We start from the raw sequence: 271,146 nt of genomic DNA, 5'->3' as shown, positions 1-271,146 counted from the left end.
GTAAACTTTTTACTCAATTTCTACCGCCTACTTATCATAGGTACTTAGTTGTGTTTTTATTTTAATTAACTAGTAAGGCATACGTTCAGTAGCCGATGCCGTATATGGCCTGCCCTTGTGATAAATTGGTAATAAATGGCAGGAGAAGAAGTTGTTCTCCGTAATTACTTTTTAGTATAAAATTTTACCAGTCTACAAAATACTTTGGTGCTTGAGTCACCCCACAAAATTTCTAAACCAAATATTTTTACTATTACTAAAACATTCTGTTTCCGATTTGGTCGAAACTCGAAAGCATGACTAAAAGGAACATTAAATAGATAAGGCATGGCTACCGTACAAACAAGGGTCGAAAAATAAACAAAATGAAGATATGCTAGACCCGGTCCACTCGAACAAATTGATACTCAATATTGTACACAATTTATTTTATAAAGCTCGTGTTAAATAGAATTCAGAGAAGACGAATCTTATGATACTTGTATAGAAATACTTAAGCATATTTTTGGTTATATTTTCATTTAATTTTCAACATTCCTGTACAATATTGCATGAGATTTCGAGGCTCAAAACCAATAATAAGGTGAAGCAATTAACGTAATGAGGAAAAAACTAAAAGTACCTATATTAATATTGATTATACACTTACCTACGCGCTGAATAAGTAACATTACAAAGTCTTAATTAAAAACACAGGATACCTAGCTAAAGCATAATACCAAAACTAATTAGTTTACCAAAACAATATCTAATAAGTTAACTTTTAATCGTAATTTGATCTAAAACAAACCATTTATTAACCCCCAAAAGCCGTAGTAGTTACTGTTTATATTGGGCCGATCAATTAGTTGGCTGTATAGGGCCTTGCCTGTGCCGGCCTGATACGGGCTATAAACAAACATAAGGATTACGGTTATAAACCCATTCGATACTTATTATCGAGACCATCCATCATTTGGGGGTTAATCAATATTTGATGTGCTTGTATTAAGTTATGAGTTTTAGGAGTATATTTTATTTCATTTGAACTGGTTTTAGTATTTAGATTAGTACTTATTTGGTTATATGCTTTTTTTTCTGTTTATTTCTCTCTCTTATATTTGCTGGAATGTATGTACGATGTCTTTAGCTAGTAATCAATCCTCAGTTTTACAAAATCCTGGCATTACATCATGCCTGAATGTTGCGAGCATCGAAAGCAATCACCGAGTACACCACAGAAAAATAGGTACATTATTTAAGTTTGATAAACACAAAATTATGCCAACAACAAACATTATTTTATCCCAATCAAAAACCATTACCAAGATCGTGCAAAAACGTCCGCTCATTGATTTTCAAGTTCCTCGCCAACCTACCTCCGTCAATAGGTAGTTACGTCCAATCTGTCTGGATAACTTATGCATGCACTTGTTAGGCTAGTTATCCGGATCTAATATTGAAATGAGCCGCAATTTGTGCGCTGCCGATACTGCGGGACGATCAATCTACAGGATTGAACACACCCTGTACGTGGGTTGAGAGGCATGGAGTCGCAGTGAGAAAGTTTATATGGGTGTATTTTTTATTTTCTAATTTGTTACCTGTATGTTTTGAAATTTAAATTACACAAATGTTTATTTATTATTTATTTATTTCAGCTAATTAGGGCCCGTAGTTCGACATAACTAGCACACTATTAAGAAGCTGCATCAGTGTTTACGATGCACTTAATATTTTCTATTGGGATTAAAATTAACTATTTACCAATGAGCAGGACGACGATCGATTTTTTGTCTAAAGTTATTGCAGTTATAATTGTAATAGTTGAATAGTTGCCTTTCATTGTTTCGGTCGATTACGATTAAGTACGATTCTTTACCGGTCATTGAAATATTTATAGCAAAGCGACTCCACACCACCCTCTGTCTATAGGCGTTATTCAAATAAGACGCGCTGCGTATCGCAGGCGACTTGTCGCTTGATGGATGGCTTCGACCATTTTTAATCATCCCTGTAAACCATTTACATAGCCATAAACACCTTTACACTACAGACGAAATTCAACTCTAGTGCCCAAAGTTAAGGTTTGATTTAACTTTGCGATTATACTTATGGCAGTTTTACAAATTGAATCAGTGACATGCATATGTGTTTAATCTTTTATGAGTTCCGCTGTCAAGTAACATGTCCTGTCATTTGCGTGTTTGTTATGAACGTTGGTTGTCCATTTTAAATAGGTTGATAGTTTCCGAAGACGAAAGCTTTAAGGTTTAGGGAATTTTCCTATTTCCCTTTCGAATACCTACTTTACCTAATTTTTTTTTACAGATAGATAACTGTGCAAATATATTTTAGGTAGAATATGTTTAGTTGGTACTTAGCTAAGTTCATACTGAAATTGTCATTGTCTGAAACAATATGGCAGCTTTAGCAAGGCGTCTGTATGCCACGGTCGGCTTACCCTCCGAGACACTTCATGCAATAGTTTAATCCACTAAGCTGTGCCTCGTCAACTGTGCCTCGCAGCGGAAAGATGAATTATCTTTACAGAAACAAAGCCTCCATTCGCATTGTTCGACAGAAGCCTCGCTACGAACATTATACACCCACCGCTATTTTGCGACAAAACCCTCCATTAGAGTTCGCATTGTGCCACCACTCAATGCATGATTAATGATTGCAGACTTCGAAAACATATTCATTCGTGGGAGCCCCTCTATTCCGCTGTCTCGTTCCACTACAATGCGAGAATATCGATATTTTTCCGCGAGACGCGAAAAATGGTATGTTTACATCCGCTCGATTAAGCTCAGAGGATGGGTTTTTGAAAAATCGACGTACGCCCGAAAGATATGCGTCGCGTGCCACGGACCTAATATTTACATACCCAAAATTCAACTTTAGGGTGCACACAATAAGTTAGAGAATAAATTGTTCTGTGTAGCTTCACCCGCACTTAGTGCTCCACGAAGCGTAGCAAGGATGTTGTTTTATTGGAAACGGATAATTTATTTGGTGTATTTATTTTGTTGCGGCACGTTTTCGTCGGATTCAATAACGTGGGAGCCAATTTAGCGGTGATCGTTATTAGTATGTGAACAAATATGAACCAATTTCATTTCGCGAACATGAGCTCAGTATCAATCTGCTTCACAATTTATTTCAATGTAAGGCAAAATAAATCTCTCTAAATAAAATTTATGCTGGGTTACCTTTACTGTTTTGCAGAAAAAGGCACGGAAAATAGGTTAGTAGGAAACTCGCAATTTGTAAGCAATAAATTAGAATTGCGTCGTTAGACTAAGTGGCGTTGTGGCAGCTCACCTCGGCGAGTTCGGAAACTTTCCTGTTTATCAGAAAACATAATTATAAAAAACTTTTAATGGAAGAACATGAAGGGCGGTTTATTTAGGCCCAGGCTTGTAAAATTTTGGGCGTCTTCGAAAAATGGGAGTTCAGCGAAGATTGCAAAACAGAAAAGTTATCTTACTGAACGGTAACCTACAAATGAAAGCAGCGGGGAATTCCTAACTGAATTAATTTTGAAAGTGGAACAGCGTCTTTCTAAAAATTGGTTAACGCAATTTCTTGGAATAATTCGCTTCAGTCGTAGCCATTTGATATGGAAGCCGGCTCCTCTTGTCCTGAAATATAAATTACCGTTCAAACTCAGTCTTCAAAGTATTTTGATCTCTTCTTGAAAGTCTTAACTATATCCCTCGAAATCGAAACCGGACTGAACCAGTCTTGCGTACAATTGTTGCAGTACTGATTTTGTATTTTGCTAGATTTAACTCTAGGGACTTATCTACTGTAACTTCGATTTAAGTTCACCAGATTTTCTGTCAAAACTAACGTTCATTTATTCAACAATCTCCGCTGAATTACTCAAAATATTCAAGTTTTGGACACAACTCTATTAGGAGTCCGGGATTCCCGGCGGAAATTAACCGAGACCCGTGTCAGACACCGGCAATGTCCTTTCAAAACTATCCTAATGACATTTCAATGGCATGACGGACTTATGTACTTAACATAGGACATTTGCATACAATATACATCGGATGTAAAGTTTAGATCCTCGATCCTTTGTAGTGAAAGTCTCCGAAGGCCGAAAAATAACGGTATTCAATTGTTTGTTCTTATTTTATTCTAAATTCAAATTGATTTGGTCTCGATTGTCTTTTATTCTTGTGTAATAAGCATACACGCGTTATAGTATGGCCATAACCGCTGTGCACTCCCTGAGGTATGCAAGGCGAGGTGGGAGGCGAGGAAAAAAGAGCATAAGTTCACATGAGATCAATATACGTCAGACAAATCTAACGATATCAGTTTTCATTTCTAAGGCAGGACTTGTGGCGGAACGGTGGTCGGAATCTACATTATGCTCGATATTGTATTAAAATACCTAGACAGTTGATGAATGAGAACTAAAGTTAAAATTCAAATCAGGATTTTTTTATTGAAAATTTACTATAATTACAAACAAATAGATATGTAGATAGTATAAGAAGTTAAGTTATTCCGACATAGATTCTGTTTCAACTTCATCTTCCATTTCGTCATCATCTTCATCGTCCGTGTCGCCATTGGAACTTGAATCAGAGTCTTGCAAATTTGTTATGAATGAATCGATAATATTATCGAACCTAAAATCGTGATCCCAGTAACCATTTTCATTTTTCTGGACATGATATTTCATGATCGGAAAGCTTTCTCTGTCTACTTTTCTTTTCTTGAAATATTCAGCCACTTTAAAAATCACGGTTTTTACATCTCGAGATAACGCACGACCCATCTTTGAATTTTTATCTCATGTGCATCTGACATTGACGGTCCGATACAAATGACACTACCTGCCGCCACGAGCGTTGACGGCGGACTGACAGACCGCGTCACCCTCCGCCTCTCCGCGCGTACCTCAGGGAGTGCACAGCGGTTATGGCCATACTATAGTTGCTACTGAAATCCCTGTCATAAAACCCCATATGCCTTTTACGACGCGCATTGAGCGTCTATGGGTGGCCTTTTATAGGCGCCTAACTAATTGTCTATGATTTTCATTAGGTAAGTGTTTCTGTTTACCTTTTTAGTATTTCATGTGGAATGGAGAATCGTTTTATGCAGTCAACTAGCTTTTGTGTTTGTGAAAATTTTATAAATAAAGAATAACTAAATAAACTTTTTAACAGCTACAAACCTTCATAGCGACTATAGAAAGGAACGTTGAAACTATAATTAAAACTAAAGTGAGGTAGTTAAAAGTGGTGTTTGTCGTACAAAAGCGGCGGGAAAGTTCGGCAACTGCTAGCTGAAGTCATTTTAAATGTTTTTCAGCGAGAAATTAATTTCAGGGGACCAACTGAGTTGAAACATTGTAAATGCAGAAGTTAAGAGTTGGTTTGTATTTGTAACTTGCCCTTTGCTGCGGTTTTACTTCAATGCTGAAGCTACAATGTCATATAGGGACTCCAGATAAAAGTAAGCTTCATCATCATCACTGACCACAGAGCGTCTAGGTCAGATGAATGTGGCAGTACTTGTGTATGCAGTTGTTAGTGCCACAACCTTAAGTACCTATCTCCATCTCCAAGGATAATATCATCCAAATATAATACTTCCATACTTCATCTCCAAGGATAATACTTCAATGGTTTAAATTAAACCTCAAAGTTCCACAGAGATATGCAGACAAACCCATTTTCTCCTGCATTTTTACTTCAGAACGAACCCAAGTAGCAAAATGTAGCCCTGTAATTATCCTAGGAGCACGTATTTTTTAATCCTATAGAAATCCTGTAAACGATAATATAGCCGCATTTGGGCGCAGTTTATTGGACTATTTCGCCCTATAGTCGCTTTGTTATAATCCGGTAAAGTGCTATTTGATTTTATAATTACCTTATCAAGTGCTTTAACAAAACATATTTGACCTATAAAAATCCGGTAAATGCATCCAAAAAGAGCGATTGGTCCTTTTATGATCTGGCGCGTGCCGCTACTAGAGTAATTGGTCCTACAGTGATCAGCGTAATATCATTAGTAGATTCATTCAGTCGATCATTCGTTCTTTTTTCGTTAATTCATTGTACTGTGCTTGTGCATGACATTGAATCCTCTTTTATTTTCAAAATATAAGTAAAGTCACATTATAATAAGGTTTGTCATTATGTAACATTTGTCGTGTGCCTGTTTCGTAAAGAGTGCCTACACAACTTGCGAAAATAATTTTATTGATTAAATGTTAGACGATAATAAACATATCTTCATACGCCTTCAAAATTTAACATTTTCATTATTTGTTAATTCAGTAATAAATTAATAAATACCTGTCCTACATAGGGCGCCATTACATTGCATTTATCAGAACCTTTATATGACTTTTTAATCTAAGTTAAGACGCTTACATGACATACCTACGCCACCATATTTAATTTTCAAGGTTCCTTACTTATGAAAATCAGAGGCTATGCTAGCTTGCTGCTAAGAATCCGTTAAGGGTCACGACTAAGATAAAATTGTTCTATAATATCTTTACCTCTAGCAGCTTTATCTGTGGCATTTATAGGAAGTGCATGTCTTATAGAAGAATGAAACAAGACGTTAACAAGATAAAACAATCTTACTAAATGCGATTATCGGATCAAAAGTCACACTTTGCTAATAACTTTTATAACTTGCATTTATAAGACTGATCCTGACTGACTGCTCTAGTAAGAGTCGTGTAAAATAATCCTATTGACATTTATAAAACTAAACTATACGGTCGAAAGTACTTGTAGTGCAAATCATCTTAAAAGATGCTTTAGCAGGATCAGTGGCCTAAGTTAATGCGTCTACTAGATTTCTATAAGGCGTGTAATCTTATTAGTCAATTGCTATAGGAGAATTTTGCTAGTTGGGAATACAGTTTGCAACACAAAACCTCAACCTTTACAAATTACACAAATTGTTTTGTACCAGGGAGGTTGAATTTGACTGCGGGTAAGAGGACTGATGGCAGCCATTACAACTTCGGTCACGACAAGCCGCCGATACAGTTAAATTAGGGATACGCCTGATCCTTCCCATTGATTGCATAGAGAAAACTATGGAGTGGCTGTGTAAATATTTTTTAAAGAAGATTATAACACGGAGAGAAAATATAGTTAGTTCCAAATTCAACAACTGATACAAAACTCCACTATTCTCTTATAGGCATAAAAAACTTCAAACAAAAGCAATTTTCGAAAATTACAGAGATAAATGTGGAAGATATCATCTAATACTTAACAATGTTCTGTTTATTTAAATGCGTTGTAGATGCTTTGTTATTTTATTCTATATATTTAGGTGCTTTTCAATTCACATACAATAAGGTCAGAAGAAACTTGACAGTACTATGTGGCACTAAACATTAACTATATATTTAATAAATAATAATTAAGCCTCTCCAACGTACTTCGCTATTCTAGTCTAGGCAGACGAGAATCATCGTAGAGCTAATCTTGAGGGCGGGCAGCCGCTTACGCAAATGTCATTCACGCGACCCCTTCACGCTTTTGCACACCACCCGTACAAGATCTACCCTGCCTCCCTCCCCCCGCACTAATGCAGGCGACAAAGGGGAAGATGCGTACTTCTCAAAAGCGCTTAACTGATTGGTCGCCTATAGATATGTGACTAGAATGGGATTCGAGCACAATCCTTCGTGATTGCGCCTCGTTCCATTTTCAAATCCTCTACGACCGTTTGTCGTCCGAACTCAAACGAGCATCGGTTTGTTTGGTGTACGAATTTTGAATTTTTGAATAGAACGTTTAAAACCTCGTCACTCCCTTCGTCTTTTTGAGCGGCCTTTCTGTCCTCCATGGTGTAGTCAGAAAAAGAAACCTTAATTTCTTCTAAACCAAGTGACCTGTAATTAAATATGACTCTACCAGACGCATTAATGAAACGCGTTTTCTACTAGTAGGTAGGTAGGTAGTACTTATATACGAAAAAGACGGGTGATTAAGATAGAGCAGTCGAGATGCAGTTTTCAAGAACACATTTTCCACTAAGCAACCAATATGACAAAACCACAAGAATTAACTTTCTACAAATTGCGAAAGGGCATTAAGCATTAATTTAACTAAGAACATTATCCCAACTTCCGAATTACGAATTCCGGTGGACCATTACGATAGTATTAATCAAAGGGACGATAGACCCAAACCTAAGATACACCCCAATCCCTTAAATTGTATTGTCAAACCAACACATGCTTCTAAAATAGCCCACTGGCTGTCAACAGCTACTGACACAGAGTAAAAAATTCTCCAGCTTAAAATTTTCTCTCTGCAACATTCACCGTTGAGCTTTCATCATATAGTTTAGGCTGTGCTTTAATAGTGGGCGCACGTGCAAAACACTTGAAGAGGGAGTGTTAGTAAAATGGACCGCCACTATCACGTAATTAAGTGCCCCGGTCCGATGTTTACCGGACCGTAAGGGGACACTGGTCTGAAATGGCTGAGGTATTAAAATAACAAATGCATCTGACACGGGAATTTCAACCCTAAGATGTTGAGTACAAGGTTTGGAATGGATTAGGGGATGTAAGTGGCGTAAGGTATATTTGGCAATTGGGGTAATGTGTTAGGCATAAATTACTAGTTTTCTTTGGAGTTGAATTAAGTACGAATGAAGGCAGTTAGTAGTTAGTGTCCGGTATAATGACTATGGAAACGGGTGAGGGTCGCGATAATAGATTAGCCAAGTACCTATTAATTTGCTAAAACCTCCAAAAAGCTACGGCTTTACTTAAGCACCGTATGCAGATTAGACCCAAAATCCTAATGATGCTGGTGGTCACAAAGTATACATATATAGAGATCGTCATTTGTTTTGAAAGAGCCCCAACCCCGAATATTCCTATGGCTGGTTTAAAATAAATAATAATTGAAATACATCTAGATCTAGAGATTTTGAAAACTATCATAACTATCATATCTAAATCTAAAAGAGATAGAAAAATAAATCAAAGAATTCGTTTAGCAACCCAAATACCGTTTAAATAAACAAGGTTTTTATACAAATGAAATGTAATCGCTGTTAATAAACATTAGTTGTGAATTCACAACCGTGGACGCATCCGGAGCTCGTATAAAAGCAATTAATATGCTATGCGTTAGCTTCAGGGATGGGAAAAGGAACAGTGATGATAAAGAACAGTTTAGCTCGGAACAGTGATTAGTATTCAAACCAGGGAGAGAGTGTATTTGAATTAAATTGATCATAAAACGTACTATCTCTGAATCACATAACAGGCATCGCACATAAGGCGAAAGATCATAATTCTTCTTCTTAATCGGACACTCTTGGCAGAGTGGTCGTGATCATGGATTGTCTCTGGTGGCTGCCCTTGCGATTTCTCTCCACTTTTCCCTGCTGGTGGCGTTCCGTGCGCACTCCACAATTGAGCTTGATGTTACAGATTTTATGAGGTCTGTCCATCTGGTTGGCGATCGTCCACGAGGACGCTGTCCTTCTATTCTCCCTTGCACAACTAATCGTTCCATTGAGTCTTCATTGCGGATGATATGGCCAAACATTTTAAGTGTTCTTAGTTGCACAATCGAAGAAAGTCTTTGTTTGATGTGAAGCTCTTTTAATATGGATACATTAGTGCGGTGTTCAGTCCAGCTTATTCTCAGTAGCCGCCTCCAGCACCACATCTCCAACGCATCTATTCTGCTGCGATCTTTTTGACGAATAGTCCACGTTTCAGCTCCATATAGAAAGATAGGAAAGACTAAGCACCGCATCAGTCGGACCTTGGTATTTTTGGTTATGCGCCTGTCTCTCCAGATCTTCTTGAGCTTTTCCACAGCTGAACGCGTCACAGCACATCGCCTTCGTATCTCTTCCTCACAACTTCCGGTGTTGTTGATGGTAGAGCCTAAGTATATGTAGCTCTGGACAACTGCACAGTTACCAATGTTGTGGATCTCCGGTCTATTATTGGTCTTGCGATCCACAATCATCATTTTGGTTTTCTCGCGGTTTATAGCCAAGCCATACTCAAGACTGGTACACTCTAGAAGTTGGAGAAGGTTTTCTATATCAGGCAGTGAGGAAGCGAGAAGGGTAGTGTCGTCAGCGTACCTGAGATTTGAAATCATGCGACCCCCCAAAGATATCCCTTTATCCCACTGATCTAGCACCTTGCGCATGATATATTCTGTGTATATATTGAACAACAACGGGAGAGAATGCATCCCTGCCGAACACCCGCCTGCGTCTTGAAATTGGCTGAGTCAACCCCATCTACCTGGACTGCTGCTGTGCCGTCTTCGTACAATCGTCTGATGAGATACACTAGATGTTGCGGTACACCCATTTCTAGGAGTATATTCCAGAGTTTACTCCACTTGACTGTATCAAATGCTTTGCGAAAGTCGACAAAGCAAAGAAACAGGGGTTTATTAAATTCTCTACTCTTTTCAATTATCTGTCTCAAGATGAGAATTTGCTCGCGTGTACCTCTTCCTTTCACGAAACCAGCTTGTTCTTGAGCAATTTCTCTGTTCAGGAATGCCTGCAGCCTTGTGTTCAGGATATGTAGCAGTATCTTACTTCCGTGTGATATTAAGGTGATCAAGCGGTAGTTGTTACACTTTTTCGTCGATCCTTTCTTGTGGAGTGGTATGAAGACTGACTTTGACCAATCTCTTGGCCATTCTCCAGTGTCCCAAATTTTTGTGCAGATGATATGCATGATATCTACACCGATATCGCCCATGTCCTTGATTATTTCAATGGGTATTTCATCGACGCCGACTGCCTTACCGCGCTTCAGATGTTTAATGGCGGCAGCTACCTCTTCTCTCAATATGCAGGGTTCCCGTTGTGATGGATAACTGATTGTAGCGTCTGTTGCATTGGGACTGTCGGTGAAAAGGGACTTACAGTAGTCCTCCCATACTTTCACAATCAGTTTGATGTCGGTAACAGATTCACCAGCACTATTCTCCACCGCCCAAGTTTTGGCTTTAAATTGACGCGTGATGACTTTTATTTTCATGTGCAAGTCCTTGGTTTCAAACTTTTGCGAGTGTCTTTCCAGCTCAGTGCATATGTTTTAAGTTCTGAGTTTCTGTCTCTGCGACATGCAGTTTGAATCTCGGAACCCAAGTCATTTAGTTCTTTTATGCTGGCACCGTTGGCTTTTGCATCACGTCGTCGGTTGACCAATCTCCACGTATCTTCGGACATCCAATGTTGTCGCTTATCACAAACTGGTTTCGGTTGGGACTTTTGCACAGAATTTTTAATGTAGTCTTTGGCAGACTGCCACAGAGAATCTGGTGTTTTGTTCTCCTTATCGGTCATCCACATGTGCTGTCCATCTTGGAGTGTTTTAGCAAAAGCCTCTTTGTCCAGTATTTGCAAACGCTGTTTTGTTCTTCTAGCTACTGTGTTTTGCAACTTCATCTTCAGGGTAGACACTAACAGCTGATGGTCTGAGAGACAGTCTGCTCCCGGTAATGTGTGCGCATTAGATATTGAGCTTCGCCATCTTGATCGGATCATGATGTAATCGATCTGATTACGGTAGTTGCCGTCTGGACTAGTCCACGTATACAGTCGTCTAAAGTGATGCTTGAAGACTGTGTTCATAATAGTCAGGTTATTATCAGCCGCGAACTGTATCAGGCGTTCGCCTCTTTCGTTCCGCACTCCTAACCCGTACTCTCCAACTATATTACGTAGGTTAATATCCGCCTTAGTACTGCCCACCTTCGCATTGAAGTCACCAAGCACTATCAGTAGTTCCCTATTTGGTACTTTAGCGATGCAAGTTTCCAGCTGCGCATAAAAATCCTCAACAGTACCGTCACTGGCGGCGGAAGTAGGTGCATAAACCTGGACAATGTTAATCGGAGTCGGTGATGCGCTCAGCTTTATCGACATTATCCTTTCACTTATGGGATCATAGCCTAAAACAGAACCGTTCCACACTTTCGGTATCGCTATAGCTACTCCAGCGAAGCTGCTATTCTCATTACCGGAGAAATAAATGGTGTGTTTCTCGGTGTCAAAGTGCCCGCTGTTCTTCCAGTGAGTTTCGCTTAATCCGGTAATAGTGGAGTTGCACCGCTCTAGTTCCGCTTCAAGAATTCGAAGTTTGCCTGCAGCTTGGAGGCCTCGGACATTCCAGGTACCGACGCGGAACTTATTGCGCAGTTTTATTTTTGGCCTTCCAGTATCATTGTTTCCAGGGGGTGCCTGGTTGCCTGCACCAGCCTGGCCGGTAGCCGATTTCACACCATGCTTCCCGGACAAGTCATGGCGCCGGTCGCTACGCGGATCACTAGGCAACACAATCTCGTTTCCTGACATTTCCATGATTCTCTTGGGATTTTTAATACAGTGGTTTCCCGTTGCCTTCTGTATCGGTTCTTTTAGGGGTTATTTGACCCCAAGGCCCCCGTAGCCTCACCCGGTATCCAGGTGTGTGGTTATCCCGCCACTGCTCGGTCGCCATTGCCTCGTCTGTTGTCTAGCAGGAAGTACCACGGCTGCCTGTCGGCCACCGCCGCCTACGGCGCGTGCAGGTGAGGTTGACTTTTGGGTCGGTGTTTGATCTTAGTAACCGTTCTCCCCTTACCTCCCTAAGATCATAATACTGAAATACTAATAGCGTCTATACATAACAGCGAAAGATGATGAAAAGTGTGATCAAATTACCTAAATTACTCAAACATAGGTAATATTGTTAATATTTCACTGTAATGTAAAGATTCCATGACATATCACATGACATAAACACTCTTTAATAAACAAAGAATCATATCATAATTCTCCATTTCTGAAGCATTTTTTTAACAGTTTAATAATTTGTTCTTTGGAACTGTTACCGGAATCACTAATATCAAATAATAGTTCGACGATCCAACTCTACAGTTTGATTGAATGCGTTGCGTGAACGCCATAAAATGGTTTCTACAACATTTTAACGCTATAAATCGGCTTAGTACAGGAAGTCGGTAAGACCCTGCATGTTGTACAAGATAAAGATAATACAATTTTTTTCATGTTTAATTAATGTGATTAATTGGTTTTAAAACGTTCATTATAAATGCTCGGTTTGTGTCATTCGAATTAATTGAATAATTCATTTGATGTAAAACATTGTGTTTTGATAATTTGTGTATCCCTGATTATTATTGAATATCTAAATACTAGGTAACCAAATGGGGAAGCCTTTGTCCAGCACTAGGAAAGGCTGTACATAAAATAATAAGCTAGTAAATTAAAAATCTAATGAATAATAACGTTTAGCTGTAAAGGTCAAAGGACAAAGACGGCGTAGTTTCCGCAGGATGCGGACGGAACAGCGTGAAAGATACAACCGATTACCAACCCCGAAAATCTGAAAAGATATTTTTTTTTCCTTTCTTCTCTACAGAGTTCGTTCCCGTGGTTCGGTTAGGGTCATTCTTTGTTAGGAAAGTGGTGCATTTTGATGAAAGTCAAAAACAAGGCTTCTCTTTATGAACTAGTACTACTTAGATGGAGAGTGTATAATATGTTCTTCCGCATAAATTCCAAAATCTTATAACCCACAAGTCTAAAATCAAACACAAATAATATTCCAATCACACGCACCCGACACCCAAAACCCTATCTCTTACATCCCCAAGTCTATCCAATTCCGATATCAGATGTTAACATCGACAATGGCTTATTTGCCTAACAAACAGCGTTGGACGCGATTATCCTACGACATTGTTGAATTATGCATGACACACTTCCTCGCAGCCCTAGACCCTTGGATGACGTAATGACGCCTACGCACGTCGGGATGGGAACTGGGAATATCTTTTATTTAGTTGTGATTGTTATTTTGTTTGGTTTTAATATATACCTGCTTGAGTATTACCTATTGTTTTATCCTTACTTGTAATGTTATAAATGCGAAAGTAACTTTGTCTATCTATGTATTCGGATTACTAGCCGAAACGACAGAATCGTTGAGTTTGAGTCTGTACTCAGACAGTGTAGAATAGAGCCTCAGAAAGGACACACCTAGACTACTTTTTGCCCAGGTTCTTAAAGTAGTTCCCTCAAGATGCTGTGCGTGGAACGAAGGGCTAGTTCATCGCGGAATAACACTGCTACTCAGCACGCACTCTGGTTAGATTGTCCTCAGAAATAATTTATAGACGCAGTTGAAATAAACGCAATCAATACCTCAATAAGATCTGAATACAAGTTTAGACGGAATCTAATTGCTACCAATTCAAGATAGAATCTATTTTGAACAACAACGCTTCTATTTTGAAAGTATACAAATCGCGGTCTGTAATCACACAAATTGTTCTTTAATTGCTTTTTTTACTTCACATTAGCGTACAATTAGACTGTTAAAGTATTAACGATGTGACAGACGGACGGACCGTGACGAGGCGTTAAAGTTACATATTGAATCGCTGAACAAAAAAATCTGTGAAGTAGTAATAGGTTTATGTTTTTACTCGACTGCTACAGAAGTATTTTGCTGTTTGGATGTATTGCTCAGTATATAACATTTTTGAAGTCCTAGTCTGAAGTTTAGATCTTTGTAGAAAGTAGCGAAATTATACATGCCAAACTTACTTCTAAATCTATAACCTTTTATAGGGTGTAATTTCTCGAAGACTTCTTCACAACTTTAATACTTATGTAATCTAAAACAATACCTTACAAAAAGTCTTCAATATACTTTTAATGAATTTCTACAATGTACACACTATACATATATACAGACTTAAGCTACTTATCTTTATACAAAACTCAAAACTACTTACTTACATAAATATTCTCTTCAACATAGGTTCCCAGATTTTTGTATCAGACAACTTTTAACACCAAAAGCAGCTCCACCCCACTCGAATCATCTTCACAATTACAAAAAGCACATAACAACGATGACGGTGCGTCGGCTTGACGCTTGTTTGTTTACCGTCATTGTTTTATAACTCTTGCGCATCTCCATACAATGGCCGCCCGCCACCTCCACATGTTATGCTATCAGGACCTACAGTTTATGGATTTCTGATCCAATGATGTTGCTTCGGAGGTGCAGGAAGAAATAAATCAGGTGTTAGATCGTGGATTGTACCTATAACTTGCTACACCAAGTTATATGCTACAGCGCAGCGTATGAAAAAGCGAATTTCTGCCTTGGTGATTGGAGGTATTGGCCATATAATTAAAATACCTAAAAACTTTAATTGTTTTTTTACAGACCTACTTTTTTACAGGCGTTCGAACCTTTTTAAATGCTCGCTAAAAAAACGACTCAAACCATCAATGCCGAATAACCTTTATTCTGCAAAATAGCTATTACCTTCAATCTACAGCGCCATACAATTCTTCTACTTCTGAATATTTTTCCAAAAGAACCTAACAAAGTCTTTGTTCACAACTATCCAGTATTTCCACCACATATTCAGGTTCACTCTATTCTTATGCCACGTCGTGACAATCTGTCCTACACCATAAGCTCGCAAGTTGTTCCCTAATTGCAACAAATAGCGACATTTTTCACCATGGCACCCTCAGTCTGGGGTTGCGCGTGATCGATCAATCTGCTTGTATGGCTTCAGGACAGTGTTATTGAGAAGGGGTAGTTCCATTAGGGTTAGAAATGAAGTGCAAACAGGGATGGTAGACGTTATATGACGACTTTGTAAAGCTTTTGATAATGGATTCATTAGAAATTCGATTAGAAAAACTTGAATATTTCAGGGTTGGAGAGCCCATTAATCGAGTTCCCATAGCACGCGGGTGAAACCACCGTCGAAAGCTACAAAACACTGTACAACAAAATATTCATTAATTATCTAAGAACAGTCTTCAGTTTATTTTGAAATCAGTTAATATAAAAATTCAAAATGGCTCCTTGAAATTGATTTCCTGTCTCCGATAGTTTTGTTTGTGTATTACAAATAGCGTTAAAATCGGCCGAATTATAAAAACGAATGCCTACTTCTAAACGTCAAAACCTTGACTAATTAACCCTCGTTCATCAGATATCCGACCACCATTAAAATAACCGATCGTCCATCATCCCCTAACCCTTCACTTCTCAGGTTACCAGATCCTGATACCCGATAGACAGATACAAATTTATGACGGGGTTCGTGAAATATTCGAGCCTACGTTTATTGCTTATCTATGAATCTAAGCGCACGTGGTCCAACGTGCCTGTGATATACGACGAAGCCGCGACCACAGAACAGCGAGTAGCGGTTAAACCAACCACTTCACAACTGAAATTTAATCGGCCATTTAAACCGAATTCTGATTGCTACCACAAAATTGATACTTAAAAATAATTTGATGATGATGTTTAAAGTTGAAATGTGAATTGCCTAATTAATTTTATATGCGTTTCACCGTTAATTTGAGCACCGGAAAGATCTGTGGATCATGTTTTATCGGCGATAGTTAAGTTTTATGCAAATGATTAAGTTGTAAAGTTAATGAAGACAGATACAACCGCTACTGATTAATTTAGAGATAGTTAGTTACAGCCTATTTATCGTCCCACTGCTGGGCACAGGCCTCCTCTCACACGGAGAAGGATTGAGCATTAATTTAGAGATAAGTTTTTTTTTTAATTAATTTTGTAATTGGCCGAGGCTTTCTTTAATTGCATTTTTTTTAGTAGTCTAGACAGATATTGTGTTACAAAAAAAAAACAATATACCCGCTACCCGCTCCGCTCATTCTCCCGCTATTCTAACCATGTAACCAAACACTGAAAAATGAGGAACGTATCATAAACGCGAGTGAGTCCTCCTTGCATGACAATTACTATGGCGTTCGTTTTGTATCTCGATGATTTACGAGCGAGCGTTCGGTGACCCTTACTGCTTTTGGAAATAGGTCGTTTCCTAATGTATTTTATTCAGGATTTTGTTGGTATGTATTGTACGTCATTTTACTGTAAATGTATTTGATGGTTATGAGTAATTGTTGGGTGATTTAATATCTGGGAAAACGAAAGTAGATTCGCCTGGTTACTTTTTTCATATTTCCTACCTCTCTGCAATAGGTCACTATGTGAGGGAAAGTGTGGTATTATGGCTTTTCTTCCCTTCGAAACGGTTGAAGCCAATTTTTGCGTAAAGCGACTGCTTATCTGACCTCCTCAACCTAGTAAACACGAGCAACCCGACACCCCTTGGTAAGGCACTTTGTCTTTATGGCTTTTTACTACCCATAACGTCTACAAAAAAAGTTCAATTAAGAGCCTGTACCAATTTAGAAACTCATGATAATATTTGAAACTAAACTTTTTAAAGAACATTTACCACTAGCACCCTGGTACACTAGTGGTAAATGTTCTTTAAAAAGTTTAGTTTCTCTTCTTTAAAAAGCCAACCTTACCTGAACGAGGTCTTCATAAAACTTTTTGGAATTATGCAGAGAGAGACGTGTTTGCGGAGCCAGCTAGCCAAAGCAGCAATAACTTTAATGTTAATAGAAGCAGGGTTACCAGGACTTTACTGAGCTGGCTTACGTCTGGAATACTAATACGAAACTAACAATCCGGCTGTCAGGGATACGTGGGAAAACGGGATTTGCATTTGTTAAGGAATTGTTGTGAAATTGATATTTTGGTAAGGTTTTTTCTAACTTCAGTAGAACGGAATTGAACATTTATGGTCTTAGTACAAAAACTTAAACGTCAGTTTAAGACTAATAATTAATAGTTTAAAAGCTTTTGTGGTTGGACGGTTAATGTTAGCGTAACTCAACTATCAGCAGGCGTCAGATGATTAGAACATTCAGATTTTTGGAGTAGTCTTTCCAGTCAATCTTTTCAAAAAGAAAAAAAATCTTATAGAGGGAGTATTATGTGGCTAGTTTCAAACTTTGTGTAGAGAAAATACCCTACTTACTTCGAGGAAAAATATCCAATGTACCTAATCAAATTTGTAGGTACGTAACGTACATACGGAGAAGAAAATATTCCACCAGAAATCTCCAAGAAAAGTCCAAAGTACAATCGCAAAGAAAAACAAACCAGTGATTAACAAGGCTACCAAACTAAGTTGTCTCCAAGTTCATTCATTACATCTATTATAGTCTCGGTTCAGGACATTTTGATAAATGGCCGCGCACGTTCAAATTGTAATACGTTTAAACGGCCTGCAATTAAAACGTTCAGCACATTGTAAATTGTCGCTGCACTCGACTGTACCTACTGCAATCTGGTATGTTTTGTGCGCAATTAGAAATGACGCGAGGTTTTATTCTGGTTTAGTGCGAATATGCATATTTTTTGCATATGTTCCATTTTCATTTAGTAGTCTTCTTTATGTGGTTCCGTTTTTTTGTGACGTTTCGTTTTAATATTTGTGCAAAGAAATTGTACGCCAATTACAGGCAAAAACCTCATGTAACAATTCCTCTGGATTGTCTTATTTTCTTGTTTTTAGCTGGAAACGTTTACCGTTTATGTAAATAAAGCCTTTAGATCGGATCCAAAGGCTTTATTTAGGTACATAAAAATATACATAGGTATACAGTAATTTTAAATAAACATTATTTATTTATTTATTTATTATACTTTAGAAATAAAGTTGCATATTTTTTTTTTTTTTTTTTAGAAATCGGTAAGTATATTTTATAATATTTACATAATATTTCCATTAATTTTAAAAATTAAAAATAAACTTATATGTACAACTTAAAACTAATACATTGCATCAAAAAATTGCTCCTCATCGCTGTCACCGGGCAATGTACCCAGAAGGCTGGCAGCATTGCCACGTTGGATGGCAATGCTCAACCTCTGTGCGAAATAAAAGCCAGCCCTTGGGTCACGAGAAGTGTCAACAAGGCGTTTAGAAATATCCTTCGCAAGCGCGTGAGCACTCGGACCCCATAGTTTAAGTTGCATATTAAATTATATTCAAACCAACTTGTAATATGCAGTACGGTAATATAAGACACTAATAAAGTCCAGCAAACCACTCCAACCATTGAAGAACTTACAAAACGATACAATTAAGTCGCCTATTTTAAACCTTTATTGCCAAACGACAGTGTAATAATTCCTGAAGTCTGCATACCTAAGGTGACTGTTTCATGTTTCTCTCATTGTACGTCGTGGCGTGTGTAAATAACGACCTAGCATTTATTTTTGCCCTAAAAAGGGGAAAACGTCATAGCAAAGGGAACTATTTAATAGAATAATACGCAGTACGGTAATATAAGACACTTATAAACTTTAGCCAACTATTCCAACGAATGAAAATCTTGCAAAATCATGACTATTTTAAATTGTTATACATAGCTGAAAACAAATGGGAAAAAAACTAAAAGGAAAAAGAAAAATTATGGACACTCTTATAATTCCTGAAGTTAAAGTCTGAACAAGTAAGGTAATCGTTTCATGTTTGTCTCATTATGTGTCCTGGCGGGTTTAAATAACGACAGTCGACAGGCATTTGTTTTAGCCCTTATGTTAATACAATAATATGCACGACGGTAATATAAAACACTAATAAAGTCCAGAAAACTATTTCAACCAAGATAGGTAAGATATTAAAATAGGTGTTGAAGAACACCTATTTTAACCTTAATTGCTGAAACAAAGCACTGTAAACTGTCTCCAAGCGTGGAAAATTGTCTATTGCATGCCTCTAAACAGTGCGATAAGAGTGTATTGAGAAACACATTCTTCTTCTTCTTTCTCCTGCCCTGTTCCCAATTTTACTTGGCGTCGGCACAATATGTCATTTTCTTCCATTTTCCCCTGTCACTCGTATATCATCGTAGATCATACTGACACTCACGCATGCATTGCAAGCCGGACACATAACTTAATATGGCATCATAATACTTTATTTGGTAATAAGCCTACATTTTATGGCAATCACAGTGACTTATTTAGGCAACAATAATACATTAATTTGGTCGTCAAGAGTTGGTGATCATTTACTAAATTTGGTGGTCGAATACAATTTAAAGTGAAGTCGTGACTAAAATAGCTGGTACTATTACATTTTTAGACTTTATTTTTCTGGTGTTCAGTAGATATTTCTGGTTGCAAAACTTAGGGTATCAAAGCATTTTATGGTGGTCATTATATTTGTTCCCAATAATAATTCCTGAAGTTAAAGTCTGAATACCTAAGGTGATTGTTTCATGTTTGTCTCATTGTGCGTCGTGGCGGGTGTAAATAGCGAGAGACATTCATTTTAGCCCTAAAACTATTTAATACAATAGTATGCAGCACAGTAATATAAGACAATAGTAAAATCCGGTTTGAGCCCTTAGACTATTTAATAGAATAATATGTGGCACGGTAATAAAGTCCAGAAAACGATTCCAACCATTGAAGAACTTGCAAAAACGATACAATTAAGTCGCCTATTTTAAAACTTTATTGCTGAAACCAAACGGGGAAAAATGGACACTCTCATAATTGCTGAAGCTAAAGTCTGAATACCTAAGGTGATTGTTTCATGTTTGTCTCATTGTGCGTCGTGGCGGGTGTAAATAACGATGTGACATTTGTTTTAGGCCTAGAAAGAAAGAGAGTCACTGTAATGTTATGGAATAATATGCAGCACGGTAAAATAAGACACTACTAAAGCCTTGCAAACTATTTCAACCATTGAAGAACACCTATTTTAACCTTAGTTGCTGAAACAAAGCACTGTAAACTGTCTCCATTATAAGAATAATAATTCCTGAAGTTAAAGTCTGAATACCTAAGGTGATTGTTTCATGTTTCTCTCATTGTGCTTCGTTGTGGGTGTAAATAACGGCGTGGCATTTGTTTTAAATCAAAATCAAGAAGAGTTTAGTCAAAATAGGTTGAATATCAGCACTTTTCGAACGTCAGAACTTCATGAGACAGACCGCAAATTACCCACTTTTTACCCTAGAAAACTCCGTAAAGAAAAAAGCCACAGTAAACAGAAATATTGAATAGAATAATATGCAGCAAGACTCTAGTAAAATATAACAAACCCATTGTAGAACTTGCAAAAACGAGACAATTAAATCGCCTAATTTAAACCTTTATTGTGTCCATAATTCCTGAAGTTAAAGTCTGAATACCTAAGGTGATTGTTTCATGTTTGTCTCATTGTGCGTCGTGGCGGGTGTAAATAACGACAGACATTTGTCGCGGCGGGCGCCGGCGCGCATGCGTGTCGCTAACGAGATCCTCGGCGCACGCGCACGCTGTATATAGGGTGTTCAGTGTTTAATGGAGTTGTTTTGGCAAAGTTTGTCTCTAATCTGATACCCATTTAATTAAATACCTTTAGATAACGTAGAAGATTTTTCTGTAGAATATTAGGTACCTATTGAAAATTCAACTTTGCTATATCCAATTTCAGGTATCTTATTAATGGGAACTATATTTTTTGTCACCAAAATTTATATTTGTCATCAAGTTGTATCACCTAATAAATAGATCTATCGCCACGAAATATTTTCGTTCTCAGATAAACAAAGAGTGTTCCCAGGTATGAATTACCAAATTATTGTTAATATAATGTGTAAAATATGAGATGGATTACCAATAAAATTGTAGTGCATTACATGAATATAAACTTCGTTCTTATAATAATAGTTTTATTACTTAAATAATAGCTTGGTGCTCAAAATGGTAGATCTGTCACCAAATAAATCGATTAATCGATCCCTGACTGCGACTCCTTTTTATTTGTTATTTTGTCACCAATACAGTAGTTACATTTTGTTTCGTTCAGTTATTAAAATAATGTATTCGTTACCAATTTAATACATCAGTTTATAATTTTAATGAAAACATGTTCAAAGGCAAGAGGAAGGGAAGGGAGACAAATTGGCGCGCTTTCGGGCCTCAACGAATGGGTTGTATAGTTATCGGCACGAATCTTGAGCTCTGACCTTCATCTGCGCAGAAGTAATTTATTGGGTCCCTCTTTTGTGGTATGAAGTGAGTTTACTTTAATTAAGTGTTTTATTTACTATTCAGCTAGAAATTTAATTTAAATATATTTATACTACCTGTGGAAATTTAGACCTTCATGAAATTTTCTAGTGATATAATATATGATTTATTGGTGATCTCTTTAAATTAGTTTGCTTAAATACTATTAGGACAAACCTATTATAATACATACAAAACCATTTATTTGGTACTTGACCCGATATCTCCATCATTTTCGGTAATTTATTGTGCAATTGATTTTATATTGTTTGGTGACTACATTTTGGTGACAAATCTACTATTTTGAGGACAAACCCTATTATTTAAGAAACACAAAATGAATTAAATTGGTGACAGCTTAAATCATACCCCTTATTAATATTTTCTTACCTGCACCAATGAATGAATTTGGTCAAATTTGGAATAAATCAGTTGAACCTAAAAATATTATGAAAATATTTAGTTAATATTGTTCATGAAATCTGATTACAATGATTTAACCAACACCCTACCAAAATCCAAATACCCACCGTAGTGGCATGCATTCCGTCTTGCGCCCGCGCAGCCGATGCAAATAGTTGATTTACTCGCCCACTCGTTCGAGTTTACACTGCGCGCGCAGTTGTTACCCCTTGTCAATGTACCTCGGATAAATAATATTGTCTCCAGCAAGACATATGGGTCTGCAAGCAACCGCCGACTCAGGCGCAATGAAATGAGTAATTGTTAGCCAGAATAAATACGAACACACCATTGAAATTTCAACCTTATTTTTTTAGCCTACAGAGTTCAAAATTGCATCAACGATAGTAGTTTTCATAACATGCAGTATCGTTAACAATATAATTAATATTGAAGCAGTGAGAATAATGCTGTGCGATTTAAATGGATTCCCATACGTTTTGCAATTTAAATATGGATGGTGGATTAAAATAACAGATGTATTGCTTACAATACGTTAGTGAAAGGTAGGAAAAGCAAGGAGACAGGACTCTCAATCACATTGATTTAAGCTTGTACTTAAACGGAGTTTGAACATGTGTTTAAATATTTATTAATTTAGCCCATTTAGCAGAATATTCCGCTTGGAATGTTGCCAGGAATTGGCTTCATTTCCTCTTGAGCTGTATCGGTTTCCAATATTTTATCATCTGTTGTCATAAGATATACCTACATATAGTTAGTAAATTCTGCTCAAGTATCTAATAAGACGAAAAGAGGAAAAACCAAAACATGTTAGGAAAGTTATCTGTGATATTCTTTCCTACTTCCCGAAACATCTCGTATCTTATTCATAAACTTTTTCAATATCCCCATCAGAAACAAGTTCCAACAAATTATTTCTTATCTGCCAACACATTTTCGATCGATCATTCTCGATCGCGTGTCACTTACCTAATCGCTTGATACTCAACACACAACTTTATGGCACTCCACAAGCCGCTTAATTGAATAGTTTGTAAACAAAATAGTTCGGAACTCATTTCATAGACCGCGGCTGAACGTCGCATGCCTTTGCCTGATAGAGATTAATTATTGACAAGAGAAATGGAGGGAAACAAAAGAAAGCTTTTAGAAAAGGATGATGGTAATTTAGAGTCGCCCTGTTGGTAATTATTTGAAAGTTACTGCTTGTTTTTAGTTTCGTTTGGGATTTATTGAAAAACTTAATTCCTTGGAAACTACCATGAAGAATGCAGAGCACTGTGAACTAACAAACAACAATTAACAAAGTTAAAGAAAATGATGATTGGACTGAGTGGAGCACCCCGAAGCAGGGCAAAAAAACACATAAATAACTGAATCATGTATCGGATATATACTAGCCTATCTCGCCGAAAGCGCTTATGAAACAGATTGCCACAAATCAACAAATTTTAATAAAGCCATATTGAGCGGCAGAATTACACCACACACGCTGGCAGCCATAGAACAAATATTTGCAATTCTATGCACCGAATGCAATCAAGACTCTGCTTTATTTATAGATGTACCATAATAGAGACAGGCCCAGAAGCTTAACAAATATGTTGAGGAAACTCAGTAAAATCTGGTCAACCTCAAGGACATAGGTATTCATATTCATGCAACATTGTCATCAATTAGGGGATGATGTCTATCAGTTACCACTTGCAATAATTTTTCTTTTTGCTTGTGCTCATAAGGCTTTAGTATCCGCAAGGTCCGACCAAGCAGCCGCAAGATTGTTCGAAAGAGATGCAAAAGAGAATGTGCTTAAAGTAAGTCCGTAAGACCATGATACTCCCTTCTATTGCACCTACAGCGGGAGGTATCAATATTATCTAGAGCCATACCGATCTTAAGACATTCCTAGTAGAATCAGTTGTAGCCAAAAATAGTATAATAGTTCCCAAACAGACCCAGAAAAAATTGAAGGGATCAAAAGAATTGCCCCTTCGACTGATGTCAAAAGTGTTCCTTCTGAAGCTTTTTGTGTTATACGTCCTCGTTCAGAATCAAATCACGCATGCTGCATCACGTGCCGTTAATGGCTGTCACCCTCATTATTGTGATGTGGAACATTATTACTTTTATTGAAATATCGATCCAGTACGAGTGTTTTTGGGTTTTGTTCGGTTTTGGGGTGTTGATGAAGTAAAGCTTTGTTTTTGTGCATTTTTTTTTCGTTTATTATAAACGTTCCTAATTTGCCTGCAACGGTTATTTCTTCTTGTATTTTAAGGCATTTAAACGTAACTGAATTCGTGAACTAAACTTGAGTCGAAGTTGATTACTCGGTATCTCTATTGTGGGTACTTTTCTTTTGACAAAATACATGTAGTGTAAGTACTAAATACCAAGCCGAAGCTTCAAACGAAGTACCTAAATCCTAAGCAAACAAAATAAAATCTCGCTAACAAGCTGCTTAAATCCATACAGCAGTCGTGATCCCCAGAACAAATTATAATAATATGGCATACTTATCGGGCGTCAATACGGGGCGTGATAATGAGTCGGTCTGATTCAGACGCCTCGCAGTCACCGGGTCAGGGGCGCTAATCCGCCCCCGTATTTACTACCCCGAGTACCCCGATGGGCCTGGGCCACTAAAATGATGCTGGACAGATGTGACTTTGAAAGGCATTAAAAAAGTCCCGGCGAATAAAAAGTTGTGAATATTTAGAATAAATACTTACATTCCATGTTGCAATAACAAATCAAATTTTCCGCTACTACAGGTCCTCAGATTGTTGAAAACTATCTTATGACACTTACTTATTATTTCGTTTTTACTCCGAGGTTACTTTACGTTGAGCGTAAAGTACCTTAAGCGTTTTCCCTACTTTTCATATTTTTAAAAATCTCTTTCAACAACATTTTATCCAAAGAGCTTTATCACCAAATCGGCAGCAGCGTAACTCGATTCCAATAAATTTTAGCTACATCCATTCTTCTAACGCCTTGTTATTTTCATACCCGGGACGTGACCACGCATCCCTAATTCCGAACCGTTCCCTGTCAGCCAGTGGGACCCAAAGGGGATTCATAATGAGGTTTTATATCAGCATTAGTGAGGGCCTGTGTGGACTTCCAAAACTAGAAGCCCTTTGTTCGATATTTTATTTCATTCACGTGACGTTTGGAATTCATAAATGTGACCTCAATTTTAAATATAATTTTTTGTCATACAATTTTTGAGAAACGTACATACCTAAGTAATGCATCTACCAGAGTTAACAGAAGTACCTAAACTTAACTTTAATTGATCAGTAATGTATCGTTAGTTGCTCAGATCCAAATCACAGACAATAACAGAAATCGACAGCATAAACTTCAGTTCTCTTAAAACAACTGCTTACTATGAATTTTCGCATTAAATGAAGTAAACAGTTGCTTTGAGAGAAACGTACTTTAATGTTGCCGGTGAACTCGGGTCTCAATCGTCTTCGAAGACCTCCCTTAATTTATTCTTTGTACAAACTAGTAGACGGAGCGACATTTTAGCGTTGCACCTTCACTATTGACAGTAGAAATGAGTAAGTACATTCGTTAACGTAGTGCTAGCTGAAGCGGGTAATCAGATGAAATTCAGTCTGAAATCACGACTCAAATTATATTATTATATACTTTTAAGACCAATCCTCTTGTATGCAGAAATTGTACGTTTCATTTCGAAGTCATAAAAAATGATTTTTTCGAAATGGATCATTTCGAGACATTAGTCCGATCAACTAATAAGCAAAGAAACTATTCAGAATCGTTAAATTAGTAAGTATAGTAAAATATTACCAGTAATCAGGATTGACAATAAAATGATCAATGTTGCATGCAATCTCTTAATCACCTTTTACTACACCCATGGGAGGAGAAAGATAATCAAAAAGCAAAGCAAAGGGCAGCAGTTATGGGTCTCATACAAATACAGTGTCCATTCCACGCAATTGCTCCTTTTGATGTAAAAGCCGAAATGATTGTTACAGCGCTCAACTGTTTATTATTGACAATTCATCGTGGTGAGCGTATAATGATAGTAGAATGCATGCATTTTGCCATTTTCTCTAAGTACCTTTTGTAGTTTGAGCTTGAAAAGATTACGTTACGTATTATTATTATTACGTATTATTACGCCTTTTTATCGTCCCACTGCTGGGCACAGGCCTCCTCTCACGTCGGACAATCCTTCTCCTCCCTTGAAAAGATTAAAATAGCAAATAAATCCGACTTGGTAGAAACTTGTGAGTTCCTAAAGTCCCTTTTGCCGCTAAAAGTCTTTATTTTTTATAAGAATGTAGGCTGACCGCAATATCTACTACTTTATTATTTCATCTCGTTTGTAAAAACAAGGTCTACTTTCAAGTAAATTACGTTGAAAAAAAACTTCAAAAACAAAGTGGTTTGAGAAAGAAATATTACGATCACGTTTATGAATGCCAAGACTTGGAAGTAATTCAACTTGGCCGAACAACTCGCCAAGATCGTTCCCCCTGATGACACTCCGACATTTTTTTTTATTTTATGGAGTTTTATGAGGGAAACATCCGAAATATTTTCCGTTATTTCGTGCAAATTGTCTCCCATTTATTATCGTACTTTGACATTTTTGGGTGTACTTTAGTTTTTGTTTCAATTCAAAGTCGTTGTTTAAAAAAGGTTTTTCGAATACATTTATAAGAGACATAAAAATTGCATAATACAAAAATAAGAAATGTACAAGGATAAAAATAAACAAAATCACCAGACGCAATAACTTAGAAAACACAATATCATATCGATATCGCCATCAATTCAGAAGAAGCAATAAAGCATTGTGTTGAAGCAAAATATTCCGTGAGACAATATGTCTCATTGTTGCGAAAAGCAATTTTTCTACCACTCGCCTATTGAGAGCTATCAATACAAGTGGTGGGTAGCTGTCTCTCGACTGCCACAATTCAATAACGAGTCTGACAATCTGAGTGCAGCTGCAGCACTTCGGTCCAAGATAACAGCGAGTATTGTTGACTCCAGTTTATCAATCCATGCAAAACTTATGTAAGGGGATACATATTTTCAAAGCGTACAATTACAAACCGTCTATTAACCCGAGGCTTGGTGGTTAAACCTTAGCCGTTATAGCAGGAAAACATGAAGCAATCATATTATACTCGTAATGAACATGCATTACGAGTGTATTGTGATGTAATATAACTACGATATCATTTCATTTCATGCCTCTACAATCGGAAACGAATGTCAAATTATTTGCTCTCCTCTACGATAAAGGATGACATGGGTATTCACTACATCTTCACTCATTTTGATAAGAAAATCCTGTTGACCAACGTTTGGCATTCTTACCCTTTTTTATCAGCAGCAAAAAATGTTTACAGCTAGCATAAGTTCTCTCACGTCCAAAAAAGTCTGTAGAACTTCCAAAATTTCTCAAAGCTGCAGAGCTATTTCTTCGCTCCAATTCTATTATTTTTTGTACTTTATTGCGTCGTAAACTTTATCAATAGAATATATGTAGGTATTAAAACCAATAGGGCTTTGCTGTAAATCAAGTTTACTGCCGTTTTATGATTATAACTTTTAAAAGACATAATTTTTATCTTCTATCGGCTGTGACTTTATGGTTGCTAAATATAACATATGTTGCTGCAATACCATCATAAGACACACTTGCAACTACACTTACAACAGACGCTTTATTTAGAACTTCATTTTATTCCTCTTTTATCAAAACCTCTTTTACAAAGACCTTTGTAGCAAAGACCTGATCATCTGCTCAGTCCCTAACTTGCGCCACCTTCTTCATTCAGTCTCAACCATTTCCCGACTCAATAATTTCCTTTGTGGTGAGTCCTATCGCTTCAGAACTTCATTGATTAAAACTGAGTGTAAATGCTATGGTCCGTCGCCTAGGCAGTAGGCATTTGTTCATACCGAAAGAACTTTTTCTTTGTAACCACTGAACAATTGGTACAATGCTTGATGACCGAATGGGTATTGCAATGTGGCAGCCTGATATTGTAATAAAGTGCTTGAAAAGAAGTCGCTTTGAAAGTGGCTGTTATTGTGAATGCAAATGAAGTACCACAGACTGTTGCAGGTTCAGAATTTATTTGTATTGTGGTTTAGAATGGATATTTTCGTTTCAGGTTTATTTAACTTTAAATGTCTTTTAACAACTCTTAGTTAACTGAAAATTGCATTGAAATTAAATTCTTACTTGCAAATTCAAGCTTATTTTTTTTCCTAGCCTAAGACTTTAATCATCATCATCATCAGCCTATCGCAGTCCACTGCTGGACATAGGCCTCTCCAAGTGCACGCCACTGAGATCTATTTTCGGCTGCTCGCATCCAGCTTCTGCCAGCCGTCTTGCGCAAGTCATCACTCCACCGTGCCTGAGGACTTTAATAATAACTCAAAATCGTAACACAAAAAAAATACTCAGCTTGTTAACGAAGAAATCTCAGAATCACAATATTAAAATACACCACAGCAATAAAAGAAAAAAGTCATGAAAATGAAGCTACACAAGCGACGATATCTACCAGTTGAAAGTTATAAGTGTTCGCACTCAACTTGAATAAGAATTAGTTTTCTCATTCCTGCGAGTTTTATGAAGGCTCTTGGGAATAGTTTTTATTGAAACGGACAAGTATACATGAGCGTATTATTAAAATAAAATGGCTGACGCAGAGTGGGATAAACAAGGAATGTAGATGAATGTAGATGAATGTAGAAGAATGTGTCTAACCAAGGGGTATTGGGTTGCCCGGGTAACTGGGTTGAGGAGGTCAGGCAGGGCAGTCGCTCCTTGTAAAGCACTAGTACTCAGCTACATCCGGTTAGACTGGAAGCCGACCCCAACATAGTTTGGGAAAAAGGCTCGGAGGATGATGGATGTAGATGAATGTTGTTGCCAGGTTTCTTGGTAAACGAGGCTTCGGGGATGGAAGTGAAGGATGGTAGGCGTAATGGAAGCCTGAGATGAAATATGTGGTTACATAACGTGAAATAAAGTTTTACACGAAAGTTATACTAGTGAACAAGTGAGTTGCTGCGTTGCGTTGCCCAGATTTTGAAGAATTATGAGAATGTGTTCATAGTAAATAAATATTCTCTTTTGGCAGTCATAAGACCCTTTCATATCCACAATCCAAAAGAACCGCTACTCCACATAAAAGGATAGAGCACAATCATTTATACCGTTCAATAGCAAACAAACTGCAGACTTTACTTCTATCATTTCACACCCAGCGATTGTTCACTCAATAGAGGGTGTTTAAACTTTTAACTGTATGAATGGGAGCCTACATTATTCACTATTTGGCGTACTCCCCTTCGCTAAAGTAACGCAATTTCTGTGCGACATGTTAGCTTTTTTGTAGCTATCGTACGTCAGTACCCTGCTGTGACCCCCTGTATTTCTTGATAACTTCATTGGGAATGCGCGCGGCGAGTCGGGACGTTGTTCAACAAGAATGGAACATGATTCGCAGTTTTTATTTGTTGTGAGATGTTCTAGTTAAGAGCAGTCTTTTGTTTTGTTGGTAACTAGTTCTTTGTCACCTGGTGTTCTTGAAAAGTTAAAAGGCTTAGGGATCTTTTGGTCATTGGAGCTAACATTTTCCAATGATTATTAGCTGGAACAATATATAACCCTGCTATTGATTACATTGCAGCAGCTTCCATTGCACATAAAAAGCTTTAAACGAGTCACAAAATTACCTGTATTTGGAACACTGTAACTTGCACAGCAGCAAACAGAACAAAAATTAGTTCCAATTTTGCACGCAGACACCTCATAAAAGACAGTAAAATAAAAGGTAACTACTGCAGTCTCCACAGCCATCTACTGCAATTCTGTTTGTAATATTTGCACACACATTACATGAACTCGGCTATGCACATATGCAGGTCGGATGCAGTTAGCTCCCCGAGGTCTAATTTTCGTAACCCTGCCCTGTGGGGACTTGACACGTCTCTATATTGTGTTTACGCCATAGAGTGGTATAGTAGTGTGTTTTGGTGTCACTTTAGTGTGATAGGTGATGTGGATGATTTTAACAATTTAGTTTTACTTTTGTAAGATTTTGGTACATACATTGTTATGAATCTAGAACACATTAGACTTACTTGCACTGTATGGGACAATCGGCTAAAAAAGAGAGTAAAATCTGTATGTTATGCCTAAGCTTTATGTTGATGTAATTAAACAGGTAAAGCTACTCGCAGTTCTGAGTATTTTGGTTAATTTTAGTATGTATGTCATCTTTTTGTTGAAGAGCGATCTTATACTTAGGTACTTCTAAGAAAAGACACGTTTATGAAAAGATTTATGGAAGTGTTTATTTTACCTAAACATATTTTTGTTTTATATGTCACATTGGTTTTGTCATTGGATATAGACATTTAATCTAATCTACGTTATTTTCTTAATGTTACTACTTACCAATTTATATACAAATCTTATATTCCTTTGTTAATCTCACCTTTGAGATTACGATTATTACCTTTTAGACAGAACTTATTGAGGTACCTATTTATTTTGGCTAACAGCTCTATGTCGGTAATCATTTAGAGCTACCCTAAAAAAGGCAAGACATCCGTTAATCTCTAGCTACAACTAGATGGTTGTCAGTGAATTGGAGGATATCCCCCAAGGCCTAAAGTCCCCTAACATATTTCAAGAGCAGGATTAAAACATCTATAAAGTGCGAATGCGTACCGTTTGGCCCCGACAGATCGCCTTAAATTTAAGAGCTTTTATGACCCAGAAGTGAGCTATGAAATCTCTTTAATCCCACATACGACCCATTTAGCAGGTCCCAGTTTGTTACAGATGTTTTTAATTTTATAATTTATGGCTTTTTTAAGCGATGAATTTGTTGGAATAAATTGCCGATTAAGAGTGTCACACTGCAAGAGAGCATAGTGCGGACTTAACAGGCGGCCAACAGTAGTACCGAGGGTTTTTTTTATTAATGAAAATCGTGAAAAGTTTCAATCGATTTGATCAAATACACCTGATGGTCTTTACCTTTGTGTTCATTTCCAAACTGATTTAAAAGCCCGAAACTGACGGCCGACTCATGACACCGAAACATGACTTAGTGACTGCAGTAAAGTCGTATGTTAACTTACGACGATAATGCTAAATAAAGACAACATAAAAGGCATTTTTCAAGACTCCAGTTTCTTCCATCTTCATTCATCTCCTGAAGATTTTCCGTTCCGTTACGCGCAGTTTTCAACGTCAGCGGTCACCGGGTGCAGCCAAGTAATCCTATAGCTTTATCTCGACAAGTTTTACGGAGATTTATTTATGAACAAACTTCTTTGAGATGAAGTCTGCCGTTTGAGTATTCACTTACAGCGGGATTTTCTTTTCTTGCATTTTCTTTTTTCTTTTAAGCGCTGCGCAGTTGGTAACGCCTTCCTTACCCGACGTAAACTTAGTATTTTGTACGATACTTCGTACTGCATTGATTGTTCTCTTATCAAAATATAAGAAAAAGTATCTAAGCAATAAATAATATATTAAGATTTTCAGATTTATAATTTACAAAAAGTTAAGCAGTCATTATTACCAAATCATTAAACACTAATCCAACTAATATTAATTTTACGACGAAAATTCAAATAAGAAGGCTGATTCCGTTGACGAGAACTTAAGTACCATAATCTTAGGTATAAAATTAGTGCGGCAAAATCCGTGGATCATTAACATCGTAATAACAATAAATCTCAGCTGATTCGTCGTAAAAAGTTATATCTATTCGGAATATCAAACGAATTCACGCTTCGTAGAAGTAAGTAGGTACTAAATATTTTACATTCTTTTCTTTTAAAACATCAGTGGAATTGTACCGTTTCAGGTTTGTATCCGTTTTTGTTGCGATATTAAAATGTTGCTACTGTTAATCTTATTTAAGAAAATATTTACAGTAAACTGACATTTAAAATAGATTTACCGACTTAGATGTTTTAGCAAAAAGTCTTAGTCTTCGTTATTTAGAAGTAACCACTATCTCTCACTCTCGCTGGGTTAATTTGTCTACGAGAGGCTGAGATACCAAAATATGATACTTAATTTCAATATTGATGCAACATTTTGGGCTTGCCAAACTGTACCAAAATTCGTCTAGTCTGTTCTTCCGTAAGGATAGGACCCCAGCAGACTTTGACTTGTATGCTTTACGCTAGATTTATCATGGACAGGAATTCCAGACCAAAGTTTTCACACCTCATCCATAAAGGTGAGACATAATATCCCCTTGAGTAGCACCCCCATACAACATAATTCTACTAAACTAATTTCACGTCCCGAGCGACCGCTCTCGTGTTAATTAAACATAAAGTGTATCCGCCAGTAATTAATAACTCATGATAAAGCACGACACTAAAACGCGCCGTTTCGCATGACGTGATGTATGTGAAAAAGCCTTACTACCTACAGGGTTGCTACTGCATAACCAGGCAAGTGAAGTGTCTATGCTGAATTTGCAGACTTGCTTTGTGATCAAAGCTTAGCGTTTATATTTTTGGAAGACGATATAAAGAGTAGCTAGGTACTACAAAAATAAAGAACTAGCTGTTTATGTAAATACAATAAAGTAAATGTGCACAATTTCTGGATTAGGGCCCTTTTTGTACAGCGTGACAAAATATAAAGGTACAATTTCCTAAGCAAATTAGCGCTACGTTTTATGTGACCGATACGACGATAACTAAAAAATTGCTTTATGTTGGCTTTTAGTACCTGTTTAAAAACCGAACTACGGTGTCCACTATGAAACTAAATCGATGGAAAGCCACTAATTCAACTAGCAGTATCCCTTTATTTAAACTGTTCGATGGTAGCCCTAACTACATTATAATAACAAACGCGCTAACTAATAGGTCCGGAGTGCGTATAATTGCAGTTAAGTATTTATTGACACGTCATACACACTATTTTAGTATTTTTAATTGAGTTTAATTCTCTTTGTGTGGGAGCCGACAGCCGACCCATTGTTGGTAATTTTATATTGATCTTACATGAATTAACTGTCTATAGTGAAAGTTGTAATAAATTATTAATGTTTTGAGACATTTATTTATTTTTAAATTACTTCATCATTATCAACCTTTTTATCGTCCCACTACTGGGCACAGGCCACCTCTCACACAGAGAAGGATTGAGCGTTAATCGTTTGAATTACTTACCAACTTCAGAAAACCCAGAAAATCATCATAGATCTACTAATTACGTAATAACCGTCGTTTTCCTTCTGCAAGTTAAACTTATAAAGCTTCTTAAGAAACATTAATTAATCCCTCTGCATGTCTGTTCAAATTTAGCAACTCACTTACCGTGTTCAAAAACCGACTTCTTTTTCTTTTCTATAAAACAACATAAAAGTTGTACTTACACGATCATTAAGTCACGTTCACAGGATGAAATGATGAAATGACGAGCCTTAATGTAATGTTAATAACAAACACAAATTAATTACAGACTTCATAATGAATGCAAGTTTTATCGTAACTTCGACATTTATCGTGTCGGAGTCGCGAATACGAAATGACAGAACTCCTCATTATTCACACCTGTCGATTAAAGTACTAGAAATATTTTTTTCGTCACTACAGCTTGTAATGGTTTTAACTATCAATTTGAATATTTAATTAAATTAACCTTTTTTTTTTAATTTATTTAACGTAATTCATTTAGATTGTTATCTTGGACCGTTAATATCGATTAAAATGTTTATTTTAATTTATTTATGTATGAGCTAGGTAATTATGACTGGGTAGGCAGCTGGTGAAAGAATTTGCGATCATTCTACGTAATTAATTTCTCAATTATTATTTTCAATTTGCAAACCCAACTCCATGATGCTTATAAAATACTGAACGGCTTTATTTTAAGTCTCTATACTTGTAAAAGATTTCCTGCAAACATCTACCAGGCCTTGCACAAGCTTCAAGTTACACTGTTCAAATATGATCCTAAATGTCAATTGCCCGAATTTAGGCACATGAGGTATAAAATATCCCTCATAAACTAAAAAGTTGAGGTTCAAAACAGCTATAATACCGAGTAAAAAAAATCTTAAATATCTTGCCAAGTTCTAAGTAAACATTTAAGTTCATAAAGTTTATAGTGTGTCGGGCCATTGAACACACAATTAGACACGGTAAACGGTTGTAAAAGCTCAAATGAGCGATAGATGCAGGAACCGCTGCTGACATAGTAAATTATCGTTAATCATCTTATCTGGCTGTTAATCAAATAGTTGTAGTTACTTATCTCTAAACAGGGGTTAATGTTTTTTAGATGTGGCATCTTTTAAATTGTGGGTTGGATTTGTAGTTTTTGGTAAAGGTTTTTCAATTTTACCTATAAAATTAGAAAACATAGATCTATAGGTTTTTCAAATAAATGTCTATCATGTGTAATTTGCGTAAATAAATATGTTCTCATTCACAATATTTGGAAATAATATGCTCATGTTTTAGTTACATATGATAGGAAATATAAATTATGCAATTGGTTTACTTTATATCGTATCTTTGATAAGTTTATCGGATGGCCATGATATGGCCCTAACACACAATAAATAGATCAACATCAAAATAATAAAAAAACGCCTCATCCATTTATTTTCAAACATAGACCATATTTACACATCATCCCCATCCCTGTCACCCTCAATTAAAAAATACAGCACCATAAAAGAGTCATCTAAATAAAATAACTCATAATTTGAAAGCAATCATCATGGCGTCTCCCACGACAATTACAATAGTGTCAAAACGGAAACGGAACTCGGCCACGGGAAATGGACGGTAGCCGAGGATTTATGTGTTTGTTGTATAGTTACGTCAGGTCGGGGGTAAACAAGTTTATTTATTGTAGTTATCTAGTTTATTTTTATTGTAAAGCTCGTTGAGTTTTGACATATTGGTGTAGGTCGTAAAGGGAGTTTTTTTATGGTGTGCAAAAAAGTAGTTACAAATTTTTTTTTTCCTCTTACAATAGTTGAATCTAAGATAACATTTTGTATGAATTCACCAGGCATAGTAATGTGGCAATTTATGATTTAATAATAACGCGGTGCACTCTTCACTATTCATATATTTGTTACTTTCGTTTCATTAATACTCAGTTTATACTTTACTCAGCTACAGTTAACACCTAATTGTATAATATATATTTTATATTATAACGATTTGACAGCAAATGTCTGCGTACAGATTTAGGATCACTTTTTTTTATGTAATTTGTGGAAAATGTAGTGGGTAGTATATTTTTTAAGTTTAGTTTTAAGAACATTTTGTGTATACAATAATATACTACTGTTTGTTTTCCCTAATAAAAAAATAAAATAAAAAATTGTAAAATGTATTTTGTAGTTTAGTAATTTTTCTATAGTTCTATCGGTGTACTTATTTGGTACCTACTTGTTACTCCCCTGCCTTCGTTTGTGATGTTGGCAAAAACAAGAGGAATTTATTGCTCGTTCATTTTCTGTATATTTCCGTCTTTTTTTACGATACGATTTTAGTTATTCTAACTAGGGTAGTTAGAATAACTCTCACACTTCTTTCATTGTCATCCAGCTCAACTTTGTTAGAGCCAATCAGCGAGAAAACTATATAAGTTGGTTAAACCTTTTCCTAACTCTAAGTTCTCACTAACTCACTAACTCATCAAAAACTAATTGTTCCAAGCACCATTACAACCCTTACCATGCTGACGGGTCAATGATCTCCTTATCCTAGAAACCCACATTGAAATCAAGCAAAGATTTAGTGGTAAAGCGAAATGACCGTTTTCAGCAAAAGTAGGATAATCTGAGAAATATGACGGTTTCTGCGGAACCCGCTCGAGAAATGACAAGATTATGCTAAACTGAAGCGTTTGGGACTCGCGATACGATTACGGAACCCTAAAGTAACAAGTAAAGATATGTAATAGGGCTATTTGTTCTGATAATAGATATTGGATAGATTTTATTGGTATGATAGCCTAAAAAAATGGGATAACCCAAAAAAAAATTTTGGAAATAAGAATAGAAAGTGCAAAAATATTTTCAAAGAAAACTTGAATGTTGTAAGATATAAGAAGTACCTATATTCAATCAAAGTGTGTGATTATGCACACTATATAACTCCAATTCAAATACCTACATAAAAATACAAAATAAAAAATAAAAAAGCACATTATGTAATAGGCTGATAATAATAAAACGACGATGAAGACATACCTTCCAATATACACATCTAAACCAAGCATATTATGAAAATAAACACACACGAACAGCACCCGAGTATCGATTTATCACTGCTCCCTCTAATCGATTAGAGAATATTCGTTACTCTTTAGGGCCATTCCAAACTACATAACGACGTGGAGGATAGAAATACTGCACCCCTACCATGCTTTGCCTAAGCAATAATATTTGTCGATACTCGATGCCAACCACTTGAACTTTAATATGGAAAATTTTGCAGCGTCTCTAACCATCACTTTAATACATCCATCTTAAATATTATAGTATAGTAGTAGGCATATTTTAGTGCACAAGCATTTTGCGCAGACACAGGTGCACTCACTATTTCTTCACTCTCATATCCCGGTAGGACGGCAATCTGACACGACCGGAGAGAGATCAGGCGTGGGATCGACTTTTACGTGCTCAATATAGACAGATACTATTGCTATTGCTTCAAACTCATGGTAGGGGTACTGCAGTTCAAGTAAGCACAACATATCGAGAACTGACGACTACACGTGCCGTTTCTCTCGCTCGATACTTACGACATGGCGACGAGATAACTGCCTGATAATATCTACTTATTTCCAGTCTGCAGGTAGTAAAGAGGGCTACTTTACTGCCACAGCATTGGGAGTCTAGTAAACTAACTGTGTTCGAGTGAAATGTAGTCCTTACAGCTGTTTCCAAGCTGTTACCAAAGTACTAAATCGATATTCGAATCTATCGACTGATTTTAAATTTGAATAGGTAAATCTATTTACTCAAATAAATATAGCCATAAAAATTACCCTGTCAAGTCTTTGCAGATATTGAAAGAAATAAATGTTTACATATCTGCTACCTATCATTTTTTCACTGTCATAGCATCCGTAAACACAGAATCCTCAAGCTTTGTGCCAGAAGGACTGCAAAAAAGCAAAACATAAACAAAAATCCAAAAGGACCATCCCAGCTTACTGCATTCAGATAACATGATGATGATACATAAACCAAACACTTGGTCGACACTGAAAAACAAATAAACATCGAAATAGCAATAATTTACTCAGACTTGTGACAGCGAGATAAGAACCTCTTCAGGCAAATGTTTATAAGTCCATACAAAGTTACAGCTGAAGAAATAAGCAGGCTTGTTTTAAAGCCGAGAATAATATGGCAAAGATGCCGTTGAAATATGAGATTTGTTCCACTATATAAATTAATTGAGAGCTAAAAGCGTTTTGCTAATGACACTAAATTGATTGCAAGATTCTCGCAACATTAGCCGACTTCTTCAGCAATAAAATTTGTTTCTTACTTATGATATTTCTTAATTTCTTGTTCATAATCGTTTACTTTATTACATATTCAATCGTGCATGTACTGAAGCAGGAAATAAAGAAGAGTACCTAAGTACAATAAACTATTTCACATTTTTCAATTTCCGTATCTTTTCGCTACTCAGGAAAGTACTCCTTATTTCCGATTGGGATTCACTGAAGTATCCAATATCCATACAGGTACAGGATATTACAATTTACCAACCATTCTCATTTTACCGTGACATAAAAATCTGCATGTAAACTGCCAAATTGCATTTACATTCCACCCAAAGTTTACACATGACATAAATCTTACAAATTCAAGAAAAGTGCGAACTTAAAGTGAAATAAAATTTTAAGTACCCCGAAAGTTACGGTTAGTGCGCATTTGTCCCATAACCGAAGAATGGAGAGTCATAAAGTCGAACAGAAAAGCCTCATAAACCTCCTTTGGCAGATTTTGAGACCAGATAGGGTAGCGTTGACTCAGTAACCTAATTTCGGCAGGGAATGGTAACATTGTTTGGATGAATAGAAATCAAATTAGGTATGTCGTGTTTGTGTGTAATCTAATCTGAAGCACTCCGAAGCTTTTATATTAATTAAGAGATAAGAGAATCAAACAGGGCCATTGTTGATGAAAACAAGTTTTGTCAAGCTACAAAAGCAGATTTATTTTTAGCAAAGGAAACTCGTCTTTAGACAACTTTACCAAAAATTTACCTATCGCTTTTATGTTAGTTGTTAACCTTTAATCTAACACTAACAGCTAACCAATAAAACCATGTCCAAACGAGTTCAAAAGTCGATTTTACAAACTTCCCAACCTTTTGAAGCTGTCACCCACCACACATAATTACACCAAATAAGTATTCCAATAAACATAAAGCTTCCTCTATCACGTGTGCAACGAAAATCGAGGAAACAACAACAAATGGAAATAGTGTCGGAAACAGTAACGTTAGCGCAGACGTATTTAGTGGTCGCCGGTCGGCGCGCGCGCATGCTGACGGACAGATCGACTGACGACATCGCACGCTGCGAGCGCGGAATAAGATGCTGCAGAACACCCGCTTGGATACCGAGAAAGAACAAGTCGCAGAAAGTCAGAGCCTATTCAACGGACTAGATTAGATAAGCCTCACCATATGGTTGGAGTGAAACTCCATATGGTGAGGTTTACAGTTTTTGCTAATTGACAACTTACTGCGTACCAATTTAAACAGTCTTCTAAAGATTCTAAAGTTTCTGGTAAATCTCTAACAATTCTAGAACAGCCCAATACAAAATGAGTCATGACAAAGATTGCATCGCGAATAACCTTTATAAATTCTGAAAGGGTATGGAAAAATATCAGTTATTCCATTAGCCTCAATAAAAAGTCTTGAATGGTATGGTTCTACTTTATTTATGACATTTCCAGTTCTCTAGATAACGAAACGAAAGCGAGAAAGATTGATATTACCCTTCTGCATATTTTTCTGCATACTTTGCCAAGGTGTGTTTGTGCCAAAGCTGTGACAATTTTAAGTTCCTACGCAGTAATAAACACTTTATTTAAATTAAGTTTACATTCTGGGCTAACTTGTTGTTTTTCTTCTTTTTCAGAATATTCAAGACATCGAGGCACTGGAGACATCTCAACATATTAGGATCATTAAGTACTGCTAAAAACGGTTATTATCATTATTTTGTTTAGCTATTCATTCAGTCAACTTGTGTCTCCGGAAATCTCCTTTTGCTTGTTTTTTTAACACAGAAGAGAAGCTCCTTAATACAACACACCACTTACACATACAAAACATTACACCAGTTTGCTTCCAAATTGATGCCTCAATTTGCGCAATGTGATCTTTGCAGCCAATAAATTAATACAAATAGTCTTGATTGGGAGCAGTTTGAAAATGTCATGCTCATTGCTCGCCAAGTGACAGGCTGATGGAAGCCTCATTGTACTGGTCGTTGAGCTGGTAGCACGATGCTGATTCATACATCTTGTCCTAAGACAAATGCATGCGTCCAGACGGGAGATGCAATCTAACATGACGTAAGTTATTGAACTAATATGTATATGACGAGGTATATGAAATTCGTCTTCAATTTCCAAGAGGTCGTCGTCGGAAAACTCCTAACTATTTTAATGTAGTCGACTTTCTTGCAACATTCACGTTTGATCTCATGTAAAATTCTCTCGAAGTTTCGAAACTAAGCTCGGGCTGCGGAAACTCTCGGCTCCTATTAATCATCGGCGAATGCACTGCAGTGCTCGAGCCGTTGATAATCTAATAAATTATCTAGGATACGGAAAACCGCAACTTCCAACCACCAGTTACTGAAGCCTGCAGCTTACAATGTACACGCTATTCTCGTCTTTATGACCCATAAAATAGAGGTCGTTATAGTATTTGCTGCGTTAACTTTATGGTCACAACAATGTTATAATATGCACTTAATTGAATTTATAGTAAACGACCATGCTTCAGATATTTTTAAGACCACATTTTTTGTCTTCTTTAAATAGGATACTGAGCTTTTTACCTCGTTAGTGTTGTTGAAGCCTTTATAGAATACACGGTGAAAAATATTTACTACGTTGTTAACATAAATAGACCACGGTTACCGATTTTATGGTACCTAGCATGTTGTAATGCTTGATATCCTTATTTTTATATGAAACCTCTTCCTAAACATTATGTCACTCCTATTCCTTATCTATGTGCTCATTTCTACCATTGCTTGGTCCTACAATCTGAACAGCAGCGCATAGATTCACGGATCTCACATAAATAACACCGGTTACTGGTTCAGTAATAAACGCTTTCTTTACCCGAAGCCCGGGGTTCTGGGTGCCTTCGTGAGCCGTCAGCGCACCCGTGGTTTATAGCGAAAAGCCTTATTTCCTCCTTTTCTTTAAGGATGGAACGTGATCGCTGCTCGTTTGGCAATTTGGGAAGAATTTTAGGAAATCTAATCTGTTTGTTATTTTCTGTTTTCGATGTTAAGTAAATGCTGTCTATCGTAAGGTTTCTTAAATAAATTCAGCATTCATCCAACTTTAAATTAATATTTATAAATACATAATTACTATCAACTTTCCCAAAATTACAACCCATTTCGATCGCGATCAAGCTTTCTTGATTCCACGATAAAATCTAACTCACTATAAATATTCCCATAGAAGTCAAAAAACGCATGTAGCAAATAAAAATAACATCTCGAACATCCGCTCACTAATAAGCACAAGACCATTTTTGATTTGTTATTATAAAACAAACACATATGCAAATAAGAAGTTACCACCCGTTGGGCTTTGGCACCGCACGGGGCCTTCTTACACGTATCAATGCAACCAAACAACACAACTTAAAAGAAACTTTAATTCTTCAAACATAAGGTTGATTATCCTTTGGTATTCCACCAGGTTCCTCAAGGTTAAGACCGTGTAACAAGTCCAGAATTTATGTAGACGATCTGACGGCATGCGGGCTCGGTGCATATATCAATTTCTTGCGGTAGATGATAAATTAACCGAGATATAGTATGCGCCAGCGTCGAAGTAAGTAACCATATCTCTTATGAGTAACGGCTTGTAAATCTCCCCTTCATTTGTTTTGTTTGAAGTGATAACTAGCTATTGTCTTATGGTTTTATCTTGGATTTCTACAGAAGATTTATCTTGAAATATATTTTTAAACTACTTAGTAGTTTTGTTGTGAAATATTGCAACAGATTAACGCAAGACAGTCTTTTTAAAAACCGAATCTCACCAAGGCACTTTATCTTACCGATAATGTTCCATACATTAGGCTATTTTCATCAAGTTATGCAAAAATTGTAGCATGCTTCCAAAAAGTTGTTTCCCAAGAAAAAGATGGGAATCCATATAAAACTTGAGACAGTTCATTATACACTGCAGTGATTATTCGCATAAATTCCATCAGGCTGCCCTACTTACCGAACTTTTTACATAAGAATTGTTGCCGTCAGAATTTATAGCATCTCTATTTACGTCCAGTTCTAAATGAATGAAAGATTTTTCTTCAAAACTCTACTTAATATTCTGACCAAGGAGGATTCCTAAGTCATTCCAAACCAATTTAGTGTGAAGTATTATTATTTTTCTCAATTAAAAGGGCTCGGTATGATTTAGGAGGTCGCGAGCCGAACATTTTTGCGTCTCTCCGTGCAGCTATAAATAATGAAATTAGGAAGCTCCGTGGCATAGACTCACTGCCACGTTCGTATTGGGGGACTGCTATATTAATTTTAGCGGTCTTGACAGTTACAAAGATTTGAAATTTTGCTTTTGAAATACGTTATTCTTTAGTTTCATAATTAATTGGATATTAAAGATCACCCAATGGGTATAAATGAAGATCTTAAATGTAATAACACTTGAAATAGACCCAAAAGTCATTTAAGTAATTAACTGATTGCACAGTTCCTGTATTAAAACACAGCATAACGTATTGATGCTACAATCAACCAACTTCTTAGGATAAAACTGACTAAGAACAACGCATAAACAGACACATTTCTAGCAAGACAAGCAATATTAAAACAATTAGGGATTCAGCACATCTCCTAGTTTAGACGGTAGACGCTGACGGCGCGCCTCACGCTCCTAACGTAAATCATGACGAAGACAGGACCCGGGCAAGAAGACTCACAATACTTGCTTGCCCAGCAATACTACCAGGCCTTTAACATCGTCAGGGCAGTAAAAGGATGAAATATGAATTTATAGACGCGATAAAAGAAATGGATGTCCTTGAAAAAATGGACAACAATCAAAAACATGATATGTATTTCCTAAGAAGTAAATAAAAAAAATACGTTCAAGTGCATGAGTTAGACACATACCATCTAATCGAAATAGAAAATATTATCATAAAGAAGAAAATAAATATGCGCTACAGACACGCAAGATCCTTTTTAGAACAAAATAGACTTCTCCAAACTTTTTAATAATATTGAAATACGAAACCTATAAACATCATGAAAGGTCTTCTAAGCCCATATTAGAAGCACTTTCACTTATTCAAATATTTCCCACAGCAATAAGTACTCGCATAATGGCCCATTTGCAGCCGAGTGTGTGGGAGTATGCGAAGTGCTGAGATACGCTATACGTATGCTAAACAGAAAAGGGTCAGATGGATGGGCCACGATCAGAATTTGTTCTCACCCGAAGCTATAAAACACTTAAAAGATATCGCGTAAGCTAAATTGAGACATTATTTTAAGCCATCCATCTTTTTGTCCCATGTTTCTTGGGTGATTTGGGTTTGAAAATTATTGTCGACTATAAACTGCTCAGTTCTCTAGTGTTAGAAGTCTTCCAAAATATATGCTTCAAACATAACAAATGAAAACCAATTCCAATGCGACAGTTTATTTTCAGGTTTGTACGTTGCCTTAAATTATCTTAGATCTCTTTTCGTTCGCGAAATATGAATATTCAGCACCCAGCTAGACTGGAAGTCGACCAAACTAGTTTTGCAAAGTCTGTCAGAAGAATATGCAAAGAGACTTTTTCTTCATTATAAAACTTTGAATTACAAGTAGGAATAAAAACAATCATTATGGTGAAAACTGTAAATAATATTATTCTAGTATGCATTACCTAAGTATGTTATTATTAATTACAAGAAATATTTTTTTATAAAGCTGCGTTGTATTAAGTCGTGTGTGAAACCCATTTTTATTGACTTAACAAAAGCAAGTATTTCACGTCAACCACATAACCAGCACATTGTCACAAATTCGCAACTCTATTTGAACTGAAACCGAACTAAACTGACATACGAGTTTCAATAACAGACACATAGCCTGCACTCAGTCAACTTCAAGCCATCGTTTGGGGTGCAAAATATAGCAATTTTTAAGGATCATAAACTGAACTAGGGTTGGATAGTGATAAATGTTGCACAAACGTTCTACGAAGTACGTTGTGAAATACATTTGTTTGATATGGATGATTTTTCATCGAGCTAGTAGTATGGTAATGAAGATATCCCTTTACAAATCGGTTTAGGAAACTACGAGGACTTTGAGTTTTTGCTTAACATTGTTAATCGTAATTTAAATTAACATGAATAATACCAAACCAAAGCTGTACAAAATCATCCCTATGGAAACTGTATGAAGCATTAATTAGTTAATCTTAAGCTTCGTGCCAGTTTCTTTAGTTTTCCAAATGAAACCGTTCTCTGGGTATTTAAATGGTTTTCTGTGTTATGTATTTCATGTGCCAAACCGGACCCAGCCAAAAACGTAGCAACCATTTTCTTTAAAACATTTAACACAATAAAAAGAATACCTTTTAATGTCCACAATAATTAAACCCCTGCGTGGCAAGGATCGCGTGAGGTTCAGGGATGCTACACAAGAATGATTTATAAACCCCAGGGTTTCCGTGTCTTGCGGATAAATCGTAAAATTAGAAAAGATCTGCAGATGAGTGATAACCCTGGTTCCTGTGGGTTGGGAGCGTTTTATTCTTATGAGGCCGGAGTAAATTTTAGGGTCTTGTCGCTTCATGGAGTTTCAGGTTGAAATATTTTAGTTCATTCGGTTGAAATTATTTTATTAGGTGCCTCGAATTAAAGTTAGTTCCTAGGTCATATTTACGTAATTTTTTTACTTTTCGTATTGTTCTGAGCTTTTCATTCATCTAGATTTCTAGATCAGTTCATTCTAGATCAGTACATAGTAGCCTTACGCTTTTGATTATACTACGCCTATTGTAGACTTCTCATTCTATTCATTCAGTTTCGACCCATAAGTTAAATTATAGTTTCTGAATATTTTGATGTTATTTGTATTTCATGAATAACGAATTTCAATAAGCTCCATAACCTTGTACATACACAAGGTGTTATCCAAAGCTATGGGCTTGTAAACAAACACGTAGGTTCCATAAAACACTATGATGTACGCCGTCCGGCTGTCTCGCGATATTTGCATCAAACTTGCCACGTCACGGGTTATTCTGCATTCAATGGTGGAACTATAGCTTAAGTTTGTACTTGTTTTAGTATTCTCCTCAGCTTTGCAAAGAATGTTTTTAAAATGATGGTGCAGAGGAAGTTGTGCAATTACATTATACGTTTTTTGAAACATAAATGCTTTATGTCGATGTCTTGATTGTAGAACTTCTAGGAACTCCAGAAATTGTTATGTAATAATGTCATTCAAATCAATCACCAGCTACTGCAGATTGGTCGTGAGACTAAATTCGGATATTATATTCGTATTCACTACAACCCTATTTTCATTTTCTGTTGACAAAAACCCCTACACACTCAACTTCTTTATAATTCAAAATATGTACACCTTTCATGAGTTTCCCGTCATTCTTCCATATAATCTTAATTCGATTCCGTTTCCGTAATCAACAGCCGTAGCAAGCGCCCCCTGGCGGAGATTTGCACAACAATAGGTGAATTTGAATCACCTATAATGCCTGTCGTGTTTCTGAGAAAAGCGTCGCCTAAAATCTGAATCATAATACAGATCTCTATAAGGAAAATTCTGTTGAAAACGCAGTGCATAGGTATTACCTATATTAAAACCGACTTTTATTTACGCTAAACGTACGTATAATTATTTGCAACTTGATCCATTCTTGTCAAAATCACCTCAAATCGTACAAAGAAAGCGTTTAAGAAATATAAATTGGGCGTGATTTCACACCAGTAATCCACAATTTCTAAGAAAAGAATAACAAACTCTATTCATGCAATCTCTACAATGCAGCTTAACAATTCATCGATTAAAACGGTCATTACTTTTTGTTGTAATTTCACACCAATTGTATTGATATTTAGCAGCCCCCGTGAAATCTCAAACGTCATCAAATACATCTAAATCTGCCATTGTGTTTGGTGACAAAAAAATTTAAGACGCCATATGGCGCGCCTCGCTACAAAGCGTGTCGGATTAACAGTCACCAAAACTATGTTACCAGATTGAATGTGACGTTGGATTACAAGGGGCACCGCGTATGTACAGTTCAGTAACTATTTGTAACTAATTGATGGACGGTTTGTGTGCATTGGACGCAGCTAGCGAAATAAACGCCGATTTCTGGCAGGCAGCCAACGTATTCAAAAAATTGTGAGAATGCTGCCAAAGTTTTCACGTGCTGAAAAGACGTGGAGGAAAATGAAGGTAAAATAGTGGGAATAGATGGTAAGACTTTGCATTGATAAAGTGAGAAATCTTCAAGCTCTTGATATAAACGGAGCAAGTTACTACTGCATGCTACTGCATGATGTGATTAGTAAATCTTCCTAAATCTATAACGAACTTTTAAAAGATCAGTCATAAATTAAAATTCGTGTTAGATTAGATCCCGTCGCACTTAAAATAAAAGTTTCAACGAGGAGATCATTTTCCTGCGCTCTACAGCTCTTGACACTAGAAAATATATTTCCATTTTAACGAGAGCTTAATTTATTTAAGTTGGAGCGAATTTCATGTAGCAGAATTGTCTCCCGGCGAGCCACAATAAATAACCAGCAATTATAATACACTTGAGTACAACAGTCGGGACCTGAGGGGGCGTGAACAATACATCGCATGTGCTGGATCACCACTCTAACCTGACATTTTATGGAGTCGCCACTAGCAGAGCAAAGTATCAAAACTGCTTGACGAGTTCTGTAGTTCCATATGTCGCCGTGTTTCATGTTATGCTGGTGATCAAAACCCTGTAAGGGCACCATTCGTACATTAAAATCATTAAAAATCGCCATCCGATGGGTGCGAATCACATTATAACAAACAAAGAAGGACTATTTCAAGTGAATCCAGTTAGAAGCAGTTTATTAAGTTAAGTCGAAATTATGTTCCTCTTGTTGCTAAACAAATTGATGCTGGCTGCCCTATACAAATGAATGTTATTGAATTGCTTTGTAACAAATGTGATTGAGTTTGGAGTCTTTTAAATACTGGCTAGGAAGCGTGTAGTAGTAAATATATAGTTCTTGTGTTTTTTCACAAAGACTAGACTTATGTGGGCAACGACAGAACTTTGTTTCAGTAGTATTTACTTCCTATAAATCACAAATAAAAAACTACATCGCAAACAAAACTAACTTAGCTCCAGGAAAACACCTACTCTATTTTCTTCTCTACACCTTTTCTCCGAAGTACTTGTAATTGTTTGCTTAGTCCAGATCTTAATAGCTGGTCTAAATAGCTATCCCTTTGTGTCGAGTGTAGCCGCGTGGCCAACGCAGTGAGGCGAGTCGGGAGCACGCGCGGCCCGCGGACTTATTGGGATGAAGCACCCCTGAATAATTGGGCGAGTCCATTGGCATACGACAATCTAGGGGACTCATTAAGACTACTTATTTATGTAGAAAGGTTTTGCGAATGGATATAGTGACTTTTAATACAAAAAAAAAATGGGATCAGAAAATTTAATTTCAATTTAAATCCTGAAGATGCTCTTCAAGAACAGAATTTATCATAGTTTATCAAAAATTTACCTAAAGGCAGTGAAAGCAAATGCACTGCAGCAATACAACAATACTATTGTAAGTGTGTCAAGGATGAAAACATGCTGACAAAGGCTAAACTGTAGTCCTAGTTATGATTATTGTGTGATGTACGTGTAATATGCCATTCCACGTTGATTATAATAACCCCCTACAAAAGCCAGAAATAGTTCATAATGTACAAAATATCGTGGCAACAATGGACGTGGTGCAGTTGTTCGACAATAGCGCTCGTTACACCCAGCCCCGGATCTTGAATTTTTCTTAGGCGGGGCAAAAACTGAAAAATGCCGCCCCGCCAGCCTACTTATGTTTATTTTCATCTTTATCATCCATACAATTTCAGCTATCGATATGTTGGCAGGCAGGGCCGTCTCTAGCTCATGTAGCGCCTGGGTGCAATCATCACCCAAGCGCCCCCTATGTATTGAAAGATTTTGAGTAGGTAGTACATAGGTACATATTGATCGAAGTACTTAGAGTAGTTAGTTACAAGGAATATAAATAAAAACGTTCGAACGAAAGTCACTTTTTGGAAGGCAAAAGCAAAAAAATGTGTCTAAATCATTGTAGGCTCAAATTGTTGGCCAAGTTTAAGTTATGAAAGTCGAGACAAAACAACGTAATTGCAAAAATGAGCGCGAGCGAAGCGAGCGCGAAAATTTTTCAATTTTGGAACCAAAACGTTAATTTAAGGCGAAAGCATAGCCCAACGACCTTGAGGAGAGACTGGCCTCCGCGTCCGAGCGAGCGCGAACGCCGGCGCGAATGTAAAAATATGGTTTTATTGATTTAATGGCACGAAAGTAATATATGTGAAAAAAAAATAACTTAAACTTAATAAAATAATACATTGTCTAATTTATTGTGAAAAAAATATTTAAATCGCTTCAGTAGTTTGAAAGCAGTAAGCAAATTATTGGAAAAATAAAGAGGATATATTAGTTTTTTTTCCGACTAAAGTATAAACGATAGTAAAAAAAAATAACTTAAAATTGAAAATCAAATATGTTATGCGTATCAGGTATTTTTTTTATATCATTTGGTCAATTCGTCTAGTAGTAGTAGTGTTTCAAAGAGAGGTCCATTTTGTAGTTTGGCGTATCCTTTCGCCTTAAGTTTTAAAAAGCGCTGTAACGGAACAAGCAGCGGTAGGCGTAAACTTCTGTTTTTGAAGACTCCATAAATAAATGTTTTGCTACCTCTGACTTATAGAAGGTAAGACAGCGTCAAACAGACTTGTGAAGTTACCGAGGCAACGCATGTATTAAACAGCGCGAGCGAAGCGAGCTCGAAATTTTTTTCAGCCTACTATACAAAAGTACCTGATCAGGTACATAGTAAAGAAACAATAAGCCGCGAGCGTAGCGAGCGCGAACTTTTTCAAATTATTTGTTTGAAGACTCAAAAAATAAACTGGGAATTATGTACAAATAAAAAGAAACCTTGATTAGAGCGAGTGCCATTTGTGTTCGTTGATTCGGTGCGTCAATAAAAAAAAAAAATGAAGTCATTTAGTCGCGAGCGTAGCGAACGAGAATTTTTTCACTTAGTTGGGGGATGTTAAAAGTGAAAAATAATCAAAATGATCAATGAAACCAAAGCGAAGGCGACTACTTTAGAATCTTTGCTTATCAGTATCATGATACAATGTGGAACTTCTTTATCAAACGGGTGTAATTTCATCGAAATTTCCTGTTAGTGAGACCGAGACTCACGGGTTATTGGGCGGCCCTGTAGCCATATGCCATAAGTGTTCTTCCAAAAATTATTGGCTCATAGATACTAGCCAATAATTTTTATTAATCAGTTTTAGTTTGCTAAAACTTCGCCTCGTGAATAATAAATGTTCGTGCAGTCGTGCAGCATATATCTCACTCCGCGCTTATAGGGTATGAATCGGTCAAATTGATATGGCTATGAAATTGCTGTACTTGTGCTATTATTTATTCCGTGGTCATTAAATTGATGATGAGTTGTCCATTGGTCTGAGAAGTGTGAATTGGGAAGCCTGATTTTGCCGCCCCCTGAATTTGCCGCCCGGGGCATAGGCCCCGGCTTGCCCCCCCCTAGATCCGGGGCTGGTTACACCTTAGTCCAGATTTACGGTCTCTACAGGAACAATGCAGTTGTTATCGCACGCGCGAATAGTGAAAATATTTAGTTTATTTTATTGTACCACCGCGCCCACGTCCGACGTGCTCGGGAGTTTACGCAGAAATGAGTAGGGTTGAGCGCGTGAATAAAAAAAAAAGTTGAGTACTGTTGACAAAGGTTTTATAGGTGCACGAGATACTTAATTGTTCATACTTTCATAGAATTCTTGAAGTCGCACTAAATGGTTCACTTATACGGTAGAGGAAACTGTAACGTAGGTAATATATTGAAAGAGCCAACTTTTCAATTAACCAGAGCCAATTTTCAGTCGAAACTTAATTAAGTTTCTGAAACTAAACTCCCACCACACAGTTCAACACAAGTTAAATCATAACCGATCTGTTGGAACGCTGCCAAAATCGGATTAACTACGAACCGTTATAAGCCTATTTTCCAGTAAATAATACCTTAGTTCATCTCTTACACGTGAATATCTGAAATTTTGTGGTTGCCGGTACAAAATACGGCGTATCTCACGTATCATATATATTGGTTAAAATTTAATCACACTGTGTGCGCTTCCCGTTTCAATTTGAATATAAATGAGTGTATAACAAGGTTTGCGTACATTAATTAATATTGCGACATTCGATATCGCCTAACGTATGGCAAAATCCGATTTGTAAATTACTAAAGCGTGTTTTAGAATAGGCTAGTTTCCTAAAAAATAATAATTAGTCCGTCTTGTAGATCGTCCAAAATTAAGCGATACGTATTTTTTCTTTTTTAAATTGGATCAGAACTTGTTAAGATATAGCGTGTTAAAGTTGAGTGTGACGTCACAAGTTGCTACAATTTTCAGGACACTGTGACGTAAAAGGCCCCCACTCCTAATTTTTGAAGTGTATTATCTTTGTCATTTTATGTTTAATTAAAAAAAGAAAAAATACGTATCCAATATTTTTTGATTATCTAAAAAGCGGACTAAATATTATTTCATTATTTCGACCCTGGACACTACCCTATTAGGGTGGCATAATGAAGCTCTATCTGTGAGTTACGCGAAATGTATTACGTTGTTTTCAATGTATATTTTATGTAATTAACGTCTGAAATCGGGATTATACTCGTGATTTATATCCTATTAGCGAATTAGTCTCTGTATTCTGTTCTTTATGTGTGATAATATTAAATTAAACATATTTTTTGGAAGCTGAAAATAAAATTTTCCATTTTTTCCTTGAACATCTGAAAATGTTGTCACGTTTTAATTAACGAGTTCTATCTACTACTTTTATGTAGATTAAGGCTTACTTTTCTGTAGGCTCTACATGTGCCACAATATTACATACAACATACAAGTACCACAGCAAAAAATTATACCATAGCACATACTTCAGACCTGACCCGACTACAACAACTTCATCAAGAAACAATCTGCAACCTCTTGAAAGAAAGCCACAATGCTAGGCCACCATGCCTGGCCCACGTGTCGGGGTCACCGACCTATGGTAAGTACTTCCTAAGTGAGCAATGAGCAGCCAATTACTTTAATCACTTCGCACGTCTGTTGCTGCCTATGATACCGGGGGTATGCCGACCGACCGAGATTGCAAAACATTTCAAACTGAGTCAAAATAATAAGAGTTACCTTGATGGTACGATTCAGTGAATACTTTTGAGAGGTTTTCATTGAATAAATAATCCATCTGGCTATCTTTGAGTAACAAATTGTTATACAATATGACACCGGCTACGGGATGAGACAGAGGGTTGTATTTTTTCACTCAATACCCTTAGATGGTATAGTACACCTGGTATAGATATATAAAATCTTACATATAAGAGGTCCTCCAAGAGCCAGGATTCAGATGCACCACACCAAACTGTTAACTGTTCAATTATTACTACTTCATTGATCTTTCCCTTTCTCTTTCACATATTCGAAATAATTTAACCATCCTCTCCAAAAAGTTCATAATTATCGTTTTATTCCCGTACAGCCGTAATAGCCGTCCCTCCCACGTCCCCTATTGTCCCAGGTTTGAAAGAACTATTAGTACGGAGCCGATCTCCTGCCTACCCTCCACATGCATCAGTTATTAGGGCCTTACTTACTCGTATGACCTGGCCTTATGTCATATTCTATTGTTGCATTCCTAAGTGCTGCTTGTGTACCATCTTTATTCTTTAAGTTTCTATCTCAGTTTTCAGGGGTGTCGTCATTAGATTATGTGCCTTCTAGTAACATGAATATATGATCAATTGTGGTAGAAGAAGTAGATCCTGTGTAGGACGAAAAACTTTTGAATTAAACTTTTAATCGATTAAATTAAATATTCCATACACCTTTTTAATCACACTAATGGTGAAAGCTACTGAAAGGAGTTCTCCTTATAAAACTAAAAGTGAATTCGAACTACATACTCTTTAGGACTTTATATAATTAACTATGTCGGTAGCAGGTTACTGAGTAAGTAAATTGGTCTACATGAGCATGTTATGAGCTAAAACGGCTACTAATTACCTCATTTACGATCATAAAATTAAACATATAAGTAAGTTAAAGGAATTTCCCGAAGTGTATTTAAAACCTATTAGGCCAGCTTAGCTAAATAAAGGTAGTTAGGCAACTCTGCTGCCGTTTAGTATTCCATAACCTATACATATGGACTGGACTCACCTTAACCAGGTTCTTTTAATATTTTTAATTTAATTAGGCAACAGGATTGGTAGAAGGATTAGGTACAAGGATTACTAAAATGTACAAAAGCATATCTAAAATATCCGGAAAATTACGCGCACATTTGTTCGCGAACTGGGGTGTTCAGATGTGGGCGAACAACTTTGGTGAAATCTCACTAGTAACTTATAAGAGCCAAACCAAATTATATATAACAGTCCTTGCCATATTCAAGAATTGATACCTTCATACCACATTATTAATTCATCAAATAATGAGAGCACACAGATAATTTCACTCTTCAAAATACTGACCACGAATACCTTTTCCAATTCCAGAACTAGGACAACGCCGTATTCACTTGTAACTCACTATAATTAGCTTAATCACCTAATTACTTAATAAGCTATTGAGCTGGTATGTTATCTAGTACTTAGAACACGTGATTACATTGGGTGTACCTGTACATTACTTAACTAGGTTAATTAATTCTGACAGCACCTGTTAAGTAGGCCTTATTAGACTTGACAGGTCACCTTGTATGTTGTGGCTATCTATCAGATAAGGTTTGATATTGATTTGACCGTAAGGGCGTATGGAGAAGGAAAGCTGGCAATCGGTGCTCGGCTAGTGGTCGGCTAGTGTAAGTGGTCCATTCTGGTAGCAGTTACATAAAGCAAGCAGATGAATTAAAGCAAATATACCTTTTGCAGAATGGCCCGATAAGCACTGGTAGATCAACGCTGGTTACCAGCTTTCTTTCTGTACAGCCTAAGCAAGCAATTGGTATGTGTGAATATATTGTCATCCACGCCTGATGGTACGCAAGTATTTAGTCGGTTGTGTCATTACATGGTAGACACCTACATGGTGAGCATTGTACCTATCTGCTAGCAGTCAAGCGATTTATGAAACACCAAAAATTGTATCAACAAAGAGAATGTAAGTAAATACTCCTCTTCAGATTGATGCAATAAGACAATGTGAATATAAACTGGGTACTTATGTAAGCAGTAGGTACAATATTCATCGAGATGTCTAGTAGGACCCTCCTGCAATCAAAGCAAACTAATAAATAGTCCTACTTTATCAACCCTTTATTCTCAAAGCATCCTACGGCTCATTAAAAAGAAAAATCAGGTCTCATTACTAGATCTATTTGTTACGGCAGAACAATGGAAGAAATTCTCATAAAAATTCTGCCTTTGTCCGTCCATTGGTAGGCAATCCCTCTTGCGGGAATGTTCCAGATTGCAGTGGAAAATGTTCAAAATATCCCATTGGTATTGTGGTACCAACCTTTGTATTTTATTGGAAGCTTTATGTTCTAAATGTAGGTCAGTCTTTGTTCGTGAAAGTCCAGTAAGATTAAGGAATTTGATATCATGTTCATAAACATATAAGCAACCTATTTCTTTATGTCAACGACCATACGTTTTCATCTGATCATCAAGTTGCAGTTATTTCTCTCTAAAGTTAACAATAGCTGTTCTTGCAATCAATACCAATAAAAATTTAAACATTGTGTATTTGTTAAACAATTCATGTAATTTTGTCAACAGTTACAAGTATTAAAGCCTTCAACACAAAGACGCATTATAATATTACTGATAGATAATGACATGGAACCGTTAAGCTATTCTAACACTTACATAGCGGATGCACTAACTATACTAGCCTTGCCTACAGGATACGGTTGCGCTTAACTATAAGTACTCATTCAAGTTGACATCCGTAGTAGTGAATCAGACAGGAACAATAGCGTTTAGAAACTACTAGTGTCTATTCACATTAGTTTTATGTTAGTTTGTGCTAGTTTCAAAGTTAGCTTTAGTTTTGTTATTGTCACACCTATCTTAGCCTTGATAGTTTTGCTAATCTTCTAGGCTATTACTCCATATTAGTATTACATCGCTGTATGGACCATAGAATGAATTCAAGGGATTCAAAATGTCAAAAACTCTGGCATCCGACCCCAAAAGTTGGGAAAAGGCTAGGCAGATGATGATTCGAAAGGTCAAAAAAACATAAATTACAAAAGTGAATTCAAGTTCGATCCAAATCTGTTATTTTTAGCTTATTAAATTTACATATAATGGTATCTATGGATTTCATATTTAACAGTTTCGTTGTAAAACCCAGCCTTCATAAAAATTTCTCGCAGTGAAACCACTCACAGACTACTACGAATTCATGTCACGCTGCGAGTATCGAGCGACCTACAAGCGAGATAAGCCCATCTTCCCCCATCTTATCACGTCTAGCCGTCACGGCACAGACACCGTGCAGACGGATTATGTACTAACACGTCATACAACGTTCGATTTACAAGACAATACATTCAGTTTACCTACACTGGATTGTTCAATGAGATTAGCGACAACCGTGAACGTGTGATCTGTTCAGATCTGTGGTACGAGAGTGATAGATATGTTACTGAAAGCGTGGTAAACTGATACATGTAGCGTGACACGGCTATCAAGATGTTCATTTGTATTTGTTCTATTTACATACAGCATATATTATGCGAGTCCCAGCTGCAAATACAACGCAAGTGAAAGCATATTTGAGGCAAACGTACGAACAAAATAATAAACATACATTAAAACCCCATTGGTTAGCATCAAAGTGAAACATACGGAACTCAATCATACTTCGCGAACACAAACAACTCGAAACAAGCGTAGCAATCTCACCGCAGCTTCAGCAAACAATTTACTTAACACCGAACCACAAATCATCATTAGAATACAGGATAATTACATTCGCGAACAAATTTCCTACAAAATTGATAACAAAGCAAAACTTCGAGCAAAAAGGAAAGTTTTTGGAACTGATTACTCTGTTACGGAGCGCCCAATATAAATTTTCGGCTCACGGCAGCGATGCAAGCTAAGGGGAAATGTCAACAAAATGTCAGATTCAGTACATTCGAATTTAGTTCCGTATTTCGCCGCCTGTCGACATAAAATGGTTATTTCTCGAGTTGAACTGGTGATAAGCAACGCGGGATTTAATTATTATTTTAGAGTAAGTAATTCGCGCCCCACTTCGTTATTAATTTCCCTTAATTTTGCTCGGCTGTGTTTGTTTTACCGTAAATGAGGTAATTGCGCGTGGGTGGAAGTGGCGACGTTGATTAATGATATTTACTCTGTTTGTATAAAAACGGTTCAGTGAACAACTTGATAGTCTCCGCAAATCTGAGGAATAAGGAATGAGCTTGATACGCAAGTTAAGTCGTGCGAAGATGGCAAACATCCAAAGCTCGAGGGAAATGATACGCATGAAGTTGTAATAAAACATCTTTTACAAGGGTTTTTCAGTAGTATGAATGAATTTTGCAATTAAAAATAAGCTCGAGATTTTATTCATGTCCCACTACAAGTTTTTCCAAAATAACCTTTCAAAACGATCCTACATATTATAATGATATCGCCAAATGACAAGGCATCTGATTACATTAAAAACCGCTGTAGCAATTTCAATTTCAAATTCAAACACTTCAGACCCATTTACAAAAATGTCTCCCATTCAAATTCGTCGCCCTCCAAAAATCGTTACAGGAAATGTCGTTCCGATATTATTGAACGTTAAACACATACGCCATACATCCCCTGTCCTTGTAATGTAATCTCTCGCAATTTTCATATTATCCTCGTAGATAGGTAACATAGAGAACAAATGACTAGCGGACATGCCATAAAGCAGAATCTTTCACTAGTTCACTCGTAACTGATCGTTTTTGTCATGCCCACCGTATATATTTGACCTAGAAGAAGACGCCTGACCTATCGCCTTATAGCATCTCCGCTCATCTTTTCTTATTCCTTCATGGGTACTTACCTATTATTTGAACATGGCAACACATGTCGAATAAAATGGGCTGAAGAAAATGAAGTGTCGGCTTAAGGAAACCTTTGAAGGATCGTTGGAACTCATCCAGGGGAAATTGTGAAGGTTTTAAGTCATATCATGGGTTTTACTTACCTTCGTAGAATCGATATGGCTTGAATATGTGTGGGGAGGTTTTATTTATTGTATGTTCACCTGTGTTCGTATTATTTTGGCTACGATTTGAAGCGCAATGTATTGAGGCAATATAACGTCTTGTAATAATTTATCGGCCTCCTTATGCATGACGATTACAACGATCTATGTATATGCCATGCGTTGCCTCGTGGCATTAAGTCCGCCAATTTCCATTTTTGTACATGAAGCTACTAATAAATAAATCTACACAAAAAATAACTTGAACATTAATTTCGAAAACTAAAGGCTAAAAAACCTAGTGTGCCTATTTAAGGAGGAACTATATATATCTGAATTCATACATTTAAGATACATAAGTGTTATAACGACATTACCTCATTTATTAATACCTAAGTAACGTCTAAATGCCTTCGTTAACCAAATCAACAACCATTTTGGTAAATAAACCGTTGAAAGAAGTCTATCTTGGCAAAGTTTCGAACACCGCACCGCGGCGACAGAGCGATGATCCAAAACGAACGTAGTGACAACCAGCGCTCCTCTCACAAAGTGGACAAAAAGTATTTTTTCCAGTAAGAACGCCAATCCCGGAATATTAAAACCGAAATGTAACGTCTATGCACGAGCTGAAATGCCGCTGTTATGGTTTTGCTGCAATTGGCTTCGTTTCAGGTGATTTTTTAAATCAAACATTTGGGACAACAATTTTTGTCCTGATTTCGCTGATGTTAAAATATAAAGTATCACGGTTTTTTGACACGAAAATGCTTTAATAAAACATGCACTCTCAAACTTTCAAATTAAACAGATTGATCATTTTAAGACGAAATTCAAAAGCACTTATTGCGATAAGCATAATCTGCGTAAAATCCCGAAAATTAGGGGAAATTTTGAATTGAAAACAATCAAATTGATTTTCTGAAGTCGTCGGATTACCGGCGTCAGCATATTCTTGTTATTAACGATATTTCAGTCTTGTCCGATGGGAATTCATTATGTAAAGTAGAAGGGATGCAAGGTTACAATCTGTCTCAAATGAAAGGAAAATGAAGTGTCACCTCTTCGCGGGTGAATAGGGGAGAATGTGAACGGTAACACGCATATGGAGGGGTCGAGTTACCGCAAGCGTGAAAAGGTATTCGAAACATTGGATTCTTTAGTGTTTTTAAATCCTCTGTTTTATCATCCGTTTCAATAAGTATTTTATATAATAGAGAAAAAATCATTTCAGTTGCATGTTACATTACAATCATATTTAATTAATAAAAGTTTTCCAACACGAAACATTCGGACGCAGATGTATCAATTAAGAATTAAAAATACAGTCGTAATATTCGATATCATTTAAAGTGCCATTCGAAATAATTGCTAACCCCAAGCAACTTGTTGAAAACCAAAATTGTTTAATATATATTTCCACTCGAGCGCTGAAACATCAATTAATTAAATCGGTCCCCATCATCAAACTCATTACGAACACTTTTAATCTCGCTAACGAACCTCACGACACATCGACACCAGAGAATATTCACTTATAATACCACAAGAGCTTCAAAATTATCGGGTATTTCCCGATAGGTTCGTTGCAAACAAATGAAGGAGTCAAGTATTTCAGGTTAAAAAATCACGAGCGCGAAGCGCGAGTGATTTTTCCTGAAAAACTTGACGACTTTATTTGTTTGCAGGGAACCTTGAGGGAAATGCCAGATAATTATGAAGCTCGTGTGTATTCGAGATATTTTTCCGTCCCAAATGTCGGCCACAACCTGTCAGTTTGACGTAGCAACGACCAGAGAAAATATTCAAAAAATTTTCAGTATAATACCATGTAGGTTGTACCACGTGACGTCGAATGGTGCAATTCTATTGGTCGATATTTGGGTCGGAAAAATAATCATTAATAAATCTCACAATTTCATAGATGAGCAAGTAAATTGATTAAAAATGAGAATGATTGATTGCGTGTCCCGCTCGCACCTGACAGGAGCGATTTTACTACACGCGATCAATCATTGGAGACAGGTCAGTCATTCACCGCGCACCGAGCTTACGCCGCGACCATTAATGACATGATAGTATAATGAGCTGAAATTATACCGACATGTGTAATACACCAGGTAATCATTATGAAGATAATGACGTCAGAATTTTAATGAAATCGATACATCGCCGCACAAATGTCGAGTTCGTATTTATGAATGTCATTTGCAAGTGTTTCGTTTTTGTTTCACGAGTGGGCAATTACGCCTTTAATAAATATTGCGGAATGTATTGGCAGTAAATGATGTTGCCGCTGCTCATGATATTCATAACCGAACATTTAATGGGCAAACATTATTAATAAAGAACATGACATTTTATATATTATTTTTGAATAAGTAGATGACACAAAAATAATGACTGCCAATCCACAATCGACGGAATGTAACTAAGTATGTAGACTTAAATAAACATCTTCGCAGACTTGAATAATAAATAGAACTACATTACTTCATATTTCATAATCTACCCAAGTCAATACACAGCTAGGCAAAAAGAACTAGCCACTAAAACAACTGAGAGGCTCTTAGAAGCTTTGATTACACAAACAACGCTAATGATCACCTTTAAAGCGTTTTTTCGCTCGATGTAAATGAATATGATGAGCGTCATCAATCACCGCTTCCGTGGACAGATTAAATAATTCCGCTTTTACTCTCCCCTACAAGTCCTTCGCTGAAGCTCGACACAAATGAGCAAGTTTATACTGTACATAAACATTGTTTATGAAACTGTTGATGGTAGATTCAGCAAATAAGTAAAAGGTAAGTATTTTTGTCTTTTTTGAGGTTGGAATTTTGAAGTAACAAGCAATAAATTACACGTAAGTTGTGACTTGTTGTTGAGACAGGTTGAAAAATACATACAGAGTGTGTCGTTCATAATCACATCATGTGTAAAGCAGAGATAAAGTTAGGAGTATTGAATGTTTTGCTCAGTTGACAGCTTTCAGTTTTCAAGGGAGAATTTCAGTTGTTTGTAATGACTGACTTTTATATTTATGGTGTTCTAATTTTGGCACATTTTTATTGTATTTACTTTGTTTGAAAATTTTTTTTTTTTATATTTACGTATATTTCTTTTTTATTTCTGTTAATCGACATATATTAACCAGTATATTAACGCATTTCATTTAATGTGATTATGAACGACACACCCGATATATGCCTATGAGCCTCGAAAATTCGGTTAGGTAAATAAACATATACGAATTAACTAGTACTTACCAACGAAGATTCTGCTCGGCAAACTAGCTTCACAAAGCTGACAGCATCAGTACCAGATGTTGCAACATTGAGATTATACCTCTAATTTATACTGCACGGCGGAACTTGGCATCATGAAGACAAATTTCTGTTCCGTTCGTCCCCATTCTCCTCATTGTTTTTCTTTCTCAGTTCGTTTAACTTTGCAAATAAGAATTAAGTATACTAGAAAGTGATTAATTTTCGATAATGCATACTTCTGATTGTTGATTTCTGACACTCACGCGAATATTAGACATTTAAATAAAACTACTTTTACGGATTTTATCGCGGTTATATCAATAAGTATTATTTAATCCCGACGTTTCGGAGCCTTTACAGCATCCATGGCTACGGGAAGACTGCAGTGTTAGTCGTCTTGCTATTATAGTCAAAAACAGCTGCGCTACATTTTGTTGATACTATTGAAAATCCGCTGAACGAGCTCACTGAATCCATCGGTCTTGCAGTTTTGGCTTGGATTTAGATTTAGTAGTTTCTATGATGGGGTTCCAAGCAGGTGGTGCGCTCCAGCCATAGGTATTCTCTATTGAAATTGAATGCTCACAATGTATGATAGAAACAGTTCTCATGTAGGTAAAGTTTCTATGCATTTAGGTTTAAAATATTTGTCTGTATACTGAAATAATAATAACACCATCTTTCTATTACACGTTTTTAATTAGTCCCTAAAAAAAGAAAACAAAATGGAGGAACATGAAAAAATGTTAAGCCTCGCGTCGTCCCAATTACAGGAGAGTTCATACGCAAATATTTTTTCACAGTTCTAAATGAGAAATTCCAGTACCTGCGTTTGGAGACAGCGAGTCAGGGCCCGCGGAGTAATTGTCACTGTTTTTCTTCGAAATTAGGCGCCTACAGAATATATTGCTGAAATGAGTCGTCTAATTGCTTTGCTTATTTCAGTTGTAAAGAACATGAGATAGTATGTTTTGTGTTTGGCATTTAGAACTTGGGCAAGTATATTGTATGAAAATAGACTTTCAGGTGCACAGATAAATATCATTAAAAAACAACACAGACTATATTTTATCCCGGACAAGGACAATAGTTCCCACGGTATGCGAGGGAAACTGCGGAAAAACAACTAGTGGTATACATACGATGTACGTATTTATAATACTGTCAATTTTATTTTAAACAACTGCTGAAAATATAGACCAAGTAAGAACACTTAAACAAACAAGTTTCGTACACCCATTATTTCTCCATCGTCTCCGGTTTTAATTAAAGATCGCTAGTGGTGATTGCTCCAACTGCGGTGGGGTGATGCTAAGATCTGCTCCCGTGGGATGTGGGGTTTCACTGATTTTCACCAGCAAACTGCACTCACGAATATTGAAGTATGCACTTTATTTCGGTTTCTAAATCGAAGTGCGAAATAGGATTTTTTTTCATACTATATAATTATTTTTTGAATAATAAGTATTCCTATGAAAAAAAATAAAAAAAACCAATTTCATAACAAACCTCGGAAATGGAGAGGAACAACACAACATAGAGAGATACTTTGATCGATGAATTAAATTAATTTGTACCTATCTTGCTTAGCTGCCACCCACGTCATTTATCTCTCACATACCATAACTATCAGGTTACAAGTTCCTATTTAATTAATAAGTAACTCGAAACTCCAGGTATTTAACATGCCTCAACCATTATCTGACTACAAACATATCAACTGTGGCCGTTCTATCTTGTAATTTCCAATCGCTGTTGTTTCGACGGCCGCTATCTCGTAGATTGGATTACAGACCCCAACAGTGTTATCTGAACACAATGAGACCCATCAGTAATTACTCCCCCCATGTTAAAGGACACATAACTTGAAGTTCATTACGACCACAGGACTGGGACGGATTTGGTGTAATTTCATGAGTTTTTAGGAAAAAATTAAAATTATATATTTCTTTAATAATGTTTATCTTATGCACCTTACCTTATAGTAAAGTTGATATTAGAGTTTATTAAAATTGAATATCAAAATTGTGAAATGCACCTTAGAAGTGTTACCTAAATAAAACATATACCTCGTAGCTAAAAATGAACGGCTGCTGCTACTTACATAGTTCTTTTTTGGCTATTTAAATTCAAGTCGCTTACTCGCAAGTACTTATTCCACTTTCAGTCCGTTGATGACCACCCAAGCACTCTTGAAAACATTGCAGAAATGTGGTTTTTAAAAGCCTTGCCTACTCTCAAGTCCCACCCTGTGCCAATATTTTGAGAGAGGCGAAATATTTCCCCATTTTCTTAACAACAATCGACTATTGAGAGTCGTAAGCGCTTATCGCGATGCGTATTTACAGTATATACATGGCTAGTACGCAAGCGTGTGAAACTAGTCGCGAATAGATTGGAATTCACTTTTTATACAAAGTCTTCCGATGTATACAGCAGCAGTACGCAAATACCCGCATATATTTTGTAGTGGCCAAAGTAACTTGCTTTGTTACATACTATACAGTGCTAGTCCGCATGCAAACTAATCGTGTATACACTGAAATAGGCGCGAAAAACTTTACGATTCCAATCTATTCGCGAGCAGTTGCATGCTGCCATTTTGATTAAAACACGACCTAGCATTTAATGTTAATTTAAATATTAATAATGCTCGTAAATTCAATTTCTTTTTGTATATTTTTTAAACAAGTTGATTTTTTATGGGAAATATAAGTGCAGCCACAAAATTATTTATTGAACACATGATTAAGCTTCTAATTTTACAACATTATACATTGTCATCTAATTTACTAACTGGGCCTCGTATTTATACATTGTCATCTAATTTACTAACTTTGCCATTTATAACCTTCAATTAAAAAACATTGTATTAAAAATTGAAGTTAGTGACGAAAACGAATCGCTGCAAAACCGACTCCACGTAGTCTTGTCTGCCCTACCCCTAGAGTGCAATTCAAAACCGCGTAGGCGCGGAGGGGCGAGGCGGCCTGCGAGGTGAGCCGCAGGTAGGGACCGCCGGAGCTCCGCAGCACCGGAGCCGTGACAGAAGCGATGCTTGCTGCATGTTGCTTGCTTACATTTTAAACGTACTGAGTTAAAAAATTAGAAGCTAATTAAATATATTTTATGGTGTCATTTAATAGTATTTTAGAAGTTTACTGTTAGAATGCATGCTACAAATTTAGAAAATATGCTAAAAAAAAATACAGCCGAATTGAGAACCTCCTCCTTTTTTTGAAGTCGGTTGAAAATAACCATCATGCTGAGTTGTATTTAGAGTGGTTTACTTAGAAGATACTAGTGGCTAAGATAGTATTATTTAGATGCTCGTTAATTGTGGCTGACTTAGTAATTTAGAAGGCAACATACATTTTTGGGGGCGAATAATGATATTAAAAAGAAGCCTGTTTAATTAGCACCCTAATAAACAAACCCAGATTTAAAAGTCTTTTTTATTTAATGCTTTACCTAATATAAATTTTGTATAGTTAAATTTGACCGTGTATAAATTGGAATGATGCATGTGCACGTCTAAGCTACGAATTATACTCGAGCAGTACGCAAAATTCGTGTATACTTTGAAATCACAAATTAAAAAACAGCATTACAAAATATCAGCGAGCAGTTTCCTATGGATGCGTTTTGGCTATGTACATTCTGTAAATACGCTATCGCGATAAAATGTGCGATGTCAGACAAGTAATGGACTCATTCTGTATGAACCGATGAAATATTCTGCAATACAACCTCTTTATTGGCAGTTTCTTATTATCTTGAGAAACTGCCTATTTATATCGTGACTCATGATCAATATTGCCGACTATTGCTTGATAGATAGCAAAACAGTGCATAAAAGTGAAATATAATATACTTGTGATGTGCTTTATTGTTAAGATTTATCGCAAAAATGTCCCTAAAGGCTGAAGAAATATAGCTCCCGCACCAAATCAGTACAGCCGTTCTCAACCATAAATCATGCAAATGAAAACTAGATCCAAATACAGGAAAACTTACCAAGTAAGGACTGACAGAAACCCGGCCATTATATCACCTATAAATATCATAAAAAGCATTCAGCCCACCATCTTGAAATGATGATATGTCGCGTTATCCTCAGTTTGAACTATTGTCCCCCATTTAAGGTAGGGATAGTGCCAACATGAATATATACAACTAGCAACACTTTTTCTCACCATAAAAGTAGAACATTAACATTGTAAAATATTCAAAGAAAAGTGGCTGTGTTAATATTTATGATTTCTTGCGTAGACTAACTACTAAGTGCTAGTTGGGATTTTTTGTAGGTAATCCTTTTTGATCGTAAGATAAGCCCTGGATTACTGAACAGGCTGTTGGTCTGTCTTTGCCATGTGGTAGGATTGGAGACACGTGCTGCCGCAATTAAGCTCGGCTCTGAAACTAAACCAGGCTTAGTACGTGGTAGGTTGGGTTTTTGTCAAGAAAGCTGGTGAAGTCCTGATAACTCGACAAAAGGGACATGTTGCACAAACTGATATACAAAAATGAAATGCGTCATCAATAAAAAAAAACTTTCATAATTAATGAGCATTCTGCAACAAAAAAATATTGAGCATAAATCAGCCTTGACACCTTTACACACACGGTCGGTTAGCACCATGGTAAGTTATTAATTAACTTGTGTTATGGGTGCTAACACAACTGATAAACTATTTATATATAGCTACATAGTATATACATATTATAACACCCAGACCACCGGCCAATAAGCATGCTCATCACACAAATGTCGACCGAACCGGGAATCGAACCCGAATTTGGAACATATCCTTTAATTATTATAGCTAACGAAGGGATCTCCCTGATGCTTGTAACAGAAATAAACGGCCTCACTGACCATAGACAGATAACATAACAAAGCTAATTAATAGAAAGTGTTACCATACGAGCTGTCCCGCGCTTTTTCAACATAATTAAAACGACCCGTAACACATATTTTTGAAAAAACTGTCAAGCCCCAGATGTGACCAAGGGGTTGGTTCAGTGGCGTAGCGTGGGTATCTGCCGCCCGGGGCAGTTGTCGATTTTGCCGCCCCTTCCCGTGTATTTTTTTTAACAAGTGTTACTGGCCGTTTGTCATTTTTAACCGACTTCAAAGAAAGGGACTTTTTTTTGTATCGACATTAAAAATCATCAAATGACCCTTCCCGCTGTGGGATAGCAGCGGTGAGGGAGTGTCAGACTCTTACTGACCAAAACCGTCGTGTTCCGTCGAAGGCTTTATGTTCCAGAGCCGCGGTAACTCTTTCGAACAACCCGCAGCCCTGGCAGAAGGGGGAGGTTCTCAAGTAGACTTTTCTTTTATATCTTTGTTACTTGATTTCTTGAAGGTTTTAAAATTCTTTGAGGTACGCAGGCTAGCGAAGTAGGTACCTATAAGTATATATAAAATTGAAATGTAGGTACTTATAGGTAATATATAAAAGCGGGGCTACTTTAAACTGTTTAACAAATTAATTTAATTTACGGGACTAACACTTAAACTAGTTTCCATGGAACTATACCTAAGCGTAAAATTTGGCCTTGTATCTAGGTAGGTATTGCTTATAGCATTCAAGTTTATCTAAACCAGTGGTTCTTAACCTTTTAGTCATGAGGGACCACTTTAACTAAAGTTTGTCTTGTCGGGGACCACCTCATCGGTTTACCTAAATTAGCACTCTGCTAAACGCATGTCGGCAGTTGTGTAGATAAGCAAATGCAAATAAAGAAAAGTTGCCTATGTAGTTTCCAAATGCGCGAGCGAAGCGAGCGCGAAATTTTTATCGGACTTAAACCAAATATTACGTAAAGTTTAGCCCAAACGTACTTAACTTTTTGTTTGTTGGCAGATGCAAAAATAAGGGCATATCGTTTTTGAATACGCGAGCGAAGCGAGCGCGAAATTTTTATCGGACTTAAAACAAAAATTACGTAAAATTTTGCCCAAACGTACTTAACTTTTTGTTTGTTAACAAAAGCAAAACAAGGGCTATAATATAGTTTCTGAATACGCGAGCGAAGCGAGCGCGAAATTTTTATCGGACTTAAACCAAATATTACGTAAAATTTAGCCCAAACGTACTTAACTTTTTGTTTGTTGACAAATGCTAAATTAAGTGCATACAGTTTCTGAACACGCGAGCGAAGCGAGCGCAAAATTTTAATTATTTTTTATTTAAGACTCAAAACCAAAATTACGTAAAATGTAGTGTCACGTGTGTTTTAAGTACCAAATTTTAACAATAATTAATTTTAAGTTTAAAAAGTTTCAACTTTCTTATTTAGTGTTTTGTTATTGTTAGACAGTTTTATGTAGCGGTGCAGATACTAGTTGCGATTTTTTTTTAATTGAGTAAATTTTGCCGCCCCCTAAAAGCTGCCGCCCGGGGAATGTGCCCCCCTTGCCCCCCCCACGCTACGCCACTGGGTTGGTTTTAGTATTATGGGAAAAAGTCCGATAACCACGTAATGAAATATCACACGATATATTGCCAGAGTAATAAAACGACCGTTTTATCTACGATAGCAATAACGGGGTCTGATAAAAAATAAATTACCCCAATAATCGTAATAAATTGGCAATTAGAGCTACATGACACAAAAAGAGTTCGCAGTCGGTAGGATTCGAACCTACGCTCCCAGAGGGAATCTGATTTCTAGTCAGACGCCTTAACCGCTCGGCCACGACTGCCACATGGGAGAACACGAAACTAAGCAATGTTTTTATGGACACTGTAGTATAGAAAAAAGTAATATTAATAGATTATTAAGAAAAATATTACGAAGCAAAGTTACACATTATCTTTAACAAATGCAACATAATAACTATCACTCACGAGGTGATCAGTTTCTGCTATTGTCCAGTATCGAAAAAGGCAATTGACTGTATATTGAGGCATGTAGGTACTTGAGGTAGATGACATACCTTTTCTAGTCTTTAGAAGCTCCAGGGCATGATACAGGTACCTAAGTGGGCACTGGGGTCGTATCTATGACCCCAATACCACCCAAACAATAGCACCTTCCTATTACAAAAGAATATATGTAAATAACAAAAATACCCTTGATAAAGCCTTCGATTTGTTATGAGACTTATCTAGGCCATAATATTCACTAATGCATATACTTATGTAAGACTTCGCAATTGATACAACTTCTTATTGCGTTATTGCCTTTGTAATTATTTATCTTCGCATTCAATTGATAACAAAGGAATTCGTGTACAGTTACATCGTTATCATAATAAAGCAGCCCACAATACAATTTGTTTAATCACACAGTGCTTGTAAATTCACCTTTATCTGTGATCATAAATCTTTCGTATGTGATGTACAAGGTAGTCGGAAATTTCGCCAGACACGACAGAGGCGCCGTGGCTTAGTTGGTTAAAGCGCCTGTCTAGTAAACAGGAGATCACGAGTTCGAATCTCGTCGGGGCCTTCATGTGGTACAATATTTTTTTGCTCGTGTAAAAAGTACAGTAGAAAAATCGGAATAGTATTACTCTGCTCTAAATAATCGCATCTCGGGCTATTTTAAAAGTTAGATGTTTCAGGACATAACAAAAAACTGATATTATTATTTCAGTTTTATTAGCTTGGCAAAGGTACATAAAGAACCTTGATATATTGAAATTTATTAACGGTCGCTGTTCGATATCAAATACAGCTACCTCCATATTTGTAACTAACTTCGATGAGTTTCGATTGGTAATGCCTACAAATAGGGGTGTTTTGCAAGGAGGGGTGACAAAAACGTAAATAAATATCCAGTTGTACGCTAGGTGGGGCACAGGTAATAAAACATGCTCGTTTGTGAGAAAAATGCTACAATTTGTTTCTTGAATACAAAATGGGGTGGAATAAGTGACTCACTCTCTGGGACTGACTAAATATTACAATAGGCGTTCCTGTATGGTTCGTGAACTTCAGTTTAAGATGGTCTTTGCTATGTTTTAGCTACTTACTGGCCATGGTAAAACATTAATTTTGGAGTTGATTTTATAGGTATAATGTTTGAGGGTTTTTATCAGACAAAGTTTACGTTGATCTTAATGATCATTTCTTAATTTCCAAACCAAGAAATGGATGTTTACTACTTTACCTTTTCAAAGGTAAATACATAAATATTGGAAAAATATTCAATACTTTTGGGGAATAGAAGTGGTTCATAGAGGTTGTTAAAAAGGATAGGAACAAAAACACACATAGAATATTAATCACTCATATATTCACATTTGTGTACTAGTCATAAAATATTTACACATGTACAAAATGTATTGCTGCCTCTTATAACAAGTCTGAGTATACAATGTTAGTATCAAATGTATTTGAAAAACAATTTCTGATAGAATAGTTGTAATAGTTAATTGTTTATTCAATTAATAATTATTAACGTTACAATTTCCTAGAAATTGATAATGATGTGAATACAGTCGTATTCATTATTTGTTCGTTCATTAATTACATTAAGTATGTTTGAAATAATTACAATTTAAAATGAAATCAGTATTCCAATCTGGTTGTACTTTTTTAATTAATTGTTATTTATTAAATCATAGAAATTGTATCTCTTTTTAAGTATTTTATTTATTATTTTTTATTAAGATGCAAAAGGTATCAATAGATTTAGTAACTGCAAAACGATATTCCAATTTATCGAATACAAGAATCTTTATTATAAATAGCAACACTATTAATAGAAAATCGTCACTAAAATTTAAATTTTATGGTACCAGATTAAAAACTACTTTCGTATTAAGAATCATAGACAAGGTATTGTAAGGCAGAATATTAATTTAATAGTTTATGGTTAAAATTGTTTCTAATCCAGTCTTAGTCAATAATAATAATACTCTAAACACTTATAAACGTCTTGATAAACTCTGAGGCACATTCAATATTACGTATTATACAATACAACCGCTATCGTCTATAAATATTTACAAAATTTTATCTATGCTAATATGGCAGTATCGAGGTTCAAATAATAATAATTATAATGTCAATTTTCTTTATTGAAACATGTGTTTCTCACTAAGTATCTGAGAACTGACAAGAGTATCGGTAATTGTCACATATTTATGATTTAATGACTCATAAACATTTAATTACCATAGAGTAATAACCCTCCAATCGAGCAAGTCGATAAAGTAAGTAATTTGTTTTATAAGTAGATAGCAAGTTATTACACTGTGATAATTAATTATCAGTACAGATTTTATTACATGCAAAAATAGCAGCACCAGTACCCGTAAAGGCATAGAAGTGATCCTATTTCAGCAAAATTATGCTCATAAATGTTGAATTTTTCCAATTCGACATTGCGAAGTATATTTTAGCCTATAAATATCGATTTTAGTACCGCAAGGGAGTAAGACATGTTTACATGACCTTATTTCAGAACGATACTTTCGAGACACTGGGTGAATAAATAATAAGTTTTTGTTCCAAGTTTTCGCACGTTATCGAATTAAAAATGTTCAACTTCGCTACTCGTTTATAGTCATCAAAGGGGAAAGTTTTTATCTTGGTTTTTGAAGAAACAATGGAAATACTTCTTTAACAGCAATTTTAATGTAAATAACATAAATACACAAATAAGTAGGTAATAATCGCTGCATTTGTACGGCCTATTATGATTTCTTTCTTCGCATATATTCGCATATACATCATAAGTACCGAATGAGATCATTCTAAGCTGAATATAATTGCTACATTTGGTACTTACGTTGTAGAATATACGGTATAATTGAGGTTACAAAAAAAACTACCCATAATGATACCATCTTTGGAGTAATTTGAACAATTATCAAGTAATTGTCGACATTTTGCCAAACAGCGTGGAAGAAAATGAATACCTTTGAAACCGGTAGAAAATAACGTTTTCTTGCTGAAAATCGATGTCAAAACAGTAAATCCACAGCATACCAGTACCACAAGATAAACACCAAATATGTGATAACTACGTAAACAATAACCGTCTTACCACAAAAACTTTTAAACGTCAGTTTATGCCTTGTCTAAAAAAATGTCAAATTATGACGTTGACATACGGTTCATTTTGCAGCCAAAATTTTATTAGACAAGTGTAAAACAGGGTTTAAAGTTTTTGTAGTAAGGCCCTAATAATTTACAAATCAAATAAACGCATATAAATCAGTCTCTTTAACAATTTCACTGTACACAGTCACGTAGCCACTCGCACTTCACGGTAAGGCCTCTCACGTCCTTCTATATCTCACTATAGTTGACTTTATTTAACACTTTATTGTCGTCTTTGGGATGTCTTTAAAAGTTTCTAAGGAATGGTTTACACGAATCTCGTCAGTTGCGTGTGGAAGTCCCGCAGGAATATCTGCAGTTGAGGCAACGTCGGCCGATCGTCGGGCGACATCGCCCAACAGTACGCCATCACCGCGAACCTAGGCAAACAAACACAAACATAAGAATAATGCACCAATATTTCAGTTTGGCACGTACTACGGTAATTGAGGAGAATGAACTTTACATAAACAAGCATAAACACCGACCAACTACCAAAATACTATCGAAATTGGCTGCGGCCCAGACAAGAAATTTACGTTGCGAACAAATCATACGAGAATAGTGGTGCTACTTACAATTCATCAGGGCAGTTGGCGGGCTGCTGTAATCTGTAGCCGTCTCGCAGGTAGGCGGCCACTTCGAAGGGGTCCACCTCAGCATACGGTTGATGGGCCAACGTCGTGAGCTCCCATAGCAACACGCCTAGCGCCCATACATCGGCCGCTGGGCTGAACTGTCTCTTCGTGAGAGCTTCTAGCGCCAACCACTTGATAGGCCTGTTCTCGTTGTCTCCGAGACAGTGGTAGTCAGCCGGGAACAAATCTCGTGAGAGAGCGTTGTCCGCGATCATTACTCGGAGGTTTTCGTCAACTCTGTTGAAAAAAGTGACGTTTAGAACACTGGTTTTCAGAATAGACATGAGATAGAAATATATCAGCTTTTAATCATGTAAAAAAAAACTTACATGCAATTCCTAGCAGCGATGTCTTTGTGTAAGACATGCTGAGAGTGAAGGTAAAGCAGTCCATCCAACGCATGGAGCGCCATCCTTACAACGTGTTGCGTGGTCAGGGGTGGAGGCGGAGGAGCCCCGCCCGCTGCACCTCCCACTGTAACTCCTCGACAAGCCAGGAGGAACTGCTTTAAGTTACGCCAGGTCGAGTTCCAAGGGTACAGCAGGAATGGAGCTGTCTGATCTTCGATGCTAACACCCAGAACCGACAATACTCGTTCGTGGTGAAGTCCGTACAACATGCAGCCTTCTTGAAGCAGCAGCGATACCTAAGGAACAACAATGTCATTACTAAATGAAGGTTTGCGTGTCTGCATTAGTGCAATGTATTAATATTCAGGTGAGATTAATATCTTTTACAAATTACAGAACCATAGTTACCTGCACTTGAGAAGCGTGTTCAGCAACCGTCTTGACGAGCACTTCTTGCTCCCTCGCATCTTCATCAGCGTAAGTGCCTCTGTAAACTCGTCCGAACGTTCCTTCCATCGCCACAGAGCGCAGCCTTACACGGCACCGTTGTATCGTCAGCTCTGCTATTCTTTGTTGTAAATCCCTTGCTTTTTCTTCGGCCGCTGCAGCAGGTAGCGAGGTAGGGCGGCGGTAGCTGGTGTAGCTGGCGGCAGACTTGCAAGACGAGTCTGGTAGGAAAGCGTGAGCATCTTGTTCGTCACTTCGTGCTCGACGCAATTTTCTCGCTCTAGCTCTACAAGCTGCTGCAGCGACTGCAGCGATGAGCAGCGCACCGCCAGCGCACCCAGCTCCCGCGTAGAATATGTCTGCTGATGTAGGCGCATGTGGTACACTATCCACCCTAACGGCCGGTCTCGGTGCCTCTTTAAGACATATCTTTTTTCTTCTGAATCTTAAAATAGAAGAAGAGGGACCCGTTGATACGTTCAAAAAGATAATGATGTCCACTTCATCGGCTACGGTATGCGTACAAGGCAAGTCCACTCGCCATGTTTGCGGTTCGGTCGGCACAAATCCCTCGTTAGATATGTTGACAGTCGGTGGGTGCATGGCATTATGTGGGTCCGTCACGTCCACATGTAACGTGTATGGCAACTGCAACAAAATATAATAATTCGTGACTCAAGTCAAATAAAGTTCTTATTTATATCTAAATGGGCACATTCCTAACGGAACAATCACATCAAAATATAACAGTACATGTACGCGCAATTGATGGACACGACACGCAAGGTGACCCTAAGCGGTCCATCTGCGGATCCCTAGCCAAGTCAGAAGAGATCAAATGTCGAGTGTAACCCACCGTGAGAGCACGAACATCGCTCCTTTATCGGATGAATAAACGACAGACTTTGTTACCGTTGGCCATCGACTATATTTGCATATGTAGATGTCGACTCGTTCGATGTGGTTTATGTTTCCCTTATGTGGATGACGTGAACGTATTGTGACACGCCGCGGGGAGGCATTGCGCGCAGATGTTGTTGCTCTCGAGTTGAGTTTGTTTTGAAGATAGTTATTAAATATTATGATCATGAGGCGCTCATTATCTAACTAATCATCAGGCGGCGTTACATGAATAGTTAAACAAACAGCATTTGCCGCGGGGCCTTTGCCGGCTCATCAGACATGCATCACGGAGGCAGCGGCTCGTAAGTGCCGGACCGCGAAGGTGCCACAGCGCGGACACTAATTAAATATTATCAGTCGGCAGTCGCAACGCAAAGACAATGGCGGCGGGGCGTTCATCGGCGCTAGTTAACTGGTTCCCAAATATTTGCTTTGCCTAGTCAAAGGCGCCGCTATATAAATAAGGGAGTAGCGCGGTGAACTGAGGGGGAATGGCAGATCTGATAGTGGCGGCGCACAAAGCTTGCCGAGATGTTGATAAGGAGCTAAGGGCTCGGCCGCGTGATCGCAACCGAACCATACTCAGCACTTTATTTATTTTTCAAATGCTGCAAAGTAAAGCTTTGCGCCGACATTTCGAAAGGGATTAAGTGCTATTCAGGTATGTAAATCCTAAAACATTAGCTTAAATGTAAGCGGCAAGATCAAAATGCGACTCATTTATATGAACGCTGTTACTTATAGGGTTAACATATATGCCATCAAATCCCACAGACGGCGCCATGAATACATTCAAATTGATGAAGCATCTCGTAATCTGGTGAGCGTTCGTATGACTTGCAAATAACATCCTAAACAAGCAGATGTCTTATTGACAGGTTCAGTGAACTTGTTTGCGGGTGCTTCGGATGCTACTTTTGTTGGCCGACTATTGAATATGTAAAGTGGAAGTCTCGGCGAGTCTCCCGAGTCCCGATCAAAATGCAATGCCGCTCAACTGATTTCTTTTAGTTTGCGTCGCCGTGTGTGCTGACGGCTGCGGATAAAATAAATAAATGCACATAATATTTGGTTAGAGATGCAGAGCCCAGGATACGTAGTACATAATGTAGTGGTGCGTCGTGATCAGCCAGGGGCGGCATTAGCATGAGAAGCGATGCAATTTGAATTAGAACTGTACGAGGAAAATGTAAGGAGTACTCGAGGACACTGCATAATCAATCAAAACTCGAAGCAGATGTTGAGTATAGAAACTAAAAGGAAGTTCTCCAAATTTGGGCGAGGGCTGCGCCATTTCCATAAGAATGGCTCGTTTGCGACGCCAGGCGTAAACATGAGATCCTTGTCCGAACTTGGGAGCATAAACTTTCGTCTCAAGTTGATTACTTTGTTCAACGTTGCTGACCACGTTTTCACGATAAAGCAAAAAGTCTTGTACAAAGCAATTCGCTAATTGTGTGAATAAAGAGTTGTTGACTTGGAACGTGCGATAGTCGATGATCGTGATCAATTTCGCATTCGTTCCGTGTCGCGCATTACCATAATAGTGCGATTGTTTGATCAAATCGATTGTTCGTTAAACCAACATACTATTCCTGCCGACTGGTTTAAAACTAGCTTTCGTCTACACGCTTTTTTACTTCGCTGTTGAAATTCCGATGTAATTGTTGCTAAAAACCTACGATGTTACCATGCGTTTTACGATTATGCTAGCTTTAATAACTGGCTCAGGATCAAGATTAGTTAAGGACATTCGTGACTTGTAATGGTACTTATAATATGTTATGGCTTTGCAGATAGCCTTCAATAGCAATTTACCCCCATTCCGCAAACAAACCTTTCACAAGATACGGTGAGGCAATCAGCCAACTTAGTAGGATCATCAATTGTCAATGCCTGGATTACCACTTCGCTTGTAAGTTGGCAGTGTCGTACCACACCACATGTGTTACCAGTCGAGGAGAGTTCCTCTTTCTAAGTGCCAAGAAACAGTATGAAGATTGCATATTTACCGGTTTCCTAGTAAGACTCTGCCAGGTGAAGTGCAGGTCTCCAATGGTTGCAGGCACGGGCACCACGAAGTTCAGCGCGTACTCGTTGATCTGGCCATCTCTCACGTAGAACAGCTCAGCTGTTAGACCTGGAGACAATAGAAATGGGTGTGATTAGTTTCAGAACAACAGTACGAATCGGAAGATTGTTTTGCGAAATGCATCTATGGGAAATGGTAATTATAGTAAGCGATATGTAAGGTTTAGTCTACCCTTGGAATAAAATATCAATACCATTTTATTTTATACGAATATTATTGCCATTGTTCATTCATAGAATATCAAACAAAAGTTATTAGAATGGTTTGTTATTCCCATAAATGTATTGGCTACGAGCTCTCCTATTACAATAATACGAGAAATATGACGCCAGACAGTCTGCCTACAATACTCTGAAAGCTTTTCTAAGCACTACCGAATCTATTGAGAGTTCACAACAAATCAGTTCGCGTCAATATCGAACAATTTGAGGCAAAAAGTTTTGTACGCGAGCGTACAATACGGCGGCGAGATCAAAGAGCTACCACAAAGACGCCGCGAACGACGCCCGCGCCACCTGTCCACAAATCATGAGAACCTGGTTTAGAGAAAAAAAAACGTTCATGGCCAGAACTGACTACCGAGTGGTTTTTTGTTCGCGAAATTTTGTTTGGTAAGTTCAAAGAGAAGTTTTCTGGAGTCGGGTCCTATCTCAACCTTGTGATAAGCCTGAAATATTAGGACGAGTAAAATATGAAGCACTTATTTCATATTTTATAAGTATCTTTCACAAAAAGTACGTACACTCGTATATTATTTTTACTCTTTATTATCTTTTCCGTGGAGAAGCTTTAAGTGCTCACGGGCCAAATTGGAAACTCTTGAAGCCACTTATAATAATAACAAGTGGGATTCTTGATTGTAATATTGTTAACCCATTGAGAACGCGTATTCATTTTCTTACGAAGCTCACGCGCACTGCATGTGGCGAATAATTATAATGAATTTGCTTCGAGTTATTAAAATTTACATAGATAGCTGTTATTTATTCTTAGGCAACCAATTATAAAGTAGAAGCAAAATAAAATAAATATTTTTATAAAACAATTAGAGGATTAACTACAATTTGAAATATTCATGGACGTTTTCAGGCAAAAGAATTCTTGTTTCCAAGTAAAAAACGGTACTCTGTAAAAAAGTTAATTAGCTACTGTAGTCTGAAATATGTTATATCTGTCATATCGTTGTAGCTACTACCGAATATGTACGAGCTTCCTGCGACATTCTCATTTCTCCGAAATCGTTGTTATTATACGTGTCTCGTTAAGGACCATATCATGTTCAAAGATCATTAACTTTATGATTTTTATGCTACATTTTTGGTATCAAGTTACCACTAAAGTTTATGTTGTTAACTTGTAATATCCTTGGGAATTATCGTTTGTGTGTTAAGTATCTTAAAAAACTAAGATTGAATTTTAAATGACTCATCTTAAGACAACATCGCCAATATTGGATGTTAAAACACAATAACTAACACCCACAATCGCATTAACACGAACCAATCCGTTCAAAATAAGACTCCTCCCCTTTAATGTTACAAATGCTAAATTAAATTATTAAAAACTTATTCCAGTCATTAATAATTGAAACTTGATTCTTATTTAAAAATTAAATATCAAAATAAAAAGCTTCTTGGAAACATTCCCATTTGTTCAGTGTCATAACCGTAAACAAGTTTAAATATTGTGACCGGTTCTATGTATAATGATGAGAGTGACACTGGCGGGATCCTGCAACGATTATGACAGCGGCCAGCGACGCCATGACACTATTATCATAAAATAATAAGTCCCTATCTAAACATACAAGTACCTACCTACACAGGTAAGGCATGCATGCTAATGAGATACGAAAACAGGCGTTGATGCGATCATATTAATAATTTTAACGCTCTTAATGGGTATTTGTTTATTCGTGGCGCGATAAAGGCGATTAACCGCTAACGAGTGACGATAAAGAACGATATAATTTGCATACGCACCGCGTGCGACGCTTCTCCGCGACAAATCGCAGCGACTTGCGCGAGCGCTGCGCTGCGATCAAGTTTTATCGCACCCTTGTTTACGACTGTACCTATCTACACTTTATTATGCAATATTCTTTTATTTAATTGGCTGTTTATGTTTGAGAAGAGGTAATTTATTGATTTAAACATTTTACAAGGTTTACTGGATGTTACGTTACAAAGTCCAAGATAAAAATAAAACGATAAAGATCAAAAACATTTCAACATGGTATTTTATGTAAATATCAAACAACTTATTTTTACATTCATAGTATATTCCTCATCATTTTATTCAAATTATTCAAACCCAAACGATCCTAATAATCATCATTAATAATGCATAATATTTATACGGTAATAAATTATTAATAGTTTAACAAAATGATTCGAGTCGTAATAAACAGGTTGAAGAACTTTCCAATAGAACACCTAATTTATTTTAACAAATTCAACAACCGGTGTTTCTCGCTTATCTAGTGGAGATATCTCACAAAGTTAAGCCAATACCTGAATACAGTTTTAATAGATTGTTTCCACGAAATCGAACTTCGGCTTGGTGGTTTAAGAGCAGGCGAGAGTTATCTCGAGCTTTTAAACGAGGAGTAATAAAAAATAAATACTTATGACATAAAGCTGTTCTGTTACATTCCCACATAGGTAATAAGCTGCGGGAGTGCTACCGTGCGCGGCGGCTTTGAAGCGGCGACGAAGTAAAGAACTACTTGATACGACAAATAACTAGAGATAACCGGCACCCGCCTCCACCGGCGGCGGCGCCCGCTTTTTTCTGCTTATTCGAACTAATTCCCCCACACGCTAACGGCGCTTTTAGTCTCTTATCGCGAATTCCTACAAGCCTCGCCACCGAAATACTAATAATAAAAATTAATAAAATGGCTCGCAATACGCGTGCTTCTCACTATTGGACGCATTCTACATTCGCACCTCTGAATAAAGCATTCATTACAGTCGTACAAAAACCCATTTGTGGAGAATGAAATAGAAAGAGGCACAATGGCCGCCTTGATATTTCGTATAGAAAGTTCCCCCTCGCGGAATGGATGTTAAGATTTTAGGGCACAACAGAAGCTTTATTGTGGAATTATGCGGACGAGGCGAAGAGAAAATAAAACAAATGCAAAGGTGTCGATGGAATTATAAAGGTGAGAATAGGGATGTGCAAATAGTGTTTTGTCAGGATAATGTGAGACGTATAGGATTTCTACGCATTTCATTCAAATTATATAATGCATTCAAATATATAAATATCCACGATACTTAAAAGCCCATAATCCCAACCAAAAAGTCGCCGTCGAAAATGTTAATGGCCAAAACAAGCCTTTCTAAAACAACCATAAACTATAAATCACCGTAACTCGTTTTAAATAACATATTAACTCCACATTCGATAAATTATTGATCAACAGCGGCTGCAATCCCTAATCCATTTAATAAATTAATCGATAAATATTACAAAACCGCACATCACTAGCGTAGAGTTGCGCGCCTTTATAATGCACTTCAGTCGGCGTGCGAGGGTAAGTTTCATAGGCGGGGAAAAATGTCGTCGTTTATTATTTCTCCCACACATTTGCATTATGAAGTATATTTTGTACGATAGAGGGAACGCAGTAGAGGCCGGAAAACCGCTAAATAAATAACTGTTTAACATTTTACGTTATTACCACATCCCATAACGACGTGTTGTAATAGTCGCCATAAAACACTGCCTCTAATGTGTTGAGAATAGATAGTGGACGTTAAATGAAAAACTCTTTTAAGATACAACAGAGGTAATGTCATAGATGGAGTTAACATTACTGGTGTGAAATATCGAGGATGGTTATCGGCAGCTGCTCTATAAGAAGTCATTTATGCTACCGTTTCCATTCTTAACTATTCGAATACACTTGGCAAGATATTCTCAGCATCGATAGTTTCCCCCTAATCATTGACATGTTTGTTAGTCGACATTAAATGGTTCCCGTGCAACCAATAGCCAGTTTCAATTACTCAGAGCAAAGACGCGCTAGACAGAATTAACCGATTATAAATCTGCGACACGACTGCGCGACACGAACCAAATTTGTCGCCTTAATTGTAAACAGCTATAAAATATGGGATCGAAATGCGTCTGAGATAGTCGATTTGCTCGTAAAAGACGGTCGTAATCGGTTATTTATCGATACTATATCGATGTCCGTAAAAAAGAATATGCTCTACACACATCCTGACATGGATGGTAAATGTTACGAAGAATTTTATGTATCTGTAACAATAAACTCTGATGTTCCCAGAAACGATCGTGGCTTTAATGCAGAAAAGAAATCAATATTATTATTATAAGAATATTTAACAGCTTTCGAACAGGCGGTTATAAATTGAATTTGCTTTATTTACTTTTATGTAGAAGTATTTCGGAATTTCCGCCCAAAAGTATAATACAATTATATTAAAAACAAATATAGAAAAAAGTTGCAAATCGCGTTACACTACATGGCAATTGGACCGTAGATAATTGCGTAATAGCATTTGTCGAAAAAACGTCAAACAGAAGTGTAGTCAGGTGTAAAAGTTTGAGGTTTTCGGAGTCACCGTGGCGGAAGCGAGGTGGGTAATGCGATCCGACATTGTTCGTCCGACAGCCTGGGCTTTGTCCCTAACAAGATTGGGTCGAACGTCTTGCGATCAAAGCTGATCTGCTACACAAAAGACCTGTGAAATTAAAGTCTGTTAGAACCGACCTGACGCGCGAAGCTCACTTTATTTTCATAGATCTGTGGTTAAAAAGTTCCGACAGCCTTTTGATTGCGGAATTAGTACGAACATCATTTTATTTCACGTTTGTCTGGCTGAACTTAAAAATCAGATGATACAACAAAGTGATCTAAATCATGTTCATTAATTGGCTCTTATTAACCATATGTTTTCAGATCAGAATGATATAATATATGACAAGATATGAAGATATAGCTGTAGGTTGGCATTGGCCGCTTTTAATTTACGAGGGAACTTTGTACCGTGGAAATACTGAAGCCATCCAATTTATTTAAAGGACAACTCTGTTTACGTCTGGATGGCAACATTAATAAATATTTAGCTTTTGTAGACGTTTCATTATCCAACATTAGGTAGTAAGAAATGTACATGAAAAACAAAGCACTCGAAAACACTACTCTAATTTAATAAAATAGGTACTTCTCGGTATTTTTACGTAAAAATATTATCACGAGGGAATAATAAAGTGAGCTGTGAGTTTCCTCAAAATAATCAAGGTGCAAGCTCGCCGAGGGCCGGAGATGTAGGCAACATCTCAGGAGCAGATAATGTGTGCAATAATCACCGCCATCCCTCACCGTCGCGCTGTAACATGTCCCATTTACCCCAACCTCCCCTCTCCCATTTAATTACACAGCAATGCAACAACACGTGCATTCATTAAACGAATTTATTGAATTAATCAAAACACACAACCAATTGAAATAAATTAACCAAACAATTAAACACTTCGCACATGTAATCAAAACAAATTAGTTTTATTATATCTAAAACAACTCTTTATCTACCGATCAAAGATTACGCAAACAGAAATCTGTAAAAACTTTAACAGGCATTTGTAATGAATTAATTCGAATGAAAACGACAAATTAATTGAGGTATAATCACCAATAAGTGTGATATGCGTGCCATCGCCCATATCAAGCAAATTAGCCGTGGTTTTTCTTTTATCTCAAACAAGTTCCGACGACCGGTATGATCGGTATACATTGCGAACTCGGTTTGAACGAGCAAATGTTACCAGAGATCCACATGGCTTGTAGGATTCAATAGTCGAATCTTGAAAGATCCCGCAGCGCATTGGCGCGTTGATTGATGCGCGTTTTTGCCCGCGTGCCCCTCAAACGTAATCCCGACGAATTAGTTTGACAGTCGGAATCTTTTCCTGATTTTTTGTCTGTGGAATACCACATGTTTATTGAGATTCCTCCCCTAATGATGTGCAGCGATACGGAAACCGTGTCGATTATTTACAGCTCTGTCTAATTAACTATAAGTTATTTTATATTTACATGCGGGCTACAGAACGTTGCTTATTGTACTCGAGGAGCAATTATCAAGCGTGCGTGCGTTAACGATATAATAAATAAGTGCTGCAGTAAAATAAACTTAGTGTGTTTACGATCGTAAGGGAAGTGTTGCGCCGACAGATCTACGGGCAGCAATACAGAACCCACCTGACGCTGAATTATTGCGAACACGTAAACACCATCATTACATTACCGTAAGTATGTTATTATTACACGCGCATCCTAACAATCTTGCATATGCTGAAGATGATGTGAAAAATCGCTTCTCAAAGTTTTCAAACGATTTATAACTTGAGTTCAGCAGTGAGGATTATTTTTATTTCAGAAATTCTTTATCAAAAACAGACCTACAAGATTCGCGAAAAGCCATGTTGCGTTGTCAGATGTGTGCAAATATTTTATGCCCTCACGTGCGCTCCACTACGAAGGAAATTAAGTTTAACTTAGTAATGCGTCCCTCTACTACTGCTCATGTGGTACCTATTTATAACTTTGCACCACTTTGATGAAGTCACTCCATCAAATTGTATGCAGAATGTTTACAGCACAGGTAACTACATATTACATACTTATGCCAAAAACATATTTTTTTATCATCAAAATCCTGAAGCCGAAGCAACAAGCGGCCCTAGGCCCTAGAGTTCAATCTGGTTTGTCAGAATATTTGATTCTGTTACGATCAAGATAATTCTAGACTAGTTTCATGGAAGGCAATGTACCTCACAAGAAGTCGTGCCTGCATGTTTCGTGTTCGCTCGCGGACCACAAAAACTAGATCTTCAAGCACCGCTATCGCTTCGGGAAGCAGTCTAATAACAACGCTGAAAGATTAAATTGCCTGTCTCTGCACTTCAAAATGAAACATGAAACTTGTACAAAAAAAGTCACCCATTTCACTCGGCAGCTCCAGGCAGCGCGATGTGACAAACTCCACCAAGTAAACTAGAAAAAAACTGAGCACGAACGCAGTCGTGACATGTTTGTAAATGTTCCCAGATTATAACAAACCCCTCCGCATGAATTTGTGTCTTGTATCGTTTATATTCCAATTACTAAGTCAGCCCACGTGCACGACAGTACACACAACAACGAATTTCTCGACCTTATCTATTAGATTACCACAATCCTTCCGAAGAGGTTATCGCACGGTAGCCCTGCGTTCAAAATCGATGCCTTATCGTCCGATATGATTTATTTTCGACTTATCGTCGCTTGATAAGAAATACGTGTACAAATATTCGTCGGCTACTGGAGTTTCCATATATTTGGGAAAATGACTCGCTTCGGCAGATGTGCAAACAACTGTCCAGGCCGGAGGGGCCACCGCGTTCCTGAAAACTCCCATTAGTTTGTGTCAGGGCAATTCAAATAGAAACTGTGTGCGGAGTGGAGGTGTCCAATAACAAAACACACGAACACGCTTGTCAAACAACGCTCACCAAATATTATCCGACCGCCACACTTTATTATGTCGTGGATTTGTACTAACACATCCAGTGTACGGGACAGAAGCACGACTGCGGCGACTGTTTACATTGGAACTTAGAAAGGTCATAACGCTCGCCACGACGAAAATATTACACAGAATGGGCAAATACTTTTTTGACATTTTGACGCCAACTACGCGTCTGTTATTTGTGTAGGTACGAAATAAAATTAAAAGAAGGAAAACAATACGGACAGGCAGTTTAAAAAATCGTCTGTTGAACGAAGGCTTGAAGAGAGCAGTTTGTGAAGTGCACTCGACGAGAGCCCTCTAAACGAGCGTCGACGCCAGCCAGCGTGCTTAACCTGCCCTGTTTACATCCGACGAACACCTACGTATCGTATCATATACACTCGCACTTGTAAACGAAGCACGACGCTACAAATTATATTTCTCGCTAGGGACGTCGGAGAAACTGATCCGAAACCATTAAAGACACGTAATTGAACACCGGACTACATCAAATAAATTAAAGCAATCGAAAAGCCGCATACACGATCTGGAATTATCGAGTTGGCAACCGTTCAGAATATAATTTGATCGCCGCCATCGCCGTCACTGCCGTCAGTCATAATGGAAATCATAAAATTTTAAACCTCGCCCGTAAAGTAAACAATGGGCAAAAAGAGCAAAAATTATAAACGGTGGGTGTAAGCGAGCCTGCCCTCCGGTGCCCTGCCGTGCACTCGTGTTATTTCTCATCTCGACTCTTATAAAATAAAATTTTAAGTATCAAAAGCATGAAGCGGGTGGTTACGGTGTGAATTGTGGAAGAATTCCCGGTTTCAGTGAGATTCAAGAACTTACTTAGAACACACCGTCCTTTTTACATGTTACTTGTGTTTTATTTATTCTATACTGAAATTCCCACCACATTATGCTGTCAAATCGTTACTCATCATTTTATAACGAGGTATGCAGCAAGTGCATAGGATGGGGTTATTTAGCTATTTAATTACACGGTTTTCTACGCGTTCCGTCACGGGACAGTTTCCGGGCAGAGCGACAATGCTCATCGCTTCGATAACAAATTGGATGTGCCCCTCACTAACTAGCCGTGCTTGATGCTCAACAGACCAGAACAAGATAGGACAATCAACGCTAACTACAAATGATCGGTTTTATATCACTCCAGATTACCATTACGAGCGACGCGCTTGAATATTAACCAGATAGATAACCACTTGATGGATACTATACACCAGACGTGTAACTTAAGTAGCTAGTTAAATTCAAATGTGAGAATGTTTAAATATGCGTGTGATTCGAATCGAATAACAAACAAAACAAATTCAATTAATTTCCCAGCCATCGCCGCAGGATAACATCTGTTTCGAATATAAAATACACCAACACGTACCGTCTCGCATCGTCCCTTGTTCAAACCCTAATAAAAATGAGACCCACACAACTGACTTTAACAAAAAACAAACATAAAAACTCCTACATAAACGTACATCTTAAATTTTGATCTAACGACCCTGAAGGATCCATTATTAATAAATCGATGTCTAAATAAAACATACGGGCAACATAAAAATATTGAATAAAAAAGAGGATAAGATTTTTTCCAATACGAGACATTTATTAACACGGACGCGCAGTGGATCGAGATAAAACAAACATGGCGGGCGGCGCGCGCGCATATAAACATGGAGTTTATCGTGGGAGGCTGTCACAACACGCGCCCATTGGGCAGCGCTGACGCACCGGTGAAAGCTAAGGAGACACCCTGAGGTATAAGCCGAGGTGATGTTATCTCACACTTACATTTCAAGCCTACGCATCGCCTACCACGATGTCATTTTTAGTGGACACTTCTTCAGATTCCAATATTTCGATAATCATTAACCCAAATTGATAGTCATCTACTTCATGATTCAAATTAAACCTTCGGTGGTCAACAACATCAAATATTTACTCTACCAATTACCTTTATAGTTTTACTAGCTTTCGGCCTCCGTAGCAATCTAAAATTCCGTAGATTTTTTACGAAGTCTAAATTGAAAGATATTTGGAAGTACATTTCGAAATAAACACAATCTCTGGTGAGATTGAATAGATAAATAGACTACATATCCAACTATCACCGCTAGAGGAGAACCAATTAACTTCATAAATGGCCTATTCAAACGTAACAAGGTTCTAACTGGGCGGAAAAAGCAGCGCGGACGCATCGCGTTTATCAACAAAACAAAACAACAAAGAAACGAGTCGTGATCTCCATCACAGATCCATCATCGAGTGCCGGCTGCTAAGATGGATTGCCCGTATTATCCCAACAAGCACCTCCGGATAACCGACCGAGTTTCAATTGCCGACAATCTGTCCGTGTCAACTTTTCATGCAGCTTTTCAATTTTGCTTGAAAGAATAACTAGCAAGCTCGTTAGTTATCCTTAAAATCAGCACAATAACAATATACCCGTGAGTTGTATCTCAAACTTTAATTTCACGTTAAAAGTAAACTAATTACTGGATATCCGCAACAGTGAGTCCTCCAAATCACTTCTCCCTTCCTCTATCATTTAAAAAATATAAAAACTTACATCAAAAGACTTTTTGGAATCCAGTATTTTAATTAAGAGTTCTAATTAAGACTTATGAATGAGTTAATTGATATTATGACTTGGGAACGTCAAGGGGAATCCACCCGTCGCGGGAGATGTAACCATAACTTTATAATAACAGCATGCGGTGTCTATAAATCAGAATTAAGGACTTGAACTGAGGAAGATTCCGTTTTCGGCGTCGGTTTAAGTGGACTCGAAAACAAACAGGCTCCGGGCCACGCCTCTCATTCCTTTTTCAAAGCCTTCGGGCCAGTCCGAGTATTATTCCACCTGGTTGCTGCCCATTACAATTAGACGGACCTCTGTTAAGATCGCTACCGGTTCTAACGTTACCATCGAACGACACGACTTTATCTTTAACAATTTAAAGTCCTCGAGTCACGAAAACGTTGTACAAAAGGAAACAAAACTTGCGTACCTTACCACGCAAGGATGCGAACTACGATCAGTTAAAACGGTAGCTTTTGAAAAACAACAACGAGAAAAGCGAATTACAAATGAAAATAAAAGCCGGCAATCTCGCCTGTATAAAAAAGAAAAAATGCAGTAGTTTTTTAAATGATCAGGAAAAGTAAAGGTCCTACCTAACCAATCGAAGTGAACAAAAGAAAGAATAAAGTCAAGTCGTTAATGAGGGAGCATGTAGAACGAGGCAGTTGGAACAGTCTCTCGTGAATTATCTGATGTTCTTAACTCGAGCGAGCGGGTCTAATGGTAACCACCGACCCTAACAACCCAAACAAAACCGCACATTTTGGTTACAGTACCCACGGGTAAATGTGGAAGAGGTATTAGCATACTAGACAATATTAATCTTTCGCACGACTCTGCTACATGTGCGAGCTGCAAATAAAAACATGCAGTAAAAGAGAAAAGTAAACATTTCCATTCGGAATATTCTCGTAAAGATTTCCGAGTTGGAATTGAATTTGCATTTGCAAAAAGTGTGCGAGGCTTGGTGCGCCCACACCTCGGTCACATTAGCTCGCGTACTTGCATTTCTCCTACAGCCACGGCACCTCGACGTCGACCAGTAACACGAAACGTTTTTTCTTTTCAGAAAACCTTTCCATAATTTATACATAACGTATAAAGACGGTAAAAAGTTCTGCTGCGACGTAAATCCATATTGACTTTTATAGCACATTATTTGCATGGGTTTTATGAGTTTTTTTCTTCCAGGTAGAAACGTGACCGTGGAGCGGACTCGACCATTTCCCCGATCACGAGCGGTGCGATGCAATCGGACGGCAGTGGGACACTCGTACATGGTAATGTGGGCACAGCTCACGAGATCTACGATACACTCTACAGACACAATTAACCTAGCAACCCAGCATACCTCGTTAACTTTAACGTTCTTTAAATCTAACTTTTGTTTGCTGACTACTGATGGACTCGGGATAAGGATATTTGCTGTTTGTTGGGAGACAATTTTAGGTTTACTATTTTTCCAATTACAAAAACCCTGAGACACACGTTATTTTCAATTGATGTTTCTTCAGACATTACTCAGTATAACGCACATTTAAAGAACTTCATTAATATTATTAACACCACCGCAGTCTAAATCCGACAAAATTGATGTACGAGGCGAGGAAATGACGTACGGTGGTACTGCAGCCATCTTTTAAAAATCCACACGAGGCCATAACGAGTCGAGTTACGAGCGGTTAAATAAACGCAGTCTCCCATTACCGCCATTAATACGTACGATTGCCTCGAACCAACTGAGCCAGAAATAAAGTTAACCCGAACGTGAACGTAATCCTATCGAACAACATTAAGAATTAAGGAAATGAGTTTTACGAACGTACTGAATAAATAAAATACAATAAATAAATCCAAATGCTTATTTTAGTCTTCATTGAGACTTTCTTGGATATTATATTGATTCTGATTTTTCGTGGAAACACTGAAAGAACATTTTGGATCCTTAACCGTGTAATAACGTGCTGGAAATTAGAATTCAATCGTACTTTGGTTGTGAGTATGACCAACTTTGGCATGTAATAACGACCTCTGGTAACCAAATATTAGTCCACGCGCACCTCCGAACGGATTCAACTAATATTTGTACACCACAACTGCTTCCCAAACGTGTATTTTCTTATTCAACAACTTCTACCGTTCAACGCCCGCGAGTTTGTCACGATGTTTGACTAACCTGCCTTCACAAAGCACACATTAATTCCTAATAAAGAAAATTCTTAATAAGAATAATTTCTGAATGTTCAGATGATGAAACAGATAAAACCATTGAGAAACCATGCAACAAAAATAACATTTTAAACTAAAAAAATATCCAGTCACGCCGGGTGATCGAGACGACTGGGTGTTTATTTACTTTCTTAATAAAATAAACATCGGTCACAATAACCAGTTTGTGAGCCTAATGTAAATAAACTAGTGGACAATACGACAGGGTCGGTCCCCTGGGATCGGATTGACAAATTTCTGTATAGTTTATTGATTCGAAAGTGACTAGACGTTATCTAGTTGGCTGACTATAGAATCTCAAAACATTACAATAACCCTTATTCGAAGTCAGAATGTAAATTTTGGGCCATGCGGGACCTCGCAGCGGGCCCTGCGCGGCGGGAGGTCTGGCCTAACAGAAACACCATGAGTCGACCCATCTCTACGCCATGCTGCGAAACATACGAATTCACTTCGAGACATGTTAAGATTTACTGTCCAAATCAATCTATGTCATACCTTTGGTTTCTTAAAAGTTGTCCAAACAAACTAAAGGTCCAAACATACGACACATGATGAGGTTTAATTGTGATGCAAAGATAACGTTAGATGCAATTTCACGCTGTGCTTTAGAATAAGTTTTGGGTGGCCATCCCATAGATGCACATGTTTACTCATCGCAATCTCTGCAGGACTATAAACAAAAATAACGAAGGAGCCTGTCCTTCCTGCCATGAATTCAACAGAATGCTTTGTATTAGCAATAAACTGAGAATTTCATTGGAAAACATAAATCCAGGGACACTTCGGTTACCCATCGACTATAAAACGTAAGTGTGCATTCGTCAATTCTACGACGGAGGCCTATAAAATGTTATTATTTAGGAGCTCATAACTGGAAAGATTTACTGATCATAAAATAAGGTGAGGTGACCGCAGCCCCACACGAATAAGAATTCCTTTATCCATTGTTGATCCTAGGAGTCTCGAGTGTCAGTGTGCCGTTGACCAAGTCTTCATTTAGAGGCACATGATGGATATGTTCGAGTGGCGGCCATATCCGGTGCGAGCAAATTTAACTCCGAATAGCCATGTTTATTCAGGGGTGCACTGAACCATTAAAGCTCAGTTGAGTCGTAACAACGTCGACCGCGTTAAATTCTTCAATACTATCATAATGCTCAACTTTAATTGCTTTCTTACGAAGCCATAAAAATTTCAAGTGGCTGCAGTTCAATATTTACGACTCCGGTTTAAATTTAAAGCGTAAAGTTATTAAATCGAAACAATTACCACATTAGGGAACAGAACGCTCATTGTTCAGTTAAACTATTTATAGTAGGTACTATATGAGAATTAGAAGACACGATGAAATCAAAGCTATTTTAATGTCAAAACGTTTAGGGATTTATCGACACCCATAAACGATATTACAATAGACATTGTGGCAAAAAAGTTAAATACAGTCGCGACCCCATTGATTAATTTGTTTCACCATTAGAATTCTCTTCACGGCAACAAAAATGTCCCAGTGGAGGGCATCGCAGCCGAATTTTAGGGCATTATTTATGGTGTGCCATTCTCTTCAAAGGACTGTATGATTTACAGCCGGCGTACAAAAGCCGCTGCCTTATTATGACGTGCTGGCCCGTGCATTGTGCCACCATATTTATTCGTCCGATTGTGCGCGATGTTTGTTTATTTTCGGTCCTTCTCCGTAAATACTGCATTGTCACACAACTACGACACAATTGAGTGGGACCATATTTCACGGTCCTTAATAACGGCAATGTAAATTGTTGAAACTGTTTTGCCAACAAAACACATTTTGTAACTTTTGTGATCCCTGTCCAAAATTTTAAGAAAAGTAAAACATTGTAATGAAACATTGAAATCTAGTTTAAAGAGATTGGATGGTCAAACAAAATGAGTAGATGCTAGTGATCCGTGAAAGTACTTAGAGTTACCGAGCTGTTAACTAGGAAAAGAATGGTGTTCCATAATGATAGCATAGTGGTACGGTGTTTAGAACTGATTAGCACCGAGTACGGGCTAAGCGCGAGTGTACACACAGACAGAAGCTGGGAGAGACAGGTATGCGAGCTGACGCCAGGCGTGTTTGCGCCGCGCCCGTTCTCTGCGTGTGTGTGGTCTAACTATTCTATATTATAAATAACCAACAACACGAGTATTTATTTACACCCAATAGTAATGTTCTCCTGTTCAGTTACTTATCAGTTTACGTCGAACATAAGCTCCCAGCCATTAGCTAGCAAGTGTCATATTTACTTTACGATGTACAACATTAAGACATATTTTATGTGTCTTCACGCTGTCTCTGAGTGCATAAAACAATTAAGATAATGTCTCAGAGGCGCGAATATTCAAAACATTACGAAGCTTTTAGTAGCTCAGGATCCGTAGAATGAGAATGAATGCTTTGATTCGTATAATAACGTGCATAAATAAACATAATAGAACATTACATTAGACACATTTATTTGCACATTTGCTCCTGTAGCGGAGCGTGGTCGCGTGCGCCGCCTATTCAATTACGCTGCGTAACCAACAGAATTGTCACAGCATTATCCCTAATGGCACATTTTTGAGCTCCCACAAACACAAAGGAAATATAAAATACTAGTCGTGTGCCAGCACTACGGGAGTTCTAATATTTTACTGGTGGCGTCGTTGTCGCGCTGCGAGATACATCCTCCGTGAGCCATTAAAGTAGTCATTAACTATGGACGTGGGATTATGGGTCAGCGCCGGTAATCCTCGGCCCCAAAACAAACACACATCTCATCTTTAATAGTCGAACAAAAACAAAACTAAGCCGTAATGTCATTAGCTAAACGTTAACGAGTGTCCATGTCGAGTCGCTGCTATTTCGGTTTGGGCACATTCCACACGCTCTTACATATCATCCATCATGTTGGAAGAACTGTCAGGTTTTAAACTGAGCTTAAACTGGGTTCGGAGCTAGCTCGTCAGCGGTGGCAGTTGATGGACGCGTCGTGACGGCCCGTCGACGTTCGCTTACCAGCCGGAGGGACGCACACAACATCTGACCTCTCTCTATCTATGTGCAACGGTGCGTGCGCTACTGTTTTGTGCTGTATGGTAAGTAATTGTGCTAGTTGTGAGTCTAATATTAACGTCATCGAGTAGCAAAGGTATCGCGTCTGGCCGTTGCACTTCGTCTAGGAAGATACACTCTTCAGGCGCATGCTCACTGTCCTAAATCTCCGGGCCTACTCCCGAGAGTGTTCTACAGTAACAAGCATTTAAATGGATATTGACTAAAAAATACATCTTACGATTTAAAGTTATCAATAATTCGACACAATGGGATCCACAAACAAACTAAAATGAAAAGAAGCATTAACACGAAGGGTCACACAAAAACCTATGCGACACAATATGCGCTGGCGCAGCTTCGCTGATCGATCGAAGCTTTTTGTCGCGTTGACATCTCCATCCATTCGGGCAAATTGCTTAGCCGGCACAAAACGAAGGTGTGATTGAGAGATCGACCCTCGCCGACGCCCGAAACCATTACTTTGAATATGTTCAACTATCGATCACGTGGAGAAGAGTAATTTTAGAACGTTGATCTTTCCACGTGATATGTACCGCGTACAGCATAAAGATTTTTCATTGTCAGTCCGACGGATGAGCGAGCTTTCATGCTCTCCGTGCATTTATTTCATGCAAATGGTGGTTAGAAATTCATGGGTTTGTGTAAGTTTTAAGTAAACAAATTATGAATATTATTTACCTATGTTACGACTTATGAATCGTCAATTTATCGATGTGCAGCCGGATTCGCTTGCGGCATTTGATTAGCCAGTGTTTCGAGTTATTTATAAAGATCTATTTGTTCAGCCGCCGACTGGCCTGAATACATTGCCAACATGTCACTATTGGCTGACCCGCGATTAACTTTCTGCTTTGGTATTTGGAAATTCTGTTCTGTTTAAACATACGTATTTAAATTAGATTAAACAATTAAAATCAAACCTTTCGCGTTATACATTGATAGTTTTATGGCATAGTAAACAATTTTTGACAAGGTTAATTTTAAAACTATAGCTATTCATTCATAAATAACCATGAAGTACCTAAACAAAAGCTGTTTCTCAATGTGCGAAACGACCGATATTTCATCACCATCGCTTAAAAGTATAAGTGCATAATGGTACAAAAACCGGCCAAGTGCGAGTCGGACTCGTGCACGAAGGGTTCCGTAAATTACAGTTAAATCAACCTATCTCAAAAACTATAAGAGATACTTTGATCAAACCAAAAATCGTTGAAAGAGTTAATTAGCATGCATCACCTCTATTTTTTTTAGAATTTTATACCCCGTAGTTATAAAAATAGAGGGGGGGGGACATACTTTTTACGACTTTGAGAGCTGATATCTCAAAAACCGTTCACTTTAAGAAAAATGTTTTTTAGAAAACTTTATATCATTTTAAAAGACCTTTCCATTGATACCCCACACGGGTATGTACATCGAAAAAAAAAATTTCATCCCTCAGTTACATGTATGGGGGGCCCCACCCCCAATTCTTTTTTTTACTATTTAGTGTCATATTTTTGTAGCGGTTCATACAACACATATTCCCATCAAATTTCATCACTGTAGTACTTATAGTTTCCGAGTAAATCGGCTGTGACAGACGGACAGACGGACAGACGGACAGACGGACATGACGAAACTATAAGGGTTCCGTTTTTGCCATTTTGGCTACGGAACCCTAAAAAGCTATAATATCACCAACATCATAAAGATACGTGAATATTACGCATAATAAGATATGTTGCACCCTGTAAGTGCGTACTTGGTAAATGCAGTAAAAACTTGTCACACTTTACGTGGAGCGAGCGCGGTTAATAATGTTTCTATTCCATAGAAGTCCTGTCTATGGTACAAGTCGTAATGGCGGGAACGCGATGCTTAACGCCGCACGTGCACCGATTGCATTGTTTAGTTTGCATAGTTAAATGGAGTCGAGTAATAGACTATTAAATGCTAGTTGTATGTTTGATACTACAATCAAGTATTCTGTTTGATTTGGTCGATTAGATAGGGTTGACCGTTTAGTCAAACAAGGTTTTGATACGATATCCTCAGTATTATTTTTGTTGCGTGTCTAATCACTTTTGGGAAAGCTCTACAAGCTTTGTTCTGCATTAATATCATAACAAAGCCGGTACCTATCTATCTGTATGTTGATCGTAACCACAAACCACAGGCACTGACATGACTGATGGCTATGAAGGCCAAGATGGCGTAACAAGATCCCATCATCCAGTGACTAGCCGACCACTTTATAAGAAACTGTAAAAATTACACGATATTATTTGAAATATTTTTTTCCTGTCTCTAAAAATAGTAAAATATAGAACAAATACAGCATAGCACATTTTACACTGAGGATCGTAAAAAATGGGGCACTTTAAGATAAATATAGTAGTTTTTTTTTTTTTAAGTCCAGTGAGTAAGTGTTCAATAAAAAGCCTTTATCTAACACGGCAATTTATGACAATACCCAAAATCTGTAACAAGTACTTGTACTAACAAATTGACAAAGAATAGAAAAAGTGCAGCGGGTGATAAAATGTATTGTTCTTTTTGTCCCTTCCGAGGCCTTGCGAGTACAAAAACAGCGAGAAGCTACAATAACGTCAAGTTGATGGATATCCCCCACTCAATCGATCATCCCTTTGCAGGTGATTGCCATGTAAAGATCGACATCTAAATTGGTTTTGTCCCTTTATATTTAACTTAATTTAAAACCCATTGTTTCATTAAGAAAGCTACATTTAAATAGCAAAACCTACATGGCGTTACAAAGCTGTTGCATTAGAATTTCAGATCCCAACAGAATAATGAATGGCAAACAACTTGCATTTAATAAAGCTATGACAATGACTAATCATTAAAATTGCATGAGGTGTCGACGACAATGGATTGCAGAGCTTAAACGATTAAAGCTAAGCCGACGTCAAGCGTAATTGAAAATAACGAGATGCATATTCATGTAGTGCACATAGGTAGTAAGTAATCCGTCTGTCGCCCGCGGCACGCTGCATGTGCACCTAATTCTATTTCTGCTATCCGGTCTGCGTCGACAGGGGTTTCATAATTGCTTTTATATTAACTCTTATTTTACAACCAACGTTTATGCAATCAAACATAAATTCACAAGTTTTATGGTTTGTGTAAACGGGTAACAAATCACCTCAATAAAATTACTTTATCAAGGCCCACTCCTGATTACGCAGGATTGTTTGTGGTAGGATTTATTTTGCACTCATAATACCCGCACGATGAAATACATCTCTTAAGCATAAAAACCGGTATTTTTTAATTAACCAGCATTATTCTAATCACGTAAGCCTGTATGTTTTCTCTAAGCCACACCTGCCGGCGAGAGACAAATCACACCCCCACAGATTAAAAACTGCTACTCAACCGTCCATGAAATTAAATTTATTTAGGGCCCACTCCACATCATCCCGCGTGTCAACTGTATTTACATAAAGAATAGTTTCGAGAAGGACGTGAGCCCATATTTATATTGCGCCGTCGCTGGCTGTTTATTGAAATATTTCATTGTTAATTCTCTAAACGACTTCTTCGGTTTGGGGGACGAGATCCGAATGGCGCGGCCTGAATGCAGCATTAATAGTATTTATTAAAATAACAGTGAGTCTATTCCGGACTGCTTTTATTTATTCTATTATGGTTTCTGTACCTGAATGGTGAAAGAAATTGTTATCTGTAAGACGAAGGCCCGGATGGGAATCATAAGCTTTGGACTGCTACGATTTACACGTAGGCCAATGCATTATTATCAGATGATAATATTGAAATAGGTCTAAGAAAAAAGGGTCTTTTAGATAACAAAGTAAGATAAAACGACCGGAAAGGAAATGGGGATTATTTTGACAAATCATAAATGTTACGAATGCTAATAGTTTTTCTATCTAAAAAGATACTCTAGTGTCAACAATGCTGAAACCGTGTGAGGAGGTTACGGTGACTAGCTGAATGAAATCCCATACCTCATCTAAATATCGAATTACGCAAGATTTTTTGTTACCAGCCCACCACAGCTCTTGCCGTGTAACCCAAGATGTTGTTACAAGATATTTTTACCGCCCTCTGATGCAGGAATTCAATACTATGTACCTAGATATTTTTCTAATCCAACAGTGCAAAAACAACTAATGTATAGTACCGCTAGGAAAGACGTCTTACGTGATGTAATCTGGCAAATATACTGTGGTTACAGTAGAAATGATTGCTGCAATCAGTCCAACTGTTCTCATTTTGTTTTGCTTTGCTTTATCACCGCAAAATTGCTTTTGTTCTCGGATTCAAACTTACGAATAGGCAAGCATTATAAGTAACGAGTCGAAGTTATCTTGGCTGTATCAAGCAAGGAAATATTATAGGTTTGCGCCTACGCTCCTGGTTGCGGAGGCTGTTCGAAGGACAATGCGCATAGTTCAAGTCCAAGGTTTTTTAGAAATAAATGGCAGTATTTTTTTCTATTCTAATGATTAACAGGTAAAGTTTGTTAGTTTACGACGGGGCATTATGTGGAACTACTGAACTGATTTTGAAATCTGTGATCGTGATACGCAATTTTTTTTTCGGGTACGAGAAGAAGTTGCACGAGACATAGCTGCTATTGATTATATTTTTTCGTTGACATGCATTTACTTTTATTAACTCCTTGGCATGTTGAATATAATATCTGAAACGTTGACCGGCAAGACCGTTAAAACCGAATTGGAGATAAAATTTTTAAAACGCTGAACTCGCAAGACTTGGATGTTTGTTGTTCCAAGTTCTACAGAATACAGATGAACGATAACAGGTGACCATAAACTATCCTGTCGTCTGATACCGCCTTAGCTCGCCAGGGGCGTGCTGGATTAATAAGTAGCAGTGGATAATATTTTGTAGAATTTTGAATAAATATCAGGGTGTAAGTTGATAATTTCTATTGTATGTTAAGTTTCTTTGTGGTTAACTAACGCGTTATGAGTAAATAACTAAATGGAGCCTTTAAAACGTTATTTAACTAAATAACGTAACATTTTCTATCAAACGTGTGGGTGTCTAATAAAAGTCCAACGTCCAATAGACGACTAGGTAAATAAAATTTGAATTTGCGATGGAGTAGTTTCAAATCAAAACGAGATAAAATATGCGTCCCGTCGTGTCGGATTACGCATTTAAGGCGTCCAGTTTATTGGCTTCCCTCTATAGAATCTCCATAAATGTCATATGAAATAAATGACATGTACACATGTAGGTACCCGTGGAGCCGATCGAATAGCCCGATATACTCCGGACTCGCACCATGGAAGCCTTACCAGATAGCACATAAAGATACGTGATATGTTAATTTTTATGTTATGATCGTTGGAAGTAAATTATGTTTCGAAATGCACAGAGTACCTATACGATGCCGTTCTAGTCACTCGTATTTGTTCAGTAAAGAAATAAAATTTACATAAACTCATTATAATGAATTACTGCTCAATTTTTACAGGATACTTTTAAACTTTCGTCAAGTTAACTAACCTATTTATCAAGTAAATAAAGGGAAGGTCCCGTTTGGTCCTTAATATTGTTTATTATTATTCTAATTTTTAAGCAAGAACAAAAGGCAGATGTTTTGTCGTTGACAAAGATGGATGGCACTCTATGGCTAAGGCAGGTTAGTACAATAGGCGGGGACAAAAACTGGCTTATTGTAAGGGGCGTCACATCTCTAAGCTCATTACCTGCGCGCGCGCACGGGCCCTTTCAAAAACGTCACTCCAGCTTACCTCGAAGAGGTAAATGACAAGCTCACAGGTATTAGTTGTGACGTTCGTCTAATTAAAATCGTGGGGATTAAGTTCCTTGACGTAGAAACAATGTACCCGCTGCATATAAAATGTATTATTCAACCGACACTCATAAACGTACCGTTAATCTATTATATTAGAAAAAATATTGTTTTTACTGTTAATCCTAATCCCGCTAAAGTAAGCTAGAAGGTTTTTTTAATAAGTAAATGAGATTAACGTAAGTACCTATCTACAAAAAACCGGTCCGCGGCTGTTTTAGATTTTCAGGATTTAGAAATTTTTTTGCGAAGCCGTTATTGTAAGCAAGTTAGGTTTGGTTTTAGTCGGTTTATTTACTGGATTAAGAGATTTATACTGATTATAAATATTTATTATTTCATGGAAAAAGATTTTAAACTACCTACCTATATTTATTTCGTTCTCACTAACATGAAAGGAAAACAAAAAAAAACTTGAGTTAATTTAATACCTGGATACCTAACATATAGGGAAAGTTTGACAGTGGTACATTTTTATGTCCGCCACTGTAGCCAAGCTTTCCGATGAAGCTTGTTCCAGGTTTATCAAAATAACAACTTTAGCATCGACAATTAGGATTTGATATTACGTAGATTTTTTATATCACTCTAGTTACGCAAATTTATAAACCCTCGCTATACTTATTCATGATCAAATAGACAAGAAAAAAAAAGGAATCGTATATTATGAAAAGTTTTCGGGCATAACGTTCGTCTTGATCAATCACTAATTTTGCATTTCTGTTGACCTTTAGCATAAATCCTTGTTGCCTGTCAAAAAGTAACTTGTGAACTGCTTTCGATAGTTAGGTTAGTTATTAGTTACCCAGTATTTGTTTGAAAGTGCGGTATAATCTTGTCAGCTCAATATTAATAGAACCGCATAACCTTCACGCGATAACGTCAAATAACGTGCAGGACTTATCGTGTGCGCCGGTTTATTTTCACTAGTGTGTTTATTTTCACGTCTAAAAGTAGGTTTACGATTTGTTGTTGCAAACATTAATCTAGCTAAACAAATTAGATTGATCGCCTTGGTCATCCCTATTTTGAACATGGAACTATTTCGGTAGTTTATCGAAGACACCGGTGGCTTATCACTACAAATTATCGATATCAACGACCTTTGCAACTACGTGCAGCTGTGTCATCGATAAGGTTATAATGCAATTGAACTTACCCAATAACCGCCACACTTCGGCACTGCTCAGGTAAACATTGAGGTGTGCTAGGCACGCAGGCAACAACAACACGAACACCAAACTCCTCATGGTGCCAGCTCCAACCTCCACGAACGTCTCAAAGTACCAACTCCAAGTCCAACACCACGTAAAGTTCACAAACACACATTTGTTTCACATTTTCATCCACTGTCCCAACAAAATCAACGATGCTGAGTTCTCGCCTCGCCGATACAAGATTACACACTCGAATAAAACGTACAAATCCAACATAAAAACCAAATAAACTCGCGAATTAACACGTAAAGGTGCGAAAGTCTTTAATTTTATTCATGAATAGACGTTATGGAATGGATATCTTATCGAATTCTGTTTATAAACATTGATATTATCAATGTTACTTCACGAAACAAAGCGACACTACCTCCGCGCGCCACGGTTCCTGTCAAACTGGTTGTTTGTGTTGCCTCGAGTCACCGCGTGCGTACGGCGTCGCTGCGCTGTGTGCGTTTGTGAACATTTTTTTCAATGAGTGGGAGAAGAGATCATGAGGGACGAAGCGAACAGAAGCGACGGCTACGAACTTTTTAAAACTACTCATGGCGTACAATAGATGGCGATATAGTGATCATTACAGGCACAACAGGTAAGTTTGATTCGTAAGTTGATTTCAGAATTAAAACTTTTGAGTTTGTATTGAAAAATAAAATAAATATTGAGATGAAGTTAAATTATCCTACTAATATTATAAACGCGAAAGTTTGTATGTATGGATGTATGGATGTTTGTTACTCTTTCACGCAAAAACTACTGAATGGATTTTAATGAAACTTTACAATAATATAGCTTATACATCAGAATAACACATAGGCTACAATTTGTAAACATATTGTTCGAAATACTAAACCTGCGCAGACGAAGTCGCGGGCACCAGCTAGTATTTTATAGTATTGTCAAGAAGTAACAATTAATATAAAACACGTAGGTATTTATTTTTTGAGTATTTTAGTAGGAACATACCTCATAAGTTACCTGTTGTCAAAACAGAAATAAGATTTAATTGATTTGTAAATTTTTTTGTTCCCTTAAGCTGTGCCCTAAGGTAAGTTAACAAGTACCTAACTAATTAAAATAAGATAAAAAGGAACTTGGTAGCCAGAAGTAAGCTAAAAAAAGTATCTTCAATAACCAAGTAGGTACCTAACTATTAAGATAATCATTGATTGATAATACTTAACCCTTAGCAGGTATTGTGGGTCAAATTCGACCCAGAAGCGGACATTTTCGGTAATTATTCTTTTAATATTTATGCTACGACTGCGCGCTTCTACGTATTCTCAGTGCGTCGCTAGCTGCGGCGGGGGGCGGAAGTGCAGCGCTGCAACTATCTTAGGAGCGGAGGTAAGTAGCCGACTGGGTCACGTTTGACCCACGACACCAAGTAAGTAACTTTTTTCACTGAGTGTAATTTGTAACTTTTTTTGTTTTAGTTAATATTTCTACTACAATGGGGGGCTTTTTGAACGATAGACAAATCGAGGATTGATGAACGACTCAAATGATGATTTGGAACCGGAAAATCGGAAAGGACACCAAATATAAACCAACTTTCAGTCATCAGTCCCAGTTTGAAGAACCAGTTGCATCGACCTCTTCTGCAGCTTCAATTTCAAGTCGGAAAAGGGCCTGATGCTACCTATGCGATTGGAAAAATGACCGAAAACCTTCTCTAAATGTTTACATATTATTTGTAAGACACATTATTTCCAAAATGTTCAGTGTTCTAGTTGTCAGAAAGTATAAAGACTAATCTTGTTAGATTGGAAAAAAGTCGTTTTGATTTTGGTTGTCATTTTTTTTAATTTTTACTGATCTAAGAAGTAATTTATTTTTTTGTTGTCATAAGGATATGAGAAGTGCCATACATATCTTTTAGTTAAAGTTTTTAATACATTTCTATTTTTTTTTAATGTTTTAAGTTCACACTAACCAGAAAGTGCCAAAAAATTATGTTAGTTACAAATGTGTGTAAAACATAATAAATTTTTAATATTCTAAAATTAAACCAAGATAATTTTGTAAAAAATGCTTCTTTTATTTAATAACTAACCATATTTTATACAAATAATAAAAAATATACGTTCTACAACAGATTTTTTGGTATGGGTAAAATTTGACCCACGATACCGGTAGTGTTGCCAAAAAAGGCGATACCAGCTAAGGGTTAATATAAATAGGTAAGTAGGCACTTATAGGTACCTAAGTACACTTAGGTACTCAAGCTAAGACAGTAAAACAGATAGTAACTCTATCCTATTCAGTGCATAGGATCCGTAACGAAACAGCTTCCAAGTAGACACCAAACCAATACAAACTCGATACTAATTACGAGTATCGAATAAGGTACTTGCGTAGTGCTAACGATGCCTGTGAACGAGTAGGACCACCCACAGACAGCCACCGTTTCATAATGAGAAGCTCATTGTGACTAACAAGCGTGTAAACAACTCGATATCGAATCACGAACGAGTTACGATCGATGGGGTGTGAAAGTGGCTGCACTTGCCACTCACTTGCATCAGTACGAGGCGACGGAACGATCCTTAGTTGCTTTCTGTATAATTAACTTTTTATGATGTCCATTCTTACTTGTTTAATTTTATAGGTAGATATCTAGGTGTATTCTGCATTCACCATACCTCGGTTACACGGAGTTCAAACTTCCAGCCTTAGGTTGAGGCACAAAGCTAACCGCACTGCATACTTTTATGTAGGTACCCCGAGACCTCAGGCAAAGCAAAGTTAAGTCCATTTCCTACACGTGTCTCAAGTATTTCCGAACTGATTGTTATTTCGTCAACATAGTAACTAAGCTAACATGATAACCGGATAAATCGTAACGTAATTAAGGCACATAACTTTAACAAGATCGCTGGAACAAGGCTGTTGTTTGTTTCTGTCCGCAATTTTGTACCAAATTATAGAGCACGCTCGCCGCTCCGCGCAGTTTGAGGAACGCCTCTCACGAAGACTTAGGGCTGTCAATAACCTCATGAGTCTAGATCTACGTATAGATTTTACACACATGGTATGTATGAAATATGGGCACAGATTACCTACCAAATAGCGTACGGGCCTACATTAATTGAAGTGCAGGTTTAAGAGAGTGATAAAAATGAGTTTAATTAACAGGCTGCGGGAATGTTCGAAAGATATACAGTAGCCTGTGTAACCACACCTAGGGCTCAGAATGTGGGTAACGGATAATCTGTCTCAAACAAACACAAAGTTTTTTGGTAGGTAAGTTCTATAATCTGAATTTTTAATTTTATTTTACGATTCGACAGCCCTTAATTCTACAACTGAATAAGTACAGCTACCGACAGGTTTAGATTCTTGATAATTATTTCTACAATACCAAATTAATGCTCATTTTACGCATACAATATTGTAATTTGGGTAATCTAATGTATAATTACTACGCACCATTTACTTTTCAGCTTTTAGAGCCTTTTTAGAACCTTGTTTACTTACTAAAGAGAATATAGCATTTACTCACAACTTATACCTATAAGTTAACCTGCTTTCATTATGCATCATATGCATTAGGATTTGCAATGAAGTTACTCTAGTGATGCCTAAAATGGTACAGGTCTATGTTCCAGCCTGCTAGTATAATAAAGTTTTAGCTTGGGTTACAATAATACTTAGGTACTTACCTATTCATCAAAATCTCCCGTGAATAGTACCTAAAAAATATTATTATGGTGTTATGAAAGTATCAGATATTAAAGAACCGGTGCTGCCATCTATCCGCATTTCTGTCAAAATCCAACAGACCCTCGTTAACCAAGCGAACACTAGATGGCGCGGCTTGTAAATAAACGAGCACCAAATATAATCTAATAGGACGTCCTGTGTGAAATCGTGGAATGTTCTATGTGAAAAGAATCCATTTTATTAAAGTTTGTATTCACTAGCATTGGCTCAATTACCTATATTGATTCAGTAATTAATTAAAATAGAGTAACAATAAAAAGATGTGAAATACACTTTGAAAATTTAACCAAAGCAAATATATCTTCGGTAGTATAGTGGTAAGTATCCCCGCCTGTCACGCGGGAGACCGGGGTTCGATTCCCCGCCGGAGAGAATCTTTTTGCATGTAGAATTTATTATTTACTAAGTACAAGAATTGTTATTATTTTGTCATAGAACCGAGATTTCGAATGAGGGCATACCATTTTTTATCTGCACTCGGTTTATATCCATCAGAATTCACATGCTAAATAAATCTCTTACAATTGTTTGTATATCGTCGTTTCGTCACTTCTAGATTACTTACCTACAGTTCTTTCATTCATGCCTGAAAATTCTCAGTATTGACCTGATTTTATCTTGACGCCCAGGAAGACAAGACATAATTATAAATATTGTCGTTCTTCCTTTCTTCCCTATATCTATTCAATTCAACTGATAACTCTTATTGACTACAACTGTAGATACTTACATACTGACAGACATACATGACTGGATACTACCAAGTAGGAAATCGTAGGAAAAATAGGCCGTTTTATTTTAGTTGAGAACAATGAGAACGTCGTCAGCCATCTTATGCAATCTAATTATCTCGATATTTATAATGTAATCACCATGACCCTGAAATCCGGCGCTGTCTGAATTCTTTCTTTATCTCTTGACCGCTATTTTTATATCATCAGTAATTTATAATATGTAGATATAACAGCAACTATTACGCACTATAATAATGCGTGTCTTTCATTTATCACTGCCGTGAAGCTAATTTGTATGTTTTGGCAATGATAAGATAGTGAAATTACTGAAATTCTCTTCTTGTAACTGCTTGTTCTAACTAGAATTTTTATCAGTTATGTAGGTACTTTCAAAGGCCTATCCATCCAGTCATTATGCTTACTTAGCTATCGACCACAAACTTATTTGTGTTTTTAACTATATCAGCTGATTGTACACAGATGGCACGTGTAATAGATGTGTGTAGCTACTCATTGATAATAATACAAATCGTATGACTGATAAGCTGAATTTTACTATAAACAAACTCTTTTCCAAGCAATCAACTTAATCCCAAGATAGGAACCTAAGGAAAAAAGGAGGTCTAAGAAAAGAGAAACAGTAGTATTCCAAAATAGACTTTTAATATAAAATTTCATAAAAACTTTCGTTTTCATACAATAAATACGTTTCGTCCTTTGGTAGATAAATTTTTCAGAACAATAAAAACCGATTATTATCAGTGTTAAAACATAAAATCATAGAATTAATAAAAAAGTAAAGGTATAAAATCAAACTAAACAATACATTGGCCGTGTGTGATAGCGAGTATAAAAATTAATGCTAACATCATTTTATAGTAAAAAATTACGCGATACATAAAAGCATAATTATTCGAAAATTAAATAGACATTTAACATTAGAAAGGCTACGATTATGGCACAGAGGAACTATCGGGAGCGTGTCGCGAGCGCTCACTTCTCTTTGGGCTTCTTTTCCTTCTTGCGCGGCGGCGGGACGGGTGCCTCGCCGCCCGCTGCCGCAGGGGCTTCCTTCTTCACCACTTTCTTTACCACCTTCTTCTTGGGCGGGTCTGCGGGCGGACTGGGCTGTGCCGGCAACGTAGGTGTCGCGGGAGTTGTGGGGGTGGCGGGAGTGCCAGGGGAGGGTGTCGCAGGAGAGGCGGGTGCCACTGGAGAGACAGGTGTGGCAAGTGTTGCGGGAGTCGTAGGTGTGGCGGGAGTGGCAGGTGCCGCGGGCGTCGTAGGTGTGGCAGGAGTGACTGGTGTTGCTGGAGTCGTAGGTGCCGCTGGGCTCGAGGGTGTCGCGGGCTGGGCGGTTTCCGTGATGGAGGACTCTATCTGCGCTGCCGTGGAGGACTTGCCCTTGGCGGGGGTCTTGACGCCGATCTGCGCGAGCGACACGGCGCCGAGCGGCGGGGTGGGCACGTGCGGCGGCGCGGGCGCGCTGAGCTCGCGCGCGATGATGGCGCTGGCGAGCGCGGCCGCGTCCTCCAGCTCGCTGTCGGGGGTGGGGAGCGGGTCGGCGACGGCGGGCGGGCACAGCTTCAGTTTGCCCGCCGGCTTGCGACGCTCCTCGGCTACACAACCAATTTATTCTCGCCTTTATTCTCTCGAGCGATTAGACGTGGCGTTAGTATGGCGGTCACATTAGAGAGCAAGCTCGGTTAGGGCCTGGAACAAAGTCGAGGGAAAACATAGCTACTTGGTTAATTCGAAACGATGCAAGCGGAAAGTTAGAAATTGTCAGTTTGGTGGAGTCACAAAGCTTCATGACCAATCATTACAAGGATTATTATTTTGTATTTGGAATCAGTTTTCTGACAAGGAGAACGATCCATTATAGTTATAAATAGGTCGAAGTATCAGGTATGAATAATTAAGAATTATAATTATAGATAGGTACTACATGTGTGAACTAAACGTGTGCTATCTACGTGAAGGTGTTTCATGAAGTGCACTGAATAATGTTCCTTGCAATGCGTGAATAAAAAAAATGTAAAGCATCGGAAAAGATATATCACAATTTCAAAAATGTCTATTTACGAAATTGTAACAATCTTCCTCACACATACACATACAAAAGTTGCAGCAAATGGCAAGAGACTACCGATGCCATTTGATGCAACTGCTCAGTAACAACTCATTCAGCTCATTTACTTGGCATTTAGTTTTATAGCAAGAGAAACTGCCATCATCATTATTTTCCAGAAATAGCTAAATGAGTGGTCAACCAAATGTCCCTACGATCTGCATCTACTTGGACGCAACCCAATAACCACGGAATATTTCGGTAGAAAATTGTACAAACAACAAGAGGAATTTGAATTTGGCTAATGTATTTTTAATCGGCAAAGAATTCAATCCGATTGGAAAGGAGTAGGTAGAGTCGGGTTTGGCAGACTTCACAACAGGAGCTTTTAGATAGTCAACATTTATGTACAGGTACAAGTCCTTCACCCTAACTTACATTCAGCGCATTTATAAAGTTGTGTTGAGTCCAAGTTCAATAATTAATATTACCTGATCTATCAAAGCCGCGTCTCTTGCGCTGCCTCCTCGGAAGCTGGGTGAAATAACAACGAATTTAAACGAAACGTATGCTGATAAAATAAACATTAAAACCAAACATCACAAAACGGCACAAAAGAAAACAAGTGGACACATCGAGTTTAAGGTGACGGTCGTCTAAGCTATTCACATTCATCTGCCGACCGATCCACGGCAAACGGATGCAGCTAACTATAAACATATTAGTAGAAGTCTGAAAACTGCAAATGAACTCTGTGAGAATTGACAGTGCAAAGCTGTTAATCGTCGGCGGCGTCCTTGTGCGTATACTCACTTTTAGCAGCGGGGATTGCGGGCGCCTCTTCCTTGGACGGCGTATTGGCCAGCGGCGGGCTGTCGGAAGCAACGGCCGGGCTGGCCGGGGTCGCGGGGGTTTCCACAACAGCCACTTCTGGTGTGGCGGCGGCTACTGGAACTTCAGTCTTTGGTGCCTCTACCACTGCTGCGGCTTCTGGTGCTTTCTCGGCTTCAGGCTTAGCGGGAGCCGCAGCGACCGGCGCGAGTGCTTCCACAGGCGCAGGCACGTCTGGGACGACGGCCTCTACGGTCACAGGAACTTCACTTGGCGCTGAGACTACAGCTGGTGCAGGCGCTTCGGGAGCAGGCGCAGCAGTTTCTACTGGGACGGGTACTACAGCTGGCTCTGGGACGGGCGTAGCTACCTTAGCAGGAGCAGCTTCTTCAGTTTTTGCCTCAGCGGCGGGGGCAGGAGCCGCTACAGGGGCCGCAGCTTCTACTGTGACTGGCACTTCAGCAGCTGCAGCGGGGGCAGGCTCGGCGGGCGCAGGCGCCGCGCTTTCTGCTGGGACTACCTCTTTAGCCACTTCGACTTGTTCAGCGACGGGTTCCTGTACAACTTCTCCAGATTGAACTACGACTTGTTCTGGAGCTGGCTGTGGAGCAGGTTCCCTCGGTGGAGACTGTTTAGGGGGTGAGGAGCGAGGCTTGCTCAGTGTTTGCGAGATCTTGGCCCAGATATTAGCGAAGGAGTCGGCACCCATGTAGTCAATGTTGCCAGCCTCCCAACCCTGGCGGCGTGACAGTTCATCCAGAGCTTCACGGTTTCCAGCCCCACCAGGCAACACTCGAGCCAGGTTACCGGCAACACCGCTCTGTAACAGAGTAAGTCTTGTGTTATTTTCGATCTTGTGAATAACAATACGACTACATTTTAAATAGGAATATTATTCATATATCTAAAGGGAAAATGTTAATAGATAGTTTAGTACGTGCAGAGTACAAACAACTGGTGAGCATGCAAAGCTGTCCTATATATAGAGCTTATATTACGGTGGCAAACACTTTGCGTTAAAGCTTTAAAAATAAAAAGTTTTACCTGAGGTTGTCGGAGACAAATACATAGGTTTGTGACTTACTTGGTCCTCAACCACATTAGTATCCACCGGTTCGTCCTCCGGTAAGTCAATAGGCACTGGAGAATCCGGCGGGGACGGTGTCGGGGTGGGTGGTATTTCATGAGTGCACACTTTCCTCCCCCGCGCGTCTACAGTAACTCTGTGCCTTAAATAGAAGCCATCGTATGGGTGTCTTGGCATTATGTCATCATAATCATCACTTTCGGTTGCCGACACATCCCCATTCATCATTTCGTGTTCTCTATATGTATCAATTCGATGGAGTCTTCGAGTGCGACGGGTGCGTTTCTTATCTTTTATTACGTGTACATGGTGTACTGCTATATCTTCTTGTGTTGGGTGCGTGTGTGAGGAAAATGATTCATGATTTTTATAATTTTGGTGATGTTTTTGTTCACCGATATTATAATGCGACTGTATGTGTTGACTACTATTATCAGGTTGATGATCATACGAATGTTTATGTTCGTGGTGTTCGTGGCTGTGATTGTGATGATCATGACTGTGACTCTGATGATCATGATTGTGGCTGTGATGGTCGTGATTATTGTTGTTTTGATGGTCGTGATGATCATGACTATGTTTCTCGTTATAATCGTGATGGTGGAAAGGATGTTCGCGAATGTCATGATAATCGTGACTCTGGTTATAATGATCATGATAATCTAAATTGGGGCTGTGATGAACAGGGTTGTGGCTGTGATGCTCATGATGTACATGGTTATAACTCTGATAACCATGATGATCAGAGTGGAAACTCTGTTGACCATGATGGGAATGCTGATGGCTCTGGTGATCAAAGTTGTGACTGTGATGACCATGATTATCAGAGTGGTGAACGTGATGATCATGGCTGCTCTGGTTATGGTCGTGATGCCAATGACTCTGATGATGTTCGTGTCCGTGTTCGTGTTGAGTGTGCTGTGGCCAGTGATCTGTATAGTGTGGTTGATTCTCCTGATTCGGTTTATGTTCTGTGTAAGTGGACGGAGGTTTTTGAGCTTGATAGTCCCATGCATACTTTCTGATTTCTTCGTGATCTTCAATCCTAACTAGTTCAACATGTTGGCTGGGACCTTCATCTGCGATTGGTGGGATGTGTCCTCTATAAATTGTCCATGGATCATGAAATTCTGAGACATCGATCTGTTTGTCATGTTTATCTTCTTTGGCTTGTACATCGGGGTGATGCCAAGCGAATTCCGATTCAGGGTCCGGTGTTGGTTGATAGTGGAATTCGTGTCGCACGTCATGTGGAGGTAACACCAGGGGCTCGTCTAGTGCCTCGGCCACCTCAACCTATCGGTTGAAGTGAAACAACTCAGTAGTATGCATGCACACAAACACTTGAACTAAGCTTCGCACTAGCTATCTCTCTATACAGTGCTCAAAACTTTGTCCAAGCGACTATTAGTTTTTGTTTAATGCGTCACTTAATAAACATACTGATGACAATCGTTCAAGATAGGATGATGATATAAGATGATTCAGAAAAGAGAAGATCGAAATAAATAAAGAAGTTTCTTTTTTTATTTAAATTCAAATTCTTAAATTAAATGCGAGTGTTTCTTCGGTATGTTTATAAAGGTTTCGCGGCATTCCACCAAAATACCAACACCATCTATACCATACAGATATTAATTAAACCGTGCAAAAGCAGACAGATATAATACTTTGTGAAAGTTAGAAAATGTTAGTATTTTGGAGAAATATTATGTCACACGGGTAAAAATATAATGCTTGAAACATAAGGGTGCGTAAAGTAGCAGTACGGTGCACAAGCAACAGTGCAAGCTTTGTTACAGGTGGGAGTTACTGTTTAATCACTCAGGGAATCACACCCTAACACGGTGCTATGTAGGTATAATAATTAAAAGAAATGTGTTCATATCAATACCTATACACGTATAGAATAAGATTGAGTAAACGCAAAGGTGAAAAGCTAAAGTTGAAATGTGTAGTCTCACCTCTGCAACTTTAGAGTCCTTCCGTGAATGCTTGGAAAACATGTTGTAGTGTTCAGAACGGAGGTTGTAATGACTATGGATCGACTTACTAGACCGAGCGAGGTACCCTGAGACGCTCGCGGTCACAGAAACCGCACATTCGGATCCGATTTCAACAATGTGTAACCAATATGGAAATTAATATCTAGATCAATTGCAATAAATATGTAATACTTAAGACATCTCGAGGTTGCAACAGCGCATATTGTTTTTGTGGTAATTCGATATTTGTGTATCGATTTCCATTGTTCTATTTGTAATCGTCTAAACACGTCTACATAAGCATGACTAGATGGACTAGACATTGTTTTGTCTTGAGTTATTTATAGACTGATCCTACTTGTGTTCTTAGAAGATGACCAAAGCCATTTTAGAATCTATAGATAACTGATGTATCTTTGCTTAGGATGTTACAGCCGTAGCTAAAGCGTTGAATGACTTACCATGCCGGTATCAAGCTGAGAGTGGACGTCTCCGACAAAGATGTCCCACCAGAGCTGGAGCAAGCCGCGGATGTGCTCGGGCGCATCCACAGATCCTGACTCGAAGTTGAACTGCTGCAGCCAAGGCTTGGCAGCTCCGATGAAGTGGATAATCTTCAAATTCTGCCCGTAGCTGGAAGAGTTTATGAATCAGGAATACTTATACTACGTAAGAAATAGATCATGAATTATGGTTTGGGGGCATTCCAAGTCCCTTTTTAAGAGCGCGCGCACACTACAAACTTTTAGTCAGCAGATAGTCGATATGGGCTCGTAAATCAGTATGAAGATGAATGGTCGTACACACGTAACACAGGTATTTGTCCGTGATCAGGCCAACCAAAAACCTTGATTGAATTCGATTTTCAAAAAAATGCCTAATTTTTTTTCCAAAAATTATTTAGTCTGCAGTGTGCGCGCAGGCTAAGAGTCACAAAATAATTCTAGTATATTATTTTATTCATAGTATTTAATAGACGAGTTCAATCTTATTGGCAGCTACGCCATGACTGCGATAAAGAATTCTATTTATCGTGGTTATGTGAACCATGAAAAAGTGCAAGTTCAACTACCAATATCTAAGTATGTACCTATCTTATTCTGATAACATATTACGATTAGACAGGAGCCTATCCTTACATGTCGTTTAGTGTTTAGTTTTATCTTCATACAGTCGGTTTAGATAACACAGACAATATTGACGAGCAAAAAAAACATTGCAGGAAGGATGGATAATTTTGGGCCCTGTATAATGATTTGGACCGACCGTATTTTATTATAATTTTTATTTTGTTTTATGCAAATACATATATGTAAGTATGATTTTGATATATTAAGTAGGTACTGTCTCCGATATACCCTATAAACGAGTCCATTTGCGACATACTTTTTACGACTGCCAACGTCAATATCGGACGCGAATGCATCAGGTATTTTCACTCGTGCCGATCAAAGTGGCGAGATAAACTGTTTTCTTGGTTATAATGAAGTCTCTGTGACTCACTGTCATATCGTTTATACAATAGAAATATTTTCATTTGGTTTCTGCTTGACTTGCGCACTATTTAGAATTAGAACGAGCTTTGTCTTCCAAAATTATCCATACTCGAGCAAATATGCATTTGGAAAGCTGTCAACACGATGATAATTAAGATAGCACGTGTAGTAATGACTCACTGTTTCAGAGCAGGCAGATACGAATAGAAGGCGGCGGATGTAACATTGTAGAGGAAAGGCAGATGCTTCTTGATGTCGCCGTGAGCCCAGTCAGAGAAGAAAGAGTTCAACAGGCCTTGGTCGCCACCTGTCACCAAACATCAGTGTTACACGCTAACCCACTTGACAAATCGCCCTCATTAAGACATAAAAACATCCAATAACAAGTAAACATATTTCGAATTAATTTTAATGACAGTTTGCTTGAAAATATGACTGAATGATATCAGCTGTGTAAATAATGATCGCAAATATCTGTAAGAGATCATACGTTCTGGAAAACATTCAGCAATTGCAACAAAAAACGTCTAAACAAAATATATTTGGATGTTAGTTCAGGCAATTAAGGAGAATTTAATTTGAGACATGAATCAGTATGAAAGAAGACTTTAGAAGTATAGTAATGGGAGCTTTTTGGACTAAAAAGAGGTTACCATCAAAGCTGCCACGCTCCTGTGCGAAGGTGATGAGTTTGCTGAAGGTGTCCGCGGAGGGAGAGAACACGAAGACCCCCGAGTTGAAGCAGTCGGGCCAGCCGACATCGGGAGCCGCTGACAGCTGCTCGCGTTCGAACAACTCGTCGCAGTTTTGTACCACCTAGTGGAAAGATTAGCGTTACGTTTTTTGGAGACATGAGGCTATAATTAGGGGTAAAGTCTATGTAGGAGTATTCGGTGTCGGTAAAAGACATTGCATTCTTAGGACATCTACAGACGGGACTTCTCCGAAAGATAAAATAATGTAGGATCAATAACAAGTTTGCACATAAGCAAACATAAGGGATTGTTCACACCAAACGTATTGTCCGCCGCTGACTGTGAGTATACTCACAGTCGGCCTCAGTGTGAACGTCGACTCAATCTGCAGTACGCGTACTCACCAAGCCGACAATAGGCTATAGCGTACGATGCGCTACATGTGTGAACAAAAGAATACGCTCGTGTAGGTTCACACTAGATGCGTACGCTGAGCGGCCGACTATTCTCCACATAAAAGAGCTCTGGCATCACTGCGCGGCGGTGCGGACGCGGCGGAGCGGCGGTGCGTACGCGGCGGAGCGGCGCTATTCGGCAACTGCGTCCGCGTAGCCAAACCGCTTCCGCCGTGCATAGTCGCGTAGTAAAATAATCGGCTACTGAGAGTCAGCTACAACAGACGACGTAACAGCGTATAGTCGGTTCGGTGTGAACGACAATTTCAATATATATGGAAAAGCAATAAACTGCGTAACGCGCGCTCACAGTCAGCGGCGGACAATACGTTTGGTGTGAACGATGCCTTAGTCTCAAGGCTATCATAATACACTCTCAAACTTATGGTAAACAACAGGGGTATTTTAAGCACAAATCAGTTTTTTTATCTTGTTGATATGATCTTATCCTTTTGACCTTTCGTTTGGACAATTTGATAGATCTAATCAGAATGCTGAATTATAATGCTCTCATTATACAAGAGCCTCGTTACGACCCACGTGAGGAACATGAATGTTACAGTTACTGGTGGCTATCGAGCACTCTTTATCTACGCGTGGATAAAACTTGCGAGTTGACACAATAACCTGCGATAAATAAAACTCAGCGAGTCAATGGATTCTACCGAAACACTATCTCATTGTTTATTGTTGGGACTTAAACGTTCATAAATTGAATTTTTCTACTTGCTTTAATTATGTAATTTCATGATAGAGGCGATAATGGCACGAGAACATCGTGTACTGACAGTTTCACTTTCACAAGATATGACGCTGCCTTCAAAGAACTAAAGAATGAAAGTGTAAAATATTGGAGCGGGTCCAAAATTGTCGGGAACAAAATATTTGGGCCACGGTTATGCGGCTCGTCATCTCGTGTTACTGCACTAACGTCCACATCCGGTAACATTGACTTTCTTATCGCATAAACAGTTACAGATCGAAATAGAGTTAACGACTTTTACATATGCTCGTTAATACAACATTAAAAAATCGAAAACGATTTACAGCATTCAAAACATTCGCGATTCCCACAATCTCTATGACATCACACATGAAATAGTGAAGAATTCGTTGATTTAGCTGAAACCACTGTGGCTAATGCTTGTCCATTAATCAAGAAAACCCACTTTTAAATGAATCCACGTACGTCTCGTTAATAGACTGCCGAGTAAAACACTTCATGATAGGACATATATTAATTTTGGTCGACTGTTACTACACAAGAATTGATTGAAGCAATCGCCGGCCAAACGACGTTTATCTATATTGCTCTTTGATATTGCACAAATATTTACACTGGAAAGTTTATTTTGCAGCTCCAGATCTTGATGCATAAACCTCCTCGCTAAAATGGGAATGTATGGTGACGCGAGGACATGAAAACGTTTACTAAATAGTTGCCGGCAAACAGCTCAACGTGTACGATCTAATTTAGTTTAATTCATTAGAGCCGTCAGTTATAGGACACTCATTAATTAAACTTTAGAGAGAAGACAGATCTGTCTGAGTGTGTTGCCAAGTGGCAAGAAGCTCACCAATGTGTCGGCATCCAGGAACACGCACTTGTCATACTGCGTGAGATTCCAGCAGTGGATCTTGGTGAACGTGATGCCGAGCTCGGGCCGCTGCAGCAGCGCGAGGTGAGCCGCGTCTTGCGAGTCTAGCACATCCACAATGATCACCTCTGCGAACACCGCGCGAAGACGATCTCTGAGGACATCCAACACAAACAAATTAAAAATATAGGTACCTACAACATGTAGGATGTTAACCACTTAAGCTCAATTATTGTTGTTTATCAGATCAACATCGACAGATAAAGTGGAATCAAGATCAAGATCTGTCTATCAATATGTCGCTCATCCAGAAACGAATAATAATAGCCACCAAACGTGATAGCGATCAATATTAGCATTTAAACGTCTTTATTTTTCTGTATTTGTATAGTCCGAGTTCTAACGTCGCCAATGATTACTTAGACGATAAACTGTTTGCACGTGAAACATTATTTGAGTAATGATCTGTGAATATTCACGAATGCATAAATTACTCGCTAAAACAAAAATGAGAATTGTAAACTGTGAAATAAATATAATGGCACAGTGATAATGTCGTATGACTGTATCGACAATCATACAATCAGTCAATAATGGCAATTTAAAAATAGGTGTTATCTTTGAAGCGCACTGAGTAAGATACATTGGTGATCACTATTTTTAATTGAGTCAATTGTTTGTCATTCAAACTGCAACTGGGAATTACTGCCTAACTCCATCACAATAATTTAATTCTTTAACTAGCGTCACTTTTCATCCAAATTCTGGATCATGCTCCAGAAATCTAATAAGTATAATCTACATACATTTGAATATTGTGTCTGATTTCCATTTTTGTTAAGGCACATTTTAGTTAATCGGAGAATTTAGTCTGACCAACGCCGCACTGATTGCGCAACTTTTATTTTTATAGCCCTTGGCAAATAGCCTTAGTCTGACCCAAATTACGAATCTGCTCATTTTGTGCAGAAAAAAGATGTTTACACATTCATTCTCTGGAGTGTCATTGTGGATCGTAAATAGACTACCACCTCTTCCCGTAGGCGTTATGTCGTCATATTGAACTGACGTGGGAGCAACCTACAGCCGTACCAAAGCAGAGCCTTTACAACTCTTGACAATGGGATAGTCCTTTAAATGCAAGCTTGAAATACAGGTACAGTTTCGTCACAAACTTCTCCCAGTCTTTCAAACACACGTACAAAATTCATTGGTATACCTCATGGGATCAGTGACGGAGGGTGTGATGAGTACCACGGCAGGATACGAAGATCCGACGCGGCGCAGGGAATGCGCCAGCACCAGAGCCCCCAACCCGTACGAGTCGTTTGTGGCTAACGTCACCCATGCTCGATCTGCAAAACAATACAGTTAAAGGAAACCAGGCGTTAGACAATCAACACTTAAACAGTATTGACTGGAACAGCGTTGTTTTGTCAACACGGAGTTGCTAGGTCACTGGCATCGAGCACTGCACGGCCCCGCTTTCGATTATTATTATTGGCCACACCTGCCAAACTGCACGCTGTTTGTTGACATTAGTTATCTTTGCACTATTGATGATGCATATCGGTGATGTATGTTTATTCATATAGGTAGGTACAGTCATCTTTATTTACCGTTTCTCATTCATCCATCACCGTTAATGACAAACATTAGTAATTGTTGTCACTTGTCCCTGATTCTCCAATTTGCATGAATTTGTTTACGTAAAAGCAAATATAGTATCAGGAAATTAAACTGTACGGGAATAATTCAGAAATTAATTAGTATCCTAAACATGCACATAATAAAGTTTTCCTAAAACACAACACTACCAGAGTGGATATTCCGTAAAGCCAAAAAGGCCCTGCTTTCTTTATTACATCTAAAATGGAGAGTATGTCCTGATTTACTAGATAAATTATTTAAATTGTTATAGGTTGACCTTAAAGGGTCCAAACCCAAAAGCAAAAATAGATTGTATCCCGTGTTCTTGATACCGATAGCTTTGTAGATGACATTATTTGTAGCTGTTAAGGAACTGACTGCTGGTGTTCTGTTCTATTTCTCAAAGGACAACAATTATTGCACAAAAATAACTTCATTTGCGTAAAGGTATCTTTCTCTGGTCGCTTAAATGACGGTTCCTGGCGTTCGCTCCTGAACCTACGTATGTAGATAACTGGATACGTTAAGTTTTAGCTTGAGTGTTGCCTTACATAGAATGGCGGATATCTCAAAAAACTGTCAGTGGCTTAATTAAACACGTTATTTATAAATCCGCATTATAATTTATGTCTAATTTGCAAACGCGCGAGTCTAATCACATTTGTGTATTCGCCATTGGTGCCAAAGACGTAAATATCTAAAATAACTGGAGAAACGTTGTTTTGGAGGATTACGTGCACATATATTTTAGCGATCCGCTGTCGGTTCATGTCGGGGCGTCGCCTTCGTCATCGTAAAATGCCATGAGGAAGTGCGCAGTTTCTTCCTCTCAAGACGCAGACGCAGAGCTCCTACGTATATTCTGTAGTGGGTACATATAATATTGGCACGTGCTACGAGAGTTGGCGCCGTAGATGCGTATGCGCACTATTATTTCTTCACCTGTCAATATCACCACGTGTTCATACTGAAGACTTGACATTCAGTTTAATTAGGAAACATTTTATTGCCTAGTCATTTGTTATCATGACTTGTGCAATTTTGGCATGCCATGCGATTTATTATACTGATTTAGTTTCGCAACAAGGCACGAACTGCAAAGGTTCAGCCAAACCATTACTGGCAGTTATATTTTCGATTGTGATATATGAAGAAACGTCTCGGATTCCACAAATTATTGACGGGAATAGCTCCCGGCGTCCAGTCTGCGTGGGCCATTACATATACCACCATGCAATAGACAAGTGCCGCACGTTCAGTTCCGAAATAGCGCGACACAAATAAAATTCAAAATAAAACTACTGAGTCGCGTTAGATATTTCGTGTCGGGAACGTCCACGCCTATGTATTCCACAATTAAACTCGTAAGTCTTCCCGATCAACGCCAGCTAACACTATGTGACGTTCCAGACTGTTGGACATTCCCCGCGGCCACAAATCCTATGTATTATTATCCAATTGTCTGCAAACATATGTAGGTACCTGTGATATGAATATAGAAAAATAGATAGACTCGCTCTGAAAGAGGTCTCCTATTAATTTGTCGTTTGTGATCTCAGCGACTTCACCACTGCAGAGCTCCCGGAAATTTATTTGATTTATATTATAAACTTAAAACATCCTCCATGTCATAAAATCATCAATTTTATATCAGGAAATTCCGTCAATATTCGAGGCCAAATTTTAGTGGTTGAATCTGCTCATTACACGTATTTATAGCGTTAATGATATTTATCAACAACAAGATTTATTTTCTGAACTTTAGTTCGACAGCTGCCAGGACTATTGAACAGGAAACGTCAAAAGATATTTAGGTAGTGGTGTAGTTAATGAATACATGAAACATTCTCCTGGTAGAAGGCACCCCAACAAGGCACTCGAGAGTTGAGATGCAGGATCAGGCGCGCTTGGGAGCAATGTCCCTGCGGTTTCTATTTAGGTGCGGCCGGTCCGGCGGGATGGAACCACGCGGGCAGTCGACCGTTTAACGGAATAAAGGAATGCAATGATGACGTGTTCATCTTTTTATATTGTCACACAGCTCTATGCAAAACCACTAATGAAAATCGCCATATAAAAAATAGGCTTTCGTGTTCCTCACTTTCTAAGCTAATCTCTGATGCACACGCTATGCGCCTTCAGCGAAATTCTTTGCACTTAGCCAATATTTAATTTTCAGTGTTGTAAAGTGACAACCGAACACCGAACACTTGGACTTGTCGTTTAGAGAAAGTGGGACTGGTTTGGAACCGTGCTTAGTACGAACGAAGCCAATAAATCTTTCTAGGTATTGTGCTATTAAACAGAACGACTCTCAGTTCTGCAAAATCCCATTGCTTTTGAACATGGAATAATGACTTCAAATTATATTCATGGCTGCATTCGACCGCTTCAATCATGTTAACTGGTGCTTTTGAATGAAATGATACTGCTATTGTCTGGAAATGTGAATGGATTATTGGATTTAGCGATATAGCTGTATTGGCTGTATCTATAAGAAGGATCGGCGCCTGTTTAGCCACAACCAGGTCGGATGAACCTTTGTGGTTTGTATTGAATATCGGATATCAAGTTAGAAATATAAGAAATAGGCGCCAGTTTAGCTTGACAATAAGAAGTAATCTTAGACAATCAATCTGCGGATTAGTAATCCTGATAAGTGGCATGATATGAGTCCAGAATTTTAGACTAGGGTCTCTCTAGGGATGTCAAAATCAGACCACTGGATATACCAGTGAAGAAGTAACGCACCATTCAGGTTCGATTTTATCTTCCTCCAGAATCGAGTAACTTGGAATTTCTTGCTGGTTCTCCTTAAAACCGATCAAGTATCTTTCACACACTATTGTAAGTAATTTATGTAAATTCTAGTGTGGAATGTTAATTCCAAAATTTTTACTAGTTATTAAAATTCCATATCGTACCTAATCGGAGTTGAAACGGTTAAGATGACTGCACATTAAATAACTGCAGTTACCATAACAGTTGATACGAAGCTGATAGGCTCGCTGTTTATGAATGTCGGTATTTGTAATAGATAACGACACTCTGTTTACGATCGCAAACTACTGATACAAAAGAAATTACAACGCAGGGTAGGAAGAACAATACATAATCTTCACTTCTAACGTAGATTACGTACAAGTGACGTAGTGATGTGGGGTCAATAAAGATATCGGACACATGCTAGACCAGAATAATTCAAGGTCATCCGGCTACCTCGCAAAATATTTCGCAAAAATTACAATACGTTTTGCCGATTTAATTAATACTCATATCAGGTCTTTTAATGGCATATTTTATAAGTAGATGATTTTAGCAATATTATGTTCGCTTAACGAGAAGTTAAAAATGTTGGCTGGGTTTTTTTTAACGCGATTGTCAAAGCAAAAAATAATGTAACACCAAGTATAATAAGTGTAGGTACCAGAAGTAGATTTTTCCTTAATGTGACTTAAATTCGTAAAACAATGTTATAAAAAGTGATAGCGAAATAATGGTTTTAAAGAGAAAATTTCTAACGGAATTTACAGCTGAGCAGAAAAACACTCAAAGTATTTTTATCTACCCTTGTTAAAAATAATTAACATTTCAATTAGTTAAATGCTCTCCTTTCATTCAATTACCGGCAAATTATTTTTGTAAGTAAAGCATGAAAATGGCTGTAATATAGAAAAGCCGGTGTAGAAAGTATAGTATAGTCGAAGCTCACTTGACATTATGTGGCCGGGTGTAGTCTCGCGTGTGACAGTTCCAGTCACGTCTCTCGTATCACGAACTACACGCGCTCTTCGCGCAACACTAGCTAATGCACGCAGCGTGCGACCGGCGACCGCGACCCCCTCGCCGCGCTAGCACTCACACTATCTCACAAACGTCATCGCGTATTACACAAACACACACACACGTGAAGGCGACGCATGCGTAAAAATAACAAGATAATTTCACTGGTTCTAATACACATTTCAGATTATTTCTTTACATCGATTAAATTGTTTGTTTATTATAAGTTGAAATATTGATTGAACTAAAAATATTTTTTCTTGATATACAATTTTTTGATGTTTTATTTTTAAAACTTGTTTGCTGGCAACTCTGAGACAAGAACACTCTACCAGCTGTTCCTGACGATCGATAGATGTCAGTGGGTGTCGCTTTATTTTCGTTGCCGTATATAGCATAACGGTATCCGTAGTAAAATCACTTCATAGTAGTGATGTTAAGAGGACTGAGAAATGTCGATAGGAAGCACTAAATCCATCGTGTCTGAGTTTCAAATGCAATGATATTACCTAAATATTACTTTGTATCCAGTTGCTGTGAATATTTCGGAGTGAAAGCAGAAATAATGTATTCAGAAACCAGTGGAATTATCGTATTATAGCTTAATAATTGAAGAAAGATTGAAATAAACTGAATCGAATACTGCTGTGACTGACACTTTAATCGAACACGCAATAATGTTAAGCGGAGTTATATTGAAATGCAGTGGCTTTTAATCGAGTATAGGATACGAGTGTTATCGATACCTAAAAATATATCGACATTTTCTACATTGTGATATTACTTCCCTACATCGCTATCCAATAGTCTCTTTCATACTCGGGGACGTTCCGCGGTCTTCTTTGATATTATTAAACGTGAAGGCGGGTCGATGAACGAATTCGGCAAAAAATGACGGTCAATTATGCAATACGATACATTATTGACAATCCGTAAACACGGATTTGTGTTGGAAAACAAAGAAGGGACGTTTTAAACGAAAAATGTCGTAAAAGGCAGGTTAGCGTGTTGTGTTTGTTTTCGGTGTTTCGGTGGAAACGATGGCCAACTCCCCGACCAGTATAGAAACACAAATAGACAGTTTTTTGGAGCAATTTAAGAGGAGTGCGTCTAAAGCGATGGAGGAGAGGATGGAGTGGCCTGATGGTCCGTCGCCAGGTGGAGTCGTCAAGTCTCGCAGTAGCTGCTTCGCCCTGGACGCAGCAGCTGGTGAGTAATACTTACACATGAATGGATACATCTTGGATTGGTTGGATGTATTTGTGATTCGATAAATACTTCCGAAAAACCAAACTACGGAAAATATAATAATTAAGTAACGGACACATATCTACCTACCCGTTTATTTAAATTAAGAACTTATTTAATACAAAAGAAAAAATATCTACCTCCTTTAGATTATCGCGTAATGTAGGTATGTGCTTAATTTTTAATTTCTAATTAGATTACAAATGAATGTTGTCGGCTGCTCTCTCCACTATCGTTAAAATCGTTTTTTTTTTACTTCGTTTAAAAACAGTTACGTGTTTTAATTATGGCAAAGAAACTAGTAAAAATGCGAACAACACTTTTTTGACTTATTTTTGTAGAATGACAGCTTGACAGCGGCAGGTGAGCTAATTTTTTTTAGGGTGTATGACCTTGTTGTGCGTCGAATGAACCCAAATATTAAGGCTGATTTACATTGAGTCAGTAACTGACGTCAGTGTAGGCGCCGAAAACTGACGCGTGCTATTTACACGAAGTCAGTGTAGTGTCAGTGTTTCGTCAGTAGTACTGTACTGACTTCAAATCAATTTACACGATGGCAGTGCCGGGTCAGCACTGACTTGTCAGTGGACTGACGTCAGTTACTGACTCAATGTAAATCAGCCTTTAGTCTGGAATATTTAAGTGATGTTATTTTATTATTGTAATGGCTGATTTACATTGAGTCAGTAACTGACGTCAGTCCACTGACAAGTCAGTGCTGACCCGGCACTGCCATCGTGTAAATTGATTTGAAGTCAGTACAGTACTACTGACGAAACACTGACACTACACTGACTTCGTGTAAATAGCACGCGTCAGTTTTCGACGCCTACACTGACGTCAGTTACTGACTCAATGTAAATCAGCCTTAATATTTTATCGCCTTTATGGATAACTTGCTTCCGCTAGCGGTTTTAAGAGCTTTTAAAAAGCCTAGTTATATGTATATGTATGTAAGTGTGATGTATGAGCTGTATTGTATTACTAGATACGAAATTTCATCAAAATCCGTTCAGCTGTTTTCGCATCGTGTATAATTAGGTATATTCTTATTCAATTCGGCAGTACGAAACGTCATTTTGGCGCGACATTTATTCGATCTACGAGAAGAAGTTGGAAAATTAATTAAATTACATTAAATTATGCATGTTCAATTTCATTGAATGAGACAACACATTCATTGCTCTGGAATAAATTTGAGTGACATGTTAGGAAATAGAAGTGCGGACGTCGAAAGGAAATGACTTTAATAGAATAACCGGCGTAAGCCCGCCCAGAGCTTATTTACGTAGTATTCCTATGTATACCTACTCCTTCAAATATGCAGTTATTACATATAATTCACGTAAAGCAGTAGGCACCATTATATTAAATGCCAGGGCTGTTGGCAGTTGTATGGTTGATTTTGTTCCACGCCGTTGCGGACCCTCTTGTATGGGTGCCCTGCAATAATTATTATACCTGCGTATACCTATTTTATGTTGAGAATACGGAAAGAGAAGGTACCTATATGTTATTGACTCATTGTTGCTCGCAGTTTCACCCGCGTCCCGTGGAAGCTACTTCCCGTATCCGGATAAAATTTGGTCTATTTTACCCAAAAGTGTAGCTTCTCAACAATGTAAGAATTTTTCAAATCGGTTCACTAGTTTCGGAGCCTTCAACGTACTTACGAACAATAAAAACCTGTTTAGGTATAATATTAGTAAGAATATGTAGATATAATAAATTGTAACGGGGCACCTATATGTATTGTCCAATCGTACAGTAAGTATATCAAATCGAGCACCCCCTTCTAAGAAATCGCTTAAAAATACCACACATTCGAGTAACTTTGTCATCACGAAAACATACAAGTGCCTAAGCTTACGAAACTGGTTATTGATTGTTAGTTAAGCATTTACTTTGACACGGGATTCTCAATTGTTCATTCATGTAAATAAAATACATATACATATGCGTACCTATAAAAAAATGGATGCGATGTTATTATGTTGTGTTCACACATGTTCCAAGATTTATGAAATTTTTAAAAGATAAAAATATGCTACAAATGCTGTTCAATGGGTCAAGCAAAAAAATAATATCAACATCAAATTGTAAGATTATTATTCGTATAGGTAGCTAACTGGGACGTTTACCTGAAAAACGAATTTAAATCACATGGTATACTTTTAATTTTCTGTCAAATTAAATAAATTATGTATTGTTATTGTCTATTAAGTTTTTAAATAAATAATTAGTTAAATAATATTTTTATTAGGTAATATAATAAACTAACAGCCTGTCAAAAAAAACAGTTTCGTTTAAATTTTACCGCGCTAGTTCGCTACCACAGCGTCGATACGGAAACGCGTGCTCAGCGCAGTCTGGTGGTGGCGCACTGTACTAATTACGTGTTCTACGGCGTCCTCCGATTTTATTCACGGAAAGTGTATCGCCATATTGCTTCCGTGAACTCAGTGAAATATTTGTACTTTTCTCTTCAATTATGACTGTAATATCAAAATGAAGTGAATTAAAACAAACCACAGTGTGTTGGAAACTGTGGAGATACATTTTTATGCATCTCAGTCTCTGATATTGCGTGAAAAAGGTGAGTTTCATTCTTCCTTTGCTATGACTATATGGCCCAATATTCCACGGGAGTTCGATCCGCTATGCGATAATGAAACTTAAAAAATGCGATTAAGGTTAATAATTGCGCGGTTTTTGTTATGTTTATTTACATGAATTTGAAAAGTTATCGCGGTTTTTCTTGTATTCTGCTTTGGGGTTGTCGATTCTCCTAGTGGTCGGGGCGGGTTTGTCGTGTCGCTTTGTACATACACGTATGTACGTACATGTGATTTGACGTGAACGATCGGTTGTAGCGTCGAGCAGGCGGAATGTCGTTCGAAAAAATGGAAGTGGTGAACCCTGCTGAGAAAGAGGCGAGCGAGGTGCTGCATTCATTGCTTTCTGTGGAGCGGCGGAGCGTGGACAGCAAGGAGGCGATAATAGTGTCCATACCAGCGGACCAGAACGGCGGCGGCGATTATGGCGAGAGTGCACAGTGGCACACCCCTGTCATGGGCCAGCACTCGGTTTTTGAGATGGGGGGACAGAATATGCAGCAACATAACTACAATGGTCACCAAGAGCAGGTACTTACTGAACTTCTATTTCCACATCAACGGGCAATATCTTCTTGCTTAATAAGACCTTTGTATATCCATAAAACTGGATGCTTAATCACCGTTGTTGATTTCCAGGTTCTATGGCAGGGACACACAATACAGGTGGAAAATGGTACAGCCAGTTTGCCTAACATACCTGGTACCTACAGTATTGAGTTTGAGCCTCATGTTGAGGGTGAACCAGGAGACATGGAAGTTGACACTAAACCCAAAGTTGAAAAGAAAACGGGTAATAAAAAGAAGAAAAAAACAGAATCTGATAGCGATGAAGAGGTTCTGGACAATAAACTCGAGGATAATCCTGCACAGGTGAGAATTTCTTTGAAATGTGATCAAATACTATTGAGCCCTATTTTATTTGAGGTTATATGATATCAATAGTTGAAATTGCCACAGTTTTAGTTTTGCGTTGTTTGATTTAGATGATCTTAGAATTCAATTTACTTAATACATGCTATATTATGGCAATGTCTTCTGTTATAATTATTTAAGACTTAAGTACCAGAATCCAGCAAAGCGGTAGCGGAGTGGAACAGTTTTTATCAATTTTGTTTAAACATCCTGTCTCTGCCTATTCAGTTCTGAGTAGACAGGGACACAACTTTGTGTCTCTCTGAAACTCATTTGAAAGCCCTGTATTAGCTAAATTTGTGTAGGAGTCTAAAACTAAGCACTGGAGTCCTGTCTTTTGAAAAGTTTTGAGTTATGATTGAAATAGCTGTAATACATTTTCAGGTCAAGGAGAGACTAAGAAGAGGCTGTGATTGTAAAGACAATTGTTACCGGGGGCTTAATCCTGAAGCAGTCTACCGTCACAGACTCAATATTGCTGAGCTGACTAAGAGTGAGCATGATATGTACCTGATGGGCATCACTATGGCGAGCTTGGCGAATCCAGCCGAGACTTCACGCCATAAAGTGAGGAGGAGACTTCGAGCATGTTATGTTTACCAAGGGAGGAAGGTATGCTTGGAGGCTTTCTTATATCTTGAGAATGTTACTCATTATCAGCTGAAGCGGATCAGACAGCACGTAATGACTCACGGTGTTGCACCGCGGATACACGGCAACGTCGGTAAGAAGCCATACAACACATTTACTCTTGATATTTACAAACATGCAACTAATTTCTTGAAGGAATATTTGAAACAACATGCAAGTTCACCTAAAGATGTTCAACCATCTGGGGAAAGTGGTAAGAAAGCCAGTAAGACTGTCATTATTCAAGGAGATTCACGGAAACATTTATTTGAGGCTTACAAAGAGTATGGAGAGATTCTCGAACCAGGAGTTAAACTCATGGGTTATTCAACTTTCCGTGCATTCATGAAGGACCAGTTCCCTCATGTTAAATTTGCCACAAAGAAGCAAGATATACCCAAAGACATGGTGCCGTTCCGCAGTGGTAAATGTATGTCATATGACAAGAACAAAGATCCCATTAGACTACAACAGGAGAAAGAAAAAGCGGATGCTAAGAAGGCAGCTATGGAGGCTAAGAAGAAAGAAGAACATGAGAGAGAGCAGCAGGCACAACAACAGGCTCAGCAGCAGCAACAACAGCAACAGCAAGTGCAGCAACAACAGCAACAGCAGCAACAACAACAGCAGCAGCAACAAGTACAACAAGTACAAGTTCAGCAGCATCAACAGATGCAGAACCAGGCACATGTGGTTATACACCAACAGCAGCCACAACAGCAACAGCAAATGCAACAACAAATGTTGGTGCCTCAAGTAAGCCAACACCAACAAGTGCTCACTCAGCAAGGTGTACAGCAAGTGACTCAGCAGCACTGTGTGCAGCCCCTTGGAGTCTCGGAGGAGGGTGGACAGCCGGTGGAAATGGCACAACAAGTGATACCATTGGCTGTAGTGCAACAACCACAACAAGCTTATATTGTGACACCTGTTTCACACTTCCAAACTCGTGTTCAGGGAACTTGGTACAGGCATTGACAGCCAATAATAGCTATCTAAGTTTCAAGTCATGTGAAACTGCAAATGCAATCATTTGTACGTAACCTAAGATCTCGCGACGACTGAACTGTTGTAGAATGAAACGGTTCCTTGGAAAATCTGGTTAATTGAGACGCCACACGTAACTTTGGCAATAAGTTAGCAAGGATAGTTAGGTAACACCTTTTCAGTATTGGTTGAAAAACTAATTTAATAAAACTATCTGTAAGTATAAAATTTAATCATATTTACACCATTTATATTAGCAATTAGCTATGTAGTTTATTTTAGAATTATGTAATGTGGTTTTCCAGCAGATAACTAAAATTATTTTTATTATGAGTATAGATAGACATTGTGTAGAAGCTTCATGGGTTGCAAGTAAGAAGAATTGCGTAAGTAGTGCTTACATCCAAGTAAACTCTTGAGATATGAGCAAATTAATTGCACCAGATGATGGATCAACTGTCCAAGACTTTAGTTTGGATGTATGCAGAAGTCTGGAAGCGGTATGTTTGTCTGTGACAAGCAAATGTTTATGATCCATCTAGTGATTACCAGTGATGAGCACATGCGGGCCATAAGTTTGCTTGTTGCCACCTAGACATATGCTTCAATCAGATGTTGGCAATGACAGCTAGCAGTTTTGTAGGAGGATGTTTTACAATAGCGATCAATTAAATAATCACAATATTATGATCGACATGTTATTTTCGTGTATCAAAGAGCAGTGCCTTCATAATGATGTGGATTTTGACATAACTTGTGCGATTATAATTTCGGAATTAATGTTTAGAGTAAAGTAATAATAGGATTTTAATGAAAGGTGATGTATTACAGTGCTTTAGAACATTTTCAATGACCAGTTAACCAATGAATTATTTTAGTAACATGAAATTTATTGGGAAAGATCCTTTTATATTTCCCATTGTTAATAGTGACATCATGAAGAAGGACATTATTTAGTATGTATTTGGTTTCTACATTTTTTACTGTTTGAACTTACATACATATCAAATTGTCATAACAAGTGTTCTACATAAATATTATCTTCATGATTTTGTACTCCAGGAAAAGGATTGTGATTGGAGTTAACAAACACACTAAAATTATTTTGAGGTAGCATTGTAGATTACCACACTATAGGTACAGTACCAGAACAGAATTTTAAGTTTCATAAAATCATACTTCTCTTGTATTATTATCTTCCACAGTACAGCAATAATCCACACAGCAATATATCTGATAAATATTTATATGAAAACCACACTATTATGTATTGTGACTTATCACATTTTACTATCACAATAAAAGGACGCTTATTTTAAAGACAACTTTTATTCAAAGATATGCATTTGTTCCGCGACAAACGCACTTAGTTTTATAAAACTATTCAATTGTCGATCAAGAAGGCTGACTTTCTAAAAGCTGAGTTACAGGACCTCGGCTATGAGTTAATGTGTTAGTAAGGATTTATTTAATAAGTGCAGACAAAGTTAGGTAGTTATTTTAATACACTAGAGTTCTAGTGTGTCTAGTTTTAATATGGTGACCAAACATTGCAATGAAACCAGTTTTTAAAACCATATGATTTCTGGCAGGCTTCAAATTCACATTTGCAAGTATATTTATTTTCTTGCGTTTGATTTTAATAGAAATGTATTGTAAGATTTTTTAAGAAGTCATTTTCATTTCTTAAGAAATCTTACAGTAATGTAAGATTTTAAGTAATGATTTTGAATGAATTCTATTGATTTTATTTTAAATACACTATCCTTTAACGTTTTAAGAACATGACGAATAAAAATATGTGTTAAAACTATACCATCGGGCTGGCTGCCTCCTGGTCAATGAGATAAAATAATTAAATGGGGACCTGAAGGAAATGGCCACTGTTAAGGTATCTACGTAATCTTACTTTAGGAGTTAGAGTATATGAAGTGCTCAAGAGAAATGGCTCTTGTACAAGTATATATTGCACATGTAATTCAACATTAATACAATATACTTCATATGGTTGTACTCTGAAATTGGCTTATTTTTTATCCCAACGATAATATTACTTTTTAGAATCAATAAAGATTTTATTCTGCTGTTTGGGTTTCATGTCAAATTAATCCTGAGCCGATTAAATTATGTCCTCGCGATAACAAGACTAGGAAGTAGTTTTCAAACGGGAGACGAAGTAAAAATCTCATTTTATTTTGGAATAAGATAGATGTAGAGTAACTTATGTATAACTGATAGAAGTGTGTAATCATAATCAATTTAAATATAGACAGTACAGAAATGTGCCTAGAAATTATGCTTATCCCTGTATTTTTATAGTGCAATAACATGTAAGATTCGGAGCAGATTTTATAAAGGAGATTGTCGATGTATTCAAATATTCTTTTAAATAAAGCCAGCAACGCCGATGAAAAGCAAATCACCATGTACGTACAATTATCACCAACTAAAAATTGTTTGAGCTCACAAAACAGTCATTTGCTTCGAATCGTAGTGATTTGCCCTTAGCAACAAATTCGGCATCTATGTTCCAAAATTATTACCGTAGGAAGACATGATGTGATAGAAATTAAACTTTTTTACGCTATAACATGAGTTTCAATTAACCCGTTTAAAGCAGGGCTTTGGGACGTTAGGTGTGATCGGGGTCGAGGCTCCCACGCCATCCTCCAATAGACCGGTGCTGAGTTACAACCGGAGATTGTCCGCCGGGGGTGTACGTTCGTCGCACTCGTTCTGCCTCGGCTCATTGGTCTCCTGCAGCCGGCCACTTCACTCCACAATTTAATAAATCCCCCGCGTCGTTCATTTGTAAACAAAAGTCATTGTTTCGGCTTCAATCGGACAGTTTGACGATGGCGACTTGCCTTAGCGGGCGCGCGCGGTGTCATCTCGTTTCTTTGTAACCTTTGCGAAACTTGAAGCTATGAAGTTTTGGAAGTGTAGTACTAAAAGCGAGCGGCGAGCAGCTGCCATCGGTGAGTGTATCTTTTGTTTTGCTAAATGTCTTCCTCTAAAGAGGTACGAGCCAAAGTATCAAATTACGTCAATAGGTCAACAATATTGACAAACATTAATGTATGTGGGTGCCGAATTTCCCAATTATTTCAATGATCAGACATTCACGTTATTAAATTAACCCAGATACTGGTTTGCTGAAACGATATCTGTAATTTATCTTGATTATAGTGTGTGGAAGATACAGTTCTACGCATCGTAAAACGAGAAGTCACTGAACCATCAACTGACTACTCTCAATTAGTGCAAGTACAAACCAATAGCGAATTACGTCGAAGACTTCATAGCAAAAACATGTTTGTGTTCTGGTGGTCAGTATGTTAAACGCATACGATAATAATGACATGATGTAATCGAATGCACACCTTCACCTTCCACCACCTTCACAACTTCCAACACGAATAAGAATGCACGACGAATTCCACTCTTGACGGTTAAATTGGACTAGGCGAGTTTCTTTTGTCCTGGATAAGTTTTATCGCAAAAAATGATTCCCTAGTTTGTATCACAGGATTTCGACTTTGTAGGTATGTAAGAACTGTAGAGAATGAATATCAATAGTTTTTGTAATATTTTTAAGTACTGGTTGGATATCCATTTAAATTACAATATTCTTCCTAAAATAAGAGAATTTAAGAAGGTCAGGCTCAATCTGTCACATGTGCCATGAAGCCCGAAATAAACATAAGTTCTTCATGATTTCTTATATTCCCGAGATCCCAGTCCCTAGCGTGCTACGCGCTACAGTACCTACTCTTACCTATGATATTTTTACAGTCAGGCATTCTTCGATCATGTTTAACATAACGTAATGCAGAAAAAATGTAAAACATTGCCTATTTGCCTCCCCGGGCCCGGCCTACCTACCTAACAAGTTTATTCAATGCACCGCATGCCGCGGTCATTTCTAAGGTACCTATGACTTTCCTTCCTTGCGTCGAGGATTCATCAAACAGAGGTCAATAAGGAAAGGGTATCTTCTGATACTAAATTTTCTTAATTATTACATATGCACACATGGGACCTCTATATAATTTTGAGACTAACAGTAATTTAGAAAACTTATTAAAAAGAAGTTGGTAGGTATGGGAAATATTTATTCTGTGTACCTATAGTCCACAGACGGTCAGGACGTGACGGCCAATGTTTATTGCTTTGTGTATAATACGGACCTTTCTTTTTGTGCTGTTTCAGTTAAGCTCGTTTATTTCTCCAAGGACGGACAGATGTGTGGGGGAGTTAGTTAGGCGTTTATTAAAGCGGTTCGTTTAATTCCAGCTTTGTGACAAAGACCACCGATTACCACACGTAGCACCTACTTATACAAGCATAATTACACCAAGCCAAGAGAAGTTTTCAACTTAAAAATATTTCTAAATATTTAACTTCCCTTCAACCGACAAGGAGCATTGTCAAAAAAGAATTTAGACACGTGCCTATCGTTTTTATAAAATCAATGCACGTACGTTTGGGCATAACGATGCTTGTAACGTTTATGATATAGCTATCTATAGGTATAGAAGGCTCACACAGGGGCGGTGACTGTGTGCCCACTACATAGATTGGCAATGCGCTGCTGCTCCAGGCTGATTGCTATGCGAGCCACAATCCGCCAACCATCGGCCTTTGTTTGCGTTTCACATTGTCCCATCCTTCCTTTCCGTTCCAACTTTTACTGAATACGAGGTATTGTTTGATTTTCATTAAAATTTCATTGCAGTTTATAACGGACGGCAGCAATATTTCGATAATCAACTTAATTGATTAATACCGTTATACTTACCGTATGTAGGTTTCTTCACCGAATAAATTTATGCACATACCTAGTGAGTACCTGTCTTTATTAAGCTGTTATCATAATCTGCCTGGCCATTTCCCAACTATGTTGGAATCGGTTTCCGAGCTAACCGGATAAAGCCGAGTTGCTGTGGTTACATGGCGTTTGCATAGAGAGAGTGTCTATCAGAGCACCATAAACCAGGTATCCCTGGAGAACACGATATGCACTCTTAGACAATTTTAGACCTGTGTCACTCAGCAAGTTTGACAACCTTACCTTGGCTACCATTACAGGATTTTAAAGCAACTGGTCTGTTTTTGCTTCTTATCGATTTTCACCCACTTGTGCCTTCTAGCTTCTAGCCTCCATTGTTATTTAGTAACGCTAATCACCAACAGTGCCTAAGTCGATCGAAAAGATCGTAAACTAACATGGATGAATGGCGCGCTAAGGAATGAGGCCAAAACTGAAGTAAAAACATTTATTTGCTTTCAACTCTTTTGCAGTAGGTAAAACAGACTGTTTGAACTGAATTTAGTAAACAACCTAGTTAAACATAAGCAAGAAGGTATGTACACGTAGCCAACTGGTTAAAATAGCTATTAAATCAAACACCCAGCCCTTTGACGGAACAAAGCCATTCAATCACAGATAGCCCCCAAGACACCCGTCCTTCACCACTCCCCAGCAACACAATTCTGTCTGGATGGTTTGAAGAACCGGTAACGTAAGTACAAGCAAGCGTGTTCATTAACGCTCAATCTTTCTCTGTTTGAGAAGAGGTCACAGCCCGCATTTGGGATATAAAAATTGATTTTCTGCACCGGTAATTTATTCGATATTACCTAATTATTGCAAAGCCTGATATTGCCACTGCATTACAACGAAGGCGCAAATAAATATTACACAAACGAATCTATTGCATATATGTAGAGATAGCTGAAGACATTATTATTAATTTCGGATCCAGGACACAATGCCCACGTTATGAATACAATAGACGAATCGTCCTAGTCAACAATGACCGGCGCTGACGTACCCATGTAAGCCAAAATTAGACATAACGACGTACCAGCTATGGAAACGAGGATAATATAGCTTTGAAAGGTACTAAATGTGTAATTAAAGTGCCTAATAAAAAATATGCTTACAGCTACTCATTTTAACTATGTACCTAAGTTTAGCCGAATAGACAGATATCTCGCGAATACCTAGGAATGGCTTTCTCTTACGTTAATATGGAAAATGTACATGAGGAAAACGTGATTGGAAATCTAGACATTCACAGGGTAATAAGATGTCGGTTGATTGATAGAGAAGCAAGGTTCATAATCAATGCTTGGATGTTTGTAGTCAATAAACCTCAAACGGCAATTTCAGGAAATAAATTGCTAAGACCGACGATGAATACATGTTTTCTCTAATAGGATTGGTTATTGCCTGGGCGTTCCTAATTCCATTTATAAACGGTCACCAAACGTTATGAATATTATTGAGTTTGCCTTAGCTGCACTCAGGCTAATAAACTTTCGTGTGGTATTTTAGTGCAGACGTTCTAACGAGTAATCCAATCAGAGTGTACTTCCTAGACGAGGTTCAAACGGCTGCGAATGCGAAGGTGTCGCCACGTCGACTAACATCCTATAAATAGAGATGCGTTTTGCGTACAATTTTAAAGGATAACATTGCCGGTGGTCTTAAAGAAATCTAAGCTATAGTTAGTAAGAAGAGCTACTTTTCATAGTGTAGCTGTTTGTTGTTCCTTTTTAATAAAATAAAATTAACAACCTTACACACAGAGAGTCCGTGGCATCTTTTATAGAAAAACCTTAAATGGAGAACTTCTGTTTTCTTCCATTATTTTCTAATTACTTGCATGTCACATTTTGATTTCTACAGTACCATCTTCTGAGTTTCACCATAAAAAAACTCCATCCATATCCAGACCATCCAGAGAACCATAAAAAGACTTCACGACTGACGATATATCTAAATTGATTTTTCGGTTTCCTTAGGCAGTTAAGTTTCGATATAAGCTGGTTCAAGCTAATCTTTTTCCTCAAGACAAACTTTATTTACATTCCCAGGTGTTTAGAACAATACGACATCAGCAAATGAAACGGATGTCATCTAAACAGTATCTAATTTGGAAACACAAACAGCCGTTAGTTTCCTTATTTTCCTAGTTGCGCTCTCGGATATTTGTTTAGGACAAACATCTTCGTGATATTAAGACGGATAACATTGATGACAGTATAATATTTTCTTTAACAAATAAAACAGTAGTCAGATAAACAATGTTGGGCTGTAGGAATATTAAAAGGCCAACGTAAAATCACGTAAAATGCTGTTTCATTTTACCGGACAATGGTTCACGAAATGTTTTATGAATGCAAGTATGATTACTTCTTAGCTCGGAAATCCCGGGATGGTACTGAAAGGTCTATTTCTCTTTTTGTTTTTTAAATATTTTCCTTGCATTCCATTTTTTTTTTGTGATTAAGAGCTCATTTTGGGTCCTCATCCTTGAAAGTCTGCCTACTTATGTGTAAGGTAAGAAAATATTTTCCGGAATCGCTAAGCTTAGACCAATATTACAACACAAGTCTAGGATTTGTTTTTTTCTAGTTTCCTGTTTAACTAATTGGACATGTTTTGTGCATTCATCGTAATTCATCGCCTGTTTGATCTCATAAAGGTTGTCTTTTCACGTATCAGATCAGCCGCAAGTCATAAGAATGGACCTAAATGTTCAGCTTATTGCCCCGTTTGTGGGCGATGTGCTAACTGCAATTTATGACCTACAGTAACTTCCACACTTTATACACCATTGCAATCTTTAAACTCAATATATTTCAAACCTATTTACATTCATGAACCCATTTATTTATCATGGAAGGAAATTCCATATCGAGGAACGTACCTATGCCTCTAATAAACATATATCTTCTATTGGTTCATTTGCATATCAAAAAACTCGGTGGCTCCATATTCCTTTGCTGTTTCAAGGCTATACGTGTGCGGGCTCTATATGTAGCTCGTTTATGTAAATTATTATAATTCTATTGAAAGTACATACTTCGTTATTTTCCTCCATCATATTATGTTTCATCAAGAAAGTATAATTTAACTACATAATTATACTCGTATGTTTTAATTTAACTGTCTGGGTAAAATATTATTTTTTCCTTGTCAAGGTCTTTATAGTTTGGTTCAAATAACTCGCGTCTGTTGGGTCATAAGTTAAATCTTGAGGTTCTGTAAATTATAGTAATTGGGTCGTTCCAGTTTTAAAACTCTTGTATTTCACAATAGTTTTGTTTTGGCAGTTTTCCAGATAGGTTTGTGATAGCGCAGCATTTTATACCATGGAAGCCTAGTGCGTAGTTTTGCCATTCTGAATCCTGAAGAAGAAATTATTTAGTTCATGTAAATCGAAATTTCTTCAATTAATATAATTGAGTCAAAAGAAAGGTTTTACAAAATATTTAATTTTCTAAATGCCTATCCTTATCGATGTCGCATACTTACAGCTTTTTGGATCTACTTATTTATTCTCTTGGTGGAAACTTCTTATTTGGAGCCGAGAGATAACAACTCCCTACATGCGTGAAACAACATTTACCATCTTCTTTTATATATTTGTCTAAATAAGGTAAAATATTTACTTTACATGTTTCGATGTAACCCACATGGTGTTCACCATTCAATCTTCAGTTATTTTCAAGAATTTTCATAACATCATTACCTATGTTATTACCTCCCTCCATTATTTAATAATTGACTGTCACAATGCACAAGTTGGCTGATTATAATAACAACGTTGCCTTTACTAAGTCTATCATTATACTGCAATCACTTCCATATAGTTGCTTCTTCTTCCTAGTAGCTGATGAACAAGCGTCGCTAAGTTCAATTTGTCATGTTTGTGCGTTCACAGTTCATCGAGCATTTACATACGAAACATTTTAAACTAACGGGCTCACTCGATCAGAAAATTTTCGGGGGAACAAAATTTTACATGAGAGAATTGTATATAAATGCTGATATTTGACTTGTATGTTTACCTTACAAAAAACGTAACTCTCGAATTGTAAAATGTTAGTAGGTATATGCTAATCAAATCCATCGTTTTGCAATAGGTGGACGGCTTCCAATAAACTGTTCCAGTTTGGTTTCTTTTGTGTCCGTGTATTCACAATGTTTACAGTATTGCAGAGCTCCTTTGTTATAATAACAAACTAATTTTAAATTAGCGGTTCCCAAAACAGTTTACAGTTGACAGTCGGTGTGGAAGTGTGGTCGAGCGCGCACCGCGGGAAGGTAGTTCGTTGTGTGATAGAGTTATCGTTGTGACGCTATAAGATCGGCTCTAATCTGTGTGTGCATTTCGTCACATGCAGATTACATCACATCTCACGCGTCGCATTGAGTGTAGATGTAGGGCGGCGCGGCGGGAGCCATCCCATTGCGGAAGGACGGGCGCGCGCTCAGTACGCGCTCTGTTGTCACCGACGAATATCCGATCCGCACCATTGCCCCACGCGGCGCGAACCTACGGATTTTGAATTTCGAAATTCTGCCGGCTCCCAATACAAGTGTTTTGTGTCACATGTGATAGGAAAACTAGTGATATGAAAATACGGTTCGAGGTGCCGAACAAATTGGAGATAACGTTCGGAAGAGGTACATCGTGTTATGATATTTTGTGTTTTTAATTGTCAGTTACAATGTTGGTAATGCAGACGCTGTCGAAACTTATGAGAACAGGTAAAATGAACACCTTCATTAAATTATTATCTACCATTCTATGCATTATTTTAGTTTGCCTAACCAGTTTTATTCAACTTTGGATACACGAGTGTCGAGTGAAACTGGTTACCGGTGTTTTCGTAGTATTGGTGCATCGCAAAGTTTTTAGCCAAAAGTTACTAGTGTTTGTTTTACCACTCTCAATACCCCTTGCATTTTATTTAATCGGAACGATAACTTTAATTAAATATAAATTCCTATGCTTTTATCCTTGAAGGGATTTTCAAAACACCGTCGTAACGAAACGATTTTATACCTCACCTAAACTCATATCCTTAGAAGGGTTGTTGACTGAAGCGAAAACGAGGTTTTCGCAAAATAGACTAGTCCCATATTATCCGTAGCGCATTACAAGTATGTAAGCAACGTAACTCGTTTAATAGAATCTATGTAAAGGCTTTGTAAGTGGCGCGACTATACGCGCCTACGCTATGTAATGCTTCCCTTTATAATGTTAGATTTGCTAACCTCCCGCCACAGGTACGCGTAGGGCTTCAACTGAATTATTTGCTTGAATAGTTTAGCAATAAGTCAATGTACTTACCTATGTAGTTATGGAAAGGGCTCTGAATGACCAAACCTTTGACGTCTATGCAAGATTAATGTCAGGAGTTGGGTAAACATTTGAGCTCGAGTAGCAGCTGCCATACGGGATGTTTGCTTTCCAAAAAGACCGGTGAGTGGCCAGGTAACTGTGTGACGATTCCTCGACAGTCGAGCCATTAATACGCCAAGGAGGCACTTATTTAAAAAGCAATATCTTAGGCTCACTCTTGATGTTACTGGGGCGGAAATTTTATTGATATATTTAAGTAGGTAGGTACTTAAATGGTATTAAATATAGCACCGTGAATTATTTCAATCATTGTCACCTACTTCCATAGAAGGACCCTTCCAGCATTGAAAGGTGGACAGCTGACAACGGTCTTTTATTCATCGTGGTACTCGCATTTGTCGTATATAAAATTCCAGAGTTGCTTCGAATTCTGCAGATAGCAGAGATGAAGCCTTGAAGTTTCGAACAACTTATCAAAGCTTTGTTATGAAAGTAAAACTTTCCCATTAAATTCCTGACTTATTACCTCATACCTGCTCTTCATTCTGATGTAAGCGGTGCACAGTTGATGTGAAAGCTTATCTACGTTTGAGAGCTGTGGCTATCTGTCGCTTTGTAGTTAGACTGAACTGTCATACATTGCGGCCATCCGCGTTTCAACTCATTGTTGAATAATTGAAACACCGACTATTCTGTTTGAGGCCCTGAGCCGTGGATTTTGGATCACTGTTTCTGCTTTAGAACACAACGACGCATTTGATATAATGAGATATGATGTTTTCTTTTAGCAATTAATGTTGAATATTCTGTCTGGAAATCTCATTTATTTTTTAAATGGTGTCTGACAAAATTACCAAATCAAACAGAAAAAGAAACGGAATTCTCTTAAGACAAAAATAGACTTGTTGATTTCTATTGGATGTATGCTATAGAAAGTAACGGCAGCCTGACTCCCCTGTGTATTCGAGACACTTAATTGAAAGTCAGTCACTGTGATGCATCATGATGAATCATCAGTCCTCGAACCATTTACGACCCTAACGTGAGAATTGGAATTAATAGTCGCCGTTTTATCAAATTGAACTGATTCGCTTATTAATGAGATTGCGTGTTTGCAAATTATTGCACACGGCAATCAACACATTTTCATGTTAACTGACAGTAATGCAATACTGGAAACTGATAACATAACAAACACTAAAATTGGCAGACGACAATTTCATTTCGAAACGAGGCAACGGGCATGCGATGTCGAGTCGCGTGAACAAAAAATCTGGCCTGGAATTCTGCTTCCAAAACTGTAATTAAAACGAAACAAAAAACCTCGATCGTATCTGTATTCCGTGTAAGGTCAGGAACATGTACCAGGTTGTATAAAATATGCTGTATGACACACGGCAGTGGACACAAAGCTTGGGACAGAACTACAGCCGTTATCTTCACATTGTGCGGTGATGCGACCCTGACTTAGATAGCTAGCTGCGAGTAGTTCGCAACGCATCGTATCGATCACACGCGACTATCTAAATGTAAATAACAACACTACGCACGAGTACCAATAGGGTAGATTAGATCTAATCACATGTGGGTACATACGGCTATTCAAATTTTGATTTCAGTGACTGGGATCCACAAAACACGACTTGTGATCCATGCAATACTTTGATAACATTTAATTAATGTCCCAGAAGCTGATTTCACAATGGTCTGGTTGCTGTTGTCACAGAGAAATTCATCTATTTAGCCAACTAGATCAACTGAAAGCTATTCATTGAATTTCTGAGACCGAAATGTGATTAAACCGGTTGGACAACTGTCTACTCATATTACATTGGATGCCCGTTTCGATTGCAAATCTTATTCTGCCAAGCTAAAACAATTCTCCTAAATAAATTTAGCAGTCTTTGAATTGTTTGCTTGATTCAATCACCGACTTGCTTCTCGCTATTTACTCAATTCGATTTCAAATTAAAGGAAACCATCTTGTAACTGAATCCACAGAAAAGTAACAGAAACTCGTTGGAATTTTAATCCATTAGAATCTATTGAATAGTGAGTGTATACCGCGGAGTATTAAATGAACCGACATAATGTTTAGACCTCAATAGAGTGGTGTAGCGGTCTCCAGTCCCTACTGTAGCTGTAGTATCTTTTGTTCATTTCTGAACGAGAGTTTTTTATTATTTTTGTGGTAATTTCATTTTAAAAATAAGTCAACATCAAAAGATTTTATTATGCGTCACCATACTTTTGAGTGTGCACGTTTAATTATGAAGAAAATAATGATTTAGTGAACTTCCCGTTGTTACAAGTGCGCAATGGCAAGGTCGAAGTCTGTATGACAATGTGCGGATGCGCAGCAACACCACTGCGCAGAGACACTGGCTTCCAGCAAGGACAAAACATGTGTCATCTGTGCTAATATTACCAGTTTTTGCAAAAATATGTTAAGCATTTAACTTATACCGGAGTGAAGGACCTAAGTCCTGTCTTTATAGTATTTATTTTATAGAAAAGAGAAAAGACGACTCGTCTCTGTTTCAGTTAAAGAAATCGAAAAAATCCAACATTTAAAATCAGTTACTGTCTCGAAGTGTTGTGCAAGTTTTAAAGAGGCAGTAAAAGCATATGGGTTAAGTATGTTACTCATAGCTGATGAATTTACAACCTGTCATCGTTGGCAACGTAATTGTTTCTACTGCTTTACTGACTCAATCGTTGGGAACTGCCTATCGAGGCACGGGCCTGCCGGGATTAGGGACGATAAGAGTATTATGCGCTGATATGATATATCAATACAGTATGGCATTTGTTTTTGCTAGAGGGGAAAAAATGCCTGATATATTCAATGCAATTTCTGTTTTTATCTGAAGATTGGAAATCTGTTGTGACTCCTACTAAGTGAGTGATATAAGGATAACGAAGTCGATAGAGTGCTGTCAATAATAGTATGTGAAGAATCTAGATTCTACCAAAACGTGAATTGGTGCATGTTAAGCAGATAGTCCAATAAAACGAATTCCTTGAAAACTTTAGATTATTTAATTGAGTATATGAGTAATCAGGAGGTTCTAAGGAATCTTGGTTTTCAATACATATGGAAAACCAAGGGCTCTCCTGATTATCTCTTGATGGGAAACTCATAAGTCATATGCTCACTTTTGTTATGTGCACCAATCGTTTCCGGATCCGTCGATTGTCCCCCCTGTGACATAAACTAAATAATAAATAATGTTTTTATTCTCATGTCAGTCCGATTGTTTGGTTGGCAGACATGTTTTTGTTCAACCCTATTGAATTCTGTGCGTTGATTATGGGCTGCATATCTTTAAGTGTTAAGAAAAAGTGTATCAATCGGTGCAACACTATGTATAGGACAAGCCCAGACATAAGATTAGCTAGACAATGGAATCTGTAAAAACAATCTTGGGTAACAGCTGGGATCAATATTGCACAGAAATTAGCAATAATTTGTTTGACATTGCAGTATCTGGAAATGTTAATACTTCATTAATCCTTACGCTACGTGAACGCGGGAGCGAGATTTTATGATCGTAGCTTAACACCTTTAATTTTTCATTCATGTTTAGTCGTCAATGTATGATGTACGGGCCTGTGGTTCATTACCACGTCTGTCAGAAAGTCCAGCTTAGTTAAAGATCGGTGTTCCAGTCTGTTTGCCTGCATTCCGCAGCGCACTGGCCCCGTTTGCCTCGCCATCGGAACCGAATCATTCGGATGTCTGCCTACATTCCGACCGCGTTCAATCTGAACTTCTATTTTTTGCGCCAGGCGTTCTTTCACAGTATTTACTAAAAAGTTCTTTGCCTCGTTCGTAGCTTACCTACATTTTTCATTCATGAAACATTGCTTCCTCTGAATCATGTTTGCCCGTTCATTGATAGTCTAAACATCGATACTTAAAAACTTACAGACATTGACATTACAATTAAACTGGTAAAAAATACTCTATACAGCATGCCACTAACTCATATCACCGACATCAAATGGAAAATTCACAACGGTACAAGAAAGAACCTTTGAAAATCTCTAAATGCGATAAGAATATTCCATCCGCAAACGCTAAATATTTCATGATAAAACTGACAGATACTTACGGCATAGTTTGCACAAAGATTTACCCAATCGAACATCCGACACAGAAATCATCTCGTTGTGATCCAAGGTTTATCTCGATTGAGAACTGATGATAGCAAATGCTTTACGATATCGGCTGTCCGTCAGTTTCGGTTCAGCGCGCGCATTGTGCTGTGCGGGGCGTTCCGAGTACCTTATTGCTTCGTGATAAAGCCACGTGCGTGTGACGAAGTCGAATGTATGTAACAAAGGTCGTATGTCAAAGGGTGATGTGATGTCAGAGCGTGACAACGCTAGTGTCAGTGTGGCCGCGAGGGGCGCGTGCTGCCGCGTGCGTCGGAGTATGCAGTGCTTCGGATTCCAAGGTAATGCCATTAATTACTAGCGAATCGCGCGCGACCAACACATGACATAACAACACCTCGGCGACGCTCGTAATCGTGTACTTAAGTGTAGTTCAGCGAAATTTACTGACTGCAGGAACTGCGCAGTCAATTTGTTTTCAAACATTGACGATTACTGAAGCGTAAAATCGATTTCCCGCTTAGTTTTTGGGTCCGGTGACGTTATATACTCGATTCAACGCTATAGTGATTGAAGAGTAAGACATCTTTAGATGCACGTTGATAGTCAGAAGGCGGGAAGCGCACAAGCCTGCGCACGCGCAGACGGATGTGTCGCATTGTGTTTCGCGTGTGGGTTGCCCAGATGCGACTGAGTTTCTTTTTCATCAAGACCGAGAAAATAGGCAAGTGATTATGTACCTATTGCTTCTGCTAGTTTTTGTTATTCTTTTTGTGTGTACGGTTGCGCCTCGAAAATACGCGTGTGAGGTTTTATATGTGAAACTTATTCAGTGTGTGTTGTATTGTGTTACGCTCGAACAAATTGTATTATTTAAAGTTTTTATAAGGTATATTTCAAAATTAACGAAACCTGCTTTGGTAGAGTTCCTTGATTGTAGGTATGTGTACACATAGCCTTTGACGAGAGGAGAACTATTTCAGGAATTAAGGAATGTTCGCAATGAATATGCGTTGAGTGAAGTATATCTACAGTAGAGTACCTAGTTATGTTTAATCCAAAACAGAAGACAAAAGGGTATCTAATAAGTTGCTCTGCGGATATTATGTTTGTTGAAACAGTGAGTACCTATGTACCTACATTATATTGTACATAGATACAAGTTTGGTTATAAAAAATGCTAGTTTCCCTCACCATTCCCTTATTGGGTAAGTGAGCTATATTTGCATTACCTCATTAACTTAGTTATACAAAGAGAAATACTTAATAATGAATTGATAAGACAGTAGTCATAACATATTTAACGGAATGGATTTAATTTACAAACTACTTTGCTTTTGATAAATGGTAGAAATCAATAATTGTCCTTAGCAATGTTTACAGTTTTCCTTGGGCAAGTCCATGATTTATTTAATCAGTATTGCTTGATTGAACATAAAATAAGTGTTACTATTTTCCTTCGTTACTTTTTCATCTTAGTGTTTATCTCGTCTTGTGACGGGGTCCGCTTTCTGTATCTTCTTCCACTTCACTCTATCCAGGACATCTTCCTCTTCGAGTTCGCAGATTTTCATGTCTTTTCCTTCGTAAATAATGTTTTTTTTTGTGAACTTTCCTTATTCACTTAATAGTATTTAAATGATAAGTAGAAACAATTCTGTTTCATATTCAACTAAGTATTATCTACTTACTATGGACTTAACACAATTCTTACCTGAGCTAAGTAGGGCTTCAGAACATTGGCCAATTTCTCTACACCACTTAAGAATAATATTTCGATTTATATCGCTGTCTGCACATTATAATATTTTCTACTTTACATAATACATTCATTTTCAACAAAGAAGAGGTAGTTCCGTAGAGGATGTGATTGAAATACATCTCAGCGAGATGCGACTGAGATAACCGGATGACTGGCTATTGTTACACATGTATTGTGACGTTCTATATCGTTCATTATATTTGCAAATTCGGTTTTCATTAGACATAATCGATATTCATCAACAGTTTTTGAATCATTTGTCTTTTTGTGTGACTTGCAAAAAGTTATAAAACAATATTCGTATCCCTTGGGTTGGAATTTGGCACACTTAACCTGATTTTCCGAAAACCACATCCACCAATGCAGTACATTGCAACTGATTGATAGCTACTGCATTAACACGTAACGGCCAACGGAAATAACTACCTTCTGAAATGTTAGCGGTACTCCTAAAATCCTATCAGAACAAAAATAGACGTAACGTTTGCTCCAATTTCTTCGTGTTGTGTAAACCACAAATCTTCCTCAGTTCGTTAGCCAGATGTAGAATTATAAAAACATAGGCTGACATAGATTGCCTAGACATATATGTTATAGACACGCACATTATTACGTCAGCCCGTTAGCAGTGTATTGATAGCATTCACCAGATGAAATAACTTTATCTCGCCAGGGGGTTGAGTAAGTTGAGATAGTTTGGCGGGTCAGTAATAGGAAGCTATCACACGAAAACGTTTTATTACCAAGGATATAACTGTAACGAAGTTTTCTAGACGCGTAAAGAAAAAGGTTCGAACGTTCTCAAACACAAACATAGAACTATTACAAATAAGATTCGTTGAACAGAGAATTTCGTGGACTTTCGGATCTTAAATAGCTGTAATCAAATTACCACTTAATCTGATGATCGTACTATCACAAACCCTGAATGTAAGAACAACCAGATCAGCTAAATACTTATACAAACATTCAGAGAACATAAGGGCTCCCGGGTTTAGATTGCACCCCGCATATCAATGAGGTCGGAATGGCAGTTTAAGAGCTCTTTGGCCCAGGCCACAATACGGACCATTGATACGATGCTGACGACGCTGCTTGCGAAATATCTACTAGCTGGATAAGCTGAGGCTCAAAAGCTGTTTTTGAATATTGAGTAAACTTATTATTGGAACAGTAAAAGCCAGTGACTCCAATTCTTAATGTCAAAGAACTCTATTTTGCAATTAAAATTGTCTTCTCCAGATATTAATGTCGGAGAATGTCCACTAATTTAAGAACTCGCCTTGCTTCATTTTGTCTCATAGTTATCTTTGATTACTTTTCGACCAGTGTGATGGTGATTAGGTGTCATTAAGGGCATGACGTGGTAATGATGTTACTGTCCAAGTAACGGGGACATAGGTAGGTAATTGAGGACTCGAAAATACTTGAACGAGATGCTCTCTTGTCTTTGAGAGCTCTCATTATCATCAATTAAGATCAGGGATGTAAGCCGTAGACGATCGACTTTAATTACCCAAAGGATGTTCGTATCCTTTGACGATGTTATCTGCGTCGAGAACAAAGGTGACCTAATACTCCCTACAGTTTGCGAGGCCGTGGGAATTTGCGTTATAACTGGAAACATTGTTGTTGCAAGTAACTTGAGTTCGTAGCCAAAGACGAACGTATACCTAGGAAGATTATATGGTAGGAATACTATGTCTACAGCAACAAAGTGGAGCAAAGTGCTATTGTACAAAGAGATTGTATACCCCAACTGCATACAAATTGCAGTCTGGAGAGAAAAGAATTTAAAAACATTTGTATATGCAAGGATCCTGGTTACTACGATTAGAATAACATGAGAAGACACTCCCATATGTATGTATAATGTATAGAGTCGATGACAGCATGGTCATTGTTCTCGTATCTTAATTTCCCCATAATACAATGCATGATGTATGTAGAGGAACATTATCTTTGTCATTACTATGATCGAAATCCCGGTTCTGATGGGTTATTCGCCATTATAACTGGATCTAGCATATTATTGTCGCAACAATGTCTATTTGAATATAACGTTCGGACCATTACACTTGCGTATGTCGGAGACTCTAGGTGCCACATATTGCGGAAGTCATTCCGTATTGATGGCCGCAATACCAGGTACCGAGCAGAAATTCCTCAGGAAATATTCTTCTTATACCGATATTTACATAGTATTAAATTGTCGGGTATTGGACTCCTTCGACCGTATATTACATTCCACCTGAAGTATATAAAGTATTTTGCTGTGTGAAAACATCTTAACTAGGTAGAACGCCATAAAAAATTGGCACTACGTGATAAGAAAATCGTGCGAAGTGGCAAAAGTAATAAGTTTTATCGAAGTTTAATGAGTGTTTTTCTAGAAAAAAACCGCCATTTATAGAAGTTGTAATTTCTTGTAGCTATCAATTGTTCTGACATTGACCTTGTAGAGGATCATTTGAAGTGTTATGCAACTAATGAGCCGTTATGTCTGCTTTAGCATTGTTGGTTTCACAATAAGTACCTAATAACATACTTACGATGTTTTATAATGTTATTGTTTTCTTGCAAACATGTTTTTGTACGTATCTTGTTATATTAGCTATATGAAACACTTTGGAATCGGTACCGTTCTAAGAACACTTATGTTTTCAACGGTGACTTCTAGGTATGTTCGTACAATCAATACTGAAAGTAAGAACCACAACGTGACTCGTAACATTTTGGTATAGTTTACTTGTATTTAACAAGCCTACGTTACATTACTAAAACTTTATGTAAACAGATGTTATCTAAACAGTGTTCTGGTTGATCGCGAGCTGTTCTTACGTGGTTGTTTACCATAATAAACAAATATTACGCATCTGTTTTGTGAGTAAATAGTGTTTTCATGACTTCACTCGCACTTCCTTAAACGAGTCTTCTATACTTATATACCTACTTATAATATTATAAAGAGGAAAACTTTGTTTGTTTGGTTGTAATGGATAAACTCAAAAACTACTGGACCGATTTTAAATATTCTTTCACCATTAGAAATCTATAATATCTGCGAGTAACATAGGCTATATTTTATCCCGGTGCGGGCAGTAGCTCCCACTGGACGCGGGTGAAACCGCGGGGAAACGGCTAGTTCGTGATATGTTGCTTCTTCAATACTTGTAGCTACTATTATAGGGCTTGCGTTACATACATTGCATGTAAAAGATATAAACAAGAAAACATAGTAATATTTCTAGTGACACTTCTTAGTCTCTAAGAAATATGAATGTTGATGTTACATGTTTTCATTTACGGAAACCCTGAAACAATAGGTGATAATCATATGTTCTCAGATTCACGCTCGTCTTGACATCTACTTTTCAGGATACGTTCTTAGTTTTAAAGCTAAGACTTAGAGCAAGCTGTAATCTCGTCTGCGCTTTAAAGATGGGTCGTATAAACGGAGCTTGTACCCATGTTTAATTTCGTTTTTTATTTGTATTATAATATCTTCAACTTCGTCGAAACTCGCAAGTAATTTTTCCCAAAAATCCATTTTTGGTGAAGAAGCTTTTGTGGATACATTTAAGATGCTAAAAATAATGTACAATTTGACACACTTCCGCATTTATCTCATAAAATGCACATAAAATCGTGTGTGTAATCTTTTGTTTGAGAACTTGCAATTCTTCGCGGCGTCGGCTCGGAATCAATTATCTTGACCTTTGCGCACGAGTCGCGCGGTCGACGAACTCGTATTTGAATAATGACCGTTGGCAATATTATGAATCGTTTGCACCTTTACTTGCCAGACTTTCAACCTTTATTGCAGTATGTAGAAAATAAGTTATAAAAACTTTTTAGATGCCCATGGAATATGTATTCGTTCCGCTGTCTGAGAAAAATTAAATAAATATTAAAGAAAGTCAACCACCATAATTAAGATTAACATAGTTACATCTTAGAAACGGTATATTTTAATGTAATTTAGGAAACGAGACAAAATTCTAATTAGCACCGCGGCTTCGTCGGTCGGTACCGGTTTACAAAATCTCCGGGCGAATAAATTTTCCCTTGCAGTGGTTATTCATTCAAGTTTAAATAATGCTGTTGAGGTTTAATTTTGCGCACAAAATTAGCATACAGGTTTTCTTGTAGTAAACAACGAACCAGCGAAGCGGACGAGGTGTCCGGTATGCCGTTAACTTAACACCTACAAACAATGAATAATGATAGCAAGGTAAAGAGACTAGTATTATTTAGGTCTTGGTTAAGTCAGAACAAAGACTATGAAGTGGCTACATGAGTCTGCAGACAGGTCTTTGCAAGCACTGGTATTAGACGTTAATGATTGACTGCAGTAGTCTGGATCAATGAAACATGTTATGCTCGTAACAAAACCTATTGTTGTCGAAATTATGTCAGTGACCGTATCTCTAATGTAAAGTATTCCGATCCAGTTAGTGAACCATTAGTAGCTGCGGAGCTCCATTTACTATTGTATTGGTATGTTCTCACAAACAATTATAAACTATTGTATAGTTCCTTTGGTTATGAAATAGACCAAAGAAATGGGAAAGGCTGAGGCCACTTAGGCCTAGCTAGTTAGGACAAAGCCTTTCAAGTCTTTCTTCTCTCTATCTAATGCTTCCTGTAGTGCCGAGCTGCCTTTGAGCATGCTTCGAAAATTGGGTCAACCTTATTTCTTCGCTAACGTACGCCTTTCTGCTTTATGTCTAGACTAGGTACTTATTTATGTACGTACTTATTTGGCAGACGTTTCGTGTCTTCAGCAACAAAATGTAGAAGTAATCAAAAGTTTTGATTAATAAAGAAAACGTCGTTCAGATTTTCATAAATGCTAGGCCAGCCAAATTTTGTCGGCAAGGTCCTTTAGTGAAAACAAATTAAATTTTTAACTTGTAATGTCTTTGTAAGAAGCGTCCAGAAAAACATTAAAACTACAGAAGCCTTATACAAGAGTTTCCCGATGTAACTTAAGTTAGTAACCCATAAATGGTAATATAAGTATTCCATACAAATTCAGCTGAAAACTTGCCCAGCCAAGAAAATGTAGATTTTGTGCCTAATAAGATCAAATTACCTACGCTAAATGAGGGGTTCATTCTGTCCGGCGTAGGGCAAACATATTTTTGGCTGTGGCTCTATTGTGATCAGTCTGACTGGTGATTTAGCTCTGGTCTGCAGTATTATCATAAACTAGCGTACTCGTTGATGAAACTGTTACACTGTAATATGATACTGCTGCGCAAATTGTTCTAGAATTTATTTGCACGTGTATATTTACGCAGCTACACAAACACTCGTTATAACTTGGAGTTTTTATTCAGCAAAATTCCTTGACATTAAACCTTGACTTGACTTTGATGGAGCAGTAACATGAATAAGTGATTTCCTCGATGCTATCAACCAACATAATTATTACTATTAGATCGAGGCATGCGACAAAAAACGCGAATCACTGTTTCCTCTTACATCCAACACATTTTACGACGCTATTAAGTGACCGAGGAACTTAAGCACGATTGTATTAAATACATTCCTCCATCTTGATAAATCCGCCATGCTGTAGGTACCATAAGTCCTTACTACCCTGTACCCCATAATTAATTGTAAGCCATCACGCGATCGCGCTTTTTGTAGCTAAGTTTTATACAGATTGCTTACACAGCAATTTGCTACAAGGATAAATTGCTATAATTTATTTAAATACCTGCTTAAATTTGACTCCGAAATCGAAGGCTTGAAACAATATTTGCCAAATTTTTGAGTGGATTGAAACGCTAAAAATGAATTTACCTTGCCCTCAAAGGTTTCATCTCTAGATTTATCTTAATTTGCGAAATTAATAAAAAGTGATCGAGTGTTTTGGTTTCGCGCAGCATTTTCGTTGTTGGACATACTTACTTCGTAACATACAAACCAATTGCATGACGATGTGACCACTAATAACTTGCATTAAGAAAAAGAAACCTAGTATTCTAGGTCCTCTTCATAAACATACATGAATAATAGATATTATAATCCGCATCTCCGGGCGCAAAGTTCTCAATGATTTGAAAACTCTAATGAAGCAAACTTTTCCACTACCTGGTGATTTAAGTCGACTTGACTCGTAGCAAAACGAATCCTCCAAGTTAACTCGTTAGTGCTCCCAACTCTTTAACTTGACGAACTCATTAGTCAACCGGATATTCCAACATTTATAATTTTTGATACGCAAACCGTAATTAGTATACCGGAGTTAATTTTTCGCACCGTAATATTCAGACTTTAATGTTTTCTTGTCGCTGGTATTTTTTGTAGTTTTGACGTATGACGTAAGTTGTGTAAAAACATGATTTATCAATCAGGGCAGTAGTACCTAACCTACTATGCAACATGTATGTTTTCCACTTCGTGAGTGAAATCAGTACTTAATTAGGTACCTACTATTAAAATGAAATTATTTTACAAATCTTACTCAATCAAACTCTTAAAGTTCGTAGGTACAATACTTTTAAGTGCGAGAATTAAGTAATTAATAAATATTTCTGTCCAATGTTATAATAATCCCTTTATGATTTATGTCACATCACACACACATACATATTATGTACTATTGATACATATTGATCTTAACAGCAGTCAGCACTCATTCATAGTAAGATAATGAGATAATAGGCATGATGACATTGTTAGAGATGAATGATTCTAATTAGGTCACAGGATACTCACAATCTATGATTTAGAAAGAAAAAAAAACTAAAATGAGAGAGCACACGGAAATTATACGTAAACCAAAGTTAATAGTATCTTCTTTGTTATTAGTTACTTTATTGGAGAAAACATTACTGAGTATAGAGGTACAATTGTTATTCTGATTACATAAGTAACACAGTTTTCATCCATGTTGACAGAAGCGGAGTGCGATGGTTGCGGCGGCGACGGCGACGAGGGCCGCAATGTCAGCGAGTTGCTGCTACCGCAGTATGCGCTGGCCACCGGCGGCCTGGCCAGGGACCACCGGCCTCTCATCACCTTCCCCGACAACAACAACTTCCACATCATCACCCCCTCGGAGTACCGGCGGCTGCTGCTTTACCTCACCTCTGTGCCCTCGTAAGTATTCATCAACGAAATAAAAATACCTCGAGATGACGATTACCTACTACAGAACTTTTTCGACCACTGCTTGCAATCCGCGGTGATAATTGACGCTGGTGTGCTCTCATATGTCAAAGTCGTAGGTTTATATTTCAAAAATGTGGTCTCATAGAGAAGAGCCGCCAAGAAACTCCATGACTGCAGTACCTACCCAATCTTCTTTCAGATTATAATAAAGACAATAATAGCATTGGATCGATGTATTCCTAAGATTTTGAGCCCGATAAAATACAGTCTATGGAACTATTGGAATGTGCAGTCGGATTCTATCCCATTATCCATTAACACTTGGCATTATAAACGCTCGACGCTCTATAAATATTTAGACGTGTAGCTGGCATTTTCGTGTTCATTTATTAAGAGGCTATTAGAATAATATTTTAGTTAGTCGTAGACACTTCTGTCTGAGGTGACTATCATGTCATAATGACTAACAATGTTGCTACACAAAATAAATAGGTACAGAAGTCAATCTACATACAAAGGTGCTATGTGTGCGTTCACAGACGCGCTGTCTCAAAACAACTCAAAACAGTGCGCGGCTGCCGTTTTTTGAGATACGCGCGTCACACACAAGGTAGATAAATGTGCACGCGTTGTGATACCTAACTGTAATTTGACTGTAATATTTTTAATTTTAATAACAAAAGAAAAAGTAATAATGGAGCAACAAAAAAAGTAGTATTATAATTGTTCAGTGGACGGTTGTTTTAATACAACAATAAACAGTGAACTGTCGTTTTTTAGCCTACCGGTTGAATCAGAGAGGTAAGTACCTATAGTATGTAATGTACCTACTTATTTTCTTATATTTCGATGGTTCGTTTAATAAACGCAGTAGGTACAATTAGGTGGGTAGGTAAGCGCCCCGATAGGCTGATGATGATGATGATGATGATGATGAGTGTCGACCCAGGCGAACCTGCCTACCCTCAAAGATTATTACTAGGTAGTAGGAGTTGATACATTTTTGTGATGATGGCGAGAGTATGTTGTAAGGTAGACGAAATAAAACCGGTCAAGTGTGAGTCGGACTCGCACATCAAGGTTTCTGTAGGTAGAAGCAAGCTTAGATCAGGGACTTTACCAACCAATTTTTTTTTTGTATGTATAGGTACAAAAAAAATCGCAAGAGGTACTTTGTTTTACATGGTGTTTTATGGTATATATGTATGAATAACAAAATTATTGTTTCTGAAAAAGTTCGGCGTGTCGTTCAAACTAATTTCCGTTGAAAGTGTTTATTAACCTCTTGTATGCCACATCAAATATTTTATTATTATTGGTTTATATTTCATTTTTCCTGTTTTATTTTCAACAATAAATAAATAATTAGATACGAGTAGGTACCACTACCACGTTAGTTTTATGCGCATAAAAAAGTTGACAACCCTAGCGCGACCGCCGAGTTTAGGCATGAAAAGTGAAGTACATACAATGATTGACTTCTGTACCTATGTATTTTGTGGTTGCTATGAACAGTTTATGGTTTCTAGGACTTCAAAACAATGGAGCGTCCGCTAATATTGAAGACTTTGTTTTGTGAGATTGTATAAAAGTTATATTGTTCACACGGCCTGCATATCTAGCTGCATAATATGCATCAGCAAACTATTACGAACCTCACGTCATTAAAGTTGCAGTTACATCACTATTATTTTTCTAGTTGTTACAAAAGCAAAATTTTATATATTTCCTGCTTCGGTGTAAAATGTCAACTTGTTATCTAGACACACGGCAGTGTGTCCGCCAAGTTCGAGCAAAAAAAGCGACACACCGGCCGTGGGTTATATTACACGAACCATTTCGGGCCAAATTCGACCCCCCTGTAACTCAAAATCTATTTTATTGACGCATATCAAATTTCTAGTATCTGTTGAGACCCCCTCACTTATCTAAAATACAAAATTTCATTAATATACCTATTGGTAGGTCTTGAGATATTGACGTCAGAAAATCGCTATTTTTACTATACACTCACTGACTGATTCACTGATTCACTGATTCACTGACTCACTCATCAAAAACCTAGACCACTTCCAATGGTCGTATTGACTTGAAATTTGGCATGGAGGTAGGTCTTTATGTCAAGGTAAAGGGAAAAATCTGAAAATGGCCAAGTGTGAGTCGGTTTCAAAATAATGAAGGTGTTTTATACCCGGTGTAAATTTATACCCCTAAGGAACTAAAACGAACTAAATTTATCTATATTTATATAATATATCTTCGAATGGTACAAAGGTTTGTATTTAGTCAAAGTAAAGTAAAAATCTGAAAACGGCCAAGTGTGAATCACTTTCGAAAATAACGAATGTGTAACTTTGATCCACGAACATAATATATGATAACATGTCATGTCAGTCAGTTGGTAAATCTAGTCCATTTAGTTAATCTAGTTCATTTCTTTGTAAGAAACATAGCACATATAAAAAAATCTAAAAGATTGTATAAATGAGATATTTCTTTAACTAACTTCATCATAAAAAAAAAAAAAAACAACTTTACAAAAATGAATGAAATCCCACCCAAAACAAAAATGTGAAAGACTGCCAAGTTCGATAATATGGAAATGCTTCGCCTATAAAAGAAGTGAGATCTGAATAAGTACCAAGTTCCATACACATACCTCAGTTAAAAATAGTTACTTTTTAATGATGTTACTTGGCAAGTTTTAATAGAAAATTAAATACTTGATTCAATGCGTTTAGTAGGTTTATAAAAAGGTGTATGAAAACTTGCCAAGTAACATCATTAAAAAGTAACTATTTTTAACTGAGGTATGTGTATGGAACTTGGTACTTATTCAGATCTCACTTCTTTTATAGGCGTAGCATTTCCATATTATCGAACTTGGCAGTCTTTCACATTTTTGTTTTGGGTGGGTAGGTACTTTCTTACAAACTTCCTTTATTCTTGTTTCTTTTGCTGTTATTCGAAAAACAAAGGTTCTTTTAATAAACCACTTTCATTTTATTTGATGTTTCTATTTTGATTCTTGCTGCATGCGTCGATACAAGTGTAGATACCACCCGCAAAGTTTGTGCTTCACTGCACACATATGCTTTCATGAATAACATAGTGCATTCTTAAATTATTTCTATACGAAATTACGGTTATAATTACCCATAGAAATAATAACTCAAAAGAAAAATAGGTAGATATACCTAATTAGTTTCTCTTAGTCACGAGCAATTTAACAAATTGTATTTTTCTTTCCTATCGTTCGTGTTATTCATTGGAAAGGCTGGCTTTTATCCAAGAAATGTAACTTGAAAAACAACCTTTTAATGAAAGGAAGTTTAATAAATCAATACATTTATTAACCTTTAAATGCTACTTAATTTCAGTAGATCGTTAAGTTATAATTGGGTTCGGCGATTTAATTATTAAAACTTGTTAGTACGCACGAAATGAAACAGAACACAATTCACAGTTAGGTAAATGTTTTAGTACTAACAGCCACGTGTGAATCGATCCCAGACAGAATTCATAACGAATTGATAGCTAAATGATAGTAAACTCGATATACAGATCAATTATTCATGTATGATGTATTTTTTATTACAGGTTATTGGAAGCAGACATGGGCTTCCACATTATAATAGACCGAAGAAAAGATCGATGGAACTCCGTCAAAACAGTATTATTAAGGATCTCAGTAAGTATTTTGTACTTTTCGTAATTAAATTCCTGTCCTTTTCAAGGCTTTCCTATTAAATTCCGTACAAAATTGCAATGTTTTATGAATGCCGCTTAAATAACAAGTTTCTTTTGATGTTTTCCAGGAATTCTTCCCAGGGATAATTCACGCTGTGTACGTTCTTCGGCCAGCAAGTTTCCTGCAGAAGGCGCTGTCAGAAGTCAGTAGTAAATTATTCAAAGAAGAGTTCAGGTTCCGGGTGCTAGTCTGTTCGTCGGTTGAAGAGTTGTACGAACACTTTGATAGGTCACAACTGACGCCGGACCTGGGTGGGGAACTGCAGTATTCACACGCAGAGTGGATACAGCAGCGGATAGTAAGTTTTACTGTTTATTTCTTTGATAATGTATAGGCAAGATAAACTGTACAGCAAGAAACACTTATTTAATAGTTAATACAAACTTAATGAATACTAAGAGACAACATTTTGGATAATTTCACCAAAAACAATAGAAAGTTTTATCACAAATAGTGACTTCGAATGTGCATTAACATTTACAGTACTTTTATGACAGTAGCGCCATCTAGTAGATCCAAAGAGAATCAATTCTAAATCGCGCAAGCAAAGTTCTCCAAAACATTATCACGTGTGCGGAGATTGGCGTTTAATTTGGTAATGTTCAATGATGTCTATCCTTGCGCACTGAAACAGTTGTGTGGAAATATGGGAAATTTCATACAGCGCTGATCGCCTGTGTGAAATACTGAGAACAATTACCTATATTAACTATTCAAGTGTGTAATTCCGTTTTGCAATTTACTTATTAGCTTTACTACTTTATTATCAACATAGACTTTATTAACTTGTTACTTTAAGTATAGCCTAATACCTACTATTTTTATATTTCAGGCACTAGAGAAATTTTCTACATTAATGAAGGAAATCTCAAGCAAATTGGACGAGTTCATGCATGAGATTGTAGACTGCGATATGGGAAACGACCCGACACAAACCAAAGATTTATTAGACTGTCAGGAAAATAGGTAACCTGAATTACCTGTAGCATATTATTTTTGGCTCATTACCTGCTCGTGAAGTAATTATTTATGAATATATTTGTTTTTTCAGGTATAAAGCTTTAAAAACTGAACTAACGTCGGCAACGTCGCAAGGCGAAGAGTTACTGACGCAAGTGCGGAAACCAAACCTTACTTATAATATTATCAGTCATGTCGCTGCGGTTGAGAGGTAACTATTCATTTAGTAAACCTAGCTCTGTTAGGAGAACAACAAAGTTTTTAAACGGTTTTATTTTATATTCAAATAACTATATTGATGAGAATGGAAGACCAATGCAAAATGCAATCTAAATAAATTTTACTAACTACATGTAAACAAAGAATGAAAAAAGTAAATGAGTCAAACTCATAACCAATAAAAAAAGGTAAAAGTTAAGTCTTATTTTAAGATACTGATAATTTGTTTTCATCTAAGTCAGCTAGCTATAAGCAATAAATTGGGTAGGTTTGACCTTCTCGACTTTATGTCGGTTTTAATAGGTATCCCGTTCCGCAGCCCGCGGAAAAAAAGATATCTATGTCCCCCCTAGTCTGTCATTAAGTATTTTGTATGTATTATTTATTATATAGTGTATATGTATTATGTAGTTGATGTGTTTGTTTGTGTTGTTCTTGTCCTTCTTCTCCCTCTTCTAGGTTGTGATGATGACGAATGTTCGGTGTTAGTTGGTGGCTGTGTGTTCTGTTCCTGGATGGCTGGTCCCGTTTGCGTGCTTGGTGATGGATGCGTGTTTTGTGTGTCTGGTGTTTGTGTGTCAGTGTGTGAGTGTTGTTCTTCTGCTGTTCGTACGAATACTGTGTCTCCTAATACTTTGCTGAGTATGATAGATGAATGTATGGCTGCTTGTTTTTGGAGTATGTGAATGTTAATTGATGCGTCTAATTGGTCTATGTATTTTTTTATGATTATTAAAAAATCCTTATCCTATTCTTCAATTCTAGATTACTGGTGCAACTGGAGGAGACTGAGAAACAATTCGACTGTTTCTGGCAAAAACATTCCACAAAGTTAAACCACTGGCTCAAATTCAGAACGTTTTTATTAAACTTTAAACAGATGCAGGTAATCTTCACTTAATCTTATACATACGTATTATTCTCTTAATTAAATAGTTATATTTAAGATCTGACTGGCCGAAACTGAAAATGGGACGTCTGTTTATTTTTGTTACGGAAGTCAAACATTGGTGTTCTCGGTGAACATACCCTGTGAGACTCGTCAGGGTCCTTCGCAGGCCGAAACACGAAGTCTGATCCCGGCCTGTTAGCCACCATCTCTGATACTGCCCTGTTCACAACCAAATCCGATATATCCATACAAGTTTCTTTACTATCTATACCCTCGAAGTTACGAATATCCTTCCTCTTCTGAGCGTCTAATTGAAATGTCAACTTCTGTATTTTCCTCGACTTCTCTTCTAAACGCGCTTTAAATTCCTCTGCTTGTTTACTCTTCTTATTACATTCGGTTTGCAGGTTACTGATCTTTCGTTTACAAGTCTCCAGTTCAGCTTTCAGCTTTTGAAGATTCAGTGTGTTAATTTCTTCCATACATTGTAACTTCTCTCTTGCATGTTTTGCTACACTCTCTTGATATAACGTCTCCTGTTCGACTTGATAAGCCCAAAACGACATAGCCCGCATTGCAATGTCCATTATTGTATCAGGCCTCATTCCCGCCAAAACTATTGATTTGAAAGTTTCGTTTGGTTTAAGATCGGCTTGTATTACATCAAACTTATCTCGTAATTCAGTCCCACAAGCCGGACAAGTCAATGAATTCTCGGCAGTACGCTTGAATTCTCTTTTGCCGTGTTCAACGCAAAATGCATGTGAACATGTCGTTACCCACGCTTGATTTGATAAAGACTTTCTGCATTTTCGAAAGTTGCACACGATTTCCATAGCCATTATTAATATCACTTTTTATTTTTAATACAATATTATTGTAATATTTTTGATTATTTTATTTTGCTTGCAAAAAAGATGAGGTTATGTCAGATGTCATTTTTTTTCTTTTTTGTAATGGTTTTGGTGGAGGTTGAAGGTAAAGTTTGATACAAAAGAGGTTGTACAGTCCCTATATGATTTTTTTCATTGTTGTTGTTACTTCAGTATTACTTTAATGACGTTGAATAATTAATTACAATTTTAAATTGTACCTAGGCTACTTTGGACAATCATCTAAAAGCAGCGTGCGATATGACGGAGGTGGGCGAAACTGCAATCAGAGTGGACAGCCTTTTACAAGAAGCTGGTGACTTTGAGAAACTCTGCAATTGTGATCTTGATACTGCAACCTCGGTTATTGAAGACGGTATGAAAAATTTCAAATTATTACAAAATATAAATCGTTTCAATAAAAAATTCTAGAGGCAGCATGTTTGAAGACATTTAAATTCACGGTATCTTATCATGTAAATAAATTAATGTATTTTTACTTTACTGGTTTCAACACTGTCAGGTCGTGTTTATTAAAATTTTGAATTAAAAAAGGTTATATTTCTTATTTGAAAACTCTTTGCAGGTCAGAATATTGCTGGCTGCAAATAATATATAAAAAATAGTAATTCTATTTTTTTTTTCTTTAAAAGATCACGTTCTTTTGTTATTTATTTCATTTGTTTTGTTATTTTATTCATGTTTTAACGATACAGTTAAATCGCTTTCCCATTTTAGTAGTTACATATTATTATTTTTTGTTTTTCTGCAGGTGAAAAATTAATGGAAGACCCGCTAAGTCAAGTCGACCACATAGAATCAAAATGCGAGGAACTACGACGAACGAGTGCTTTGCTATTGGATAAAATACAGAAACGAAATCTACTTCTGACCAAAGCCAGAGAACTCATGGACAGGATAGATAAGGTAAGTTTTCCCGATATTGATAAAAATATTCTTATTAAATACTGTTATATATACTCTTATATATTTAGTTATGAATAGAAAAATTTATACGTGTGTTTGCTTGTTTATGAATAGAAGTTTATATGGATGACTTATGAAGAAGTTCATATGATTTTAATGTAATTTTACAGTAGTAGGTACTTCTTACTAGAGGAAATATGGTGCTATAGACGACTTTTAATTCGGGGACCTATCTATGAAGTGTTTCTTTCGGAATTTTCGGCAAAGGGAAAAAAGTAAGAAATAGTATCTGAAGTATACTAATTTTAAATTTTCTTCCTATCAGGCGAACGAATGGTGCGCAACTGGAGTCGAGATCCTGGCCGGGGAAGGAGGTCTGATAGCCGTAGACAAACTCTTGGAAGATGCCACCAGCTTCGGCCTCACCGCGCCCGATCAGTTCCGGGACATGCTGATGCAGTCAGCTACACAGGAGACCAGGGCACTTGTTACACAGGTATGGTATAACGTACTTTATGATTTTGATTGTTGTATGAGTTATGTGAGATGGCGGATGTGAGAAAGGCAGTAGCGGATCTATCCTAGGGGGTATTGTGGGCATGCCCACAACCTGATTTACTTGTGACTTGTTATGTACGCCTCCCATGTTGGTACTCCTTTATTTACCTTACTCTCCCTTACTTATGTACTACCCCTATGTACTCACGTTATACTTTCTTATGTTACCCTATGCACCTATTCCTTCATGTGAATTTTCAACTACATAACACCTATGATGGATGTTTGAATGCTGGATCCGCTCCTGTGTAAAGGGATCAATACCTACAATTAACTATTTTGTACATCTTGAAACTTTTTGTGCCACACGTCGTGTTCCCAGTTTTGGAACGTTTACCTAAATTCTGTTTGTCTGTGGCTAGATATTAAAATAAAATGCTAAGAACTAATTTAAAATGTATTATTGTAAGGTGGCACAAAGAGTAGAAGACGTATGGCTGATGGTGTCCGTGAAGCGAGCGTCCTTGCAGCGCGCGGCCGCCAAGCCGGCGCGGCCCGTGCAGTCCGTGCCGCCGCAGAGTGCCGCCATACCCGCCACCAACCACCAGGTCAGTAAAGAAAGTACCAAGTACACAGAATATAATAGAGTACTGTTTATGTTTAAGGGTGCGTCTACACGGTACAAGCAGCTTGCGCATTTTGAGGCACATGCGCAGGTTACATGTAGTTTAAAAACGTGCGGATCTTGTGACTCGCTTGTTTACCAAAGCAAAATTCTCACCCGCGTGTTCTGTTGTGTGCGCTACATGCACCGTGTACATGTACCCTAAGGTAGAGTAGTTATCACGCTTGCCTGTAATTGGTTGTACATTTAATTTTAAAAAATGTATGTAGGTAGGTATGTACTTATTTTCTAGATACTGTTGGTAAGCTCAATAAATATACTAAATAAAGTACAGCAGATTCTGGTAGGTTGATTTGTTGGCAACAAATCAACCTACCAGAATCTGACAAACATTACCAATAGAAAATACCTTCCACTATTGTGATAAGGCTGAAAATCTATTGAAGTTTGACAGATTGATGTAGTTCTATGTTGCTGCCTTCTGTACACTAGAATGTAGCTACCCTTCTTAGCCATGGTTTTTGTCGTCACTGAGCCATTTTTAGGTATCAGCGGGTGCCGGAGATGGGAGATAGTTATGGGCCACAATAGGCGAACTTGTAGTCAGAGTTTAGTTGCATACCGCCATTGACTTCTTTCTATGAAATTTTGCTTATCCAAAGTAAGATTTAAGATGCCCTACCACTTTTCTTAACATTTAATCATCGACAAGAAGTAGTCCAAGGCAATTATGTAAAAATTTAAACGATTATGACTTTTTACATTAGAATAATCAGAAGTAATTTTAAACTCTGCATATTCTTAAAATAGTTTGACCTCTATGGCGCAACTATTAGCCAAACACAACGTTCACGAAGGAAGAGATATTTTTAAATTACAATAATGATTTATGGACGAAACGAAAAAGAAAATTAGTAGGTAGTTACTCACTTGTGCACGCCTTAAGACTGTCTGCCAAACTACTATTTAACAAAGCAGTAACAAAGCCAAGTAGACGTACAACGCGTATCTTTATCGTTAAACCTGACGTAATTACTTCAACAATCAAGTGCAGTGTTAACGCATGCGACACCTGCGCGACCACTTTCTTGCGCACGCGCATATACTCGCCTACTTGTACATTGTGACTGTGACCGATACGCGCCGCGCATTATAAGGAAACAACACAAAAGTACCAGTTCTGTCCAGCTAGTTTGAAAGTTGTCGGGATACTTGGGAGCCGATTGCTTAAGGATTTTAATTATATCTGCAAGAGGTTTCGCAAAGAAAGTTACATTCGGATTCTGAAGTAACCTGCGGCGTTGGACGCTGGCCATTAAATTGAAACCATTTATATTAACATTCCCTTTATCACAGCTTAATACTATTGAATTACCTTTTTACAACACTTATTAAAACTTGATAAAGCTTATAAAATAGTTGGATATAAGCTGTGAATTGACCAGCGTCCACGAAATCCCCAATTAGCGTTAGTTTAACCATAAACACGACACTTTCTTAAATAAAGATAATGACTCTCTAACCAATAAGTCAGGAAAGCTACTAGCTACGTTTCCGGCTATAAAACATAGTCTCGTTATCGCTAATGAATACACTTGAATCGCGCGATTTATCGCAAATCGGTCGCAAAAACGCGCGTAATCTGCGCTATCGTATAGAAAGTGCGCGCAACCCGCGGGTCGCGCATTGCACGTGTCAAAGCGCAGCTTTCATACTATAAAGGTTGTGATGTCATTATTTAGCCTCTGTTTTATATATTTTGTAGGTATTTTTAAGAAAATAATTTTTGAAACGCGTTGACTCATATGTTAGATATTCAAATTATTTTAATTTTGCAAGTAGGTCAAATAGTAGAGTAGAGGCGTGGATATCGTCAACTGATTCCAAAACGAAATGCCTGATAAATGCCGAAATTGATCTTTGAAATTGGAGCATAAGTTCCAGATGTCAGTAGGAGTGATTAAATAATTCACAGGAGTTCGTAATATGTATAATATGACCATGGTAATTTTATATCGAATAAACCTTACAAAAACGCCTCTTCATCAAAATAAAACTTTCTCCGATTAATTGTATTACCGAGCTAGGTAATAATGGAACTTTTTTTCTGCTTTATTACTACCGCTTTTAGCTCATAACTCTTCCAAACACACAAATTCCACAACAGATCTCGTTCTATATCAAACATAATCTAAAAGGGAGAAAACTGACATAAACCCGTTAAACTGGTAATAGGTTCGCGTATGTCCGCAAATACGTCGTTTCTTGACAAACTTTGATTTCCTTGGGGAAATTGAACGTTTCCACAGCCGCTTTGTAGCGATACCCTCTGATATCGATGTTATTCTCGAAGGTTCTTTCTGGTTTAGTAATAGAAAATATATGAACAGTACTTATCGATCGACACGTTTTAAGATAATAAGTTGACTGAAACTTTTACATACGTTAAAAGTTGTAAGGAGAGACTTGTAAAACAGGAATTAACTTTTACAATAAATAGCCTTTTTAACAACTTAAATCTCTCCTTCCAGAACCTTGTTCTTAAAATTGTACAGGCACAGCCACTTTAATGTAGTGTAAAAATATTCGCGGAGTCAACGTACGGAGATGCTTTGAGCATTATTTTGCTCTAAACAAAACTTATCTCATTTCAAAGAAAAGGTAGAAACTACCATTTCTTCTCCGAATTGTGGACATTAGATACGGGTTGTCTTTAGCGGTTCAACAGCAATACGAGGGTTAAGAACTAGAGTAGCGTAAGGGCAAAAATACAAAAAAAAATTTTTTTCACCATTCGTTTATTTAATCCCCATATTTTTATGTGCCAAAAAACTGGAACGATGTACTGAGTAGATTGCTTAGTACAACAATAACGTATAACAAAAAAAGATATTTGTTTATTGCTAAAATGAAGTATTTCTACTTACAATAATCTTGACAATATTTTCTCAAAAAAATTACGAGCACAACGATCGTAACTCGATTTACAGAGCGAATAAGACACCAAAATATGCCTTCAATATAATCGCTTAAATAACGTATCTTGTTATACGTTATTAACGCAGAAAGTTTGATTATGTAGGCTTAGTTTGTTTCGTGCCAAATAAACGTAAAGTACCGCTACTGCCTTGTTTCGTAAGCTTCCGTAATTTTTCTTCCTGCCAAAAAAACGTAAGGGTGGGATACGCTACTATGGCACTAATTTATGTAACAGCCAAAATGACGTATGTCAACCAGTTTTTGAAAAATAAATTTTATTAAAATGAAACCGTATTTTGATTGACCAAAAAGTTACATTATTCTGTAGCCGATAAATAAAGTTTTATTATTAGTAAAAATCAGATATCTAACTACTATAGATATGCCACAAAAAGGGCTATAAGATAACAGTAGGTAAATTTGAGTTATTTTCGGGCTCTCCTGAGAAGTTGTCATTTTGGCCTTACGCTACTCTAGTTCTTAACCCTCGAATAGGTACCCCGCGCACTACAAAAGGATATTTTTACCATGGACTTTTATCATCAACTTTTTCTCATTCACCGCGTTCACCCATATTCAATTCCTAACGATTGGTTTTTTCGACTCTCATGTCCGTATCTGAAAATAAACTTTGCTTCCGCGGTTATTTTTAAACATTTCTTTCGTCTGATGTCTTCGTAACTTCAACCTATTTTACCGATATACGTAATACGACTAATATCACGCCAAATTGAATCTTGTGCCTTTGAAACCGTTTATCGTTTACTGACATATTATCAGATAATTTAGGTTCGTCTGGGTGTGGAGTTCTTATCCTCTATTTACTTTTATGTTCAAATATTATGTCCTATTTATATCAATATTTGGGTTCATCAAAACGTACGAGTACCGTGTTATGCTTCTAGCACAGTTTGAAAATCTTTTGCTCCTCATGTACTGTAGAGGTACGATTATGGTTTCTGATACTCTCTCTTTAGTTATTGATTACCAAAGTTTTAAAAAGCTTCATAGCAACGTATGAAAGCTAAAACTCTACGGTATTCATGACCATGATTGTAATAACAATCAAACATAACGTTTTCTCTTTATAGGAAGTAATAACATTGCGTAGGTCTATTAAATACTCGTATATCAATCTAATACTACTGTGCAGTCATTCTTTTGTTCTTCAAGTACCGTAAACGAAGATATATTGAGGAAAATTGTAGCTGTAGCAAGCTTGACATGGCTGTAAAAGCTGAGATGCCGCTAGGGGGAACGAGCTTAAACAAAGCCTGGATAGCATTTCCCATTTACAAACTCGTAGCGGAATTACATTAAACTTTCGATCATTCATAATATTATATCTAATTCGTTGCTATCTATTGAGAAATTATATAAGTACATATTTAAAATCTGGTCACGAATTCAGTTACCCATCAGGACGTACTTATATTAGTTTGTCCTTAGAATGGGTTACATTTATGGTGTTGTAGCCATGGTGTACTATTGACAAATAAGTAGCGCAATATTATTTATGGTGTAAGTGAAAGTGCAGCACATAATAATGGTCTGACCATGGGTTTATGGCGCAATATCCGTGATACACTTTCTTAGACAGGACTAGGCTATGGTGTTCTGCGGTGCATTGCCCTGCAAGCAGAATTTAAAAAGGTAGTTTCAAGTAAGGTGGAAATAAATAGAACTCAATGTTGCAGAATAAATAATGTAGTACATAAGTATGTAATAAATAAATGTTGAAAATTACGTAGGTATCTTATTTACAAAACGTAGTCTCTTACAACCCTTGAAAAAATTCGCAGCTACTTCGGAGTTCTTAGCCTAATGCATAATTCTGTGTAGACATTTACGTGAATTCAATGTTCCAACTCTGTGTCAACACTGTACAAGTATTCACAAATCTTGCTACATTCTAGCCGACCGATAACTCAAACACATCTAAGGAACAAATATTTCGTTTAGCACTTAGTGTCGTTAATGTATACAAGAGTTAATTCGCGAATGAATATTCAATCATAGCTATTTGATTTGTAAAGCTGCAAATTTGCAATAGAACGTTGTCTGTATCTATTAACACACTTTATGGTTCCGCGTTCCATTGACCCAATGTTCACGTTTGCATTGATACACAATCATACTTACACAGATTTATTACAAGACCTCAAATAAGTATAATTCAGAGCAAGTCAATAATAGAGGCATAACTGTATACCTAACCATCACAAGATTCTGAGCATTATTAAATATCCCGCAATTCTTATGAAATGAAAACATTTACATAACATTATTCATAATTAATAAACATATACATCAAGGTAACCCTCACATTCACAGATAAATTAAATATCGAATACCTTTATACTTTTATTTATATGCATTTCAAATCAATTAAATCCTGATCTAATTAGCAATTTTAATGTCGTATTCGTTGTGCGGTCAAGTTAATGAAATTGATTAATCCAATGTGCGAAACATCTAGATTCCGTAACTTTATCTAGGTATATAAATATAAGATTTTATATCTGTGTCAAAACTTATTTTGTAACATAAAAATATCAATATCGGGCTTAGGAACACTATTATAACAAGTTATGATGGCAACATAAAACATATTTTGCAAGAAAGTTGCGTTTTAGAGATTCGACTAATTTAAAAGTGCAACAAGTTGACAAACATCAGATTTGAACCGATTAAACCGGTATCTGAACGTCATTACCGATGCATAGTTGACAACACAGCTGCATTTGCGCACAGTGAGGCAATCCGAGCCAATTGAATCAAGGAGCCCCCAGCCGCTGTACTTATTTGGAAAGTTCACGACCCTTACATTAGCCGTCTTCACTTCTCCGGCGCCAATACACTCTCTTTTATCCTCAACTGTTACTAAATATGTTTGGCATTTGATACATCCATTTGCAAGTTGCAAAAACATAACGAAATTGCAGCCAACTTAAATTGGAAATTGTTTTTACGATCTTTCATTGCTCATCGTATTGGCACAACATTATTGGTGACGATTTCAGATAGACTCCAGTTTTGGTAATGTATTTTTTAACGATGCAGCCTTGACCATTTGAAATCTATTCTAAATTGAGAAAGTCCTTTAAATTATATTCACTCTTCTCTACTATTACAAGTTTCCCAGTATGGAATAGATAATGTTCATGTTTTTTTCCATTTCAATGGTTTTACCGAAGAGCTGCCTTTATTCATTTCAGTAAAGCGTAATGCCCTATCTACGTAATACCCTTTCCAATATCAGCACCATTTCCTGCTTCAAGGAATGTTGGCATCAAGGCAAGTAGGTGACAGGACCGATCCGACGCCTTCGATGATCGATCACTTGCACTAGATAAGTATTGATATTCAATTCGAGACGTGGGAGTGTGTCTTGATTTAAAAACACATTTGACCCAACACATACTTATATTACTTCAATGTGTAGGCTTAAGCACATGGTCATCATATTAACTTAAAATTTGTAGAAACATTTCAAGGTTCAATATTTTTCTTGCGTTCGTTTATCGCCACACTTGAAATAGCACCGGTCACATTAGGTTCTTCTTTTTGTAACCATTTACTTATTCTTAGAGGTACAGGTAAGATATAATAATCCATAACCAGGTGGTGTTTCAAGATTCCTTATACAACATGCCCAGCTGTTACGGGTTCAATGCACTCCCAGCGGTTCAGTTTACAAGTTATTTAACCTTAATCCTCATAGATATAGGGTGTATTTTCATAGACCTGCCAGCCTTGTATGGCTTTTCCTGTCATGGAAAATTACATTCCCGATTGTACAGGACTCTGCTTAATTGGATTTGAGATTCCTTTTACGTGAAACTAACGGAGCGTTCTTAGGGAGTGTATAGCTTTGTTATTATGTTCCATAGCCTCGAACGGCCTGGTTACATAGTAAATGGTAACATTCCATTCCCAAGGTGAGCAGATTATGGTTCAGTGTTTAGCACATTTACGATTCATAAAAATTACTTATGTCATGTCCAACAATACAAACTCGACATATAGTACACACTATTATCTGCCACTTGGCTGCATGAATTGTATGTTAACAAAAATGTAGATTTATTACAACCGCAAGTAATTAGTTTAATTGGTGTTTGTCTAAACTTCTTAAGAATATAGGTAGCATTGGTCTGGACAATTTAAGTGTCACGCGAAAGTAATTTCAATGATGGCCTCTTCAATGTAGCCTCTTCTTTTACCACTTGGTTTTTGCCCTGTTCTCTTCAAACAAAAAAAGTTCAGTTATCACAAATACATGAACATGACCATATGAAAACTTCATGTTTACAATACCTATGTGTACATTGCAGTTTTTATTCGAGCTTATATGTCAGTGCAATACCAGTGACACAATGAAGTATGAGCATGTTTCTTTCGGCCGCACCTGTTTCCTGCCAGTAGCTGATGCATGTCGCATTGTCTTCGTTTTTGTCCCTTTTCCGTTGCTTTGTTAACTGTGGTCGATTTATGAGTGATCTATTATGTTCCCTGCTGTAAGTGCACTCTGAACACGCTAAGAACATGAGCTTGAATTTGACGTGGGAAACACATTACTTCCCAGAATGTATTGTAAAACAATCGAGGCCCAGATCCATTATGTTGTGCAGTTTCTATATTGTCAATGTGAAATTACACAATATAGAAACCTTACATGTGAAGATAAAGGTTTCCACTGCGTTATTGAGTTAAAGAACTAGAAGTTTAATTTCTTCTAAGTTATCAGCAATTGTGTAACACATAGCCCTATTGTGTTATTCAGTTGTTTTTGGAAATCAATGTGGAACTGAAGGTGGTTTTTCTCGTCTTATTGTGGTTTTCCACAAGGCACGTACTACTAAAGTAGCTCGACTTACTTCGGGTTTCTAAACCGTATCTATATTTTAACAACCTCGTATTTCCAAGTTTGTAAAATAAAATGCTTCAAGTCATCCGCAAAATCTCCAAGTATGATGGCGTGTAGCCTAAATGCCGTTCGCCCACTTACGACCATATTTAGCGTTGGGCTCAGGTCAGTTAAAAACACCGCTTTAGCAGTGGCGATTTTATGTTTTATTTATGAATTGAAAATCGTTAATACTGGAACTTTGAACAAAGAAGCTGCTTCTTTGTGTCATCAATTTGTTGATCAATGTGCTGTCTCAGCAACTGAATTTTCTGCATGTTTCTGCATAACACTTACGCTAGCTTTCGTAATTTTTGATGATGTTCCAAGCATACTGAGAATTTGAACAAAGTGCAAAACTATTTAAAATTCACAGATCCACTTGATCGTGATATGGACCAAGTATAACGCCTTCCAGTGGTGTTTCTAAAAAATGCCTTCGAATAGCATAATCCGATAAAATTTTAGAAGCCCGAAAAATGCATCGAAACGGGATCAAGGGCCTTATGTACTTTATATCCAGTTTGTGCTTGTTAGTTGGTGTAACAAAGACCTACAAATATTAAAAGTATTCGTATTTATAATGGATATTAGTCAGTCAGCAAACCACGTTCTCCTTCGGTCCACCCACATCGGCCATTCACAGTTGTCTCTGCAGGAACTCATTTGGAATGTCCTAATCTGTCATTCGAAAATGAGAAAACTTTCTAAAAGGTACATAAGAAAACCTCTAAAGCTATTTCTTACTCACATATTTAACGTCTATTGGTACGTGTTGTACCTACATATGAACTACCTGCAATGATAAAATTAACATATAAATAATGCCGCACCAAAGCTCGGTGAATTGCCTTGATGGCGATGTGTCGGAGAAATCGTCAATAAATGGCATATGGCAAAGGCATCAACAATTTACTTTTGTTTGTTTCAAAAAGTTTATCAAAGCTTTGATATCACGATTTCTAAGTAACAAATTAATTTCGATCAGAATTAATAGTTTCTGCACCATGTATCTATCAATCGAAAGCCAAAATCATAAGTTCAATGTCACAAACAGCAGCATCATGACTGGCACCTCTTAACAAAAAATTGATTCTGGTTTGTGCTATATCATTGCTTCGTATTGATACAATACAAACCCGCGTATGTCTGAGTGCTACTAACCCACAACAATTGTTTCTCGGGGGAATTCTTTGCGTTAGAATATAATTCAATATATTTAAAAGGTTTGTAAACCTGTGTATAAACCTTTCAATAGTATTTGCCAGATGGCAAATTGATGTTTATACACATTTGCTAAATACTAATATGGACATAGCAAGCACAACTGCTGGCGCAACGGTAGAGCGGACTATGCGCTAGCGCAACCGGTAATTTACAAGGGTTTTCTGATCACACCGCTATATTTAGAAGCAGTACTGCGCTTATCAATTAGCAAGCTTTCATTGCCGCATTCCGCTTGCAGTTTTACAAACAGAGGACCATGTTGAGAAATCAAAGGAAAGTGTTCGCCACTTACTTTCAAATACATATAAATTGTAACGTTTGTGCTCCAGTATCCGCAAAAAATCCGAATCACGTACAGATGTGACACGAAAAGACCCCGCATACGGAATACGCGTCCTAGTTCTCATTTCTGTTTTACCAATTATTTGGTCTGAGTTTGTACAACTTCTTGATTCTTCTAGAAATTCAGTATTGAAATACTGTCGAAAATAATTCTGAATATAAACAAGAATGGTTTATTATTATGGCAATCATTCAGTTTTTCGTTTCTATTATGGTACTAAATGGTCAGTGACAAAATGACGGATGTAAATCACTTACAGTACATAACTCGCTGGTCGCTTCAATGGAATGATTACAAATCGAAGGTCGCTCACGAACACACAGACAGAGTTTTTATATACGAAACATTGGTACTGCGAAGTATTGCAGAGTTATGACCATGACCTTTAGAAAATTACAAAACATTGAACTTGTCTAATGACAACGAAATAAGTGCAAGAATGTCATTTTCTGTAACCGATTATGAAGATTATGGATTTGGTCATGAAAGAATGAAAAATTATTAACAGGTCTCTGTTAAAAGGCCCTACGCCTGCTTCACAATAGTTGCATGGGGACGTTGTAATCCCGTGTGTAGAAGAGGCATTATATCAAGAATACGTAGAATCAACATTTTTATTTTGCACGTAAAATAATTTTTCAAAAATTACGAAACTCTTTCCTCGTTTTCAGAAAAGCCTGTATTCGGTCAATTGGTTTTATATCCTGACATAATGATTGCTATATTGGACAGTTGCAAAGTGCAATGCAAGGTATTATACGATTTCTTATACAATATTATAAAAAACATAGATAAAAAGACGCCAGTCTGTTCCATATATTGCGACATGACTCAAGCTTTTGACTATGTTAGTCACGATATCTTAATAAAGAAACTAGAAGCTTACGGTATGACACGGTATGCGGCAAAGAGTGTCACACTTATTCAGCCGCCTTTCAGACGTAGTTGTCCGTAATCGGAGAGACAATGATCGGCTGTGCGTAGTAAGATCAAATACTGCGCTCATGCACAAAAGTATTTTCTGTCTGGCACCCATGATATTCAACAAAATACCTAAGTCTATTAAACAGCTACCGCTTTCAAAATTTAAATTTCATTTAAAAAAATATTTAATAGAAAACTGTTTTTATAATGTTCACGAATTTTTAAATAAGTAATCTAGTTTATATCTTAGTTTAATTTACTTTTCATATTTTTAAAATTATTTTAGAAATGTAAGCATTATCTTTTATTTAACTTTTGTACGCCCTTGTGGGCAAAACATGCAAGAACTATGATTTTTTATGTAACACCCTGCTTTGCAAACCTGTTTTGTACTGCATACTCATGTTTTGGACAAATAAATAATCTTTATCTTTATCTTATCTTATCTTTACATTACTCAACGGTTACAGTTAATTAATCGTATTACTTCATTTATATTAGTTCCAAGCATTTCAAGACGTGGGAAACCCATTCTGTTAGCAATTCGTGCGACCGTCAGTTGGGACACGCGAATTGTTCGTTAATTATCGCATAATAAATCTAAAATAAAGTCAAATGGAACTCCAAGACGGTGACTTGGTTGCATGAAACTGGGACGAAGAATGCATGTTTGCGTTAGGTATTTGTCAACAAAGCTCTCTGTCGCATTCAATCGGAAAGAATTATTTACTACGTGATCAGTGGGTTGCCTCGATCATTCAATTTCGTCATTCACGTGACAAGGGTGTTGTGGATATTCGTGCAATACTTGGCTACAGTGCGTGTGTGCTTTAGTGCTGTGCAATGAAACAATTATTCTTATTTATAATGAAAATACCCAAGGTTTTACCAGGTTTGCGTTCAAACACTAGATAAAAATTAAAAGACCTGTTTTTAATAAAGTTTTATGAACTTCGCCATTAGGTATCCCAACACATTAACATTTTTTAAGAATAATTTTGGAACACTTCGATTCTCATTAGCAATTCACATACCATTCAAGTAATTTAAGATGGACACTGTAGTATAGTTTCTTAGGAGATGTGCAAATACTAAACGCAAAACGAAAATACAGCTTCTTTTTTCCCAAAGTAAATTTTCTTTATTCTTTGTTTTGTGCGAGGAGTTCCTTGCCGAAGGAGAGTGCCAAGCGCAGCGGGTTTGCGCGCGTAGCAGTCTGCCCGATGAGCCGTAGCGCGGCGGTCTTGCCGCCTCGCTCGCGTAACCTTAGCATCGCTCATGTGTACCTATTACATATTTTTCGACAACATTCTTATTTTTTAAGAGTGAACTCGAAAAGTTGCTTTTGATTTAAGGTGGAAGTAAAACCTTGTTACGATAAGAAGTGGTGTGCATGTGTTTATTTTGAATATTCTTAGTGCTTGTGACAATTTATGCAGTGTTAAGTGATGATTAGGGACGCCTACGAAATTTACCAGTTGGTGATGCTTTAAAGGGAGCAAATGTATTAGACAGTTTTATTAGTTATTAAGTGTCGTGACCCGGGAGATCATCCTGATGAAGCGGGCGACGTGGGTGGACGTGGAAACGGGCGGCCGTCTCGGCTGCAACGGCGAAATCTTCTGGAGCGAATGCGCCGAATGCGATTGCTCATACTGCAACCCAAACTACGTTTGCGTGTGTAGTGACAAGGTATTATGATTTACTAGTGAATTTCCTATTTACTGATAGTGAATGGTCTGTTGCTTTTGTAGCAAGAATGTCATACCCAACAACAAATACAATGGACAGTACCTATTTCAAAATACATAATACTATTTACTCCAAAACTACTGGCTGGTTTACAATTTGCTGCATTGCAGCTCATATCTTGTAAGGAATGTCTGACTCGGTTGCTGTTAAACAAAGTTTGGGCATCGTTATCTCTTTTCGTAATGGACAAATATTTGCTAACTCTGTCTTCAAGGTCCGTCGACCTTTCAAGTCGTGTGAACTTTTATACAAAGTAATTATAACACAATTCTTTTTTCGTGAGGTTGCAGGTTTAATTGATAAACTATAACATTTCACATACAACCATATCCGTAAACTACAAAGCTTGCATATAACCTACTTTCGTACACTGCGAAGTTAATGTACTTATCGTTGGGAAAAACTATTGAGGCAAATCACCTCTAACTTGAAGTATGATGAGACATAGATGACGGCGGAAACTTTAACATACACCAAGCATCATGTCTCTCATAGATACGCTTATTCATAATTGTGAATAATTTTGTTGCTGATAGTACCTTAACTCAGTTACTGCTGTATTTTTGTTGAGTCATTAGAATTTTCTTTTTATCATTTAAGTCTGATTTGGAAATATTACAGAGAAAATGTCAAATATCACTATTGAGAAATCGCCTCCACGTGGTAATAGCAAACTTTTGTATAAGTTAGTTTAAGTATTATTGCTATAATTGGAAGTGTAGATAAAAATAATTCTTCTCTCAAATCCTATGTTAGTGTTCTGATTTGTCGTCGAACTTGGTTCGATTGCTGCCATCGAACCAATTTCAAACTTGCACATGACATGTGATGGAGAGGTCAGCAAAATTGTGCTTCTAATTTCAAACTATCATCGATAGTGTCATTATTTTATTTTCATGTATAAAAGCTCAACTTTATTCATATACTCGGTAGACCATATGCGTATCGTTAAAATAAACGATTATTGCAGAAATTAGGTTTCAGCAGATAATCATAAAATAAGCTAATTTAAGATTTCTAATAGTTTACACACGAATTTTGAGTATATCTTTGTGAAATCTTTAAGTGTTTTAAAATATTTATTAGGTTCATCGTCCCACCTTGGAATTAATGCCAAGTTACTTCATCATTATTGTATAACCATATAAGCTGCGCCGACCAAATCTGTTTTAACGATAATGCCAAAGATGTTCTCTATGGACCATAAACGCCCAGAAAATGTCGTTTTGCGAAACATTTTTATTAAAAATCCTGTATATTTTAGAAAATTGGTTCTTTTTGTTGTTCCTTCAAGATGTCTTTCAAGGTGGTGAATGAAACCCTTGACAAAAAGACGTCTAGTCTCTTATGTGGGCTTTATGTAGTGTCATATACAATGGCGCTCGACAATACACGAGGAAAGTGAAACGCGAGAGGGATTTTTTCTCGCCCTCTTCTAGCTTTGTATGAGGCGCACATTGCACACGTGAAACGAGCTGTTTTACCCGTATGACGCCTGGGAAAAGCTTTTATGATATTGTTTATCGATTGGACGATAGTGTTGGGAACCTGGTTGCTTCAATGTTTCTAGTGATTTACGATGATGATAGTGCTGTAAGACAACGTGTTTCATTTGTATTACGTACAATGTTGATTGCTGTGTTGTTCTCAACATCGATATGGATCATTTCTTACTCCAATTGTGTTATTACTTATTACTGTTCTTCATTTTATGTTCCATCATAGATGTTTTGAGAAGATTTCGTCTCGTTGCTCGATTTCACGTCATAACACTTTGCCTGCAGATTTTTACCAAAGTATATTTAGTAGCACTAAAGTTTGTATGATTATCAAATTGAGGACAGTTTATTTACTGTTTATTAAATATTTGTAACACAAACAGTTGCTCTACATTTTCGTTATCAAATTATTTGCATATTATGTAGGTTTGTTACTTTAACTTGTCGCGACGTTCAAAATATTGCCTCGTTCTATTAGATATTGATTTGTTCCATGATCTTATCAGGTTGATATAGGTTTATTGCTTTCCAAGACCGCAACCGCAATTTAATTCCACTGCACACTTTAATTGCCCATTAATTAGGTAATTTCATTTCATTCTGTTTAAAGGAACTTTGCTCTAGTATTCGTATACATACCTTATCTCATAATGCTAAGTAATTTGAATTGCCCTATCAAGGTAAATAATTTTGACCTAATATGATGTTTTATATAAGAACTATAACTGACCTATCGTAATATTTTGAATGAGAAATAAATGTTCCAAAGATGAACGATGAGACCCAGTGCTATAATAAAATCATAATATAACATATGTCGACATATGTAATGCATGCTTATTTCACAGAGCACTAATGTAATGACAACATTTTTTTATGGCTTCATTATAAGAACAATACAAGACGACCTAGTGCTGACAATAGCTTCTTTAGTTATGTTACCGAGCGCATATTTTCATCAGTAAAATATGTCGCAGGTAAGAATATGAATCGGGACAATCAATGGCTTATGTTTATTTGACAATTGATCCGATCTTCGTGACGTTATGTTATGAAATATTTTAATGATGCCGATTGTTTTATAGTTTACTAAATGCATTAAATATGTAACTCCTGAACATGATGATTCAACTATGCATCTGTTCAATGACATCACGTTGACACTTGATGACTGGACCTGAATGAAACATTTTGCTACGATAGTAATTTGTAACAAAAGAATCTCTATTGGGTATTATTATTATATTTTCCTGAAAACCGGTAACGCGACGTAGCTACATTATGTTTGACTTCAGCGTACTTACTACATAGTATAAAACAAAGTCGCTTTCTCTGTCCCTGTATCCCTATGTATGCTTAAAACTTTGAATCTACGCAACGGATTTGGATGCAGTTTTTTTTTTTTATCAGAGTGATTGAAGAGGAAGTTTTAAATGTATAATGCAGTGTATACATATAGTTTGCATCCGTACGAAGCCAGGTCTAGTTATATACAAAAAACATGATTCGCACAATAACAACTGAATGAACAAAACCAGTTAGAAGATAGTTTTGATGATATACCACTTGTTCCGGCGTCATGTCGTGCCGGGGGACGTCAAAACGGTTCGAGCTAGCATTTTCTGATTTCTAATAACCACATTACCATATGTTGGCCTTTCACGTTCTGTGTATTGGATAACTCACGCGATTTTGTTTCTACGAGAAGCATATATTGCTCGGATGGATAATAAAGAACCAGGTTTTTTTCTCTGTAACGTTATCTGTAATTTTCATCAAATATTGCTTAAGTATCAGCAGCAATAGTATTTTCGAAATGGGTAAATAACCGTAGAGATCTGATATAGGTAATAATAGCAATTAAATCATAACATTAAAATAGGATCATAATGTCAAACAAGGAAAGTATGATATTTATGAATACCACTGTTTTCAGTTTTCCTGGACACTGCACTGTTCACACGCGTATTCTAATCACTTTGTCGTACCATTTGTATAAAATTGTGTCAAAAAAGTGCGCAGTGTTTATTTATAATGAATAAAGAGCTTGCAAAGTTACAATACAGTGAACATGTTTCGGTTTTAGGCTCTCAGTGTGAAAGTAAATATTCGCAAAGAATCATACATGAAGAACGAGTTTCTAGATCATTCCAATTATACTCATTATTAATTTCTACTAGATCTGCTTACTAACGCTTTATGACAATAGTTCTAAACTGTCTTTAATTGTCCAAATTGACCACCACATTTTGATCTCTTTATTAAATGAAATATTTTTTTTAGTGTGGGTGTAAGTAGTCTTTAAATAAGTGTTGGCCTGAGACGTTGTTTAAAATATGAAAGGATGTTAAAGAGGTCGTAAAGTGCGTCGAGTAAAAAAAATAACCTTGTATATTAGTGTGTGTCTGAGCACAGCAAACAAAGAGCTGTTTAGCGTCCGCAGAGGCGCTAACTACATATTTGTGGAGCAAACACGCATCATATAGCTCAGCAGATAATGTGACCACTACCGGTGTTGTATTTGCTCTTAAAACTCATTAAATTTTATGTCAGGTACAGTTACTTACAGACAGCATTCAGTATCGTTCAATCCACCAAACTATAACTCTCATGCGGTTATTTTATTAAATGCAAATAATCAAAAGTGATGTTTTCGATTATAATTATTAAAACGCATCAAAAAAGATCACACAAAATATTCAATTTGCAGATACATTGTAGTTTTTATAAAGCAGGACAATAATTTGCGTAGTTTCCTCTGCTACTGTAGCAAAATATGATAGCCAATGTGCCTTGACATTATTTGCCGAGCTAGATAAAATATACGCAGATTGGTCTATTCAGAACCAAAAGTTTACCGGGTTTATATAACAAGTCAAAATGTTATAAGTACAGGTTGTAGATATTTTGTTCTCAGGCAATAATTTTTATTAATCGGACTGTTTATCAAATAGCATGTTTAATACTGCTGAGTACCTACTTTGGAAACACGCAAGCAACGCGTGATTTTATCCTGTTAAATAGAGCTAATAATTATTTTCAAATACAAAATTAAGGTCATATTGGAAATCCATTTCAATTATGATTTTCATTGACTTTTTTTAATAAGGGTAGTTATATTTCTGGGCTCAATATGTTTTGTTTTATGGTACCGGGCGTTGCACTTTCAAGCGCTCTTTACGAGATAGTCAAGCAAGCTCAGCCTCCCTCCCATCTCCCGTCCGCCGCTGGTTCAACTTGTTCCAACTAGGCCGTCAAGGATGCGGTCTGTGGTTAAAAATTCTTTCTTACGGACTGTAACCCATTTCAATTTTCTTTTGCTTTTTTTGTCTTCGTTATATCAATATCAAAGATTCGTTGAAGCTCCGCTAAAATGAAATCTAGGTACCTTCTTTTATAGAACATGTTCCGTGTTTAGCAGTAATTCTGCAATCGTTTCGTTTCCTGTGTTTAAATCTTAACAATTATACAAATTGTTCGCTCAGTTCTGTTCGTCGCGGTTTAATTGATAACCTCACGATTTCTCACTAGTAACGGAATACGTTGGTCCGAGTGAAAGTAAACTTATTCGACTTCTGGGCTTCGACTTTATCATTTATCAAGTTTAATCATATATCACTGGGCCGCAAACAGGTCGCATATAATTTCTCTCCATTACAGGCACATCGTCTAATTGTTATAAATGTTTTATTTGCATGTTTGATTATCCTGTATGATGCTTGATAAAAGTTTCACTAATCGCCCTGTTGGTTCCAATATATCCTTTGGGGTACTTCTCTTTCTCAGGTTATTTCTCTTAATCTTAAATTGTTAAAAATACATCGGCCTACATTTATCAATTTAAACACTGGCTCAATACTTGCTCGTTCGATATACCGTTGTAAGCTTATTGCAGTCATGCATGACGACTTTCATGACTCTTTTTGAAACGTCTAACTGCAAGTGACATAAATCTGTACTTGAATCTGTAATGAGTTCCCAGCATAGCTCTAACTGTTCATAGCGTTACATGAGCTGATTAGTGTTGTGCCGATCTTCGCAGAATCAATTCCATTGTTGTCACGGAGGTAACGGGATTGCAACCATACGTTGGTGCACCGCAACTTTTTACATGTATAGTTTATGATGCTATTTCCCTCGCTGCATATGTCGCAGGTTTAACGGATGTGAGCGTCGCACTCGACACAGCAAAACCGTCACCACTAATGTGCGCATCATGTTCGCGTTTAGCATTAACGACTGCAACCTACTGGATAAATTACGAAACCATGTCCATTAGTAACTTCCAATTGACCGTAGAAAGTAGTGTTGCTAAATCTTATACACCTAGCAAAAGTCACCCGGAAATCCTCACATTAGTCTAACAAGGTACTTTTATTTTGTCCAACTGTAATGTACTGGAACAAGTTTGTCAATTCTACTCTGCCTTTCTTTTAACCTGTTTATTTATGTAGTTCTTGATATATAGTACCTACATACTAGTGAATAGTTGCACCACTGAAAAAAAGTATGTGCTTTTCATAGGAAGGTAATATTTTCGATTTCACAAAAAATCTACTTTAGCCATTGTTCCACTATAGTCGCCACAATTTTTATTGCCACAAATTAAAGTAAGAGGAACATGATAGGTAGGTTTTTGAGGTTTGGTAATTGATTAAAAAATTTAATGCACATTAGATGTAATGTAACCTACGAGTCTTAATTTACGTCAGGCAACCGCAATGCCGCAAAGATCATAGCTTTCCTTATTTATTCCCAATTCAGTATAGTCAATAATAAATAATTCAAATGAGTTATATGATAACTTTCATCATTCAAACCACTCGATAAAAGACAGTCATGTTTAGCAAATTCATTTCTCAGTGTTAGAGATTTCGAGTACCTTCAAACCGCTGGGCTGTGAAAGTCTAGCATAGTGCCGTTTTAGGTCACAGTTCAAGCCAATTATACTTACATGTTTCTTGTAAGATGTGATGCAACTGATCTTCCGAGTTCCGTGGTAGGTACATATACTAAACCATGTTTTATTTATTTAGATGCCTCCAAAATTTAAAAATTGCGTCGATGACCCTGTTTTGAAATCGAAGTTCATATGGTTAATATTGTATAATTATCATAACTAATGATGTAATTAAGGTAGAGGCTATGGATACTTAAATTATAAATTATTTATGTATCCAGTGGTTACCAGTTTTTATTTGTCAATGCGTTTTTGTACAAATATTCAGTGGAGACAATAAAAAGGCCTTTTGCCACCATCGTCGTAATGTTTCGGAAACTTGATCGTTAGCTTTTCATTTTATTCAAATGTGAAGGTCGTCTGTATGGCGGTGTGCATGTAAAGTTTCGAGTTTCTACCGCGCTGTCCCACTTCCTGGCTCGTTTCCGCGAGACCGGTTGTTTTGATTGCTCCGTGATCGAGACTAACAAAAACATAGTCGCGGAACGGTATGAACGAGCCATCATCCAGGTCAATCGAATTCGTTTCCGATTATTTCCATACTCTCAATCGTCATCCGTTATGATGATTATTATCTATCATATCGTAACTTTAGCGTATGAACTAATTGTTGGTCATCAAGTCAATTTATTTATTTGTTTATCTTCTTATTAAATCATGGTTTATAAATATTATTGTTTTCGGACCGTCTCAATCCATTAAAATAACAAATATCATCTTACAAATTAATTTAAGTGGAGGTTTTTTAAGTCATCGTCAACGTAGTTCAATTGTGTAAAACTCTATAAAAACTTTCACATCTTTAAACACAGCAGATTACAAAAGCTTTGCAAATGACGCTTACAAAGATCATCATGCTTATTAATCTTCACAATATTTACCTATCTATCAACTAAAATTCTAAACTCCGGGATCATACAATAATCCAACACCACTAGGTATCAGTTTTAGTAGGCACTAAATACAATTTATCGCTAAATGTAACCGGAAAACTACACTTCGGCCTCATTATAACTTTAACAATTTAAGTATCACAAAATTATATGATTACTAAATTATCTTTAGGAGCATTTGTAATTTGTTTGTTTATAATTAAAACACATTATGCTTTATGCACTTAGTTATGTGTGTTAGTGAACGCGGCAACTGTGCCACGCGTAGTTTTAAAAAACTTGCAATGATACAATGACGTCATCAGGGCCCACAGAACGACCAGAAAGTGACAGTGTAGTGACGAACAATAAAGTGCCAATGACTATTGAAATGGGGGTCTCGAAGATAAACTCTAGACCTGCCTCGCCAGAGGAGACGGCAGTCGAGATCAAACCAAAGCCTAAATTACACCTTCAGCCCAGAGTGAAGAGTTTTCAAATGGGATGGGCTCAAGTAGTGGAAGAGCTTTCATGGAAACTCAGCACAGTGAGTGGTTGTTTATTGTGATCAATGTGTTGTCACTAACCTGACATTGTAATTATGTAAATCAATCAAGTGTCCATTGTAAGTGTGTATAAACTGCTCATTTTGATTGTGTTGGAAATGATTTACATAATGTTCGTTAATTATTTGTTCCCAATCGGTAACTGTATATAGTTAGTTCGATGATGTTCATTCGTATAGTTTTGTTTAACATACTACACCCAGTAGCACTATTTCTTTTCTTTATTCATTTGACTGTATTTTTAATCATTATTCCCCATCTCTTCTTATCTCTCAAGAATTAGGGAAACGTTTAGTTTTAGATTCGATTATGTCATCTTCTAGTAATTTTATTATTTGCCCTACTCAATCACCCGGGAACATGTTACTCGCTGTATAATTATATTTTCTCTTCATTCATTCAACATATTAAGGCACTAGCGTGTTTACATAAACTCCTTATCAAAAATCTCATCCGTATGAAGCTTATAAATAGCTCGGTTCCTTCCTGTTTTGTACAATGACTACTAATTATTTCATATCACTGAAAAATCGTGTGATCGCACAACTGTTAATTAAGGTTAAAGCAAGGACATCCGCAATAACTGTTGTTGATAATTTCATCTTACAATCTAGATTCAAGTATTCAGAAGAAAGCGTTTTTATAATTCGGGGTTGACGCATCATGTATTCTTCTTCCATGTTTTTACTTTGTAGCCATCCACGTTCATGTTCAAAAACTTCCTCATAATAGGATCCATTCCTCCATACCATGACAGCTGGTTTCCAAATAGCATGTCGGTAATCTGTGCCATTTTCAATTTCCTCTTTCGTACTCTTTCCATTCGAGTAATCTTCGCTACATGCATTTGTCTTCGATTCTTACTTTTGTGGGCCAGGGGGTCTACTCTAATTCACCGAAAAACGAACTTTCGTACGAAATTTCGCGAACTTCTTACCACGGTTCCATTTCCTTCCGAAATTTCGTACGAACGAAGATTGTTTGACGTTTATTGTCTATAAACCTACTCTAATTCGAAATGATACGAACGAATATTTGAGTTTGACAGACGAAACTTCGGAATTTTAACCTCAAATTCAACGAAACCAAAAGAGTTATCGTTTGATTTTCGTGTTACTTTTCGTTTTGTGAATTTTGTGTGAAAATTATTGGCAAAGGCTATAAAAATGCTTTTAATTAAAGCAGCTTTACGTGAAGATCGTGTAGAGCGAAGAAGGAACCGGCAGTGCTTGCGCAATCAATTAAATATTAGCGAAATTCCCGACGTAGAGTTTGTAGGAAATCACAGAGTCAGTCGGCAATTTTTCGAAGAGTTGTGCCAGGAATTCATGCCTTTATTACCTCCAAACAATGCATATTTCAATTGCTAGACCTTCTGGAGCATGAGGAACAATATTTTAATCGAAAATATTTTCATTCTCTTAACACCCAAGTTGTAAGTATAAGAACTAAACATCAATTATTTAATTGAGGCGTTGACTGTTGTTTATTATGATGCTGATCATCTATCCTTTATTATTTTTCAGATATGTGACAGTGATTACTATATAACAAATGTGGATGTGTCATTTGGTGGAGCAACACACATGATGCTTATATTTGGAGAGATTAGAAGCCACTTGGAAGGTCTCCAGAATGAAACAGTTTATCTGTTAGGTATGTTTGACTTTATTGCATTTTGAATATATTTGTACAAGTTGGGACAAAAACGGTACCCCAAACTTACAAGTTTATATTGTGTAGTAGTTATTCACATATTTTAATATACATGTATATTTTAGGTGACTCTGGGTATGCTCTAAGGGGCATATGATGATACCTATACATAAAGCTGTTGAAGATTCTCTTGAAGGCAGATACAACTTTGCAGAGCTTTGTTAGTGCAAATTTTAGAAAGGGATAGGTAGAACAAAGTTCTACTCAAGCACATCATAACATGCTCCAGAAGAACTATGTTTATTGATTTTAAGAATTTGACATGATGTTATTTCTTTCCTTTAGAGTTAAATAAAAGAATAAATTATATACCTACTTAAAGTTTTATTTACTATTACCCTGTTTAAACATAACAAATTAATAACAAAGAAATACTAAACACAATTAATGACTAACAATACATTAACAGAATCTTAATTCCTAATCACATATTCCTTTATTGTGTTATGCAGCTGCAACAGGGTAGCACTGATGCCTGCCAATTCGCCCCTGATGCCTGCAAGCTCTGCGTTTTTCACCGTCTCTCTCTGTGCACCCTCCTCTTCATATTGATACAATCTGCTTCTTACACCTGTGCTGGCAGATCGTCTCCTTGTTGAGTGTGTATGTCGAGAGGCTGCAAAACAATATTCCAATTTCAGTCAATAGCTCAGAACAACAGCGTAAACAAAATATGGCTAAGACACTTGAATGGGTTAAGTAACAACAAAAAGTTCTCAACTCAACACTTGACCCATTTAATACCATATGCAAACATAATAAAAAAGATGCAATCATTGTTCAATAGTAAAGTTAATCTGTATTCGCTCGCTTGTAAATATATTGTGTACAATTTATTTACAATAGCATTACTCAATATACCAGAGTAAAATACTTACAAGGTGTGAAAGTCAGACATTCTTGCATCAATGGTGGTGGTACATAGGCAGCTATTACAGCTGGACTCTCAGGTTATCTTCCTGGTTGGATTCAACTATTCAATCTACCACTAGCTTAATCCCTATGTTCGTCCAGGAAATTGAGAACGGTTTCGATTTGTTGAGGAGTTGCCGAACCCCTTATGTGGAGCCATTTTAAACTGAAAATATAAATGATTAGTATTAGAAAAGGCAATGGCGTTAGAGCGAAACCAAATATTGCATTTGTATAATATGATATCTACTCACGAAGTTTTTAAATCCAAAACAAAACTTGTTGCGAACCAAAATACAGCAGACGTACCTACGTAGAAGTCGGACTGTAGTAAAGTACGACATAATACTTCCTTAGGGAACGCGTACCTTGGTATAAAAGCACTTGGAAACATGATTTATTTAATACGACACTTGAGAAACACACTTCAGAAAACTTATCAAAGTATTCAAACAAAGAATTGTAAGTTGACATGTTTTGATAAGATTGTAATAAGCAGCTATTTTTGGTTGTCATACGTGATTACCCATTTTTGGCATGAAATAGTACTCTTCAAATTAGTTGGTTAGCAATGACTGTCAAAGGGTTTTTTATAGTGTCGAGTCGAATGTAGTTGAAAAAATATTTTTTGCCGGAAAGTTAAGATTGTTTGCATGAATATTACAAGAAATATGTAATGAATCACATTTATAATGTTACATGAATAAGTAAAGCTGAAAAGTTTAATAATTTCAAGTTAAAGTAAAAACCGTAACTTAGTTTAGTCGACATCATAAAAGCCCCACACAATATTATAGATTCCATTCGTTCACGAAAATTGTCTATGGTTCCGAACTTCGTATGCGCATCCGAAAATGAAATAGAGTAGGGTCACTAACGAAACTTCGTTTGAATTTCGTTCGATATCGAAGTTTCGTTTCGTTGAATTAGAGTAGACCCCCAGGCCAGTGTTCTGATCCATCGAGGACATCAGCATTTTGTACTATTCAAAGATTAAAAATTTGAAGGACTTATAGTATGGAAATAACTGTTAATGTTTTGAAAATAGCCATCATATATTTAATCCTACACCGTTTATATAGGAAGCTACAAGAAAAGGGAATATAAACAAATATGCAGCTTATGAATATTATAAAACTAGAATACATCATATACAAATATATGATCATTCTTAGAAATGTCTTTGTTAGAAATTGCGAATGAATATCAATATGATGCAGTCTTTAAATAGTAGATCGATAAATTAATGCCATAAGTCAGCCGTTAAGAACCTATTTACTATTTAGATAAAAGCTTGTACCTACTACGTGCTCTGTTGACTGTGCCAATCATTTACTGCGTTTATGATGCATGCTCCTTCTGAGAAATCAAATAATAAAGATGTTATACATATATTAAATTCCCTCTAAAGTAACATGAGTTCCATGTACAATGATTACAGTAACGGTCGCCGTAACGGGAGACCGTCCTAGTTACACCACGCACTTGCGCAAGCACAGCTCTTGTGCCTGGGAATTTATTGAGAAAATTGCGTTTTGGTAACACATCAAAAGTAAAAGTAGTGCCAGTTCAACTTGCTTGCAGTACATTTACATTCATCACTGTATTCTTGTTTCATTTTGAGATTCGGATCTCTAGCTGTGGTCGAAATCTGGACCTTAAAATAAAATGTTAGGAGAGAATTTCTTAATTCTATAAGTAGAAGAAAATCCTGACACTGGCAAAATCAGAAAATCTAGGTATAAACAGTCACATCCCTAATTGCAGTTTTACGGATATAAAAACTGGTCACATGTTTAAGCTTATGATAATGCATCATGACTTTAATACTTGACCTTGCTTTACTTTAGAATGTTACGTTATGCATAATAATAAGATTGAATAACTAGCTTCTTATATTATGCACCGCCTACTTTGATTGGCAAATATTGCGGAAGTGAAAGACAACGCCTAAGTAATCATTGTAGCAGTAGCTAAGTAGGGAGGATTGTTCTTAGCAAAATGGAGTTTGTGCCCAATCTTGACAAAATGTTACAGAGATCCGACGAGATGAGATTGGAATGTGTAGTTAAATTGAATATGTATAACACGGATACATTGTGTTTGTGTCCCATTTTCAGGCACTCGAATATGTGGAGGCACATACCTATGTATTGTGATTTGTTTTAGGGAATATTTGTCATACTGTCAAAGTAAACCCCTTTTTTCGTACTTCTAAAATATAAATATAAGAAGAATTAAAATAAGATTCAAACTCATCAATTCTAACTAAAAGTGACTGCAAGATTATTCTTGGTAAACTCATATTTAAAAAAAAAATCACTGTAACACTAAGTTCATCAAGTGCACAGTGAATCACAGCATACCTACGAGACACGAGCAGGCGGCGCGCGGCAATTGAACGCATAATATGGTCAATCAGTTCAAGTGCATTTGCTGTCGAGGGTCATGGATTAATAAAGCCGACATATTTTCATTTACACCGCATCAAATGCAATATATGATACCTACATACACCGAGATCAATCTGGAATGCCAATTTTATACGGTAGATATATCACCTCGACTTTTAAGTAGGTGAATAGACTAGATACATTGATTCGCGTAACTCCTATTATGTTACTGAATTATGTAAATAGCAATTGATACGAATTTATAACTATCGATTGCAACTACAGTGCAAAACATTAAATTACAAAAATAATAATGGTTTTGGAAATGCCTTGACTTTTCACGCTAAAGTTAAATGTAACGACTCTGACATTTGAAAAAATGTCTGGCTTTAAAGTAGGGTTATTTCATTGAACGTTTGTAATCTAGAGCGAATACCACCCCTAATCTATTTATATTTCAAAAACTTCGTAGGCGACAATTTTCTGGAAAATGTTTGGAAGAAAATAACGTAAAACTACTTTCATATGAGATTGGTTTTAAATTTCCAAGCTTACGGAGGGATCTTGCCAAAGGGCAAAGGGCTCCTGAAGGACACACATATCTCAGCTTTATGAATAAACTATTTATTACATGATTTTATACATAACATAAAGTAGTGTTAGCAATTTATGAATCATTTAATGGGTAGGATATGACACGATTAACCACCATGACTGTCAGAGCCAATACAAATTTAAGATCATTGGTTTATTAATGTTAAAGCCAAAAATGTTAGGCACGCCAGATTTACCATTAATGTCACGTCCGCCAAACTCTCAAATACAAACTAATAATATTTCCTCAGCACGTGCTCAAACTCATGTCCGTCCGACCCAAACAAAACAAAGGACATCCACAGATGTTTCGGAGAAACAAGATAAAAACGAATAGAATAAACCTCCGCTTGAATACTTCAGATCAATAGTGTTGAGTACAAAACGTTTAGAAAGAGACCCTTACAGCTTCGAAGATGTTGGCAGGTGGTGGTGGCCTACAAACACAAGTGTGCGCGTGTAGATGTATACTCACACATAGACGGTGGGTGCCCATACAACGTGCTTGGTGTAGTGATGCCTGGCGCACGTAGCTGCACGCCGCCCTTTATTACCGTTGTAGGTACAACCGACAGGAATACTGCTCTACTTCGTCATATTACAACTTTGTTTTGGGCGCGTTCAAAATTCTTAAAACATTGATGGCATCTTTTGCAACTACTCAAATTACAAAAAATATTATGTAAGGCAATAATGCTAAACGCACCAATCTGTTTTTCACAATACGCCTAAGCCATAAAGCTATTCTAGAGAATAAACGTTAACCTCACATATATTTCAAATGCATGCATATTGCAGTTTTCGTAACATGCGATTTCATCAGCTGTGTCAAGTTGTACGTATTTCAAAAGCGATGTTTAAAATTTCGTAAACAGCTATTAAATTGCGGTTCCAATACTTTCAATTCTTAAGATGAGACATTTCGTTACTCTATTTTATTTCTTAATCTTTAAAAATAGCACGTGCTATTTAGTTTGACGCCGTTCCATCCGGTAGTATCTAGAACTTTGCATCTTCCTATTCCAGCGTAATATCAATAAAATTCATCAACGACACTCCATAGTTAAAAAGCTTGACAGCTAACCGTCCGTCGTCGATGTCCCTTTTATCGCCGTATAAATAAATAAAGTAGAGCATCTACCGTGCCAGTTTCACTGCACAAAAGTGGAGGCAACAACTTTTTTTTACGGTCCCAACGTATTCCCGCGGCCCCTTCTCATCCCGGCCCAGTGCCATCAGTTCCTTATTCTTACACACGTTTAACAGACACTGACACCATGTGCTCGAGTTCAACTTACAACAAAGTGATTGCGCTTAAAACTATTTTAAAACAGACTTTACAGTGGACAACATAATCATTTAAGTGACTTCGAGACCAGTGCAACTAGTGTTTGTGTTCTGTGATAACAGGTTAATCCATTAATTATGGAAACATTAAACGTTGTGCTCAAAACTGGATATAAGATTGTTAAAGATTTTTCAGAACAACACAAACCTGTAAGTTCTTTATTGGCTGCGCATTTAGTGCATAGTCTCGGCAAAAAAGCTAGTATTTATTGAAATTCATCAAGAACTGACTTGTTATTATTACATTGAAAATGCTTTAAATTAAACTCAGTAGTTCATACCTATCTATAACGAAACTATTGTTGATCCGTGAAATACATTGTGGCTTAAATAATTTGCTGGCGGCTTAATGTAAACTATATTACAAATCTTCTACTTGATAATATTATTACATGATTGGACCTAGTATCACAGAAATTAATTTGGATCGAAAGAATCTTTTTGGTACCCACACATGCTAGAAACTAAACTCTTTCGATTGCACTGCACGTATACAACCTGTGCTATCCTGCCATTAAATATTTTTAATTATTTTTTTACGTAATATCAGGGATATTGTCAGTGTCAACTTCGCATGGTAACATCATGGTAACAACAACAAAAATGGCAAAAAGTAACGTGTCTCAAAGTATTCATAGAAAAATTACGATTTAAGTGTAAAAATAAACACAAACAAATTCTCTGATACGAAACAATTCCTCAGTATATTAATTTATAATTTTGTTGAGTTTTAGTGCATTTTATGGTTTTTCAGAGGTACAACTTCCTAAAATTCAGATGTAATATTGTGAACACAAACTATCTTTTACATGCCAACGTATTCTAAATAAATTCATGCATAATAACTTGTTGAAAACTAATTGATTGACATGAACTAGTCGCTTGTTTATTTAGGTATTAAAGCAGACCAATACATATTTATTTTTTAACACTTGGTTTGCACACCGCGTCTTTTATTTGGGTTAATGTAACTTTCTATTAGCAGAGGAATTTCTGGAATCTGTCCACCACTTCCAAAGAAAATCTTATTTAGTGATAAGAAAACACCATCAGTGTACAATATCTTCAGTTTTATTGACCAATTCTACTTCTTATTCACCATCTTTAATTTTAAATATTACCTATATAATGTGTCTTCTAGAATTAAACATACCTACTAAAGATTTTCTTCGTTTTCTTGGTGCTGTAATAGAATCTAGGACTTAGCTTTTATGTGGAATAGACCCTTGTAGTAAATATTTTATATACCTAAATAATCCAGCATTAATCATACCCAAGCATTAATTTCTAAATAAAGTATAAAACGTAACCAGTGTTTAGTTTTGTTTTAACCACTTTGTGTGGTAAATCAGAAGTCATTGTTTTCTGTCAAAATCATAGAGCATTGGATTTAACCGTAGCATTGCTCAACAGATGGAGACGTCGGGAGGGTCAGAGAGTTCTGGCGGAGAAGATGCAGAGGCGCGGCGGTCGCGGCGCGGCCATGTGCTCGCCGAGCTCATGCAGACCGAGCGAGTCTACGTGCAGGAGCTCGGCTCCATACTAGCTGTGAGTATCCCCACAACTATCAACCAATGCAAATGTTAGTAAACACCACCGCAGCTGACGAATCACTGCCGGCCACATTTTTTGCCGCAACACATGTCAGGATAGAGGATGTAACTCATTTCATTTAAAACGGATGCTCACTGTTTTTGTCGCATGACGTCATCCGCCAAAATGTCTATCTATAAAAACCAAGACCGTTAACCTTTCGAACAAACTCTCTTAATATTCATATGTACACAGTGTCAGAATTGGAATACAAAGCGAAAGCAAACACACCTTTCTCTGGTGCCAGGACCACGTAACACAACCCAACAGCGAAGTTGGTCTGCCTAATATAGCCAGGCTATTAAATGTCCAATCTATTCAATGGAACTTTACGACTATATACTGTCATAACAGGCATATACAATACACTACAGGTAGGTTCCTGAGGTGTTTGCATCACAATACTATTCAAATAGATCATATGTAATAATATATAAGTTCCTGTTATACATAGCTACTCAATAATTAAATAAAACAATACGAAGGCCAGGCATTACTTCTAAAAACAATCGATGTTATTTAGATCGAATCATCGCTCTGTCACGGTAGATTAGTTCCAATAAAACGTACATATCTCCATGCCATCGCCGCGCTCTGAAAAACAAATGTGCCACTACCATGTATGTGGTGCGTGCGCTAAATGTTTGTGTCCTCCCGGCGCACTGGCCGCGGGCGAGGCGGCTCAGTACGTCTATCTAGTGCACTGGATGCACCGCACGCAACCGACTGCGTCAGCCCCTCGAGCGGAACGCAATGCATGCTACTCATTCGCAAACTGCACGCCAGTGCAGGCTCTCGGCCGCTTGTTACACTTCGCCACCCTCTGCACCATGAAATATGGAAAATACGACCTCCATAAATCTTCCGCGAATCTCAGCGTCGGCACTTCCTACTCGTGGTACTATAAAAAAAACGATAACCCCACCCCGCGGAAGAAGAAACGACTTACTAGAGCCGCGTCTGACTCCACACTCTTCAGTGACTACGCTAACCAAATATCTCTGTTTGAAAGAGGCAAGCTCCGAAACAAAAAGTGCAAGAAGTCAGTGAGTGATGTTGGAAAAAGCAGTCGTGTTAAATATAATCCGCGTAATATTAAACCAGTGCGTATGGACCCGTTCACGGGTAACTTCTTTTACGGCAAAACACTACCCGGTTATGAGTACACGCAAAAAAGTGAGGAAAAAATAACTTACTTACCGGATTCCGACGCGGTCACTGCCTCCGAGGACACTACCGGCGAATCTCTCACGACCACTGCGCCTACAGTACTCGACGTTCCGGAACTGGTGAAGAATCCTTTGTACGGCTGTCGTGATGTAGATCTGTCCTCGCCTGATTATATGACTAATTCAGAACTTTCCAAGGATTCGCAGCTTAAGTCATCCAGTTGTACTGAGTTAAGGAATACAATGGGAAGTAGTAAAGGCTCCGAAGATATATTATCAAGCATCCTTAAAGATTATAAAAGAATAATGAAAGAGTGGAACCATACGATAAAAGATCATTGTTCTTCGATCTCCCACTGCACACATAGCAGTAAACGAGCTTCTACGATGTGTAGGACTAGTAACACCGATAGCTATGTACGAAGCTTACATTCTACCTTGTCATGTAGGAAACCAACCAAATGCCTTAAATCAACTAATAATAACCATTACAGTTATGCATATGCCTCAAAACATTGTAACAGAAATCAAAGCAAAAATCATGACAAACTAAAAACACAAAGCTTGAATCGTAACCAAACTCTAAGTAACTGGACGGAGACGCTACAGACTTTAAAGAAAAAGACAATGTTTTGGAAAATCAATCACAGTTTGACGGCATCGGAATGTAAATGTTTAGAAGCCATTTATGAAGACTACGATAGACGCTTGCAGGACTGGTGTGATACTATTAGTCATTGTTCGTCACTTCTCAACCCGGTAGTCTAGTATATAATATGAATAACATAAAATAATGTTTGAATTACGTAGGCTGCAGATAAGATAATAATTTATATTTTATTAATTATTTCAGGGGTACAAAGAAGAGATCGAAAAGCCAGAAAATCAGCACTTGTTGCCTGCAGCACTAGTGGGCCAGGCCGACGTATTGTTCGGCAACCTACACGAACTGTTCACATTCCACCAGGACGTGTTCCTCAAGGATTTGGAAAAGTCGATATCTGCCACGGAACTCGTTGCCTTATGTTTTGTTGAAAAGGTATGTCTATCTTTTGTTCAATACTTCGTTCATTCTTGATATGAAAAATTTGGAATGTAGTATTGCTTCGAATGCAATTTTAGACCTTCATAAGCCGGTTTCCTGTATTACGAAATAGCAGCCCGGATCGGGAAACTTGCAGTTTACTTCCTTTAACCTTTCCGTTTCCACTTAAGATGGCCCTTTCACATTTAACTTGTTTTTTTCTCAATAATTTGAGTCATCGTCATCGTCAATTTTATTTCTGACCTGAAAGTTAGATACAGGCCTCTTCTTATGGAGTTAGAAAATTTGTATGGTATCGTCTAAGGCTTTTTGAATACCGAATACTAACAATAGAACCTTATTTGTTGTCAGAGGGACACATTCTTCCGGCTATACAGCTACTACTGCCAAAACATCCCGCGGTCGGAGCGACTACGCGAGACACTAGTGGACACACATCTATTCCTGCAAGCATGTCAGTTGCGCCTTGGACACAAGCTGCCACTAGCCGCCTACCTTCTCAAGCCTGTGCAGCGGATAACCAAGTACCAGCTACTGCTAAAGGTACGAACCCCCGCGATCTGTCTTGATCAAATCTGCCTTTTACAGGAAAATAGGGGCCAACAGCAATACGTCTCCTGAATGAGTAGGTGACATTGGTACATAGTGATAAAATACTAAAACTTTCTTATTTATTAATCTTTAAAACTAACAATTCTAATAAAAAAGCAGTCTTGAAAGTTATTGATTACACGTAAAGAGAGATTTCCGCATTAAAGCCAAGATTCTAAGAAGCTTCTAATAGCTTATTCAATTTACCCATCTCCTGTTTTCTCACGATTGGTGCAATCAACCAAACTACAAATTACACGTCCATATTGCTCTGTTTACCTTTCAATAAAATATCGAAATATACATTTTTGATTCATACGATTATATTTACTAGAACTATTTATCTATTTCGCAGGACCTACTCCGGTATAGTGAATGCGGATCAATGACTACAGGCCTGCAGTCAGCACTGGACTGTATGCTCGTCGTACTCAAGTGCGTCAATGACTCCATGCATCAGATCGCCATTACTGGCGTCCCGGTGAGTTCTAAACCTTATGTTTTTACCCATTGATACTATTTCATCATCATGATCAGTCTTTTTATTGTCCTACTGTTGGACACAGGCCTCCTCTAGATTGATTGAAAGGAGGATTGCTCAATGCGGATTGGTGATGTCAGATTTTATTGTCCAGGTTTCCTAGACATGTTTACTATTACACTAGTTTGGGCTATTTAACTAAAACTAATCAATCAATTTTATATTTGCAAAATAATATTAGACACAATCATAGTTGTGAGTTAAACCGCGGAAACAGTTATTAATTTTCACGCTAATAATATGGCTAATAAGGCATACATTAGCGTACAAAATAATACGAAATCAAGGTACAGTTAGTGAAGCGTGTGATTATAGAGCAGAGGATTAGCTCATTAGCTTATGCATGTTTGCAGTTTGCAGTACAACATGCAATACAGTTATAACTCAATTACATGTCGGCAACTGCCGCTTTCGTAAGATTGATAGCCTACCAGAATACTGATTTTCTTATGAAAAAGTGACTGATACAACTTAGTTTAATTTTCCGTGTACGTTGTAAACAAAAAAAAAAGTAAAGTTACCTATATTACGGACTTGGTGGAAACCCAACCGTACTTTTGTATTGTGTTTATACATAGCTATTCTTCTGTACTCTACATTTTATTTTCCAAGTTCTCATTATATTTACACCATGACCTATATTATTGTGATTTCCATGTTCTCAGCTGGACATAAGCCAGCAAGGCGAGCTGCTGATGCAGGGCTCGTTCCTCGTGGTGTCGGAGAACAAGCGTGACCTGCGCTTACGCATACGACCGCGTCGCCGACACATCTTCCTCTACGAAAAGGCCATGCTATTCTGCAAGCCTGCTACCAAGAACAGTCACAATAAAGCGACATACCATTTCAAACATGACTTACAGGTAAAATAAGTATTTTCTTTGTTATTTTCGAATTTTTGGTGTTCAGTCAAGTGTCAAAAGTGTTGGTAAAGTCGTGGTGGCCTAGTGGGCAAAGAACCGACCTCTCGAGTATGAGGGCGCAGGTTCGATTCCAGGTCAGGCAAGTACCAATGCAACTTTTCTAAGTTTGTATGTACTTTCTAAGTATATCTTAGACACCAATGACTGTGTTTCGGATGGCACGTTAAACTGTAGGTCCCGGCTGTCATTGAACATCCTTGGCAGTCGTTACGGGTAGTCAGAAGCCAGTAAGTCTGACACCAGTCTAACCAAGGAGTATCGGGTTGCCCGGGTAACTGGGTTGAGGAGGTCAGATAGGCAGTCGCTTCTTGTAAAGCACTGGTACTCAGCTGAATCCGGTTAGACTGGAAGCCGACCCCAACATAGTTTGGGAAAAAGGCTCGGAGGATGAGTCAAGTGTCATTAGTAACTAAATTATTTTGGTTCATTGTCAACAACGCAGGCGTTAATTTATTCTCATTAGAAACGGCTTTAGTTGTCACGAGGTGCAATATTGTATTGCGATATTATGCTGCAGATATTTTTCACCGAAAACTAATAACGCGTAGGTAAAATTGCAATATGATTCGTAAGATTCCTCCCTTTTTTCTTCTTCCATTTTTTTTTTGTTTTGTCTTTTTCATGATTGTTCATGTTGTCATGATCTATAACGTCTAGTTTTGTATGGCAACCATCTCTCCCATGGACTGTAAGGTCAAGATATTCAGCAAGTGATTTCCCTATAGATGTCACAAATCGGTCTGACGGAGTCGGTGAAGGGCGACCCGCGCAAGTTCGAGGTGTGGCGGCAGGGTCGCGCGGAGGTGCACACGCTGACGGCGGCGAGCGCCGACGTCAAGCGCGCCTGGGTGGAGCGCGTCAAGCGCGTGCTGCTCGACCAGCTCAACGAGCTCAAGGGCGAGCGCGTGCGCCAGTACAGCGCGCAGCACAGGTATGCAACAACACCAGGACTAAGTATTGCTAACAGTTCCAAAGCCCCAAGAGGACTCTGGCCAGATTGTTCTCAGTGCCCCTAGTATAGGACCCCATCCAAATTACTCGCAATTTACCGCGGGCTCTAGAAGCACCATGGGTTAGTCAGTAAAGAACCATGTGAGTCAGATATTCCAGTCAATTTACAGGAAGTAATTTAATGATTTCCTATTTCACAAAACAAAAACGTGACGTACATAATATGCCCATATCTGTTTTCAATTTCCATTAACTGACAAATTACCTCATCATCTAGCTGGCACAACTTACTATTTATTCCGAACGTTGTCAGTCTGTTTAAATCTATGTGCCTGTCTTGACCGGACTGCGTAGAATTAACTAAAATTCACGATACAAATCTTACAACCACTGAACATCCACAGAACACTAATACAAACGAGTTCATGGGACCTGGGCCCGCCGAGCCAGCCGCAGAAGGCGAGCGCCGTCCCCAACCCGACGCGCACGGCGTCGTGTGAGGCGCACGACGAGCCGTGCTGGTCCACCGACCCCTCCGACGACGACGACGACGAGCCCGAACACCCGCCGGTACGTACCACCTCACACCGGACAACCACCAACACCGGACCTTGATTGACTAACCATAGACTACTCACAAGTCACTATGCCACCTATTCCGAACTTACGAAAATATTTAGTCAATCAATATCCTTTGAATTATTTGCAAATTGTTATTGTAATTAAATATTGAGATAAAGACATTGAGAATAATATTGTATTGTCATGTTCTGTTTAATGTTTTCTGTATGGGAAATGTATGTCGTTAGCTTTGGGATCGAGGTAATTTACCTGCCAATAAATAATATCTAGTCACAGTAATTGTCAGTATGTCCTCTCCAATACCGACTACTAACAAAGAACTGTAGTGTAACGCTTAGTCAGGGGTAGCTTTACTAAAATGTGGGTCTCTTTAATTAATGCCAACTAATTTTGGGTTTGCAGTGTTGAGTGAAGTGAAACCCACTCTTTATGTAAGTGTAAAGTGTATTTTTAAAGGAATGCGGGCTGAATAGTCACGGGTAGCGCATGACAACGCTGGCAACCCCACGCACATGATGCTTCCCGTTAACATTACTATCTAAATTGTGGAGACGGGATTACAATATTGGTCAAACGGTGGTAGCAAACGCGCATCGTCTGAGAATTTGCAGTATCTGCTTACTTAGATCTAGACGTGTAAATGATGTAAATACTACAAATTCTCGACATACGATAAAGTCATAACGTCCTGCCCTAGTCCAATAGGATTCACGCCCTCACAGCATAACGTTAAGTTAGCAATCATCGCTTTTAGTTGATTTCGAATGATTTAGCGACACCAGCACTGAACCTTAGGTTAGTGGCACGTGACGCGCTCACGTTGTGTTGTTCAACAGGTGGCGGAGGCCGTGGGTCTCAACGGTACCATACACAGAATGGTACAGTTCTTTTCAGTGGCCGGCTCTGCACAGGCCACGTCCACGTTTTACGTGTCACAGTACTGAATGTCCTAACTTACCACCATGCTCCCCCCGGAGCCTTTGTACATAATGAAAAACGAGACTGAGTCATATCCAAAGTTTAAACTATCTTACCAAAGAGAACGTGGATATTTCGGTTGTATTCGCTGAACATTAACTATCGTGTAAGTCATGTTTTGTTTGTTATGTCACTCATTGTCAGTGTGCTTATTGGTTTTATGTTAAATTATATGCTTGCTTCAATTAAATGTTATATACATCAGTGTCGATAAATATTATTATTTATTTCTATCTTTGTGTTACAATGTCACGAAACATTTAGTAGAAACACGTGTTATAAACGTATTATAATGTAATATATACGTGTATACATATATCTAGCGAATTATATGTCATGTTATGTAATTGAGTGCATAATCAGCGCTTATAAAAAATATCGACCTACTATCCATATTTTATGTGTTATCTAGAAACGAAAAATCAAAAGACAAAAGAATACATAAATTAGTACCCATATAATTATCGAACAGAAAATTCGTATTAAGTAGTTTATATATGTATAGTAATATACTTTGAACAAGGATAAAGAGGATATTATGTAGCGTGATTGGACACAGCTGAGCACGGCATCACAGCTTGCATCATTCACTGACCACTGCTTTGGACGTGCAATCAAAAGCTTCTACTGTAATGTTTGGTTTACTAAGTGTGACACCATTTCTGATACAACTCTACCTATTTATTTATGCTATCTAAAACTGAAAACGTGTTATGAGCTTAATTACAATACCTGGACGAAAAAGTTGTCAACTGCAGACTCAATATTTAAAAAATACATAAGTAAAATGTTGAAAATTAAGCTCATAAAATGAGTAAGTTTTTAGATTATTAGCTCTCGAATCGACTGGACTTATGGACGTATATCTATGAATATCTATAACTACATTACTGGAGTGTTTTAGTATCACTTTACCCTACTTGACAACTGTCTTAAGTATATTATGTAATGCCCGCCTATTTTAATGTATAAAAAACCGTCGATATAATAATATACATATCTATCTTTTAAAAGTAATTTATATGACTGTCATCTTTATGGTATCTACAGACCTGTTTACCTAACATTAACAAATATCGGTGTTATCTTGTTCTACTAATCGCTTTAATAACATGCATGGTCTGGTCAAACGTCAAACTAAAGGTACTTATTTATTTGGAAATATACAGAAAGCTACTTTACAATAACAGTGCATGTTTGTGTTCTGTGGATAGAGTCAAATTACTTTGTGAGTAGTTAGCAAGTTTTTACGGAATAGACAATGTTTTTAATTTAAAATTGGACAGAATTTGGAGAAATGTCACCCCTATGAGGAAAACTACCATCATCTATACATTGCTCTGTTTCTATGTTCAGTTGTCGTCAATGAGACTCTATCCACTCTCTGTTTGACCAGTGGCGAAGGAAAGCATGTTGATCGATGTACAAAATGGATGGTGTGTTTACATATCTACTACATTATGGTTGCTACAGTCATTACAACGCTAGATTCATGACAGTACACAACACACTTAGGTATATTCTGTCCTTCAATGGACTAAAAAAAGAGACAACAAAACATTTTTCGCATTTAGCGAGGACCATTTACTAAGAAGTTAAGAATGATTTCAGTTCAGTCCTTGCCTGCCTTATCAAATTATTAAACTAACGAAACGTTGTTCACGTCAATTTTCTATAAAAAGACAGTATCGATTGAAATTGAAATCATTGTTAACTACAGCTCACATCAAATAAATTTGCCAGAAGATGGCTACAAATGACTACATACAAAATATATGAACATCAACGAGACATCACTTAAATAGCTGACTTCAGAAGGGCAAAGTCATTTGACGTAAGCTGTACAGAGAAACAATACGTACCCATCAACAAATCAACATTATAGAGCTAGCTATAGCCTTTCAAATTCGTACGTGACACTCCCCCACAATCCACAGAAAACGGGAGACGTTAGCAGTAGGACTGTGAGAGTGTTTGTGGGAAGGGGTTACTCATGGGAAGGTCAATCGTCTCCCGACCTTCGCGTGGTCTTTGGGAGTGTGACGTAGGAATTGAAGGCTGTAGTAGAGAGAAGGTGGGTACTGAGCGCGGTGTGACACAGGCGGTGGGGTGCGCGCTGGTGGCGCTGTCGGACTACACGGCCGTGGGGCCCAGCGAGGTGTCCCTGCGCGACGGCCAGCACGCTGAGCTGCTCAAGGTGGGCTGCGCCGGCTGGTGGTACGTGCGGCTCGCAGGTACGTACACTTTCATACATGCTACTAGAACTAGAAAAATATTCCCAGTTTTAAGTGTTTTTTGGAGTATAAGTATATGACAGTAATGTGATAGTCCTTGTTTGTCCTGCAGCGGGTCAGGGCGAGGGCTGGGCGCCTGCGGCGTACCTGGACCAGCGCAAGACGTCGCGCTCGTCGAGCCGCTCGCACGACCGCCTGCACGACCACTGAGCGCCGCGCGACTCACCAGCCTGTCGCAGGACAGTACGCTGTGCTCCTACTCCTTACCCCCTCGGTTCCCCGACCTCTACTAGATCAGTTAGCTTCTAATATGGATATGTCTAGAAGACGAGTCCTACATTTACCTGGTAAATTTTTAGACCAAGTGCCTCAACATGTCTTCTTCATAATCATATTCGATTAAAAACGATCCTAAGGGTGTAGATCTTAAAGTTGTTTTCAGCACCAGTAGCGAACGCCCCGAACCCCACTTGTTAATATTTTTCAATGTATGTAAATGTTGTTCTAAAAAGCTTTATTGTAAATTAGTTTTAGCCCAAACGTGTTGTCGTTACGATTATCCAAAGCTATATATAGTGGCGTAGGACGTTGTTAAGTAGCTGTGACTGGTATCGTATCATTTCTGTATATAAATCTACGTTTATTTTTAACTATAGTTATTTATTTGATAATAGTTGAGCTTTCGGTGTTCTTTCGTGTTAACGTCTTAATTCCCCATGACAGAGTCTGTATAGAACTGTTTTCCCTTTGTAGGGACCGTACATTGGTATATTTACAACTATCATTCGTCAGTTATCCTAAGACTTAAGACATGTCTAATTTATGATTGATAGTTTTCATATCATTCTATACTTACAATATACCTATCAGTGTCCTAATACACTACTTGGTGCAAATGGTTTGTACCTGGCGTTAGATGGAATATCTTCATAAATTATGAGAAATTTAAATACATATTAGCATAATAAAATACCAACCTACTTCGAGGATTGCACATAAATGTTAATGTGTTTGCTAGTCGGCGTGAATATTTTTACGATCATGTAACTATCATTAGCATATCGTGAAATGTCATTTGCTTTTTTATATTTTTTGATTATATCACTTTTTTATTTCGGTACTGTCTCATTGTTGTATTATAAAGTCAAATCTACATATAAATTGTACCTACATACCTACTATTATAATAAATTGTTCTTTTGTATAAAATTACGTTTATACTTATTGAAAATGATCACAATTACACTGAATCGGTCCATTTATTTTGTGTTTTATTTACTTCCTTTGCGCTTGCATACAGTCATTATCATTGATAACCTTCCATTGACTTTACAGCTATTTACATTTATATCACAAAACTAGTGTCGTGGTGCTTTAGCTATATTCACTTGATAGTTGGGTTGTTTACTAAACCGTCTAGGTATTAGGTGTGCTCTCATAAAAACATTAATTAAAGTTATTAATCATAGTAGGTAGTATCTGTATCTATCTATAATTTATTTCCTATTTAAATATTTCAGGACACTGTTACCGTTCTCATCACTTAGTTTTATGCTCACATGTAAAGTGCAGTAAGTACCTTCATCACCACCCCTATTTAGGCAGTAAGTGTATAAATAAAGTAACAATAACTTCTCAGTTGACATGTATAACGTTTTCAAGCGTAGATTAAATCAGCTATAACTAAGTAGCTGTAGTCAGTAGCCGTATTGTAGTATGATATACCATAGCATAAATGATTCATGTCTTACAACTACCTACCACATAAGATGTATCATCATAAGATACCATGTTTTAAAATATCTAGTGAAAAGCACACATACGTTTATCTTGTTATCGTTGTACGTACCAAAATTACACATAACGTTAAAGTTCCAAATTATCAACTTTCAACATTTCGATTCCGTAAAGTGCAAATATGATACCTATACGGCTGTGAAATTACCCAGTGATGAATTTTATAAATTTTTACATATAATTTATTCCTAATCGTAAAGAATTAGATGATAAAATACCTATATTTAAAAGCTCTTCTGTACCTACCTATAAAGTGTTTTGTAGGGCTGTTTCTCATGCGATAATAAGTATTATAGTAATGAAAATAAAGTAAAAATTCATATGATACTGAAACGCGCGATGATATTGAAATGCGCTCCGTTGCGTATACATTCGCTTGAATATACATGAGTGCGTTTGCAACAACACAAAGTCCATATGTGCGAAGTGCACTTTTATGACACCACAGATTCAGGTTAACCCTTGTATTGCCGGAGCAGATAAACGCGAGACACAATTGATTTTCTATTGTTTTATAATTAGCGATTGTATGTCGCTAATTATAAAGTCGCAGTTAATGTATAGTTATGCATGTACCGCCACTGATAGCTTGTGAATGGGTTGGGATCCCAAAGGTGACTTGGCGCGCTCATCTATTTATTGTCTTATCGACGGCTTTATGTCCATCTTGGCATACTTATATCTAAAGCTAGAGTCTAACGAGTAATATTACTATTAGTAATATACGATAATTTCAGATCAATATGTGAATCTGTACCTACAACTTTCTACACAAAAACAATACGTACTTAAATCTGTACAACATTAAACTATCCATAAAATCTATGTATAAGGGTGCGTTTACACCAAACGAACTAAGAACTAAAGAGTGTGTTCTACACCCACAACTCCAACATATTTTATCTAAACTTATACCTGGCTATACCTAAATTAAAAGTATGACATACTTTTTGTGCAGTCCGCGTTAATCAAATAAAAAAGACAATAAAATTGATCAGAAATCAGAATTGTTATTTATATGAGCAGAAACAACTTTCACTAGTCAAAAGAGTAGGTATAAAATAGGAATAGAACTACATAGTTACAAGATTTACTGTATAGCACACACGGATTAATTGATCTAGATTGAGTAGGTATGCTGCGCTTGCCGCAATCGGTCAGTGGGTAGGTCGCCATCGTGTCCGTGAATGAACCTTGCCGGCTTTTATTTGTAGAACTATGAACTCTCTATGAATAAGTAGTAAAAAATCAGGATGTGTGCCCAGAATGATCGTGTTGTCCTGTAATTATCTAATCTTTTTTCTATGAAACAGAATTACCTACGAAATAGTTGCAAGTCAATATTATATCTATAAGAAACCTGACATACTAAAATGTGTATAACTTTTAGACTTTTTTCGAGCTTAACCTTGAATACCATGTTGTTTAAACAACCTACATATGTTATTGGAAAACAATAAAGTTCTCATTATAATCCAACATCTGTTTTCTTTTTACTCCCTATGTTTGTTAAGTTTAACTGATATAATTACTCTGTTATCAAAATTATATTGCACATAATAATTATCTTCTCTTAGCAAATAGCAAGTTTTACAAAGATAAACTTTTATCTTACTAATTAATCAAACAAACAACTCCATGATTCCAGTTCACTGTATTTGTTCAAGAAAAATAGTCTCTAAAATAGTTATAGATTCACAATAGCATTAAACCAAACAAATGACAGTTGTAACATACTGCAATATGGAAATTAGATTTGTACAAAACATTTTCTTAAATACTAAGTTACTGGGCCGCCCTTTGCCTCGAAAAGATCCTGGTTTTGAAGATGTTATCAATCTTGCTGAACACATGGTCAGAAGTATTTGAAGCATCTATCCTCCAGTGTAGGCCTTTCCTCATGTAGTAGTCTACAAGGGGTACAGTCTGTGCATGATATGTAGCAAGTCGCTTTTTCAAAGCTTCAACATTGTCATCAGACCTCCTAATTAAAGGCTCTCCAGTAATATCATCAACCATGGGTTTCTTGGGTGGGTGGAACTCTTCATGGTAGCTGCGCCCACTTGGCGGATGGATGAGTCTTCCTGTGATTCTTCGCACCAACAAACTATCCTGGATATCAAATTCAATAACAGCATCCAGAGCAGTCTGACGTTTAGCCAGCAGATCATCCAACTGAAATTAAACAATATTTTTTGTAAGACTTAACTTAGTCATGATTATTTTATATGCTCCAGATAACAAAGATAATAATTACAGATAGTTGTTATCGTGAAGTAAAGAAAACTTGTGAAATTGATTGGAGTATTTTTCAAATTTTATTTGACCTTTAGTATAAATGGGTGTGTCTTCACAGAGAAAAACGTTTTTTGAAAGTAGGCTAGTTTTTGGCACTTTTTCACATCAAAATTACTAAACGCATTAGGTAATTAAATATATTTACCTTTTGCGCCTGAGGCACAGTTCTTGGGAAGCCATCAAGGAGAAAACCATTCTTACAGGAAGGATTGTCTAGGTTCTTGTCAATCATGTTTACAACCATCTCATCAGATACCAGCTTGCCTTCATCCATGGTCTTCTTGAGTGAACGTCCCAACTCTGAGCCGGACGCCACTTCTTCTCTCAGCATGTCTCCAGTGGACAAGTGACAAACACAGTATTTCTCCTTTAGGCGAGGTGCCTGGCAACAAAAACATGTCTTGTTATTATGTATGTCAAGAAAAAGGTGAGGTGATATAACTCAAATAATAGATAAACAGTAAACATGTTGTATAACTACACTGCTAATCAACAACCTCTGCATATAGTCAAACATTGATTACATAATATAAAATAATTGGGACCTATAACGCTTATAGATTGTCACAAATAAACATGTTATGGTCTAAGGATTAAAGGTCAAAGATCATTAATGCTAATCCCACCTGAGTGCCTTTCCCGGATCCAGGCGGTCCAAGAAGTACAGCCCGGATGCCTATGGGGTCATTATCGGGCTGAAGTTTTACTGCAGGAGCTGCTGGAGCCATTTCTATCGTAAATGAAGCACCGGGAAAGAAAAGCTATAACCAACAAAAGAATGAAATGGTTAATAAAACCCTGAACATACGTTCGTCTATAGTAAAAGCATCACGTGCACTGCTAGCTATCTTAATTAATTCTATATCGGTAACCAACCAAATTAAAATTGATAATAATTTGGAGTGAAGCTGCCGACCCTCATGTGGTGACGTCGGTCGATATCGGAATGACAGATGCAAATGTCAAACAAATAATAAACAAAAGAAAACAACAATCCAAAATAATATTTGCCAAAATTTTACAAATTTTGTATTTATATCAATATACTTATAGCTGAATCTACTAATTAAGAAAAAGCTATTCAGAAACAATCATAACTTGTGTAGTCTTTTCAAAAAATAATCTGAAAAGCAAAAACATAACGTAGATAAAACTGGTTTTCATTGTTTTCTGTTTAATGCTAATCCAGTTTACACGATCTATTATATATGCACATAATTATGCATTATAACTTTAATATGCTGCTTATTTTGTTGCACTGTTTTATGGCATGAAACTGTATTTTTTTCCAATCTTATTGTTATTTACGAATACATCCATAAAATTTTAGAAACAGTTTGACTTTTTCCTTTTTCTGTCATGTGCGGTTCTGTCAAAAAGTGACAGACGGATTGACGGACGGCGGTTAAATTATGGCTTGCAATCGTAACCTAAAATGCAGTAAATACATGTAACAAAATAATAAAGCTAGATTCATTAATCTTAATTTCTTCAATTAAATTTCAATTATGGCTGTAAATGGCATAAGGTACGTATAACCGAAATGTGCGCGTGCATAACTTCCCATCTTAGTTACCGAAACTGTTTATGGAATCAAAATTAATTCTTACAGTTACTGGAAACGATTATGGCGCTGGACCACATCTGAGAGCTTCTCGAATGAAGAATTAGCATCTGTACTTGGTGACAAAGAAGTGGTAGAGTGCTTGAAACAAGGTCTAGCGAGCTATAAACCACTTAAAGCTGAAGCTTTTGCTCAGCTGCAAAGCAAACATGCAGACCAAACCAAACTGATGAGTGTGGTCCAAACGCTTCAGAACTATATCGTAAGTATACACCAATTGAAAACACATTGAATAAACAATCAAATGAAAATGTAACCTTCAACAGACCATACAACTTAAACAGGCCAAGACTACAATAATGGTCACATAATTTGTAAATAGTCACAGATGCCAATTATTAATAAATGCTTTATGTACAGTACAGATTTAATAGGTAATTTAACAACCTATTGTTTTGGTGATTTACTAATACTAGAAACTTTACTATTTGTAGGATGTGGATTGCTTTCAAATATGGGAAATTATGAAAAATTACCTGTGTGACATATCTTATGGCACTCCTGCAAATGCTCTGAAAAATGTGGCCTTTGTTGATACCAGGCCAGTATTCCTGCTGCCAAATGTGTGGACTTTCTACTATGCCGAGAGATTGTTCATGCTCAAGTTGTTACAATACATTGTGCAGTTCAGAGATGACCCCAATCACACATATAATGAGCAATTCAAGAAAATAATCAAAGACATAGGCATGCAGAATTTGAAAACATCACTTATTTCTCAGTTTGAAAAATTGTTAAACACAGCGCCCCCTTCAAGAAGAATGCAGAAAGATTTTTCTATTGAAAATATTAGACAGGAGTGGGCTGATTGTAATATGAGGGAGCAACTGGCAATCTTACAAATCCTGTTGCTTATTGCTGAAGAAGATATCTTCAGTGAGAGTGAGTTCAACAGGCTGTTCTCATTGTTCAGGAAACATGGGTTTGGTAAGAGCCAGGGTTACAGTGAGCTTCTAGAGGAGAGGCACAGGGAGGCTTGTATGAGAATCATGTACATGGAAGTATGTATTTTTATGGTTATTGCAGACAGTATGAAAATGTAAGTACAATATATCTTCTTTAAAACTACATTTATCTCTCAATTTTTGACAAAATATAAGTGAAAATTGTATTTTAATTACTGCCTTTACTACTTGCTTGACCTTAACTGTCTTTATTCCAGCAACAATTTGTCAGGTTGGATCGACGGCACTAAGGAGGTGGTTGAGAGTGAACTCACAAAGCTGCACATGAATCCTGAGCACAGTGCCATGCTCATCACTTGGATGATGCTCACTCTTCAGGTAGTTTTCATGGCATTTGATCTTACTTACATATTTTTTATTTTCTCCGGTTGTGTCAAATTACCATCCCATCGGGCTATGAGAGTGAAGGAATAGTAATTGCACTTGTATTTGTGCACATGTTTGTGTACTATAAATATGTCCTGTGCAGCTGGCTGAAATCAGCCTTGCACATATTACATTTTTTATTTTATGTAGTCATGAAGAAATAAATTATATTTTAACCCTATTTCAGAGTGATCACCATGTAAAATTATTTGAGAGTCAATATCAACACTTTGGTGCTACAGCTCTGAGAATGCAAGTCTTCGAGTTTCTCTTGCAAATGCTGAATAGTTCTGTATTTAATGTAAGTATCTTCTAGTTACACTTAATGAATTAACATTACACTTTTATCTTGTTGTATTATAAATTAAACATTTGTGCCCAGGATAAATCAAAATGTGCAATCATCGCTCGACAAAGGGTATTCCGACTTTTAAACGATCTGTGCGACAAGTTCGATGGTGATGGTACCTTGAGCCACCAAGCAGGCATCATGCTACTGTGTTCACACCTCTTGTCGGCTCCCGAGATCAACTGTCAGTTCTGGAAGCTGCACCAACGAGAAGACAACTGTGGAGTTGTGTCACTGTGGAATACAGCTCTGGAATACTTTCCGTTCAACTTTAATGCTCTATCCATTTTAGCTAGTGGAATCGCTCAAGGTTCAAAATGCAGTGTATTGAATGTGAGTGCACTTACCTTGATATAATTTTTAAATCTATTTAATACAAACAAAAACTTTTATATATATTTTCTTTTAACAGTTATTAGACGAGCTCAAGAATCTGCCAGTGTACACAGAAATCTACAATCCAAATGCGGTACCAGTAATGTCACTGCGAGATGACGATGCTATCATAGGCAGAGAATATTACCCTCTCGGGGACCCCTCATATCGCATCGAAATGGGGTCTAAAGCCACCATAATGGAAAGAAAAGAAGCCACAATGATTCACTTCCGAACACCTTATTCTTACTGGACTGTATTTAATAGTGAGATTGAGAAAGCAATGGATAGGAAACAGCATCATCAGAATAATATCAATGTGACTCTAGAAAGGATCTACCAGGGTACAAAAGTATTAAAGGGTGTGTTAAAAGCGCTGGTAGCTGATAAAGAGATACCAAAGAGTTTGGTGGGGCCGAGCGAGGGAGTGTTTGATGTGCTTGTGAGGTTTATGAGAGCGGACGCGCCACCACTAGCCCTTCTAGTTGAATGCCTTGATGTGTGTACTGCACTGGTGCCTGTATTTCCTAAGGAGATCCATTTAAGGTAACAAGTAGTTTTAAGTTATTTTAAATGTTATATGTTTCTAATGTGCCAGTGCCCAGTACTCTAAATAAATACTATCTCTCCTAATATTTAATCAATTATGTATCATGTTATTATAAGTTATATAACTTCTTTTGCCATATTTCAGACTGATAAACACAGGACTGTTACCGCGCGTTATAAACCAGAAACTGACGTACCAAGAATATGCAAATGGTGCATCCTTTGACTCAGCGGCTGTCGGGTCTTACTTAGTCACTATAGAACAATTGAGTGGCACTTACAAGTTCTTGGGAGCTTATATTGATCTGCTTTGTGCTTTCTATGAGGTATGTTGTCTCCGTTATTCATTGATTTATTGATAGTTTCCCTGCAAAACTAAGTCCCACTTAAAATTCTTCTTGTATCCAAAATATAGCTTGTGTTACACGAGAACGAATGTGAAAGAATTTTTCAAATTCGTTCAGTATTTATTTATTTATTTATTTATTTATTTATTGACACACCAACGACTTATTCACTAACACATTACATTAGGTATTAAGTTATATTGAATGGCGTTGCGGTGAATTCGTCACTTATAGGCGTGCACAGCACTTCTAATCATTAATGTGGAAAAAATAAAAAATGGAATTACATGATGAAAAAAAAAAAATTAAAACAATAACAGATACAGTAGGACATTACATTAATAGCAACAATTAAAATTTAGAGGATAAGATTGAAATTGGTAACAAAAAATATACATTATAAATTAGAAAAAAAATAAAATAATAATAATCAGTTGTACAATATAAAATGCATTAAATAAAGTCACACAAATTACCCTTTTGTGAAAGAAATGAACAATTAAATCGATTAACAACTGAGGATGTTACGTATGAATTCATTCAGACTGTTTGAAAATATGTCTAAATTGTTAGTACGCGTGATTAGCTTGTTGTAGCTAGACAAAGACCGGTATAAGGGAGCTGAACGACCAAGATTAGTTCTTTTTTTAGGCATTTTAAATGTTTCTGTTTTAAAATTGGATCTAAATGAGGTACGGCGGGGCACAATTAGACTGATCTCCGAAAACAACTCCGGTACATTCACCAAATTGTGGAGGGTCTTATAAAGGAAAACTAAGTCTGAGCACCTTCTTCGTTGCTCCAAGGAGCTCATCCCAAAATGGCGGAGCCTTTGAGGATAATCAGCTTCATGATCACAAGTCTGTGATCTGAAGCGGAGGTATCTCGTAAACTTTTTTTGAATGCGTTCTATTCTGTCAATGTGGACACGATACGCGGGATTCCATACAGGAGATGCATATTCCAGTATACTCCTCACCAGAGAGTTATAGAGAACCTTGAGTGTGCCACATGAGCGGAATTCCTTGCAAGTCCTCTTTACAAACCCCGACATTTTATTTGCTTTGGCGACAATAGTATCGAAGTGGTATATAAAGGATAGTTTACTATCAAGTTGGACTCCCAAATCACGAATGGTATCGACTTTTTGAAGGATTTTGTCGTTTAAGTGATATGCTGAAGGATGTATCAACTTTTTTCGTGTAAAAGTAATATGATAACACTTCTTAACGTTGAGAGTCATCATGTTACTTTGACACCACTCGCGAATTGCGTCCAAGTCCACCTGTAGCAAAGCAACGTCAGTACCTGATTCAATTTCCTTGTATAGTTTTAAATCATCCGCAAACATTAAGCATTTTGAGTTTTTAATAGAGTGTATGATGTCGTTCACAAAAACAAGGAAAAGAATAGGACCGAGATGCGATCCTTGTGGCACCCCAGATGTTGAGGGATAAAGTGGCGACTGATAGCCTTTTATAACAACTCTCTGTTGACGTTGTGAAAGATATGATTCGAACCAGTACAGCAAATGACCATGCACACCGTATTTTTCGAGTTTTTGAAGTAGAAGCACGTGATTTACTTTATCGAACGCACTACTAAAGTCCGTGTAAATTGCGTCCACTTGCACACCGTAGTCTACGGCTCTGCTGATATCATTAATGTATTGGACTAGGTTGGTGGCAGTGGATTTATTGTTACGGAAACCATGCTGTTGCGTAGCCAATTGAGTTTGAATGAGCGAAGTTAATACAGGACAGACTAATGATTCGAACACTTTCGAGAAAATTGAAAGAAGTGATATGGGCCGATAGTTCCCAACATCATTAGGCTCCCCTTTTTTAAATATAGGAACTACGTGTGCGATTTTCCACTGCTCGGGGAACTTAGAAGACATAAGGGATCTATTAAAAATAAGTTTGAGCGGTAATGCTAAATGTTTGGCACACTGCCTTATGAAATTCGGTGGTATACCGTCCGGCCCTGGACCCTTGCAGATATTCAGTTTTTTTAAACTTTTGAGAACGTCTCGCTCTGTGAAATAATGGCTTCCTAGCGCAAGCTGAGGGTACTCTTTGGACATTGTTTGTGTCGCAGCTGTACCGGTTGGAGATGCAAAGGTGGCAGAAAAATGTGAGGCAAACAGTTTACTTACTTCTTCTCCAGAAGTTGCCATTTTCCCGTTCCAATACATCTCAGATGGGATGCCATTAGATTTGGCTCTCTTGGCCTTAACGAATGACCAAAATGCCTTCGGATTCAATCTGATATTATCTTCAGTGTTAGTGACATACGTTCTGTAGCAACTTTTGATCATGATTCTAGAACGTTCCTCCAATATACGGTACTCGTATTTGTCCCTGGGATTTTTGTATTTTTTAAAACGAAGTCTTAATTTTTCCTTTTCGTTGAGGAGTCTAATCAAACATTTCGAGAACCATACAGGAAATTTGTTATTTTGCCTATTATGTTTAGGAACACATTCATCCACTATCCGATTCAATTGTTCGTAAAATACGTCTACCATCAAGTCCACATCTGCTAGACCCGAAAACAAACGTGCCCAATCGATGCTCCTCAACCTTTCATTTGCAAGTACATAATTGGCCTTCCAGAAGTTGTATTTGACAGAACACTTACTTTTTAGTATTGCAGGCGAAATATTTTTAATGGTGATATCGAGAGGAGGGTGATGAACATCGACCAGCGACATTGGATTCTTACATTCACTGACAGATCCACCCTGGAAGTTACATAAGATAAGGTCTAAAGTTCTATTGTAGCAGTTCTTAACAGTGTTTATTTGCGTAATGCTGTTTGACGACATAAAATCGACCAGTGTGTAGCCTAATCTGTTCGCAAAGTTTCCAGCAATTGTACACGGTGAGTTGCAGAGTGTGTTATCCGTGCTCCAGTCGATGAAACCGAGGTTGAAGTCCCCAGCGATTATTACATCTCCTCGCGCTGATTCCATCACTGCCTCCACGTTGTTCAGGATCGAATCAAGAAGGCCAAGCTGCACAGGTGGTGGCAGATAGGCTGCACAGATGTATAGATCGCCAGTTCCACTGCGGGTTTTGAGCTTGACCCACAGATCTTCAGCATCTGATTCCCATTTTGCCACCCGTGATGAGTCTATCGCCTTAGAAACAGCGATCAGTACACCCCCTCCTTTTTTACTACCAAGAGGAGTAGAAGCTCTGTCTCTACGATAAATAATGTATCGGGAGTCAAATAATTCGCCATCATTCACGGTGTCATCAAGCCATGTCTCTGTTCCTATAATCACATCATAGTAGTCTTATGTTCGATTTATTTTCCAGAAAGCATCAGATGATGAACGTATAAACAAAGAAATAATTCTACCGGGCCTTATACTAATTGTTCGAGAAGTGTTTCCGAATGTATACAGTTGGCGTTACAGCAACACTCGGGAACGCCGCGACATGATACAACGTTGTGCCAATTTCTTGACACTCGTGTTGCAAGACACTAAGTGTCCATGCAACTTATTGCTGAAACAGACTTGCGTATACAGTTTGTTGCACACTGAGAATGCTTTAGAACTGTTGAAGTTTATTTCTGTTGGTATGTATTATTCCATATTAAACTAGTTCTAAAATCAAACAAAATATAATTTTCATATTTACTTTTCATTTTATTCAGGTAATGATCAATTAGAGAGCGTTATAAGAAACGAAACAAATTGGATATCTGGTACTGGATCTCAATACATATCGACTATTCAACGATGTGTAGCTATAGTAATATTCGCGCTTCGTCTCAAAACTATGGTGACGGAAGCCACAGAAATGACGCCTTTGGAACATCTGATCTTCGCACAGAATAAGCAGAAAGATTCTTTGAAGGTTGTTCCGAGAGTCACCAGTTATATCAACCATTCGTTTAATAAGAGCCTTCCAGTGTTAAGCTGTCGGTTGCTCAAGAAATTCGCTGATGTAAGTAAAAAAAGGTTAAAACGGGACCTAAACTTAATAGAAGATTATCAATGATTTATAATACCTACTTCTTTTTTTTCTAGGGCTTCCAAATGTCCCTCTTTGCGTCACTAGATATGACCGCCTACCAAGTCCGTGTGATGTTCCTCGATCGCCTCCGAGACGAATACGAAACTATAGGTTTGAAGGTCGCCATATTGGAATTCGTGGCTACCTGTGTTGGCACTCAACCGGGACTCACAGAGGCGTTCTTTATGATGAACCATGAACATAAGATGGATACAGGGGAAGATGATAAAGAAAAGAAAGCAGAGGAAAAGAAACCTGAGACGGATGACAGTTTTGAAGGGATTTTAGGTTATATGGCTGATTATCTTGGAACTGTGAAGAGCGTAAGTAATCATCCTTTTTTAACATTTATTTTTAGTTAAGACATTGTAATCAAAAATGTATTTAATTAATTTCGTTTCAGAACCCAAAATTACTCCACAGCCCCTTACTATCATGTATCATGGCTCTGTTCCATGCATTATGGAAGAACAATATGCAAATACTAGTCAAGAAATTACGTGAGAACCCCAAATTTTGGGAGCACATGACCAGCCCACTGTTCAGTGAAATCCAACCGGGCCTCAGAACATACTCACAAATATTCAATGTGCTTGGCATCGAACTGTTCGTGTCCAGAGACAAACTCGAGCCTAACTTGAAAGAAATGCTGGAACAATTTTTTGATACCAACAAGAAGCATTTAGATAGATGGATCGACTACATATTTTCTTTCAATGGTAGAACCGATGGCGAAGAAGCAGTCGATAAAGTGCCTGTGTGGCTTGGACTACTGACGTCTTGGAAGGATTTCATTACTATATTCTGCAAGTGCCTGCCTATAACTTTAAATATCGCTCACAAAGCTAAAATGGTCGCGCCTTGCATGAGCGCACTTCTAAATGAACTCGACGATTTGAAAGACGGACGTCTAGTCGTCATATTAGCAGAACTGTACGTTATAATGCTAGCAAACTGGAAAGATGACTGTTTTGACAATAGAAAAGCAAGTGCCAAGCAAGTAGACAACTTACTGACAAACACTGCTATCGTCTACGAATGCCTGCACCCAAGAGCGATTCGCGCCATACTTTCAATATGTACTGTGGCTATAAGTAGCTTGGACTATGAAATTAAGGCCAACAGTGTGACAGCACAGAATATTATAAGATCGGTGACTAATATCAACAGCTTAGAGCTTGAAAAGCTACTAGATGATATAAAAGATGATCCGAAACCTGCTGAGCCTAAAGTGAATGGTCACGCAGTCAACGAGAATATTCCTCCAGTGGTATTATCGCTGGCTATGCTGGAGCAGTGCTTAGACTTGTACGATGACATGTTCTCAGGACTCTCTCAATGGTTCCAATCCAGCAGGTTTATCAACAAGATACTCTGTTGTCTCCAAACGTGTTTGCAGAACAGACGTCACTATCATACTTCTTTGGCTGCTCTAAGATGCCTCACTGCATACTCCCGGGGTCCATTCTCAAAAGATTTGCTCATGAGTGATGTGGACCAGTTTCTATGGCTGCAGTTACTGCCGCCGAAGTTCGATGGGGACTCGTCATGGAAGCCGCAGGAATGGTGGCGGGTGTACGCTTACAGTTTAGACTTCATTTCTATGATGGTGATGAAGCATGGTCAGTTCTTCGCTAGCGATGCGATAACATTCGTTGGGGTGCATTTAGAACATCTGATTGAAGCGGTGCTGTTGCCACGGCAGGTATTCAACATTGATGCTTTGAACTTGTGCGCGTCTACCCTTAACTTGGTTGTGCAGTTGGTCAAGTTTGAAGCAAGGTGGAGAATCCAGAATATTACTTCCTTGACGGGGATTATGGTAAGTTATTCTCACAACTTTAACTTTTTAAATTACCATTTTATCTGATTTTTCAAATTTCATTTTTGTTGTGATTTCTATAGAGAAGTATAAGCGCGTGTCTATACCAATGTGTGACACTCATGATGCGCTCACGTCGGTCTGCGGATCCGGCACTCCCGCCAACAGAAGACGCACAAAGCCAAAATCCTAATGTACTACATAGGTAAGATACCTAGGTTTTATATATAATTAATTAATAATTAATTAAGGGATTAATAATAATTAAGGGGGATTAAGCGATTTCTTTTTCTACCAGAACTCTAGAGATCCTGCACATGGCAACACTGTGCCTCCTGTCATTCAGTCCAGAGTTGCTCTCGCTGTTAGCCGACCCTGGTTTGGACTTGGAGCGCTGGCAGCCCCTCGTAGAGCTACACTTCGGAGCACCCAAGATATCCTATGAGCCTTTCCCACAGCTCACTTTCGGAACCTTGGTGTCCGCCATATGTCTGCTCACCAGATCTCTTAATCATGTAAGTTGGCTCTGCTTATACAATAAGCTATTGGTGAAGAACAGATGTTTGACGGTTCTACGGAGCCATTCGTCTTTATGTCTGTTTTCGCAAAAACTCAGAAACTATGCCACGTATGATAGGATGACTAACTACTGCATTCGCAAAAAGTTCGTTCGAGAGCGCACATATTCGGTTACAAAAATTACACTGAGTATTTTCCTGTCGCAGTAGTAGTTTGAAAGTCACGAATTGACTCCATTGTATATTGTATGTACTATAGTCTGCGCGGCACTTGTTGGCGTTAGGTGGCGACAGGGGTGAGGGGAGGGTTGACATCTGCTCGCAACGCACATTAGATTAGACAGTGATGACCAATCTCGAGATATCGCATTCAATTAATAAAAATATTAAATAAAGAACAATTAATATACCTATCTAATTATAGTGTAATTAATAGTAAAATAATCCAAAAACAAATAATTTCATACACTTAGTATGAAATTATTTTGACATATTTTAATGACATATGAAATAATGTTTAAATATTATTAGTATGCACTTTAAATATTATTTCCAATTAAAGAAAATCGAATTGTCTTCATCGGCGGACTCATCTCGCTATTGCAATCTTATGTGCGTTTTGTGTCAACTAGCCAGAAATGTCAACTCGTGTTGCCGTCACGAAGTACGGCGCCTAACTGAGTAATGACAGTAAGTGCTCTCGCTTCTCCGCCCCACCGCTCACATACCTAAGGCGCGGCCAACTAGTTCCGCGCGGACTATAACCTATACCTACCTGTCTCATTATGATTGAGACGAAAATATGTATGTATGTGTGACTTTCGCACGTCAGGCATACCACTCGGAGGAGGGTTATGGGTCGCGGTCTCCGCGCGGACGGCGCCGCGCGTGCTCGTGCGGCAGCCCGGCCGCCGAGCGCCGCGCGGCCCGCAGCGAGTCGCTCACCAGCATCTCCTCCGCCGCCAGCCTGCCCGCGCTCGACGAGCGCCTCGTCGCCGGCGCGCTCGACGCCAGCGCCACGCTGCTCGCCTCGCAGGTACAGTACACACTCGTGCGGCAGCCCGGCCGCCGAGCGCCGCGCGGCCCGCAGCGAGTCGCTCACCAGCATCTCCTCCGCCGCCAGCCTGCCCGCGCTCGACGAGCGCCTCGTCGCCGGCGCGCTCGACGCCAGCGCCACGCTGCTCGCCTCGCAGGTACAGTACATATTAAGACCCGGGCATCGGAGAGCACGTAAATGTCGGTCCTGCGCCTGATCTCTCTCCGCGAGTATCGGATTGCCGTCCCATCGGGCGCAGAGAGTGAAGGAATTGTGAGTGCACCTGCGTCTGCGCAAATGCTTGTGCACTATAATATGTCCTGCGCAGTTGGCTGATCTCCATGTATTAGAACAGACGCCGTAGCCGATAATGGTCTCGGAGGACATCATCACATATCGAGACTTATACAACATTTCATAGCCATAGTAATAAATTTACACTCTAAACCCTTATGCTACTTTTCTGACACTCCAATTTGTTTCACAGGCCCTACTTGCAGTACGAGACCCCAGTGTTCCAACAAGACACAAGCAACTCATCCGTCGCGAACTGAGCTCTGAGCTGACCATGTTCCACGATTTTGTGCGCAAACGCATCTTGTGTGCTGCTCACGCACGGCCACACCTTGTACGTAATAAGCTCGGTGCGTGGCCTCTCGCTGCCAACGAAGAGGAAACAAAACGCATAGAAGAAGCCAGGAAAGAGGGGACCCACTGCAATTGTGATAACGATGATGACAGAACGCTGCCCCCACCACCACCTCCAAAAAGGGCGGCCCACGATTCAATGCGCGAGTATATACTTCGAAAACATTACCTCGACAAATGTGCTCAGACACCAACTAAGGGCCCACCTTCTCCGGTGTCCCATTCCACACCGACATCCGATAAGAAGAAGGAAACTGCTCGAAGTTCTAAACGCGTGTCTTGGGCCGAGACGACCAGGGATAGCGATGAAAGTTTAGACAGTTCGTTACAAGAAATCGAAGAACCTGCTTACTCTAACCTAACTGATGTACAAATTAATAATGATGAAGATTACTTTCACTTCATGTCAGTAGTTTTCCTTTACATTTGTCAAACAGAGTTATAATTTTCCATTTTTGTATTAAGCGTATGAAATAAATGCCTTTTTTTCTGCTTATACGTATTTTCATTCATCCTCAATATAGACTTGCTTTTTTTACTAATGTTTCACCAGTATGTTAACCTGGTTAATATAATGTTGATTAGTACAAAGAAGAAGATAAAATACGTAAAAATATTTTTTTTTTTTTTCAAAGTAAATAGAATAAAAATGTGCGAGAATTAGAACTCAAGGGGAGTACATCAGCGGGGCCCAGCAGGGCCAAGGCCTGCCGGGGCTGCGGGTTGTTCGAAAGAGATACCGCGGCCCTGGTACATAAAAGGCCTATGACGGAACACGACGATTTTAGTCAGTAAAAGTCTGACACTCCCTCACCGCTGCTAACCCACAGCGGGAGGGGTCATTTGATGATTTTACGTCGCTAAAAAAAAGGGGGAGTACATAAGAGGACTAAATACATAATAGGAGTACAAGGGGGATTACATAAGAGATTAAATAAGAGAAGAGATAGAGAGTACGTACCCGTGCCCTCGACAAAAAAAAAAAAAAAAAGAGAGTACGTAAGAGGAGTATATCGGGCGTGTCGTACCTAATCACATTAAATTAAATACATTAACATACTGGTTAATATAATGTTGATTAGTACAAAGAAAAAAATAAAATACGTAAAACCAAAAAAACATATTTTTTCAAACAAAGTAAATAGCGTATTCTTTTAAGCGATTCTCGTAGATGCGGTGTAGCGGGACAATGACGTTGCATCCCCCAGCAGTAGTAGTCAGCCATCATAATGCTGATCCCATCGGCCTTGGTACCTCTCCTCCATCGTTTTTAGGACCTAGCAAAACCACTCTCCTTGTTCTGCGCTGTATGAACCAAGATTTGAGTGGAGATAATGCACTTTGATGGGCATGTTACATCGGTTACATCATAAGTTTTTTAAATTCTAAAACATATTGTTAACAATTTCAGAATAGTTATTTGACTTGTGATTTCCCAAAAACTTTTTTAGTATCTTCTATAAAAAAACGAATTCCACGCAAGTTGTTCCAAACTGGTCATTCAGAATTTGATACCTTTCATCATTTTCCTTACTTGTGGGCCATCAAAAATAGGCTATAAACTAATTTTGGGCCTATGGGACGAACAAAAAGATTGTATGAAAAAAATGTATGAGGTTTTGAAAAAAACATTTATTCGGAAATGAAACTAATAAACTAAAATTAATGTGATTTTTACTTCTAAAATACTTTGGTAGATTTCAATTAATTATTTGTGTGAATTGAGATTTCATGTCGCTGGCAATATTTTTAACATGGCCGCATGTTGAACGAAACGATTTTCTTTACTGTTTGCCAAAATAAAATAATATAGGCGTAATAAGTGTGCGGATTCATGTAGATTGCATAGCAGAGAAACTGATTTGCTCGTGACATACAGTAAGGGTAAGAAATTCAGTGTGAACCGTTGTATTTGACGTAAGAAATTTGCGGTGTTTATTTGGTGGTAGTTCGCGATATTTATAGTTTGTTTGTGTGACAACGGCAGTGGTTCGTGAAGATGATGCATCACCCGAACATGCATCATCAGCCGATCTCGGGGCACCCGCCGCAGCACATGGGCGGGCATCAGGGAATGCCCGGGCACCATCAAATGGCTCCACATCAGATGCATCGCGAGAACAGGCACGTAACACTAACTAGGTAGAGTAACGTTCGGCTTTTCATTATTTTATTTGTTTGTAATGCTTCGCGCCAAGATATCGCTGTACACACAATCATATCACAGATCGTTTAGTGGCAACAAACCAAAGCCAGACGCTTAGTAGCAACACTATCAGATCGAGAGTCGTAAATCGTGCACATAAATAGGTCAAAATAATTGAACATATTAGCAAGTAAAATTGAATTATTGCAGTGATTTCCTGCACTTCTTGCAGTAATTTGGTTTCCAATAATACCACAGCGGGCACATGACATGTATGTTGCAATTTTCTGTCAAAACTTGTTTATAACCTATTCTATGTTTATTGATAATTATTGTATCTGGATCACTATCTTATAAATTAAGTACATTTGAATAAATAAATCATTACAAGCTACCTGTTGAATGACTTGCTCATTAGCACTAAGGAATGGAAACAAAAGATGTTGCATTGAATATTCAATGAGAATTTGTGCCAAATGATAACTTTCACATTTCTACTGCTGGTTATAATTACCACGGTTATTGCTGAATTAATGTTCCTTTAATAGGAATGTTTGATAGATGGTTTAGAAAACTTGATATGATATGCAATAAACATTATAAAAAAAAATAGACAATTTCTAAGCATATAAATAAAAAATCAATAATTCACAGCAATCCAAGAAATCAATGACACGGTTCCTCATTCTAAAGGAGACACATTTATGGTGCCATAATATAGTATAGCTTAATGTAATTTTATGGATAAGCGTGACATAAAAGTTCAAACCACTTCGCTGGCTTGAATCTGTAAATATCCACTGCATATCATGGCTTCCTTAAAACAATCACTAATAAAATATTTTATAGATTAATTTACACTATCATATGGCCTTTGACACCATTTTTGATGCTTAATTTCAGTTTTAGTCACAGCTTAGTAAAGCGAACATAGTAATGTATACTACAATATTTAGAAGTAAATGGTAAATAAGTTATAGCATCACAATGGATTTCGGGAGAGTGTTTTATGAAAGAAAGCCATTCAGTATTTGAATAAAGCTCTTATTGCATATTCTACATTTTGTCATGTACAGTCCAGGTACATTATCTATTTGAACTGAAAACACACAAAGCTAGATTTCTGATTTGAATCAACAAGTTAGTTTTAGCTACAAAGGAATATAAAGGTGAGGGTAGTCGGGGAACATTCTGCAGTGGACGGCAATAGGCTGATGATGATATCCATGCCTTATCAACAGTATAATCAGAATCGGTTGGATATAGCTGTCACATGAGATTTCTACAGTAAAAAGTTCCTGATTAAAAATCTTACTAAGTTTTTAAAGAGGATGAACATTTCAATAGAGTGTATCTAACCAACACAGTCTGACTTTGGTGACTAGAGGTTTGGTGGAGAATATTCAGCATCCCCAATAGTCAGCAACAAGGTACTGCTAAAACTAGCTGTATCACTCGATTCTGTTTTTGGTGTCCCGAGGGAACTCCATCCTGTACTAGGATAAAAAATTACACTCACAAATTATATGGTGTACATGGTGTGCAGCCCCAAAAATGTAGGAAGAGAAAAACAGTGGATCCGTTTAATTTATTCTTAAACCTCCTGGTAATATTTTTTGTTCTTATTACTAAGGTATAAGGCATTTAGTATTAGATTAAATGGTAATTAATTTTTTATTATGTATTTCTAGTGCTAACTGTGAAAAAATATTAGAATCTCTACTTTCAACTGTTACTCTCATGCCATATGGCCACTTATCAATAAAATAAAATACTGTGATGGAGTCGTTTAATATCATTGCTTTTGTGCATATTTATTATTAGTATGATAAAGCTGATTTCTGATTTATTGATATTATGGGCTAAAAATTAAACTTGGTCCTAAATAGAAGTACTGATTAACCATTGTCTTGAACAAAGATAATGCTCTTAATTAAACGTAGCACTAAACCCAGTACTTTTTCAGACAAGTTTTATAATAGGCAGGAATGGTAGGTTTTAAAACCCAACTCATGGGTTAAGACTAAATCATAAATTATGTTGAAAATATTTGACCAGTAAAATTAATGCATTCTCAGGATTCTTTAAGTAGTCGTGATGAAAGTCCCAGTAGCTTCGTATTACACGATTCAGGCAGTAATAATAACTGAATATGAGGTGGTTACTCCAACTTTGACACTATTTAATAAAATAACACTGTCTTTATCCGAGAAAAGAGTGGCGATCGCATTGATATGCAAATATTGTGTAATTTGTTGATATGTCGAGGGTCTTTTGCGGCGCCCTTTGTCGCGTAAACTGGTTGCCAATGAAACTGACAAAGGAACATATGACGACGTCTCTATTGACGCGCGGGGACCGAGGTTTTGAATGCGAGCCGACCTTTCTTCCTTCAGACTAATATATCACGTCCATTGAGTGGTGGACAGTTGAAATAACAGTGTCTCGCCAACTGTCGAGCTGGATAGGTTACTTTCGCCGAGCTGGGCCGGTGCTGCGACAGTTACTAGGCATACCTCGAGACTATCGGTCTTGTGATGTACAGATGTGATGCTTGTATTGCTTGAGTGAACATTGTCGTGTAGCGTGATGATAGTGTGACGTGTTGGTGTGAAGGGTGCCGCTGGGGCCGGCGCAGGCGGGCGGCGCGATGGGCGCGCACGGGCAGGCGCTGGGCGGGCTGGGCGCCATGGGCGTGCCGCCGCCGCACCACACGCCGCAGCGACCACCTCACCCCATCAGGGCTATGCCACATCATCCGCAGGCGCAGCACCACTCCGTACCACCGGTGAGGGACACATTGTATTACCAGATTACCATACCAGAACCTTTGATTTAGCACCTATGTATTTAGGAACATTTAGCATTTAGAATTGGCATATTTTTGTTACACCACCAATGAAATGATTTTATTTCTGCTAAAATAGCCACTAGCGAAATTTGCCACATTCATTTTCTTATTGATAAAAATCAAGATGACAACGTCCTGTATGTCCAAAAGTATAAACTAAGTAGTTAATTTTCGGGAATATCGCAGTTAGTTTGAACTTAATTTATTTCCATTTAATATCACGGCTGAAAGCCTTCAATGTTCTATTATTGTCTACTTCTGTATGTTCCGCTTGAATCATTTTCTCGGCCTACAAGAACGCCGCTCTCTAGTCTTTGTCAGAAGTAGGCCTTCAGCGAAATGAATTAGGCTCAATTGAGTTACTGACCTAGGACCGGTTGGTAGACTCAGACAGGTGTATTTAGGTTAGCCAGACAGTATTATCTGGCTGTCTGATTGCCAGTTTCCACTTTCGGACACTTTTATTATTACGGTCCGACGTACATAGTAAAAACGAGCTACTGCTTTTTAAAGCAACTTCTAATAAGAATGAGTAACAAACGTATTCTTATTTTGCGTCTCTAAAAGTGGGAGAAAAGTTACTGATAAATCCTAAAAAGATCGACATCTGAGCTGTTGCAAAGAGTATGGTAATTTTTTTTCTTGTAGTTCTCAATTCTCTTATTCCAAAAACAATGTCGGTGTAATATATTTGTGTATTCGTTCTTTAGCAACAAATAAAGACGCTCCGGCGGCCGTACGCGGTGGGCGGGGCTTACGGGCCGGGCGCGGGGGTGTTGCCGCCGCCGTACGCGCAGCCGCCGCCGCTGCAGCCCCCCGCCGTCCCTATACAACATCCAGGTACGTTACTGAACATTCATTAACATTATTACATCGTCACAGGCCTCCTCTCACACGGAGAAGGATTGAGCGTTAATCACCACGCTTGCTCAAAGCAGGTTGGTGATTTCACAGACAGTACAATAGTCCAGGTTTCCTCAAGAGGTGTTCTTTCACCTTTTTATCAGCCATTGCTGTCCAAGATATCTTTAAAAAGTACATACAACATTCAACAATATAATAATATCTTAGTTCAAATTAAATATGGCAAGACATTCACACGACGTGATAGAGCATTTAACGAGCAGTTACATCATGCATGTTACCAAGACGCAAAAAATGGCGGATATAAATATTCGTTGCGGTATCCCTCCATCCGGTTCATTGTGTATTGTGTTGATCTACGTAAAAAAGAGGAGTACTTAGGCCGGCAATACACGGACCGCTTGAAGCAGTTAGGGCCGACAGCTTCAAGCTCTCGACTGCACATTGAACTGCAGAGTTCTATGGACGCACATACACGAATCGCTCGAGCAGTTGCAAGAGTTGCATCTGATCCTGACTGCTTCAAGCGGTCCGTGTATTGCCGGCCTTAGACGCCAACATTCGAAATTCGTTTCACGGAAAGATGTTCGAAAAACTGCATGATTTCAGTCGTTAAACGACAACTAGAGACGACTCTTACATAAATCCTGTTTTTCCCAGTGGTGTCGACGTCAACGAGCACAGTGACGCCGGCGGGCGGGACGGCGGTGGCGGAGGCGGCGGCGGAGGCGGAGCCGCCGGCCGCCACGCCCGCGCCGGACGCCGACGCGCCCGACAGCCCGCGCGCCGCCTCGGCCAACAGTAAAGAGAAGACCCCCATGTGCCTGGTCAACGAACTGGCCAGGTACAATAAGGTAACCAACAAATCTATCAAAAACTTTTACAGCTTTACTACAAAAACTTAGACTTCTGTTGAACACTTGTCTAAAAAAGTGTGGCTACAAAACGGACCTTATTTTAACGTCATAATGTCATTTTTTAAAGAGAAATGTTCAACAGGCGTTTACAAGTTTTTGGCGTTTACAAGGTTAGCGTTTTGCCTTTTTTCGCTAAAACATTGTTGTATTTATGCGATACATTGTTTTTTCCCCCCAGATTAAGCATCAATATCGCCTCACATCAGAGACTGGACCCGCTCACAAAAAAGTATTCACAGTAACACTCCGACTGGGTGATACTGAGGAATATACTGCAGAGGTTAGTCAACTTTCCTGTCGCTTCATAAATACCCTTATCTTGGATGTTTTTAACACGCTTAGCTTATATTACGCTTCACTTGTAACTAACTATGCGTTTAAGAAAATCCTAATTTGACCCACTTCCCGATCTTTGATCACATTGAAATTTTGCACACATTCTGAATTTTGATGACACTACACGGCTAGCTAAGAAACGTCATTACAAATCCAATATGGCTGCCTCCACAAGATGGCGACTTGCTGAAAAAAAAAATGTTATAAACACGCTTTTTTTCATCAGACTGAATTTGTAATTTTTAAAAGCGTGTGTTTTAGTTTTTAAAATTTTAATAGCTGTTGTGTTGTATCAGGGGTCGTCAATAAAGCGCGCGCAGCACGCGGCGGCGCAGGCGGCGCTGGCGGGCACCAGCTACCCGCCGCCGCCGCCCCGCGCGCCCGCGCCGCACGCCGCCCACCACCCACATCATCGACATGCCGGTACTATTCTATTTCATGTAACTTAGGCCCGGTTGTTGTAAGTTACGGTAAAGTTAAAGTTAAAATTTGACTGATGTCAATTTTGACCACGGTAAATTTGACGTTTTTATTATGAAATTTTAACGTTCAACAACGCTTATTGAATTTAAACCATGTTAATTTTACTTTAACTAGAATTTAACCCTAATCTTGACGTAACCGAGCTTCCAACAACCGAGCCTAGCCAAGCTTGGTAACGCTAAACGAGTCGAGCCTATCGGTACAGACGTATACTTCGACCAGTTGTCGCGACGGTACTTTATGATACGATAAATTCAATGATTATTAAGCGTACAAACTTTAAACAGAAAACTTTAATGTAGTAGATACATATTTAAAGTTGGTTCTATACATGGATGATCTTCATTACCAAATGTGCTGATTAAAAATGACAATAGGGTATTACATGCATTTTTGAAATATATCTTAAATAAATTCTTTAGTCTTAATATATCTCTAAAAAATTAAAAATATTTTTTTTTCTCACGTTATGTACGAATATAAATTAATTGTTTTATCATAATTTCAAATTTCGCGCGTATTTCGCGAAAACGCGGCACACAACGGACGCCATGATTGTTTTTTGGTCATGACATCATTACGTTAGTAAACAAACTACAGCTGTCAGTAATACATATTTTGATATGTATTGAAAATTTTAATAATGAGTAATTATGCTCCGTATCGTTGGTGTGTTGTTTCTGAATGTGAGAACACTAGTGTAAAAACACCAGACAAATTATGGATTCAAGTACCAGTGGATATAAATATGAGAAACACTTGGTTAAAAGTTGCGAGACGAGATCCCGGACTGTTATCAGATAAATCTCGTTTATACTTTTGTGAAGATCACTTTGATGTAAGTAACTGTATTAACATTACCTATCTAATGAAATATACTCTTTAATGATAGGTTAACTACTTCAAGAATCAATACTTTGGGAAATGTGGATAATATTTAGAGGTTATACACTTTTGTTTACTACCGTAATGACGTCATTAGCATGGAGGCGACATTTCGTAGTGTTCAAAGACAGATAAAAAAACCTAAAAACTTTAAACTGCAATAAAAAATATATTTATGTACCTTACGAAGTGAAACTAACATTTCCCGATTGCTTTTCCTCTAAACAATCATTGTAATACACTTTTAATTTTTTTCTCATCTAGACTAAAATACCCTATTATGTAACCTGTAATATTGATTTGACATTCGGAAAACTTGAACCAAATCGCATTACAATACTACTATTCAGTTGGAAAATTTTGACAAATCATCATACCTAAATAAAATTTCTTAATATACATCTATTCAACAGGAGCAGTAATGCCAACAGTGGAGCTAAACGCATTAGCAATGAAGCTATGCCAGCCAGCGGTGTACACAACAGTGCCTCCCGTCGCGGGCAGCAATCGCCTAGTCCGGATAGGCGGTAGTTACGGGCCGGCCCTCGTGTACCGCGTGCGAGTGGGTGTGGGCGGGCGCGGCTGGATGGGCGAGGGTGCTACTCCCCAGGCCGCCCGACACGACGCCGCCGCGCGGGCCCTGAGGGACCTGCGGCCTCTTGCACGAGCTGAAGCCACGCCCGCGCCTGCACAAGCCACGCCCGACGCAGGTTAGTATAATACGATCTGCGGGATTGTTCGAAAGAGTTTCCGCGGCCCTGGTACATAAAAGGCCTACGACAGAACGTAAGAGTCTGACACTCCCTCACCGCTGCTAACCCACAGCGGGAGGGGTCCTTTGACGATTTTTGACGTCGTTAAATAGTACAATACACTTGAACATAATGCTCTGAACTTTATGCCTATGATCCTTGGATAACATTTGGGTTGAACAAAAAACACTGCAAGGGCTTATAATGTACTCGTAATTCATGTTATCAGTAATTAAAAACAAGCATTTTTTTGTCAAATATTAAATCTTTCAAACTTTAGCCCGAAAGGTTGATCTTGCAAGACGTCTTCAAAAAAGAATGTGTTTGTATATTAACCTCCAAATTTAATACCCAGCTGGTACAGAAGCGAGTGCTGACCTGCTGAACTCGGAGGTGAAGTCCCCAGTGTCGCTGGTGCACGAGCTGGCGCTGAAGCGCAACCTCTCCGTGCAGTTCACCGTCAAGTCCGAGCGCGGACCGCCGCATATGCGAGTCAGTATATTTTAATTATTATTTGAAAGAACAAGTAGGGAATGATTTAAAAAAATTGTTAACCTGTGGGTGGTAAGTGAGGTGGTGTGGAATAGTTTTCGGATGAACAGTTTTTCATATCGCTTTTATTGTAGAAATATAGGCAATGATTTAGGTTAACTGTCAGTCATGCGAACGAAGCAAATTTTTTTTATGTTTTCCCAATCACTTTATAAAATATTGTGTACTTCTTATGAAACTCAAATCTGTAAAAAAATATCAGGAAAAAAGCTAAAGATTTACCATTCTTCTTCTTCTTCTTTCTTCTGCCTTGTTCCCAATTTTATTTGAGGTTGGCGCAATATATCTTCCGCTTCCATCCTTCCCTGTCACTCGTAATACTGACACTCACTCCCTTTCTATTCATATCATCTTTCAGGCAATCCATCTTACTTTTCATAAAGATTTACCAGTCAACTTATAAAAAATCGAAAACTCGTCTTTTCCCCCCAGGTATTCGTAACAGCATGCACGGTAGGCGACATGGAGACGGAAGGCGAGGGCAACGGCAAGAAGGTGTCCAAGCGCCGCGCCGCCGAGCGCATGCTGGACGAGATGCGGCGCCGCTGGCCGCCCGCGCTGCTGCGGGCCCGTCCGCCACACGACAAGCGCAGGCAGCAGCCCGCTAAGAAGAAACCTAGGAATCTCATCAAGGTGAATAGTTTTGCCATCGCTAAAAAAAAGGGTGATATACAAGGGATATACATAGAGGAAAACATTATTAAGTTTATAGAGGGAACGGGCGTAAATAGTGCAGGTATTGTGAAATGCAAATTATGCATTACATTTGCATATTTTAAAAAAAATATTTACATAAGTAGTAGACAAGCCATATAGGTTAAGGTCGTGACAACCATATGACAAACCTAGGGCTTTCAAATACCGGATTTTTTCAATTCCGGTATCGATACCGGTATTAGAAATTTCAATACCGTGATCACGTGATCACGGTATTGTCGGTCATGCAAATATTGCAATACTCCAGATATTAAAAGTCGTCGCTCCTTTATGCGTCTTCGAAGTGCTTTTGCAAGATTTTGGCTTAAGACATATTAGCTTGACCATCTAACTTCGTCAACATAAATTTTAGCACAATATCCGCTTTTAGTAAATTGGCATCCCGTTTACCTAATACAGTTACTTTGACTACAGAAAGGCTGTTGTAAATATTTTTAATATTGTCAAATCGAATTCGTCTAATTCGAAATTTGACTTGTCCGAGGCTCTCTAAATATCAACTTCAAGGCCGAACGTTTCCGTCTGATGAAGGCCAGGCTCCGACCAACACTGCTCCAACAAACCATTTCAGGATCTGAAACGTTCCAGTCAAATTTGGAGAACCGATTTGCCGCCGTGGAAACCACAACAGACGTTAACCAGAACCACGAATATGTGGTTCGGATCCTCAGGGAGGAAGGTTCCAGATTCTGTAACAGCGTAAGAGCAAGAAATCAAAGCTTTCGGAAGAGACATTAGGGCTTACGACCCGAAAACCCGCCTGTCGATTCGTTAGCTAAGCGGGCTCTAAACCAAGAGATCAACAAGCACGTACCTACGACGCAAACTCCGGTGCTCCAATACTCTTGACATTGAAAGAGCAATTGATCTGAATCGGGGGTCAAAGGTGTTCGTACAATCTCTTGGAAGAAGCCACTTGACGAAGCTGACCACAACAAGTGGAGAAGTCATTTCTTCGGTGCCGGCAGTCCTTTCGGAAGTGGAAAACTTGCTTGAAAAAAGCTCCAGAAGCTTTTTAACGCCGTCCTGTTTGAAGGGAGAACTCCAGAGGCGTGGAGTAGGAGTGTTGTCGTCCTGTTCTTCAAAAAGGAAGACACAACCCTGCCGAAGAACTATCGACCCATTTCCCTCCTAAGCCACGTATATAAGCTGTTATAATATAAGATGTTATATGTATAAGACTCGACGAATTCCAACCACCGGAGCTGGCTGGGTTTCGGAGCGGATACGGCACCATAGACCGCATCCACACAGTGCGGCAGATTATACAGAAGACCGGAGAGTATAATCAGCCCCTGTGTCTAGCATTTGTGGACTATGAGAAGGCCTTTGACTCGGTTGAAATCTGGTCTGTTCTGGAGTCCCTGCAGTGTTGCCAAGTAGATTGGCGATACATCCTAGTGATGAGATGTCTCTTTACTACCGACTAACAAAACAATAACGTCGTTTGGCTCGCTCGACCGACTAAGAACCCGTTGTTTAAGAAAGGTGCTGGCGGGTATTCTGGAGATAAAAGTTGGCGCTTAATACACAAGTGTGAAGTGTGAGAATAATTGTTACATACATCTTACGAGTACGTAGTTATTTATCTTATTTAATACAACTTCCTGCTACTTATTACAACAATAAAATTATAAAAAGATTGTAATACCGTAATCACGGTATTGGCTCGTCAATACCGGTATTGAAAAAAGACCAAAATATATCCGTGATCACGGTATTACGGGATCCCGTAATACCGGTATTGAAAGCCCTAGACAAACCCCTTTGAAATAAGAACGGGCACGCTAGACAAACCGAGCTCGAGCGAAGCACAAGCGGAGCCGTTGATCGCGGCGTCAAGTGCGGACGTACAACGAACCTGTAGCGATCACTGTTCTCGAACATAGTTTTCCGCAGAGAGTTCGCGGTTCTTGGCGAATATGGACGATATTAATAATATTGCAGTAGCCGCTGCTGTTGCAGTCAACCAAGCCCTTTTTATAAAGGGCGTCACAAGGGCAAAACCGACAACAGGCGGAACGCAGCCGAGCACGAACGAAATGCTCGCAGTGCGCTCGTTAGAGGCCTTTAAGTTGGTCCACACTAGACGAATTGTATTTGGCTCGTGCTCCGCTCGTGCTCGGCTCTTCTAGCGTAGACGCAGCTTTAGCTTTAAGGACGGTATATAAACTTAGTCGTATACTAAGTGACTGTTAGTTGCGCTAAGTATGTTTTTTATAATTGAAATGGTGTACAATTGTTGGTGAATCGATTATAATGAAATAAATTATATATTATATAGGTATGTTTGAAAAGTTTTCAAGGGTTGTAATATTTCACTGGCATTAAAGTTTTTTATTTGTTTGTTGTATAGGAGGGCAGCGCAGGCGGGTCTGGCGCGGCGGGCAGCGCGGACAACCCGATCTCCCGCCTGGCGGTGGCGCGGCACGCGGTCCGCGCGCGCTCGCCGCAGTACCGCGTGCTGGAGGAGCGCGGCGCGGCGCGGCGGCGCGAGTTCCTCGTGCAGTGCGACGCGCCGCCGCACTGCGCCACCGGCCTCGGGCCCAACAAGAAGACCGCCAAGCGACGCGCCGCGCACAGTACGTATCACAACTCACTATAGGAGCCGTAATGGACAATCACTGAAAAGTCATCATAATCTTCCAAGCCTTTTCCCAACTACATTGGGGTCGGCTTGTAAGAAAGTGACATTGTCAAAATGCTTGTGTTCAGGAGACAAGGAACATAACTATCTCCACCCTTATACACCTTCTTTGGAACCCACCCAATTATTTGTAACACAAAACATCTCTAACTCTTTTTTAGTTCACTCATAAGTGATCGTATTGGTCGTGCCTACCATTACATGTTTGACCATAGAATAATGTACAAGTAACATAAGGACTCTTTATGTCGCTAAGTTCACGATACCCGAAATTATCGCAGTCAAACTCTAATATCTCTAATCTAATTATCAGTTATATCCGGCATATAACTTGGCAAAGACTATACCAGCTCACACTATAGCCAGACTACTGTCTTTACCATACTATCCACTCGCATTGAGGAGTAATAGCCTCGATGAATAAGTACAATAAGCATATCGCGTATTCGCTCAATTCTGTCGTCCATAGAAATGACACCGTTAATCTGTACCAATGTAACCTAATTAAAATTCATCAAAACATCCAAAAGGGCATATATAATACGTTAATGTTACCCAAAACAAACGGCTATACATGAACGTTGCAGACGTGTTACTAGCGATGGAGATGAGCGGCAAGCCCGAGCAGAGCTGCAGCCCCGACGCCGCCGCCGCAGACGCCAAGACCAGCCCTGACGCCAAGCGAAAAGTAAGCTTCACTCTTAAGTATAAGGTTTAATTTCTTGCACATGCGAGCTAATAGATGGTTGATGTGACAAATACTTCGAGTGGTGGTAACGGGGATGCCAAGCGAAAAGTAAGCTTCACTCTTTGTTATAAGGTTCTATTTGTTGCACATAGCTCGCAGAACTGATGGCAGATGGTACAGAAAACTTTTCTCTGGTGTCAATTACCTGGAAGACACAGCGTAGGTCACTAGATGGACGGCTGATCTGACCAAGGTCGCTGAAAAGCAGTGGATGCGGGTTCCTGAAGATCGAACAAAGTGGCGATCCTTGGGTGTTGCCTTTGTCCAGCAGTGGACGTCTTTTGGCTGAAAGTCTTTTACAAAGAGCGACTGCCCTATCTGACCTCTTCAACCCAGTTACCCGGGCAACCCAATACCCCCTTGGTTGGACTGGAGTCAGACTTACTGGCTTCTGACTACCCGTAACGACTGCCAAGGATGTTTAATGACAGCCGGGACCTACAGTTTAACGTGCCATCCGAAACACTGAAAAGTCTGACGACGAATTCCTACACAATAATCTCACCATTTCAAAAGTACTGTAAATTACATAAAAATCGTGTTTTTATTTACTGTTGTAATGTATGTTCGTAGGAGGGTGATGTACCGAACGGCGGCGCGAACAGCGAGGTGCGGCAGCCGGTACCCGGAGTGCTGCTCATGGACTACCACCAGCGGACGGGACAGCCGCAGCAACCCAATGGTCAGTACCACTTTATTATTATACAGGGTCATACATAAACATAGGTAATGACGTCAGGGGTTCAAAGGTAAAATAAAGTCTTCATTCACAATATTTGATAATGGTAATATCACTATATAAACAAAAATGACATCAACGCTCAAGCACTATCATCAGTATAAAAAAGTAGGCAAATTAATGCAATTTTGTACAACTTTGTGAATGTGAATGAAAAGCAAGACAGTAAATAAAATAGTACCTAGTTTTATATTCCGATCCACACATGAGGGATATAATGTGGCCAACGGCCTCTGATTTGCGACAAATGAACACGACGGTTTGCCATATTTATTATCATTGGAAAAATTACATGACAGATAATATCACAGAAGTACTCAGGTCATCATTTCTAACGTATTAAGTGTTATGTATGTGTGTGCCAGGTGTGAGCGAGTCTAGCGCGACGGGCGGGTCGGGCGGTAACACGCCGGGCGCGAAGGACCAGCTCATGTACCTGTCGCAGCTGCTCGGCTTCACTGTGCAGTTCTCCGACTTCCCCAAGGTAAATAAATATACTATACAATACTTTATTGTGTGTTGTGGCTGCTAATGTCATAATTTTCTATACAGGATTGAATTTTAAGCAGTGCGCAAGAAACTGGTATATCTGCATGATGAGATATTAAAAAAAAAACCACCCTAAAATCAGTAAAATATGGACATAACTATTGTTACGCGCTTGGAGCTGCGCTTGCGTCAGGAAAACGGGTTTCGCGTTGCCTACTATGACGACTGTGACCATACAATCGTTACACATAATAAATATCGATAAAAAATATACGGATATATAAAACTTATTTAACTATAAGCTGACAAACTTTGAGTTGCACACTGAATAAAATGTTCTCCTGTATAAAGCTTTATTTGATTTTTGAACTGTTTGTGTTTCCAGCGCAACCACGGCGAGTACCTGTCGCTGGTGTCGCTGTCGACGGAGCCGCCGGTGATGTGCCACGGCAGCGGAGCCTCCACGCGAGCCTCGCACGACGCCTGCGCCCGCGCCGCGCTGCGGGCACTCGCGCTCATGGGGCTCGACGCGCCCACACACACGTATGTTATATGTAGCGCAACCACGCCCACTACCTCGAGCGGAGCGGAGCCGGCGATTTGCCACGTACCAAATTATAATAATAATCATCCTACACACCCATTAGCGCGGCAGTCTCGAACATTTGCCGCTGTACGAAAGCCGCGCGAGGCGGCTTCGGTCTGTTAGTTTTCTAATACGAGCGGCAAGTCAGAGCAACAGTGAGCATCGACGCTGAGTTTAACTTGAGGCAAAACACTACCGACTTGAGTGAATCCAGTAAACGTGCTGAGGCGACCTTGAGCATCAACAAACACCGACAGCGCTCGGCTCGGCCCGCGGCAAGCTTGGGCGAGGCAGCCCATGCGTTTACCTCGGGCGAGGCAAGTCTTAACCTGCCGATGATTTGCCTCGCGAGGCTACTCGCTCAATCAGTACGCGGCTATTCACTTAGAAGAGACCAATTCTCTGTTTATAGAACAGGTATCTAAATAGAGTTGTTTCGTTTCCAGCATGGCGAGTGTGGGCGGTACGCCGCCGAAGGCCGGCGCGGTGAGCAACGGCATCGCCGAGTGAAGCCGCCGCGTCCTACCGCTCGACACATTGCAATATCCCGGTGAATATCTCACAGCACGAAATGTTCGGGACGACTCGCAACACTCAACAACACTGCTTGTGCCGTTTCCGGCTATGATATATTCACGACGTTTTGTTTGATCTCGAGTCATGCAACAACTTTTAGTTAATTTCCCATATGAACTTTCATATTTTACGACTTTCAAATGTATATTTTTTTGTTATACATAACGATCTGTAAGAACTATTTAGTTATTTTATTTAACGTTTCATGGAATTATGTACTTTCGCTCACAAATTAGGTTAATTTTTTTGTATTTATTTTTCACGTCTATGTAAGAGAATAAAATCTGAGGATTTGATATTGAAAGAGCGGCGCTCATCTGACATAATAAATTTTATAAAGACACATTAGCCATGAATGATCTAAAATAACGCTATATTTATTGGTCTTATTATATACTAAACGTATCTGTTATTATATAAGCGTAGTAGTATAAAGAAGTAAAATATCATTAAAATTATGTAGGAACGAATATTGTAACGAAACTGGGGCTGTGAAGCCAAACCAAAACAGGTTCGTCGGGACTCGGCACCGGCAGCGGCGTCCCGACGAACGCGACAGTTGCATCATGCGGCCATGGTGTCTCTTAGTTTAGCTGTACTGTAGTAATCGCCGTGTCCCTCGGCAGCCGCGGCGGCACAGCGGTACAGTACGGTACACTGCGGGGGCTACGGCGATTAGAACGATGTTTGGCCTCGATTTTTAACTGACTCGTAGTTGAGCGTGTAACAATAGTTCCCCCGACCCTAAGCTATGAAATGTGTAATTTTAGACTTATGATAGACTACATGAAGCTGGCACGAGTAGCGCTCCACTTAGAATAAGGTTGAAGGTTGCTTGTTATACCTAAGCTCTGTGTAACCTATGTACCATGTAATTGTTTAGTATAGCGTTTGATTAATGACATTTAAACAACGTTCTTTCTAGATGTTTAAATATTAGTAAGTGTAATACAATTGATCGGTACGATATTTATATATTGTAATGAATTCATATTTAGAATGAATATAACTGTGTGTATGTATCGTTTAGTTTGTGTTGTCGTGAGGATACGATCCAAGCGGGGCCCGGCACCGGTCAATTGTATGTTCAGTAACAACCGATTGTACATTTCATTGTAATGGGTCCGTGATCATACGAAACTGTATCGTAACCACGTCTTTTGTTTTCAAACTTTATTCAAGTGTAGTCTATATAATACTACGTACTAAGTATATTATAATCACTAGCGATGTGTTTACTTGTTCGTTTGTATGTTCAAACGATTTTAAATCGAGGCCATCGATCAATTTCTTCATGTTCAAAGTTGCACAAGTAACTAAGCATAAAGAAATTAACTTATTATTGGATAAAGGAAAACGCCAAAAGGGCATTAAGAAGTTTATTTATTTTGTTGTAAGCAACTAATATTTTATATTATTACGTAGGTTGGAGCAAGTCCCAATTGGATTTCGTGCTTTTAGCAACTGTACTGTAAGGATATAACAATAAAAAGTTGAATATTACATTTGGTTTTACTTTATTATATTACCCAATTGTAGCTTGGTCATAACAATTACTAAAAAAAGTTTTTTGAACCGGACCTATGAGGAGATGCAGGTCACAGGTGTTAATCGGTATGAAATAATTCATACTTTGGAGAGAAAAATAATAAACTACTACGACAAAAAAAAATAACAAAAAAATAAAAAGTGGAGGTAAACAAAAATTATTCATACTGTGACAATCTTGAGGAGGCATCGCTCGGCGACAATTTCCTTCCTGTTAAGCGTACCCACATTCAATTTGACGATTTATCTAGACAGTGAATACAGATGAATGTCATGGTGTTAAACACATTCATTGCTCAGCCTGCCACTGATCATTGCCGACATACACTTATGAAGTGCTACAAAACTACAGATAAAAATAAGCAATTATAAATTTGTGACTTGTGCAAACGTGTAAGATACAATTTTGACATAGCTATTAGTTGCTAGCTATCCAAATTGGGTGAGTATATTTGCAGTTATTTTAATTATTTCTCCGCTTACTTTTCTTATAACATGCTTTGTTAGGGTTCCGTACCCAAAGGATAAAACGCGACCCTATTGTTTTTCTCTTCTGTCCGTCCGTCCGTCTGTCACCCAGGCTGTATCTCATGAACCTAACGGTTCATATAACTATAACTAGTTAGAGAGTTGAGTTGAAAATTTCACAGATGTATTTCTGTTACCGCTATAACAACAAATACTGAAAACTAGAATAAAATAAATATTTCGGGGGGCTCCCATACAACAAACGTGATATTTTTGCTCGATATCCATAAGTATATATGTTATGGACCAAGTGATAAATTGGGCAGTATACATAATGCCCGGTCATTATGAAAAATGCCCGGTCATTATGAAAAATGCCCAATATGAGAGTGCAATTTGATAATAATTATTCAAATAATCAAATTGACCGGGCACTATACATATTGCCCGTGACCTTTTGGGCAAAGTAATACAAACATATTTAATTTCATTTTCTTAACATAACACATCCCATATTAATTGACCCAGCATGGAAGTAAGCATGCAACATGCAGCAAGCATGGCTTCTGTCACGGCTCCGGCACTGCGGGGCTCCGGCGGTGCCATGCGAGCTTACGCGGCACCGCCTCGCCCCTCCGCGCCTACGCGGTTTTGAATTGCACTCTAGGGGTAGGGCAGACAAGACTACGTGGAGTCGGTTTTGCAGCGAATCGTTTTCGTCACTAAGTTCAATTTTTAATACAATGTTTTGAATCCAAATTAAATGCTACCATAAAAAAACGAGCCAAGAAAAATGAGATCAAGAAAAACGAGGCCGAGTTAGTAAATCAGATGACAATTGTCCAATTAATAATTTTGTATCTAGACTTGTAATTTTCCATTAAAATAGAACATATAATTTAAAACAATAATCATAAAATATGTAGCAAGTAACAGGATTTATTTATTAGAACAACTGCCACCCTCGCACCGCATAAAATATAGCTTTATTATCAAATTGCCCAACTATCATGTAGCAATATAATAATGCCCGTACAATGTGATAAATAAAGAAGTTAAGATAGTTATTAATCACAAGGCCCGATAAAGCTAGACATTATTCATAACGCTCGGGCATTATTTATAATGCCCGAATTAATCACATGGTCCATAACATATATATAGAATATTACTTTGGATGGTACGGAACCTTCCGTGCGCGAGTCCGACTCGCACTTGGCTGGTTAATACATAACAATTTTGCATTTTAGGTACCTCCACGTTATCGAAAAAAATTATGTAATATTCAGGCGTACAGGACGTTTGCAAGTGCAAAGTCTGATTTTGTAAAGTTATACTTTGTTTAGCTGTCCTAATCTGCTTGGAAGTAAGTCTATCCCTGACTGGCATAGGCTATATTTTGTCCAGGTACGGGAAGTTCTTCCGGGATGCGGGCGAAACCGCGGGAAACCGGTACCTTATAAAAATTAATATGAAATGTAATGTAATATCAAACCGCAAGGAATTGAGAAGCACAATAGGTACTACTTTGGCTGTGGTGACTAAATACCCTTGACATGATATGCAATACTTGTGTGATCTCAATTAATGGAGCCATTTTGATGGACTGATTTAGACCGTTTATTTTTCATAATCACCTTTCAAAAGATATAGTGATTCTGATTAGTGATGTGGACTCATTATTAACACATACGAAAGTCCGAAGTCACATGTCTATTTTTTTTTCGAAATAGCAAACCCTTTCATTAAGCCGGTAAGTCTGACGCCCGTCTAGCCATTGGGTATCGGCAGGCCCGCCGGAAGCGGGCGTGCAGCGCGTGCACAGCACGCGGGCGGCAAATCTAGCGAGTTATCACGTAATATTTAAAAAATACAATATCTTTTTACTAATGATTTAATTTCAATATTTCCGAACACAGCAATAGCGCTAAGAATATTACTTACACTGCCGGTTTCAGTTAGGTAACTACATCTGTTGAAAGGACATTTTCAAAATTAAAGATTCTTAAAAACGATTTAAGATCAACCAGTGGCGCAGCGTGGGGCAAATGCTATTTAGGGGGCGACAAAATTAAACCAATAAAATTTCAGAAAAAGCCGCCTTAGCTTTGGTCGTCTCCTATAAATTTTGACTGTTTCACCCTTTGCATCCCCAAAAAAATTCGCGCTCGCTGCTCCATGTCAGATATCGCATTTTATCTTTGTTTCATTGTTGAGGCATTCAATTCCGAAAAAACATTTTTCGCGCTTTTTATGATAATATGTTTACTTCATGAAAACTCTAAGGAAAAAATCGCGCTCGCTTCGCTCGCGGCTTTTGCACTTCACTTCTGTGCTTATCTTACTTTTTGACTTTGCTTTGTTTATTTACAGTGTTTTTTATTTGTTTTGTGTCCTTAGACTAAAAAATTTTCGCGCTCGCTCCTCTCGCGCTTCCTTACATATCAAATGTATCTTATAAGTTGACTTTTCAACGGGAAACCCACCAAATAACATATTTTACTAACTTTAAACATTGTTATAGATATACTTAAATATCTCAGTATAGATATATATACTTAAATATAGATACTTAAATATCTCAGATATACTTAAATATCTATAACAATGTTTAAAGTTAGTAAAATATGTTATTTGGTGGGATATACTTAAATATCTATAACAATGTTTAAAGTTAGTAAAATATGTTATTTGGTGGGTTTAGTGTTGGTGGCGTTAGTTTAAGTTAATCACAATCTTTCAATACATAGGGGCCACTTGGGTAATGATTGCACTGCATTGATGCCCTAAGCAATTGCTTAATTTGCTTATAGACTAACCCAGGGGCCCGATTCTCCTAATTTTACTTAAGCGTCATACGATTCACGATCGACTCGATTCGACTGAGATCCAATCCCGACTCGATTACAATTGAAGCGTATGTGGCATTCCGCTATTTTTTCTTTGAAATAAACGTTTTTTATCCTTTTCAATAATGAATAATGAATCGTTTTGTCTGCAAATGATTTACGATTGCAAAATGATTGTACAGCAAACTACCGTATAGACCAAAATCACCAAAATAGCAGACCAATCGCACACCAATCAATGTCAATCGAATACGATTGGTCTTTTATTAGTAGCAGAATGCCCGATATGGTTAAAACTGCTATTGCGATCATATTGCGATTCGTTTTCTATTCGATTTTGACATTATTAACTTAGGAGAATCGGGCCCCAGGACTGCTTAGGTTACTCGGAACATTTCAAGTAAATAAAAAGTTATGTGTAGGTAATGTATGTTATGTATTGCAATAGTTATTTATCCAAAAGTAGGTGGGTTTTCTGCAATCAGAGCGGTGCATGTACATACAGGGTGTCCAGTAAATAGCACGACATACTGCAGGGGGTGATAGCTTGGGTCACTACCTATCAATACAACACAATATATGTTCAGCAAAATCTTACGGATTTACAGTTTTACAAAATTATCCAAAATACCGAAAAATCTCTACCTTGAAACAGATTTTTAAGAATCTCGTAATGAAAAATTCCTTTTCTAGTACTTTTTTTTACATCAAATTATTCGTGAATGGATACTTTACTCATTAATAAGTCTTTTTTCTTGAATTCCGGACCACCTGGATCCGCCCCCCCCCCCACCCCACCTTATATATTTTTTGTCAAAACGTATGTAGTCGTAGTGACTCGTAGGGCGGCATAATCAGTTTTGCACGCGGGCGAACAAACAGCTAGCGGCGGGCCTGGGTATCGGGTTGCCGGGTAACTGGGTTGAGGAGGTCAGATAGGCAGTCGCACCTTGTAAAAACACTCGTACTCTGCTGAATCCGGTTATTTATTTATTTGAATTTATACTGAATCCGCCACCTTGGGACGGCCGGCATGTTTGATTTGTCACGTGGCTATTCTTTTCTTATTCTCGACAGCAAACCCTTTCACTTGATACTCATATCACGGAAGTGAATTTCAAAACAGCCAGGGCGCCATCTTGGATTTGGAATGACGTTTTTTCGCTGGTCATGTATTGTCATCAGAACTCGGCGCGTGTGCAGTTTCAAGTTAATCAGTTGTCTAGAAACCGGTGAAAATCGTACTCAAAGATTCCGTTACTACATACAGCACAAGCTTATAAAAGCGTTAAAAAATAAAACCCAAAAATTCAAAAATAAAAACAAAGTTTTATTAATAAAAAATAGTAGCAATGCGTAACAATATCACCAGTCTTAGGTAAGACCCCGAGGTAATCATCGAGACACTGTGGTTGTTGCTATATTTACATAATACTATTAGCTCATTCATCTCGTTTAATACTATTTGTAAGGTATGGCAGGTGGGTTCATTTGATAAACTTGAGTCCGAGCGCTTGGCTCATGAAGCACAGGATGTCTGTGTGCTCATCAATCTGAAACAATACAATATAGTTGTTATTTTTTTTGTATTTTATATCTTTTGACGTTGGTTCGATTTTGGCTTCATTGGAGTTTATTGAGTGGTTTTATTTCCGTTTTATTATGTGTTGTTCACATAGTCCATCTAAACTATTCTACTACGCAATGGTTTGGTTACATGCTACTTGCATCTATCATGCTGCTTCCAAGTGGCGGAATGGCGACTTTAGAAAATAAAATCTCCACAATTCAATTTAAACGCTGCCACTTTCTTTGTTCTAAATTCATTATCCTTAACTTTTTTCTTCTTTACAGAAAACGTCGTATAAACCAGTTATTGAACTATTTTCTCCTCAATAGTGCCATTTCTGCACAAACTACTCACAATCTTGGCAGTAGGCTTCCCGCCGCCGTGTCCGGCCTTGGTGTCGACCCTGGCGAGCAGCGGGCGCTGCTGCGGCGTCCCACGTGCCGCGTGCTGCAGCGCCGCGATGAACTTCAGCGAGTGCAGCGGCACCACGCGGTCGTCGTGGTCTGCTGTTAGTACTAGCGTCGCGGGGTATTGTGTCGCTGTGGGAGAAAGGTAAATATCAATTTATAAATGAATGTGTCGCGGTTTCACTCAAGTCCTGTGGAAACTACTCGGCTAAAATATAGCCTATTTCACCCAGAGATACTGTAGCTTCCCAACTGTAGAAGAGTTCTTCAATGAAACACTGAGAAGTAATTTAGGATACAAAAAAACCTTATGGCATTTGTTATGACACAACTCATTGTACTGCGAGCCTAAAGTAAGTTATTGCAATAAGTATAAAATAAAACAGATTACGTTTAAATAACATGAATATAGGTTATAGATAAATAAGCATTTCATTGTCTTCGCACTAAATCCCTAATTAACTTTAATTTCTGATTTCAGAAGAAGTCGTAAACAATAGCTGGTTAAAACAACATGAACACACAACTTACTGTTAGTAGGTACTTGTATGTTGTGCAGCGGCGAGTACTTGAGCAGGTACTCGAACTGCGTCTTGTTGTCGGAGCTGCCGTAGTCCGACACCCACGCGTGACCGATCGTGAACTTTTGGAACCGAAGCATGTCAAGTACTCTGGAAATAATTATGATCAAGAATTATTTTTTATACACCTCTTTGTCATAACTGACTTCGATATAAGGGTTTTCGATGTAAAGGGCAACGAAAAATAAGATTTATTAAATTGGTATGTATGATATATAAGTATTATACGATAAGCGTCCTTACTTTTGAGGATACAAATTACTTATGCATTGTTTTTCAAATATACTTACCATGTACAACCATGAACAAATGTAAATGTAGAAGTTTATTGACCTTCCAATAGCATTAAAATACTCGTAATAAACACGTGGATATTTTTTTTTATTATCCAGCTGCAAGAGATAGTCCTTACGGGACGCGGGCGAAACTACAGACAATTAGCGCACCACAAATGTAGACGTTTAAAGATGTAGTTTTCGCCAAACCTCTCGTTGTTATGGAACATAGGAATTTTATTTGGATATCAGAGAGTGGCGAAGGTGAGAGAGAGGTGTGCATGTAGGGTTAAAACACTTATCTAATTATGCTCAGAATTTAGTGGCGGGTCGCTAGTAAGTATATACAGAGGAAGTTCGAACTCACCCGACCTGCACGATGGCGGCGCCATAGAGGTCAGGCCGCTGGTTGATGCAGGCAGCGACGAGCAGGCCGCCATTAGAGCCGCCCTGTATGGTGATGCGGTCGGGGCGGGTGTAGCGCTGCTGCACGAGGTACTCCGCCGCGTACTGGAAGTCGTCAAAAACGTTCTGCTTGTTCAGCAGCCGGCCCGCGTTGTGCCATCTCTCGCCGTACTCGCTGAGGGATTAAAAATGAGGTATGATTTTAAGTACTGTAAAATGTCTTGAAAATAAACTTGAAGAGATACAGAATATTAAGGACTATGTATTAACAAGCATTTTGTGAAAAGTTCAAGGCGGTTGGTGAATGTAAGCATTTGCAGACTCTATTAAGCACTAGTTGCAAAAATATTGTTTCCATGGCGAAATAATATAAGGAGCACTCTAAACACTTAATTAAATGACCCAATATTATATATACATTAATTGTTTTCCTCAGTCATCATTATCAGTTAAAAAGTATTATGTATCTCGTCTTACCCTCCTCCCCGAATGTTAGGAATAGCTACTACGCCGTTGAAGTGCTGCATGAAGACGAGCCGCGTGACGCTGAAGCTGGGCTGGATGTTGATGTTGAACCCGCCGTAGCCGTAGATCAGCGCAGGGTTCGAACCGTCTTGTGCTAGACCCTGGTGAATATAGGATTATTGATTTCAAAAATGATTTTATATTTAAGAATATACTGTAACTTGGTACAATTTATATGCAGTGGCGCGATTTTTAAGTAACGTTGTATTACGGTTACATTGTATTGTTTTTGTTTCATAACTTTAGGATGTTAGTTTTTAATCGTTACAGAGATAAAGATTTATCAATTAGTATTACAAATCAACCCGAGGTAAAGACTGTATTACAGTTTAGTATTCTGGTAGCAAACACACAAGAAAATATAAGTATTAATTATTTAAATGTTGACGATATTTACCTTCTTAGAAACGATAAACATAGGAACTTTAGTGCCGTCTTTGCTAGAGTAGAATATCTGCTTAGCTTCGTATTGCGACGCGTCGAAACCTTTCACCTTCACTTCCCTGAACACCTGGAATACAACAATACTATGGTTAGCTATTTTTTATCATAATATTATTTATCTATTGATTTTGTGAAACAGAAAATGTGTTCTAAAGATCCATGAAAAAATACTGGCAGTTCCATCTAGTCAGACCAGAAACAAACCCCAATATACTTACGAAAATATAAATAGAGGACCAAGGGACAGTTATAATTCCAACATTCTAATATTATATAGCTGAAGAATTTTATTTTACAGTCACATGCGCTATTTCGGGAACTGCAAGATTTGAAAATTATTTACATGTGACAACATTGAGGAATGGTTTCTGTCCTAAAAGTAACTGCGAGTGAAAACTATTTAAATAATAACATTAAAGTACTCACAGTGGGCTCATAGGGCTTCTTGGTGAAGTCTACATGGTATATAACACCAGGCGACAGGAAGGACATGAAGTGGTAGAAGATCTCGGAGTGCTCCTTCTTGCCGGAGAAGCCCACCACGGAGCCCACGTCCAGCGGGAACGTTTGTAACATCTTGCCCGAGCTCATGTCGTGCAGTTGTAGTACGCTCTGGAATGTACATAAAGATGTTTTATTACATAAGTTTGTATTTTAATAATGAGTGGCCTCTGTTGTAAGGAGTTTCGAAATTGCTACTCATGAGCGAAGAGTGGAAAAACCTTCTGCAAGCCTTATGTCCCTGATGACGAATAACAGGATGTCATCATCACACGGGAATAATAAAAGAAAAAAAGGGATTAAATTCAATAGTTAAAATCTTCTATATTCCGGCTTTAATTTGTCAATAAAAAATCTTCGTTGAACATTGAGAAACTGGCATAAAACTAAATTGGAAGTTTATTTTCACTAATGGGATTGCATAGACAAAACATACATACCTTAACATCTCTAACGTAATGAATGACCAGCTTATCATTGTCTACTGCCGATGCCCAGTCTAATACGTCGCTAGGGTGTTCCTGAAACAAACAAAAATAGATGTTCCCTTAATGCTAAGGTAAAATAGTTAAATATTGCTTAGTTATAGTTTAACTTTCATACATTGAGCCCCATTTTCACCAACAACATAAACATCTGTTTTTCATAAAGCAATTTAACTGATTACTTTCAAAATTGAATGTGAAAATCATGTAACATACATACAAAATAGGTAATCATTATGAATAAGATGTTAAAAATTTAATATTTATTTACTTCAACTTGGGCCTTTATGGACAAGTTAATAGAACTTTAATGCGTTAGTAATAAGGTTGTGTTTACTTACAGGTATGAGTGTCTCCCAGTTCTCCTCGGCGGGGTTGTGCAGGTCTATCTTGATGAGCCGGTAGTTGGGCGCGTTCTTATTCGTGCGGAATATACACACCGACCCTTCGTTTGTGACGTACTGGAAAAATAAAGGGTTTCATTTAATTTAACATGGTTTTTTATTACTATTGTAAAGTTTTTTTTAAATGTTGATTTTAGAGCCGCCGTACACGGACTGCTTCAAGCAGTTGAGACCGACTGCTTAAAGCCGCGACCGCGCAGTGAACTATAGTCATTCATTCGCTGCCGTACACACGACTGCTCGAGCAGTCGCGACCGCTTCAAGCCGTCAACTGCATGATGAAATTCCATTGTGCCGTCGACCGCTCGCGAGCGGTTGCGAGGCATACACCGACTGCTCGAGCCGTTGACTGCGCTAGAGCAGTCGACAGCTCTCCGACTTCCCTCTCCCCCCCGCCCTTTGCGGCCTCGCGGCGTCTGTTTTCTCATTTGACTGCTCGAGCAGTTGGGTCGTAGCTCGAGCAGTCAACAACCGACAGCTCAAGCAGTCGACGCCGACCGCTCGAGCGGTCCGTGTATTTCACTCAGCCGCTAACTGCTCGAGCAGTCCGTGTACGGCGGCCCTTACTGTTTACGTGTATCAAACGTCAAATAATTAGTAGCTTAAATTATGAGTATTATTTATAAGATCCAACGTATAATGGAGAGTTAGAAGCAATTGGCTGCGCAAAGTGTAGGGGAGGGACACACTGTGCGGCCCCGGGGCGCTCAGTTCTTTTGGTACGCGAAGCGCGACAGCGAGGGGCGCAGATCTCTGTTTTTAACTGTGCATGCATTCCAAAATCCTTGAAAAAAAATGTGTTAAGGTCTAAGGCGAGGCTGAGGCATTGTAGTAGTTACCTCATAGTCGGCCTCGAACTTGTGCACGATCTGCGTGAGGTGCAGCTTGCCGCTGATGTCGGGCTGCTTGCTGAGGTCGGCGTAGAACAGCAGGTTGTCGCGACAGTCCTTCACTGGAGACACGATCAGGTACTTGCCGCAGTCCGTCACTTCTGCGCCGCTGGAAAAATATAGTTTTGATATAGAAATGTGTGGATGAACAATGTTCTTGTTTGTTATGTAGACTACAGCCTAACCACAGATTACACTAAGTTTTAATTTAAGCTATGTAGTCTATTTTAGAAATTACAGACGGCCAAATAACGTCTATATTTCTCACAATTTCTCTAAGCCTTACCTCCCCACTCAAAGACATTTAATGATTACTTAAGTCGCTCCTTAGTGACGGAATGTCATACAAATCCTTCACTGGATGGCTGGATGGCTGAATGGCTTCAGTAACCATTAAATGTCTCTGAGGGGGGAGGTTAGATACTTTTATTTAGGTAAATAATCAACTTCTACTGTATTAATTACGTCCTATTCAATTCGTTCAATGACCTATTACTTAAAACTAAACTGTTACGCTAATTTACAATGAGCGTTAAGTTTGTTCAAAGTGTGTAAGCAACGACTTTCACAATGCTACAGTAATACGGTCATTTCATGCTACATTATATTATATACTGATATAACGTAAAAATCTGTTACGCGCGTTTTTCTTCGCCCATGATTTGCGTGTGAATATCACTGCAGATAACAAAAAAAAATCATTACACTTTGAACAAACATGACTATTTCTGCAAAATTCGAGTAAATAATCGCTAATCATAATTATATAAGGAAAATATATTCAGTACATTAAAAAAGTTAAGGTTTATTATTAGTCTGCTATACAAAAACAAAAGAGGTAAACATCGTCAATAACAAAAAAAAAACTGAATAACATTGCATCAAGCCAGCACCTCAAAACAATACAAAAAAAAGTCCTTCGCAAAAAAGATCGCATATCAATTTAAATTTCAAAAAAAGAACAGCGATTTGACTTACATCCTCCACAGAGGTTCTTCTGGGAACTCGACGACGATGACGTCATCAGCTTGAGGGGTGTTCAGCCTGTGGTAGCAGAGTTTCTGGTCGCGGTTCACTTCTGTTTCCGAACCGTCCGTCTTGCCTGCCTGGTCTGGGTAACGCTGGGGAGAGATAATGGACTCTATAGTGCAGTAATAGAGGCTAAAAATGTTTATAATCCGCGCAGATAGAGAATAGATTTATAAATGGCGGCGGGTACTCATGGTACGATTGGCAAAACAAGTTCTCAAACATCGATTTTTATTGACTTTGTTATAAGTTTATGATTATTTTTATATATTATTAATTAATAATAGTAGAAATAATGACAAAAATATTAATTAAATAAATAAGGAGCAAGGGTACATTAATATCACTAGATTTTTAAATTTGTCTTTATTAATTGTGAATTACATAAATACCACTTCACATACATACACAAAGTTTTATAAACCGCTTGGTCCAGCAGTATCCTGGTCATCTGAACCCATAATTGGTTCAATTCCCTCCATCAATTCATTATTATCCTCCATGGACTGGTCACTTTCACAGTCCTGGTCTTCGTAATCGTCACTTTCATCTTCGCTGTCGCTGTTCATACCAACACTGATAATAAAGTCTTCTATTTCACTCTCCCTACCTACATCGCGATTCCAGTATTCTTCTTCGACTTTTTTTATGTGGTTTATTTGTTTCTTCCAGTCGTCTCGCGTAATTGAAGCTATGGCCTCTTTTGTGAACTCCTCAATTTTATTTTCGTGTTGCTCCACATTTTTATCTGCGACCCGTTGTTTTATTAAATTCCAGACATGTTCTATCGGGTTCAGGTCGCAGTTGTAAGGAGGGAGTCTGAGGACTTCATGGCCATGTTCACGGAGAAGTTCGTCCACCAAATATTTTTTCTCTGGGCGATGCTTTTTTAGCTGCATGAGCAGCTCTGCTTTTGTCCAATCTTCTTCAAATGAGACATTGTGCTCCTGCATCCATATCTTTATGTCCGCTTTGCGGGTTGCAGTCGTTGGCGCTTTATCCACCTGCATACTGTGGTAGGATGCATTATCCATGACGAGAATGGAGTTTTCAGGCAGATTTGGTATTAGTTTTTCTTTTAAATATTTCGTAAAATTATTACCATCCATCTCGTCATGGTAGTCACCTTTTTTTGCTTTAGCTTTAAATAATAATCCTGCACCCTCCACAAACCCATCCTCTGAGCCGGCATGAACCATCACCCACCTTTGTCCGGGACTATCATTTTTGCGAACGCCTTTATCGGTGGATGACTGCCAGCACTTGCTGACAGTATAATGGGCATGGATCCACGACTCATCCATATATACTACTTTCTTTTTCCACACCCATGGCATCATTTTGTCGGATGCGGCGTAAATATTTAACTCGCCACGCTTTTATGTTTTCTCGTTCTATGAGCACCATTCGGTTCTGGCGGCATTTTTTAAATTGAAATCCGAGCTTTTCTTTTAAAATCTTTCTTAATGTAGTTTTGGAGCCTTTATAGTTTAAATCAGCTCTTGCTGACGCCAGAATCTTGTTCAGCGTAGGTACCTCCTTTCGAACGTCGTATATTGAGGCAACAATATTTCTAATGGCACAAATATCGAAGCTGCCCATGGGGACACGCGTATTATTTTGCCTTTTCTGCCCTTATTCGGCGTACGGATCTTGGTGTTGGTTTGTTCTGCAAGTTTTCCTGGAATAAGAGTAAAATATTACTATTACTGTCAGTTATCGTTATAGAGCTGATTTGAATTTAGAACATCGTGTACAAGACTCCATTTGTGACAATCTTGATAAGACTTTTTAAACAAATACATAATTATAAAACAAATAAACTACTGCTTAAAATAATGATTCATCTAATTAAGTACCTAACTTTTATTATTGTTTTTAGATCGATTATTAACCTTATATTATTTTTAAACTGAGTTATTGAATAAATCAATTTTAATAGGTACTTCTTTTTAATTTGATACGAATATGCGCACGCCATTTTCATTCTTTGCATTTAGTAGGTAATTTTGTCTATGAGGTGGGATGAAATTATTATTTTTTCTTGTTTTTAGATCGATTTTAAAAATTAAGATTTTAGATTGATTACATTTTAAAACCGAGCTTTTAAATAGGCATTCCTCGCTATCGCTCAGGATTCTAATTTTTTAGAATCTTAGAATCCTTCGCTTGCTCGGTCAACAAAATTGAGCACGCGATTAAAAAGCAACTTTGCACTCTTGTATAACAAATAACTATATCTATCTATCTTGGTCACGCCCATAAAGCAACTGCGTAAAATAATGTGTAAGTACCATGTAATTACCTTCTTTCTTTATTCTCGATATAGTAGCCGTCGATAAATTAGTCGCCATCGCTGCGCTGTGTACTTTAATGGATGATAACGCTCCAAGTTCTTCTCGTCGTCAAAGTATTTTATCACGTTGTAAACAATCTGACGTGCATCACTGTGAAGAATCTTGCCACGTTTTCGTGAAGCCATTGTCAATCAATCACAAAATGTCAACGTTCGTAACAAAAACTTAACAAAAATAAATAACAATCAAACGTAACGCAAACAAATAACAATGAAACTCAACAAAAACAACAAAACGGAACGAATTTAACGATAACTCGGAGTGCGTCAAGTAGCGTGCAAAGCGAATCCTGACTGATTATTTTTTTGTAGCGCGTACTACACTGTGTGAGTATAGACAGCGATAAAGAGTGAGCGAGAACGCATGCGAGCGGACGCCATTTTCAGATCTATTCTCTATCTGCGCGGGTTATAGATACTTTTATGGAATGAGTGTGTGTTTACCTAAGTGTGTTTCACATTATCCTTATAGACTATTATCTAGCCGAGAGCGAATCTTGACCCCTATGGAAATGTTAACGAAAAAGTTTCCATAACCACAACAAAAATAAGGAAAACCTGTCATATTTTTTTGGCAATTAATGGTCTGTAACTGATATGTTTTATAGACCGACAAAAAACAAAAGTATAGGTAACATAAACACGTCAAAACAAAACAAATTACCTCCTAGACGAGGAAAAGACTGTCCAAATCTAATTCACATCACGTAGAAAACCGCAATGACGTGCGCAAGCGCACAAAGCCAGACGTAAGGACTATTGCACGTGATCTTGATCATCAAGGCAAGGAAATAGGCTCAATTAAATATTTTCCGTACGAAAATTGAATATTAAATAGTACTTACGGAATAGAATAATCCTTTATTGTCTTTAGTCCACGACATTGACGCGAACTTTACTTTTTCTAAAACTTCTGGGTAGTCTTCCCCTGCAAAAATAAAACATTTGAAAAATATATGTACATTCAGAAAAAGAACATGTAACAAACTTTAGGATAATAAATTGTGATTTTAAAAAGCCTATCTCATTTCTTTTGCACACCACACTGCAATCAGATATTCTTTTTATTTTGGGGAAATACAACCTTAAGGATAAATAAATACAATAATTTGTATCAGGTTTAGGCCTTGCCGAGCTTTTAAATCTCATTCATGTGACAGGAAAAAAAGAAACAGTATCTTTTAGTATAAAGAAAATAAAATCTGCTGCCTTGTAAATTTTCTTGGTTCATCCTGAGTACAGTCAGGGATCCTGAGTACCTACATGTCAGAATATGTTTTTTTTTTTATCGTTAAGGGTTTGCATAAAATGAAACGTTCTTAAAGACTTTTTCTTGCACTTAAAAAGAAAAAAGCTTATGATCTTACCACTAGCTACATCCTTCAAATGTATAGTGATCCAATCGGAGCCGCTAGCGGACAGCCCATACGCGAAGGTGTTGCCATCCTCCGTGAACCGACTGCCGGAGAGTGCGATGGTACCGTCCTCGGATAACGTGTTGGGGTCCAGGAAGACTCGCGGCTCGCCGTCCAGACTGTCTTGTACGTATAGCACACTGTGGACAGAGAGAGACACGTGAGAGAAAGAAAAATAATACTTTGAAGAAGTTTTTTCCAGTGTGGTGTTTTCCTGAGGTTTTCTTACATCTCTTAGGGAATTTCTCCAAAAATTGATAAATGTAGCTCCTAGGATTCATTTTCATAAATGACTTTCCGATATTAACGAAAAATTTTTGGAATGATTTTTCTAATTTGACTATTGTAGATAGGCATATGAAAATACTACTCGTATGTGGTTATTGTTAAAATTCAACCTCTGTAAGGAAACTAATGGGTGGCGATTGGACTATCAAATTCGCAGTTAGTAAAGTCAAACTTACTTTTGATTCTGTAGGCCAGTATTTTTGAAGAAGAAGTATCTATTCCCCCGCTTGAAGGGGCACGAGTATTTGGGGTAGTTCCACAGCTCCGTGAGTCTCTGGTTGATGTCGGCCTTCACGGGGCACGCGTCTAGATAAGGCCGCGTTATTCTGTTCTCTGCGTCTATAAACTCTTTGGTTTCGTTCGAGTCAGGGTCTTCTAGCCAGCGGTATGGGTCTGCAATCTGGTGGAAAAAAGACAACTTTTATTAAACTATTTGGGAGTTTTATATAAAGGATTTTTACTTTAAACTAAGTTAATTAACCTCGCCTTTCTCTTCCAAGTTAGACAGAAAGTCTTAGGTAGGTACAACTATGTATTTTATTACTTTCAATAATTTATCTGCGTAACTATTCTAAATTTCAATGAACGTCATACGAAAATCACATGACCCACATTTATGTTAACTTTGGTTTTAGTTTTCCACTTTATATTTGGCAAAATATAATTTAGTTAGCAAGAAATTGATTACAAAGAAATCTTTTTATAGTTAAATTGAAATCTTGCACGTGACGGTTTACAAGCATAAAGTGTATCGATATGATTACACCTTTGATTGCCTTAGCAGGAGATTATTTGCACTCGAGAGAATTATAAATAAACATATGCATAACATTATCAATACACGTGGTATAAATAAAATTGCAGGTTTAAAAAATATATTTTTTTTCTTTTGGGATATGGAGTAAAATTGTAAATTTAAAAATGTGTAGGTATATGTATAATCAGCCCGGTAGCTACCCCAAAAACGCATACTAGTTAAACCTTTAGAAATTATTTTTCTGTATTTAAGTATTTTTATAGACACACGTGTTGGAAAAAATAATCATAAATTATAACATAACTACAGTTTTTACTGCACATTTGTAAAAATCAATTTGCACTTCAATGCATGAAACAATGTGTTCAACAACATTGTTTATGAAGACAGTCATAATTATCGTAAACGTAGATGACATGTTTGCTATAATAAATAATAACAGTTTTACGAACGTAGTAAAAGATACAATAATGTTTGCATTGTTACTTCCGTAACAGAAATTGCTAAATTCATACATGTAACAAAAAGATAAAAAGGAGAAACATTTTTGTTTGTACCCAAAGACCCCAAAACTATTGAACCAATTTGAAAAATTCTTTCACTGCCGTAACTATTTTCCGTCATTAATTTATTATTTACTTTTACTTCATACATAATAACGGGTCACTATCTGCAGGTATGTGTAAAGCGAAAATTGTGTTAATTGTATTTAAATGTGTCATGCGGGCTTGAACAAAATAGACCTTTTTAATCAATACAAAGCTATTTTTATTTATTTGTATTCAACTAGTATAATTTTAACTAACATTAAAATCTCCTCTACTTATTTCCAGTTCTTCTAGTTGAGCACTTTTTTTTATTTGAAACATAAATCTTATTTTTTAAATACATACATAAGAACATTAGGAGGAAAAAGTCTCAAATCACGTTCTATTAACTTAAGCAAGATTGGAATATTTTTTTTTACTAAAAAAGGAAACCAAAAAAACGATTTGTTATTCAGGGGGTCAATGAGCCCACTGCATAAACAACAAAAACAGGTTTTATTATATTTTTTATCCTAACCGAAGGCCCTATTAATATTGAACACGTTTTGCTTAGACAATATTGAATACAAGGTAAATCTATTGCTAGGGTTGTCTATCTAATATTATAAGGAGGAAACAATTTTTATTTGTATGTTTGTTTGTACCGAAAATACTGAACCGATTTGAAAAATTCCTTCATGGTTGGAAAGCTACACTTTTCCCGACTATAGTCTATATTTATCCCGCTACGGTCAGTAGTTCCCACAAGACGAGGGTGTAACAGCGGGAAAACGGCTAGTTTAGAAAAAGCTATCCGTCTATATGTTTTATAAAGTTGAGCAGTGTTCAACCATGTATTAAAACACTAAAAGCAATAAGATATTTAACATAATGTTGATCATAATGTACATTAGTTTAAACTGACACTAGCTTTGTCGAAATCTGTACACAAAATGTAAGTGGTGATTATAAATCACCTTATGACGTAGTTTCATTGTTCATGTGACAATGCCATTAATAAAATTACGTTGCGCTCGCTCAATTCGCCGTGGGATACCAAATATCTTCTCAGCATAAAATATGGACTGCTCAGGCAACGTTGTGACGTCATTAAAAAGGTTTGATGCAAACAATCATTAATATCACTAAACATACCTATTACGTGATGATGATGATGTCCTCCTAGCCGACTATCGGCTACGGCGGCTGTTCTCATTTAAGGAGATCAGCCAATTGCGCAGGACATATTATAGTGCACAAACACTTGCGCAGACACAGGTGCACTCCCTATTCCTTCACTCTCATAACCCGATGGGACGGCAAATCCGACACGACCGGAGAGAGATCAGGCGCAGGACCGACATTTACGTGCTCTCCGATGCACGGGTGTATCAATCACCAACTTCCAGGCTCCGGGCTGCTTTGTGAAAGTCTTCTAAAACCCACAAAGCGATTTCGGCCCGACTCGGGAATCGAACCCGAGACCTCGTGATCAGCAGCCGCACTTGCGACAGCTAGACCAACGAGGCAGTTAAAACCTATTACGTATGCATATATTGACATATTAAAAAAATGTGTGCTTTTAGAAGCAAAGCAGGACAATCATCAAATAGTTATCGTAAATCGACATCCCGTTTTCGGAATCTGGTTTTGAAATTCAAGAAATGTAGAACAACAACAAAATTTGTTTTTTTTTTTTTACTTTACACATGCTTAAATTTTGTTGTATAATTCAAGATTGTGCCAGCCCTGCCGCCTGACCTCCTATGTAGGGAAATTAGGTTACTCCAGAAACGTTTTCACTGGCCATGTATCCAAAAAATATCCAAGTTATCTTAGGTTATCTCAAAGAGCATCCCTCGGACTAAAGATAGATATATTTTGAAAATTGTAGGTATTGCAATGCTTAGAAAAACAATGTATTTTTTTATATGTAGTATAAGTATACCGAAAAAGTAACCTGCCGACGACGCATAGCTTTTATTTGAATCGTAAAAAGTTTATAGCATAGAAAAAAAATGCATTATTATGTCGATGAGCGGAAAACCCCAGTGTTATACAACGTGAAATTGCAAATCTGTGTTTTTTTGTTTGTAATTATAAATTCATCCTAATAGTTCGGTAGATACAACATATTTTGATATATGACATTGGCAAAAAACTTGCGGTTAAGCTATTTAATTCTTTTACAACGATCGATGATCCCGGATCTATTAGAAGTTGAAGCAATTAGCTATCATAACTTTAGTTAGATAAATATTCTATTATTAGTCTAGATGTGCACGATGATTTCATGTCTAATTAAGTCCTTATTTTGCAATTCAGTCAACTAACTTTCTCGTTATGAAGCAAAATAAATGATGACGATTCTCAAGAAGACTTTTTACTTTTTTGTACCTATTACATTTTGTGAACTCTGCTACGACTAGAAAGTCATAGCTATGATTTAATTTGATTTTTCAAAATTATAAGCACTCAAACTCAGTAGTATACTGTCAGAAACATGTACCATTTATTTCAGCTAAATAATCTTAAAATACTTCCATTCTTCTCTAACTAGACATTAGACATTCATACGCAATGCTCCTGAAGATATGATTTCTACACTACTTTTCGGTCACTGACGCCACTTTCAAACCTCCTCTTAGAGAAATAAACATTAAAAAATATTCGTTTTAAATATTTGCGACCCAATCTTGATTATGACACGTACGTTATTAAAGGAAAGATCATAACAGAAGCACTTGAGCATGAAATGAGCCTCTAAACATTTCTTACGAACAGTTTTTGTGTTGCACGATGCAGTGCTGTCCTTCCCAGCAGGCCGATCGATTTATATGGTAATTATATGCCTCCAAGGCATTCAATATCAACGTAAACAAGTATTTATGGTAATGGCCGGTAAAACGAGCTTTTAGAACGGTTCACTCGCTTTAGATAATACTTATTTACAATCAACTTTATCATTTTTATTTATTTTTCCGCGAATTCTGTACCCTCTTCAAATAATTGGGTTGTTTAGGTCAAATCGTCACGTTTGTACGCACATGTTTAATGTTTGTTTGGTATTTTTTTCTATGACCTTTGCTAATAAATAACTGATTGTATTGCCTTTAAATTATTTAATGGTTAATTATTAGAGATATCAAGCTATTATGTGGATAATTGGAGCGTGTACAGCTGCGACTGTTATAGTACATATGTACTAATCAATTGATTGCTAGTTTCGCTACATTACGGCTTGTCGATCTTACATCAATTACTTCGCGAATGATACTCAATTGCGAGCAGTTGTTTACGTGCATTGTTTACATCGATCTCTTATTGTCGACATACCTTGCAAAGTAGAAAACACGTTGGCTAGCTAGCTTATCTAGTGTAATCGAATGTCGACGATAATCGAAAATCGATTGCAATAATGTTGTTTATTATAATAACAAGCGATAAAATCATAGCGTGAAGTCTCGCAGAGCATACAGTACCTTAGTGCCGTGGTAATCATCGATGACGCTCTCATCCCTCCTCGCCTCCGGGTAGTGGAAGGCCATTTTCTCCGGGGCTGAAGTGGATGCGCGCGCGCACTGCAACAACGCACACACTGACACAACACACGCATATTCAAAAAGGCGCATGGCGAACCTTGCGCGCTCTAACACTCGGTAAAGACTGGCCGCCTTGGAGGAAACCAACGACTTATATGGTAACACCATCGGAACCAACCAACCGTGCTGTAGCTAATATCGTCTTTCTGCCGACACGGACCCGAAAATAAGTTCTTCATAGACATTCTTGATTATTTTCCATCAAATATTGACGTGATCAGTTTGTTGTTTTTTTCCTTCTTATAGGCAGCCAGTTACTTAGCAACCAAACAGGTTCGTTTGAGAATTTTAATGTGCTTTCTGCTTGCTAACATTAAAATAAATTGGCGATAAATTGATGCTGACGAATTATCATAAAAAGTTTCTTAGGAGCATAAAAAAAAAATAAGTAGGTACCTAATCAATGAGTATAATAAATTAAATGCATTTATGAGTTGTGCGCAAATAGTAAACATTATTAGATACTTAAGAACTATTTTATTGGCTTACAATTTTGATATTATTAGTTCACTAACAACCTAACACTGTCCCGGTGCACCAGTCCCTCTGGATGAATTCTCTTGCTAATGATAAGTCACCAAATGTTGCTCAGATTTTATTTGTCCACTCTGAGACTTTTTTCAATTAAAAACTTCTAGGCATATTTTCCTCCTATAATTTAATATAACGAAAGGATTCAATTAAATACGTGATAGATGAGCAGCATCTGCGAAGATCTTATCATGATTTTCACAACACTCATATTAATATTAAATTATATCAAAAAATAGGTGCTCATAGGATAGCTATATGTTTTCATGAATCAGTTTGTTTTACAGTTTTCCCGTATAGTTGAAACTTACCGGACAGTTACGATTTGTATCGGGGGAATTCACAGTCGTGAGATAAATTTTCAACGAGTAATTAAGGATGGATTAATTAATAAATCGTTTTGTAGATATTTTTGTGGTTACAAAGGTCTGTTGCCTGAGCTTTATCTGTGAGATGCATACTCTTTAGATTTATCTGTGAGATGCATATTCCTTTTTTTACCATCAGGCATAAATAGGTAAAGAGTATAGATTTGATTGTTTGTTTGAATCGAATTGGCTCCGGAAGAACCCATTTGAATATTTTTTCACTGTTAGGAAGCTACACTATCTGTGCTGGACATGGGTTATATTTTATCCGGACACGGGAAAAAATTTCACCGCAATGCCGGTGAAACCGCGTGTAACAGCTAAGCATTAAGTAAACCACAATGCTGTAAATGTAAACTAAAAAACAGGGGTGTTTTCCATCAAACGTAGCGTGTCTATCACCATTTGTCACAGAGCAGTTGCTGTTATCATATTGCTTCAAGTAACGTAGTTATCGCACGCGTTAAATTAATCTTGTTTTATTAACAAAGAGCTCAGTTTAAGATCATGGCGCCGATTAGCACGCCCACGACATCCCGACTGCAGTGTCTTGTGTAAAATTGCAGCGAAAATGGGTTTTTCTGTGAAACGTTTGCTTGTAAACTTGTAAAAGACCTTTTTAGAGACGACATGAGTCCTCTTTATGTATGTGGAGCGGGATTATCGGATAATTATAGAGTATAACCAGTTTCTTCTGGAGCCTTTTCTTACAATACTGCAGCCTTATTCCTGTTAAGTTGCTATCTCATTAGAATGGTTAGATGTTAGCAATAGTATTGACCAACGATTGTTACTAAAGTTACATTTATTGTCGCCATTTGTAAGTTGATCGACTATCTTTCAATACCGGTCCCGATTTTGCGGAAGTTGCAATTCAAACAAGAACTAGTATCTGCGAATAATTTGTGAAGTGCTTACTAAATATTCTGTGGTTGGAATATTTCCAATTATCATATTAGTGTCGCGAAGTATTATAAGTATGTTTACCAGTCGACGTTATAATATATCGGTTTGGTACTGAAGTGCAAGAATATTGTAAAACAAGAGAGGCTAGCGTTCATTGCCTGCCAGGGGGCTGCGGGATAGTTCGAAAGAGTCACCGCGGCCCTTTAATACGAAGTGCTTCTGAAGGAACATGGGTGGATTTTAGTCCTAAAGTTTTTTGAAACAACCCTCTTACCCTGATTCGCAAAGACTTAAAGGAGGAACTCAGTTGTGTATTCAGCCTGCAAAAGACCTATTCCCCTCGAATTCTACGGGAGAAATTACGAAATGACATAAAACGAAAGAAAAGGGAAATTGGTAGATATTTAATTAAAAAGATATTGTAAATCTAGGTTTCAAGACGTGTCTATTTATAGTTCAGGCTACTTACGTGTTGTTATGTACCGATTACGAAATATGTGAAAGCGTCGATTTAATATAACTCGGTCTGATACGTGCACTATGCTGGCTTGTTGAATCGCAATGTTGCTTATTATTTGATACGAAACTGTACCGTGCGTGATTGATAACTGAAGTAAATACGAGATAAATGCTCTCAGTTAGTGCTATGTTAAAGATAATGTATGAATGTATGATACGTGGTTCAAGAGACGAGACTGATAACGAATTGTATTAATTGTTGATAAGATTATATTTAACAGATTTGAAAAGCTGTTAAATATAATTGGCTTTATTGCAGGGAATATTTTACTTGCCTGTAGGTTTGAAGAGAATTGGAATCACTCTGCTAAGTGGAGCTTTGTAGTTTAAATCTTTTTAAACCCTTAATATAAAGAAAACTAGGAAGAATTTCCTTTCACTCGCATATTAGTCATCACCTAAAATCTGGGAAATCTCTAAGTCTTTAACAATACATTATAATCTATATTATCTTCTTTGTTTTATCGAAAGCACTATGATGAAATACCGAACAAAAATCTTTTTGTTATCAACCTTTGGGTGACTTTCAGAGATAAACATATGAGTATTTATAGACAAAGGAAGTACTTCAGGTTATGCCAACTGGTTGAGCACTATTCTCCATTGTTTTAACTAACAATAAATCATCGCATATTAACTGTGCCTTATTATTATGCAGTAAATGTAAGGGAACGCTTGTCGCTACAAGTTAGGAACGTTGAAAAACACAGACATCTTAATAATATTCTATGATAGAATGTTACGATTTTGTCTTATTGTTTTGAAATAAATATTTCTTCTTTTTACAAGAAAGCATATAAATGTTTGGAAAATTTTTAGTGTTAATCAACCCATTCCTGTTTTTTTTTTTTTTATAAAAGCAAATGAAGTGGAAGTATAGGAAGGGTATCCTAAATGGGGTGTATAACACTCACCTCATAGGTGTCTCTTATAATTTTCAAATAAGACAGGTGTGAAGTTCCGACCGGCATGCAAGTTTGCAAAGGTTCATGCGTGCAGAAGCAAAATGAGTATGTAATGATTGTATGTAGAACTATACATTTTCTGTATAACTTCATGGGGAAAGTTTGGCTGTAATGCTGGCTGTAAATATTAATTTATTAAATACAGTGACAAACACTTCTAAAAAAGGGGAAGTGATATTGCTCCGGAAATGAGTGTCTAGCGGATCACGATTGTTCTTTGTAGTAAATGGTAACATAGATTTATAAAATATCTTTTCAATTAATTTATTAATATTAAGTGGGTAGGTAAACTACCATCATCGTAATACTATTGAAGGCTAGTTCCAAAACTAAATAGCAGTATACATTGTAATGAACTAAATTGGCACATATAGAACAAGGTTGCTCACTAATAAGGCATCAAAACACATCCATATAGAGTGTCTCAGTATCAATCAACATTCAATCGACTTGTATGAGAATCGAATAGGACTTCCAATAAGGAACAATAGCAAAAATAGTTTGTACAGCGATCGTAGCATGACAACAGCATAAAGATTTATACCAAAGGGAAATAAGGTCGACAACAACACGCACAATATAACGGATATGCCACTTATCGAAAGTATCATTTACGAAGTGACTGACAATTTTCACTAACACTTTAAGGTTATTTTCACTTTACGGAACTCATCTTTAAATTGCTGACATACATTAAGTATTTTTTGTGTTTCAGCGGGAAACTGGCACACTCAGTAAATAGGACAACATGTTCAAATTCAAATTCTTATCGCAGAAATCAGACACATATTGTAAGCAAGTAAACAATGTAAACAAATACAAATCTTACCAATAATCTTTTGGGAGCCACAAAATTTGTTATAGTGCGTGCACAAGTAAATATTTTCCGTTGTTTAGTCGTAAATACGGGTATTTTCGTAGTAATACGGCAATGATTGGCAAAAAAGCGACGCACCGCCATGCAATTTGACATTTTAAGGCCGGTCTTGCCACTTTAATAAATCTGACAGTAATGAAGTTTGGTAGAATTTAGTAGATTTATTTTTGGATGCTAAGAAATCTAAATCCATCTCATGTTGAAAGATTGAATTTCAAGAAGATTCACCGAGACTTGTTACAAGCGAGGTGCATTTATTGGCGATGCAAAGATTCTAACTAGCGCCTCTAGTGTCAAAATTGTGAAGCTGTCTAAGAACGACACTTTGACAGATATCCGTACATTTTGTGTCAAAATACCGCGCGTCAAATTAAAAAGAAAAAAGTGACAATTTTTATCGTGACATAAATTGTATAGAAAAGGCTGTCAGTGTCGTTCTTAGACAGCTTCTTAATGTCGCCACTAGAGGCGTGCGCGTAATCTTTGCATCGCCAATAGCCAGCAGCTGGACTAAATGCGTAATACACTCGACAAGATAGCATGTTCAGAAAGATAAGAGATAGGTAGGTACCTTTCATTACAAAGTAAATAAAACAGATTTACTTTCCCTAATCAGGTTATTAATCTCTAATATTCTAGATCCTCCACTCGCATCTCGAAGAAACTACTTCGTGCATTTGGGTAAAAAGTAGACTATCGCTTCTCAATAGGAAAGCAATTTTTCTTTTATTTTTAATCGGCTCAGCAGTTTCGGAGATCAGAGGTTCAATCAAGCTTATCTAAAAAAAGCTGTACATATTTATAGTATTGCTTCAGACACTGCTGAAAGTAGACTCCGAACGAGTTACTCATAAAAAGATGACTTCCAATGCGATAAAGGCCGTATTAAGATGGAAGGAAATAAAAAAAACCGTAGGGAATTCATATCGTTTATTTACGATGAGTGGTCACAGCGTCCTACACGAGCAACGTAACCCGCCGTCCGTCGTAAGGCACTAAGTACGAAACGGACGTACCGGACATAAATAATTACTACATTTGAAATTAACACAAATTATAATCGAACACTACAAAAATATAATTCTTAGAATATCAATTAAATACTGCTCTAAGGACTCACATATAAAATTGTTCGAGTTAAGTAACAATTTTACAAATGAACCAGAAAATCTACTTATTTGAACCCAACACAGATATGTTAACATTTACTTCATGATATTTACAATGTTATACAAATAATATGAATAAATTTGGTTCTTTTAGGATTTCTAACTCTAAAACTAGTAATTAGCCTGTAAGAAAATTTTAAAGTATTGTCTTAATACTGATTTTCGGTAAATTTAGTCATAAGAGTTAGGTATTGAACAATGAAGTTATATTGCAATACATCTTTAGATTTGGCAAAACGGAATGAATCATTAATAACAATTGCAATAGAAATTCACTGTACATTCCTGGATATTTTATTTTATAATACATATATGACCTATCTTATAATATAATATTTGATAAGTAACTAACACAAAAGTGCTGTAAGTACATCTACATTTAACTTGAATGATTGGACAAAGATTAATTTGTTTTCTTTATTAGTGGCTTTTTATTAGTATTCCTAAAGTTGTGAGTGAACGTTGCAGATGTATTCCGAGCACAGTACTTGTAGATAAGACGATAACAAATATATTAAATAAAGTTATTTATTTTGGCCTAATCATGCACATAGTGGTATATTGAATCAACTATTAAGCCCATATAGTGCATTATTTTAGTGAAGTTCGAAGGAATTTCTCTATGCCTATTTTAGCAAGAGGTTCCTGGGAAAGGGGGGTTAAGGATTAGTAGCTCGCTTATAGCACCCATGCATGCATGGTTAAAAATATCTTTTAAAGTGTCTGAGAACGTCAGCGGTCGCAGTTTTATTCATAAAATATTTGAAAATCAGCGTCAACAATAGGAAGACGGCTCAGAGCTATTTACTATTTCAATTCATGCAAATATTTATTATTATGATATATTTATTTCTAACAATCGGAAGAATATGAAGTGGTGATAGAATTTGCTTATAAGTAAACAATTGAATCTTAAATCTTATGTAAATCGTGGCAATATTCTGTGTTACAATCAATGGGTGCTTTAAATATAAACAAGTGACATTATGCAATTCCTAGCGTTTAATTACGTAATTGAGATCAATTAAATTAGTTTTATTCGAATTTTTAAAATACTAAAGAATTTAACATTAATTTACACCCAAAAATCAACTTAGGTGACATTTTTAATTAGGTTCATTATGATTTTAAGAAATAGGTTCTTTAAACTTTAAATAATAGTGATTCTACGACTATATAAAATTTGGTCATTTTTCACTCGAATTGAATGTTACCCGTTTTGATATATAACTATAGTCTGTTTTTTAATCTCGTAGACTAAATTGACACTTGCAAAATGTCAAACTTTCTAATAATTTTGCTAGCTCTGTGGTGCAGTGTTGTACTTACGATACCGGTTCGTTGAATCGTAACTTTTTATCTATAATAGACGAATTTAATATTCATTCAAAGTTTTATATTTAAAATTCACGTACGTACACATGGCTGTACGACGTGCTACAAACTGCCAGGGATATCTGACCACGCAAAGCCATGCGTAATCATCAAGGATAAGCCCATTATTTCAGGATGACTTATTGTAAAAAGTTACGATTCAACGAACCGGTATCGTAAGTACAACACTGCACCACAGAGCTAGCAAAATTATTAGAAAGTTTGACATTTTGCAAGTGTCAATTTAGTCTACGAGATTAAAAAACAGACTATATAAAGGTATAATTTAGAAGCCTAACTTAATACTGTTAACGCACAACTAATTGGTATAAAGTCTGAACACAGAAACATCACTTAGTTCTGAGTGGACATCTTGTCGCCGCTGTATTTCATTTACAGAAAAAAATGTCTCATGATTTCAAATCGATTCAAAATTAAATTGTTATTTCAGTGTTCAGATCTTACATACTATAATGATGAAAGGAACAGGTACACTCATACAACCTGATAATAATTCTAAGGATTAACTCAAACAGGGATACTTACCCTAATCATTTGATATAATAATTATATTACCGATACAATATCGAGTAATTTTATCGGACATCGATAAAGACACGGCGAAGGGATGGATATTACACATTAATTAATTCATAGATATTCATCCTCACCTTTTGACAAGCAAAAAATATTTTAACTTTGCTGAGTTGATATAAGTTGTTCAATCATTAGCAACGTCTAGCTACAAATGTTTTATTTTTATATAGCTTTCAGACATCAAAGATTCCATTACATTGAAAGCTCTTTTTGACATCGACCGCGTGTTACATTGATGAACCAACAATGATGGCAATATTCGCTGAAAGTAACAACCATTGACAGCTGAACATTTTTTTTTTTAGCAAATATTTCGTTCTATTAGTTTGTCTCATTTGGAATATTTTGTTTGTCACCGTTTTGATGGTGACAAACAAAATGTAGAAAAATACAGACAGACTTTGGTCAACCCGAGCATTTTACATAAGTGGGCGGAGCTTTCTCGAGTTGCCATTCTTTTGGTAGAATTTTCAACAAACATAGTAGAATTTGAATGACGTTTAAGAGAAGCTATCTTGTTCACACTCGTCCCAGCTGTCGCATTCGTACTGATCACAATCGTAGTCGATGTCGCAGGCCGCGTGGCCGGTGGCGTCAGAACTGATGTCCGTTAGAGCAGCCTCCGATACCGGTTTTGATGATATGTCCAAGATCTGAAAACGGTATGTGGTGATGTTAAAAGGTGTGATGGGCAGTGAGCAGTATGTGTAACGTTGTAGTTTCATTCATTAACTCAGCAAGTCTGTATTTTGCCCATTGCTTGTACAGTAGACAATTCTGTCCCTAAAATCGAATGCTCAGCCAGCGAGCTTACTTTAGAGTAGCAGAATTTAGAGAGTAGCAGTTATTTGAGGCTTCAACCTTAAAATAGCCAAAACAGCATATACTTTTATTTTTGTGTCAACACAGTGTTTTTATTTGGCGTTACTTTTTGAACAATAAAAACTTTCGTGTGACATGGCAGCTTATTACTTTGTATCACAAACTACAAAATCAAACCTACAAAAAAACAATGACAATACAATTGTTAGAACGCTTTTTATTAATTTAAAAAATAAATATTATACTTAACAATTTTTTTATCACTTTAGCTTAACAATTGTATAGACATTGTATATTTTTGTTACCAGAGTAAATAATAAATGGAGTGGCCAATGCTAACCGTTTACAAAAATTACGACCGATTGCGTTATAAAACATATTTAAGTCGTTGTCGGTCTGTCACCAATTCCTGAAATTATACCTGTGACAGAAGGACAACTCATAATTTTGTATGGATAGATTTTCGACGTGCAATCAGATACGATTTGATGTCAATTTTCAGAACTTATTTTAACAACTGCTAACTTTGGCTACTCCATTATCTCCTTTATCCCACTCTACATACATCGGCAGATGACCGGAGGCTGTAGTTGTCAGAATGTGCATCTCTGTCGGTAGTAAGCGCGAGTACGGCGATGGAGTTGCGCTTGGGCTCGTCGCGGGACACATTCTTGCCGTCTGAACGGATCGCCACTTCTGAAGGATTTGAACGCTCTGTAAATAATGAGGTTAAAGTTTATTTCACTAAAGAAACTACTAAACATTTAGAAAATTTATTGTGGTAGTCATTCACAAATAAATAATCTAGAACTTTAGAGTTTAGAGGCATCAAATTTTAACTTTAAAAATCTATTCAGTCAGTAACCTGAAGTTAATTGAGTTCATGACTCTAAATATCAAAACCATAGTCAAATCCCATATTAAAAACGTACACATCCATCCTAATAACTCTGTTTTTTAGAAATAGGTTACGATTTCACAATTCATTAAAGCTTGATAATTAATTTGCTTTATACTTTAGCAGCTTGTTTTATTCCGATACAAGAATTTGGATTAGAAATCTTACCTTTAACCATTGGATCTGCTAATGATATGGGTGATCCACTGCGTGGTGAACCGAGACTGCCGCTGTAATACATTTCAGGATTCGCTTCATGACGATCTGTAACGATCAATTTTGATTAATCTTCGTGAACCATTTACTGAATGTGCACACCTAGTATTCAAAATTAAAAAAAAAACACTTATTTGAACTACAAATCAACATAAAATGTTTGGCGTGGGGCAAATAAATTAATATACCGCTGAATTTCCTGAACAATGGGAATGAATACGATACATACGCATAAAAAGGTCCATGGTAAATATTACCACGTAGAGCTCGTCTTAAATGAAGCAGAAATGGGCTGTATTTAGAATTTAGTACCCTCTTTTCACAGTATCAAAGTTACAATAAGTGATAGTATATTTCTCACCGCAATCTACAATCTCATGGAACACATAATTGGAGATGGCGACCGGCTGTCGGATCCACGCGTGTGACATCAGCTGCGATATCGTGCATCTGTTGGCAGGCTCCTTGCACAGCATCCAACGGAGGAGCTGCTCTAAATCTGTGTACAGTTAGATAAAAAGATAAAATGGAGGAGAAAATTAGGAAGCTTTTATCAAGACTTACACCAGAGGACATAAGGCGAGCATAAGGAACATACACTAGGCAAAAGGGAAGTCATAAAACATAATTTAACAATACTGATAAACATTGTAGATTTCCTTTAATCCAAGGAAATAGCATGATTATCTATGTACATGATTATTTTTCTGATAGAGAAATCTGTTTCATATTCTATTTTTCATCAGAAAGGGCATTAAGCATAAAATATTTATAATAAAATGAAATATTTTTACCTTCAGAAACAACCTGCGGGAAAGCAAGTGGCCCTTGTATCGTATCTTCAATGTCCGAAAACGGGTTAACAAAGAATGTCAGCACATACAGAGTTATCCCCATTGACCACATCTCTAGCTCAGGGCCAGCATACCTGCGAAAATTAATTAAAATTCAATCTATTTAATTTGCAGTAATAATTATCTTAGTAAAACTTGAGATAACACACTTTTGGTATTGAATGAAATTATGTAAAGGTGTACCAAGTATGATACCTTGAGGTACACCCAACATAACATTGAAGTGAACATTTATTTTTTGCTTATGAAAAACTTTCTTTCAGAATCAATAATAAATAAGAACGAGAAAAGTATTAAAACGTTTCATGGATATTCATGGACATTAGTTTAATGAATTGAAGTTTTCAATATTCTATGGTGAACTCAATCAAATGCTTGCTTTAGATATGAGAAGGTAATTCTTACTTGTTTCCCGCTAGAACTTCAGGGCTGCAATACTCAGTAGTACCGTAGAAGGTGGAGAACAGTGTGTCTTTGCTCATGAACGTGGCCGAACCGAAGTCTATGAGTTTGACGTGGAACTTGTTGTCTATGATCACGTTCTCGTCTTTTATGTCGCGGTGTAAGATGTTTAGGGAATGGAGGTACTCGACTGCTTGTCCTATCTGTAAAAATAGTAAGACTGATAATTTGGAGATTTTGAGCTACATGTGGAACAATCAAAACATTATATACCAAGAACACAAGGTTCGAACTTGAAGTTGGTTATGAAATAAGCCAGTAAATGGTATTATTGTAATTTTAAGATTTAAGATTTTACCGTGTGAATTCGTAAGGTTCTCAAAGGTTGAACTGGCCTTAACAATTCAAGATGTACAACAGTTTATAAACGATGATAAAGGGGAGATAACGTACCTGTCTAAATATATAACTAAGTAGAGGCTCGTCGAGTCTCGGTCGTCGTTCGATGAATTCGAACAAATCCATACCCGCGCCATGTTTTTCCATTACCATTTGGAAATACTTTTCATTCTCGAAAACGTCGACCACGCTCACCTAGAATCAAGAGCATTGAAGGTTTTGTTTATTAAAAAAAAAACTCTTTTTTAACATGCTGCAGTAGTTTTTAATGTGTGCGCGACTCTAATCTTCCGATTTTTAAGTACCTATGTATTGGTAAATAAATAGGCATTTTTGACGACAATTTCCTCCACATACTCACAATGTTGGGATGCTTGAGCGTGAGCAGGAGGCTGAGCTCGAGCGGCACGCGGGTGCCGTCGGCCGCGTCCACCCAGAACTGTGCTCCCACCTTCTCTTTGAGGATGAACTTGGCGACCGTCAGCAGACGGTCTGAGCGACGGTATGCCATCTTCACGCAACCGTATGCGCCTTTACCTGGAAGTGGTGGGTAAAATTGGGATATTTCTTTGTATGTACATTATTATATTTGAACGGTTTTGTAGTGGCTTCGACTTTTTGTTACTTTCACTCCGGAACTTCAGAATTAGATATGACCAATGTTGTTGACCTTTGAGGAACTTTGAGAGTATGATTATCGAAACGTTGATGAGCTTCTGAGGAATCCTGGAATTTATTTTCATGATTTATAATATTAGTATAGATTTATTGACCATTAAAGAAATCCTTACGATTTATTGAAAGCTCATAAGATTCCATACTACAAAATGAGCTTACCGATCTGTTTTAGCGTAACGTAGTGTTTGTTGTACTCTCCGGAGACTTGCTCGTCGCCGCACTGGCTGACCAGCGACATGGACTGAGGTCGGCTGCCCGCTGACTTGTTACCCTGACACAAACACAACACATTTAGCTGCTAAATATATGAAAGAAAGTCGTGTTACACATTTAATAACTTAAGAATGGGTGAACCGTTTAAGCTGAAAATTTGAGGGGAGATAGACTCGGGACAAAGACATAGGATAGTTTTTGTCACCATCCGGCTACGGAAAGTAGTTTCGACAAAACCCAACTTACAGAATGCGGCCGAACCACAAAAGTACCAGGGCAGCATAACTTACAGGAGTATACCAATCGATGCAACTGCTTTTCCCATATACAGAGTGCAAAATCATAATGCCGAAGTGTTCGTGTCTGCGCGTTACTATTTATACTTTGATAATTTTGTGATGAGGCACTGGCGTGCCCGCTCACTAGGGCCCTCTGTGTTAGAATCATAGCAACTGTACTTAGATTTTGTTTTCGATGGTAATATTGTTGATAGGTAATAGTAATAGCCCAAATATAAATATAAAAGTTCCAACTAACCACAGTATTACTAACAAGCACGAGCGAGTTGTCGGCAGTAGACGCAACACTGGAGGCCAGCGTGGTGTGTCGCGCGGCATCTTCTAGCTGCACGCCGAGCCATACACAGCGGACTCGACTGCCGGTCGCTAGCTGCATGCTTGATACCGTGTGTAGTACATCCTAACTTAGCCTTCACATCTAAATATCCTTACTAATAAATACTAAAGCCCTCACTCACCACAGTATTACTAACAAGCACGAGCGAGTTGTCGGCAGTAGACGCAACACTGGAGGCCAGCGTGGTGTGTCGCGCGGCATCTTCTAGCTGCACGCCGAGCCATACACAGCGGACCCGACTGCCGGTCGCTAGCTGCATGCTTGATACCGTGTATAGTACGTCTGTAAGAGAGTGTAAAAAATTATTTATGTACTCATATAAGAGGGAACCTAACATCCTTGGCAGTCGTTACGGGTTGTCAGAAGCCAGTAAGCCTGACACCAGTCTAACCAAGGGGTATCGGGTTGCCCGGGTAACTGGGTTGAGGAGGTCAGATAGGCAATCGCTTCTTGTAAAGCACTGGTACTCAGCTGAATCCGATTAGACTAGAACCCGACCCCAACATGATTGGGAAAAGGCTCGGAGGATGATGATAAGAGGGAACCTAAAAGTTACATTTTGATGTCAGAATGGATAAGGCTGACTTTTTATCGCGACAGCATTGACTTAAGGGAATAAGTTGCTTGTTGGAGTATTGTAACATTGCAAATTGTTACTTAGGCTGCCCGCCCAAGTCCAAGAATATAATTGGTGATCGATCTTTGCAGGACAAAATTAGAATACAGTGATAGCAATAGTGCAACAAACAAGGTCCTACAAAAAACAGTCAGAACGTCATAGAAAAACTAGATCCGATCATCTGTCCTACAAAAAGTCTGATGTGGATGGACGGCCTTAGTTTGATGATGACGTTGCTGCAAACAGACAGTGGTATAGTTATCGGCACGGATATTGAGCTCTCGGCGGAAGAGTGGGGATCGCTTTGCGCACTGTACACATAAGGCAATAAACCAATAAATCGCTTCTGCGCAGATGAAGGTCAGGGCTCAATATCCGTGCCGATAACTATATAAACGAGTAAAACTCGAATATTTATCGATAAACCTGTGAGACTATATTAATTACATCAAAAACTCGAAATATATGAACATTTGTACGTGACCAGCTAGTCAGGAAATACTCACTAAGATGAGTGCCATCCTTATGCATCACCACGCCCCGGTAAGTGCCGTCTTTGTGCTGACAGTCAGTAGCGCACTCACACGCCGGTATCTTGCTGCGCGAGTGTTGCGGCGTCGACGTCATCAACAGAGTGCGAACTATACGTTTGGCTACGCAAGGAGTTTCAGGTGCGTCGTCTGAAAATTTACAAAGGAATAAAAAAAGCAGTTCTCAAAGATTTAAAAGGCTTTATTACATTTTTGGACAGAGAGGTCGGGCAAAATTGTCTTCATCATAATACGGTAGTTTCTAACGATTCAAATTCATAACTTTTATTGAACTGTCAAAAAATATTACTCTGTATGCAATATGTTTGAAAACGCGAACTATGACGTCACAGATTTTTTCACGTCAAAGTGCATACTTATTAAGCTAGTTATATTATCAACTAGCTTTTGCCCGCGGCTTCGCTCCCGTCAACTGACTTCTCTACTTTACCCTATTTTTATTCATAAGACCTTCTCCTGACAATAACAAACACAACAAAAAAAGAATTAGCCAAATTGGTCCAGGCGTTGTTGAGTTATGCGCTTATCAACACATTTTGCGATTCATTTTTATATTGTAGATGAAAAAATACGATAAATGAAAGTCACATTATTTTACGACCCTTTACCAAATGAATTAGACAATTTAATTTATTTTTGACCTAGTCAATTAACCAATTGGCAGAATGGTTGAATGGCTTACCTGAATACAATTTCCTTGGCGCAGATTCAGTCTGTGTCTCCAAATCGTTATCATTACTCAAACTATCAACACTTTCATTGCCGTTGTGTTTCGGCAAGTCTTCAATTTCACAACCAGGGGGCGGCATCTCGTTTATAGGAGTCAGAAAATCTGCACTCGTCTCATTAGAATCACAGAAGTCTAATGACAGACTTGTTTTATCATCTTTTCCTGGTAAATTAGCTTTTAGAGACCTATATTTACTTGAATCGAAGGAAAGTCTTAATGAAGGATCGTTGAGTCTCACTCTAGGGGCATTCCCAGTTGGCGTTACCTCCTGAGAATGTTGAGAAGTATAGTATATAGAATCAGATTTCTCCGAAGGCTTAGGAACTAGTTTCGCAGGATTGCTTTGTTCGGAACGCAGTATATTTTCCGAACGGGACTTCGATATGCTGCTGTGACCAAAATTCTCGTCGTCTATGGATATTCCTGACATGCCGGAAGTGACGTCAGGTAACGCTGATATGTCGTTTCGTTGTTCCGTGGTGCTGATGCTGGAGACCATGTCTTGTGTGGGGGTGGGGGTGTGGGTGACCATGCTACAGGACTTGTCGAGACAGAGGGCGCTGGACGATTTCTCTCGGGTCGTGGACAGCATGGATGGATGGACGTTGAGTGACATGCAAGCTGATTTCTGGCTGCCGTTGAACGCTCCGCACGAGTCTTCGTCGGTGTCTGATGCTGGAACAATAAATAAGAAGAATATAGAAGATCATTGTGCAAAATACATAAATTGTTATTATTCTCAGTGATTTTCGTCACAGAGAACATGTTGATCACTTATTGTAAGTTGATGACGAATTCTGAACTTATATCTGGCTTTAATTGTATATTTAGCGACATATTTATTTATTTAAGAACTATGGAGGATCAGTAAGTTAATCCGAGCGCCAATAACAAGTCCTTACTTATAGGATACAGGACAATACCAAATTCTATGGACACTTAAGTACAGAGAAAGGAATACTTGCTTATATGGAATATTCAATTAAAAAATCAATCAAGGTACCAATACATTTTTCTTACCTGACCCATTATTTTCATTATTAACCGGCGACAGTGTCATATTCCTATTCCTCTCAGGTATCTTGACAATATCGGCTTCCTGGCAGAAGTTCTGAATAACGTCCTCGATATGATGGCCTATGACTTCCGAGTGTGGCTTGCCGAACGTTAACATGGCAAAGTGGTGGTTGCAGGCTGTTATAATACCACTTTCGTCTACTACTAGGAGCCCACTGACGTTGTAGGTAACCTAGGAATGAATATTTGAGTACATTATTTCTATGTAGTAAAATACAAAGAAGAACAGTGCGATAAATGTTAATGTATTTGTTTAGTTTTAATGTTGATTAGTTTGCTGCGATAGATCGGAAGGATCTGGTCCCGTTCCGTATATAGACGTTTGTTCAGGACAGCAGGTGCTCAAAGTAATTCTGTTCAGGATAGACGAAATCGTAAGAAACTGATAAAGATAAATAAATAAATTTCTGCATTATTTAAAACTCTGTTTTAATTAACCAATTCAAAGTCACAATTTTTACTCACCCTGACATTGACTTCAAACACTGGCCGGTGTGGCTTGACGACGGAGTTCCATAACGTAGAGTCTGTGGTGTCCGGCTTCGAAATCCATAGACAGAGCGGGAAACATCCACCGTCCAGAGTTCTCCCTACAAAAGATATAGTAAATAGTACGTTATTGGAAAGTAAATTATAGGTTTTGTATTATTTTCAGAACTATTTTTTGGTATTGTATGTGTAATAATCAGTGGTCGGAATAGGTAGAGCTATTTTGGCTACTTGCGACATGAGGACATAACATGGATATGCCAAATATTTCCCGGAATCCCGGGAATTCTTGGAATTAAAAAAACATTGTTCAAGTAGTTTTTATAGGAATAAGTAGAAGTATTTTTGTTATTTGCTACATGCGGACATAACATAGATATGCCAAATATTTCCAAAAATTCCGGGAATTATCGAAATTAAAAAAAAAACAACTAAGTACTTTCTTTTGTCAGTGCTTAATTAGAACATTATATTTAAATGGATAATCCACTTTTATTAGTTTACTATAGTAAATAGGAGACATGGAATATAAATAAAATGCGATGATCGAGTTAGATATATTATTTAATTTTCAAAACAGTTGACATTACTGGTTGGTCTGTCTACAACGATATATAAATATACTTAACTAAAGTAGTAAGTAGCAAATAAATTACAAAAATATGCATAAAGAACTTTGTACTATATCATTCGTAAAAATGTAATTATGACATTTTCAGCATTAATAACGCCGTCGTATTGAAAACATTGATAGAGAGTAGGTATTTTCACGACTCGCAGTGACGTGAAGCCGTTTCCTTATGTTAATCTTTAACGATTAGTAACAAAACTTTACGATACACTTTCTATTCCTAGAAGCTCTTGACATGCTCGTAAATGAAAGACTTCACGCTACTGCGCGTGATGAAAATAATTAACTATTTTTTTATTAATTTAATCTTTTTATTAAATTATTCTAAACCGGTAGACGATGATGTTTCATCGTCTACCAATTCTTCGCTGAAAAACCCATCACCATCTACGGAATTGAAATAAATGACCATCAGTTTTTCTATATTATCCATTTTAATGTATTTCTTTTACATCCATAATCCATTTATATATGGAAAATGAACGTTCGACATCTGTTGAGGTCATTGGAGCAAATTTGCATTTCAATAAAATTTGGTCATCTGTTTCATTTCTTACAATTTTTTCACTCCATTCTCGTAATATATCTATATCCGGATTTCTTTCTATAACTTTTTCAATTTTATTTTTAATATTTTCTGATGCACACTCATTTATACAAGTTCTGACTGTATCTAATATTAAAAATGAATCACTTAGCGTCAAGTGGTGCTTTTGTAATTCTTTTAAAGCAAACGGTATAACTGAAAAATATTCATCTATATATTGTAACTCGTTTTGTATGTTTTCTTTTGTAATATGTTTTCGCGTTTCGGATAGCTATTGCATCAGAGCTGCATAAATGAGACAAAACATCTTTTATTGCATCAAAATGTTTTGCGTAGTATGATGCTGCCTCCAACCAAGTACCCCACCTTGTAATAATTGGTTGTGGAGGTAGTGGTAAGTCAGGGTATTTTCTTTTAAAAATGCGAACACGGCTTGGCGCTTTTAGAAATATTTTTTTTACATTTGATATCAAAATATCCACATCATTATATTCCATTCGAATTTGCTCAGAAACACGATGAAGTGCGTGAGCAAAACATGTTACATGTTTTAATTGTGGTAAATAGCATTTCAATTTTGCCCTGCAGATATCATATATGCTACACTATCAGTACATAGTATTAAAATATTATCAACTTTTTCTTCAAACGAGTTTTGCCATAGATTTTCAAGACACTGTATTACAAAGTTGGCAATGGTTTGTCCATTAACCACCTCTAACATCTTGTAGGCAATTAAATATGGCCGATTTGAGATATTCTCATGCAATGGTTTTATCAAAAAATGTACAATATTTCTACCTAAAAAATCTGTTGTCTCGTCTAATGATATCCACAATTTTTCAGTTTGATTTTTTTCATAAATTGTTTTGATTTTGTTAGTAAAAACTTTATCTAAATATACTTTTCGTAACAGCGACTCATCGGGTACTTTACGACTAGTACAAGTACAACAACAAACAGTACAGATATATTTCTGAAAAAACTCCTTGAATGCTGGATTTTTCATCTGCGACCAGGGAATATTGCACAGAACCAGAAACTTGATCAGGTCGGAATAAAATTCCTCCGGAGGCCGTTTAAACGTTCCCTTGTGCACGGCTCCTTCGACATGTCTATTGATGTTACATTTTTTCGCCGTTATATGGCTCTCGCACTTCGAGCAATATATTGAACGACTAGCGTGGTCGTATAACAGCTCTGGATATTCGGATATCCACTTTTGTACTGTTTCTTCCTTGATATTTGGCATTTTTGGCTTTTCTTGTTTATCGCCCTAAAACAATAGTAAACAGTTAAAATCTTTCCAATAAATAGTCGAAATAAAAACGGTGTGAAAATTCACGAAAAATTGTTCCACACACAGTTGCACAATTGCACAGTAAGTATGAGATACATAATTCAAATGCATTTTGTTAGCCGATTAAGACAATCAGATAGAACACTGTCAAGCTCATGTCCGAAAATATTTAGGTAAGAGCAGTCAATAGCCAATGAAAATGGTTATTGTGGGAAAACGCGGTACTTGAAGGGGTGTGCGAGGGGGAGGACTTAGTCCACCTTGTATTGTAATTGACTTAGCTTTTAACACAAGATTATATTAGAAAAAAGCGGTCAGGTGCGTGTCGGATCACCTACAAGGTGTAGGGTAGCGGAAGAGCACAATTTACGTAAACAAGTTCCCTGCTACTCAGGTCACTAACGAAAAATTCCACTTCAAACTTTTGTATATCAAAATTGGCTGTGACAAACAGACGGACAAGGCAAAACTATAAAGCTTCCTTTGGAACTTCGGAAGCCTGAAAAAATATGTATTTAGCAGAGGACAATTACTTTACTTTTTCACTAAATGTCCTTTGTAGATATTATAAAAATAAAAAACACTTACCCAAATGTGGTAGGTAAATCAAATAAACAGTTTCAAATGTATCCAGTCCGCAAAAAACAAATCAAAATTCGTAAATCCAAGCCAAAGTATTCGTGTTAGTAAGATTCCAGAAACCGGTTAACAAGCCAACGTCAAATAAAATAAGGAACACAATAAATCACACGTGCGCACTCTACAAGCCGAAACAAAAGAGTGAGTGAAGCCCGCTGTACCTGTATTTGTATAAGTGAGACAGCTAATACTTTAGACGTTTTAAGATAGAAAGAGACAAAAAATAAGCGACGAAAACAGCGCTTACGACGGGTTGGCAACATGGAGCATAAACATATAATAATAAAAGAGAGATAAATTGGTTTGTTCTTGATGTATCGATAACTTAGTGTAGCAGGAGCTGGTCAGGAAAACTCGTAGACTGATTTGACAATTGTGTATTACATTAATTACAATAAATACGAAATAACAAAATGCGGCGTCACCGCCGTGGTAAAAGAAGCGCCGTCTCGCTCGCAGCGGCGCAGGCGAGCGCTCGTGCCCGCCGATCCCGCGCCCCTCCCGCTGCCCGCGTAAACCCGGCGCTAGCACTCCCCTCGCGCTCCCCCTCAGCCGTCGCGTACCTCCAGCCGGTGGCAGCGATATTATCTTTTTCTATTCTGTATTGTGTAGGCATTTAATATTTCCTTGTGCAGTAAAGTATATTTAGTATCGTTTCTAACAGTTTTACTTAATTAATTCATATTTCACGAAGCTACCTCTAACAACGTTCCAGGATCCCTGTGTGTGTTTATAAGTAAGTATATACTGTTTGGGTGCTCACCTACTACCTGCTCATAACTGCCCACTTACCCATATTAACTCACTTAAATCAATCGACAATTTCAAAATCCCGGGATTTCAGAGGCATGTCCATGTTAATATCAATGTTTGCGGTCATTCACCCCAAATAGCTCTACCTATTCCGACCACTGGTAATAATTTGTTGTATTCAAGGCATGCAGCACTACAGGAAACAAGAGGTATTTCCATGAAATAGGAAAGTAGTTTCTTTAACTAGTTAGGTACTAACATAAGCTGGTATTGTTATATGAGACAATAGTTTGTGATGCACCAAATTCTTTCAAGCCATATTATGATTCTGGAAGGCCCACCCTGCGCCACTTTCTATGTATTTTTATTGGGAAGAAGAAGTGGCGCAGAACAGTTAGAACCTTTCAACAATGTCTTATGATATTGATATACAATATACACTAATATGATACCTCACAATTATCAACCCAAAAAAGTATAAATACCTGTAAGCTTCTGCTTAGCCATATTCCTAGGCACCGGCGCGTCGTACGCGGGTAGCCGCACGTTAGGTATGAGCGTGGCCAGCGGCACCCCCAGCAGCTTGTCGCGCGACTCCGCACCGAACAGGGCCGCGGCTGAAGCGCCTTCACACGATACCACTGTGCCTGTGTCTGCTTCTACTGTTAACTGCGGGATATGATGCGGAATTTAAATAAATCAATAATGTTTCTGGAATTTTCAAAAGATTTAATGCAACTTTTTTCTTGTTGTTTCTTCTTGTTCTTGTTGTTTTCTGGCTTTATAACAAGTCAATATAAAAATAGTTATACTCTGTAAAAATGAATGAAACTTTATTGTAGTTCATGAGAGAAGGTAAAATGCCAAATATAAGGACGATAATGGAATCCTTCTGATTCCTCGGAAAATTCTAAGGTTAAAATTACGTTCTCAAAAATAAACCAAATTTTGGCCAACAGCTGATATTAATCGACAATAGCGGTTCTTATAATTGTTTCAATACCTATGTCCGCGATTATAATATAAAGACATTCAATAAACACTGAAATCACAGCTTCTCTATTTTTGATTTAAAATATCAATGAACTTACCACAACATTCTTACAATTCACAGGCTCTGCTACAACTAAGCATGGACCATCATTATCAAGTTGTCTTATCCACAATGACACTTGCACTGAACCACCGTCTTTTGAAATTAGTTCTACAACCTGAAAACAACAGAAAAAGTCTTTATGTAGGCTACTGACCTTTTAAAAGTTCAAGTACAATCAGGGAATTAATTTATACTATGCTACATTAGACTAAGTTAACACTGTACCTATTTATAACTATGTGAAGTGCACTTAAAATAGACTGCTTTTATTTTACACCACTTTATAATAAATCTATAAATAGATTATTCCTTACAAGGGGAGTAATTCAACAAAATATGCACAGCAAGTTTATAGATTATATCTGTTATACTCTCATCTAAGAATAAAGCTGCTATAAATAAATTAAAAACAATTTGATATTTTACTACCTTTCCACTGAGCAAAACAACAGTCCCGTCCTCAGAAGTATCACAGTCTTCAGGCAGACTGAAAGTCTTGCAGTTTCTGTTGCGTAGCAGGTCTGAGAAGCGAAGACCACACAGCTCTCCTGAAGAGTAACCCAGCAAGGAGCACGCCTTGTTGTTTACTATTAAAATCTGCAAAGTTTTCAAGATATTGTAAAAGGTATGTATCAACTCTATGCATTGTATACTAAACAAAGGAAAAATATACAAGAATCAAACAGTTACAATACTCTATTTAGACATACTTCCAATGAGAAATAATTGGAAGGTATTTGGCTTCTGAAAAATTGACACCACTAAAGGCAAAAGTCAGTGTTTATATTAAAAATTATGGAGTTTTTTCTTATTAAACAATAACAGAGAAAGGCAATGCTAATGACCATTGTTAAGCTATAAAAACAAACATTTTCTTACCTTTGATGTCTTAGGTTCAATAGTAAAGACAGCCTTGCTTGGGTTTATAGTTTGTTGTAAGCGTTCAGTCTGAGATGGAGCGGGGGATCCGGCCACATCAGTAGCAAGGGATGTGTTGAACCTAAGTCCATTTGGTCCATCAACTGTGGACAATATATAATGGGTATTAGTATTATACAATAAGAGTTATTGTACAAGAAAAATATTTGTATTTTGATTCGATTTACACCAAATAATTGATCATCATCAGCCTCCGAGCCTTTATCAAAATAATTGATACACATTACATATATGAAAAGGCATTTACTTTTGGACTTTTTTCATTGATGCCTGACATATAAGGGTAATTAGAGACTGATCGCATTGAAGTATTATTTATCCATAATCATAGCAGCTTTATGAAAGTTTGCCATGTACGTACCTCTGACTAGATCAACAGCCTGTTTGACTTTGGTAGGTGTCTCCAGTTCCATGGTAATGGGTCGCACTTTGCGGCTCAGGCGCGGGAAGCTCTGGTTTCCTTCAAATGAACAGTTGCTAAACACATTCCGGAAACGTTGCTGGGCTTTTGCAGTTCTACAACAGAAATATACCAACTTTAACAAAGATTACACAAACAATACAGTTGTTTTTGTTTTAATTTCACCATAACAACTAAAACACTAGACTACATTAACATTTTCCATGATAAAAGGACGAAAATTGAAAATAACTCAGAATATTGAAGGGTCACTAAAATGTCAGGGTTAAAAATAAACACTGTTGCTTACCTGCATTTAAAATCAACTTCGGTATACTTTTCAGGGGTATGAAAATTTGGACTATCATCCCTGGCTTCAGTGAACGTGAGTTTTGGTTTCTGCAAGAATAATCCAGAACATTCATAAAATATTCTGTGCAATTTAACAAACTATAATGTAAATAAATAGCTTACTGGTCGTGGTGTTATATTTAGATGCTCAGGCGAGTAAACATCTACAAATCTCCCGAGTCTGGGCTTCACAGGAGTCAAACTAGAAGAATCCGCAACACTAGTCCTATAATTACACAATTCCTGTTTAAAAACACCTGAAACTCCGATTGCAAGCTTGCTTGTTAAACTAAAGGCTAAGAAAATGCTAAAGGTCCGCTTTATGATTTATTTACATCGTTCTAACTTATTTTGGGATGGAAAATCAATACATTATAGCGCGGAAGTTCAAAATGCGAAATGAAAGCAAAAAGTTTGTATATCACTTTTACCTTTGGTAATTTAATAAACCAGCAGATTCCATATCGGGAATCCACAAATTAAAGAAGATATTATACGAGAATCTGTGTGATGAAATGAATACGATTTCAAATATTCAAAATGCACAATGCACCGTTGCTTGAGTTTTCAAACAAAAGAAACAAATTGAACAGCTGTGTCGGTTGTCAAACGTGTTGGTTTCATTTCCAAACATTTTTTATAATCGTAACATTTTATAGGTAATCTAATTAGTTTGTTATTCCATAATTTGACAGCAATAATCGGTTATTAAATAATATGCTTATTTATGGGACTTTAAAAAGAAATCTAATTAAAGAAAAGCCAATTTGATATCCAAATGTTTTGAAGAACTTGAGGATAGCGCCATCTATTCTTAAACGTTTGACTCTTCAAGTAGAACCGGCTTATTTAGATTGCATTGAAAAATGTTAGATGGCGGTGCTATTGCGTTTGATATTTTATGAAAAAGTCCTGAAATCAAAACGGAAATAAAAAATCATACAATGCAAAAAGTGGTCAAAATGTACAAAAGTTGTACATTTAAACGTAAAATTTTATAAGATTTGAATAATCGACCAATTACTAGAAAGTGTAGGTATATTTCGGCAGTACTTTCGACTGGGAGCGTGGCGTCTCCTGTAATCCGGCTTCTCGGAGGTCGGGACCGGAGGATGGTTTGAGGTCGGGGGTCCTGGTGCTAAGTGGCCCATGTTGACTGGACGTCCACACTAAGCCTGGTATTGATATGGATCCCCCGGAGGAGTCTGGGGGATGCAGGTCTACTAAGGAGGGGCGAATCGGGCCAGGGGGGAAACCCAGCAGCCAAAAGTCCCCGTATCGGGCAGTAGTGGGATAGCGGCCGGGAGTGGGCGCTTAGTATCAGCCTGACCAATAAAATCAGACCCGTTTCTTTTGCTACAAATATCAAACAACTTCTGACTGCAATATCCAAGTGTGAAAAGAATAATATTGAACACAGTAAAGATTACTTTTGTATTTTTATCTTTATTTAGGTAAGCACAAATACGTGATTTATGCATTTAGGTACTAAGTTCCTATTTAGCTTTGGTTTGCTTTTGCAATTCATTTGTTTGTCCTCTTCTTCCTCAGTTAGATTTGTAGGTACCAACGTTTTTTCTAAGTTATCGCGTAGGAATTCGCACAGGAGCAGTGGTGTTTTATTAATACCTACATGGCTACATATTATGAACTCAGTAATAGGTGGTAATAGCCGTCATTGTACAAGAACAATTTGACCAATGTTGCATGTTATCAGCCCATTACTCTAGAT

At 37.6% G+C, this 271,146-nt stretch overlaps 9 protein-coding genes, 3 long non-coding RNA genes and 3 other non-coding genes across 33 annotated transcripts; 7 read left to right on the top strand and 8 right to left on the bottom strand.

The window, feature by feature from the left end:
* Window positions 1-66,145: 66,145 nt before the first annotated feature.
* Trnas-aga (transfer RNA serine (anticodon AGA)) lies at window positions 66,146-66,227 on the bottom strand. The gene has a single exon. It is a non-coding gene; the product is annotated as a tRNA-Ser (tRNA).
* A 675-nt stretch (window positions 66,228-66,902) lies between these two features.
* Window positions 66,903-66,976, top strand: Trnat-agu (transfer RNA threonine (anticodon AGU)). The gene has a single exon. It is a non-coding gene; the product is annotated as a tRNA-Thr (tRNA).
* Window positions 66,977-67,745: 769 nt separating this feature from the next.
* Window positions 67,746-96,946, bottom strand: LOC110383805 (tyrosine-protein kinase Drl). Its single transcript, XM_021344714.3, has 6 exons — window positions 96,444-96,946; window positions 73,930-74,057; window positions 70,976-71,662; window positions 70,547-70,863; window positions 70,158-70,454; window positions 67,746-69,959 (listed from the first exon to the last, which is right to left on the bottom strand). The coding sequence occupies exons 1-6, from the start codon at window positions 96,532-96,534 to the stop codon at window positions 69,848-69,850; spliced, it is 1,632 nt and encodes a 543-aa protein (XP_021200389.1). The 5' UTR covers window positions 96,535-96,946; the 3' UTR covers window positions 67,746-69,847.
* Window positions 96,947-100,524: 3,578 nt separating this feature from the next.
* Trnad-guc (transfer RNA aspartic acid (anticodon GUC)) lies at window positions 100,525-100,596 on the top strand. Its single transcript has one exon. It is a non-coding gene; the product is annotated as a tRNA-Asp (tRNA).
* A 1,006-nt stretch (window positions 100,597-101,602) lies between these two features.
* On the bottom strand, window positions 101,603-116,713 carry LOC110383870 (glycogenin-2). Of its 7 annotated transcripts, none has more exons than XM_021344817.3 (10): window positions 116,539-116,708; window positions 112,396-112,531; window positions 111,156-111,330; window positions 109,082-109,244; window positions 108,609-108,735; window positions 107,394-107,565; window positions 105,966-106,243; window positions 104,945-105,089; window positions 103,843-104,680; window positions 101,603-102,577 (listed from the first exon to the last, which is right to left on the bottom strand). In XM_021344817.3, the coding sequence occupies exons 1-10, from the start codon at window positions 116,543-116,545 to the stop codon at window positions 101,952-101,954; spliced, it is 2,667 nt and encodes an 888-aa protein (XP_021200492.3). In that variant the 5' UTR covers window positions 116,546-116,708; the 3' UTR covers window positions 101,603-101,951. The 7 variants fall into 7 exon arrangements, with proteins under 7 accessions (XP_021200492.3, XP_021200486.3, XP_021200493.3 ...); XM_021344812.3 differs by adding an exon at window positions 103,521-103,563 and having other exon boundaries at window positions 102,437-102,671; window positions 104,945-106,243; window positions 116,539-116,711; XM_021344814.3 differs by adding an exon at window positions 103,521-103,563 and having other exon boundaries at window positions 102,437-102,577; window positions 104,945-106,243; window positions 116,539-116,711.
* A 690-nt stretch (window positions 116,714-117,403) lies between these two features.
* On the top strand, window positions 117,404-193,791 carry LOC110383845 (guanine nucleotide exchange factor DBS). 8 transcript variants are annotated; one of them, XR_002430112.3, is made up of 20 exons: window positions 117,404-117,818; window positions 145,972-146,173; window positions 149,786-149,876; window positions 150,004-150,234; window positions 150,769-150,902; window positions 150,988-151,107; window positions 151,881-152,001; window positions 153,105-153,255; window positions 153,652-153,806; window positions 154,132-154,302; window positions 154,775-154,912; window positions 183,336-183,470; window positions 185,538-185,723; window positions 186,081-186,272; window positions 186,676-186,801; window positions 187,527-187,724; window positions 188,510-188,715; window positions 189,140-189,305; window positions 190,154-190,401; window positions 192,397-192,529. XR_002430112.3 is itself a non-coding variant. In XM_021344766.3 (20 exons), the coding sequence occupies exons 1-20, from the start codon at window positions 117,650-117,652 to the stop codon at window positions 192,737-192,739; spliced, it is 3,123 nt and encodes a 1,040-aa protein (XP_021200441.3). In that variant the 5' UTR covers window positions 117,404-117,649; the 3' UTR covers window positions 192,740-193,791. The 8 variants fall into 8 exon arrangements, 7 of the variants coding, with proteins under 7 accessions (XP_021200441.3, XP_021200447.3, XP_021200445.3 ...); XM_021344766.3 differs by lacking the exon at window positions 190,154-190,401 and adding an exon at window positions 192,642-193,791; XM_021344772.3 differs by lacking the exon at window positions 190,154-190,401 and adding an exon at window positions 189,720-189,748 and having other exon boundaries at window positions 192,397-192,530.
* On the top strand, window positions 120,254-125,597 carry LOC110383849 (uncharacterized). The gene is made up of 4 exons (XM_049836496.2): window positions 120,254-120,456; window positions 120,734-121,006; window positions 121,115-121,348; window positions 121,775-125,597. Exons 2-4 carry the CDS (start codon window positions 120,749-120,751, stop codon window positions 122,996-122,998), a joined length of 1,716 nt encoding a protein of 571 aa, XP_049692453.1. The 5' UTR covers window positions 120,254-120,456; window positions 120,734-120,748; the 3' UTR covers window positions 122,999-125,597.
* On the top strand, window positions 174,949-176,989 carry LOC126055313 (uncharacterized). Of its 2 annotated transcripts, XR_007511377.2 has the most exons (3): window positions 174,955-176,395; window positions 176,487-176,616; window positions 176,742-176,989. It is a non-coding gene; the product is annotated as an uncharacterized LOC126055313 (long non-coding RNA). The 2 variants fall into 2 exon arrangements; XR_010278129.1 differs by having other exon boundaries at window positions 174,949-176,616.
* Window positions 176,981-178,556, bottom strand: LOC126055311 (uncharacterized). Its single transcript, XR_010278128.1, has 3 exons — window positions 177,843-178,556; window positions 177,555-177,754; window positions 176,981-177,292 (listed from the first exon to the last, which is right to left on the bottom strand). It is a non-coding gene; the product is annotated as an uncharacterized LOC126055311 (long non-coding RNA).
* Window positions 193,792-195,961: 2,170 nt separating the features above from the next.
* Ak2 (Adenylate kinase 2) lies at window positions 195,962-197,654 on the bottom strand. The gene is made up of 4 exons (XM_021344792.3): window positions 197,501-197,654; window positions 197,251-197,385; window positions 196,770-197,006; window positions 195,962-196,501 (listed from the first exon to the last, which is right to left on the bottom strand). The coding sequence occupies exons 2-4, from the start codon at window positions 197,350-197,352 to the stop codon at window positions 196,112-196,114; spliced, it is 729 nt and encodes a 242-aa protein (XP_021200467.2). The 5' UTR covers window positions 197,353-197,385; window positions 197,501-197,654; the 3' UTR covers window positions 195,962-196,111.
* A 334-nt stretch (window positions 197,655-197,988) lies between these two features.
* LOC110383817 (nucleoporin Nup188) lies at window positions 197,989-209,748 on the top strand. 2 transcript variants are annotated; one of them, XM_064043513.1, is made up of 16 exons: window positions 197,989-198,152; window positions 198,237-198,450; window positions 198,683-199,287; window positions 199,411-199,531; window positions 199,767-199,880; window positions 199,962-200,261; window positions 200,341-200,849; window positions 200,998-201,178; window positions 204,526-204,790; window positions 204,869-205,161; window positions 205,245-205,553; window positions 205,634-207,052; window positions 207,136-207,257; window positions 207,351-207,567; window positions 208,403-208,763; window positions 209,094-209,317. In XM_064043513.1, exons 1-16 carry the CDS (start codon window positions 198,133-198,135, stop codon window positions 209,165-209,167), a joined length of 5,124 nt encoding a protein of 1,707 aa, XP_063899583.1. In that variant the 5' UTR covers window positions 197,989-198,132; the 3' UTR covers window positions 209,168-209,317. The 2 variants fall into 2 exon arrangements, with proteins under 2 accessions (XP_063899583.1, XP_049692452.2); XM_049836495.2 differs by having other exon boundaries at window positions 197,990-198,152; window positions 208,403-208,606; window positions 209,094-209,748.
* Window positions 209,749-210,962: 1,214 nt separating this feature from the next.
* Window positions 210,963-227,045, top strand: LOC110383848 (double-stranded RNA-binding protein Staufen homolog 2). Of its 2 annotated transcripts, none has more exons than XM_021344776.3 (16): window positions 210,963-211,138; window positions 211,242-211,396; window positions 214,017-214,188; window positions 214,962-215,091; window positions 215,776-215,969; window positions 216,211-216,312; window positions 216,665-216,791; window positions 218,150-218,446; window positions 218,844-218,980; window positions 219,473-219,673; window positions 222,114-222,339; window positions 223,004-223,092; window positions 223,726-223,834; window positions 224,257-224,375; window positions 224,766-224,923; window positions 225,413-227,045. In XM_021344776.3, exons 2-16 carry the CDS (start codon window positions 211,254-211,256, stop codon window positions 225,474-225,476), a joined length of 2,268 nt encoding a protein of 755 aa, XP_021200451.3. In that variant the 5' UTR covers window positions 210,963-211,138; window positions 211,242-211,253; the 3' UTR covers window positions 225,477-227,045. The 2 variants fall into 2 exon arrangements, with proteins under 2 accessions (XP_021200451.3, XP_021200449.3); XM_021344774.3 differs by having other exon boundaries at window positions 222,992-223,092.
* Window positions 227,046-231,716: 4,671 nt separating this feature from the next.
* LOC110383854 (prolyl endopeptidase) lies at window positions 231,717-251,160 on the bottom strand. 3 transcript variants are annotated; one of them, XM_064043510.1, is made up of 17 exons: window positions 250,734-250,783; window positions 250,107-250,275; window positions 246,749-246,847; window positions 242,159-242,382; window positions 241,647-241,834; window positions 241,125-241,207; window positions 237,873-238,015; window positions 236,844-237,003; window positions 235,942-236,061; window positions 235,556-235,636; window positions 235,041-235,226; window positions 234,568-234,681; window positions 234,123-234,271; window positions 233,608-233,820; window positions 232,916-233,055; window positions 232,332-232,516; window positions 231,717-231,960 (listed from the first exon to the last, which is right to left on the bottom strand). In XM_064043510.1, exons 1-17 carry the CDS (start codon window positions 250,766-250,768, stop codon window positions 231,895-231,897), a joined length of 2,355 nt encoding a protein of 784 aa, XP_063899580.1. In that variant the 5' UTR covers window positions 250,769-250,783; the 3' UTR covers window positions 231,717-231,894. The 3 variants fall into 3 exon arrangements, with proteins under 3 accessions (XP_063899580.1, XP_063899581.1, XP_063899582.1); XM_064043511.1 differs by lacking the exons at window positions 250,107-250,275; window positions 250,734-250,783 and adding an exon at window positions 250,987-251,160; XM_064043512.1 differs by lacking the exons at window positions 250,107-250,275; window positions 250,734-250,783 and adding an exon at window positions 249,143-249,298.
* A 787-nt stretch (window positions 251,161-251,947) lies between these two features.
* Window positions 251,948-269,999, bottom strand: LOC110383853 (PAS domain-containing serine/threonine-protein kinase). The gene is made up of 22 exons (XM_064043509.1): window positions 269,846-269,999; window positions 269,538-269,640; window positions 269,374-269,462; window positions 269,025-269,179; window positions 268,604-268,746; window positions 268,154-268,321; window positions 267,720-267,839; window positions 267,114-267,297; window positions 262,735-262,859; window positions 262,213-262,441; window positions 261,145-261,867; window positions 260,418-260,591; window positions 259,429-259,574; window positions 258,603-258,714; window positions 258,127-258,302; window positions 257,820-257,960; window positions 257,370-257,569; window positions 256,905-257,038; window positions 256,472-256,609; window positions 256,063-256,158; window positions 255,562-255,710; window positions 251,948-254,827 (listed from the first exon to the last, which is right to left on the bottom strand). The coding sequence occupies exons 1-22, from the start codon at window positions 269,875-269,877 to the stop codon at window positions 254,675-254,677; spliced, it is 3,690 nt and encodes a 1,229-aa protein (XP_063899579.1). The 5' UTR covers window positions 269,878-269,999; the 3' UTR covers window positions 251,948-254,674.
* Window positions 265,059-266,799, bottom strand: LOC126053973 (uncharacterized). Its single transcript, XR_010278127.1, has 2 exons — window positions 265,825-266,799; window positions 265,059-265,212 (listed from the first exon to the last, which is right to left on the bottom strand). It is a non-coding gene; the product is annotated as an uncharacterized LOC126053973 (long non-coding RNA).
* Window positions 270,000-271,146: the final 1,147 nt, after the last annotated feature.

The sequence above is a fragment of the Helicoverpa armigera genome, chromosome 3 (assembly GCF_030705265.1).
Source record: "Helicoverpa armigera isolate CAAS_96S chromosome 3, ASM3070526v1, whole genome shotgun sequence".
NCBI classification, from domain to species: domain Eukaryota; kingdom Metazoa; phylum Arthropoda; class Insecta; order Lepidoptera; family Noctuidae; genus Helicoverpa; species Helicoverpa armigera.
This window is presented reverse-complemented; position numbering and strand designations above follow the sequence as displayed.

Coding starts and splice junctions, on each gene's coding strand:
- LOC110383805 (XM_021344714.3), bottom strand. CDS start 96,534: ATGAGGAGTTTGGTGTTCGTGTTGTTGTTGCCTGCGTGCCTAGCACAC. Junction 70,864..70,975: donor AACACGCTTCTCAAGTGCAG/GTAACTATGGTT, acceptor GTTGTTCCTTAG/GTATCGCTGCTGCTTCAAGA. Junction 70,455..70,546: donor ATCGCTGCTAGGAATTGCAT/GTAAGTTTTTTT, acceptor TTTTTTCAACAG/AGTTGACGAAAACCTCCGAG.
- LOC110383870 (XM_021344811.3), bottom strand. Junction 111,331..112,395: donor TCCGTCACTGATCCCATGAG/GTATACCAATGA, acceptor GGATGTCCTCAG/AGATCGTCTTCGCGCGGTGT. Junction 102,578..103,842: donor CGCAATCCCCGCTGCTAAAA/GTGAGTATACGC, acceptor TTGGTTGTGTAG/CCGAGGAGCGTCGCAAGCCG.
- LOC110383845 (XM_021344766.3), top strand. CDS start 117,650: ATGGCCAACTCCCCGACCAGTATAGAAACACAAATAGACAGTTTTTTG. Junction 150,903..150,987: donor TTAGACTGTCAGGAAAATAG/GTAACCTGAATT, acceptor TTGTTTTTTCAG/GTATAAAGCTTTAAAAACTG. Junction 186,273..186,675: donor AGTACCAGCTACTGCTAAAG/GTACGAACCCCC, acceptor TCTATTTCGCAG/GACCTACTCCGGTATAGTGA.
- LOC110383849 (XM_049836496.2), top strand. CDS start 120,749: ATGTCGTTCGAAAAAATGGAAGTGGTGAACCCTGCTGAGAAAGAGGCG. Junction 121,007..121,114: donor ACAATGGTCACCAAGAGCAG/GTACTTACTGAA, acceptor GTTGATTTCCAG/GTTCTATGGCAGGGACACAC. Junction 121,349..121,774: donor TCGAGGATAATCCTGCACAG/GTGAGAATTTCT, acceptor ATACATTTTCAG/GTCAAGGAGAGACTAAGAAG.
- Ak2 (XM_021344792.3), bottom strand. CDS start 197,352: ATGGCTCCAGCAGCTCCTGCAGTAAAACTTCAGCCCGATAATGACCCC. Junction 197,007..197,250: donor GATCCGGGAAAGGCACTCAG/GTGGGATTAGCA, acceptor TTTTGTTGCCAG/GCACCTCGCCTAAAGGAGAA. Junction 196,502..196,769: donor CTGTGCCTCAGGCGCAAAAG/GTAAATATATTT, acceptor GTTTAATTTCAG/TTGGATGATCTGCTGGCTAA.
- LOC110383817 (XM_049836495.2), top strand. CDS start 198,133: ATGGCTGTAAATGGCATAAG. Junction 198,451..198,682: donor AAACGCTTCAGAACTATATC/GTAAGTATACAC, acceptor TACTATTTGTAG/GATGTGGATTGCTTTCAAAT. Junction 204,791..204,868: donor GTTGAAGTTTATTTCTGTTG/GTATGTATTATT, acceptor CATTTTATTCAG/GTAATGATCAATTAGAGAGC.
- LOC110383848 (XM_021344774.3), top strand. CDS start 211,254: ATGATGCATCACCCGAACATGCATCATCAGCCGATCTCGGGGCACCCG. Junction 214,189..214,961: donor AGCACCACTCCGTACCACCG/GTGAGGGACACA, acceptor TTCGTTCTTTAG/CAACAAATAAAGACGCTCCG. Junction 215,092..215,775: donor CGTCCCTATACAACATCCAG/GTACGTTACTGA, acceptor TGTTTTTCCCAG/TGGTGTCGACGTCAACGAGC.
- LOC110383854 (XM_064043510.1), bottom strand. CDS start 250,768: ATGATACTTTCGATAAGTGGCATATCCGTTATATT. Junction 233,821..234,122: donor CCTAACATTCGGGGAGGAGG/GTAAGACGAGAT, acceptor TTAATCCCTCAG/CGAGTACGGCGAGAGATGGC. Junction 232,517..232,915: donor CATACAAGTACCTACTAACA/GTAAGTTGTGTG, acceptor TTTCTCCCACAG/CGACACAATACCCCGCGACG.
- LOC110383853 (XM_064043509.1), bottom strand. CDS start 269,877: ATGGAATCTGCTGGTTTATTAAATTACCAAAG. Junction 267,298..267,719: donor TGAATTGTAAGAATGTTGTG/GTAAGTTCATTG, acceptor CATATCCCGCAG/TTAACAGTAGAAGCAGACAC. Junction 262,860..267,113: donor GGCTAAGCAGAAGCTTACAG/GTATTTATACTT, acceptor TATCTTTTGTAG/GGAGAACTCTGGACGGTGGA.